General features: G+C 41.8%; 5 protein-coding genes, 1 long non-coding RNA gene and 1 other non-coding gene across 21 annotated transcripts; 2 read left to right on the top strand and 5 right to left on the bottom strand.

Moving 5' to 3' along the window:
* Window positions 1-1115: 1115 nt before the first annotated feature.
* Window positions 1116-7925, bottom strand: CUNH9orf40 (chromosome unknown C9orf40 homolog). The gene is made up of 2 exons (XM_045085382.1): window positions 7220-7925; window positions 1116-2732 (listed from the first exon to the last, which is right to left on the bottom strand). Exons 1-2 carry the CDS (start codon window positions 7652-7654, stop codon window positions 2574-2576), a joined length of 594 nt encoding a protein of 197 aa, XP_044941317.1. The 5' UTR covers window positions 7655-7925; the 3' UTR covers window positions 1116-2573.
* Window positions 7926-13362: 5437 nt separating this feature from the next.
* CARNMT1 (carnosine N-methyltransferase 1) lies at window positions 13363-63919 on the bottom strand. Of its 5 annotated transcripts, XM_045085379.1 has the most exons (9): window positions 63479-63915; window positions 55210-55405; window positions 54212-54375; window positions 37797-37937; window positions 36681-36859; window positions 34400-34513; window positions 15456-15497; window positions 13565-13617; window positions 13363-13431 (listed from the first exon to the last, which is right to left on the bottom strand). In XM_045085379.1, exons 1-8 carry the CDS (start codon window positions 63712-63714, stop codon window positions 13574-13576), a joined length of 1116 nt encoding a protein of 371 aa, XP_044941314.1. In that variant the 5' UTR covers window positions 63715-63915; the 3' UTR covers window positions 13363-13431; window positions 13565-13573. The 5 variants fall into 5 exon arrangements, with proteins under 5 accessions (XP_044941314.1, XP_012901133.1, XP_044941315.1 ...); XM_013045679.2 differs by having other exon boundaries at window positions 13363-13617; XM_004772111.3 differs by lacking the exons at window positions 13363-13431; window positions 13565-13617; window positions 15456-15497 and adding exons at window positions 23560-26214; window positions 26887-26990 and having other exon boundaries at window positions 63479-63910.
* A 25537-nt stretch (window positions 63920-89456) lies between these two features.
* Window positions 89457-113333, bottom strand: NMRK1 (nicotinamide riboside kinase 1). Of its 9 annotated transcripts, none has more exons than XM_004772122.2 (8): window positions 109344-109524; window positions 104676-104766; window positions 104309-104357; window positions 98459-98606; window positions 98307-98378; window positions 97585-97691; window positions 95151-95234; window positions 89457-90361 (listed from the first exon to the last, which is right to left on the bottom strand). In XM_004772122.2, exons 1-8 carry the CDS (start codon window positions 109487-109489, stop codon window positions 90342-90344), a joined length of 717 nt encoding a protein of 238 aa, XP_004772179.1. In that variant the 5' UTR covers window positions 109490-109524; the 3' UTR covers window positions 89457-90341. The 9 variants fall into 9 exon arrangements, with proteins under 9 accessions (XP_004772179.1, XP_012901145.1, XP_004772180.1 ...); XM_013045691.2 differs by lacking the exons at window positions 89457-90361; window positions 109344-109524 and adding exons at window positions 109531-109584; window positions 113094-113331 and having other exon boundaries at window positions 94698-95234; XM_004772123.3 differs by lacking the exons at window positions 89457-90361; window positions 109344-109524 and adding exons at window positions 109531-109584; window positions 113060-113330 and having other exon boundaries at window positions 94698-95234.
* On the bottom strand, window positions 91803-91916 carry LOC123393447. The gene has a single exon (XR_006608228.1). It is a non-coding gene; the product is annotated as a small nucleolar RNA SNORA12 (small nucleolar RNA).
* Window positions 113334-113478: 145 nt separating the features above from the next.
* Window positions 113479-166143, top strand: OSTF1 (osteoclast stimulating factor 1). Of its 3 annotated transcripts, XM_045085376.1 has the most exons (11): window positions 113479-113701; window positions 136640-136686; window positions 145326-145376; window positions 148576-148639; window positions 150327-150380; window positions 152011-152118; window positions 153042-153091; window positions 156399-156477; window positions 159032-159130; window positions 165073-165103; window positions 165517-166143. In XM_045085376.1, exons 1-11 carry the CDS (start codon window positions 113668-113670, stop codon window positions 165554-165556), a joined length of 657 nt encoding a protein of 218 aa, XP_044941311.1. In that variant the 5' UTR covers window positions 113479-113667; the 3' UTR covers window positions 165557-166143. The 3 variants fall into 3 exon arrangements, with proteins under 3 accessions (XP_044941311.1, XP_044941313.1, XP_044941312.1); XM_045085378.1 differs by lacking the exons at window positions 165073-165103; window positions 165517-166143 and adding an exon at window positions 160107-163165 and having other exon boundaries at window positions 113481-113701; XM_045085377.1 differs by lacking the exon at window positions 165073-165103 and having other exon boundaries at window positions 113483-113701.
* A 9338-nt stretch (window positions 166144-175481) lies between these two features.
* Window positions 175482-178248, top strand: LOC123393439. The gene is made up of 2 exons (XR_006608223.1): window positions 175482-176135; window positions 176229-178248. It is a non-coding gene; the product is annotated as an uncharacterized LOC123393439 (long non-coding RNA).
* A 28484-nt stretch (window positions 178249-206732) lies between these two features.
* LOC101670800 (60S ribosomal protein L9-like) lies at window positions 206733-207415 on the bottom strand. The gene has a single exon (XM_045085373.1). The coding sequence runs from the start codon at window positions 207405-207407 to the stop codon at window positions 206829-206831; it is 579 nt and encodes a 192-aa protein (XP_044941308.1). The 5' UTR covers window positions 207408-207415; the 3' UTR covers window positions 206733-206828.
* Between the last annotated feature and the right edge of the window lie 36378 nt (window positions 207416-243793).

Below are 243793 nucleotides of genomic sequence, written 5' to 3'. Positions count from 1 at the left end.
ATATTAGGGAATCTGGGTGAAGTGTATACAACTTAAAAAAAATTCTTTTAAGCTTCCATCTTAATTTATCCACCAAATAATTTTACTGAATTATCTTGAGGTTTACTTACTAACAATTTTTTCTAAAAGGATAGAATTATATCAAATCCCTATCTCTGTATATACACACACACACACAAACATGTATGTATACATCTTTACATATTCATATTCTACATATTAAACTCATTTAAATGTTTACATTAAACTATGTACACATCTATATAAAAATGTTCAGCCTTCAACATATTGATAGCAAATATTTTCCCTGAATCTTTACCTTACAGTTTTGTATGCTATTTGACACATAATGCTCAAAACATTGCGTTTTGATTTGTTTTTTCAAGTAAGCTTTAATACTGATGGTGGGGCTTGAACTCACAGCCCTGAGATCAAGAGTTGCATAGCTCTACCAACTGAGCCAGCCAGGAACCCATCTGAGCTACTCTTTGAGTCTCCTATTCACTCACCTGCAATGTAGCATCCTATGAAATTTCTCATTAAATGACCACCTCCTATAGTTCAATAGGTAGATAGGTAGATAGGTCTTAGTTTTTACATTATTGTTTCCAGTGTTGTACTATTTCCAATGTTTTATTATTTCATCTCTGTGACATCTTTTGAATGCACGTCTTTGGTAAAATGCCTAGCTTTGTGATATGTTCTGAGAAAACGGTTGCCGTTACCTTCCCATCAATAGAGAAGAACACTCGTTAATTTGCTCATGCAGTTTTTATTGACTATCTACTATGTGACAGGCACTGTTCTAGTCAGTAGGAAGAGCACTGAACAAAAATGGACCCTCTCCTACCCTCAGGTCAAACAGAAGGGGGAAGAAGGTTTACTGTTTTTTCCTTCTACAGCAATTTAACTGCTTCCCCCACTTGCTTGCCATCCTTGGTATTTCAATTCCAGTTCTTATCCTGAAATTTCTAGTGGCAACTTAAAGTGTAAGTATAACTACAAAAAGTACGTTTATACTATTTTTTTAACCTACAATAAGGTTATTATGAGAATTAAACAAGATGCAGGTAAAGAGTACTTGGTACACTGCTTGACAATCAACATAGCCTCTGTGAGGTAGATACTATTTATTGTTTTTCATATTACAGTTAAGGAACCTGGGGCTCAAAGATGAAAAATAACTTGCTTAATGTTACATAGGTAGAAAGTGGCAGTACAAACCTTTGAATCATGCCTGACACCAAAGCCTTAATTCTTAACCACAGTACAAGTCTTCTGTTCTAGAATATTCTCATTAATGTCAACCCATACTTAAATCCTACAGGTATATACACAACATTGTTCCCCCCCCCTCACTGGCATTTATTACCCTTTCTCAATTTTGGATCTACTGTCATTAACAACAAAAAGTATACAGGGACAAGTTACTCAATTACAAATCCAACACTCTAGACGTAGTACAAAAGTTAATTAACTTAATCATTGATATTCAACTCAAACACAAACTGCTTACTTTATTTTTTAAACAGTAACACAATAACTTACTTGTAACAAAGTCACTGAAAGAACAAAATAAAAACAAAGCTAATGAAGAGGAGTTGCTTCATCTCAAATGAGTTATCTCCTTTAAACAGGAAAAACTACCATTAGTCTAGTGGTTCTCAAAGTTGTCCACGCATTAGGATTGGGGAAAAGGAGGACTGGTGTTTTAAAAAATAGCTATACCTAAGGCCTATCTCAATTAAATGGGAATCTCTCCAGTGGGGCTCAGGCAAGGATTTCTGAAGTGTTTTCTGTGTTGAGAACAAGTCTAAAGTAATAAGCAATAGAAACCATGCCCTCAAAACAATTCAAAATCAAGAAATTTAAAAATACAACTAAATTTCTTTCTTCTTACCTAGGAAAAGAGCAGGGGGGCAACACCTATTTGCTCCTCATTGTTCTTTAAGCATTTATGATTCCCCAAAGTAGAGTTAAACAAGTATCAAACACTGGAAGCTATGCAAACATGCTACCCAAATGGAAATTTTCGCTACTTTACATTTAGAAAGTTCTTTTAAAACTATGCCACCTTTAAGAATCCCCCACATTTTAAGTTTGCATAGATGTTTAAGTTGGCTATCTGTTCAACTAAGAAGAGGCAATACAATGTACTAGAAAGCATTTTATTAATAAGAGTTATTATAAAACAATATTCACTTCATGTACCACAAATTAACTTTTTGGTACAGAGAAGAGGAAGTATGTGTTCTCCACCTACTTTGAAAACTATCAGAATTCCTTTTTATAAGATCAGTATGTTCAAATTTCAAGTCTAAACATAAGTTTTTCTTTAAGAGTACATATATAAAATACTTCCCCTGTAACTGTACTATATCCTTAACAAACCCCCTTGGGAGTTTCAGTAGTGACTGTAGGTATTTATTTTTCAAACAACTTTTCCTCATTTCTTAGGTTTGGGAATGGTATCACATCAAGTATGGAAAATAACGTTTCTCCTTAAGAATATGTGAATTCGTTTAAGAGATGTCTCCTCAAATTCAGAAAAACCTGTTTTTCAACTCCTTCTGTCAGGACTCCATGTCAATCTCAACCACTTCATTCTTGCCTGGAAGCGTTGCTTCTGGCAGGTTATCTTCAACTACATCTTCGATGTCTGCCAGATCAATAGGTGGTAAAGGATTCCTCCAATACTGGAAGGAGTTATACTGCCAAAATTCTTCATTGAGCTTTGGGAAAAAAAGAAAAAGGAAAGTATATCAACAGTTTATAGAAAGTCACTTTTTTTTTTTAAAGCAAAAAATTTTCTTGTTTTAAAACCAAACTCACTTAAGATTTTGTGGTCTTTTATTTTGCATCTTCAACAAAGACACCTTTAAATTCTGCCTAGTCAAAGTGCTTCATGGACTCAGTCAAATCTGTGCATTTTCATATTCATGGACTTGTGAAAATATTTTGTTAGTAGTTTATTTTAAAAGAATTTCTTCTTTTAAAGAGCTTCTCTTCTTGATAATTTTCTTCTTTTCAACCAAGAAAAACACTGGAAAATGGGTCTGGGTTTTTTTTTTTTTTTTTTTTTTAACCTTTCAGTGAGGAAAACAATTTATTTAAGAAATACACACATACCTTAAAACTTATTTTTGGTCTTTCCCCTGAGGTTTTGGTATTTAATTTAAGGGGCTGACTTCATATAAGATAAAGTATTTTGACATCTTGCCAAAAAACTTTTAGGCTATAAACATGCTAAATAGCAAGAAAATCTTAAGCTGATTATTTTATTAAAGATATAAGATTTGGTACACGGCAAGACTTTTAAATCAGTATACTAACACTGATAAATGCAAGTGAGTACAGGCCCTTTTAAAATTCAACAGATTCCTCTGAAAGGCTATAATATCGCTTCAAGCTATTACTAAGTGAAGCTGATGTTCCAATGAAGTTCAAAACTGGCAAAGAATGTCAAAAGCAACCCCAAAATACTTTGTGCAAGGAAGCAGCACTGGAATTATATACAGGATTCCAAGGTGACCAGTTTGAACGTTAACACCCTACCCAGATGAATATTTATATACCTATACTATTCAGTTGTGTTTTCACCTTAGGCTCATACTTGCTGACACACCCCTATCCAACAGAAATAATGAAAGCCACGTACGTAATTTTAAAAAGTAAAAAAGAGATGGAATTATTCTTAACGATATTTTATTTGACCTGACCTGATATATACAAAATAGTATCATTTCAAAAAGCAGTCAGTACTTTTAAAAATTAATGAGGTATTTTACACTATTTTATCATACTAAGTTTTCACAATCTGGTAGATATTTTACACTTTTAGCACTATTCAGACTGGCCACATTTCAACGCTTAATAGCCAGCCACATGTCGCCAGTCACTTTACTGAACTGCACAAGCCTATTAGGAAATCTCAATAGGAAGTACACGGAGAGCCTTAGACACTAAGGCTTAGAGAATTAAGAGTGTCTTTGGAATTTCTTTATAATGGGATAAAAAAATGTAATAATCCAAATGATGCCCCCCTCCAAAATTAATTTTGATAAGCAAACAGGGTTAAAAACAAGGGTCAAGATCTCCACCTTTTGGGAAAAATCTACTGTTCAAATTACCTACTTTAAACATGAGCCCAGAAAAGATCATTTAATGACATCAGTGTAACCTAATAGCTAAGAGCACAAAGTTTGCCACCAGATAGATCTGAGTTTGCATGATAACTCCACCACCCACTAACTCTGACCTTGATCTAAGTCTGTTTCCTCACTGGTAAAACGCAGGGCTCTTTAAAAAAAAAAAAAAAAATAGTAATAATAATAATAATAATAATAATTATTTATTTATTTATGGATGGGATTTATATTTATGAATGGGGGGATGCAGGAGAAGGGGAGAGAGAATCTAAAGCAGGTTTCATGCCCAGCACAGAACCCAACTCAGGCCTTGATCTTACAACCCTGAGCCAAAATCAAGAGTCTGATGTTTAACCAACTGAGACAACTAGTGCCCCCAGGACTCTTTCAAATTCAGGATTAATACTGTAATTGCCCAATACTACTAGATATTATATCCCATGAAAACTATGAATCATTCATTATTTTCTTCTTAGGAATAGAAAAAAACATTTCTGCTTACTTTCCATTAAAAATAGCTAACAGGGCCAGCAGAGTAATGGATCTGCATGAAGTGACACCATCATGAGAAAACACATAAATATTTAATTAAGTAATACCTGGTTAGTTCAGTTCTCTGGTTAAAAACACCAAAACAAAACAAAAACAGAAAAAAACCAACAACAACAACAACAACAACAACAAAAAAAAACATCTGAGATAACTCAAAAAATATTCTGAGGTTCTAGGACAGAAAAAAAGGTATCATTATTCTGCCTCAACTGAATCCTCAATGTAGAAAGGACCTATTTGAGAAACTTTTCCTAAATGAGATTCCAAGGATGAGGACAGGGACTATTCTGAGTGCCAGGAACCAGGGAGAGACATTTACTACATAAATTGAAAAGCCTTTTTAGCTTCTCCATGTTTTCATCATAACCTTGTATCTTGGTTATTCACTATAAATCTCTTAAAACCCAAAACCTCCATCTTTGGAGGCAGGAAAGAAGGGAGCTGGAGAAAACAGGTTCCTCTCTTAAATTTGCAGAAGACAAGAAGCTCACAAACAAAACCAACAAAAGAAGAAACGTAAGGATTCCTGGACTTTTGCCAAAAGAAAAGAGGAGGGACTGTCTTCATGAAGAAGGTATGCCTTTGGCCAAGCTTAGTCCTCGCCCTGAGCCTGCAGTGACTAGGAAGCAGAGATCTGCCAAATGCAGTCACTGCTGTGAAAGATACCGGTGTGTCTGAAAGATTCGAAGAAGGTTTCTCTGTCAGTCTGCTAAAAAAATTCTCCTTCCTTGCCTACCTACAATTTCCATATTTTCCTCTTATCAATCTGTGGCATACTGCAGTCAGTATGTTCTGGTAGAAAAGACAAGCCTATTTATAGGTGGGGTACCAAAATGGTCTAAGAGGAAAAGTTTTCAAAGTGCACAGTAGTTATCTCTGTATCAAATAGGTCTGGATGACTTAGCATTCTGGTTTTTTTTTGTTTGTAAGTTTGTTTTTTAAGGTTTGCCACTGGCAACACACGAATATAACTGTAAATTCTAGTTATTGTTTTCAAAACATAAGGGCTATCATTTGGTTTTAAGTAAGCAGATTTTGAACATCTAAAAGCAATCCGAAGTCTTAAAAAATCCCTCATGTTTTCTAAATTCCAAGACAACTGGGGGTGGAAATATTTACAATTTAGAATTTCATCCGGAAATGCTCATCGTTCACTGTCCAAAGGTAATTTCTCACAACCACAGAAAAAGCTCTTTCCTAACTATCAAATTCTCATTTTATTGGGTTTTTCACCAAGAAGACCTGCCAACGGAACCTTAATTCACTTTTTGTCTAGCAAGGCATTTGGAAAATTCTGTAATATACTTAAAACAATGGAAAAATGTGAGCTGGATCCCACGATGTAGTAGTGCTTGAAGAGGTTGGTGAACTGAGCCCTACGTTTGGTCTTTCTATTGCCAAAGCTTCTGGTAAGTCAACCCAGAATTGCCAAAAACCAGCTTTAATTCCTAAGTCTGGGCCAAACCTGTCCAATAAATATTACTAATGCCAGCCACAAACATACTTTAAAATTTTTCTAGTGGCCACACTAAAAAAAGTACGACAGGTAAATTTTCATTCTACTCAACCCAGTATCTCCAAGTTCTTTCAACGGGTAATCAATATAAAAATTTTTGAGATCTCTGAACTCTAGAGAGTATTTTACACTGAAAGCACACCCCCCTCTGGACTAGTCACGTTTCAAGTTTTCAGTTGCCCCACAGTTGCGGAGGCCATGTTGAAGAGCGCAGATCTAGACAAATCAGATCTTAGGTGCAGAGATGGGGCAGGCCCGTTCCCTCCAAAATCGTAACTCTTAACACTCTCTGATCCTAGTATAGTCGCTTTACTTTACGGTCGAAATTAATTTTCAACAATAATCCTTTTTCACAGGATCCGATCTAACACTGTGAGTTATTAAATGCCTTTTCCCAAAACAGGGGCGTGGGGGTGGGGTGGGGGTTCCTTCCTCTCTACCAAAGGGCTTACCATGCCTACCGGCCGTCCAACTGATGGCCACCACATTGGTCACTCTCCTTAGAAAGAAATCTATCACGAACTGTAGAAGAAATCAGCGTTAAGCCAAGGAAGGTGCGCCGCACCTTTCTCCATGTGTCGTTGCACAGACCTATCGCGGTTCCCGGTGAAGTCTCCAGAAAGCTCACGTCGGTCGTGACCCACACTCCCGCCTTCCTCTTTCTTACACAGGACAGAGGCACGGCCGGTGCGCGCCCACGTCTACCCCACCCCCTCATTTACCCAGGTGCTTTCGGGTGCTTGACCTCATCCTTGGCAGGTTTGGGGACTCTCCCCAAACCTGCCAAGGATGAGGTCAAGGGCTCTGAGGCCCTTCCTGTGCAGCCCGGGAGTCCGAGTCCTTCCTGCAGCAGGGACCCCGGCTTTTCACGCTCTGGGACTCCTTGAAGAACACGAGTCACGACGTGTTCCCTCCCGGGGCGCGCAGGGGCTGCGTTAAGGGTGACCCCCGTCCCCTCAAGCCGCCCGCCCTCTGGAGAGGTCAGCCAGCCCCCGGCCCCTACCTGGCGCGGTGCTGCACCCCAGTCTCCCGGCCGGGGTTCTGTGCGCCCCGCCCCGTCGTCGCCACCGCCCCTCGGGGGCCGGGCGCCCCGGGGCTCCTCCCCTGGCCCGCGGGGCCGCACCGGAGGCTGCTGCAGCGGCGGCTCGCCCGTCTCCAGGCCTCGGCCCTCACGCTGCACGCCGCCCGGAACGCTGCTGTCCCGGCCGTCGCGACGCTTGCTGGGCGAAGCTGAAGGTTCAGTCATAGCCCCCGCGTCGATTTTGCGCTTTCGGGGCAGCTCCGGGACGCCGACGGGCTGCCCGGGATGGGAGGCCCCCGGCGGCGGGATCCAGAGCGGCGGCGGGGGCGGCGGCGGCTCCTCGGGAAAGTCGCAGAGCAGGAGCCGCTTCCAAGGCACGTGGAACGTCAGCGGCTCGGCCGCACGCCGCTTGGCCATGGGCCCCGGAGCCTCGGGCGGAGCCCGCCGGGCGCGGGAGGCCGAGCGCGGATAACTCTGCGGGCGGAGGGCGAGGGCGGGGCGCGCGAGGGCGGGCGAGGACCAGCCCAGGGCGAGGGGGCGCCGGGCAGGTGGGGCGGGCGGAGGGGGCGGGGCGGCTGGGCCCGGCGCAACCCCGCGCGCTGCCCTCCCTGCACTCGAAGTACTGCCGGACGTTGGGGAGCTACCGCGAAGCGGCGGAGATTCGAACCTGCGCACAAGTGTGCGCGCGCGTACTCGCGCCGGCCAGGCGGAGCCGCTGGTTGGTGGAGACTGGCGGGGCGCGCTCCCGAACGCTCCCGCGGCCGGAAGTGCGCGCCCGGGGGGGGAGGCGGGAAGGCGGCTGCCGCGTTATTAAAGGCCCAGTGGCACGGTTCCCCGGAGGGCGTGACCTTGTTTCCCCAAGGGCGGGGAGGGGCTACGCAAATTTCGAGCTTGGGGAAGCCGTGTAGGTTTTAGACCTTCAGGATGTGTTAATTTTCCCGTGGAGTCAGTGGCCTCAGGGACGCTTGCGGAGGTTGAAATCACCTCCAGGAGCTACAGACTCTCAGCGAACTAGGGTTGAGAGCCACTGGCGCCGCATGAAATGATCCTTTCGGGCGGACCGCTCTACAGGGGTGGGGACTGAGGGCAGTCGCTGAAGCCGACACGCAAAGCCAAGCACAACAAAATCCACCCAAAGGGTATGTTTTGCAGTGACTGTCGTGGATTGGCACCGCATTCTTCGAAGATCTTTTGAATAAAAATTCACTGATGAAAAGTTGCAGAGGACATGTGCAACTTCTCCAAAATAGCTCATCCCAGAGCCAAGCCTTGCCTGTTCCCACTGAAACCTAAACTTGTTTGGCTCTTAAATTACGTGGGAAGCACACAGAGCTCCTTCTAACTCGGTGCGATGATCTGTAGTGAGATTCCAAGACCTTCCTTACAGCTGAATTTGTGGTCAAGCGAAGTGAGGGGGGTGAGGGCCGTGAATTTGCTATAGCTTGTATTTCGGTGGTTGGTGAAGATACAACCAAGTAAACAAAAATGAGGAAGAGAGCTGCATGATCTTGTAGAGATAGTGCAAGGAAGATAACTATCCCAACTGGGAAGTACTTAACCTATATTATTTACCCCATGCCAAGGTTGTGAGAACATAGGCAACAACTTACTTAATAGGCACAGAAATACAGTCTGCTCGATCTTTCCATTTCTTCTTTGAAATTGATAACCTATCAGTCTCAAAGAGCAGAACACACAGATCAGATATGAAAGACCTTTTATTTGAAAGGTTTTGAGGGTGTCCTTCCCCAAAATGATAGAAGTTGGGGTTAGTTAATAGAGAGGTCCACTCCTTTGTGGTCCTCACCACAGACTCTCTTTTTCTAAACTGTGAAATACATCATATGTATAAAACACAAAGGAATGATAGTCAGATGCCCAGCACCTAGTTTTATATATAGACTATTACTTGGGCCAGAACATGACCAGGTCCTTTCCTACTTCTCCTACTGGTGGCTTTCTCCCTTTCCTCCACTCTAGGTAATTGCTGTTTTGAATTAACCATCCCTTTGCGTTACTTTGTAATTTTCACATTTGTGTTTGTGCTCCTAAATAGCACTTTTGGTGTTGCTGGGTTTGTTTTTTAACACTTCATGGAGCCCTAATTGACATAAAATAAAATGCATGTTTTTAAAGTGTGTACTTTGCTGAATTTTGACATATGTATGTTCCTGTGAAACCATAGCCACAATGAAGAAAATACACATCTCCATCACCCCCAGAAGTTTCCATTTGCCCTTTTGTGATTCCTTTCTCCTCCCCTGGTTCCTTCCAGGGGAATGTAACCACAGCTTTACTTTCTGTCATTATAGATTAATTTGCATTTTCTAAAATTTTATATAAATAGACTCACAGTGTATAGTGTTCTTATTTGATTCTTCAGCACAGTTATTTTGAGATTCATTCATGTTATCACATTTTCATTCCTTTTTATTTCTCAGTACTTCTGAGAGTGGCTGTATCCCAATTTGTTTCTCCATTCACCTGTTCATGGACATGTAGGTTGCTTCCCGTTTGGGGCTATACAGATCAAGCTGCTTAGAACATTTGTGTGTAAGGCTTCTTATGGACATAAGATTTTTGTCTTGGGTACATACCTAGGAGTAGAATGGCTGGACCATGTGGTAGGTGTCTTTAACTTTCTAGCAAATTGCCAATTGTGGTTATACCATTTTACTTTCCCATCAGCAGTGTATGAGAGCTCCATTTCCTGCACGTGGTCTCCAACAGTTGGTATGGTCAGACTTTATTTTTAGTCCTCATGTATCTCATTATGGTTTTAATTTACATTTCCCTAATGACTAATGTTGTTGACTAATGATAGTTTATTTGCTATCTGTATCTCTCTTTTATTTTAAAACAATTTATTTGTGAGAGAAGATGAGAGAGAGAGAGAGATCATGAGAAGGGAGAAGGGTAGAAGGAGCAGACTCCCTACTGAGCAGGGAGCCTGCTGTGGGACTTGATCCCAGGACCCTGGGGTCATGACCCGAGCTGAAGGCAGGTGCTTAACCAACTGAGCCACCTGGCCACCCTATCTGTACCTCTTCTTTGTAAAATGTTCAAATCTTTTGTCTACTTAAAATATTGAGTTCTTTCTTTCCTATTTTCCCTATTTTATGTTTTTGTGCATGTAATTTTCATTCACTTATGTTGACTATGATATTCCATCATATGAATCTACTCTACTGATAAACATTTGAGGGTTGGTTTTTTTTGTTTTTTGTGTTTTGTCTTTCAGATTTTTTTTCAGATTTTTGAATCATGTGTAGTGAGCATACTTGATGATTTTTTTTAATATTTTATTTATTTATTTGACAGAGAGATCACAAGTAGGCACACAGGCAGTCAGAGAGAGAGAGAGGAAGAAGCAGGCTCCCTGCTGAGCAGAGAGCCCGATGCGGAACTCAATCCCAGGACCCTGAGATCATGACCTGAGCCGAAGGCAGCGGCTTAACCCACTGAGCGACCCAGGTGCCCTTGATGGGTTTTTTTTAATTGAAGTCTAATTGACATGATATATCCTATTTTCAGGTATACATTATAGTGATTTGATATTTTTATACATAATGAAATGATTCCCACGATAAGTGTGCTTACCATCTGTCACCATACAAAGTCATTTACAAAATTATTGACTATTCCCTGTGCTGTACAGTGCATTTTCTGATTCCTAGTTTGACCTATAGATTATTTGTGTTACCTTTGCAAGTATCAGAGGTTTTCCTAGATATTTTTTTTTGATTGCTAGTTTAATTCCTTTCTCATTTATTCATTATCTGTGTGATTTTCATCCTTTTAAATTTATTGAGACTTATTTTATGATCCAGCCTACAAGTTATCGTGGTATATGTAACATGTTCTTGGAAAGAACATAATATCCTGCATGTATTTGGCGTAGTATTTTATCAATGTCACTTAGGTCAAGGTGGTTGGTAGTTTTTCTCAGATATTATATGTCTTTATAGATTTGGGGCTTCTTGTTTGGAGGGGGATTTTTTTAATCTAAATGTTTCATGAATTGCTAAGAAATAGGTGTTAAAATATCCAACTAGGACAGTAGATTTTTCTGTTTCTCTTTTTAGTTCTCAGATTTCATCTTTGTATTTTGAAACTCATTATTAGGCACACATATATTATGTGTGTGATGTATTAACCCTTTGTTCTTATGAAATATCCCTTTTTATCTCTGGTAATGCTCTTAAATTTTGAAGTCGTCTTTGATAGCACTTCCAGCCCTCTTATGCTTACCATTTGCACAGTACATCTTTTTTTTTTTTTCCCATCCATTTACTTTTAGTTTATCTGTCTCCTTATATTTAATGTTTCTCTTGGAAACTACATATATAGTTGGATTTTGCTTTTCTGACATGTCAGTTTCTGTATTTTATTTTTTTAAAGATTTTATTTATTTATTTGACAGAGAGAGAGAGATCACAAGTAGACAGAGAAGCAGGCAGAGAGAGAGAGAAGCAGGCTCCCTGCCGAGCAGAGAGCCCGATTCCGGGCTCAATCCCAGGACCCTGAGATCATGACCTGAGCCGAAGGCAGAGGCTTAACCCACTGAGGCACCCAGGCACCCCCGTTTCTATATTTTAATTGGAATGTTTAGTGCCTTAACAGTTGATAGATATTATTGAGATGACTGGATTTAGGTCTAGTCTTCTATTATTTATTTTCTGTCTGTTCCTTTTCTTTTTTGACTTCGTACCCCCTTTCTAGACCTCTTTTGGATTAATTCAGAATTGCTTTGAATTTAATTTTAATTTAATCCATTAAATTAAATACCTGTTTGTATGAAATTTTCAGTGATTGCTCCAAGGATTGCAATACACATCTTTTTTTTTTTTTAGATTTTTATTTATTTATTTACTTGACAGAGAGAAAGAGAGAGGGATCACAAGTAGGCTGAGAGGCAGGCAGAGAGAGGGGCAGGGAAGCAGGCTCCCCTGCCGAGCAGGGAGCCGGATGTGAGGCTTGATCCCAGGACTCCGAGATCATGACCTGAGCCAAAGGCAGAGGCCTAACCACTGAGCAACCCAGGCGCCCCTGCAATACACATCTTTAACTTTCCACAGCTGACTTCAAGTTAACACTGTGCCACTTCATGTAAAGCAGAAACCTTGCAGCCCCTCACTCCCACCCTCACCCCCCATCCGGGGGCACTTTTATATGGCCCCAACGGGATTTTCTTCCTGTCCGATAATTTTGTCTAAGCAACTCTCTGATTTCTTTCCCCAGCACTTCTTATGGATAATGACTCAGAACTCATCCTTACTAATAGCAAAGCAGCAAAGAAGGAAACTTTTCACGTCTTCGTGGTAAAGAAGGGTTGCGCACTCACTAACGTTCTGCTTATCTTGGAATTTGCCTGTTTCAGACTGATTAAAGCCCTACAGCATTTAGGGTGGGGAAGTGGTTTAAAAACTTTTTTTTAGCAACTATGTATTTGCCAGACGTTTTCCATATCTCATTTAATCCTCGGAACTCCATGGCAGGTATTACTGCAATTTTTTTAAAAAAAGATTTTATTTATTTATTTGACAGAGATCACAAGTAGGCAGAGAGTCAGGCGGGGGGATGGGGAGCAGGCTCCCTGCTGAGCAGAGAGCCTGATGTGGGGCTCAATCCCAGGACCCTGGGATCATGACCCCAGCCGAAGGCAGAGGCTTTAACCCACTGAGCCACCCAGGTGCCCCATATTACTGCAAATTTAATAGATAAACCTCACCCCAGAGCACGAGACCCTTTCCAACTTCTCAATGAATCCAGCCCTAACCACCTATTTAAATTTTCAACTCACTCAGCACTTCCCAGGACTCTTGAGATTCACGTTGCCTGATTTATTTGTTTGTTACTTCGTTTGCCTATAGCACATATCACCTTCCAATCTATTACAGGACTCAACTTACTTATTATTCTTACTGTGCCTTTCTCTAGGAAGTAAGCTCCTTTAGGGTAGGGTTCTTCATTTTTTTTTTTTTCTTTCTTCACTTGTAATATACTCGAGCACCTAGAACAGTGCCTGACATATATAAGGTGCTCGGTACCTGTTTGTTGAATGAATGACTGTTCGTTGTTTTCGCTTGGATGTTTCACTGGCATCTCCTCGTCCAATCTTGTGTCCCTGCCATATCCCGTCATTTATCCAACCAGGTACTCATATCAGAAGTATAACTGGACCATGGAAAATTCTAGAGTTAACACAGTAAACAAACAAAAATCCATTTCGTGACTCCCCAAGTGAAGCTTATATTGAGGGAGATAGACAGGAAACAAGTACATCTGTCAGGTGCTGAAGAACAGAGTAAGGATGGGTGAAGTTACCTTAGGTGGTCAAGAAGGGTTTTTCTCGGATAAGGAGACTTTTGAGCAGGGACCTGAGGAAAATCAGGGGTGAGTTGAGCATTTATGGTGACTGATTGTAGGTGGAGATAATGAGTGCAGATGTGCTGAAGTAAGAGCACATCTGGCTTGAGCTTGGGACAGCAGAAAAGCCAGTGTGGCCTTTTTTCCCATAGTGTTTTGGCTAGTTTCTATTGCTGTGATTTGAAGTTCACAAACCTTTTCTTTTCTCACACCTTTTCTGCTGTTAATCTCATAGGCTGTATTTTTTATCCCAGACAATGTGCTTACTATCTCCAGAAGTTCAGTGTAAGTCTTCTGTGCATCTCTGTGTAGCTTTCTGAACATACGGAACAGTTATACTCATGTTTTAATGTCCTTCTCTCCTAATTCTAACATCTTTATTGGTTCTGGTTCTGGTTGGTTCCCACTGATTAATCTCTAAGGATGTTTTGTTCTGTGTCTGCATACATGGCAGTTTTTTATTGGAGACCAGGTATTCCAGGTTTACTTTGTTGGTCCTTCTTGGTCTGGCCTTGGGAGATCACTTCACACACATGCCTTCATCAGTACTCCGTAAATCCGTGTTCGGAGTTGGGAGGGGGCTCTGCTCTGATCTCCAGAGTGCTCTCTGTGTCGAATTCCCTCCTCTCAGGTTCTCTGTCCTGCAGACTCTAGCTGCCTTGGTTTCCCCGGTCCCCAGACGGTCAACAACACATCACATCCTCAGTTCAGGCATACTGCCAGGCTTGGCAGGAAATGCCTTTTACTTTGACTTCAAGGTTACATTGTTGTATAACTTTTTTTTTTTTTAAAGATTTATTTATTTATTTGACAGAGAGAAATCACAAGTAGATGGAGAGGCAGGCAGAGAGAGAGAGAGAGAGAGGGAAGCAGGCTCCCCGCCAAGCAGAGAGTCTGATGCGGGACTTGATCCCAGGACCCTGAGATCATGACCTGAGCCGAAGGCAGCGGCTTAACCCACTGAGCCACCCAGGCGCCCTTGTTGTATAACTTTTAACTTTGAGATATGACTGCTTCCTTGTCTGTTGTAGGAAATTGTATTTATTCATTATATATAAGTATATTATATGCTGTGTATTAATATATATAATATACAAAAGGAAATTCATCAACCTTGTAATGTTCAGACCATTGACTATGACATACCTGACTTATTCTGTAAGAACTCAACCAGTATAAAGAAAATTGTGGGGGCGCCTGGGTGGCTCAGTGGGTTAAAGCCTCTGCCTTCAGCTCAGGTCATGATCCCAGGGTCCTGGGATTGAGCCCCACATCAGGATCTCTGCTTAGCAGGGAGCTTGTTTGCTCCTCTCTCTCTGCCTGCCTCTCTGCCTGCTTGTGATCTGTCAAATAAATAAAATCTTAAAAAAAAAAATTGTGTAAATTTCCTTGCAGACTGGAAAAATACCAGTTTTCCTCTTTGTACTAATTAAGGTACAAGTAAATGGTGATTATAGCAGGAACACTTGAAATATGTAATACAGATTCTTGATCATATCTGCATGTATATTTGATAAGTTCTTTTCTTCTTTTAGGTCTCAGCTCAAATAATCATTTCTTTAGGAAAGTCTTCTCTTAAGTCAGCATCTCCCTACTGCTCAGAGTACCCTGTACGTGTCCCTTATGACCGTGACCTCAGTTCTTACAATTAGTTAATTACTTGTTTTCATTGTTGTTTTGTAATTACTTGTTTGACACCTTTCCTCTGCTATGTAAGCTCTGGTGGGAAAAACAATAACTTCTGACCTTTGATCAAGCCTTATTCCTGACACAATGCAGATTCTCAGTGTTTGTGGGGTGAAGGAAAAAGTGAAGACCACACAGTAATTGTTGAAGCTGGGATACTGACCAGGTCTGTGTTCCTGCACTTGGTTTCTTCCTTCCCAGGTGTCTGTGATAGTGAAGAGCAAAACAAACAAACAAAAAAAACAAAGATTTTAATGTAGTTTTCAACATCAGCTTGGCCACCATTAAAATATTTAATAATGGGTTGTGTTAGTGAAGATATTGAGAAACAGATACTTTGTTTTAAATGTAACCTTTTAAGAGAGCCATCTGACAAATCTATGAAAATTTTAAAATGCACTGCTCACCCTCAGGAATTTACACCAGAAGTATGAATGTGTCCGCTGAGAATGGACACAAAGCAGTATGTACTGGGACTACTCATTGTAATATAAAGCTGAATAGCAAAAGGTTGAAAACAATCTAAATGTTACTTGTTAGCATTGTTTGTCTGTGTGTACGTATTATACAAACAGACATGCAGATTTTATTAAAAGAATTTACGTGTAGTATGGATATAGAACAATTGGTAAACCGTATTTAGTCAAAAAAGTAAGGTCTGCATGTATATACACATATTTACATGTACATTTTTTTGGTATTGCATTGTCTGGGTTGCAAATATCTTTACTATAGGCCAACACTTAGTCTCTGCCTTCTGTTATCTTCTGTTGGGAGCAATTTCCCTTGTTTTTTTGCATTTCAGCGTATTTTGCAAGCGGAGGTACTGGCTAACTTTATTCTAGATTATCTTTTCAAGGATATATGTACAGTGAATATGCTTGGAAGACAGAGACTATCTCCTGGAACAAAGGGTAGGTTTATTTACCATCTAGCATAGTATCTTCTCCTAGTGCAAAGTCAGTCACACTTACTGCTTGTCCATCGTGAATCAGATTTCCAAAGCTCAAGATCTTTCTGTAATACAACCCAATGCTTGTGCCAAGTGTCACCTAGCACTGTCTTGTGTCATTCTGTGAGATTTGGGTCTCAGGGTACTGGGCAAAATTAATACTTGGGCTAATGCTATTGCTGTGAGTTATCAATTCTCCTTTGACTTTGATGTAGGAGTTTGTGTCAAAAGTGGCTGTTTTATAAGCTAAGAAATCTGCAGAAATTTTTCCATTTTGGCAGTTGTGGATTAGCAACTCAGATTGGAATATTTGGGAGTCTCTTACACAGAGGATGTTTGCACTTCTCTAAGATTTTTTTTCATGGCCTTCCATTGCTCAAGACAAAGACTTGGGGTAAAGCAGAGACTGGAAGGGACAGACATTGTTTCTTTTTAGGGAGCAGTGGAACCAAACCCCCTCTGCCTTAGGGAGGAGGTAGGAAAACCTCTTATCCCCAGGACAATGGTAAGGATCCTTAGAGGAAAAATAAAGGAAATTCTTGCTCAAAACCAATTACAAATACATGGGGAAGAGGATGGGAATGCTGAGAAAACCCCACTTATGAGGCCTATGTGATAGAGGCTGCCTAAGACTGGGGCTACACTAAGACAACAAGAATTCCCATTTTCACACCATGAACCTAGCACAGACTCACAAGGAATGGTAGTCTACCCCTGGGGTGGAGGTAGGAGCACGTAGCAAGAATTCCTCTGTGGCACAGGCATGCAGACACAGCTGAATGCTGGAGAGGGTGCAACAACACTGGGAAAAACCATCTGACATCCTGTCCTCTACTCTAAGCACAAGGGAAAAACAAGTTATTGCCAGCAGAGGTTGAAGCCAGTGATGCACTGCTTGCTGATAAAATGCAAACCCAACTCAACTTCTTGCAAGATTGACTCAGCCTACCATACCAGCCTATCAGGCACATATTTATACCTGGCCATAAATACTGTTTATGTCAGCTTGTTTTTTGTTGCTTTTCTACACAACAAATCAAATTCAATACCGGAACACTCAGGAAAAAAGCAACAGGAGGAAACAAACAAAACGTGAAGAAATGAAGCAATTAATAGAACTAGACTCAGAGCTAAGCAGGATATTGGGGTTATAAGTCTTTATCAATCAAGCTCCTGTAACATATTAAAGGATATAGTGGAAATGGTGAACAACATGCATTGACACACAGGGAATGTCAGCAGAGAGTTGGAAATTATAAATTATTGGGGGCACCTGGGGAGCTCAGTGGGTTGGGCCTCTGCCTTCGGCTCAGGTTGTGGTCTCAGGGTCCTGGGATGGAGCCCTGCATCAAGCTCTCTGCTTGGCAGGGAGCAAGCTTCCCCTCTCTCTCTGCCTGCCTCTCTGCCTACTTATGATCTCTTTTTATGTCAAATAAATAAAATCTTTTTAAAAAATTATAAATTATTTATATAATCTTAATTATATAATTATAAGTTTAAGTGGAAATGCTTGAAGTAAAAAGCCTAACAGATAAAAATTCTTAACAGGCTCATTATTAGAATGGAACATTCAAGGAAAGATTCAAGGAACGTGAAGATAAGGAAACATAAAGAGGAAACATAAAGAAGAAAATAAAAAGTATAAACTAAATAAAAATAAAAAACAAACACCTCAACAGAGCATCCAGGAATTGTGGGACAAGAACAAGACATCTAATGTACATCCAACAGAAGTCCCAGAAAAGGGAGTAGGGCAGAAGGAATAATTGAAGAGATAAGATTTTTCAGAAATAGTAACATCGACCACACAGGTATAACAGGGTAAATTGCAAAAGCAAACCAAAACACACATGCATAGACAATCCAACTGCTGAAAACTGAAAGCAGCCAGTTTAAAGAGAAACCCACTCAGAGAGACAAAAATAAGAATGACAGCAGCATACTCATCTCAACAATGGTGGTCTATAAAGAATAAAGGTCAACCCAGAATTCTGTATTCAGCAAATCTTTTACAAAATAAAACTTGAGATAAAGGATTTTTCAGACAAAATCTAAGAGAATGCATTGCCAGCAGACCTGCAATGAGAAATGTTAAGGGAAATTTTTCAGGTGCAAGTATGTCTAACAAATGGAAACTTGGATGCACACGAGGAAGTGAAGAGTGTTTTGTCACAAATTACCCCCAAACTCTGTGGCTTACAATAAACCTGACCCATTTTCTCCAGCCGTGGGTCAGGAATTCAACATCAACTTAGCTGGGTCATTTAGGGTTGCTGACCAGAGTTGCTCACCTGGTTGCAGTCAAGATGTTGGTTGGGGCTTCATCCGAAGTCTTGACTGGAGCTGGGGGACCCACTTTCAAGCTCATTCTACACATGCAACTGTTTGGAGAAGGCCTTCTTTCTTCACGTGGAACTCTCCATGGGGTTATTTGAAATGTCCTCATGACATTGTCTCCCTTAATGCCAAGTGATCCAACTGAAGAATGGAAGTCCTTCATGACTTGCAAAAATTTTTACATTCTTGGCAGTTGTGGGTTACCATTCTCAGTTTGGAAAAGTCTCAGACACAGGGGATGTTTGCACTCACAAGATTTGGTTTTTTCTCATGGCCTTCCATTGGGTGATCAAGAGAAAGACTTGGAGCAGGTCAGGAGGCCAGGCCTCCTGGCTTACGATATGATATCCAGGATAGCTGCTGCGGGGGGCTCATGTAAGTCACACGTTTCTACCTCTGTCTCTTCATTAGAAGTGAGACACTGCAGCCCACACTTCAGGAGGGAGAGGAATGAGGCTATACCGAAGGGAGAAGTTATCAAGGGAATCTGTAGAGGGGCACCTGGGTGGCTCAATGGGTTAAAGCCTTTGCCTTCAGCTCGGGTCATGATCTCAGGGTCCTGGGATCAAGTACCGCATCGCATCAGGCTGTCTGCTCAGTGGGGAGCCTGCTTCCCTCTCTCTCTCTCTCTCTCTCTGCCTACTTGTGATCTCTGTCTCTGTCAATTAAATAAAATCTTTAAAAAGAGAGAGAGAGAATCTGTAGAGAGATCTTTAAAGCAGCACACTCCAGAAACTATAAAAATGAAGATGAGTAAAAAATATATTTCTGTTTTTATTGCTACAAAAGAATTCAGTTAAAGCATAAATAGTAACCATGTATTCTGGGGTTTATTATGCACATTAAAGTAAAATGTGTGACAACAGCATGAATGCTGGAAGAAAGGAATTGGAAGTATATTGTAAGAGTGGTAATTCAGTGGTATAATACTTTGAAGGTGGACTGTGAATAACAATGTATATTGGAAGCCCTAAGGAAAGCACTGAAACTTCTTTTTGTAAAGAGCTGTAACTCATAAGCCAGTAGTGGAGATGAAATCAACAAAATAAGCCCAGGAATAAATGAGAAAGGAGAAAAAAAGTGGAAATGGAACAAGTAGAAAACTAGCAAAATGGTAGGTTTAAATTCACCCATGTCAATAATTACTTTAAAGTGTAAACGGTTTAAATACCCAATTACAAGACAACAAAACATAAAGACAATCAGAATGAATAAAAAGGCAAGACCTAGGTACATACTATCAATAAGAAACCCATTTTAGAAATAAATCGGAAAGTTGAAAAGTAGGATTTTTTGATAAGAGCTTGCAAAAACTGGCATGCTTCAAGGTCTATAGTTCAGTAACAGAATCACACCAATGTCCATGGCATGGTTTTGATTACTGTCTTATAGTTACGTGAAATGTTACTTTGGGGTGAAAGCTGGAGGGCACACAGGAACCCTCTACTTTTGTGAAACTTCTCCTGTCTTCTGGCAGCATGCATGAAACGAATAGGCTAAGTCACTCACTCGTCAAAAGGGTTAAGACCAAGCCCCAGACTCCACAGTTTTGCTGACAAGTCTGGGATGCTGACAGACTTGGCATTCCAGATTCGGAAGGACAAGGTCCTACAGGCCAGTTCAGGAATATGAGAAATCCTAGGATACGGCAGCAGATGCTCTTACCTACATGGTTAATATGGCCTAAAGTAATGAGGCCCTTGTGTTCTGTGGTGATGAACAGCTACAGGTGGGTTGGAGAGAAGTCACCCAAATGACACCCACATTTGCTCACTCTTCCCGGCAGGAAGAGATAGGGATATTATCACCATAGAGCAGCAAGCCCTGTGGCCCCAGCCAGAGGCAATAAGGCTGCATCTGCTGACAGAGTCCTCAACTGAGATTAAAGTCAGCAATGAGCAATCTGCTATTCAATACAGAGGACCTGAAAACAGACAGCCATTTGGTTGAACTGAATGTAGGTGGCCCCTCGAAGGTGAGGAAGAAGGCTTGCCTATCAGTGCAAAGTCTTGCCACAGCCAAACGTGGCTGGCAGTGAAGTTGGGGCTCTGGGTGCCGGGATGGCCAAAGCTAGAAGACTGGACTGGACAGCACAGTGGCATGTGCTCGAGCACCAAGTAAAGGGCCCTAGGAGCTGGGCATGCATTGGATGCTGGAAGCACACGGGGGAGGAAGCAGCAGTCTGCTCGGACATTAACTCTGGAGTCAGGTCAATGGAGAAAATCAGGCTTCCCTCCCACCATTTCCTCCCACTGTCTCCGTGGACTTGCCTCCCAGCTGGAGGCAACTTGGTCTCCTGGCTGCTGTGCTGTAGCCCGTAATGCACGTGTTAAACTTCTTGGTTCTGTGATCCTATAGGGGAAAAAGACACTTGAATTGAACTGATAGTATGGACAGGGCTTGTGATGGGAAGGAAGGTGTGAAAAATTGTTAGCGGCTCATCTGAGCCAGGGAGAGCTGGTGGCTAAGCAGGTGAATACAAGAAGCCAAGACGAAACTCACAGTCAAACCACAGGGAGCTTCTGCTCCATTTTCATCCGGGGACAGCACACCAGTCAGGGTTCAGCGGGGTCTGCACAGACATAGTAGTAGTTTCATTGCTAAAGGAAGTCCAGACAGGCTCCTGCAAGCTTGCAGACCTGGAGGGTGGGGTGGAAGAGGAGGAGGACCTAGGAGTGGGTCAAGTACTGAATGGGACTATAGAGATGTGGTTTCCAAGTCTTCCCCTTGCCCTCCTCCTATTAGCAGGTGTCAGCAGAGGCCCCCCGAGGAAGGCTCATCCCAAAGCTGCTGACAGGCACTGGGCCAGGGCTGCCGCTGTGCATAGGAGCCTGCATTTTTGACTGCAAGTCCCACTAGAGACTGCAGCGCAGCAAGTCTGGTCCAGCGAGGCCAGCTTTGTTCCATGAACCTGCCAGGTTAAGCCTTTGTAATGACCTACGTTCAGGCCTAAAAAAAAGGAAAAAAGAAAAATCGCAGTTGTTTTTCCTAAGTAGTCAGACACCTCAAAAATAACCTCTCACTGAGGCCCTTTGGGCCAATTCAGTACATGTATCATGGATCTGATGTATTATTTGCCTGCACATTTCCTTCCACTTAAGGGTCACGGTCAAGGGCTGTTTCTTCCTGGGTGGTCCAGCAGAAATTATACTGAACTCCAGAAGAGAGAACCCACAGCTTCAAAGACTTACTGGCTGCCTAAATTCTCACAGGCATAGCCAAGTACTACAACAGAATCAAATGCCAATCACCAAAGACACCTTTGTACAAAAGAAGGAAGTTATTAATCTGCTCCTAAGCTTTTGAGACTGAATGATGCCTCGTTGGGTTTGACATTCTCATTTGGAGGTGAGCCAGTTTGGACCTGATGACTACCAAGGTGAAAAGGACCCAACAAGCCTTCCAAGTCAAAACAAATAGCATATTCAAGGGTGTAGCTGGCCATGAGAATAGGGCAATGGTGCTTTGAGAAAAGAGCAGCTATTCCTTTGGAGGTAAACTTAATGCCCCACTCTGACACCTAAGGCAAAGTCGTTGGTTCAATGGGCCTCTTGACTCACAGACATTAGCTGAACTCCTGGGCCTAGATCCCTGGTTGGCTACTTTGAAACCTAGCAGGGTCCAATGGGCTGTAGTCACTCAGGCAGCCGGGTAAATCCAGAAGCAGGCCCTTGTTATCAGTAGCTAGAACTCAAAGCAGTGCTCTGAGACTGGCCAGCCCTCCCACTGATGGAGCTCGACACAGGTTTATGAACTTTTGGATGGTTGCCAATGACTTGTCTGGTATACCAGCTGAAAACCTAGACTGGCAGATTAAAGATACCTCTCGAGGGGCACCTGGGTGGCTCAGCGGGTTAAGCCACTGCCTTCGGCTCAGGTCATGATCTCAGGGCTCCTGCCCTGAGGGAGCCTGCTTCCTCCTCTCTCTCTCTGCCTGCCTCTCTGCCTACTTGTGATCTCTCTCTGGCAAATAAATAAATAAAATCTATTAAAAAAAAAAAGATACCTCTCTTTGGACATTACACTTAAATAAATTGTTCAACTTCTGTAAGTTAAAAAAATGAATATTAAAATTATATACTTTTTCCTGTCATACTGCCAAAAATGACAAGTTTAGCAAAACCTAGTACTGGCCAGAAAATGGATGCAAAGCTATTCCAAAACACTATTGGTGGCATGGAAAATGTTCACCATTTTGAAAGGCAAGTTGACTGAAAATGCACATGATTTTGGCTGGATGGATGATTCTGCTTCTGTGTATCCAAGAGAAATAATCCAACTCTCTAAGAGGCAGGTACTAGCATGTTTCTACAAGTGAGATTAACCCTCCATTAAGTTTTGCCTATGCCTTCTCTCCCGTTACCTACCATTTTAATTTCTTTACAATTCCCAGCAAACTTTAATATTCAAGAATCGATACATACATACCTGTCATCTTTGAATCCCCTCAGGATTCCATTGAATTTTTTTTTTCACCGTAACATTAATGTCTTGGGACTTATCTTCATCTTTTTCTATCACTATACAGCAGTCAACACAGAGTGAAATTACATTGTCTATCTACCAGGTGCTTTCACATAGGATACCACACACAGCAGCACATGACCGCCTTAAACCCTCTGAGGGAGCCTGCTTCCTCTTACAGATGGGGCAACACACTTAGAGCATCTTGCCTGAGATGGCAAACAACAGTTCAGGGGAACAAACCCAGAGTAAGCACCAAGTCCATCGGTTCTGCTACTAATGGCTGGTCCTGGAACTCTCTTGTACTGGTGTCCTTTAGAATTATTTTCTGTTATTTAACAAAACCAAAGACCAAGATTAAATAGTATTAAGGCCTAACATACTCAAAGACCAAGTACTCTTATTATTGACTTTCTAGAAGCATATAAGAATAAGCTCATCTAAGGATTAAGAATTCAAATTCCCACATCTACAGTTACTACTGACTTAGATGGAAACAACCAAGCAAATACTGTTTCGTAGCAATTGGCAGACTTTAATATTCAAGAAAAATTAAGTCCATCATACACATTAAAAATATAGGAAATTTCATGCAGACATGAAGCTTCCAATTCAGCCTTTGTGGCAACTTTTAGAATGAGAATTACATATAAATACAGTACATTTTACAGTTCCCAAACTTCATAATTTTATACTGTGATTTATACAGCTTCTCTTTATATTTTACATTTCCCATCTTGCTCACTTGATTAAAATACCCTAACCTGCACCGCTTCAGAATATGGAAAAAAGGGGGGGAAGCAAGCACAATGACCTATCTCCTCCTGCTTTATGAAAATGAAAACATTTGTATATCGAGCTAATATAAGGAATTAGAACAAAAAATTTTAAGGCTTACATACTTTAGTAGCTAGGACTACACATAACAAATAGAAAATTAAATCCTCCAGTGACATTTCTATTATTGACTGATACCACAATTTTCAAGTTTCGAATATATTAACTACAAAAGCAATGAGAAAAAAAGTGATGCAGATTTATGTAGAATATTTGAAAAACAGTAGTCATGATAGGAGAAGTTAAAAACAAATGAAATAACTGATTTCAGAATTAACGAAAAGCTAAGCTGTAATTTAGAAATGTAAGTAATATTATTAAAGAGTAAAACCTGATAGCCAAAATTTTAAGTAATAAAGCCGAGTCCTTGCTACCAATATATTTTTGCCTCTATGAGAAAAAACAAGATCATTTGTTCTGATACAAGTAAAAAAGTGAATACCAGTCAGTGAATAAAAAGCTTTTCTATATTACTCAAAAACAGCCTGCATTCCTTTCATTTCAGTGGATTTTTTAAATACTTAGGATCCTTTTAAACTTTTCTTTTTTTCTGAAACAAACAAAAACAAATTTGGATTTTCCCCCCTACCAATTAATTGAAAATTCATTCACATGGTAGTTAATGAAAATTCTAATAACTGAACGTCTGCCAAGTATTGGGGGTAGAGGGAGACACAAAAAAGAGAAATAGTTTTGGGGATGTTTTTTTTTAAACTCAAGAGGCTAAAGCCTCCAGAATTTAGCAAGTCAAATAAACTTCACAGAGCCCTTTACTGCATAACAGGAGCAAAGGCCACAAGAACTCCCTCACTGGCCACGGAAAAGCTCCTACTAATAAGATGCCAAATTGCGTGGACTCTCCCAACTTAACAAAAAAGGCCTAAAGATTCACGAGTAAGTTTTCCTATTAGAACATGACATTAATCCTACAGCACATTATTGAGATTAAGTCTATCTAATCCAAATTGCCACAGAGGTCATTTAATGCCATCATAAACACCTGTGAAAATATCCAACAAGAGTACTTCCTTTTCCCAAGAAAAGGTTACAAATCAGTCATCTCTGCTTTCCAAGCTACTAGAAACAAAATAATAAACATAAAAAATATATATAAAGGAAAACTCCCTCCAATAGAAAAGATCTGCTAGAGGTAGAAATGTAAAGCAGCATATACTGTTTCAACTCCAGCTATCAGGGAACAAAAGTGGTGTTGATCTAAAATTACATGAATGGCTGCTGCTTACAATACTGAAGACACAGACCATGGGCAGTAAGTTATCCCTGAATTTCATATTCAGAATTTCCCCACGGTAATACCATCATGACAGTTTATTGGGAAAAAAAAAAAAAAAGTGCTTGCTTTTGTGATCCAGGTAATTTAAAGAAAAGACATTATTGTAAACATTCACTGACAAACTGTATTCACTTCTAGTTTAAAATCATACATTTCAAATGGGAGATTTTATTATTTCCCCATTTTCTGAGCAGTACCTTGAATAAAGGCTTGTGCCTCACGAAAGTGTGTTCAGATCTCATACATTTCAGAGTGATTCATGATGAGTATGCTTTCAAATAATGTTCAGGTTAGTATGCCCCAAAGACTCTCAGTTACTTGAATGCTTAAATGCATTTTACTGGCCTGTGATCTTATTAAATTCAGCATTTCATAAAAATGAAATGGTTGATGCTTCTCTAAATTCAGCTGAGCTAGAAAAAAAATAATTTGAGTGATTAAAAGGACACACACACATTTTATGAATGGATTGCTTAGGTCCAAAGCAAACGGAAGTCCCAATTCCAGATGCTGAATGTGACAGAGGATCCTCAGACTCTTCTAAAAATAATATGTGCAATGCACACAAAACAAAGATTTGGGGGGACTTCGATACTAGTAGTCATTAATATGGCAGACTTGCAACAGACAGCTTCATGAAGACCACTGGAGATAAAGTTTTCTCTACTGAAAGAATTCTGGGCTTCAGGGAAAATGTATACTTGAAGACATTTCCTCCATTTTTACTTCTGTAGTACAAATATGCATGGCATAGTATATTTCTGAAAAAGCAATAGACGTATTAAGAAAATAGACGCTATTTCTAAATTTTGTTAGGAATAAGAAGGCACCACTGATTTGAGGTTGTGTCCTGTCATTGGGAGAGTTGATTTTGAGTTGTTTATTTCAGGATTTGCTCTTATCAAACTCTTTTCCTGCTGATACCACTTGAGAACGTTACTGCGGTTTACGGACCACAAACAAGACACATTCATAGTAGTATTTCATCATGGAGAGATCATTCACAGTATATGTTGACAAGACAGATTCTTTTTCCACCTGGAATGCAAACGATAATCCTAATGATGACGATGACCATGAGGATAATACAAACAGTACTTGTGACAGGTACCACTGCAAACGTACTCTATTGACTTCTCACATACACATACCCCCTTAAGACTGGCATATTATTAGCAATCGCACTTTACAAAGAACAGATTGCTCATGGTCACACCAGTAATAAGACTGGAGCTCTCCATGACTCTGTTACATTGCTTCTCTTCATTTTTAAGAACAAATCTGTTGTTTATTTTTTTAATGAATGAAATGCTTTTAAATAAACATACAACTAAAACACAAATCCAAGTGTCATAAAACCTTCTAATCGCATGATTAAAAAGACCGAACACTACAGAAGTACACACAGTGAACGCTGTCACTGCCCTCCCCACTCCGTCTGCTCCTCCAGACGCTCCTGGGTTTGGTATCTGCCCGGCTACCAGGGCCGACACTGTTGAGAACGGGAAGCTGCCATGTACTGAGAGCTGACTGATGACATCAGGGATTAGTTTTCCATTTACCCACACACTATGCCAAAGCCTAATAATTCTAAAAGCCAACTATTATTTTCACTTTGTGGATGAGAGAACAATTAAGAAGCCAAGTCAGGAACTGTCATGATATTCCCATTCCTAAGCGCGTAGGAAGCGAAACGCCGTCCACCCTTACCTCCACCTGGAATCCATACTGCAGAACCACATTTTTTATATCTTCATAGCTCAATTCTATGGAAAGTTCATTTGCCAAATTTTCAAAGTGGTAAAGTAGGGGACCTATGGTTTAAAGATATTATGAATGAATTACTTAAATATAAACAGGCACTAGTTGCTGTGGTAGAATGCCAAAATGAATTATAAGATGGGCAGTAGGTGAAACGAACAAAAAGGAGAACAGAACCTTTACATCTGCCAAGGGCATGTGTCCAAACCCCTGAAACTTTGGCCCATTTGAGTGCTGGGCCCACACTAGTGAGGAGGGAGTCCCTGTGGCATACCAGGGCTGCACTGTGATTCTCCACATAGGAGCCTTACACCTGTAACTCCGAGGTCACTGAGGGAGCACCTGGATCAGAGTCCCTAAATTCCGAAAGTATACTGTAATTGTAATTCCTTAAGTAAATGCACAACTGCAGCTGCAGACTGCGTATCATGTGAAAACAGAAGGGTCCTCAAGCCAGCCTAGGTCTAAGAGAGTGCGTGCACGTGGTGGGAAGTTATAGGCAAGGTTTCCTGGAAGGAAGATGTGACACCAGATCTGGCTCTTTAAGTGCACGACTCACATCTCAGCTCTAACACTCACTGATCGTGGGCCTGTGGACCCGTCCCCAGCTCCGCAACACCCAGTACCCTTGGCACAGAGAAGGTGTTCGGTCAGTGACAGCAACCACAGCTTTTTAAAATGACATTCCCCCTTTACTATTTTCTCATTCCATGTATCCAAGAACTATGACCCGACTCCAACCAGAGTCTCCAGGCTTTCAATCTCTCACGTTCTGCCCAGTCCGTCGTCAGCCTCGTCCAGGCCACACTATCATTCAATAGTTACTTTAGGACTAACGTAAACAATCTTCTCTTTTCCTTTCATTGGCATAACTGTAAGTCCAGTGCCCATCTCAAGTCCCCTTCCCCTCATACAATGTGCTAATCACAGGATTTAAGAGTAACAACAGGACAGTTTCTCCTAAAAGGCTCATCACTCTGTGGAACATACTTACTAAGTGTTAAAACGTTTTTCTTCCTCTCCTCTTTTCTTACCCTACATAAACCACTAGGAAAAATGACTATGAATATATATGTTAGTACTCTTTTCAGAAGAAAACAATGGTTCACCATCAAACTATTCTGTCAAGCTTAACTTCCTGTTAGTTTTATTAGGACTAGCAAAAATGACAGCAGCTACCATTTACTGAGCACTGCTGTGTCCTAGACCATCCCGATGCCTTTGAAGCCCTCTTATAAACACGAAGAGCCTCAGAGCAGTCCGTCCGGCTCTAAAGTGTGTGATGTTCCTGCTCCATTATTTTAAGAGCCTCCAGCATTACTGTCCTCTTAGATCTAAACACCCCAGGGATTTTTTACATACTCAGGTCATATTGTACCTCTCTTCATGTTGTGTTCCACCTAGAGAGCTCCAACTCCCCAATGCAAGCTTTAGTCATGCTCCCAAACCTTGCTGAAAGCAAGTTTTAATATAATCCATCTAAGTTTCCAGCTCTACTGCTCACTCTCTTAATATAGCCTACTTTAAAATTCATGTAATGTAGTATGGCTTTGCTCACTGATTATTTTTCATGTAATCCACACTTTTTAACTAGATTACAAGTTACATGAGTAAAGGCACATGTCTTCAGTTTCTTGTGAGTCCACCACAATGCCCAGCAGAGTAGTGAATGTACAGTTACGCAGCTCTAATTTTACCACCCAAAGAGAACCATTATAGTTGACTATTTTTTACAGTCTATTACAGATGGTACTTGGACAAACATCTTTGTGCGTATTTCAGCCTTCTACAAGTACAATCAACCTAATGTTTCTACGTACTATTCTCTATTAAAAAGAACCAGGGATCCTTTGTAGGGGGATAGGGTGGCTACTCTCGGGGCCCGGAAGAGAGAATACAAGAAGAGCCTGGAACAGTGGTGATGTCAGAAAGGAGGCGATGTCAAATGGACACAGGGGAAGGGGGCCCTACATGCCAAATCTGGGACAAGTTAACTTAAACCATTTATATCCCTAAGGTTCTAAAAATTCCAGTTAAGAGACAGAGACTGTTAGATTGGATAACAAAATGTAACTATGCTGTTCCTAAGATACATCTAAAACAAAGAGAAAGGGTTTAAAACACAGAAAAATATACAGTACACATTCACTAGAAGAAAGCTTGTAATAGCTACCTTGAAATGCCTACTTAAAGAAATATGGCTTGCAATTGTTCAAAACAAAAGAGCGGGCACTCAAACCTCAGCAAAAAATTGTACAGGCTGGGCAAGGAGCTGTTGCGGGGGCAGGTCGGGGCGGGGGCAGGGGGAGGGTGGTTACTGCCTGCTCATTTCCCAAAGCTGACTTAACCAATATCCTTCTTTTATGTCCTACATCTCATCCTTACTCTCTACTAGGTCATGCCTTCATAAATTTTATTCTTTCCCATTCATTTTTTCCAGTGAATTAAACTTCTGGTCTTTGCCTCAGCATGGACTGGAACTTGGTTCCCTAGTGATAGCAGTCCACAGGCCCCCATACATAGATCTTCAACTTCTCTTTTTCCCCATAGAGTCACTCATATTCCAGGATTATTCCAGATTCTCCATATAGCCGGTCATTTTCCAGGCTTACTACAGGTCAACTGGTTCACATTCGGTGTTTTGCAAAACTTATCCAGCTACCCCACCTGAAAAAAGGTTACATCTTGTTGTCTCCTGATGACCTTCTTGCCATTCTCTGTCATTGTTTTAGACCCTTTTTCTATTTTTACAACCACTGCAACAAGGTCTCAGTGTGTAAAGGAGATAATGTGTCAGTTATCTACCTTTTACAGGAAACCTCTCATGTTTTAAAAAACATTCAGCTTTATGATGCTTTGGTACTTGCAAGATGATAGAAAATATACACACTGGTTTCTGGCAAAAAGCTCCCGAAACCCTTGTAATTTCCTAAGTGATAAGAACACTAGGAGCATCTTTTGTTCAAATATTGGGCCTGGAACTCTGGTCCCTGACACAGAGCTCCTGAAACTCATAATTCGTGGGTGACAGAAGCATCTTTGGTTCTAATGAGACAACTCTCAGTGAGGGCTGGTCACCCAAAACACCAACCCATGATTAAAAGGTTGGATTTTCAGCCCTGCCCCACTAATGACTTGAGAAGGGAAAAGGCCTTAAAAATGGAATGGCTGATCAAGCCTCCATTAAATCCCAAGAGCACAGAGTCCAGAGAGCTACTGGGAGGAACATTTGCAGGTGCTGGGAGAGTGGCAACCCCGGGACAGAGCATGGAAGCCCCACACCCCTTCCCAGATACTCTGCCCTACGCTCCTCTTCCATCTGGATGTTCCTCTGGATCCTTCACATCCTTTAATAAAATGGTCAACCTACATGTTTCGCTAAGTTCCGTGAGCCACTCTAGCAATCACACCTAAAGAGGGGCTCACTGGAACCTCCAATCTGCAGCCCATAGATCTACAGTTGGTCGGAAGCACAAGTGACAGTTTTGGACTAGGGGCTGAAGTTGTGGGAAATGGGGGAGAGGGTCCTGTGAGACTGACCCCTTCCCCTGTGGTATCTCACACTATCTCCAGGCAGACTGTATCAGGAGTTAAAGTGGGGGGCACCCAGCTGGTGTCACAGAGAACTCCTGTGGCGGGAAAACTTATATTTGGTAACCAGACATGTCAGAGTATGAGTGCTTTACTATATGAGGAATAAAGGAGACACCCGAGGAAGAAATACACAGTAGGGAAGAACTGGGTTTTTTCCCTTTCATAGGAAGGAAAAGACTACGAGTCTTTCTTTTTAGTACTTTAACCTGTTTATTCTTCCAGACGAAATTAGATTTCGTCTGCTAATTGCCTGCCCTCCCCTGCTGGGCTACAAATACACCAGCTCACACATATGCACTCCCACATGCAGTTTTCACCATAAATTACACATACGTCTTTAAGGATCACCATGAAAAGCTGAGGAACAGGATGCACAGGCACACTTCTACATTTTGCTAATAACAGACTTTCCCAAAGGACACATACAAACAGTTTCCTTAAAAAGCTCACTCTCACTAGCTATCCCTAACCTGAGGAATATTAGAGTACTTCAGATCCCCTTAAAGAGATTTAAAAAAAAAAGATTTATTTATTCATTTATTTGACAGACCAAGATCACAAGTAGGCAGAGAGGCAGGCAGAGAAGAGGAGGAAGCAGGCTCCCCGCTGAGCAGAGAGCCCGATGCAGGGCTCGATCCCAGGACCCTGGAATCAGAGTTGAAGGTAGAGACTTTAACCCACTGAGCCACCCAGGTGCCCCTTAAAGAAATTTTTAAAATTACCACTTGTGATTTCATAGAACATAGACAACATCTTCACTGCAATTTAACTTCCAGTGTAGCTTCTTAGTATTCCACTACGGCTGACAGGGGCCGTTCTCATTTTCTATGAATGCGTTGACGATCTGGTCTTACATCACCACAGTTAGGGTGAAACTGTCCCCAGGGGTTGATGCACTCTCAGCTTACAGATAAAATTATTTTTTCAGGCCCACAGGACTGACGCCCAAACCATGGGAATGTTATGAATTTACTGACAGAAATGCCACTCTGTCCTGTCTCCTGGCAGCCAGCCTTCTGTGGCATCTTCACACTACGTCTCCTCCGCTTTCCAGCTTTGAAACAAGACACTCACACACACACCAGTCACTGAGGAGCCGCCGGGTGTCGGGCTCTGCGGGAGGCAAAGAGCCAGCGCCAGCTTCCGGCCCTCACGGAGCTCACGACTAGCAGAGGAAACAAAACGAATCAGGGGCCACAGCGTGTTGTGTTAAATGCTCACGGACTGTGCGAGAACGGAAACGAGGAATACAACAAACGTGTCCTCCAGCGTGCAAGGATCAGCTCGGCTGAGTGTGAAAGCACCTAGGAAAGAGGCAACACGAGAGGAGAGGGAAGAGAGCGGCCTCTCCAGGGCAGGGGCGGCGTCTCTGCGCAGGGCCGGGGTGGGACGGAACAGAAATAACGAAGCTCAGACACGAGGACCACAAGGGCACTTGGCCCCATCCGGAAGAGTTCCGGGTATCTCGAAAGCTGGAACTGTATGTAGGGAGCGTGACAGGCCCAGATTCCCGTGTCGGGAGGATCCCCCTGGTGGCAGCATACGGAGGACTCAATGAGGCGCAGAAGACTGGAGACAACCTGAAGGCGGGGGTCCCCCACCGGAGCCGCTGCAGTCACCGGGCAAGCAGCGACGAGGGCCCGAACTAAGGAAGGAGCCGAGCTGGAACAGTAGTTCTCGGCTGGGCGGATTCTGCACTCCCGTCCTCACACCTGAGGAGGTCCTGCTGCAGTGGAACCAGCAGGAGCCAGGGATGCCGCTCACCACCGCCCTGGCTGCAGGCAACCCTCCCTCTCCACAGCCTCCACACGAAGAACCATCCAGCCCCGAATGCCAATAGTGCCAGGGCTGAGGAACCCTGGCACAGAAGATTCAAGACCTACAGAGAAGTTTCAGGAGACGTGCCTCGTGCAGTGACCGCGTGCAGACGGCGAGGAAGAGGAGGGGTACAGGAGCGCGCACAGGCTTCTGCCTGGGGGCGTCGGCATCCACGATGGATCCGAAAAGACAAGCGGTTTTCCCGGATGTCGCAGTACCGCAGTTGGCACACAGTGGCTTGGACCAGAGATGCAGACTGGGAAATGAAAGAGCAGGAGGAGCTCCGCTGGGAGTCACGTGTCGTAAAGGACGAGGACGCGGCATGCAGAGTGAGAACGCTTTTCCCGACAGATGCCCACAGCACACCAGGAGTGAGGAAAAATCCACTCTGAGATAATCATCATTTTGTAACCTCAGCTTACACATGTGAAGAATTGGACTTGGAAAGTACTGACCTCCCGAATAACTAGTTTTTTTTTTTTTCCGAATAACTACTTTTAAGGTCTATGCGTCTCCATTATTCCAATGCTCCGAATTGTTTCGGAACTCTGTGGTATGAAGAGTAGAAGCTCTCCGAACTGACCACCCCCCCCCCCCCGACCCAAGTGCCCTATTACCTCTGAAGCCTGAGACAGATCACAGTGCGGCCCAGCATGTCTGCTCTTATCAGTGTGCTTATGAGGAGCCAATTTTATTTGTTCGGAGCAGTTATAATTCCTATTATATAACTTAATAAAATATTAATAAACCAATTAAGATAAAAGCTCAAAGAGAAAAGTTTCTATGAAAGTTAATACTTTGGAAATATACAAAACCTTCCCCTACCTCAGTAACCAGAGTCAGAAACATTAATCACATAATTAACAAGAACTGTTAGACCCAGGATATGCCTGCAGAACTAGCTGGTTAGGCATTCAAGCGGTTGGTTCTGGGCTGTGAGGCTGTCTCTGCCTTACATGTAAGCTCCGGGACCCCACTGCAAGTTACTTACAGCAAGATCAGACTCTCCAACTACGAAACAGTAGAAATACCATTTCAACCTAGGGTTGTTCTGTGATTCAGTAAGGTGTCTGCTCACCCGCAGTGGTAATGCAGTTGACCTTGAACATCACAGGTTCAAACTACACAGGTCCACTTCTACATGTTTTGTTTTGTTGATAAACACAGCTTACTACTGTCAATGTATTTTCTCCTTCTTATGATTTTCTTAATAACATTCTTTTCTCTAGCTTACTTTAAGAATACACTATACAATATACACAGTATATAGATATGCACACAGTATAGACAGTATATACTGTATATGAAAATATACAGTAGACTGTCTACCGTATATATATATATACCATATATATATATATATATATATATATAGTATATACTGTATGTGAAAATATACTGTAGACAGTCTACCGTAGTAGACAAAATACACGCTAATTGTTTATGTTATCAGTAGGCTTCTGGTCAACAGCAGGCTATCTGGCTATCTGTAGTTAAGTTTTTGGGGAGTCAAAAGTTATACACATATTTCTGATTGTGCAAGGGGTCAGCATCCCTAAGGCCCACGCTGTTCCAGGGTTGTTTCAATCATTCCCTGGGAAATTTTTAGAGAAATTTAAATAAGTGACTCCTTCAAAAGAGGACCTAAGGTTTGGGCTAACTTTCATATTACAGTTGCATTTTATAGCCACTCTCATTTGTCCCATGACATTCTAAACAGAAGTTTGAAAAGACCTACTTCTATCTTTGGTCTTAGTCCTAATGGCAAAATCTGTGGTGAAACCCAGCCATTAAAAATAGAGCACATGACAGAACCCAACAACAAGACTAGACCCATTCTGAAGGCCACGGACTCAAACCTGTTTGTTATCTCTTAGGGCTTGCACTGCTTTCAGAGGACTCCACACTAACTGGGATACAGTCTAAGGGAAATTATACAACATAACTATAACCTTTATGAATATTTGGTACCGTAAAGTTACCAAACCGATAACAGAGTATAAGTACTCAGGTTCACATATAAGATTCTAATAAGCACTGAGGAACTTACCTAGATTTATCCAAATTCCTCCTGGCTTGAGTATTTTCCATATTGTGTCAATATAATCAATGACATTGTGAGCTGTGTCTATGAAGAAACAGGTAGCAATGCAGTCCCAGGTATCTATTCGAGGAAAACCACATTACTACATTCATTACGTTAGGTTGCCTTTTCTTTTAATTACTTCTACAAATGTTACCTCTTACGGATTATGAATATTTCACTTAACCAGAAGAATACAGAAGCTAAACTCGTCCAGTCAACACTGAAGTTAGGGTAACCCAACAATCATTTATGAGCTGCTTTGCAGTTCATGAAAGTTTTTACTAATAATTTGATAATCAACTTGGAAACCATTTTGATAATCTATATAACTAGGTATCTTTACGAAATGTACCTGTACGAGTTTTGTTTGTAAATCTACTCAATGTCTAGCCTTCGTTTCAAATGGGTTAAGATGAAATAATTGTCATTTCAGTTTTAAACTGATTTAAGCCACTGTTAACCACCAATTCTGGCAAGTTTCAGAAAGGCCATATGCCCTTGTTGCCAAGTGAGAAACAAACGGCATAAATATACTTAAACTACTCACCAGTACTTCCGATAATCACCAGTGGAACAGGGGAACGAGGCTGTCAGTGCCCCGTGGAGGCCGTGACTGGGCACAGGGAACAGAGGTTGGATTCTACAAATCTCAGTGCCGTGAAGGCACTGATCCCACCGAGGATGACCTTCATCAACTGCTCCCCCAAGCCCTGCTGCAGAACAAGGTCACTTGTACTCGCCTAAGTGATGTCTTTCATTATGTCACCCCTCTCTTGAGAACTCGCTCTCTGGCCTATCCCCAGGACCTAACATTTTCCATCTCTCTCTTTCTACCTTTGGAATACGGGTTTTCAATGTCAGAGTTCAGGGAAAAATAAATAAAAGCTTGACTATCTCATTACTCCCCTGCTCAAGTCCCTCCAGTGGCTTCCCACTTCTCTGAGTACAATCAAAGTCAGCCTCACCAAATCCTCCCCGATCTGATCTCCCACTGCGCCACTGCTCATTTCACCCCAGCCAAAGTGGCCTCTTGCTTTTCCTTCAGCAGAACAAGCATGCTCCCCCGCCTAAATTCACCTGCCCTTGCCACTGCTTCTGTCTGCAACATCTCCCCCCAAATAGCTAATGGTTTGCCTCTTCACTTTGAGGTACTCTGCTCAACATTTTTTTTTTTTTTGAAAGTCTGCTTAGGGAGCCTTCCCTGGTAACTCTATAAACAGCAGCCTCTCCCCAGTCACTCTGTACCCCGTTACCCTGCCTCAGTACTCCTCCTTACATTACTAAATTTGTCACTGCCCCGTCTCCCTATTGGAACAGATTCTCCGTGACCAGGGGCTTTGCGTTGTTCACTGCTCTCTTTCCCATGCCTAGAACATACCTGGGACTTAGGTGCTCCAATAATTATTTGTTGAATGAATGATCTTGCTGACCTCTAAGGATACTATTTTTCTTCTTCCTTTTACTGCCAATCCACTCCCCAACCACCCCTCTCTCCATTACCATCTCCCTTTCTCTAATGCTAGCTAAAACTTCAAGTTTTTCAAGGTGAAGTCCCAACTTGATAGCCTGATTGTAAAGGTCTTCCACAGTCTAGAACCACTCTACCTTTTCTAGCCATATCACCCATTAAACTAGCAAACCAACCTCTCTTTCCCTCCCAGTCAGGCTGTCCCACCATCCCTGATTACCTGATTACCTTATTCATTTATATCTTCCTACCTCTGCCTTCCCTTTTTTTTTTTTTTTTTTTTTTACGTTTTTATTTATTTGACAGAGAGAAGAAAGTGAGTGTGCACAAGCAAGGGAAACAGCAGAGGGAGAGGGAGAAGCAGGCTCTCAGCTGAACAGGGCCCAATGCGGGACTTGATCCCAGGATCATGGAAGAGTGACCCGAGTCAAAGGCAGACACTTAACCGACTGAGCCCCCCAGGCACTCCTGCCTCCCTATTCTTGAAGTCACCGCCTTCTCTCTACAAAAGTCTCCTTTCCCACTAATCCTTTACCTTTACTGTATTCATTATTCATGAACGTTTTTCACATGTTGTCTTATATTAATTGACCCAGCAGAGTCTATATTTCTTAATGGTGGGATCTTGTACTTTTTATTTCCCATCATTTCCTTATACAGGACTTTGAAAATATCCTAACTTGTCAATGAATGACCAATACTTTGACTTAGTATAAAATCAGCTCATTAAATTTAGACTAAAGAACAAAAACTTTTAAATGCTTGTTTTGGACTTACTGCATTCTGAGTAGATCTCCTGAAAATCTCCTGCTGTCATAGAAAAATTAGAACCAGGAGGAAGACTGTGGGGATCAACATCAGGGAAAAAGATGGGTCGAATCTGATCAGCTGACCTCCGGTTATTGCTAAACTGATGGATCCAGGGATAAAGCTTATACTTATTAACTTCGGAACATCTGCAAAATATGAGCACAAAATTCAGTGTTAACTAAATATTTTACCAAGAAAGTCTACTTTAAATACTAAAATATAACCTGATTGAAGATTTACTTATGTAATTCATTTATACTTAAGGTGTTACCACTATACCCCAACCAATTATCTGAAAATGCACATACAGATGTAGATGAGTAACCAATAGTGAATTAAAAGACAGGAAAAAAAATTAAAGTAAATTCAGAAATATAAATGTGTTGCTCATTCACGTTTTAAAAAATGTATTTCCAAACCTCAAACTCAAGTAAAAAACAGGCCAAACTTTTCTCAAACAAGTGGTATGGGTTTTGTTTGCTACCCAACTATTCTAATTCTCTCCATTTTTAACTTCTCACCATTCCCTAACCCATACTGGACAACATATTATTTAAACAAGGCAGCTAGTTATTTTTTCCAAAGCCCCTCTTCTGGCTTTAAAAATAACAACTCTTTTCCACTGTCTTCTAAAAGAGGCCACAGAAATTCTAAGAGATGTTTCCAACTCAGTCATATGAGCATACATGGCCGTCCTATCAGAATTTGATTACGGGAAAAAGTTATGATCGCTACACTGAACTTACTCCACTAAAGAAACAAAGGGGTGAAGAAGTTTAAGGAACAATGAGAAAATACTCCAAAGTCTTGAAATTCTGCACAGGGAGCATTTCAGTTTTGTGGGATGTCCCATGATTTTCTAAAAAAGTCACTTACCCATCCCATTTCAATATTCTGTTAACTAAGAACTAATTAAAGAGTGGTAATTTGTATAAGCAACTTGATTTTAATTTAAGAAACACTTATGATACATATCATAATTAAACACTATGTATTTATCTTCAAATTCAGAATTGTTCAAAAATAGGTAAGTCAATCTGATTCTGAGAAATTACTATTTCCAGCAAAAAGTAAATTAAATACCTGTTGAGTACAAAGTTGGAAGAAAAGAGCATAAAAAAACTCCATTCATTTCCTTGACAAGCATAACCTAGCATAGCTACTTCCCAGGCCAGTCTTCCTAGTCCAGCACCAGGTACCAGAATATTTACTTTAGAAGGATCCCTGAAATGAAATAAGGCAATTATGTCCAACCCCTCAAAGGAAAAAAAAAAAGAAAAAAAGGCAAAATCCACATTAACAACTAGAAACTTAGATATTCAGTAAGAATAAGCTCACTCAAAATTGACTTTTTAAAACTAAGAAATACTTCTAAATATAAATGAAAAATAAGGGTAGGAGGAATTATCATATGTTTAAATATCTGATGAGGGTTTTATGCCCTAATACTTTTTGGGGAAAAAAAGGAGTCGCCTTATATCTAAAGACTTATGAAGACACTCATACTCCTAGCATAGCTGTCACTTGAAAAACTATCCCAAGAAGACAAATTATCCCAAAGGGAACCCAATACACACAAAGATTGAACAAAATTATTTTATCATAAGACAGTGAAACAAAACGTTATTTCTAAACTCTATAACTAATACAGTAGTTTGTGTGATTAAATAGATGAAATATACGTAGATTTTTATGGGTTCGTTATAGCTTTAAGATCCTGTATATTTTAGCTGGCAAAAGAATTTGGAAAGAAGGTATTCTCAAGAACAAAATGAGGAATTGCCTTCTAACCGAGCATAAATAATGGCAAGTACATCACACCAAACCACAGACTCACAACCCAACTGCTCTCACTTAGTAGTATCATACTACAGAAACAAATTCTCTTCACTGTAAGATCCACCATCCATTTTCAAATTGCTAAAAAGTCTTAGCAAAGCAAGGGACTTTCTCAGAAATTCCAGCCAATCAATATAATCCTAAGGAAACCAAAATGGAATTCTTATAGAAACCAAAGGCAAATGTATATAATCATCATGTCAATTAAAAAAAAAAAAAACTTCACTATTATCTGTATTCTCCAAATTTAATTCATAAATCATAAACAATTTCCAAACCTTCCCATGTATAATTCTCTTTTTAATCTTTATACTATATGGCCTTTAAATTTGGTGTGTTCCAAACAGCAACAGGGCTTTTTACTAGTGGCCCATACAGAAAACCTCTGCCATTTCCCACTCTGAAATGAAGCACCAAACAGAACTAAGGGGCTTTTGAAAACCGAGTCTATAAATACAGTAACATGGGAATTTGTCCCAGGTCATCCATCTGAACTACGTGTTACTTGAATAAAAACCTTCACAAATTCTATTTAATTTTATTGTTGAATTTTATATATACAGTAAGACATAACCCAAAATTTGTTAAAAGGGACTCCTGACCAATAGGCTCATTATGATTAGGAGACATTCTTTAACACTTGACATGAGGAAACTGATGCCAACCGGCCATATAAAATGCTTTCTTCTCATTTCAGATTACAATGTTTGTGTGTGAATACTTTAATTTTTAATGGACTTACTTGATTAAATTTCTCATGAAGAGAATGGGTAACATCCTCCCATGTGGTTTAGACCTACCTGTATCATCTATCTAACAAGTATATAAAGCATATATAGAATTTTAGTATTCAAATTGCAAAAGCTACTGGCCACGCTCTATGCCACCCTTTGTAGGACAGACCTGCCACTGTGGCACCCCGCCGGGGCCTCTCTCTCCTCTTCTACTCCCTATCAGAGTACATAGGGAGTATCTTCTCCCTAGCGAGTATCTTCTCCCTAGCTACTCTCTCTCTCTACTACTCTCCCTACCTACTTCTCCCTTCTACTCCCACCAAAACCCATACTCTCCCAGAAGTACCTCTTTTCTTTTCTCAGTTCCCATTTGCCCAATCAAAACATGCATTTTTCGCCTTAATCTAAGGCTGTGCTCCCCTTAGATTAAAAAAAGGGGGGGCAAAGTAATGTAACAAGAGTAAATATATTTAGAAGTAAACTCGTAGAGTACTTAAATCGTTATAAAATATAATCACTAACAATGTTTGGATGGCTGATGAGCTGAGTAGAACAAGAATTTTGAAATCATGCTAACCCTAAGGCAAAGCTGTGTTAATATTGGTACTGACAAATTTTTTTTGGTCAACTTATGGAAAGTTAACTTGATGACTACCACTATCAAATTCTCCGTACCCAAACAGGCCCAGAGAACTCTCTACCCCCACCTTGTGGAGGAGAGCGCTGTATACAACTGCTATTAAAACGCTGTCATCAAGCTGAAGAAGGCAGACCGCAAGCCCTTGATTAGTAAAAGTTAACAAAGATTATGATCTATCACCTACATTATGACAAAAGGATTTCTGTGGACATACAAAAGGAGACACATTAAAACAAAAGCCACAGAATTGAAAAAAAAAAAAAAAAAGAAAAACTCAAGTAATGAATGAGCAAGATGGAGAGAATTTTTCCCTATGTTTTTGTTCTTGGACTTTTTTCATGGTCATTTTTGAGGGACAGTAACAGCATAATGGAAAATCCCTCTAATTATAGTGTGTATAAAACTAAAGCATTTAAATAGGCAGTTTCTTCTATGACTGCATGTTAACTCTAGGGCATTTCTATGAAGGTATTTCTGGTGGAAAATAAGGGAAATAAAGTCTACAGATAGACCTGTAGTGTGATGGACTGTACATGTGGCTAAACCTTAGAAAACCAGGAATGGAGGCATATAATATGGGGCTCAATGCTGCCACTAGAGATTCTTAGCAAAAATAAGTAAGCAAAAAGTTTACCTAGTTATTAAGGTCCAAATATGGAGAAGCAGTGTATCTACTACAAATGTGACATCCCTGATAACAGCAGGAACAATTTCGACAGTTTACTGCAGACAAGCAAGAAGGAAGAGAGTACACCTATACAGACAAAATGTGGAGCTCCTGTGTATCTAGAGAATGTGGGACAGGCTGGTATCGCCGTTCTGTGCTCCAAAGATTACCAGCAGGAAATGTTCCTGAGAGAGGCTTCTTTTATTAGACATGGAATGGTTTTTGCACTGCAGATGGAGATTAGCAAGTTCCAACACACAAAATACTCTCTCTTGAGTCCACATGTTGACGCTTAGCTGACCCCGGGCAGTTCGGCGTGTGCACACTTTCAAGCCCTCCCAGTGTTCAGTTCTATCCAAATCCCAGCAGTTCTCTGTTCAACAACAGGAAAAGCCACTCACCACTTATGGCCACTGAACACGTAAAATGTGACTAGTCTAATGTGATATGAGGGCAAAACAGATGACAGATTTCAGTATAAAAAGGGAATGTAAAATACCTTCTTAATAATGTCACATACTGATTTTATACTGAAATAGTATTTCAAATACACTGAGTTATTAAAGTATATTATTAATTTCACCTGTGACTGAGCAAATTTAAAATAACATATATGGCTTGCATTATATTTCTGTCGACCAGCACTGATCCACACAGGGAAACAGTAAAAACACAATTCTGAGCAAAAGTCAATTGTGAAATGACACCACAACCATTCTATTAATCTTTACACTATAAAAAACAATAAAATGTTTTGTTTAAAGGTATATAAACATGTAGTTATTATAGGAAGGTAAAGTTAGAGAAACAACTTCGTATTAGTTGTTATCTCTGGAAAAAGAGAATATACTCAGCGTGTTTTACAGGGCACGGTTTAAACTGTATCTGTAATTTTTCTTTTAAAAAATTTATCAAAAACAACCTCACACAAACAAAACCAAACACTGAATGAAGTAAGTATGGCAAAATTTCAAGGATTAACAGAGCTAGGTATTGAAACATTTTTTATTCAAAGTAGTGAATGGAGGGGGTTGCCTGGGTAGCTCAGTCTGTTAAGTGTCTGCCTTTGGCTCAGATTTTGATCCCCCAGGATGGAGCCTGGGATGGAGCCCTACATCGGGCTTCCTGCTCAAACAGGAGCCAGCTTCTCCCTCTCCCTCTGCCTCTCCATCCTGCTCATGCTCTCTTTCAAATAAATAAATAAAAATTCTCCTTAAAAAGGTAGAAAATGGGTTAGAAATACCATTAGTGCCTAGTCCCTTCAAAAATATCCCAGTTTACCTCTTAATTAACTCTCAACAAAGCACCCCCATTATCAAACAACTTCTCACCAATTCCTTAATCTTTAGACTCCTATACACCCACAGAAACTCAGTTTAAATTACCACCTTATCTATGATGTTTCCCCAAATATCCCAGGCAAAGCTTGGACTCACTTCTCAATAATTTCAGCACGTCATACCTCTGCTATAGTTTACATACCAAGTTTTTCTATGACTCACAGGCTAGAGACCTATTTTTGTAAATAAGGCTTTACTAGAATATATTCATGCACATACACAAATTGTCTATGGCTGTGTCCCACAACAACAGAGGTTGTACCCAGAGACTACTCTGCCTGAACAGCCAAAATATTTGCTGGCTGGCCCTTTAAGAAAAAGTTGGCTATCCCTGATTTAATGCATCTTGAACATCTTTCCTATTTGTACACAGAGCTTCCTTACCTGTTTTATAACTGAATCAATAATCCACTACATGACTATACCATATAGTCTCCAAATCCTCTAATTAAGGACATTTAGATTTTTTCCCAATCTTTTATTATAATGTTAAAATCTTTGGCATATATGATCTTCCAAATGCAGGAATGATAGAAAGCTTCTGCAAAATGAATTCCAAGAGTCAAAAGATATGCATTTAAATTTTGTCAGCTATTACCAAGTTGCCTTCTAAAAATTTTACTGATTTATTTTTCCTTCAGCAAGCTATGTTTCCTCATACCTTTAGTTAAGTTATATAACTTTTAAACTTTGCAATGTAAGAGGTGAAAAATGGCATCTTAGTGTGGTTTTCACATTTACATATTCTTATGAGATTGAGGATCTGGTATTTCTTTTTCTGTGAACTGTCTAGTTACACTATTTTTCCACTGAGTTATTACTCTAGATTTATAAGCACTTGAAATCCTGAACTTTAAGAGCTTAAGACTTTGTTTGAAAGATCTGAAATAAATATTTGTTTTGGGCTAAGAGGGCTTTCAGGAGAAGAGATAAATCTAAATTTTCAGTCTCTATTCCTGCATTACTTTAGTCTACATTTCCTCCATTTTCTCTTTTTAAATGGTCTCTTTTAGCTAAGAGAATCCTTTCATAAATTACAATTTATATTCTTTAATGTAGGTAGACAAAAAAATGCTTCTTTAAAGCTTACCATATAGTTTCCTAATGTCCAACTATATGAAAGAACTATATTCAACTGGCCAACCATATATCTGTTTCATTTTGGAGTGAAATGCAAAGACACAATCGATTTTTCTCCTACACACAAAGTATCACTTCATTTTCTTCTGAAGTGGGGTGGGTTAATGAAATTACCATATAAAAATATAGTCCCAACAGTTTTCAGGATTCACAAGAGAATATGGTTCTACACGGCTGTGATTTCATTTCGGGTGGGACTCAAGCTTAAGAATCTCCTTCCTTAGCAAACTATAAACTTTATAGCACAAAATTTTAAAATTCAAATGATAACATGATTAGTCACCTGAAAAAGTGAAACTCTCAATGCATACTGTTCAGGCCATCAAATGAAAAGCTAGTGTGCGTATGTTCATATTTGAGAAAAAGGTTTAAACTTTGAGCTCATACTTCAAGAAAAATTATACTGCTAATTTCAATGAACTGCTCACTAAAGTATAGTACTAATCTATTTAAAACCAAAACAGACCAGAGGCTAATAACTAGCCTGGTAGTAACTACCAAAATGGTTGTCATTCAGCACAATTAAAATAGCATTTCCTTAATTAGCCAGTAGACTGCAATGCAGATGTCAATCTGTGGCTTCAAAGCCATTTGTGCTTGCAAACTCAGGCACTTAAAACTCTAAGTAGGGGCGCATGGGTGTGGGTGGCCCAGTCAGTAGATCTTCCAATTCTCTATCTCCGTGTCATGAGTTCAAGCCCCACACTGGGCGTGGAGCCTATTTAAGAAAACTAAAAAGCAGAATAAAGTAAAACTCTAAAAAGAGACAAATTGGACCAACTAATAAGACAAGTGTGTTTTCACAGGAAAAAATACTTTAATGCTCAACAGGTATAGCTACTTCTACACATATTTAAGGATTCTTTCTTTTATAGACAGCTCAGTTAGAAAAGGCGTCACTGAAATTTCAAAATGAAAAAAACAAAAAACAAAAAACATACAAGCTGACATAAATGTGGATCAAAACCAGCCAAGTGTAAAGACATCAAATTCCCATATGCTTTACTGTGGCATAAACAGGATCCTGGAAACTTAACTAAGACTCAAAGTTGACCAGGATTTTCCTAAAAATCAATTTGGATGCTGAAGGGCTATTAATTAATGTCCCTTTTTCAGGACAAGAGGTTTACTTCTTTATGGCAAAATTATTTAACACGGACACGAACTTTACTGTTTCATTAGTTTTATTTTTTTTTTAAGTTTTTTGATAGCTCATCCTATCAACTATAAGGAAACCAGTATAAACTTAAAAAGCAAAACAAATGACATAGGAAGAGATAATGAAATTTTTCCATTGTGTCCAAGAATAGCACACACAAAAAACAGTTTGACAGATATCTTGGCACGCTTCATTTAAAGTTTATCTGCCTGTCTACCCTTATAATATGGATTATTTTCATGGAAGGGAAATGGGTAACCGAGTAACAGTTTTAGGAAAGCAACTTTAAATCTTGTGAAGTTTTAAAAATTTGCAACACTGTGGGGGTACCTGGGTGGCTCAGTGGGTTAAGCCTCTGCCTTTGGCTCAGGTCATGATCTCAGGGTCCTGGGATCGAGCCCCACATCGGGCTCTCTACTCTGCAGGGAGCCTGCTTCCTCCTCTCTCTCCACCTGCCTCTCTGCCTACTTGTGATCTCTCTCTCTCTCTCTGTGTCAAATAAATAAATAAAATCTTAAAAAAAATATTTAAAATTTTCAACACTGTGATGTGCTTTACCTAATCAAAAAAATTAATTTTGTTTTAATTTTAAAATAACCTAGGGGCACCTAGGTGGCTCAGTCGATTAACATCTGCCTTCAGCTCAGGTCATGATCCCAAGGTCTTGGGATTAACTCCCACATGGCAAGGAGCCCGCTTCTCCCTCTCCCTCTGCCACATCACCCGTTTGTGCTCGCTCTCTTGTCAAATAAATAAAGATTTTTTCAAAAAAATTAAGTAAAATAAAATGACCTATTAAATTCATTAAGAGTTAATTCTTTCTTCACCAGTCCACATTCTATCTGTCAATAACAATAATAATAAAATAGTAGCTAGATAACAGTAAAACAATACTCTGTGTAAGTTCACTAAGTACTTTTAACAATAGCATGCATGGCCTTTGGTACAGCTGACATTGTTATGCTGTTTGGACAGCATGGTAATATACATGATTCAATGATCACGATTCAATGCATAGGAACAAAGTCATGTTTGAAGACGGTAAAAATAAAGCTAACATAAGCGTTTGGCATTCAGCCCTCCAAATATATGCAAACTTTTGTACATTCCAATTACAATGTCTTACTTTATAACCTACTTCTCAAAAACAGAAATATTTTGAATTTTGAGAAAGACCTGGACTTTATGTTTACAGAAGCTATTCAACTATTATCTATTATTTTTAGAGCACAGCACTGAATATATACATTGACAGAGGGTACCAACTAGAAATTTTAAGACTGTAACATCCTACAATATAATAACATATCCCACCATATATCAACATTTATAAAAGTTCATAATAATTATATCATAATTCTAACAGTTGTAGAATATTTAATGTAGGACTACTGATAAAAAGACTAACCTGTAGCATTCATTAAAGCAAACACAGGAGCCTTTAAAAACTGTGTCATTTTAGCTATTCACTCCAACTAAGGCCTACAGTTTTCAAAAGAAGCATTATTGAGTTAGGCCTCATATCCTAAAGAAAAATTAAAAGCGTATTTTAACATTTCCACCTCAATATCCCATCGTTAAAAAGACAAAGATGTCTCCCAACAAAGAAAAGTCCCGACCAGATGGTTTTAGAGGTAAATTCTATTAACTATTTAATGATGAATGAACACCAAGTCTTCTCAAACTCCCAAAAAATTAAAGAACACTTCCTATAATTCATTCTATGAGGCCAACATTATCCTAAAATCAGATAACATCTCAGGAAAAGAAAATTCACAAGAATTTTCACAAAAGAAAAAGAGAACAGGTTAATAATACCCTTTATACAGGTGTAAAAATCCTGGACAAAATATTAGCAGACACATTAAAAGGATTATTCACCATGACTGAAAGGAATTTATGCAAGGAATGCAAGGGTGGTTCAACAAAAGAAAGTCAATCAATGTAATATATCACATTAATCGAACAAAGGAAAGAAACATGATCATTTCACTTGACACAGAAAAGACATTTTCTTTTCTTGATAAAAATGTTCATGAAACTAGAAACAGAGGGAAAATTCTTTTTTTTTTTTTTTAAGATTTTTATTTATTTGACAGAGAGAGACACAGTGAGAAAAGAAACACAAGCAAGGGGATTGGGAGAGGAAGGAGCAGGCTTCCCACTGAGCAGGGAGCATGATATGCTGGGCTGGATCCCAGGACCTTGTGATCATGACCTGAGCTGAAGGCAGATGCTTAATGACTGAGCCACCCAGGCGCCCCAAATTCCTTAATATGATAAGGGGTATTTAAGAAAAACTTACAGCTAACGTCACACTCAACGGTGAAAAACGAAAGTTTTCCCTCGAAGATCCAGAACATGATAAGGATGCCCCCTTTCACCACTGGTATTTAACACTGTATTACAAGTTCTGGCCAGACATATTGAAGGAGAAAAGAAGAGGTAAACCATCTCAATCCCAGATGCTATGAATCTGTATGTAGAAAACTGCCAAGAATTCACAAGAAAGCCCCTCCAGCTAATAAATTAAGCAAAGCAGCAGGGTTACACAATCAAGACATTAAAAAATGTGTTTCTATACAACAGCAATGAATAATCCAAAAGGAAATTAGGAAAACAATTCCGTTTACAGTAACATCTAAAAGAACTAAATACTTTAGGAATAAATCTGACCAAGGTCAAGAAAGACTTGTACACCGAAAACTACAAAACAGTGGTGAAAGAAATTAAAGATCTAAATAGACATTCTGTGTTCATGGACAGGAAGATTTAACATTGTTAAGATCTCAATACTATCCAAACCAAGCTAACATAATGCCTAATAAAACTGCAATAGCCTTTTCACAAAAATGAAAAAGTTCATTCTGAAATTCATATGGAATTGCAAGGGGCCCCAAATAGCCAAAACTATCTTGAAAAAGAATAAACTGAAGGACTAACGCTTCTTGACTTCAAACCTTACAAAGCTACTAAAATTAAAATACTATGGAATTGCTGTAAGGGGCAACATACAGACCAATAGAACAAAGAGCCCAGAAATAAACCCTCACATGTACAGGCAATTGATTTTCAACAATAGTACCAAGACTATTCAATAGGGAAAGACCAGTCTAAAAAATGGTGCTGGGAAAACCAGTTATCTCCATGTAAAAAAATATATCACATACAAAATGAGCTCAAAATGGATCAAAGATACAAACTTAAGAATTAAAACTATAAAACTATTAGAAGAAAGTACTAGGGAAAATCTTCATGACACCAAATTTGAAAAACACTAGTTTGAAAAATACTAGCACCAGAAGAAAAAAATAGATTGGGCTTCATCAAAATTATACAATTTTATACATCAATGGACATCAAGAGAGTGAAAAGACAACCTACATAACTGGAGAAAATATTTGCAAATCACATTTCCAATAAAGAATCCATACATACAAAAAAAAAGGGTCAAAGATCACAAAGACCACACAATTTCATCTCTGACAAATCATCTTCAATCCAAATATAATAAAGATGACAAAAAGCATGAAGAAAAGAGTCAGTGTTATAAGAAATTAGGAAACCCAAGCATACTATAGCTTCACTGATAAAACTGGGAATCATAAAATTTGTTAACAAGTCTGTGGACACTAATAATATAAATTAAAAGCTTCTTAAATGAGTACTATATATCTTAAGCATTTCTAATAGCTGAAGTATTTGAAATGTGCCTAGCTTTGAAGCCTATGAATAAACTTCTGTCCAGAAAAACATGTCATTAGAAACTTCCTAAATTTTACCTTTTTTTAAAAAGTCAGTGAATTATTATTACCACATTACTTCTGAATCTGGTACATCAAATATTTGGACATGTAGAAACAAGCAATGGAAGCACCGGTTTTTCGTTTGTTGTTGTGTGTTTTTTTTTTTTTTTTGAGTGATAACGTGGCTGGAAAAATAATTTCACCTGAGCTCTTAATGTCACTCATTACCTGAGTTATTTCTGGGTCTCAGACTCAGGACACTATAAATCAGATTGAAGAATTATTGTTTAGAATTGATCATCAGTGAGAGGCCCCTGGATGGCTCAGTCAGTTAAGCATCTGCCTTCAGCTCAGGTCATGATCCCAGGGTCCTGGGATTGAGCCCCATGTTGGGCTCCCTGCTCACCAAGCAACCGCCTTCTCCCTCTCCTGCTTCCCCTGCTTGTGCTCTCTCTCTCTCTCTCTCTGTCAAATAAATAAAATCTTAAAAAAGCAAGAAAGAAAATCAGTGAAGTGTCACAATTGTCATCAACGATGGAATGAAAATAATGAAAGTTTTAGGTGACACAGGAATCGCACGTCTATAATGAATCTATTATCCCATCAACTGTGTGTTCAGCAGGTTACTATAGCAGCGCATGTCAAAAATGTACTGGCCACAAGTTAAAAAACCAGTGGGTGATTTTCATGGCACCCAGCTACAGATAATCTACATGGCATTCCCATGCAGAGGTCCAAACCAGGTGGATTAGCAGCCATTACCTGTTAAAGGCCAGCTAAAAGATACAAAAGTCCAAATCCTATACTTTACAGATGATAATTCCAATACACCAAGGGTTTCCTGTGGACACAGCAGTTCATTTACTGCTGAAGAAATAACTATATTTTCATGCCTGAGAGTCTGTTTCTTAACATTGCAAAGATCTTTCTATTACTCTACCACAGGAAAGATACTAAAATCAATGTACAAGAAGTAAATGGTGAGATGCAGAGGAAAACTTAGGAACTACTTCATTTTCTAGAAAGCAACAATTGTTACATTGCCATATTTCTAGATGAAAGGTCTATAGACTATTTTTTCTTAAGTGATTGAAGCAACTAATATATGTAAACATTAAAAATTAAAAACACAAGTTTCACTTACCCCTCCAAGCTCACAGCTTGCAAAAGGAGAATGCCTTTGTCCTAGTTGTCATTATTATTTACTTCAATTTCTGTATTCTTTTACATACATCATCTGGCATTCAACAAAAAATGAGACATGCCAACCAGAACAAAAATGTAACCCACAGATATGAAAGGAAACCATCATCAGAACTGACCCACAAAGAGCACATATGGTGGAATTATCAGACAGGGATTTGAAACTAACCATAAAAAATACATTAAAGCATCAAGGAGAAAAGGTCGATCACACGCACAAATAGGAAATATGAGCACAGAGAGAACACACGCAGAAATGTATGTGTATATGGAAGCCCTAGACATTTTTTTTTTTAAAATTTGGCAGCAGAGTTAAGTCTTTCAATGAGTTTATCAATACACTGGGATAATAAACAATCAGTAAAATTCAAGTAAGGTCAATAGAAATGATCCAAACTAAAATATAAAGAGTTAATGAGAAAAGAGTCATCTGACAGGTACCTGAGACACATTGTCAAGCAGTTTCATATACAAGCAACTCAAGTCCCAGAAGAGAAAAAAAAAAATAAGAGCAAACAATCTCTGATTTGGTGATACTTACCTACCCAAACCTTCCAAAGTAAAACAAACATCAAACAGAATAAACTCAAAGAAAAACACATCCAGGCACCTCATAGTTAAACTGCTGACAGAGGTCAGGGGTGGGGTAAGGAGAATGGAAGATCACTACTAATGGGTACGGGATTTATTCTGGGCTCATGCAAATGTCTTCAAACTCTGTAGAGATGATGGATACACAATACTGTGCATCTACTAAATACCATCAAATTGTTTACTTTAAAACCATTGCTTTTGCTCTATGCATTTTACCTCAACTTTATTTATGTATTTTTTAAAGATTTTATTTATTTGTCAGAGAAAGAGAGAGAGAGCGCGTGCACGCAAGTGAGCTTGTACAAGCAGGAGGAGTGGCAGGGAGAGTGAGAAGCTCCCTGCTTGGCAGGGAGCCCAATGCAGGATTCACTTCCAGGACCCTGGATCATGACCTGAGCTGAAGGCAGATGACTGAACCACCCAGGCACTCCTCACCTCAATATTTTTAAATGAGGGGGAAAACATGAACATGTATGTAGTTCTCAAAACACAGTATAAAATGGCCCTTAAACATATGAAGATATTCAATTTCATTCATAATAAGAAATGCAAATGAGAAGTAGGCCAAGATATGTTTCTCCACCCATTAGATTGGCAAAAGTTCAAAAACTTGGTAGTATGATATCTGGCAAAGCTGTGAGTAAACAGGCACTTTCATAAATAGCTGGCAAGAAGGCAGAACAGTACAACCCTTACAGGCATGTGTGGCAATAACTGGCAGAGACCCGAAAGTGGCCCCCACCTACCGGTGTCCACGCCTTTTTATAATCCCCTCCCTTTAGTGTGCACAGGGATCTATGACTTGCTTCTAACCAACAGCCACCCTTTTGATGACTCCACATTATAGAAGACTCCCCTGAAAGCCTGCTTGCTCTAAGACTCTCCTTGCCTGCTTGATGAAGTGACCATTTTGGGAAAGCTCACAAGATGAGGAATGGCAATTGGGCTCTAGGAGCTGAGGCAGGTTTCCAAGGCAGTTAAAACAAAGCGAGAGCCCTCAGTCCTACACACACACAATGAAGTCAAGTCTGCAAACAACATGAGTGAGCTTGGAGACAGGTATTTCCACAGCCAAGCCTCCAGATGAGAACACAGCCCAGGAGACATCTGGATTGCAACCCTGTAAAATCCTATGCAGAGGATGCAATTATGTTATGCCCAGACTTCTGACCAAAGAAAGTGAAATAATAAATGTATGCTGTTTTAAGCAGTTAAGTTTGTGGTAATCTGTTGCACACAAAAGGTGACTAACATACCACACTACATATGCATTTACCTTTTAGACTCAGCAATCCCATGTCTAAGAATTTATACTATAGATACACTTCCAACAGTACAAAAATACCCATACATATGGTTATTAACTGTAACATAATTTATAACATAATTAATATATAAGATACTGCCAACTACTTAAATAACCACATACAGAAGACTGGTTGAAGTACTTCACAGCTGTAAAAAAGGCTGAGGAACATCTCCATGAACTGCTATATAGCTATTTCTAAGACACACTGCTAAGTGAAAAAAGCAGAGTGCAACATAAAATACACAGAATACTACTGCATATTGTGCATGAAACAAGAGGTAACTAAGAAGAAAGCACCTGTATCTGCTTACATAAGAAACAAAAAATAGGGGTGCCTGGGTGGCTCAGTGGGTTAGGCTCGGGTCGTGATCCCACGATCCTGGGATCGAGCCCCGCATCGGGCTCTCTGCTCAGCATGGAGCCTGCTACCTCCTCTCTCTCTCTGCCTGCCTCTCTGACTACTTGTAATCTCTATCTGTCAAATAAATAAAATTTTTAAGTATCTTTAAAAAAAAGAAACAAAAAATAAAAACAAGAAGGATAAACAAGAAATTAATGATACTGATTACTTACACGGGATGTGGTATTGAGAATACGGTGTTGAGATGGCTACTAAAGGAACAGGGAATGGAATACCACTTTTTCTGGATATCACAACTTGATAACTGATAGCACACAAATCAAAAAGTAAATTTAAATGAACAAGGATGGGGAGTGGGGGCAAGAAAGAACCCTAAAAATGGGAAGCAAATAGAAAAATAAACCTCGATATACTGATTTTCAAATAAAAAAACACAACCACACCGAGGATAGGGGGTTGAAGCAAAGCTTATGTCAGTAACTTGTGAAGAATATTTTTGCGAATACTCTTCACTTAGGGGAAAAATAATTGGTAGCAAATCCTAAACACCTGCTGGCAGTTTGTTTCTCAGAGTAGTATGGAGGCAGCAATTCTGAAACCATTATGTGAGTACTACAGGACTGAGTGAATGAGTGAATGTACTGATGTTGTCCCAAGCCAGGCTCTCACTGTGGGAAAAGGCAGACAGATGTAAAGAACAGGGGAAGCCAAGAAGGAAACCTTTGGGGTTAGACTGGAACTGAAGGAATCAGTACGAATGAATGCTTTCCAGTGTGTGTCTATGTATGTGTTCTCTGCCTACTGAAAGGCTCAAAAGCTGTGACACCTTAGTAACAACGAACATGTCTAGTGCCAGATCTTGGTTCCTACATACAATTCCACATTAAAGGAAACAGGTTCTTGGAAAAATATCCAATTCCAGAACTAAAGTAGGGAAGATACATGATGGGACTGAAATACCCTATTGTGCCAGAAAATAAGGACGCGCTCAAAAAGAATTGGGCCACGTGACAGGACACAGGGGCCAACTTGAAGGGATTCCCACTTGCTAAATCTGAGGCAGCAATGACAATAAACAAACAAAAGTAACGGATCATAACCCACTGAATAAAACAGAAACCATTTGTCTTTTCAGATAATAGTTTATAGATACAATAGAATGCTGACTGATAATTATAAATTTAGAAAAGCACCATTCCATAATCAGCACAGGACAGACCAGTTCATGCAAGAATCATCAATGGCTGACAACTCTAAGGCAGACACTATATGACTTTCAATGGGATATCCTGAGAAGAACGATCAATTACATATCAATTATGTATTATTTTGAAAAGGGGCATATAATCCAGATCCAATCATAAAGAAACATCAGATAGGGGCACCTGCGTGGCTCAGTCGGTTGAGCCTCTGCCTTCAGCTCAGGTCATGATCTCAGGGTTCTGGGATCGAGCCCCGCATCGGGCTCTCTGCTCAGTGGGGCCCTGCTTCCCCCTCTCTCTCTGTCTGCCTCTTTGCCTACTTGTGATCTCTCTCTGTCAAATAAATAAATAAAATCTTAAAAAAGAAAGAAAGAAAGAAAGAAACATCAATAATCTTAAACTGATGAATATTCCATAAAATGACTGCCTTATCTTCTTCAAAAACCCCATCATGGTCAAAGAAAGGCTAAGGAACTGTTCCAGATTAAAGACTAAGATGTTATAATGAAATGCAATATAATATCCAGGGCTGAATTCTAGACCGGACAGAAGAGTGTTATAAAGAACATCTTCAGGATAATTTTATAAAACTTGAATACAGACTGTAGATCAGAAAACAGTATTCTCAGTTAAATTTTCTCAATCTGATAAATACACTGTTTTTATGTAAGAAAATATCCTTGCTCTTAAGAAATGAATTCTGAAGTATTAAAAGGTAAAAAAAAAAAAAAAAAAAAAATATATATATATATATACACACACAAACTGATCTTTCAAATGGCTTAAGTAATAAGTGTGCATACATGTCGTTTTAGACATAATCATAAAACAGGGGAAGGAGGGAGGGAAGGAGGAAGAAATAATAAAATGTAAAACGTTAAGAATTGGTGATTAGGTAGAGTATATGAGCACTATAAAATGCAACTTAACTTGAAGTTATTTTGAAGTTGTTGAGATTCTCAAAATAACACATATTGTGGTATTTTCAAAGATACAGTAATTACACTTGCTGCTAGATCTTATTTAATGCGATACAGGATACAAAGCATGTTCCGGCATAAATGTGCTTTTTAATATTTTGATAACTAATCTTCAAAATTGGTTTCTTTGCAATCTTATGCATTTTATTTGATTCCTTTATAAATGCTATTCTGAAAAGTGGACTGCTGAGGCTTTTCATGGCACAAAAAAGAAACTCTGCTCTAAGCTAGAGATCCCTTATCGACTTACAAGTTTGTCATAATGAGGAAAATGCAAAGTCTGCAGCTTCTTGCATTGCCATTGGCAAATTATAAAAGAAAACATCATTGATAATGGACACTCAATCTAACCTTATTAATTTCCAGATGGAGTCATTTCCCTTCAGTGCTAAATCGAGTATTCAAAATATTGACTACAACCTCACACAAAGCATCTACGAACACAGACAACACCACACACCCTTATGTGGAAAAATACAGGCATGCAGCAACTATAAACATGAATCAGGACTGTGGAATTTCTTACAGAGAAACTGAGTGCTTACGTATCTTTAAAAATTGGTTAAAAATAAGATACTATTTACCATCTTTCTTTCGGAAAATTTTTTAAAATTTCTTTAATGATTGGTTGGTAGCAGGCGTCCCTCTCTGCTTTCCCGGTTTCACTCCAGTCTCTCACAAACTGTTTCAGTGTAGATTTTAGTTTATCCATGTCAAATGTAGATGCTGGCATAATCTTTCCATTCCCCTGTTTAAAAAAACAGAAATCAATTAGCTTCTGACCAAGGAAATCAGTCTTGAATATGATCAAACAGACATGCTACTACAGGGCTATATGGATGGTTTAGTGGATACATCACTAGCCTCTCACCTCAACCAGGGTTCAAGTGCAGCTTGAGATCCTACACGAAAAGAGTTTGGGGGTCTCACTTCTACCCTCAATAGATTTAAGGTCCATTAATCATGAAACCACCATATAACTAAGCAGTCTTTACTCAGGGAGGACCAGAACTGAGCTGCTATGGAGACGGAACATCTTTTCTCTCTAAGAGAGGGAAGGAAGTCCCTCCAGGTCATTGACGGGGCAGCATGGAGAGGCTCACACAGGAGTGACCCAACTGTATCCATCCTGTGGATACAAAAAAAGGACTTCAGTCTTTATTACTGCCAGTCCCTTGAGATTTATAAGTGAAAATAACTTCTTAAAGTAAAAGATAAGTATCGATACAAGATACTGAAAATGAATTTAAGCAAAGGAAATTTTACACAGCTAAAGAGTTGGTTGTAAAAGTTAAAGTCACTAACTCTATATGCTAGAACAGTTAGAACACAATGTGAATCAAACAGCAATATGCCAGCAATTACCTTACTACTTCTAGGGGGGAAAAAAAATCTGTGAACAAATCCAGTTTCTGGCATACTATTCTAAAAAGTCTAATCAAATACTTGAACATGTAAGTGAAAACATTCTCTGAGTAGAGCAAATGGCCCATGCAAAATATAAAATGAAATCCAGAAAGATAAAGACCTCAAAATGCAGAGATTAAACCCTAAAATAAAAATAGAACAAACTTTCACATACATCTTCTCCATATTCTTTATTTTCAAACATATGTATGCAATCATTCACAATGGTCAGTAGTATTTCTTGATTATGATCAATGCATTTCCGAATCTTGTCCAAGTGAAGAAGAAACTGAGGAAGTAGTTTCTGTTGATTATCTGGAAGTGATCGAAATTGTCTTTCTGTTCGGTTCACTCGCTCATGCATACTGGTGCTAAAACATAAAAGGTGTTTTTTAAATTGGCAAAAGAATTCTCATGAGGGCCAATCTTATTTTAAGGTTGTCTTTCTGTACAATTGTTCCTTTATAATGTCGGGATACTGCCTTGTGATTTACAATCTTTTGGTTTCTTAAATGATATCAACTTAGGAAGTTTTATGTTTTTACCTTATTACAAATTCTCTAAGCAACCAAACAAAAGACAGTTTATAAGAAAGTAAACATTTGCACCACTTAGAAGGGAAAAAGAAAGCATAAAGAGGATTAATGTACAATTAGTTTATTTTTATGATTTTCATTTCCAAACTTAAAATTTTCAGCAAAATAGATGAATACTTTAAATTTCTCCATCAAACAGCAGAACACTGCTCTGAAATTACTTTAGAATATACAAAATGTGTTTTGAAATTAAGAACCAACCAAGATGAATTTTTTTAAAAACACAAAGGATCTTATGTACTACAAAAGTAGTAAACAGAGGAAAAATTGAAATTCTATAGCATTTTACATGATAGTATTCACAATTTGCATTCCAGAAGTTTCCAAATAACTCTAAAGGTCACTTTGGAGATAACCAATTTACAAAACCTGAAAACAGGGGCACCTGGGTGGCTCAATGGGTTAAAGCCTCTGCCTCCGGCTCAGGTCATGATCCCAGGACCCTGGGATCAGAGAACCCCGCATCCAGGCATCAGCATCGCACAGGGCTCTCTGCTCCGCAGGGAGCCTGCTTCCCTTCCTCTCTCTCTGCCTACTTGTGATCTCTGCCTGTCAAATAAATAAATTTTAAAAATCTTAAAAAAACAAAAAACAACCTGAAAACAAACAAAAAACCCCACCATTTTAAAAAGCTGATTATTATATTTGTAATGAATGCCATTTTACATCAATCAGATGGGCAAAATCTAAAAGCTTGACTATAGGAAATATTCCAAAAATATTGAGTAACTTGAATATATATACATACTGATTGATGAGAAGTGCAATAAATTAGTACAACCACTTTGGAACATAATTTAGCATTACCCCAGTAAAGCTTAGTATGCACATTCCCTAGCAATTACAGTCCTAGACACATACTCAAGAAACTCTTGCAAATGGGCACCATGAAACATAAACTATCTTCTTATTAGCACAGTTATATATAACAAACAAGAAATCTGCAAACAACCTAGTGGTTCATCACCAGTAAAATGAATGAAGTGCAGTACAATGGAATGCTATTAAATTAATCAACTGCAACTATACACAATATGGAGAAAACTCATGAATGTAAATATTTGTTGGAAAAAGCAAGTTGAAGAAAAACACACAATGTACAATTCTATCTTATATAAAAATAATATTACAGGGACTGAACACACATAAAAAATAACTACAAAGAAAGCAAGGAAATGAAAATGAAAGAAAGTGATGTTCTTTCAGGGGAAAGGATTTTTTTGCATACCAGGTGTGGGGTGCATGGGTATTCACTGCATCATTCTTTGCATTTTATATATACAAACAAATAAGTAAGTGTTTGTGTTTCTTCTCAACGTTTTTTGGCATTTACTCCATACTATTTCATTTGGTTGTCCGAATCTTTCTATTCACCCAAGTAACTGTCTCACTTTTATGCCAAATTACTCTCTAATTTCTGGATAATAATTAAGAAGCTGTGAAGAAGGGGGTGCCTGGGTGGCTCAGAGGGTTAAGCCTCTGCCTTTAGCACAGGTTATGATCTCAGGGTCCTGGGATCGAGCCCCACATCGGGCTCTCTGCTCAGTGAGAACCTGCTTCCTCCTCTCTCTCTGCTTGCCTCTCTGCCTACTTGTGATCTCTGTCTGTCAAATAAATAAATAAAATCTTTAAAAAAAAAAAAAGAAGAAGAAGCTGTGAAGAAGCTCTTGAGTGAAGCAATAACCTGACCAGGTTTTTAGAAGCTTGTGTGTGGCGGCTGTGGTGCTCAGGAGCAAGGAGGGAATGGCAGGGTAATGGGAAAAGATTACGTTGCCAGCGGCTCCGTCGATGTTTGCTTTTGGCCCCCCAAAGAGACAGTGTAATAGTGAGCTGTGGAGTCCAACTGGGTTGAAATCCAGGCTATGCCACCTATTGCTGTGCAGCCCTTGGGAAGTTACTTCCTTTCTCTGTGTCCCAACTGTCTCACATAAAAAACAAGGTAATACATAACAAAACTGATGATGATTAGAGAAGCTAACATTTACTGAGATTTAATAAAAGCCAGGCCCACCACTAAGTCACTGAAAATGGATTACTCTGGAAAATACCCATAAAACCCCACAAGGTTACGTACTATTATATTCTTCTGCCAGTCCAATGGGATGTCATTGAAAATGTAACAAAGTAATGCACACAAATCACTTAGCCCAGGGCCTAAATAACATGGTAGGTACACCTCAGTTATGTAACTAATACATTCACAATGAAAATACAAAAAATGTAGAGAATTAAAAGTACTCCAGGAAAAAAAGCTACTAATAATCCCTCTTTAAAAGGAATCACTTCTAACTTTTTGGCATTATTTCTCCTTGCTATTGTTAAAACAAAGCCATTTAAGTGCCTCTCTAGTCAAAATGTGATACAGAGAACCGCACTTCACTTGGAGATAACTAGAAACCAAGCAGCTCAGTCAGGCCCCACCTAAGACCCCTGAAATGCAATCTGCCGTTTCACAAGCTCTCCAAATGGTTCACATGCACATCAACTTTTTAGAAGCACTTGTAATTCTTCATCTTTATCAAAGAATTTGCCCAGATCAGAAAAAACTTCTCTAATGACTACAGGGCAAAGGACTGTAATGACTGTTCATTATCCCATCTATGCAACCAAAATTTACTTAGTACTTTTCCCTAGGCATCTAGATACTTTCACTTGTCTATATGATGAACTTTTCTGTGTTCCAAATCTGTCTATATTCTAGAAAGACAAAAACAGTACAAATTCCCAAAGGAAGAAATACCAACTTAGAAAGGACAAGTATTGAGGTGCTTGGGTGGCTCAGTCAGTTAAGCGTCTGACTCTTCGTTTCAGTTCAGGTCATGATTTCATGGGCTGTGGGATGGAGCCCCAGAGTGGGCTCTGAGCTCAGTGGGGAGTCTGCTTCTCTCCCTTTCCCTCTTACCCTGACCCTCCCCACCCCCCCACCTCCTCTACCCCACCCACCCCTGGCTCACTCTAAAATAAATGAATCTTTTTTTTTTAAAGGAAAAAAGGTAAGTATTTTTAAGGTTCTTGATACAAACTGATTTTCAGAAGGATCATATCAATTTACATTCCTATAAAATAGAGTAGGACACTAAAGCAACTATTTAAGGTGACCATTATGTGTTAAGCAAACAGCAGAGTCGTGAAGGGTTACAACTCAGAGCCCACCTGGTTAAACAGTCTGCCAGTACTTCATTTCTAGTATTCTTGGGCACTAGATGCCCCATAATCTTCCTCTCAGCATATCTCAAAATTCAACATATCCAAACTGAACTTAGCACATGATCACCTCCTACCCCAATAAAACCCCTGCACTTCTTCCTGTATGGCTGACATTGATGAATGGTATACCATACATCCACTCAAGTCAGAAACAAATGAGTCATCCTAAAATGCCTCTTCTCACAGACCCCACAACCACAAGCTCCAGATCCTTTTGATTCTACTTCACCAACTCTCTGCAAATCACTACCTCTCTCAGGCCCTCATTAGGTTTCTCAAAGATCCCCAAAAGGCCTGCTCCCTAGGAATGCTGTCCCCAAAGTCTACCACACCCAACGAATTCATCTAAAATACAAATCTTGTGTCTGTCCCAACTGAATCTCCAGATTTCAGCCTATGCAAATGACAATCAATAAATACTCAGTTATATACCCCCTTGGTGCCATTTTTCATTCTCCATGGGGATTACTTAACTTCCATGATTGCAGCATAGCTGAGATAAGTTATGGAATGGTCCATAGAGCCCACACATATCTGCTGTCAATTACTGGTAACAGAAGTGAGGTAACTATACAGAACAGGGCGAGTTGCAGCACATCCCCTAATCCTTGATTTTTTTTTTTTTAAGATTTTATTTATTTATTCGACAGACAGATCACAAGTAGGCAGAGAGGCAGGCAGAGAGAGAGGAGGAAGCAAGCTCCCCGCTGAGCAGAGAGCCTGATGTGGGACTCGAACCCAGGACCCTGGGATCATGACCTGAGCCGAAGGCAGCGGCGTAACCCACTGAGCCACCCAGGCGCCCCTCCTAACCCTTGATTTTTAATGGTCCACACAACTGTCCATAACATACATCCACAGTGAGTCTTCTGAAATAAATGAGGTCTTCCTGAAGCTGACACAAGAGTCCACTCTTTACACTATTTTAAATGCGGCTAACTTCACTATTCTGGAAATGCTTACACTACCAATGTAATTTAAGGCAGGGGTGGGTACACTATGTCCCCCGGCTACTAGGTCCATTTTGTAAAGACTTTTACTGGAACGTAGCCATATCCATTTGTTCACATGCTGCCGATGGTTGCTTTCACACAGGGGCAGAGTTGAATACTTGTAACAGAGACCACCTAGTCCTCTGACCTTAAGATATTCATTGCTTGGCCCTTCAAAGAATTTACCAATGCTGCTTTAAAGGAATGTTTTACAACCTTCAGACTCTCCTTGGTTCTGAACTCAATCAGCAGCAAGAGGCCATATCCTCTGGTGATTAAGGGTAGAAAATAGAGTGGCCAGCCATATTTCAAGGGTATCTCTACCTTCGGCTCTCTCTAGAAGGCTGGTCTTTTTTTTTTTTTTTAAGATTTTATTTATTTATTTGTCAGAGACAGAGGGAGAGAGAGCGAGTGAGCACAGGCAGACAGAGAGGCAGGCAGAGGCAGAGGGAGAAGCAGGCTCCCTGCCGAGCAAGGAGCCCGATGTGGGACTTGATCCCAGGACCCTGGGATCATGACCTGAGCCGAAGGCAGCTCCTTAACCAACTGAGCCACCCAGGCGTCCCCAGAAGGCTGGTCTTGGCAGTGACCCCCAACTCTGTCTCCTTTCATCAGGGTGGGTCTGATACTGGGTCTGAGCCAAGGACCAAGGTCATAGACCCATTTCTTTGCACCTGTTGAACTACTCTAGCACTCTAAACAGGAAAGTGTATCCTTTTGGAAGGAAAATCTGACCCAATCCACTTCAAAATTTATTAAAATATTAAAATTGTCTTACTAGTATTGCTGCTTACTAATGCAGTGAACCATCTTGAATTTCAGGCCAGATTCTACCACAATTTGGTTGTATAAGCCTGGGCAAGCTGTTCACCTTTTTATATGCCTGTTCCTGCAAAAAAACTATATCTCAATTTTTAAAATCTTACCTAACTGCTATTTCTAAAAGTAGGCTGTTTCTGACAAGATGTTTAATTTTCAACTGTAGTATCTTCTAATGTGAGTATCTTCATTCATAACAAGACTGGTATCTTAGGGATGACAACCTTTTTTTTTTTTTTTTTTTTTTTTACTACTTGCTACAATGCTACAATCATTTTTGCCTTAATCAAAATATGTCATCTAAGCAAAACCCGTAGGCAACACAAAATTAGAAGCCATTGGAAAAATATTAAGACATCTCTTGCCCTGTGACCTTTAAGCTAAATCCCCTATATAATGATTAAAAGGCATTTAGCAGCGAAACTAAGCTCTCCAAAATTTAGAAGTACTTGCTAAAGGTTTAGAATAGATTGTCCATCAGAACTTACTGCAGGGCTTACATGTGCCCTGTCCAATATAGCTGACACCAGCCACATGTGGCTACTGAGCACTTGAAATGTGGCTAGTAAGACTGAGGAAATGAATTTTAAATTTTATTAAATTTTGATTAACTTAAGCTTAAATTTAGCCAGATGTGATTAGTGACTACGGTATTGAACAGCACAGGTCTAGATCAGAAAATGTTGCAATGGCAACCCAGTTTGTTTTCTGCTACAAAATGCTTTCCATATCCCTAGCCCTTCCACTGAGGTTTTTTAAAGCATATTTTTAATACTATCTTCAGTCTACTGGAAGTGTTTTTTTAATAACATTTTTTAAAGATTTTTAAAATTTATTTGACAGAGAGAGATCACAAGTTGGCAGAGAAGCAGGCAAAAAGAGAGGGAGAAGACACGACTCCCTGATGAGCAGTGAGCCTGATATGCAGCTCTCGATTCCAGGACCACCCAGGGGCTCCTATTGGAAGTGTTCCATAAAGAATACACACAAATAAAAAGGATTGTTTTTAAAAAATGAAATTATCCTCAATCTCATATTAAACTGCTAAAGGGGGATTAGAGTATAAGAAATTATACAACCATTAGAACATGCACACAAGCACTCTTCTCTCCACTGCCACACTTGAGCCCTACTTCCAGGTCAAAGGTCCCTATTGGCCCACACAAGGGCCCACTTGATACCTAATCTTAACTATCAATTTTAGATTAGTCTTAATATATTAGAGCCAGCACAGAAACACATCTTAACTATCTGGGTCCACTATCTTTCCCAAACATAGTCCAGTACCCTTTTCTAGATTTTTCCACAGTAAAATGTACCAGACTTTTCTGTATCTACCTCTCCCAGCTATCTAAATCTAGTGTTAGTTGTTTCTCCTCCCTGCACGATTCTTAAGACACAATACTTGCATCAAATTCAAGTCTGTGGTTGCCTGCCTTCCTGCCTCTGTCGATACCAAATAAAGTCCCCACACTAGTTAATTCCCTTTTGGGCTCCACAGGTAATGCAGTCTAGTTCCTATGCCTGGGTTTAGCCAGTAAATTATTTCAAAATCTTTGTACTTCAAAAAACTCATGTTACAAAAATGCAATGAGATTCTAAATCACTTTAGGCTTTAATTAAGCAAGTTTCCAAATTCAAATAGTAACAAACTACCGATTTGTCACAAATTCGCAAGCTATCTGGGAAGGGCAAATGTATTTCTTTGCTACTGCTTGTCTTATTTGTTAAAAATAGAGCTTCAACAACATATGCCAAGCACTGGTGACACAAAAATAAATAAGGCTCAGTCCCTGCCCTTGAAGAGGTCATAGTCATTTAAAAAAAAAAAAAAAAAAGGTAGTTTGCACTGACTATCACAACAGGAGCCCATCTAAGGGAACAGTTTTACTTGTGCGGGTCCTATCTCATTCCAACTGCATACTCAACACATAGTCATCGGTGGGCTCAACTCTAACAGGAATAAAAGTGCTCTATTTCCCTGAAAATCTAAGTCCCTTTCAGATCCTGAGATTATAATGTTGCGACTACGCTATTTTAACATCTATCTAGAAAGAAGAAAACTAAAGTTAGGGAGTTTAAAAGTCCTACCACAGTGCCCAGCCCATAGTGAGAATTCGATACATGCCTGCAGAATAAAAGATCATAAAAGCGGTTCTTTACTGTGCCTTCTCTCATTTCCCTCTTTAATAATTAGCAAATTTGAGAACATCCGGACCACCTTCGACCTTATTAGTTTCACCCACCAGTTAAAGACACTGAGCGCCATCATTCACCGCTAATGTGCCTGCACGTTCAAAGCGCCAAGGGGGTTGGGGTGAAAATCTGATGCAGCTCTCACAAGAACTGGCAACAGTTTGGGAAAATTCGTCCTACGGCATCCCACGTGTAGGTGAACTTGGGTTCTCCGTGTGTTCGGTTTGGAGGACATCGACAACACATAAAGATCATGCCCAGCACCGGCCGATTTTACCACCGTCATCTTCTATCTGCAATTGTTAACAGCACTTTTCCGGTCACCCCCACCGGCCTCACAGCCAAACCTTGAACGAGGGATGGAAGGCAAGAGAGCTAATCTGATCCCGAGGTCGGAAGACACGAGGCTGGGCAGCAGACGGCGCGGCAGACACGCGGCGGGGCAGGGCCGGGAGGGGCTAAGGTGGTACGAGGTGACTCAGGGGCCCCGAGGTCAGATCTGGCGGCCCGGTCCCGGCGCCCCGGAGGCGTGGCGGCCGAGGGCGAGCGCGGCGGGCGCCCCCGTTCCGGCGGGTCCGCCGCGACCCGCGGGCACCTCGATGGGCTGCGCCGGGGTCCGCCACGGGCTTCTTACCCGTAGTAGCGGAAGGCATTAATGATCTTCCAGAAGTGCTCGCGCTCCAGCCGCTCCTCCTCCTCCTCCGTGCTGCGCGCGGCCGCCGCCGCCGCCGAAACCGCCGCGGCCGAGGCCAAACGCCCGGCGGAGAACTGCACTTCCACCTCCTCGCTCCCGCTGCGGCCGCCGCCGCCTCCCCCGCAGCCCTCGGGCAGCTGAGAAGCCGGCGGCGGAGGGCGCCGCCGTCGCTGCATCGCCGCCGCGGCCCTAGGCCTGGCTCGCTTGCGTCTCGCCGCGACTGAGAGCGTGGTGGCGGCTGCTCGGCCTTCCTCTAGACGGCGCCCGCCGCGGACCTGCCCCCAGCTCGCGGTGCGCTCCGCCCCCGCCGCCCTCAGGCCTCCATCCGCGCCGGGCTCCGCCAGGTCTTCAGGAGCGCCCGGCACGAGCGCGCATGCGCCCGCGAGGGTACGCCGGAGGGCCGCCGCCGCCTGCGCTCATTTGCTGCGGGCCTTCGCCGACAGCGCGCTGCCGTAACGACGACGCGCCCAGTGGGCGGGGCGAAGGGGCAGGTGGGAGGAGTGAAGGAGGAGATCCCTGCTGGGGTGGGGCTGGCACCTGCGGGAAGCCGCGTGGGTTGGTTTAACAGCTTGAAAGTGCTGGATTCTGGAGCCAAGTCTAAAGGAAGGAAAGGTGGAAAAAAGAGTTCAGCTTTGATGAATTTATTAGGAAGTTTTATTTAAGAAAATCTAGTGGGAAGATTTAAGCTTTATTTTCTAAATCTATTTCCATTTTTAATTACATAGGGAAGAGAATCATCATCATCTTTTCAGTGTTTAGAGGCTTGCGAAAATCCTATTCCCGTCCTGACTGGTGACGGCGGCAGAGGAAAAAGATGTTAAAGCCAAACCCTACCCGGTATCCACGCTTTGGAAGACCACCAAAATGCACAGAAGCCACAGTGCCTCAACACTGGCGCCAGGCATCTCATGGTGGCCCTTAGCAGTGCAGGACTTAACGTCTTCCTCTTCATCTACATACACTTTCTATCTCATTTGTCTCTGACCTCGTAGTTAAAATAGGTGCCTCACACACATTTAATATTATTCTTAGGAAATAACTCATTTTATTCAATTTTATCTACACTCAGCATATCAGTTTTACAAAAAAGTACTTAAAAGAAAAGATTGCTTTATTCAGAACAGTTAAACATGCCCAGGAAGCAAAAATTCCATAAAAAAAAAAAAACCATAAAATCATACTGAAATGGAAGTGGTTTCATATTTTCATAATTTAAATTACTAATTTAAGGGCAAAGCTTTAAATAAACTCCTGTGGTTATGCTATGTTAATATTCCGTTTTTATACAAGATTTTTAGAAAAAATTTAAGTCTTTTTTTTTTTTTTGACAGACAGATCAGAAGTAGGCAGAGAGGCAGGCAGAGAGAGAGAGGAGGAGGAGGCAGGCTCCCTGCTGAGCAGAGAGCCTGATGTGAGGCTTGATCCCAGGACCCTGGGATCATGACCTGAGCTGAAGGCAGAAGCTTTAACCACTGAGCAACCCAGGTGCCCCTTAAGTCTTTTTTTTAATATTAATGCAGAAATATGTGGTCCAGAATTCAAAAGGAAACTACAAAGGGTTACAAATGTGGAGTTTCTGTGCCCTTCACCCTAGCCATCTTTATCCCCTACACAGACACAGTGTATCAAATTCTTGGCCATTCTTGCGCATTTTCTATCCACTGTGGATAGAAATAATCCAGTGTGGATTTTTCTTAGAGACCCCTGTGTGTTTGTAAGTTATATATATAGTCTCATGCTATTAACTGTTACCTCTACTGTTTTCATATATACATGTACACATCAATATACAAATTATCTATGTAATAATTTTGATGCATTGGTATAGGTCTAAATGACCTAATAAAGACCAAAATGCCATGGATAATTATAATCAGCATAATACTTTTTATCATCCTGGGAAGTATAACAAACCTTTCTTTTTGAGAGAGAGAAAGAAAGATAGAGAGCTGGGGTGATGGGATAGAGACAGAGGGAAAGAGAGAATCCCAAGCAGCCTGCACAATTAGAGCAGAGCCTGACAAGGGACTAGATCTCACAACCCTGAGAGCAGGACCCAGGCGGAAATCAAGTCAGATGCTTAACTAACTGACCCAACCAGGTGCAACATTTTCAAATTAATTTCTTGATCCCGCCTCATTACTAGGTAAGAATCTTAGGGTCTGTGTCATTAAAGTGCTCAACCTTAATCTCAGTTGTGATTTCACAGATGAGGAACCTAGGGAAACAGCAATTAAGTGATTCCAGGGACAGAGTACATTACTGGCACTATACCTTCCTAGCCAAGTCTCCTGCCTATATTTTGTCAGTATTTGGTTATGATACTGACTGAATTTTGCGCTGTTCAACATTTTCCAAATTGTTTTTTTCCCCCTATTGTATCACCTTATTTGTTCACAACTCTGTGAAGGAGGTGTTATTATTGTCTTCCTTTAACAAATGAAGACACCAACTCAGAGAAATTAATAGTCTTGCCAAGGGATACATTAACAGCAAAGCTGGGGCACCTGGGTAGCTCAGAGGGTTAAGCCTCTGCCTTTGGCTCAGGTCATGTTCTCAGGGTCCTGGGATTGAGCCCCACATCCGGCTCTCTGCTCAGCAGGGAGCCTGCTTCCCCTTCTCTCTCTGCCTGCCTCTCTGCCTACCTGTGATCTCTCTCTGTGTGTCAAATAAATAAAATCTTTAAAAAAATAAATAAACAACAGAGCTGACATTCATCTATTCATTCATTCCTTTCAACAAATGTGCTGATTGCCTCCTATGTTTCTTGCACTGAGTTAAAGGCAGCTAGAAGCTGAGCTTTTTAGTCTTGACTTGCCAGTTTGCTAACTATGACTGTTTGAAAAGTAATTTGAGACCTCAATTACATTATTTCTTTAAAAAAAAAAAAGATTTTATTTATTTGAGAAAGAGCAAGCACACCACCAGGGGAAGGGGCAGATGGAGAGGGAGAATTCGACTCTTCACTGAACAGGGAGCCTGATGTGGAACTCAGTCTCAGGACCCCAAGATCATGACCTGAGCCAAAGTCATGAGCTTAACCAACTGAGCCACCCAGGTGCCCCTTGATTACATTATTTCTAAAATGAACATATAACCCTTATTACAGGGTCATCAAGAGGAATAAATGAGATAAAGAATGAGAAATGACTGGTATATCTGCTCAATAGATGTTCGTTGTTGTTTTTTTTTCTCTTCCTTTCAAAGGTCTTTAGGATAAATTTTTAGCCTTGTTTTAAAACACTTTTAGGACTTCCTTGACCTTATTTCTTTGCAGTGAGTTTCTCCTATAGAAATCTCCCCAAACCAAGGGGTCATTTGGGCTGAAACATTTTCATCAGAAAGAGATCAGTTAATCTCCAGGAATTAATAACCAAAAAGCCATCATTCTTCCTTCAGTTATTCTGAAAAACTATTAGTTAAACAGTTACAACTCACACACTAATATATACATACACTGCTGATGAGAATGTAAAATGGAACAGCCACTGTGGAAAAAGGTATAGCAGTTTCTTACACCCAGTAATTGCACTCTTGGACATTTATCCCAAGGAAATGAAAAGAAAAATGGGTTCACACAAAAACCTCATTTCCATGAATGTTCATGGTAGCTTTATTTGTGAAGGCCAAAAATTAGTAACAACTCAAATGTCCTTTGGCAGATGAATGCTTAAAGAAACTGGGGTGCACCCATACCATAGGATACTTACTTGGCAATAAGAAAAGGAAGATTTATTTATACACCCAATAAATCAAATGAATCTCAAAAGAACTACGGTTGGTGGGGGGGGGGGAAATCTCAAAGGCTTACAGATACTATATGATTCCATTTACATATTTTATCTTGAAATGACAAAATTATGGAGTTGGGAGAACAGATTATTGGCTGCCAGAGTTTAGAGATGGTGAGGAGGAAGGGTGGTGTCTGTGGCTGTGAAAAAGAAACTTTCTTTTTTTTTTTTTTTAAGTGTTTCATTTATTTGGCACAGAGCTAGAGAGCACTAGTAAGCAGAGCAGCAGGCAGAGGGAGAGGGAGAAGCAGGCTCTCTGCTGAGCAGGGAGCCCAATGTAGGGCTCAATCCCAGGACTCTGGGATCATGACTTGAGCCAAAGCGGACTATTAACTAACAGGGCCACCCAGGCGCCCCTGTGAAAGGAAATCTTGTGATAGAACTGTATCCTGACTATGGTGGAGGTCACACAAATGTACGCTTTGATGAATTGCATAGAAACTAATATACATGCCATATATCATAAATGAATACATACCAAACTGGTGAAATTGAATAAGGGCCATTGATTGTATCAATGTCAACTTGCTGATTGAGATATTATGCGATAGCTATGCAGGATATTGCTATTGCAGAGAAGGATATAGGGAATCTGTCTGAATTATTTCTTACAACAGTAAACCGATCTACAATAATGTCAAAACAAAAAGTCTTTAAAATGATACATAAACCTGTGACTTCTACTTTATTCTTATCGATACATTTTTACATTTCAGCCCAGAAGAAGTTTCTAAGTAAATTATGTTTCTTATTTTAAAAAATTTGAATTATGGGAATTTTCAAACTGAAAAATGTAGAGATAAAAACATAGGCAATTGGGGCACCTGGGTGGCTCAGTGGGTTAAGCGTCTGCCTTCCAGTCAGGTCATGATCTCAGGGTCCTGGGATCGAGCCCCACATCGGGCTCTCTGCTCAGCAGGGAGCCTGCTTCCTCCTCTCTCTGTCTGCCTCTGTGCCTACTTGTGATCTCTGTCTGTCAAATAAATAAATAAATCTTTTTAAAAATAAATAAATAGAAAATAGGCAATCTATTATATTATTGTAATCCTTCATCCAATTTCACCAATTCTCGACAGTTTAGTAATCTTGTTTTATCAAACCCCACCTTGTGGATTGTTGCTTTTTCCCCTCTCCTCTTCTTATCATGCCCCTTTTTTGCCTTTTTTTTTTTTAAGGAAGCTAGATCATTTAACCTGCAGAATATTCCATATTTTAGGGGTGCCTGGGTGGCTCTTTGGGTTAAAGCCTCTGCCTTCAGCTCAGGTCATGATCCCAGAGTCCTGGGATCAAGCCCTGCATTGGGCTCTCTGCTCAGCAAGAAGCCTACTTCCCTCTCTCTCTCTGCCTGCCACTCTGCCTACTTGTGATCTCTCTCTCTGTCAAATAAATAAATAAAATCTTAAAGAAAAAAAAAAAACACCAAAAAGCAAAATATTCCATATTTTGGATTTGGCTGATAGTTTTCTCATGGCACCATTTCTTGCTTCCTTTACTCAATACTATGTTTCAAAACTTTATCTACATTGTATAGAGCCATGAGGTACTCCTTGGGTGAACATATCACAATTTACTTTTTATTAGATGACGTCTTACTTTTTTTCATGTACACCCCAGCTCCCTTATCCATTTTTATTTTTCTTCAGAGCACTTAGCACTACCTGACATTGCATTCCTGTAACAGCTAATTTTAAACATCAACTTGACTGGTTAAGAGATGTCCGGAGAGCTGGTAAAATATTATTGCTGGGTGTCTGGACAACAGATTAGCATATGAATCAGGGGACTGAGTACAGAAGATCATTCTCACCAATGCAGGTGGGCTTCCTCCAATCTTCTGGGAGCCTGAGCAGAACAACAACAACAACAACAAACAAACAAACAAACAAACAAAAACCAGCAAACAACAACAACAACAAAAACAGAAGAAGGGTGAATTTTCTTGAGTTGAAACAATCAGCCTCTTCCACCCTTGGACATCAGAGCTCTTGGTTCTCAGCCTGTCAGACTCAGACCTTGACGTACACCGTCAGTCCTCTATTCTCAGGCCTTCAGACTTAATTTGCTTCATTTCCATTTTCTTCTCAACTATGAATCTGCTAAAGGACTTTTATCACTAAGAGTCTGTTGGAAGCTACTCAACCTGCGTCAGATTTCTTAGCTACATCCAACAGAATCCATTTGAGCTGTTTGAAGCAGAAAATGATTTATTAAAATGCTGGCACACAAAATTTTTAGGAAAACCCTGGCAACCCAGCTTGAATACCGTACAAAAATAATATAGCACTATACCTGTTGTTCCAAGGGAAAGGGTTTCAATGGACACTAATCCCACTTCTGCCCACCATTCATCACTTATAACGTTAAGGACCAAATACAAATAACAAAGCCTGTGCTACAATCACCCTGAAAAAAACCAAATGCTTCTGCCATAAGATCAAATTTCCCCATATGTAGCCATACCATGTTCATGTCCGCCTTCCAAGTTAGAATCTTAGTTACAAAGGAGTGTGGGGATTGTTTTTCAGCTTTCTAACCTCTAAGGTAAAGGAAGGAATGCAGGAAAGTGGAAGGAGGTGGTGTTCAGAGAGCTGATCTATGCAACTGCCAGAATGACTATTTGTGTGTCACTAATCAGCACTGTAAATGCTGGCTGACTGGGTCCAAGTGACAAGCAGCAGTGCAGTGTGGAGTCAAAACACCGGATCTGGCTTAGGAGGTGTGGGCTATGATGTTGACCTGACTTGAGTAGGTATATGACCTTAGGGACAGCAACCAAACTCCCTGGACTTTGCCCAGATCTATAAAATGCAAAGACTGGGCAATTGTTCTTTTTTTTTTTTTTTTTTAAAGATTTTATTTATTTATTTGACAGAGAGAGAGATCACAACTAGACAGAGAGTCAGGCAGAGAGAGAAGGCGAAGCAGCCTCCCTGCTGAGCAGAGAACCTGATGCGATGTGGGGCTCAATCCCAGGACACTGAGATCATGACCTGATCTGAAGGCAGGAGCTTAATCCACTGAGCCACCCAGGCACCCCTGGACAATTGTTCTTATACCATCCTTCTATGATTCAAAAATAACTTAACAGGCAATATCTTTTGATTTCAAGCAGTCTTCTTCTTCTTCAGAAAAAGGGCCGTCAGTCAACAAGTTTTATATCTGCAGTTTTTTTTTTAAGATTTTGTTTATTTGTCAGAGGAAGAGAGAGCACAAGCAGAGGGAGCAGTAGGCAGAGGGAGAAGCAGGCTTCCCACTGAGCAAGGAGCCCCACGTGGGACTCGATCCCAGGACCTTGGGATCATGACCTGAGCCAAAGGGAGACACTTTACCAACTGAGGCATCCAGGCTTCCCTATTAAACTATTTTTTAAAATACCTTGGTATCCAGGATAAATCCCTGAACACCATTTCCAAAGCTGATCTTCCACTGATATACAGAGTGGATAGACATGATGAATTAAAAGAAGGAAACTCCATGCTCTACTATCTGAACAAACAGTTTGAACTTGCTTTCCTACTTTTGATAAAATGCTTAATGAAAGCTCTTAGTTGTCCTCGTGTGCCAATGAAGTAACTCCCTCATAATTCTCAAGTCCGTTTCATAATGATTCAATGTTTGAAAATACAGGCTCAAAAATCTGAAGACCTATTCATCTACTAAGCCTAAGTATAGAGGATTATACTTACACAATGAGAAGATATTCCATTGGAAGTTTATATTTATATATTATATTGGTTTGCCTTTTAATCGGCTGCTTCACCAAGTTTCTTTGAGGGTAGGAGGCATATTTGTTTTGTTCATGCCCAGATCCCCAACACCTGGTACAGTGTCTGGCACATAAAGATTTTCTGTAACCATTTTGTGAAATAAATAAATGCATTTATAACTTCCAGGTTCCATGCTGAACACCGCACATATATAATTGCATATAACTTATATACAATAGTGTTCCCATCCTTTTTTTTTTTTTAAACAGATGAGAACACTATAAAGACTTCAAGTGACTCTATCAAAGTCACACAGCTATTGGATGGGAAAGCCCTGATTTGGAAGCAAGTCTACAAGTCCCAGAAAGCTACTAACCACTGAGTCTACTGCCTGTAGTGAAATTGGTCTTCTCCTTAGACAAGTTTCATGAAGTCCCTTTTCTTTGGAAAACATTATTAACTTGGAAATAATTATTTACAGAGATTTAACACTCTTAAGTGGGCAAGAAGAGAGACAGATGTTGTTAACCAAAGCTGAGAGACTAGGTTGCCCCAGCAATATGTTTGTGGAGACTTATTCTTAATGTGAAATATCTTGATTTTATATCAACACAGACTCAAATTGCTATTGACCTAAAAATCTTATGGAAAAAGGAAAAGGTCACTTGGGACTTCCTTGGCTCACTAAAAAAGTTCCCATGTAATCATGAACCTTGTTCTAGGATTTATAATTTTTATTCTTGGAATTCCTCTTCTGTTTATTCTGCTCTTTATGGGTCCAGTCTTTATCTTAGAACTAGCTTATTTTGCCTTTGTGTTTGTGTGTTTTTTTAAAGATTTTATTTATTTATTTGGCAGACAGAGATCATAAGTAGGCAGAGAGGCAGGTAGAGAGAGAGGGGGAAGCAGGCTCCTTGCTGAGCAGAAAGCCCCATGCAGCTCAATCCCAGGACCCTGAGATCATGACCTGAGCCGAAGGCAGAGGCTTACCCCACTGAGCTACCCAGGCACCCATGCCTTTGTGTTCTTTGTTCTAATACTTGGATCTAGACAAAGTATACCATCATTTAGTCTTAAAATAACAAGCACACTCTCCCCTATAAAACTAGAGATATGACTCCTATAAATAGTTTCCTTGTACTTTTTGTGAATTTCTATATTGTTAATCATAGGAGTCAAGAGCCAGTTGTAGTATTTGTATGCACATTTTATTTTAATGTTCCCAATTGTTATTCTCAAATTTGGCATGAAAATTCTATTTCTATTGTGTTTTCATTTTTTAAATAAAAAGTGAAGATGGATTTCTGTGTAAATTGCAAATGGTAGTTGGTTTACAAAATGTATCATAGCTTATCTACTGCTAGGGTCACTCTCTCTTCCCAGGAACACTAAAATGATCCTTACACAGTTATCTTTCCATCCCACAAACTCCAAATCTTTTTTGTTGCTGCCATTGGGGAACACTTCAAATTAAAGAGATGCTTTGAATTGACATTATTCCAAGCTTTCCTATCCAAAAATTTAGGGTTCAGTTACCCTATAAGCTTGCTCATGTCTGATTAAGCTACTAGCCAAGCAAATGTACTTCCAAAAATCATTTGGGAAGAATTATATAACTATTACTTCCAAAGAAAGCATCAAAGTAGTAATCATGGGGGGGAAAAAATCAAGCGTTTGGACTTCCAAGTGTGTAAACCTGGCAATTCACAGACCTGTTCCCCTGGGGATAAAAATACATTGTATGTTTATAAAAAAATTAAAAATAAATTAAATTTAAAAAAAAAAGAGTTTGGGCTTCCTTACACTTATTTTACTGATTTTGTTTTTGCTGGTAGTAGTTCAAATTACCTACAGTGGTGAAGATGCGAGTGCCACTGAATTTTCAGGGCCAAAGGCCTATACAGTCATCTGAAAAGCTCCACAAGAAGCATGGATTTGTACTTTGTCTGGGGACCTCCCACAAGTAGGAAAGACACCTTCTGCTTCTCTCTTTTCTGCTCAGACAGTCTCTCAGAGCCTGTCCTTGTTCCACCATTTGTCCCTCAACTTTTCTGTAATGATTACGAAGACATAATACTGGCCTGCTCTATTTGAATGATCAGAATCACTATTATACTATGACTTCTGGCTCTCCCTTTAAAAGTCTGTCAGTTTCTGAGAGGTTTCCCCTTTGTCTAGCCTTCAATGAGCTACACCTGTTGCCTACATTTGCCACTCAAGAGCATGGTCTTTGCACCAGCATCATTGACATCTTCTGGAAATTTCTTAGAAATGAAATGCAGTATGTCAGGCCTTACCTCCCGAATCTGAACCTGCCTTTAAACAAGGACCCCAGGTGATTCATAGGCACACGAAAATGTGACAAGTCCTGCTTTAGAAACAACACAGAACATGTATCTATGAATCCATTTGCTGATAAACCAAAAGCTCATATGTATCCTTCTCTCTGGGAGCCTATGTCAGAATGAGCAGAACACCTAATTAAAAGAAGTTTCAGTCATAAGGACATTTACCCTCATAAATAACATGAAGTTCCAAGTTAAGACAGCTCCAGGTTGAGTCCTCCATATCATCAACCCAGTCCCTGCCTTCCTCCCTGTGCTTGAAAAGTATGTCAGCGTATCCCTCACAATCAAAATGGTTGCCACAGTTCCGGGCATCACACCCAGACACAACAAATCCAGCAGAGAAGAGAGTCTGTTTCCTCCTACACCTGTCCCTTTTCTTCAGTAAGTACACCTTTCCTGGAAGTCTCCCAGAGACTTCTCATCAGTGCGTCACATTCCCATTTCTAAAATAATCATAGGCAAAGGATATAGAATTAACTTGACAGGCTTAGACTAATTAGTATATTCTTCATAACCCTGAAACACATACCTGATCTACCTCTTATCAAGAAGAAAGATGAAGCGTGGGGTGGAGATGGGGAGTGCGGCGTTTGCGCAGGGGGTAACTGATAATAACTTTATCTTCAAGTGTAAATGGAAAAAAAAGAATAGAGTGGGGATGATGGAAATCCTCTCTAAGGAATGAATCCCCACTGATTTAATATAGGCCCATGTTAGAAGCATAACTAACTAAATATGCACATAATTAATGTTTGGCTTCAGTTTACTTTATTGCACTCGATGCTCTGTGCCAAATGAACCCCTAATATGTACTTTACTTGCTAATAAATAGGCTTACATAAAAATGATTTGGGGCAAGGCCTGGCCTAAGTAAAAAAAAAAAATCTGGTCTATTGCAACCCTTTTAACTTATCTGCCAGCCTTCAGACTTCCCGCCTGTGTATTAGATATGGAGAGATTTCATGTGATTCTTTTTTTTCAATAAATAATTTTCTTTTCCAAAAGTCAATTGATAATGTTGCTTTTCTGATTCAAATCCCTCAGTGGTGTTCCACTACCCTTCAGATAAATTCCAGGAGCATAACATAACCTCCTGCCCAGTGGGCAAGAGGCAGTCTTTCCTGTCGCGCCCCAGCAGTCAGCTCCCACCCCTCATCCTCACTCCCAAAAGTCACTCCTTCCTTTACAATTTCAGAGTTCTTCTTCCTCTGGTTCTGTGTTTCTCACACGGCTTTGTAAGTAGTTTTAAAAATATCTGGCTGCCCGATGTTGGTTTATGAATACAAATTTAAAAATTTTTTGAAATAATTAAAAAAGAGGGGCGCCTGGGTGGCTCAGTGGGCTAAAGCCTCTGCCTTCGGCTCAGGTCATGGTCCCAGGGTCCTGGGATTGAGCCCCGCATCGGGCTCTCTGCTTGGTGGGGAGCCTGCTTCCTCCTCTCTCTCTCTGCCTGCCTCTCCGCCTACTTGTGATTTCTGTCTGTCAAATGAATAAATAAAATCTTTTAAAAAAATAATAATTAAAAAAGAGAGACATAAATAAAGACTTATCTTTAAGTCTGAATCCCTAGCAGGTTGTGAGCTCATTTAAGGCACAGACTGGCCCTGCTCCCAGGACCATGCAGGTAAATCTAGAAACATTCAATGAGCATATATAGAGCAAAGGTTGGCAAACTTCTACAGAGAAGCAGATAGTAAATATTTTTGGCTTTGCAGGCCATAAAGTCTGTCCCAACTTCTCAGCTCTGCTGTTATAGCACACAAGCTGCCACACAGAACTTGTAAGGGGATGGGTGTTGCTGTGTTCCAACAAATCTTTGGTTTTTATTTTATTTTACTTTTTTATTATTTTTATTGTTTTTTAAGATTTTATTTATTTACCTGACATAGAGAGACCGAGCAAGAGAGGGAACACAAGCAGGGGGAGTGGGAGAGGGAGAAGCAGGCTTCCTGCCGAGCAGGAGGCCTGATGCAGGGCTGGATCCCAGGACCCTGAGACCTTGACCTGAGCTGAAGGCAGACGCTTAACAACCAAATAAGGTGCCCCAATTAATCTTCACTTAAAAAAAAAAACCCAAAACGGATGACAGTCTGTATTTAGCCCGTGGAACATAATTTGCTTGCCCCTGTTATAGATGAATAAATGTTGAGAATAAAGATGTATATTGCCATAAGGAGTTTTCCTCTTTTTTCCACACCATCTTATGGCCCGTGGGGGCCTCAGACATTATCTCTAGGTCATTCTTTACTGACCTGTCTACTGGATGACAGTTTCCCAGTGTCTGGACCCGTTGGCCCTTTCTCTGTTTCTATCCAAAAAAGTGGAAGGAAGCGAGACAGAATACAACCCAGAGCCCTAAGAAGGGTATTTCCCACACACCAAAGTTGACTCCAAGTTTTACAGACTTAGTAGTTACTCAGGTGCTGCTAATCCTGAGGTGTGAGGTCGGGGAATTGAACCAACCAATAATATCAACTAGCTGAAACTCCAGATTTAAAATAAGAAACACGAAGCTGGAGTCTTGGTTACGAAAGTGCCAGAATTTCACTGTCTTCCTAAAATCTCTAGAAAAATCTGGTTTTTGGTGGGAGGTAATGTTTCTTTCCCACTCTTGATGTGTCCCTCCATGAAAAGGGACTTGAGCCTAGCAGGACCCCCTGACAGTCCCTGTTTTCTACTCACTCTGCCTGGGCAAGGTGGGTTGTCTTATCTGATTGATACATTTGGGAAGAGTAAACTGGGTGCGCTTGACTCATCTCCTGACCTTCCCCCCCCACCCTTGGAAGTAAGTCTGCTTGCAGTTAGCACAATTTCTTGTCTCTTGGGAAAGGTGTCCTGATCCAATGGTGCCTATGACCACATGAGTAAGTCTGACTAATTCTGGATGGAGTTAGAAGGTCTTGTTTGCTTCTCATGTTAAGACGCATTCTCCAGGGTGCCTGGGTGGCTCAGTGGGTTAAGCCTCTGCCCTTAGCTCAGGTCAGGGTCTCAGGATCCTGGGATCGAGGTCCGCATCAGGCTTTCTGCTCCACAGGGAACCTGCTTGCCTCCTCCCTCTGCCTGCCTCTGCCTACTTGTGATCTCTCTCTCTCTCTCGTCAAATAAATAAATAGACTCTTAAAAAAAAAAAAAAAGACACATTCTCCAGCGTAGGCTTTCTCAGTAATAGAAGAAGCATTTTGTCTACCACCAACCTCTCCTTTGTCTTATTGTTCAATGTGTTCTGAACCTGTGTTAACTATACGTTCTTAATTTCTGTATTGGTGATACTCTGCCATCCAGGACCTCCTTGACTGGGGCTAGACTGCCTTTCCAGGGCTAGCTAATTTCCAGAGATAGAAAGTAACTCCCGAGAACCTTTCAGATGCAAACGGATGAATCCAGAATCCACTTCCCCCCAACCATCTCCTTTATCAAGCTCTTACACACTAAGCCAACATTCCCCTTCCCTAATCAATCCAGGACCAGGAACCAGATAATTTAGGACAGGCCTTATACCCTAGAGCTCGCTGGAATTTTTCAAACCAGCCAATCCTGAACCTGCTCGCTCTGCCTTGCTTTCTTGCTTTGCCTTTCTTTTGGAGACCATGATAAAGACTGTCCCCTTGCTCCTTCTAGCTGCAGAAACCCTCTGTGCTTCTCCACGTGGCCCTGTATGGTGTGGTGTGCCCCCTCCTCTTGGGGACTGAGTAACCAACTATCTTTTCAGTGGCAGTCATCCCCTGATTTATTGGTTTCACCATCCCTGAATAAAAATGAAACCCACATTCTAGAACAGGCAGGTGTTATTGGGCCCCTCCAAAGGCTTGAAGAGATAGCTTCAGAAGTTGATGCAAAGTGTGACTTTATACCACAGTCACTGGTATCGAATCCCCTTCTCTCCCCCCATATTTGTTTTTAATCAGGAAGATGGGAACAGAATTATCCACAGAGCAGGGCTCTGATTGGCAACAATTTTGCCCACTTTTCATTTACTCTTGAGATTCTCACTGTTGACTTCCTAGGGCAAAGTAATTTAACCAAGGATTTATCAGTCAGTCTACATGTTACGTGTGAAACGTTCTTAAGTGCTGTGAACACAAGAGAAATGATTGGTCCAACCTTTTAAGCACACCGGGAAAGCAAAACTAGAAAATACTAAACAATGGAGATGATCCAGTGTTAATGGAGTATAGATGAGGTAAAGTGCAGTGGGGATTAAGGGAAGAACAGTCCAGAAGTGGCGTGTGAGCTAGATCTCAAAGGAAGAATTTAACTCGAAGAGGTAAAGAGGTGGGAATGCTCTTTATGGACCGATTGAAGCGAGTTTAACCCCAATGGAAGAAGGATTTATCATTTCTTATTAATGAAAAGATCAGGCATAGGTAGATCTCGAAGCTCAAACTATATCCTCAGGAATCTGTTAGTTGCTGTTTCTTGGCTTTGCCAAATACTACTCTTTTTTAAAGGTTCCAACAAAAAGTTTGGGCAGGGGTCTCATTGGATAGCTTAGTTCATGTGTTCTATATTGAATTGGCGGTTGTAACCAAGGGTTTGTGGTTTTCTGATTAGCCAGGGTCACACGTCCACCCCTGAGCTGGCTGTGGATTCAGACACGTCTGGAACTATGGACTTGATGGCCTTGATGTTTCTCAAAGGAAATTCCGGGTGATGCTCCTGAAAGGTAAAATCAATTCTGGGCGGGAACGTATGCAGATCTTTGGTGTGGTGGGTGAATAAGAGCTTGAGCAAGGTGGAAAGGAAAGCAAAGACCGTTTGATGATAATCCACAGAGAGAAACAGAAGGAAGTAAATTGCAGTCATTCAAGCAGTATGAAATTGTTAGAAACTTTCAAAGTCAGCCAGAAGAGTTTGGGTGAGCCACTCGGCGACAAAGAGTCATTTCAGATTCTGAAGCAGTAGAATGATAACAATGAAAGTAGTATTATGGGAAGATTAATCGGGCAAGAGCCAGAGGATAAACTGCCATCAGGAAGACCAGATGAGGAGATTGTTCAAATAATCCTGAAATGATGTGATAAAGATTTATGCTCGACAGTAATAGTGGAGGAAAGAGAGGAAGGTAAATCCAGATCGCAATTCCAAAGGGGGAAAACAGGGGCAGAGTTGAATATAGGGAATGAATAAAGAATCAAAAAGGATGACAATTGTTGTAGCTAAAGTTACCAAGATATCACTAAGAGAAATTTATAAGGAGAGTGGATTTCTCCTCCTTCCAGTGCCCCCCCGCCCCGCAAGCCTGCTCTCTTACCCTGTGATTTCCATCAGCAGGCTGGATAAAACCTGCCAGAGATCTAAGTACTGGGAGATCATGGAACCCCTCCTCCACCACCGTGTGCAAGCCCACACTAAAATAGAAAATGATAGAATAAGTCAGAAGTCCAACAGTCATGATGTGTCACGTGACGACACTGTGATGTCTGCCTATAACCACAAATACCGTTTTACAGTTTTCTTTCACTGGAAATTTACTTGCTGAAACCCTAATTCATGCTTTGTTTATGTAAGCTAGCACTGCTTGTAAGTAGCAATGTCTTCCTTTCTCACCCTCAGGGTGAAAACACATATTTTTACACTGCACGTGTACTTTGGATTTTTTTTTAAAGGCAACTTCACAATGATGCTCTAAAGCAACGGAAATTTCCCACCCCAGGGGAAATGAAAACAAGGTATTAAAGAGATATCTATAGGTTTGTTACAGTATTGTTCAGAATAGCCAAGACAAGAAAACAACCTAAGTGTTCTTTAGTGGATGAATGGATTAAAAAGATGTGATATGTAGATATACATAGGTCTATATGTATGTGTGTGTGTATATATATATATATATATATATATATATATCTCCATGAACATATACCAATTCTAAAATTCTTATTTATAATTTCCAGATGTTTAAAAATAAAAGCATATCTAGCTAATCTTAGTAGTTAGGGCTATTTGATGGGGTACCAATTATATGTAGACGTAAGGAAAAGAAGAGGGAAGGGAAAGATGGCAAGTGCATTGGGTAAGACAGCCTCATGATTTGGGGGGAGAAGACCGACAGCAGCACTCAAGCAACCAGACTCACCTTCCTCTCCAGGTTCCCCTCTCTGCTCGCTAGATCTCAGAGGATGGATTCTCCTCCATTTTAGGAAACTGAAGAGATTCAGGATTTGGTTGATAGAATATAGAGAATGTGAGGATCCCCTCCAGGAGTAAAGTCTAGCGTGGGGAAGGATGACTGAGTACAAGTTCACAATTTCAAAACTACTGAGGACTGGATTAGTGGGGTACACAGTCGGAGTTATAGTCAACTGTCTCATCATGAACCTTCCACTGTTACAGATTTTAGCTTTTTCCTTTTTGGCTTTAAGTTATAGCTAATGTTTAACATAGCATGTGTCGGATTACTACGCTCAACGTAAAGCATTTGCATGGGTTAAAAATTTAACATTCACAGCGGTTTTATAAAGTAAATGTTAGGGCGCCTGGGTGGCTCAGTGGGTTGGGCCGCTGCCTTCGGCTCGGGTCATGATCTCGGGGTCCTGGGATCGAGTCCCGCATCGGGCTCTCTGCTCGGCGGGGAGCCTGCTTCCTCCTCTCTCTCTCTCTGCCTGCCTCTCTGCCTACTTGTGATCTGTCTCTGTCGAATAAGTAAATAAAATCTTTAAAAAAAAAAAAAAGTAAATGTTAAAAAGGGGTTACATTTTTATTTATTTATTTATTTATTTCAAGACCTGGTGAGAGTTCCTGTAAGTTCACATCTTACCCCACGGTACCTGCCAGACATGCATCGATACCCCTCCCCACCCCATGTCTCTCTTCACTAGGCCTATAGTTGATTGGAATTTGATACAAAGGTACTCTCCCTGCCAGTGTGTCTCCTTTCTACCCACCCCTCAAAATGATTGTAGACCTCATTTTTAAAAAAAGATTATATTTATCTGTTTGTCAGAGAGAGAGAGAGAGAGAGAGAGCACACAAGCAGGGGGAGAAGCAGGCAGAGAGAGAAGCAAGCTCTTGGCTGAGCAAGGAGCCTGGGGTAGGACTCGATCCCAGGATCCTGAGATCATGACCTGAGCCGAAGGCAGATGCTTAACCGACTGAGCCACCCAGGTGCCCCCAATTTTTGACTTCAGAAAGGTTGTAAGAGTAGGGCAGAGCAATTTCATAGTCTTCATTCAGCTTTCTCGGACTTCAGCATCTTGGGTAATGATCAACATGAAGAAGCTGCTATAAAAGCATCAACTGTGGAATTTATTTGTCCTTCACCGGTTTTTCTAGTCATGTCTATCTAATGTTCCAGAAGCCAGTCCAGGACCTGGCACTACATTTCAACATCAGGCCTCCTTTGTCTTCACCAGTTTGGGACAGCTCCTTAGTCTTTTTCTGTCATAACCGTGACACTGTGGGAGAACACTAACCATTTGTTTCACAGCATGTCCCTCGGCTTATCTAGAGTTTTCTCACGACAAGACTGAGGCTCTGCATCTCTGACAAGAATACCAGATGAAGGAATGTGCCCTCCCTGGTGTATCATATTAGGGGGTACATGACGTCACAGACTTTTTCCATCAAGGGTGTGGCATGATACGATTTAGAATTTGCAATGACTACTCTGGCAGCTGGGTACAGAATGAGTTGGAGTGGAGGGAGCCGGTGGTCCAGACCCTGGGAAAGAGACTAGGGGTGAAGACAGTCTGAACAAAGGCTCTGGCTGTAAGGGTGGGGATGAACATCTGAAAATGGGATTTCTGAAGTGAAGCTAATAGGATTTAGGAGCTGTTTCCATAAGTGAAGTGAGAAGAGGAACTGAGGATAATTACTGGGATATTAGGATACAGGGAGATGGTTCACACCACTCTCAGCTGGTGGCCAAAACCTTTCTAATTAAGATTTCTTACGATTTAAAAAATAGTAATTTGCTGGTGTGTGGTGCTGTAAGCGGCTGGTTGAATGTCTGTGGAGAAGATACAGAGAAAGGAGGAGATGCTCGGCCATGCATTTACTCTTGTTTTCAAGCTTCAGGTTTGGAAATTCAGCATCTTTGCTGTGCATGTTTGAGCGGGACAGAAGTGTCAGCATCTCGTCGTGACTCATTTTCTCCGGGTAAAACAGAATTTTCATATGTACTTGACAAATACCTGTGGAGCAGCCCACGAAAGAGTCAGTGCGTCTGAGTCAGGAGCAAAGGAGGGTTTGCAACAGAACGTGATGGGAGCCGCTGCAAATTGTCCCAAAGCCAAGCAGTGGTACATATACACCCGCTTTGTTCTTAAGTCAAAACAGTGAAGCCAAGAGGTAAATTCAAGAGGAAAGTAGTGAAGATGAGTCTTCCTGGCTCGCTTCTGTGTTAGAGACAGAGGGGAGAAGAACACCAGGTCGTCCTAGTGATGGGGCCGCCCACCTGAGCTTCCACGGGCTTAAAAGCCAGTCCTAATTTGTACAGTGCGTGGTAGAGGAAAGAATGCAGTTTAGCTGATTCAAAGCTAGTGGGTTGGGGAGCCTGGGTGGCTCAATGGGTTAAAGCCTCTGCCTTCAGCTCAGATCATGATCCCAGGGTCCTGGATTCGAGTCCCTCATCAGGCTCTCTGCTCAGCGGGGAGCCTGCTTCCTTCTCCCTCTCTGCCTGCTTCTCTGCCTGCTTGTGATCTCTGTCTGTCAAATAAAAAAAAATTTTTTTTCAAAGCTAGTGGGTTATAATTACACATTAAGTATTTATACTTCCTAATAAAATAGAGGTTTTTCACTGCACATCACATTCATCTATAGAGCTTAAAAAAAAAGTACAGATGCCCAGATTCATCCCAAGTGATTCAGATCGATTATTCAAAATGTCTTTGGCAGGAAGTGGCAGAAATGCAACACAAATCACCCTCAGCTGACGATATGGAGTGGGTGGTGTATCATGATCTAATGCTGCGTAACAAATTACCCAATCACCTCAAATGTAGCAGCTTGAAACACAGTGACCTTGTGCAGTTACTCAGAGGGGGTGTTAGGAGTGGGCTCTGCCTCAGAGTTTCTTACCAAGTTGAAATCAAGGTGTCCGTCAGGCTTTAGTCACCTAAAGGCTTGACTGGTGTCCAAAGCCCCATTTCCGGGGTGGCTCAGTACCAGGGCTGGCTATTGGCAGGGGGTCCTACTATTTGCTACATGAACTTTTGCACAGGCCTGCTTGAATATTCTCACCATATGTTGGCTGGTTTTCCTTAGATCAAGTAATCTAAGAGAGCAAGGCCAAAACAGCTTGATCCAATATTATGGCTGGGATTAAGGTTTCTTTGAGGAAGGAAAAGGGGATGGAATTCATAGGTCAGATCATCTGCTGTTCACAAAGGCTGAAGACCCTTCGACAGAGTTTTGGGCCTGGAGCAAACCTACCATATGTTCCATTCATTTTTTATGGGACAAAAGGATTAAAATGTGTCTCGAACGAGGTCTTGAAGGGGAAAGAATAATAATTAAAAAAAAACACAAGGGTTATGTGCGACTTGCCTCTAGCCTTGGCTTTCATCTGTCATAATAACATGTTAACATTTGCAGAGCCCCGTAGATTCTGTCACATGATTTTTCTCACACCTTATTTGATCTGAAGAACAACCTTAGGTTTGTAGGATGGAGACAAGAGGTGGGACTGAAGATGGAGCTAATAATAATAGTCAACACCCACCAGCTGCCAGGCATTTGACTGGATACTTTAGATGCACTAACTCTTGGCACCAAATACCATGAGGCCAATATTAAGAATTTCAATTTGGAGGGCGGCTTCGCTTCCTCGGGCTCAGAGAAGTTACATGGCAGCCCATGGTCAAGCCTCAGAGCTGGAATGAAAACCTGGGTTTTCCTCCTCACAGTTCCATGTGCTTTCCACGTGGCTGCTTCACCAGTCAGCATGAGCAACCATGGCGGCCACTTCCACTGTGCGCTGCGTCCTTGATTTGTCTTCGTCTCTGGCGGCCTAGAACTCCCCAAAAGCCAGAGAGCCCTGTCACCACAGGCCCACACTTACTGAGCCTTCAGCATGACTTGCATTTTGCTTTGGTGAGCACTTTATCGCAAGCCTGTTAAAAGGAAAAAAAAAAAAGAGGACAGAAGAAAGTACATGGGGTTGGAAAGGAAATCAAGTTTACAATTTATACTGAAATAAATCCAATTCTCTGTGAATGTCTACCTTTGTTTGATTTTTATTAAAAATCTGGCTCCGATGCAGACTCCTTCAGTGGCCTCAAGGAACAAATGAGCACCTCATTTTCCTTTGTTGTCAAGTGGGGTAGTATGTCCTAAGCTCGGCCCCAAATTCATGGATGTGGAAGGACAGGTTTGGACATGAATGATGGACATGGTTTGTGTTTCTTGTGTTTGGGAGACATATTGGACTTTTAGGCTGTACACATCAGCCCTATTTCTAATGATCTCAAACTTTCTAAAGGAGTTTACACTTTACAAATAAGCCTAAGTGTGATTTGAGACAATGTTTCCAGCTGTAAGTAAACATTACTTCTCTATGCTGTTTGTTGTTTACTAAAAGCAATAATAGGGGTCCCTGGGTGGCAGAGGTCGTTAAACATTTGACTTTTGATTTTGGCTCAGGTCATGATCTCAGGGTTGTGAGACTGAGCCCCATGGTGGGCTCCACACTGAGGTAAAGCCTGCTTTAGATTCTCTCTCCCTGCCTCTGCCCCCCATTCTCTCTCTCCCCCAATCAATCAATCAATCAATCAAAGCAATAATAATATCTTTAATTACCTAATATAGATATCAAGGCTCTCATCCAATTAATCTATTTCTGTAGACTAGCTAGGCAATAGATCCTCAGTTCTGTATATGGTAAGCACTCTACAGGTTATTGCTTTTTTCTTTTTTTAAAGATTTTATTCATTCATTTTAGAGATAGAGTGAGAGCGAGCCCGTGAGTGAGGGGAAGAGCAGAGGAAGAGAGCCAAGCAGACTCAACACTGAACTCAGAACCTGAGCTCCCATGACCCCGAGATCATGACCTGAGCTGAAACAAAGAGTTAGTCCTCAACCAACTCAGCCATTGAGGCGACCCAATATGATAGCTATTTTTATCATTGAGTGTATTTTCCCTAAAGCTAGGTTACCTCCTAAGAACAATAAGATCCAGACAAATGACTGTTTAATCAGCGAGTCCAATAAGCATCTATGTACTGCCTACTCGGATTAGCACAATTGAACTAGACAGAGAAGTCACGGAGATCAGCATGGATCTAAACAAAATAGCTTCAAGTGCTGATGTCATCCATTCCTGATGCCTTCGTGCCTTCTACCACATTCCCCATTTGTAAAACAGGAACGACAAAAAGTGAAAACTAGTGTGAGCAAGTCCCACCAGAGTTCCTGCTGGGCATGTCTTTTTCCCAGAGTGGGAGAGCCGCAACTCACTCATGGAGGTAAGTTCAAGGGGTGTGTTGAACATGGTGTTTTGAATTGCATGGCTCACATTCCCAGGCACTCCTCACCTAAGGGACTATTGTGTTGACTAATGTGGTATAACACAGTGAACGTAAAAGCTTTCAAAGCTAGAAGGCTACTTTGATTGGTTTTGGATTTCAAACTGTGAAGCCCTTTCGTAGTATGGAAAGTGGGTGGCCAAGAACATGGAGGTGTGATTGCAGGCCAAGTGCAATGGCGCCAGCAAGGCACATCACAGAGTTCTAGGACCAGCCTTGTAGGACAGTAGGTATGGTGGTCAAGAGCTCCCTGCTTGGGTACCAAACCTGGTCCCAACAAGTGTGAGCCATGGAACTTTGGGTAGTTACTATACCTCTCAAAACCTCATTATTTCTGTGGTCACTAATGAGAGCCAACCCTTGTTGGAGAAGGCACTGCCATGGCTCACGAATGCCTGGAAAGCAGCTCTGGTGCCATGCTGATCTAACTCTCTAGAAATCCATCCTCTGGAACTTTCAGGAATCTCCCTCTTTAGGGTGCCATGCCATGAAATGCAGCTCCACAGGGAGCTGCCTCCCCAGAGGTCCTCAGCTATAGTTGCCAACCCACAAGAACCAGAGAAAATCCTTTTCTTCTGCTGTGTCTCTCCAGCGCCTTCTATGCACAAAGCCTAACATCATTCTACCTGGGAAGGGAAAAATATATAAAGGGCCCAGATTAACTTTTGCAGATGAGGCAAAAAGGAAGAATCTGGAGTGATCAATCCAATAACTAGCACATGTGTGATTCTATAATATCTTTCAGGGCTGAGAATACTGATCCTTTCAGGCTGGTAGTGTCCAAGTAACAGCCAGCAGGGCCCGTTCTGGGTCTGTGAGCTGCTGTTGGTCCTCTGTGGAGCAGTCATTCTGAAAGTGTGGTCCCTAGGTCAGCACCATTGGCATCACACGGGAACTTGTTGGAAATGCAAATTCTAAGGGGTGCCTGGGTGGCTCAGTCAGTTAAGCAGTTAAGTGTCTGCCTACAGCTCAGGTCATGATCCCAGGACCCTAGGATCGAGAGGCTCACACTGAGCTTCTTGTTCACTGGGGAGCCTACTTCTCCCTCTCCTTCTGGCACTTCCCCTGGCTTGTGGTCTCTCACTTTCTCTCTCTGTCAAATAAATAAATACAATCTTAAAAAGAAAGAAAGAAAGAAAGAAAAATGCAAATTCTACTACCTTATCCCAGGCTTACTGAGTCAGAAACTCAGTAATGTGTTGAACAGGGCATTGGGGACCTGCTTCTCTGTTTTAACAAGCTGTCCGAGTGATTCTGGTACCTGCTAAGGTTTGAAAACCACTGGTATAACAGTAAGTTCCGGGATCTTGTTGTGCAGGTTTGGAGGCAACAGTCAATACAGATTTCTTTGGCCAAGCTTTAGTCTCAGTTTTTAACCTTGAAGAATGTGACCTAACTTCTCTGGAATCTGGAAGCTCGCAGGGAGCCCATTATTCTATCTCCAGGTCTGAGTTGACAATGTGTTTCTGGACTTGTGGGCATGCACATATCAGATATGCTCGCTTTGGTAAGAAAGTCTGTTTCTGATGTTCTCTTAACATTTCTTTGATGCTCTCAAGGTCATACTCCCCTGATTAGAGCCCTGAGCCAACTACTGCCATTTCCATCTATTTCTGCATGTTTGTAAAAAAGGAGCGCAATGCCTGTTCTACTTTTCCCATATCCTTGCTCTTCCCTAACTCCCCACCCCCACGGATGGACGGTTGGAGGAGCCGCTAGAGCCTCAAGCCGAGGGTCAGCCCAGCCAGAGAGCAGCACGGAGCACACATTAGCTTCCCCCCTCGTGAGCAGGCTTGCCTCCTTGACCAGGTTCCAACAGCCCAGAGCAGGAAGTTTCACGTTTCCCTGACTCAGCCTTTGTCTTCCCAGGCTCCTCAATTTGCAGTCTTCAAAGGAGAGAGAACAGATGATGTAGTCTGGCAGACGACTTTTCTGCCCTTCTTTGCTTTGAAATTAAAATGTGTGCGTGTGTGTGTGCGCGTGTGGGTGCGCGCATGTTTGAGCGGTGTGGGGATGGTGGCCTGGCTCCGGTCCCTCCACTAACTAGCTGCGTGGGGCTGGGCAGGTCACCAGCTCTGGTTTTAACTTCCATCCTGAAATACAGAAGGTTGAACCAGCTGTTACTGCTCCAACATTTTATGATTCTGTGTACTGCCACAAGCATGGCCTTAAAAGGTTAACTTGGTTTGAATCTTACCCTGTGATAGTCTTTGTGATTCCCTCCTCTGTGTGATATTAAGTATGATGAAGCCTTCCTACAGCACAGTCACCAAAAAGGACTGAGGCTACTTACGTACAGAGAGTGGAGATGTCAGCCAGGATTGCTCCTTTCAATATATAAAGAGCTTGTGCTTTTTGAAATAGATGTAATGTCTCATCAATTGTGTGGGTAAGAGGAGCTGCACTGTGAAAATACTCAGCCAGAAATCAGAAAGGAGGTAGTCTTCATTTTGAATTCCTGATTTATTTCCCACCGAGAGTAGTAAGCATAAAGATACTTATTGCCTCTCAAAATGATTCGGCTATTTTTATTTTTAATATCCTTTAAGCTTTTTCATCTCCACTTCAAGGTAAAGAGTCTTTCTCTGACCTAGATTTGCATGCTGAAGTGGGGAGAAAAGTCAAGTGTAGTGATCCTCAGTCAGCAGGGACATCGTTCTTGGGGGGAGGGAGGGGTGCGGGGAGAGAGGGTATTTCAGAAAATTCTTGGAAATGATGTTTGAAGAGTTATGTCTAGACTTTTAGTCCTTTTTTTGGTTGTTGTTTAAGATTTTTTAAAAAATCTATTTATTTGTCAGAGAGAACACAAGCAGGGGGAGCAGCAGGCAGAGGGAGAAGCAGGCTCCCTGCTGAGCAAGGAGCCCAATACGGGATTCGATCCCAGGACTCTGGGATCATGACCTGAGCAGAAGGCAGACATTCAATGAACTGAGCCACCCAGGCATCCCTAGATTTTTATATTTAAAAAATAATAATGATAAAATTAAAAAATTTTAAAAAATTCCTACTGTTTTGAAAACGGTAATTTGGAATGTGGAATTAGAGCAATCCAATCTTGATGAAATCATGGCCAGGGAGGGTAGGCAGAGAAAAGGTTGTGGTAGGCACTTTGGGTTGCTCATCTGTTCCCTCCTCCTTCCTTGCTAAAAGAGGCTTGATTTTGTTCCCGTGGCAACATCCCCAGACAATGAATCATAATCAGTTCAAATCTGTCATGACAGCCTCCGTCTCGCCTCCCTTGCAGTGAGAAGTGGCCATGTGAGCCAATCCTGGCTCCAGAGACATCTGAAGTAGTCTGCTGGGGACACTGTTGGGGGATGTTGGAAGACGTGGGGCTATCTGTACCCCCATACCCCCACACCATCTTTCTGCTTTGATAGCTGACAATATGTTGGAAACTTTCAATGCCTTCCTGTGACCTCCTAGTGATAGGTCCACAAGCTAAGGATGGAAAATCTTGCCTTTTCTCTGAATTTTCGAGTTGCTGCAAAAGCAGAGGTGCCGGATAAAACACAGACACCCAATTAAATTTGAGTTTCAGAGAAACAACAGTCTTACATATGTAGTATTTGGGACTTACTTATACTGCAGTTGTTTATAAATAACTCTAGTTTATCTGAAATTCAAATTTAACTGTGTGTCCTCTACTTGTGTTTTTGGGGATTCCCCCCCTAAACCTGACAACTCTATGTTGGACTGCCTGCCTTGAACTTTCTTCTTATGTAAAAAAAATAAATAAATCCCGATGAGTTTAAGCTACTACTACTCAAATAACATATTGGTTGCCTGTGGATTCATTCTTGGTGTAATAGGAATTTACTTTTGTACCCAATACTTCTTTGGGTGCTTCTCATGTACTAGACACTGTGCTGGCTCGCAGGGATGTGTGTGTGACTCAGTCACAGAGGCAAGACCTGCCTTTATGGAGCTTCTGTGTAGCTGGAAAGACTGTTGCTAAATGAGCGATTCTGGAAGTGGTAGTGTGATTCCAGGTGTGATGAGTGCTCTGAAGGACGAGTAGGGAGGCTTTGCCAGCATCTACAGAGGGAAGTTCTCCTTGAAGCAGGACATCAGGGCACTCTGAAGGAGGGGTGGAGGGGGGCAGGCTGATTGGAGGGAAGGGTTGTGGAAGTTTGCTCTGAGCCCCAGGAACAGCATGTGTGCCCACTACAAGGCAGGAAGTGTTCTGGAAAGTTTGAGGAGAGGAGGTCACAGTACTGAACAGCAATGGGTTGAGGGATGGGCAACGAGAATAGAGAGGCACAGAGAAGCTAGTTCAGGCAGTGACTTGGAGGCCATATTAAGGATTTTGAACTTGATCCTCACTCAATACTACACCCATACTAAGTACTGTTGATACCCCCATCTTACCAAGAGGAAATAGAGACTTTGAATTGTTTGCAGTAAAGACTTTCCATAATTTGATCAGAGTCACACAGCTGTTGGGGAAAGAAGTGCCACTTGGGTTCAGGGTTTGTTTTTGTTGTTGTTGTTGTTTGCTTGTTTAGTGTGTATGACCAAAACACCCTCCTTAATTGCCACTGAGTGCAAGCTAGTTAGAAATACAGAAATAACGAGAGCTGATCAAGTGAATCTGTAAAGATCAATTAACGTTAATGTAACAATATATTTCTATTTGTAAAGATTGGGAGGATTGGGAGCAATCTCTTAAAAAATAAGAGGTCGATCAATACAGTAGATATTTAAATTCCAGCGTTGAAGAAGGCCCCCCAAAATTATACAATTCAGATCTTCTGAGTAACCATAAGTGGTTTCTGTGACTTTAGACCATTGGTTTGACAGAAATAAAATAAAACATCAACAACAAAAATACTCCCTATTATAACAAAGTATCAAAACAAGTGACACAATGATCCAGTGGTTTTACACACATGTAAGAAACAGTAACAAAACACGCACAAGAAGGACACTCTAGGTAAATTGTTGATCTATTCAATGTGACTGCTACTCTCACTAAAGCCTTTATTTGTAGGAAATAGGCATTGATATTAGATGGTAAAGAATATTTAAAATGAATTTAAAAATAGAAAAATATCGGTGTGCATTGAATCTAAGGTAAATGCTTTGTGATACTTGATAGGTGTGTATACACACACACACACACCCACACACACAGCCACATTCAAGCACAAGAGGTTACATAAATACTGGATCGTGATGAATCTTATTTTGTACTCTGGGTCCCATTCAGAAAAGTTTGACAATCATTGGTCCGGACGAACTGACTCATTGTGAGCTATGCTATCTCTCCGTACATCTTAGAGGAAGAACAACTCATGAAGGTAAATCCCTGTCTGGTGGTGTGTGGATAACCATTTACTGTTCCACATGTCAGAGAAACCACGTGTGATAACACAAACAAACGAACCAGCAGCTGTTATCAGACCAAAGCACTTGTTGAATCTTGGTTAAGGTTCTCAGATACACTCCTTTGAGTTTCCTAATTCATCCCAGGAAGGATTCCACGCACTCCGACTTTATGTTGTTACTTGCAAGCCTTGGAAACAAACACAAGTAGAAAGAAATTAATAGAGAATTCCAATTTTCATTGTATTAAATCTTGACCTTATCAACAGTGAATCTTAATCTACTATTAAGATGACAGGGATTCTGGAGCCAGAAATGCTGCTTTTCCATCAAGAACTAAATAAAGTCTAAAAGAACTCATTCTTTGAATCCTTAGACTAAATTTAAGCCTATCTTAAGGTATCAGATATCTAACATCATTTGCAATTGGTGTAATAATTGCTGGCTTCAAGGAATGAAATAGAAGAATATCACAAAGGGTGGCTGGTTGTAGTAGAATTATTGTTTTAGAGCATTTTCCTTGATCTGGGGAAAGAGCATGGGTACATTTACTTTTTTTTTTTGCTTAAACCAAGGAAGCCGAGTTGAACATTTGGTGACTTTGGTTTGAAACTCAACGATAAACCTATTGAATTCGTATCATAGAGTTAGTGTTGGAGAAACAAAGTTTTTTAGTGTAGTATTAATTTCTGAAGTATATACATATAGGTATGATTATACTCTTTGATCGTTACTTCTGAAAATTTTTTTTAAAGATTTTTATTTATTTATTTGACAGAGATCACAAGCAGGCAGAGAGGCAAGCAGAGAGAGAGGAGGAAGCAGGCTCCCTGCTGAGCAGAGAGCCCGATGCAGGGGCTCGATCTCAAGACCGAGATCATGACCTGAGCCGAAGGCAGAGGCTTTAACCCACTGAGCCACCCAGGCGCCCCACTTCTGAAAATTTTTAATAAAATTTCAGGAGAAGAAAATAAGTGATATGTGTAAATATTTTTATAGCATGTTACTTGCCAATGTGAAAAACTTGTAAAGGTACTAAACACTCAGCAGCTGTGAAATGGGTCATTAATCCTATGATAATTCTGGCTATTATATCAGATAATTATAGTATTACTTTTAATTGGACATTATATTTTAAATACAAGGTAGAAAAATGCTGAAAGAAAAATAAACACCTTTTACTAAATTTTTATTTTGCAATTTCTTATTCCTTTGATTTGAAACGAGACATGTGATCTCTTTCTTTTGCACTGAGATGTTAATGCCAAGTCTTTTAACTCATTCTTAATGAGGAAAGCAGAACTGGGCCTTCACTCCTTTAATTGGAAGAGCTGTTTAGTTTTACTCAGTTTCATTATATAATAAGCTCTATAAAGCTCCTTTAAGTATTAAATACTAGTGTAAAAACATTGCAAAAAAGAAATGCGTATGGCGATTAACCATGTAATCACGTAAGAGGCTGATGTGAACAAAAATGCTGATTGTGTACTCACTAAGATGTTAACTTTGCTGATTGGGGGGAATTCAAGTGATTATTTTCTTTTTAATATTAAAAGTTTTTCATAATGAATATGCTTTTATAATGAGATGGTAATAGACACTCCCTCCCCAACCCCCGCCTTTTCCTCTCTACATGTGGAGCCAATCTCCCATCAAGACTTGCCAGCTTCTATCTCGCTTATGTGGTAGAGTCAGGCTCCCTTGAAAACGCAACCAAGCGTGCCAGAAAGCAAGCCATCACCATGAAAATAAACATTCTCCAAAGGGATCTGAAATTTCTGGTAGCTAGACAGCCTTGTCCTTGTGAGGAGAGGCAATGATTAAATCTTGCCCCAAACACTGAACGTAAGTAAGGATTAAATTAACATATGACTTTATGTTCTTACTCTCTTGGGTCATTTGTTTCATTAATCATTACATTCGATCTCTGTTTTCCTCCCATTATTGTGACTTGATCACAGTTACGATTTTATGGGCTTAGAATGGGAAGTTGGTGCAGCAGGTTTCGGAGAGGTTCTGAGGAGCCTACAGAGTGGTCTGTGGAAACCTAGGAAAGGCCTCCCTGCTCGCTCAGTCCCTGAGTGTGGGTTTAACCAGGCCATGGTTTAACCCTCCAGGCAGCTCTGCCAAGGCACCACGGTTGTGAGAACTGGGAAAGGTGGTGGGTTACTATAAATAACACTGTGACTTATTTATGCAACTGGAAAAAAAAAACGCTGATATAGATCTTAAGAGGTAAGAAAAGCAGATCTGCTTTGGATTTTATGTCTCTTCTAATATTTGTTATGATTTTTTTTTTCCTACTTAACTTTATCTGATATCTAGAACCCAAGCAAGAGAGCCTGGAAAGGCTCAGGTGAACACTTCTCAGCGGCCTCTAGGACGTGAGCAAGGAGAGAGGGCTGCTGCCCGCACACGGACGTGTACTCCCTCGTGGGGTTTCGGTGTCTGTCAAAACAGACCTGCTGTTCTCGGGTCTCAGAACAGACGGGAAAGACCGGCGTTCGATCTGCAACAAGCTGCGGTCTGAGCCACCTGGCAAGGGTTCCCTTCATCTTTATCAGTAGATGGGCCACAAGGCCAAACTCCAGAGTATGACTTAGCCACTTAAAAATGGACTTCAGCGCTGGCCATTATCAAGGGATGGAAAGGCATGGGTGTCCAGCAGCTAAAACACCCTGAAGTATCTCATTAGGGTCAGAAAAGGGGACAGCCACTCTCAGCAAAGTGGCTCTGCCTCAGAGCTGGACTCCTCGCTTCACTCTATACTCTATAGCTCTTCACGTCGGCGCCCTGGGCTTCCCCGGGTTTCACCAAAGACACAGACGACAGGGGTGGGGTTGGGGGACAGGCATATCAGCCAAGGACTCTAAGCTCCACTTATAAGAAGCTTTCAAATGGTCCTGAAATTTCTCCAAATGGGAATGGCTACATGAAGGGCTGATGCTGGAATAGGAGTGTGTAGGGTCAGTGCATGGGCTGGGCTCCGTCCCCTTGTAACATAGGAATTTACTGAGAACAAGGGAAATCTAATTCTTTCTTTTTTCTTAGATTTTATTTTTTTATTTGACACAGAGAGAGATCACAAGTAGGCAGAGAAGCAGGCAGAGAGAGAGGGGGAAGCAGGCTCCCTGCTGAGCAGAGAGCCCTGTGCAGGATCGATCACCCAGGTCCGAGATCACGACCTGAGCCGAAGGCAAAGGCTTAACCCACTGAGCCACCTAGGTGCGCCACAAAATCTAATACTTTTTTTTTTTTAATTTATTTGATAGAGATTACAAGTAGGCAGAGAGGCAGGCAGAGAGAGAGAGGAGGAAGCAGGCTCCCTGCTGAGCTGAGAGCCCAATGCGGGGCTGGATCCCAGGACCCTGGGATCATGACCCGAGCCGAAGGCACAGGCTTTAACCCACTGAGCCACCCAGGTGCCCCAGGAAATCTAATTCTTTTTTTTTTTTTTTAGGAAATCTAATTCTTATTAAGAGATAATTACATCTGGCCTAGGGGAGTTCTCAGGACTCACACTGTCCTCTTCAATGAGCGAATGACTACATTTTGCACATGTCAACTGTGAAAACCCTTTTAGTTGCAATAGTTCAAATACAACAGCAGCTGGGGGGCGGGGTGGGCATCTGGTGGCTCAGTCCTTAAAGTGTCTGTCTGCCTTTGGCTCAGGTCATGGTCCCAGGAGCGTGGGATTGAGCCTCATCTTGGGCTCCCTGCTTGCTAATAAGCCTGCTTCCCCCTACCCCATCACTCCCCCTGCTTGTATTCCCTCTTTCACTGTCAAATAAATAAATAAACTCTTAAAACAAAACAAAACAAAACACAACACAACAAAACAGCAGCTGGGTCTATAGTTTTGCTCTCCCAGCATGCTTTTCCAACCTCCTTCTGGTTTCTACCTCCTGCTGTTTTCCTTCTGGGGAATTTCTTCTGCTAAACAGAAGGCCTTAGGAGAGGCGTTCAAGGACAAGATGAGTCCATGAGTCCGCGATCCAGTCCTAGCCAATCAGAGTATCCCATCTCCCTGGTTGAAGTGATTAGGTTAGCACAAGCCCTGCGACCCAAGCAGGACCAATCAAAATCTCCCGTTGGGTTAAAATGCAAAATGGCTTTTTACAAAAGTGTTTAAAATAAAAAATCTTAAACAAATGCTAAAGTAGTGAAAATTATAAACAAGCTCCTTGGAGCCCAACACTCAGCGCTGACATCCATCAATTCCTGGGAAAGCTAGAGAAAGGATGAACTGTCTTTCTCTACTGGGCACGCTGCATCTGGGAGCCTGGTGCTGCCAACAGCCAACGTATCTGTCGGTGGAGAGAGTCTGCCTCCAGAAGAAACCCCAAGAGCAGCGTGGAATTGTGGCAGAGCCTTGAAGGCTACATTGAGCTGCTCAGTGAGGCTGAGCCCGAATCCGCAGCTACCCTGTACTTTCTTCCCACTCAAGCCAGACAGAGGAGGGGTTCCGGTACTTGAAAAATGGGTCATCTAAGATGAAAACCTTAAAGAAACACTCCATAAATATATATATTTTAACATCCTGTGTTTATTTTTGAGGTATCTGGGAAAAATAAGTTCATGGGAAATCTTCAAGAGAACTGAAGCAGAAGGGGAGCTCTAGACATATTAAAAGGGGATCATTAGCCTTTTAACTTCACTCTGCCCAAAGGATAATGTCAGTCCCACTGAAATGACAGCCATCTACTAGAAAATTTAAACTATGTAACATAAGCATCGTTAAGGGCTGTAACGTTGGGTGGGCATTTTCACCCTTAAAAAAACAGCAACAACAAAAAACAAAGCCTCATAAACAAAATAATCAAGGCCTCAAACCCATTCGGAGTCTCTGATTTGAAATTGTCTTCAAAGCAACGAGGGAAAGGAGACAACCGCTCCTACAGGAGCATTCTGGGAAGCCGCTCTTGGGTGTGCAATGAACGCTTCTTCCTGGCTGTTCCTTCACCGTCCACGACACTTACACTTATGCTTTGCTAGTTCTTGTTTTAGCTCTTCATACACTTGTGAAAAGAGGTCCTCTTCTGATTTGGTTCCATCTAGGTAAACTGAGAAGGAGAAAGGAGAGTGGTTCAAATGCCAGGGGGCCTCTTAGCCGTGGATTCTTACTCTGCCATCTGCCATCCCTTAAGAATACTACCAGGTTCAGGTTCAGGGGCGCCTGGGTGGTTCAGTTGGTTAACTGGCTGACTCTAGATTTCATTCAGCTGAGGTCATGACTGCAAGGTACTGAGACGGAGCCCCTTGTCCGGTTCTGTGCTGGGCATGCAGCCTGCTTCAGATTCTCTCTCTCCCTCTTGCTCTGCCACTACCCCCTCAAAAAAAGAGAATATTAACAGGTTTAAATAAAGAACACAGGACCTTAGACACTTAAAAAGAAATTAATAGCCATTAAAGACAGAAATAGATTAGAGTCAGGAATAATAGGTAAAGAAAAATTGGTTTAATAGGGGGAAATCCATATTAACAGGTATGGAAATTATTTTTTGAAAAAGAAAGAGTTAAATGGCATTGGGTATGTGGTCCTTTAGCAGCCCTGAGGAATCATTCCAGGGGCTTGTTCTCCAACTGTCTTATATATCAGGATCCCTGTGAAGCTTTTTTGGGGTGTGTGTGCAAAAGGTGATTTTCTTAAAGCACAGGGATAGGACCTGTGGGCAGAAAGAACCATGCAGGGGTCTGGGCTCTGCCATGTTCTCCAGGTCCAGGAGATATGCATTTTTACCCAAACTGGCACAGGTAATTTTGGAGAAAAAGTAGAAGTTATATAGGTTAAAGGAAGAAAAGAACACTTTAAAAAAAAAATTTATTTATGACACACAGAGATCACAAACAGGCAGAGAGGCAGGCAGAGGGAGAGGAGGAAGCAGGCTCCCTGCTGAGCAGAGAGCCTGATGCGGGGCTCGATCCCAGGACCCTGGGCTTATGACCTGAGCCGAAGGCGGAGGCTTTTACCCACTGAGCCACCCAGGCGCCCTGAAAAGAACACTTTAATCAGAAAACTGGTGGTAAGAGATCAGTTTGCTTGTTCAGCAAGGGATGCACAGTTTGGAGGGGCTAGAATGTGGGAACCAGGGACACTAGAGAGATGAGATTTTAGAGCAAGGCTGTCTAGGCCTTAGTCTTTAGGGGCCTTGAAGCCTGACTGTTTGGATTTTATCCCAAAAAGTTGAAGACTCTTTGTAGGTATTTAAGCAAAGTGGGTGTGTGGTTAGATCTGCATTTTTTTTTTAAAAGATTTTATTTATTTATTTGACAGATAGAGAGATCACAAGTAAGCAGAGAGGCAGGCAGAGAGAGAAGGGGAAGTAAGCTCCCCGCTGAGCAGAGAGTCTGGTGCAGGGCTCGATCCCAGGACCCTGAGACTATGACCTGAGCTGAAGGCAGAGGCTTTAATCCACTGAGCCACCCAGGCGCCCAGCATTTTTTTTTTCTTTTTTAAGGTTTCATTTTAAGCAATCTCCCCACCAAACATGAGTCTTGAACTCATAACCCTGAGATCAAGACTTGCATGCTGCACTGACTGAGCCAGCCTGGCAACCCCAGATCGGTAACTTAGATGGAGAAGGAGCGAGAGGCACCCTCCAAATCTCTTCTCTCATTCTGTTCTATTGAGCACCTGCATCTACGCTCACATAGCTAGGGGAATCTCACTAACACAATAATTTGTTATTTACCATGTCCTTGTTTAAAATCTCTCTGTGGAGGGCTTCCCATTTCTCCTACGATAAGGACCGAAGTCCTTAACTGGCTTATGGCCTTGCAGAGTTTAGATCTTCCTTATGTCTCCGGCATCACTCCTTCCTCTTGGTTCTCTACCAAAAATACACCAACCTTCTTTCAGATGCTATTCATTCCTTTCCTATCCTGGCCTTTTTGTGCACTGTTTGGGGTGATTTGCTGTCCACCCAACCTACCTCCCTTTGTCCAGTGGTTTAAGTGACTTCCTCAAGGAAGCCTTCCCTGGTGGCTGGGACTCACATAATCCCCCTGGAACTTGGTGTCACAGCACTTAGCATAGCTAGAAAGGGCATGCTCGTGCAGCTAGTGTCCCCAATGCCTGTTTCCCTGAGAGAGTGTTGGCTCATAAGAGTAGTGGCTGGGTTTGTCTTATTTTCCTCAATATCACCAGGGCAGTGCCTTGTACACAGAAGGCATTCAGTTAATATCTGTTTCACGAAGGACCCTCTAGAAGCTGACAGGCTTTGACAAGAGCCTTAGAGAGAGAAACAGAAACCAGGACAGTCCATTGTGGAAGGGCCTGGAGTATTCTGTCTGGTTTAAAGTGTTCCTTTATAATGTAATCCATGAGAAAAATGCCTCCTAAAAATCCTTTCTCCTGCGGACTTTGAGCAACGACAAGCGAAGGCCTTCTGCGGAGGAAGAAAAGGTACTTACTAATCTCCCACGTGATGTTCTCTATTTCTTGTCTGTGCTTCAGATACATGGGCCACACGTGGCCATCAAAGTACCCTGGGACGTCTGGGGGCTCGTAGACCCTTGTACTATCAAAATACAGAGGAAACTTTATGTGGACAGAAACGCACAATTGATATAAGTAAAATAATAATGGTCAGAATAATGGGAAAAATCACTGAGACTTAACTCTAAACAGAATTAAGGGTATACATTTTAGATTCAACACTAGTTACAAAGACAACAAAATGGATTTAAAGTTCTGATCCAAACAAATTACTTTTGTAATTCGCTATCATTCATAATCATCTCTCCTGTCTTCAGTAGAGAATTAAGAGACAAATGTCAGTGTAAATAATGACAGAGAACTTGCTATGTTGGGTTAAGCTTTCAATTAATTGGTGTTCTTTGTGTCTGTAGCAGAGTTACGGCTCATGAATGGAAAATCATAATCAACATATTTTTTTACTTAAAAATTTTTCATTGTTAATTGAAGTATGGTTGACACACAATGTCGCTTTAGTTTTGATTGTACAGCATAGAGATTCAACTTCTCTGTACGTTAGGCTATGCTCACCGTGAGTGTAGCCACTACCCACTGTGTTGTTACAAATACTACTGACCTGACACCCGATGCTGTGATTTGCACCCTTGTGTGAACTGTCTTTTGAATTAGGATCCACAAAGCTGATTTCAACACTCACCTCCTCCTCCTCTTACACTCTTCATAAGGAATTGTCAGAAAGTAGCTTCTGTTCCACAGAGCATCAAGGGGCCTAAAATCACAGCATCTTTAGTTCACAAGGTTTCCCCCCCCCCATTCATTCTGAGTCAGTATTAGGTTGAGGACGCTTACTTATAGTTAAAGAGAAGGAAGCCTTCAATGATTAATATGGGAATTTCTTCAGTGCTACCGGAGTCTGTTGATACCGGAGAGTGTCTTGGGCTTTCCATCCAGCGGGAAATGGCGGACATCATTTTTTCCATGTTAAGCGCTTCAAGCACTTCAAACAAACATACAAGAATATGAAGTCAATATAACAAAATGTTTATGATGTGGCTTTCTATGATGAGTATATCCAGGGCTCTAAAAATATATAGAATAATGCTATTTTACTTACCCTTCAAAATATGGAATAAATATTTTAGACAAATTGGTATGTTTGCAACATTTCTAATATGGAACATTTCAAATCTATATATAAAAGTAGAGAGCAGGGTACAATGAATTTCCATGTCCATACTACCAGTTTCGACAATCATAAACTCATGGCCAATATTACTTTACTTATGATGTCTGTTCCCTCCTGACTATACAAAAGTTCAATATTTTTGGATGACAAAGTATCTATAAATTAGTTAGAAAGATAAATGACACACTGGGGAAAATATCCACTATGTATTTCACAAAGAGCTAAACAAAATTTCTCTTAAAAAAATATTTATTTATTTGAGAGAGAGAACCAGAGAGCATAGACAAGAGGGGTAGAGGGGAAGGGAGAAAGAATCTGAAGCCAACTAAGCACTAAGCGTGGAGCCCGACGTGGGGCTCCATCCCAAGACTGCAAGATTGTGACCTGAGCCAAAACCAAGAGTCAGGCGCTTAACCAACTGAGCCACTCAGGCACCCCCAAAGCTAATATCTTTAATATATATACGGCTCTTACAAGTAAATAAGAGAAAAATCATTAAAATTTTATAAAGGACACAAATATGTCCTTTTTAAACTCTAAAATGTACATACTTTTTGAGCTTACAATTATAGTTCTAGAAAATTATTCCAAAATACCAATTCTCAAAGTGTAGGACCTAGACCAGCAGTGTTACTATCACCTGGGAATTGACCAGAATTACAATTTCTGGGTGCGTGGATGGCTTAGTCGTTAAGTGTCTGCCCTTCGGCTCAGGGCCTGATCCCAGGGTCCTGCAATCAAGCCCCACATTGAGCTCCTTGCGCAGTGGGAAGCCTGCTTCTCCCTCTCCCAGTCCCCATTCGTGTTCCCATTCTTGCTATTCTCTGTCAAATAAATAAATAGAATCTTAAAAAAAAAGAATTATAATTTCTAAGCCTTACTCCAGAACTACTGTATTGAGCCATCTGGACTTAAGAGTCTTTTTAGTGGAAAGTTTATAAATTATGGATTAACTTACTCAGTAGACATAGGACTATTAGGATTTTCTCTTTGATCTGGTGTTAGTTTTGGTAAGTTGCATTCTTCTAGGAAATTGTCAATTTCATTAAAGTTTTCCAATTTAGCTGCACTGATTGTTCATTGTTCATTGGCTTCAGATTCTTTCTCCCTTCCCCTCTACCCCTCTTGTCTATGCTCTCTGGTTCTCTTTCAATGTCTGTTGGATCCGTAGTGGTATTACCTTTTTTGTTCTTGGTATCTGCAACTTGTGCCTTCCCTTTTTTTTTTCTTGGTCAGTCTTGTTTAATCTGTTTGGGGATCAGTCAGATTCTTGAATTTGTAAGTTTATGTCTTATGCCACATTTGCAATGTTTTACACACATTTACTTATTTTTATTTTTATTTTTTAAGATTTTATTTGTCAGAGAGACAGAGAGATAGAGAGAGCACAAGCAGGGGGAGCAGCAGGTAGAAGGGGAAGCAGGCTTCCAACTGAGCAAGGAGGCTGATGCGGGACTCCATCCCTGAGCTCTGGGACCATGACCCAAGCTGAAGGCAGATGCTTAATGGACTGAGCCACCCAGATGTCCCCATTTCCTTTCTGAGGGTCCAATGATATAAATGTAACAGCTTTTGTTATTGTCCCATATTTCTCTTAACTTTTTTTAAGTCTCTCTCTGTTGATCAGATAGAGTAATTTCTATTGTTCTGTCCTCAAATTTCACAGATTCTTCCCTCTATCACATTTATCCTGCCGTTAAGTCCCTCTGGTGAGTTTTAAAATTTTGGTAACTGTATGTTGTCAATTAAAAAATTTCTATTTGGGACACCTGGGTGGATCAGTGGGTTAAAGCCTCTGCCTTCGGCTCAGGTCATGGTCTCAGGGTCCTGGGATCGAGCCCCGCATCGGGTTCTCTCTGCTCAGCAGGGAGCCTGCTTCCCCCTTCTCTCTGCCTGCCTCTCTACTTGTGATCTCTCTCTGTCAAATAAATAAATAAATAAAATCTTTAAAAAAAAAATTTCTATTTGGTTCTTTTTATATCTTCTATTTCTTTACTGAGGTTTTCTAACTTTTTACTAGATTCAACAAGGTTCACCATCACTCACGGAAGCCTTTTTATGAATGCTGCTTTTATTATCCTTGTCAGATAATTCCAATATCTCTGTTGTCACGGAGTTGGTGTCTGTTGATTGTCTTTCCTCACTCAAGTTGAGAGTTGCCTGGTTCTTGGTATGACAAGTGTCTTTCAGTCTCGTCCTAGATAGCTGAGGTATCATGTTGTGAGGCTCTGGATCTCATTTAATCTTCTTTTTTATAGGCAGTGACCCAGCTTAGCTGTAGTACGCAGGTCCGCGAGGGCGTGGACGGTCACCCCCCTGCTGAGCCTCACCAACATGGAGGGGGAGGCTGCCACGGGAGGAGGAAGAGACACGTGGAATGCTGGTGTGGCTTCACTTGGTGGGGACTGCCAGCGGCTGATGCTGTTTGGGTGAGGAGAGTGGAGAGCCAACGGGCACCACCTCACACTGCCTCATTCGGTCGCTGCTGCTAGCTGGGTGTGGAAATTCAGTTCGCCATCTGGCTCTACTGATAGGGTCACTGTGGGGTTCCCTGCCTGGCTGGTGCCACGTGGGTCTAGAATTCTTGCTCGCCACGTGGCCCTGTTGACGCCATGAAAGGAAGATGGTTTTCCTTTTTATGTCTGGCTACAGTAAGCTGGGAGATCATCAAGACGATTTTCTGTTTGGCGTGCCCCTCTCTTCCCGATCTTTTGACTCCAGGGAACAGTCTTCTTGGGGACTCTTTTGTCTGTACATTGATGACATCATGTTCCTTCAGGACCCCTTCCTGGATATATGACCTAGAGCATCACAGCTACATCGTTCCTCAAGTCCCAAAGGTCTAGCCAGTCTGCTTTCTTTTCCTCTTTGAGTCTCCCTTTGTTGCTGTGCTCCATCCAAGATTTTCAGTTATAAGAGGGAGCAAGAGTAAGGGACGGGGCTAATCCGTCTTAGCTGGAACCAGAAACATCATTAGTTCTAATATATTTTCATTATTGTTTAATTAAAAGTATCTTCTAATTTTCACCGTGACTCATTCCCTAACCTACAGGATGTACAGAAGTGCTTTGCTTCAGAAGAAACGTGATGGCATCTGGAATTTACTTCAAAAAATATAGAAGGAGAGAGTGGGTAAGGGCATAGATGAAATATATATAGGTCAAGAGGGCATCATTTTAAAAGATGGATGAGAAATTCATGAGAGCTCATTATACTTTTCTGCCTACTTTTGTGTATGTTTAAATTTTTCCAGAAAAAAAAAAGGGTACTGATTAATTTCCAAACAGGAATTTTCTACTTACTCTTTTGTTACTGATTTCTAATTCAGTTCTCTGTAGTTAGAGGATATCTCTATTTTACTCCAATCTACTGAAATGTACTAGGACTTGCTCCATGCCCTTGTGTATGCCTGCCATTTTAATTAATGTTCCTGTTTAAAGAAAACAAAAATGTGTATTCTGCTGTAACTGGGCACATGTTCTATATATGTTAATTCCGTTAACTTTGTTAATTGTGTTGTTCAAATCTGCTATACCCTTACAACTTTTGTCTGCTTTTTCCATTAGTTATTGAAGAACTTGTACTAGAAATCTCCCACAATAATTAAAGATTTGTGTATTTCCCCATTTAGTTTTGTCAGTTTTTGCTTAATGTATTGTGAGGTTGTTATTAGGTGCACACGAATTTTAGATCATTTATCTTCCTGCTGCATTAACCCATTTATCTGTTTATCTCTAATAAAAGTATCTCTAGTGAAACTCTTTGTGTTTACTTTGTCTCATATCAGTAGTTACACCAGATTCTTTCAGTAGGTGTTCATATGGCAGATCTTTTTCTAGCCTTGTCTACTTTTCTTTGTCCTAATATTTAAATATATCTCGTGTAAGGTACTTATACTTGGGCTTTTCTTTCTTTCCTTCTTCTTCTTCTTCTTTTTTTTTTAATAAATTTGACAATCTTTGGAGTACTTTAGTTCATTTAACTTAATATAGCTACTGATATGTTTGGCTTAAATTTATCATTTAAATCTCATTTTCTACTTTTCTATCATCTTTCGACTTCTTTAAGTTCTCTATTTTTTATTTCTGACTTTGTCTTTATCAACTACATTTTAATGATTCCATCTCTTTATAAACTTGTCAGCTATACATCTTTAAACTATTCTTATGGTGGTTATTGTAAGGTTTCACCATTACCTTGATTTACTTTAAATTTGTACACTTACCTAAAAATTTCAGATTTTTCCTGGGATAGATTCCTGGAAGTGGGACACTTGACACATGGCATGAGTGTTTTAAGATCTTTGGGATATATGCTCAATCTCCCTTCCAGAAGGGTTATGTCAATTAATATTTCCATCTAAGAGAGTTTTTGTTTTACTGAGCCATCATTAGATAATTAGACAGCTGTGCCATCATTAGATAATCATTGCTTTAAAAATCTGTTTATTAGGTAAGTGAGAAAAAGAAGTAATTTACAACTCTTTGACTACTTCTGAGGTTGACTTTTTATTGTAATATTTATTAATCAAATAAACTTTCGCTTTTATGAATAGCTTATTTATATCCTTGGACATTTTTCAATTGGAATATTAGTATTTTTCTTATCAGCTTATAAGAACTCATTTGAACTACGAATAATTCTTTGTCAATTGTTGAAAACAGTTTTTCCTTGTTTAACGCTGTTTAAGAATTGTCCTCACTAGCCATTAGACATGGGACAAAAAGAAAAGCATATTCTGGCTGGATCTCAAGACACAAGAACAGGCAGTGAGTCAAGGATTTTGCTTCTCCTAAAACTATCAAGTGTCTGTAAGAACTGATTACACAACATTTTTCCTTAAAGGTCGTCGAAGTTAAAAATAACGTAGTTTATGGCTTTTTAAGAGAGATGTTTCTGTTGCCAGTTTGCTTAAGTACTCAGTGATCATTTTGTTCGTCATAAAAGTTGATAAGACCATTAAATATAGTTTATTAGCATGATATTCTCTGTAGCAAAATAAATATCTTCTCATGGACCTTATACTCTTCTGGCTTCAGTGTTAGATTGGGCAAGGGAGAGAGGTGAATCCATCTCAAAAACATCCACTAACCTTTATGAGCAGTGGAAAGAAGAAACCAGCTGTCCAGGGCCCCTGGGTCACTGGGAAGGGAAGCCCAGAGGAGGTGCTTAGAGTTTGCTTCAGGGGAGATTACAGGGACGGGGTGAGGGAAGTATCCTTAGTTCTGTGTGCCCCAGGCAGGGATGAGTGGAGTACCAGCAAACTTACCTTGCTCTACCTTTAGAAGAAAAATCTATTTTTTCAATGTTTTCAGTCTTACACATAAAACCGGGGAAAAGGTTTCATCTATTTAAATAGCTGGATATAAATCAGAAACCTTTACAAAGGTATGCGTAAAGTACAGCAATATATTTAAGCACATTTTTGAGACGGTCTTTATAGACAGAAAAGGTATTCAGGTTTGGAAAAGAAAATGAACATTGGCGAATGAGTCACAAACTCATCTACTTACCGTCATACTGCAGAAATCCGTTTGTATCTGTCTCTATCTCTGACTGTGGCTGGAAAAAAGAACAAAGCACCCATCAAAACTGTGCACTGCAGAAATAACACAATTACAGAATGAAGAGGGCAAGAAACTTTTACTAAATACTCTGGAGAAGGAGGAGACCAAATCAGAGCCACGCCAATAAGTAATGCCATCTAGTGGATAAGGGACGTTACTGCATGGAACCGATCTTCGCTACAAAAACTTATTACTCCGCAAACGCTTTTTGGATGTAATTTCTTTTTTCCTTTTTAAACAATGTAATTTCATTAACTTTGCTACTAGAACTTTGTTGTATTAAGTGAATTATCGAAGAAGTTTTTATAGATACCTTAAAGAAATCATCCTGAGAGATGACACTGCAGTTTGGGAGGTGTTTCTGCAACTTCTTAGCCAGTGTTGTCTTCCCGCCATTTGTTACCCTGAACAGAAAAAGGAAAAGAAAAAAAAAATTGATGCATTTAATATAAAAAGTTTATTTTATTTTTTTAAAAGATTTTTATTTATTTGTCAAAGAGAGAGAGCGAGAGAGAGAGAGCACACACACACATACATGTACATGCATGCACAAGCAGGGGGAGCCCTAGGCCAGACGGAGAAGCAGGCTCCCCATGGAGCAAGGAGCCTAATGTGGGGCTAGATCCCAGGACCCGGGGATCGGGACCAGAGCTGAAGGCAGACCCTTAACCAACTGATCCACCCAGGCATCCCTAAAACATTTTAAAGTGATCCCAAAAAAGGGTATTTAAAACAATATGTAATACCTAAGAAGAAATTATTTCTTTCATAGATGTGTTGGTAATAGCATAAGCCTGAGTAGATCTACTGTGGTAAATGAGGACAAATAAACTGGAAAAGATGGAGGAGAAAAGTCACTAAGCACCGGGCAAGTAGACTGGGTGATACTAAGACTTAAAATGACAGTTACTGGGTGGGAAGCAAAAGAATGTTCCGTCTATACGGAGCCATTCCCAGGGCTCATGAGCAACACTGAGAATACGAGTAGCATGTTTTAGTGCGAGTCTGTCCACCCGCTCGTGGTCACTGTGATTTTGTTTCAGTGTGCCATGGAGCAAAATGGAGGACGGGCTTCTGACAAGCCAAACAGCATGTCTCCCCATCTCCGCTGTGCGGCTCCCTCCTCATGGAGTCAGTTACTTGTCCCTCCTGGCTGGGCTGTCACAGTGGGGAGAACAGGGATCTTGGCTAACTTCCCTGTGTATCTAGTTTTCCAGAACCACACATGGCACCTGAGAGGGGCTTCTGCAGTCAGTCGCTCAGTCAGAGGTGTTTTTTTTTTTAACCCGGGGCTGCTGCCTCAAACGGTCTGTGGCCCCATCTGTGGACTTTGTGAAGTTGAATGGGAAAGAAATTACATCTTTATGATTATTACATTCTAACAGAATCTTAGCCTTCCCTTTAATTATAAGTAACAAACATCAGTAGTGGTAACAGTACCTGTGGCTCTATCACCACTAGAAATCATAGATATTTTCATATCCTGGTGCAGGGGGTGCAGAGATCTTGAAGCATGATTGATATTCACTATTATTTCAAACTGATGGCAGTTTTTAGAGCCACCCCTGGACACTGTTATTTAATAAGCTAACTATGTAAATATCACAAAGCAACAATTTTAAAAAAATATATATTTTTTAAAGATTTTATTTATTTATCTGACAGAGAGAGATCACAAGTAGGCAGAGAGGCAGGCAGAGAGAGAGAGAGAGGGAAGCAGGCTCCCTGCTGAGCAGAGAGCCCGACGAGGGACTCAATCCCAAGACCCTGAGATCATGACCTGAGCCGAAGGCAGCGGCTTAACCCACTGAGCCACCCAGGCATCCTGTTTTTTTAAAAAATATTTTTATAACTGTATTTCAACACAACTGGTTTCTTTTGTATTTCTGTATTTTATTTTGTGCATTTAAAACCATTACTCTAAATCAAGATTTCATGATGCCACCAAATGTTGGCGGCACAAAAAAAACCCTCTTAACTGCACATTTTTATGCAGGAACCTGTGCTTAATCCCAGATGACAGATTGCAATGTATTCATAATCTAGAAAAGAAACAAATACTCATTCATCAAAACTATGTATTGGCTGTAATTCAATTATTACCTAAGTAGCTCATACTTACAAAAGTACAAGGAACTTGATTCAAAGCTTTTTTCATTAATTTTAAAAAAAATATTTTATTTATTTATTTGAGAGAGAGAGAGAGAGAGTGAGCCCAAGGTGGGGGAGAAGGGGAAGGGGCAGAAGGGCAGAGGGAGAGGGCAGAGCCTTCAATACCAGGACCCTGAGATCATGACCCGAGCTGAAGGTAGCCACTTAACTGACTGAGCCACCCAGGCGCCTTGCAAAGTTTTTTCACTTAAACTAAGAATACACAATTGGGTAGGATACGGTCCATCTCCTTGAAAAGACAGAAGTGCCTGCGTGACTCAGTCAGTTTAGCATCTGACTCTTGATTTTGGCTCAAGTCCTGATCTCAGCGTCCTGGGATCCAGCAGTGGGGAGTCTGCTTCCTCCTTTTCCCTCTCCTTTTGCCCCTCCCCCTGCTCAAGCTCTCTCTCTCTCTCTTCCCCTGCCCCCTCAAACAAATAAATCAATTTTTTTTTTTTTTAAAGAAAAGACAAGGAAGTGGTGGGTATTACCCTTTGCCTTGAGAAAATATTGGTACAAAATTTCTCCCTTTTAACAAAAATGTCTGTAATTCATACTTCGCTTCCATAGTTCAGATATTGAACGTTGGTTTAAAAGGGAGAGTATGGGGCGCCTGGGTGGCTCAGTGGGGTAAGCCTCTGCCTTCGGCTAGGGTCATGATCTCGGGGTCCTGGGATCGAGCCCCGCATCGGGCCGTCTGTTAGCAGGGAGCCTACTTTCCTTTCTCTTTCTGCCTGCCTCTCTGCCTACTTGTGATCTCTGTTTGTCAAATAAATAAATAATTTTTAAAAATCTTAAAAAAAAAAAAATAAAAGAGAGCAAACAGGGCTAACTTTTTTGAACAACCTGGCCAGAAAATGCGTCATTTTCTAGACTTATCTCTTTCAGATGATATAGTCAAACCAACCGTACATAGATCCCTTCTCACTGACTTAGCTGGAGACAATGAGAAGCAAGCACTCCAGTGTCACAGACTTGGAGGAGACAGACCAGACAGAAGGTAGTACAGGTCAGGGAGAGGAGAGGGCTTTAATGAGAATTTAACAAGTCAGAATGGCGCAAGTTCAAGCTTATGATCTATACTTGGAATTCTGGTCAGGGGACACCTTAAAACTAACTCTTCCCTTACAGCATAAATGCACAAGTCCTGTCCATTTGTTTTTTTATGTGCCAAGAGACAGGAAGGGTGAGTGTTTTCGGAACATGACAGGGGAAGTTAAAAAGGCTGTCTGCAGGTACTTTAGAGACAAATCCATTCTGTAGCAGGTTGGTATTAATATTACCATTTTACAGCTGAGGTAACTATGGACTGAAAGACTATATACTCATAAAACTTGCCAAAGGTAACAACAGCAAGTAATGGGGATGAGATATAAAGTCTAACTCCAAAGCTCATGGATCTTTTTTTTTTCCCCCCAAAGCCTATGAAACTTCTATATTCTAACATCACAGAATTCTGTGAGCCTCTGATGAAGATTATATGTCCCTTCCCCAGAAAAATGAACATCTTCACACATGCATTCCATTTTCGGGAGGATCTTGAATGATCTTGGGATCCTTTGAAATCCCTGTTGTTCCCCGATGTCTTAACTGAATGACCCCTTTGCAGCGTAGCAAGTGGTAAGTACACAAGGAGTCTGGACTCCACAGAGTCTGGACAAAGGAGTAATGGCAGGAGCAGAGGTCACTGTGGTGAGTGTGGCAGGTGCTTCTGTGAAGCCCTGAAAGGAAATCCTGGCCCTTGCTGAGGAAAAGAGAGTGAAGGGGAGGCTTTCTTAGGGAAGTGTGGTTAGCACCTAACGCATGGGGCAAAAAAGCACAAGGCAGGTTTCTACACCTGGAACATGGAGGAGAAGGGAATGCTCCTCCTACACATGCAGAATGAAAGTTGGTTTGGATGCCAGAGTTGACCTGGTAGAATCTGGAATCTCCCCAGATTCTACCCTGGTTTCTGAGGTCTGGTTTGGGCTCCAGAGCAGGGCCAAGAACCTCTGCTAACCCCCTGTACCCCAAAAGTGCAGCCAACTCTAGGAAGACACAAAGAAGAGAAGAAAAGTCATGGAGTCTTTGGTGATACCACTGAGCTCCTGGATCAAACCTTCCCTGCAGCCTCCATGCCACCGAAGCTAATACATTTCTTTTACTATGTATGGATGGTCTTCACACACCCGGATATTCAGATTTTGTTCTAGATAACTGGTAACCACTGTATACTGTTCACTAGGTGAGAGAATATTTAAACATTTCTGCAAGAAGATTCAGCTGGTGGAGAGGTGCCTAGGAAAGGATAAGAGGGAGAGGCTGGAATTAGGGAACAAAGGCTTGATTTACAATGGTGGCAGTGAGCGCAGAGGGGAAAGCCTGTCCAAGAAAAGCAAGGCAGAGAAAAACAGAACTCTGGTTCTGGTTAGATGGGAGAAAACGAGGTAGAATTCTGACACTGGATTCATTCCCTTTTACCTCTGATTACTTGCTATAGTAACATAATACAACAATACAACAAATCACAAATGTTTAATTTTAACAGTCTCAAGTATTTTGTTCATTGGACCATACCTAGTATGAAGGTACTCAGAAGAAAGATGTACACAAAAATGCAGCCAAACAAACAAAGTCCTTTGGAGCTGTTGTTGGTGTCTTATTTGCATGCATACCTCTGGTACCACGGGGAGGGTGACCCTATAATTTAGGACACTTTTGAGAGGGAGGGGCACACAACTAATAATTATGCCAGGGCAATCAGGATGTCAGGATAATAAGGATAAAACATGTCTGGTGTCAACCCCAGAAAAGAAATGGTAAGGCAGGCAGATTTTGCTTACTTACTTACCCTGTGTCTCTGTTTAGGGGAGACTCTCTCATCTCCTGTTGCCATTTCTGTAGCCGGTGGCCCCCTGTTTGATATCCAGTGGCCTGCTCTCTTCCTGAGGACTCAGGAATCCTGACCCTCCATCCCCTACAATACCCCTGGGACATCCGCAGTATCTCCACCAGCTGTTTGTAGCAGAATTACTCACCCACTGATTCCAATGACAAATGTTTTCATAATTAGCTTTGAAAATCACGTCTTCCTAAAATTAAAGACAAAACAAAAGAAAACAAATTGAATTCTTATCAGTGAGATGTCGAAAGAAAAAAAGAAAGAGAGCTACAATAGGAGAGCCAGCTGAGGGAGAAAGTTGACCATGATCTCTGGGGAACCCCTGCTCCTGGATTAGCCACAGTCCGTAAAAGAGCTTTACAAAGTATCAGCTTCTCTCTGCTAGATGCTCTCCCCACTAGACACCATAGCTAAATCCAACAGAGGGTCTGTGCCCAGTAGGCCACACCACAGTGTCTCAGAACTCTGAAACTCAAGAGTTTCAAGATTCAATCACCTGGGTACACCCCATTTATTTCCCCAATGCCAGGGAACACCACAGAGCTTGCCCCTCTCCTCTTCTGAAATGGGGAAAACATCACTGCTGGCCGGAGCCAAAAGTCAGTTAATTCTCTTTAACGGTGCAATTTCCTCATTCAGAAACCTAAGTCCAGGGCCAGTGCAGGGAAACTCTTTCCAAAAAGGGCCAGGTTGGAAAATATTTGAGGTTTCCGTGGGCCCAGAGGCAAACTGAAAGTTACTACGGAGGTACTTATGTAACGAGAGAGAAAACACATTTCCACAATGTTTTTGACGAAAGTCAACACGTAACCATTGAGTACAATTTTGTTGTTGGTGGTTGTAATAATACACGTCTACTTAAGAGAAGAATGGAATTCCTTTCTTACTGGGATAATATTTCTCTTACCGGATTTCAGAGTTAGTGTTCTCAAATCAGACACGTGACTGCAAATGTTCAGGCTGAGGGCCAAATTTTAGACACAGGCCATTGTTTGTTGACCCCTGGCTCTGGGGAGGTGGGAGGTTGAGGGCAGTTTCATACAGGGCCCCCTGAGGTCCAGTCAAGCCGTCCTATGGATATTCTAATGAACCATTTTCACCTCTTTCTGTGAAAAGGTGGGGCTCAGCTGGAGGGAACCTCAGATCAGAGGTTCCTGAGGGTTGCCTGACCTAAGGCTGCTCTTTATTCCAGACTGCTCCGGTTGGGTGATCAGGGACCTAAGCTGGGCCTCCGGGGTGAGGTGAGTGGCTCCTGGGCTGGAGACCCCCAGCGGCCCTCCCAGTTCCTATCCCTGACCTGTGTCCTAGCGAGTTAATTTCTTTCTTCTTTCCAGCCTGTTAAAAAGCACTTTATTGCCAAAAGCAAAGAAAGGATGCTGCACATGGGCTGGCTTAATTGTGAGGCTCTCATGTATAATGTATGCCATTTTTATTGATGTATTATTAATGGTTGAGCACACTGAATGGCAAGGACTAAGGGTCCCCCTGGTTCGTGCCACATCTGTGCACACATGGGAGGAGACCGAATCAGTTACATAGTATGCAAATAACGAGTGTGGCTGTGGCACTGGAAACATCCTTGAGGGGGGTTATTTGGGTGGAAGCTAGCAATTCTGAAATGAAGACTTAAGGAGAGTCAAGAACCTACTTATAAAATTGTTTGGGTTCAGGAGGGAATTCCTACCATCAAAGGCAAGTTTTTAACCGAAACAGGAACCCTTGGTCCTATATTAGTTAGCTAACAGAGCTATTACCCAAGACAGGGTTTGGGTAAATACTGGGCACAGTCTATTAGCCCTAAAGGGGTGACAATTGTGGGGGAAGGGGTAGGGAACTGGGAGAAGCCAAAGCAGGGCAGGTGCTGGGGTGACAGCAGGCCTAGCAATCCCAAAAGTCATTCATTTCAAAAACCTTGCCGGATGCACAGGGCAGCACCAGGCGGACTCCAAATTCGGGACTGGAATCCTCTACCTCCATACTACTTGGTGCTATGACACCCTCTGTTGCCCTCTCAGGGGACTATTTCAAAAGCACACTTACTGAAAAACTTACAACCAGGAGCTGTCAGGTTCCAAATACATGCAACAGACTCCATGAGGCAAAGACAAGCTCATCAACTACACTCAATCACTGGGTGTCTCCAGAGACAACCACCTGAACTTTGCAGTTTCATCAACTTGGGGCATCTGATTACTTGGAATATAGACCCCCCCCACTCCCCGCCATCTCATGGGATGTTTATGTACCTTATCCTCCCCATAAGTGCCAAGTTTTCCTCCACAGCAGAGTTATTTGCATAGAGGCAGGAGGACAAGTGAAGATCGCCAGGGGCAAACCCCAAAAGGAGTATTTTAATTTCTTTTTTAAACCCTAAGTAAGAGAGGTTGTCCAGTCCTTTGTTTCTTATTATGCGGATTCCTCTAATAAACAAGGTACGTTTTGGACTTTAAAACGGTCAGGGGTGGTATGTGCGGAAGTCAGCAGATGATAAGGAAGCCAGCAGCCCTCTAACACAAATGAATGACAACCTGCTAAGGAATTGTTGTGCTTGTCCCTGACTCCACAGAGCAGCCTGGTATTTTTAAAGCAGTGAAGTGTTTCAGGACTTCTCACTCACTTGCCTTACTCAACAGGTATTTTGATTATGTTCTTCCACCCACCAGGCAAGTCTTTTCCTACTATTGTTTCAACGTTGCCCCCTTTCAGTAAACAGAAATCACCCACGGGTAGAATTTCTGAATCCCTTAACCCATGCCTCTTCCCCGTGGAATCACTTTTATCTCTCACTGATCCCTAACAAAAACTTGCAGGCTTCATTTTAGGTAGACTCTCACGTCAAGGTTTTTCCATTTTGTCTTCCCTCGGACATTCTACGGGTCTGGAACACCGAGCCATCTCGAACCGAAGGCGCGCTGCGTTTCTGGGTCGCTCCGGCCCTCGCCTCCCCTTGGAGGACCGATCTGCTGGGTCTGGGGTCGGCCGACCTCGTTTGAGTCAACGTTTTAGGCTTCGAGGGCAGCGTGTTGGGAAGAGCAAAGCGGCCATAAGCAAATAAGCGCGGCCGTGCTCTCGCAAAACTTTATGGACACCGAAATTTCAATTTCTTATCACTCCCCGTGCCACAAAAATCTTCTGATAGCTCTGCAACCCTCTGAAATGGTAAAGCCATCCTCAGCGGGCAGGCCGTCCGGTCAACAGGTGGCAGGCGGTCGGACTCGGTGCACCCTCCTACTGGTGGAGCAGAAGCCTGCCTCGTCCCGCAGGGATCAAGACCTGACCCCGAACCCTGGCGACTTCTCTCCACAACCCGCACCGTGTCTTGGAGGTTGCCTCCCTTTTTCAGGATCGGTACCGGGGGTTAAAAGCGCACACACTACCTGGCAGGCCTGCCATCAGCCCGCTCAGAGCGGTAAGAGTTCCCCCCAAGGCTTGCAAGACGCAACCCGGTTCAGGCTCCAGCGCAGCCGCACGTCGCGAGCACCTCCAGGCCTCGGCGAGGCGGCGCCGCGCGGCCGGGTCGCGCAGGTACTCACCGGGCGCGCCAGTTCGACCCGCCGCAGCAAAGCCGCAGAAGCGCGGGCCGAACCTGCGCCTCTCGCCCACCCGCCGCGACCCCCGAAGGTCCTAGCCTAGAGGCCCACAGGCCCCCCACTCCGCGCCCCTACCGGGTCAGAGGCGGCCCCGGTAGAAGACGCCAACCTGGGGGTGGATCCGTCCGACCCGGGCCGGACGCGGTCCGGACGCGGTGCGGGTTCCAGCGCCCGGGTGGGGCGGGGCGAGGCGGGGCGGGGCGGGACTCCGGCGACCGGGACCCCACGGGCGCGCCCCCGCAGGGTCTTGGCCCTTTCTCGTCGGGGGCGCGCGCGGCCCAGCCTGCCCCGGCGTGAGCTTGCTGCGCCCTCTCTCGGCTCCGGCTGGTTCCGCCGGCGTCATCGCCGCCGCGCGCGCTGCCGTGCGCGCCGCCCGCGCTCCCGCCGCGCCGAAGCTGCCCGCCCGAGAGCCAATTAGCGCTTGGCGAGACGGCGGCCACTTCCTCGTCGCGGGGGCGCGCGCTCGGGCGGCTCGGGCGGCGGCGCGGCGGGGCGGGGCATCGCGCGGAGCGGCTCTGCCTGCGTCCGCTGGTCCGACGGCCAAGGGTGGGCGCAGATCCCTGCGGGCGCTCCGCTGCGAACCCGGCAGAAAGAAACTTTGGGGCCCCCGGAGTGCCGGCTGGCGGGGCGTTCGGCCGGCTTCTCGTGCTTGGTCTTGAGGCTCAGCCGCTCCAGGAAGCGCGATGTCGAAGCCGCCACCCAAACCGGTCAAACCAGGTAAGGGAGGCGCTCGCCGGGTCCCCTGGCCGCCGCGGCTCCCCTGGCCGCCGCGGTGCCCCGCGCTTCCTCTGCGGCTTGGCAGGGCGGACCGCGCACGTACCCGGCCTGCAGCCCCGCTCTCGGGAGCCGACCCGCCGGGATGGGTCGCTTTTGTTGCGTTCGCTGCAGGGAGGGATCGTTGGGGATAGCAAGAGGATTTCGAGGATTTTTTAAATTTTATTTTATGTTTAGAGGGGAGTCGCCCTCGATATTGCAATATTGTCATTCGCGGCAACTTTCTAGTGGGTGGGATGGTTACGTCCCATTGAAGCTTGACTGGAAGACGGGGATATTGATTCCCTTAGGGGGGAAAATTATATATATGCCTTGAAATGGTCTTTTGACCACTTCCTCTTTTTTTTTTTTTTTTTTTCGTGTATGTGCAGTGTCAAGTTAGAGTTCTTGACCGGCCGGAGCGAACGGGAAGTGCGCTGTTTGCAGGGTGGGGTGGGGGAGCGAGTCTCCTTTGGGACTTTGGAGAGGAGCCGCGTACGGCATTGCCCTCGGGATCTTGGGAAAAGCGTTTGGAAAACTCTGCGCGAGCCCTCGCGGCGAGAAAAATGTAGGCTGCGGCAGAGTAATCTCGGCTTGTTGCTCTTCGGAAGTGTCCCTGTAGCGTGCATTGCAAGTCCTTTGCCTCCGCTTCCCCCAGGGAGTTTGCCCTGCGAAACTGGAGAGGTCGAGGTGACCAGTTCCCTCAAAGCGCTGGTCGTGGCGGGTAGTCTGTGCATTTTTTATTCTATTCTTAGCCTGTTTTCTGTGATAGGGAAACTCGAGAATGTAACAGAGAGTGACGTATTTCAATTCAAGACTGTAACAAACTCGTGCATTCATTTGGTGAGTAATTACGGGAAACGTAGGATGTGGAAGATAAATGGCTTTGATGCACTTTGGGGCGTTTCCTTAGAATCTCCCCTAATTTAAGTATAGCACGAGCTGAAATGTATCCACTTAACATCAAACTTCGAAGTGACCGTGGTTGCAGGCAGTACACCTTTCATGATTTTCTAGTTTTCTTTCTTCATCATCACACAGTGGCCGTTTCAAGTCATTTTATATGAAAATTAAGTACATACTCCTATACTTGACAGTCATTCACTGGGGACTGAATTTTTTTTGTTGGGCTGGGTGTGAAGGAAGTTGCGGGGACTTTGGCTTTGCGGTGAGCAGAGATGGGGTGTGGCTAGTATTGGGCTCCCTGCTTTTTTATAAGTGGAATCTGATGAGGGGTTTGCTTTTTAAGTGCATGTGTAGGAGGTGGCAGCTTTCTCAATTTGGATGTAAATCAGGACCTCAAGCACCCAACAAAGCAGAGTTGTTCTTTGCTGGCTAAACAAAGTACTTTATTTTGAAGAATGACCCGAGAAGTTAGCTGTTCAAGAGGTTTTTCATCTCCAGACTTTAAGTGATGTCAGTGCTGCGGCTGGAGGGGCACTGACTGTGGTGTGCAAGCGTGTCCATGACTTGTGCGTACACTGGTTTGGTTGAAGGATCGGATTGTTACCAGTTAGGGATACACACCCAGGAAACCACTTCGCGGTTGGACCCGGCTGCTTTCTCCTTCTCTTTAGCAAATCAGAAAGCAGAGGGTTGAAAATGTCTCCTGTTTCAGAGATGGTTTTGACCCCATACTGATTTATAAATGAGCTCCAAACTCAAGGTCAGCGTAGACTTCAGTTTGTTAGTTTACGAATTTACAATGAGAAATACTACTTTGAGCCCGCCTGGAAACGTTGGGTGGCCTGGCTTAATTGAAAACAAAACTGTCCTATTACTGGTCTACATTTACTGTGTGCCCGGCACTGATGTAATCACTTTACATATATTAACTCATTTGCTCCTCCTCCCCCTGTGAGGTCAGGACCATTATTGTTTCCATTGCACAGGTTGGGAAATTAAGGCATGGCACAGAAAGGTTAAGTCACTTGCCCAGAGTCAGTGGCCCAGTGAGGGAGGAACAGGCAGGATTAGTAAGCACTCAAGTAGTCTGATTTAAGAATCTGCATTCCTGGGGCTCCATGAAGGCTCAGTCGATAAGCATCTGCCTTTGGTTCAGGTGATGATCCCAGCGTCCTAAGATCTAGCTCCACACAGGCACCCGGCTCTGCCAGAAGCCTGCTTCTCCCTCTCCCACTCCCCACGCTTGTGTTCTCTCTCTCTCACTGTCTCTCTGTTAAATAAATAAACAAAATCTTAAAAAAAAAAATCTGCTTTCCTAGTCATAATGCTCTTCTGCCTTATATCACCATTCCTGCGTGAGGTCTTACGTAGTTTTGAACTAGTGAGTGGAAGTGGAAAGGAAAATGCCTCTCATCCTCAGTCAGATCTTGTGGTCACAGATGCACAGAAAGGGTTGGTAGCCCTGAGGAGAGTAAGCTTGACTTCCTTGTCCTGCAGGCAAGATGCATGGGTGAAAAGTGTCTGAAGCTATTTGGAATTGGGAGTAGATGGTTGTATTAAATTTTTGATTTCCTGGTTTGTTTATACTGAGCCTCATCCCAGATGAGAGTTTAGAAAGAAGGGAAGAAAAAAAGAAAGAAAGGGCCAAATAGAGGGAAGAATAAGAGGGAGCCAGAGAAAAGGTTAACTTACAGACATGTGTGTCCTAAGGTCCGCCAAGGTTTCTGAAGAGTAGCTATAGATTTGGCTCTTGGCTTCCTGCATAAAGGTAAAAAAATCAATTATAAGATTCCTACTCTTTGTAACGATAAAATGTGTTACTTTCTCCAAGAAGAGATATGTTGATGGTACTGAGATCCAAAAAGCTTCCCATGCGGCCTCTCAAAGTGTTGGAGCGGACTGCCCATCTCTGTTAAGAAACACAAGCAGGGCATCCTGATGGTGGTCCCTCTAGCTTCCTGCAGGGCAAGACCCGGGCAAAACAGCATGGTTCAATTCCATCGGCTGTGCTGAAGAGTAGTGTATCTATTGGGATGATTGGCATATATCCCATAAAGAGACTCTTTTCTCTTGTACCTTCCTAAGGTTATACCAGACTTTGGGTTTGTAGCCACATCCAAAATTCATTTGCTAAACATTTCTTGATTTATGCAGCTAATGTTTTTGGCCTTGTGCTAGACATTGGGGTTCCTGGGAACAATAAAATAAGGTCTCCTCCATGAAAATATTGAGTCTGATGGGGGAGATTTAGGTATATATAGATAATAACTTAAGTTGACCCCTATCCGTAATTGGATGGCTGATCTTTTACCCGTTTTGTTAGGAAAAAATCTTGTCATTAAAAATAAAAGTAATATTTTTTTCTTCTTTCTTCTTTTCTTCAAACCTTGTAGTACATTTTTAATGGGAAAGTTAGAAAATACATATAGAAAAATGTATGAAAATATAAATTTTATCCCTACTTATCTGTGATAATCACTGCTTTCTATCAGGTGTTATTTTTCTTCATCAAATTTTCATTAAAAAAAGAAAATACAAGCAATTATTTTCAGAATGGAGTCTCAGTTTCAATTTTCAAGTGTTTTACTGTTGATTGGCTTGTTTCCTATAGTGGGTATACTGTTGCCGAAGCTCTGCTTGAAAAATCAATTTTCATGTTTTTGACCTTTCCTTGCCTACTGATGTCTTTTTTTTTTTTTTTTTTTAAGATTTTTTTCATTTATTTGAGAGAGAGAGAGAGTGCAAGAGAGCAAGAGTGAGAGAGCATGAGCAGGGAAGAGGGAGAAGTAACCACCCCATCGGGCAGGGAGCCCAATGTGGGGCTCCATCCCAGGACCCTGGACCATGACCCAAGCCTAAGGCAGATGCTTAACCCACTGAGTCACCCAGGCGCCCCTCCTACTGAGGTCTTTCTGTAGGGTCACTTTTGGCCACTCAAGGTCTGTCATTGAAACTCTCCCCTCTCATTGTTAGATGTGCCACCAAGGTGCTCAGCTGCTAAAAAATGTCATGTTTCATGGTCTTCAGTTCATTCATCGTGGGACCCTCCTCCTTCTTCGGGACCAGTGTGGCCTCTCAGGTTTATCCATCAAGCTCTTTGGTTCTTGTCGGCTACCCTCCCAAGCCTTGCAGTTCAATTAGGGTGAACCCGCAGGGCATGGTAGAGTGTAGATGACACCTTGTGTTCTCACAAAAACTCTTCTTTTTAAAAGACACTTTATTCTGAGACTGTGTCCTATAAAAATGGCCAAAGGATATTGAGTGAGATTTGGACTAGAATGCTCTCCTTCTAAGTCAGTTTGATAACCCTCCACTGTAGTTGGAAGCCAGAGGTCTGACCTTGACCAGTTCTTTCAAATGGCTTATTGATTTTGGTGGTGGAAGTAAAGCAGCATAAATATTTTATGTGTCTTAGGAAAATAAATTCATGGGACTTTGAAGAAGCAAATGCCAGTATTTTGGGTTCTTTTGTATTTACAGTAAAAACATCATAAGCTTCAAAGATGTCACCCATATGCTGCTTATATAACATTTTTGAGAGGAAAAAAAGGCTTCTTCTAAAATGATCTGAGCTTTTGTGTATTTTTTCCCGCTCTGAATAAATGAATTAGTCAAAGGCGAGAGTATGGGATTGGCTGGAAATACACATATGGGTAGTGTCCTTCTTAAACTTCATGCTCCATGGATGCCTGGTGGCATCAAAGTTCAGGAAGCATTTTGGAAATTCCAGAATGATGGTGATGATTACAATAGGAATACTTAACATTTATTTGGCCCTGAGTGTCATGTACTGTGCAAAGTGCTTGATATGCTCCATCTCATTTAATTATTCTAACTTCCCTAGGAGGTAGGTCCTAATATCCCCATTTTTCTGGGTGAAGTAGGACTTAGTGAGGTTAAGTAAACCACTTAAGGTCTCAGAGCTAGGAAGTGGTTGGTTTGACCTGGGAATGGAACACAAACTTTAAGTGGAAGCTGTGCTTTTTGGGCAGAGAAATCTATGAAGACTCCATTAGTTTGGACTGACTTTTGTTGGGCAGTCAGCTTCATTAACTTACGCGATTGTATTATTTGCAATTTTGTTGTTTAACTCCCCTCTTTCAGTGCATCTGTATTAGGCTATTAGACACTTTTTAAGAGTAGAATAACCTTTAGTTTTCTTGTACCTTTGCAGCAACTAAACTTTTTTGTTCATGGCAAATAAATACAAACTCTTGATACATAACCAAGTTTTTGTCTGGAAGAAGGTGGGGTAGGCCAGGGTTGGGTACCTCTTAAAGCTTTACTATAAAGCAGCAAAGGCTGCATGCAGTATCCATTAGCACTAGTTCTGGAAATAGTGGGGTCAACATTCACACAGCTTGACTCCCTCTTCTTATGTTTCAACATTCACACAGCTTGACTCCAGTGTGACTAGTGCCATGAACTTTTCTGACATACTTGTGTAAGGGAGGGAAAATAAAACCTTTCCTCTCTACCCTCTTATGTTCTGTTTCTGGGTCCTGCAAATTAAGCTGACACAAAATCAGATTAACAGGAAGAAAAGGCATACAAGTTTAGTTGATATTTTCAGGTTTACCTGCACAGGGGCTGTGCAGAAAAGAGGTGAAAATCCAAAGAAGGGGTAGATTTGGAAGATTATTGGCCATTTTAACAAAGGGTGATACATTGTGGAGAAGTGATGAAAGGAAAGAGGGGTTTTGTTTTCTAGAGGCAGTACATTGTGGGAAGGTAAATATATGGGGAAACTAGTGGAAGCTAAGGGTTATTTTAGTAAGGTTTCTTTATGCAGACACATTTAGATGTCATCTCCATCTGATAGTAAGAGTTGTTCTCTTGTATGGAGCAGAACTCCTTCACAAGGGGCATTTATGCCCTGCTTTTAGGCAAGTGAGGGGAAGGTAGAGAGTTCTTCTGTGTCTGCTTTTTCTCAGTAGAGGTCATTTCGGGTCAGAATAATTCTTACACCTAGTGGCATACTAGGTGGCATATTGTGATCTGCATTTACTTCATACCTCATGTCCAGTGAAAACCATTGCCAAAGTAGTACTCAGTTGCTTAGTGCTTAGGGGAAGACAAAATACATGAGAGAAGTAGACTGAGAGAAAGAGAGAGGCAGAGAGAGAGCAGGAGAGGGATGCAGAAGCAACTTTCAGTGGACTGATGGGAGCTGTCACATCAAGATTGTCTTATCACTTTGGGTTGCCAGGGTGGCTCAGTCAGTTAAGTGTTTACCTTTGGTTCAGGTTTGGGATGGAGCCCCATATCAGACTCCCTGCTTAGGGGAGAGCCTGTTTCTCCTTCTCCCTCTGGTGCTCCCCCTGCTTAGGTGCTTGTGTGCACTTGCTCTCTCTGACAAATAAATAAATAAAATCTTAAAAAAAAAAAGATTTTCTATCAATTTGTCAATACTTCAAAAAAGCTGGGCATGTGGGTGCCTTAGTCAGGTAAAAGTCAGCCTTTGGCTCAGGTCATGATCCCAGGGTGCTGGGATCGAGCCCCTTGTCAGGCTCCCAGCTCAGCGGGGAGTCTGCTTCTCCCTCCTCCCCTCTGCCTGCTTATGCTCTCTCTCTCTCCCTGGCAAAAATAAAGTCTTTTAAAAAAAAATTCAAAAAAGCTTAAAAAAAAAAAACCTTCACAAAAAAGCCCCCTCCCTCCGAAAAACATACTCAAGTATATTAAAGGAGTTTGGGGACAACATTGCAGATAACAGCACAGAGAGAGTTCCCCATGTGCTTTTGAACAAGGCTTGACAGTGCATTGCGTCTGTTTAATCAGATCCCCATTGATGCACATCTAGATTGTTTCCCTGGTTAGTTAGTTACAACAGCCTTGTTCCTTACTAGGGTGGGAGTAAATCCCTGAGGGACGGTCCTGGCAGTGGATTGTTGTAGCAGAGTGTATGGGCAATGTCGTTTTCTTTCTTTCTTTCTTTCTTTTTTTTTTTTTTTTAAGATTTTATTTATTTATTTGACAGACAGGGATCACAAGTAGGCAGAGAGGCAGGCAGAGAGAGAGGGGAAAGCAGGCTCCCGGCCGAGTAGGGAGCCCGACGCGGGGCTCGATCCCAGGACCCTGAGATCATGACCTGAGCCACTGAGCCACCAGGCGCCCCGCAATGTTGTTTTCACAGACGTTTCCAAAATGCTCTCTAAAGAGGGTTTTACCACTAGACCTTCCTACCAAAAACGTGTGAGCATGCCTTAAACAGAAACTTCACGATGCATGGGCTGGGAGATGGGAATCGAGAGGCTGGGCCACAGTCCAAGGCAGAGAGTTCGAGGAAGCTGGGAGGGTGTCATCTAATCGGGGAAATTTAAGCAGAGTCTGGAATGCTGTGTTGGAGTTCGGTAGGCAGAAGAGGGGAGACCATCTTTGAACTCAGGCAAAATGAGATCACTTGATGGCCTCTTCTCTTCCTTTGCTTGACTGCATAGGGCTAGTCTTCTCTCAGAGAAGCCAAGGAGACAAGGTGGACGCATGTGGAAGCTGTGACCTGGAGAAGTTTGTTCCGAATTAAAGAGAAAGCCATTTGCCTTGTGCTAACAGTTTGTGGAAAACCATACTTTCCACGCAGAAAGCGAGACTTGGGGTGCCGGCCCGTGGGTCCTCTGGGTTCGCATCTGCGTATCCGTCTATCAGGACGTCAACGATAGCTATGGTGTTTGGGGGAAGCCATGTGTTAGGGTCACAGCTCAAAGTCACTTCAGTCACTGGTGGGACTGCTGTGGCCACTTCCTCCTAATGGATTCTCGCTTGTTTCCCACTTTATGTTTGGGCGGCTGTCGAGTTTTCAGAGAGTCACAGGGCAAATTCCTCAACTTGCTCTTAGGGTCCGAGTTGGGGGGGAGAGTTTTGTATTTGCATTTTGGTTAGCGTGGGATTTTAAAACTCATTAGCATCCCTTAGAATTTGATAAACTACTCTGATTTAATATTCTTGGGCCCAAAGAATGCCCTGAACAGGAGTCCTTTCCTAGCCTCTTGGTCCTGATTTCCAGGGAGCCTGAGGTGATCTGAATTTAAATTAAGAAAGGCCTTAGAGACTAGCTGGTTTACTCTCCCGCTGGAGGGTCTGTCTCGGGCCCCTTACAAGGGTCTGGAGGCAGCCTTGAAGTCTTTCTGGCATCCCTACACTCCAGGGGTTTTGCTTGATTCTGGGAAACTTGTAGATTTCTATCAAGGGAATCCCTCATCAGGGCAGAGAGACTTAAATCAACTCACTTGCATGAGACAAAGAAATGACTTCCTCCTGGAGAGTATTCTGGGGTGGCTCTGTCTTCTAGAAACCTCTTGACCCAATCCATTACGTGCGGACACCTGCCTCCAAGTCCCAGGTCTCCGAGCATGCTAGGGGCAGCCAGGCAGAGCGAAGTCCCTTTTGCCTTTTGCCACAGTTGGCAGGTCTCTCAGACTCCAGATTTGGAAGGTTCCAGAAAGTCTTATATTTCCTTGCTTGAAAACACCAGAATCTGAAGACGTTCTCTAAAATGTTGCTTACGCAGGTTTACAGGATTCTACGGCTGCATTTGGGCCTCTTGTTTTGATGAGTCAGTGTGAGTTTGTCGATAGTAACCCAGAGAACAGAAGGTATTCTTGCTGGTTTTTTTTTTTTTTTTTTTTGGGTAAGGAAGCTGGCTGTGGAGCATTGCAACAGAAACCTGTCCCTCCAGAGTTCATCTCTGAATGGTGCATCAGGTCGACATTGTCCTCAGCCTAATTTTTCTGTTAGGGAATAATAATAATAATAATAATAATAACAATGATGATGATGATGTTAGGGATTCCTCTGCACTCAGGTTCTTCATTAGAGTCACCCAAGCAGCTGCCCTCTGGGACCTGGGCCTCTGAGAAGTGGGAGTCATGGCTTAGGGGGACCGCCTACTTGGTCTTTCAGGGAGCCTGTCCCCTCGACAGGGCTGCCTCTTGGCCTTGCCCAATGCCTTCCTACTCTCAACGACCAGTTCTGTACCTAAGTACTGGGGCTCTGAAGGGTGCCCCGCACTTGACCCTGGCTTGGTAGGAGCTCTATTCTTCACAGTGGGCTCCTGCCCATTTCCTGATTTCTGCTCGACACCAGGTCTCTCCTGTGTCTTGACATCTGGCCCAGCACTCTGTGTTGAGCAGCACTGGGAAATCTGCTCCTTAGTCTCTCCGGAGTCCTGGTCATTGGCTGCTTTTTCCCTTCTTGGATACGTGCTCCCTGTCACACGGACCTTTGGCCAACACATCGGTGCCTTTCTGATGTACTGTGTCCGAAAGACTAGTATGGGTCTGTGTCTACTGTTTTGTTTGTTTTTAAATTTTATTTATTTGAGAGAGGGAGAGAGAGTGAGAGCATGAGCAGGGAGAGGGGCAGAGGCAGAGGAAGAGAATCTCAGGTAGACTCTGCACTGAATGCTGAGCCTGTTCTAGGGCTCCATCTCCCAACCCCAAGATCATGACCTATGCGATCATCGTGACCTGAGCCAAAATCAGGAGTCAGATGGTTATCTGCCTGAGCCACCCAGGTGCCCCACCTGCTCTGATTTCACTTAGACTGGAGCTACCAAGGACAGGGGAGTTTGTTTTGTCTGTTGTTTCTGCTTTTTTTCTCAGTTTCCTGGAGCAAGATGACCTTGGGTGGCCTTGCAGAAATGTGTCCCATGAGATTCCAGTTGGGACAATTGCAAAAAAAATATGTGTGTGTGTGTGTGTGTGTATGTGTATAATTCATGAACGGCTATTGGGACGTTGAGGACTTTTAATATTTGGAAAACATGTAAAGTTAACTCTAACTCAGTAACATCAAGCCTGTAGATTGGAGCTCTAAGAATATATATATTCTGCTAGTTTTTTGAAATTAAGTCTCCGTAAAATATTGTTCTTCCATCTTTTTCCTGTCCGTTTGGGAGGTGACCGTTTTAAGCCATGGACTCAAGTTCAGAGCTTGCTTGGTAGAAAGTCTCAGGAAGGTTTCAGAGCTTCTCTTAGCCCACCCATCACTTTGTAAGTTATGTAGGGCTCACACAGAAACCAGAAGCCTTTTTTAAAAAAGCAATTGAGAGAGAGAGATTGAGGACGAGTTTATGTGCATGAGTGGGACCGACCGAGGGAGAGGGAGAGACCATCCCAGGCAGCCTCCGTGCTCAGCGTGGAGCCCCAGGTGGGGTTTGATCTCACAACCCAGAGCTGCAACCAAGATTTGGATGCTTAACCAACTGTGCCACCCAGGTGCCCCTCTTTTTTCTTTTTCTTTTTTTTAAAGGAAGCAACATTTATATACTCATAGGGTTATAATGACAAATTTAAGAATGTAGCATTGTGATGATGGGAATAAATGTGATTGCTATAATTTTAGAACTCAAAAAGAATTCTGTTCATAGTGGAAAACCAAATGGGAAGTTACTGTCCCCGAGAGCACAGAGTTTTCCTCTTCTCTCCCTGGGGGCAGAAGTGATTTTCACTGTCATCGCATCCACATTGTATACAGCAAATGTTTCTTCGGGCTCAAGGGTTTGGGAGGGGGCTGAGTTCTTCCTAGACATTTTAGGGAAAATTCCAGTGTCTCAGTCCCCTGCCTTCCCCCCACCGATGACCCCACGTTCAGAGAATGATACATGATCTTCTGGACATCCGTTAATGAAAAAGAGTTAACAACACACAAATTCCGGGAGCTCATTGCAGCCCCAGGAACAGGTGTCGAAGGTGCTGTGGGTCTTTCTTAGAGCTGCTGAGGTTAGTTGTTGAATGTGAATGTATGACCCTGGGGAGTGCCATCCAGGCTCCTGCCCAGAGGTTAGGGAGATTTTCCTAAGAATGGTCCTGTAATTACCCTGTTTTAATTACAACCCAAGAACGCCACAGCTTTTCATTTGTCCTGCCTTGCCGCTCTTCAGGGGAAATCCAAGTTCATTCTCTCACATCCTTCTTCCTCCTCCCCAGGCCCAATTCTGGGAAAATACCTGAGCATTTCTTTGGGTCTAACATTCTCCCCTGGCCTTTTCTGGAGTTACTTGGACTCCTTGGGTTTTCCCAGACCTCCAGACCTCTGTCTAGCCCCTCCTTCCCATAAATAGTCTGGACTTTGGGGACCCAGGCAAGTTGGGAGGAAGAATGGGTCAATCACCTGGGCCATCGCCCTGCCTGGGCCACACCTTCAGCAAGGTGCCACGTGCGTGGGGCCCTGGGATGGCGGTGGGTGGAGCTTCCACCAGCGTGTTCTGGCCCGCGTGTCCAGGGCCACTAAGTGAGGCTCAGCACTTTCACAGTCCATCAGAATGCAGCCCTCTGGAACACTTAGTGAACCCTGGGAAGGGGCACCCTTGTGTGTCTTGAGAGAGGCTGAAATTAGGGAAATAGTTTCTAATTTAAAGGCTGTTGTCCTAGTAAGTAGCTGATGAAGAAGTAACTATCTTAGACCTCTTGTTGGTTTCCTATGGGCGTCCTCTCTAGACCCACTCCCTAGTTTCGGTTCTGTTGTAATTTGGGATTTTTTTTTTAATTTTAAGATTTTATGTATTTATTTGAGAGAGAGAAGGAGAGAGCATGAGATGTGGGAGGGTGGGAGGGAGAAGCAGGCTCCCTGTGGAGCAGGGGGCCGGATGCGGGACTCAATCCTGGGATTCCAGGATCATGACCTGAACTGAAGGCAGTTGCTTAACCAACTGAGCCACCCAGGCACCCGGGATATGGGTTTTGGCAGAGTTTCTTATATGTGTTGCAGAAAATTTGAATCCTTTTGTTTCCTGAATGAGGGGAGCTCAGTTTCAAGGTTATTGCTTATTCATTGCTCTCTACTTAGTTTTTCCTGCTGTGTTTGATAATATTTCTCACTCATCCAGAGTTTGTATTAGTATACGAGAGCCTTTGTATTGAGTAGAAATAGAAAAATGCCCTCAGCTACAGCTCTGTCCCCTGTGTGTCTATCAGGTAAACTTCAAGTAAGCACCTTCTTTAAGCTTGGGTCTATGTCTCTAGAGAGTTTCTCTTTTTTTGTTCTTAGATACAGTGTATTTCTTTGTCCCTATATCCAGTTTTAAAGGGATTCTGTTTTAAATAAAGGAGACATTTTTATCATCCTGTTTTCTTCCTGGCATGAGTCTTTATTAGAGGGCTAAGACCAAGGCCATTTTTTTTTTTTTAGCAGCTTTTTATTTTCTAAATACAACTGTAATTTTCCAATGAATTGGGCGTTCATGAAGTCTGAAGTTTAAGCTTGTCCATTTATTATTTGCTCAAATTAAAAAAATTCTCTTGAATTAAAAATAATTTCCAGGGGCGCCTGGGTGGCTCAGTGGGTTAAAGCCTCTGCTTTCAGCTCGGGTCGTGATTCCAGGATCCTGGGATCGAGCCCCACATGGGGCTCTCTGCTTGGCAGGGAGTCTGCTTCCCTTCCTCTCTCTCTGCCTGCCTCTCTGCCTACTTGTGATCTCTGTCTGTCAAATAAATAAATAAAATCTTAAAAAAAAATTTCCAAGGCCATTTTTAGTATTTTGTATTCAGAGAGTGTTTCATTTTTGCCATGAGTACCAGATACCTAAATCTGAATAAATTCCCATTTGGTCTCTGGACAGTGGTTATACACATAAATTAAATGCTCTGGCCTGCTGTTTTTTTTTTTCAGACTGTGAGTGGTGACCCAGTGGTAGGTCATGAAGTCTATATAGTTTGTCACGACTAGCATCTTTTTTTTTTTTTAAGGATTTATTTATTTTGGAGACAGAGAGAGAGAGCACACAAATGAGCACCGGGGGTAGGGACAGAGGAGAAGAAGAGAATCAAAAGCAGACTCAGCAGAACACAGAGTTCTTCGAGGGGACTCACTCTCACAACCCTGAGATCATGCCCTAGACCTGAGCCAAATCCAAGAGTCACATACTTAATCGACTGAACCATCTAGGCACCCCTGTCAGGACTAGCATCTCAATAAAAAAAGAAGAAAAGAGAATAGAGCAAGAATAGAAAATTTCAGAGGGGATCATTCAAAGTAAGGATAAGCATTTTTTTTTTTTAAGATTTTATTTATTTATTTGACAGACAGAGATCACAAGTTGGCAGAGAGGCAGGCAGAGAGAGAGGAAGGGAAGCAGGCTCCCTGCGAAGCAGAGAGCCCAATGCGGGGCTCGATCCCAGGACCCTGAGATCATGACCCGAGCCAAAGGCAGAGGCCTTAACCTACTGAGCCACTCAGGCGCCCCAGGATAAGCATTTTTTCGTGAAACAGTGTTTCATTGTGTGTGTGTTTCCTAAGCCCTGATGTACAATATGTTTCTTAATGTAGGTCTCAGAAATATCTGAGAAACCTGTGCCCTGTCTGTGCTCATGTCAGCATTTCTCCCACCCAGCCTCAGGCACCTGTTTCCTTCACGCTCGTCCTGGTTCCTCCGCGCTGGTCCTGGTCTCCAGGCGTCTGGGCCTGTATTCTGGGTCTGCCCTGCCCCTCTTTCATTGGCAACTCCTCTTATCCTGCCAAAACCAAAGTGGATGCCACCTCTGGTACAGCCTGCACTGTCCTACGAGTCTCCCCACGGTCGGCATGACGCACACTTTCCTCCATTTGAATTCTCACCCCTCTAAGCACAGTTGGCAATGTGGTTGCTGGTCTCCCCAGAGGTTTTGTGTGTGTGTGTGTGTGTGTGTGTGTGTGGTGAGATCAAGGAGACAAAGAGGACTCATAATAAAAAAATACCCTGCTAGGGCGCCTGAGTGGCTCAGTCCGGTAAGCCTCTGACTCGGTTTTGGCTCAGGTCATGATCTCAGGGTCGTGAGATCAAGCCCTGCATCTCGCCGCTATTCAGCATGGAATCTGTTTGAATTCTCTCCCTTGTATCCCCTCCCCATACACACATGCTCTCACAAATAAATAATATCTAAAATATAAAAAAAATAAATACCCTGTGGATAGAGTACAAATAACATGTAACTTACATTTCAATAGGGCATTAAAAGAAAACACGTTTTCCTGATAATACATGGAATTCATATTCTTTATGGGCAACTGAGAAAATTAAGAAAATAAACATGGCTCATAGTAGTATCACCCAAAGTAATTGTTAGCATTTTGATATTTTCTTCAACTGTTTCTTCCATGCATATCTTTGTTTTGCACAGGTAATCATAAATGTAATAATACTACCAGCCTTTTTTATGTAACACTAAAGCATAATCACATCCCCAAAAAGCTGATTTTTTTTTTTTTTTTTTTGAGAGAGAAGGGGTGTGTGTGCGCACGTGGGCTCTGGTGGTAGGGGAGGGGCAGAAGGTGAGAAAGAATCTAAAGCAAACTCCCCAAGAGCCCCCCCTCCCGAAAAGCCGATTTTTCAAGGTCACAATAAACCTTTTTTAATTACTATTGTTGGACGTCTATTCCAACATATGTACACCTTTACATGTTCTTTCTATAATTCTATATTCATAGGTGTTGAATGTGGGCTGAATGTTTATGTGCCTCCAAAGTTCCTGTGTCAAAGCCCTAACCCCAGTGTGATGGTGTCTGGAGACGGAACTCGAGGAAGCATTAGGTTTAGAGGAGGCCATGAAGGTGGGGCCCACGTGGTGGGGTTAGTGGTTTTGTAAGAGAGACTCTCTCTGTGTGTCCTTGCACACAGGAAGGGCCGTGCGAGCACACGGTGGGCGAGCAGCCGTCTGCCTGGCAGGAAGAGGGTTCTCACCAGAAACCAAATTGGGTAATATCTTGATGTTGGACTTCTCAGCCTCCAGAATGGTGAGAAATTAATGTCGTGGTGTTCAGACCACCCAGTCTGTGACATTTTGTTATGGTGGCGTGAGCAGATTAAAGACAGTAGCGGTAGGGTTCAAAAATGACAATTTTAAACTCACATTGAATCCTTGTATTGTCCATAAGAGGTATAAATAATATTACATATCATGCTTTGTTGGCTTAACAAAAGCATGAAGATTTCTTGGCTGGGGTGTTGTAAATGTTAAATTCTCAGATCTAGAGGAATGGGATTTGGGTAAATGCCTGCCTTGGTAGTGGGGATAAAGATGCAAGGAATAGCGTCCCCCCCCCAGATTAGCTAAAGATTTGTAGCAGTTTGTAATAGCTAACACTCATGGGCACAGAAAGTGCCTCAGGAACAGCACTCAGTGCTTTATGTACATTGATTTGTCTTGCTGAATCCTAGCATGTGGGCATCGAAAGCTCAGATCTCTTGAGCCACATCCAGAGTTCAGAGCATGAGCTCTGAGTCAGACAACCTGGGTTTACACCCATCTCTGCCCCCCTTTTTAGCTGTGTAGACCTGGAGTAGCTACTTCACTTCTCTAACCTCAGCTTTCTCATCTGTAAAATGGGCTAATAAATACATAAAGTATTTTCGGCCCAGGATTACTTTGAGGATCAAATGAGTTGTGGCAAGTCAGCACTTTGTATGGTGCCTGGCACATGGTAGGTGTCCCATAAAAATGAGTTTAGATGGGTAATACCATATTGGATGAAAGATTTTAGTGTCAGAGGATCTTCTGTTTCAGCCTTGGGTGTATAGATGACCAGTCATTTCACATAGGATGGGGCTGAGAACCACACTGCTTGTGGTCTGTGAGAGACCGATTTGAGCCCTTCATGCTGTGATGCTCCTGTGGTCTGACTTGTTACCAACAGGAGAAGGGACCAGAGGAGAGGGGGGCGCAGACTTTCTTCGGTAAAGGTCCAATTGGGAAATATTCTAGGCTTTGTGAGTCACAGATGGTTTCTGTTGCAACGATTCAACTCTGTCACCGCAGAGCGAGAGCAGCCGTAGGTGGTGTGCAAATACGGGCTCCGTTCCAATAAAACTTTATTTATGGACACTGCAATTTACATTTCAGATAAATTTCATGTGTCTTGAAATAGTAATATTCTTTGACCCTCCCACTTGCCCCCAACCATTAAAAAATGCAAAACCGTTTTAGTTCCTGGGTCACAGAGTAACCAATTGTTGGCTGTCATGGGTCAGCCCTCTTGCCTTTTGCAAGAAAGTGGCGTGACCAGTGTTGCCTTTTTTAGTTAAATTCCAAGGATTGAAATAAAGATTCTTCTAACATTCTTTGCCGTGGGTCTCCTCAGAGTGACTTTGGAAGCAGTTTGTCTGGGAGCAAAAGGGACTTCCAGGCCACTGCTCCCTCTCTAATGTTTAGCCAGTCAAGACATACATAGTTGACAATGAGCGCGTCATTTGACATTTTGCTCTTTGGGACTTTTATATTAGACCACGAGAAGAAATAAAAATAACCAGCAGTTATGGCTCCTGAAGACATAAAAGTCACCACATTTGCTGAAAGGCACTGAAAAAGTATAAGCAAAGGAAAAAATGGATAAGAAAGGCACAGTGTTAATAAACAGAACCCTCTTGTCAGAAAACACACTGGCTACTGTTTTGAACGAGTATGCCATTCCTGCAGCTGAAATCAAGACACGTTTCAAATTCTTCAGTTTTTTTTTTTTGTGGTTTTTTTTGGAGGGGGGTCGGATGAGGGGAGGCAGCACGGAAGAGGTGGTACTGGTGTAAGGAGGGATGGAAATATTATGTTCATAATCTTTTTTATTAGTTATAATCCTTCAAGGTATATATGCAAATGGGATTCATTGGATTTGATTTTATTACTCCAAGAATAGAAGTTTGAGGGAAGAGACTTACCCTTACACTGGAAACTCTTAGGCATTGCTGTGCTCACAAGATGGTTGTCTCTGCAAGGCTGATAGCTTCTGGGTTTTATCTTCAAGAGCAGTGTACTTTTGTGGAATGACATGAATAGAGATGTTCACCCAGAAGCCTGTTCTGAGTTAACTACCTCCTTTATGGGTGTTGGAATCCACAAAGCCCAGGGGAGCCCATGTTGGCCCAACAAAGCACACAGCTGTTTCCTCTTACTGCGCAGTCGAAATGATGGCCTTGACTCTTGGATGTTATCACATTCTGTTTTGTTTTTGAGCAGAAACATCCTGTTTCATCATGCATGTTTAATAGAATCATTTAAATATGTCTAGTAGAAATAGCAATATTTTTATTTGCCCTGAGAATATTCGAAGGGGGTGACGGGTGTTTCATACCGAGGGGGTATAAATCAAGAAGCAACAGTCCTTTCTCTTCGACAAATACGAGAACTCTGTGTGGTAAATTGTACCTTTCTCTTCGACAAACAGGAGAACTCTGTGTATGTGGTAAATTCTTATTTTTCCAGGATGTTCCCTTGTTCAAAGAATTCTCTTCCTTTCCTTTCCTTCTTTCTTTTTTAAGATGTTATTTATTTATTTGACAGACAGAGATCACAAGTAGAGGCAGGCAGAGAGAGAGAGAGGAGGAAGCAGGCTCCCTGCTGAACACACACACACACACACACGACCGTGAAGTTCACCTTAGCCTCAAATTTCTTCGTAAATCTGCCAGTCAGCTTCAGCTAACTGGTCAAATGGTGGAAAGCCTCACTTCAGGGTTGGTTCTGGTACGCCTAGACTTGAACGTGAACAAGGATTGTAGACTGCACAGGTAACTCTCCTTTCTCACCATGTAAGTAAGGCAAATGGGGCATGCCATTTGGATTTGTTACCGTAATATTTGCTTTGAAAAGCAGGTAGATACTCTAAATGTAACTGTGGCGGTGTCCCATTTTTATGCTCTGTGTATGGAAATTCAGTCAACTGAGAGTACCAATGTCTAATTTTTATTGGGGAGTAAATATTGCAAACATTGACGATGGTGAGGCACTCAATTCTATGTGTCTGAAAATGATGCTATAAATATTAAAAAGTACAGGTATAGAGTGAGAATTAGCCTTAAGAGAGGACAGTTGCTAATAATTTGGGGGAAACCGTTGTCTCCTTTGTGGGATAGGCTTCAGTGAAATTGCATCATCAGCATTAAGCAAGTCTTCAGGCCCAGAAGGTGAAGAGGAGGGACGTCTTGACCTTGCTCTGTTTCTGTCAGGGAGGAAGGAAGGCTTGGCAAGTCTCTGGCAGAATCCTTCCAGGCAACAGCTAGGCTGGCACCCGAACATCTTGCTTTTACACAGACCTAATTTTTAAAACACTTATTCAGTTTTGCAGAAGTCTCATCAGGCCACAGTTGGTCATGCTGAGGAATTACGGCTCCTGCCCTTTTATGTCAAACGTTTAAAATGGGTCTGCCAGAATTTTTAATAATAAAATTGTGATCGTAATGAATTTTTTCAACAACATTTCAGAATTCTTCTTGTTTCCCAGCAGTCCCTTCTGTAAAGCAGTCTCTGGCTTCGGCAAATACTGATTTTCTTATTTTGGCCATTTGGCAGTATGCCAAAAGGTGTGTTTGGTAAAATTGCTAGAATAAACATGAATCTCTCCATCCATCTGTCCAGTCCCCCACGAAAGAATCTCACAAAACCATAATTGTTTCTGTCATGTGCACTGTGCCATGGTCATTTCTGTTCTATTTAATATTTTTGAAAGCCACTAAATCAGTTTCTTGATGTGCAGTTAAAAAAACGTTGAGACTTCCTGTCCTCGGTGGCGGGGGGTGGGGGCTCTGACACTGTCCTGGAGGGGTCATTTTTGTATGGAGCATCTTATCCACAAAGGATGAGACGAGGGTTTCCTCGTTAAGTTCCTTTCCCAGAAATGTAATTTAAGGTGTCAAAGGCATGTGAGGACTTCCAAACAAATGAATGGATGTCAGAGCCAAAGAATTTTCTCCAGTGGTCGTACCAGTTTAGACACCCACGCAGACAGTATGTCTGAGAATTCCGGTTGTTCTGTATCCTCCTGAACACTTAGCGTTGTCACTATTTTTCATTTTAGCTGTCATAGTGGGTATGGTTCTCGTGGCCGTTTTATCTTTTATTTAATTTTTAATTTTTTAAAAGATTGTTTACTTGAGAGAGGGAGCAAAAGAGAGTGAGTGAGCAGGAGTGGGGGCGGGGGGCCGAGGGAGAGGGAGAGGGAGAAGCAGACTCCCCGCTGAGCAGGGAGCCCCATGCAGGACTTGATCCCAGGACCCTGAGATCATGGCCTCAGCCAAAGGCAGATGCTTAACCGACTGAGCCACCCAGGCACCCCCTGTCATGGCTGTTTTAAATGAAGTCCTTCTAAGATGTCTTGGGCCTTCGAATGTCTTTAAGCAGAATGTAAATGAAATGGTCGATCTGTCGCGGATCACTAGGTTTGGGTATTTCGAACGGTCATTCCTTTTGGGGTTGATGGTATGTCCACTCATTATAATAAGCGGTCCTTTGTCCATGCTGTCATTGCGGCTCACTCTGCAGGCTTGCCTACCCCGTCACCAACAGAGGACACACTAGACTGGAAACCGTGTTTGAGTTTTTACATCCGAGGTCCTTCAAGTGCAGTACCAGGGCCGCAGGAGCCGTAAGTGTACATATCTGTTGGCAGACTTCAGACACAGAAGAGTCTTGTACCCTTTGCCGGCACAGGGCCCTGTCCCAGAGTCCCTGCTCCCTGCCTTGCTTGCTGCGGACTAGGATTCCTTTACTGTCGCCGGGGTCAGCCTTCCGGTGTTTGGCTGCTGACCCGCTGACCCGCGCTCTCATCCCTGCTCTGCAGGGCCAGGGTGGGTTTGCAGGGAAAAGGGAAGGGTGTGGCCCGCTAGGTGAGGGGCCCGCGAGGGGAAAAGCCAGCAGGCCCGGCTGCTGCCAGAGGAAAATGGGAGTCTGCCTATCTTGTTGACGTCAGGAGGCCAGTCCTCCTGTAACTCTGAATACCATTCACTCGGGATTCCCTGAAGACATTGGACAAAAGACTGGGTCTCTTCCCAGTCTCCATTCAGGGTGAATTTCAGGGTGAATTCCAGGGTGATGTCAGGTAACGCGGACAGTCGTCTCAGTTCCACGTTCTCCTTGGCACATCTCCAGGCTTCCATGAGAATATGGTCAAGGTGGAGGGTGCCCGGAGGAGGCGTCTGATTGAGCCTCCCCGCCCACCCAAGAACACCGTGATTTTACATTTCTGAATCTGCCTTCTTTACATATATTTTGCAGTGGATCAGTGCCTGCTTTTGATGATTCGTGATGTTTATGAATACTTTTTTAGATGTCTGCCAGGACATACGATAGAAACCCAGAGTACCCTGATTCCTTCCCTTCACGGCTCCGTGTGAACCCCTGCCCCCACAGAACAGTTAAATCAAATATGATGTAAAAATGCACCGTGAATTATCTCCTATTGATTATTACTCTCTTGAGAGACCATCCAGGGTTGTAGACTGTGATCATGAAAGTCATCTGTTTTTCATCTGTATGCAGTTCTTTCCTATCCTCTGGCTGTTTCTTTGGCATTCTTTCATTTCTGTTTGAGTCAGGGTTGAGAACTGAATAAATTAAGGCCCAGAACTTTTATAATTTAAGGATTAAAAAGGAGTCTCACGAGGCTAATGTTCCAACAGTAGTCGGTAGATAGGATAGTGGAGGTAAGAGTGTTTTCTACAGCTTCGCACAGAGAACGTTCCCTTGCGTAATGGCCTCAAAGAGTGGCCTGATGTTCAATGTGTAGTAGAAGTCAAAATGTAAATAAATCTCCCACTTCCTTTTAGCTGTGAACGTTTTAAGTTGGACATAAAAGATATAGTTATAAAAGTCGGTTTAGATACACTCCTAAATATTTACTTATTTTAAAGGATTATTTATTTATCTGAGAGAGGGAGGGAGGGAGACGAGAGAGAGAGAGAGAGAGAAGGAGCAGGGGGGGGGGACAGAAGCAGATTCCCCACTGAGCAGGGAGCCCAATGTGGGGGCTCAATCCCGGGACCCTTGGATCATGACCTGAGCTGAAGGCAGACATTAACAGACTGAGCCACGCAGGCAACCCAAGGATGTTTTTTTCATGTTCTTTAACTTGTACTGAATTTTATCTAAGTCCATTAAGTTCCTATTGGATCTGGTTTCCACAATTAGCCATTCGTAGGCCATCTCATTGCTTGCCATTCCCTCAAAGCAACAAGAAAGTTCTGTCATTATTGATTTTGGTCACCAGGATCTGCTTCCTCGTGTAACTTCTCTTTGGAAAGTTTGAAGTAATCCAGATAACGGATCTCCCCTCTCGGAGAGGCAGTCAGGTCAGCAGCTATCTCTCCTGGCAGCTCTTCCTTCCTTTTGGTGTTTCCTTTCTCAGGCCTGTGGTGTGTGTAAAAAACATACTCCAGAAGTAAAAAGGTTTCACATTTGCTTCTGCCTCCCTCCTTCCTCCTAGAAGAGCAGGGAAGGAGTGGCACTAGAAGTCAGATCGCAAAAATCACGTTTTTTTTGCAAACACGCTAAGTTAAGTCACAAGGGATATGAGCAGGGGATTGACTGTATAGGGGGCATTTAGGAGGAAGAAATGATTGCCAACCCCACATCCCCCAAACCCCACCGCCTGCCATGAAAGTATCTGTTTTTATTGGTTATAAAAGTAATACGTGCTGAACATAATAAATATAAACAGTATTTGTAAAGTAGAAGGTTCCCCATAGTCAGTGCTGTTCTTCGAGGGTTATATGTGCGTGTATATTGTCAACAGGAATGGAATGGTCCTTGGCATACTGTTCTGTAGTTGCTTTTTTCCCACTGAATACCTTGCAGGATCTTCTCTAGGTCAGGGTCTGCGGATCTGTCTGCAGCATTCTTACGATGAGTCAGAATTGATTTGCATAATCCCGCTCAGTGGACATTGTGGTCATTTCCCGTCTTCTAATATTCTAAACATACTTGGTTCCATATGTAGCCACCAGCCACCTGTGACAATTTAACTTAATCAAAGTCAAATAATGTTTAAAAATCAGTTTACAGTCAGACTTGCCACATTCCAAGCGCCCGGTAGCTGTACGTGGCTAGCACCGAGGAAGAACTTCCCCAGTGTGGGGTGAAGTTTATATTGGACAGCACTGTTCTAAACTGCTGGTTTTCAGATTTTTTTTTCAAGTACATGTTTCCATTCCTTTATTCATCCATTCAACAAATGATTCCTGAGTGCCTCCTATGTGCCAGGCGCCATGCTTGGTACATGGATGTCTCACTCAACCAAACATAAATACCTGTCCTCATAATGCTTGACTTTCTACCAGTGAAAGGTTTTGAGTGTTCACTCCCAATAGCTACATATGTATCCTTTTATGTTGTTTAAAGATTTTATTTATTTATTTGCCAGAGAGAGAGATGGCGAGAGAGGGAACACAAATAGGAGTGGAAGAGGGAGAAGTAGGGGCTTCCCACTGAGTAGGGAGCCTGATGCGGGGTTCAGTCCCAGGACTTGGGAGCAAGACCTGAGCTGAGATGCTTAAGGACTGAGCCCCCCAGACGCCCCCTGTTTTTTTTTTCCCTATATGTAGGCTTTTTCCTACAGTTTGAATTTGTTCTTTTATTTACATATTAATTTAGTAAGCATTTATGAAGTTCTTACTGTATGCTAGTGGATGCCAGGAAATGGAACAGGTCAGGATTCCTGCTCTCAGATGAGACAGGCCAGCAAAGCATTTATTCTAATACAAGGTATTATGGAAATGCAAGAAAGGGGCGGGCATATAATGAGAGGCCTTGTTGGTGAGAATGGAAGACAGCTTTCATGACCACCTCTTTGCTGAGTTACTGCACTCTGTTTTGGGACTTAATGGAATCACATATTTCTCCAACAGATACCATGTTTCTCCATGGTATTTTCTTTCGAAAAATATAAAATTCTAAATCATCAGTTTAAGGATATTAAACCGCTGTTGACTGTCTTTATGTTAAATGCTTACCTTTCGATTTTTAAACTTAGATCTTAGGGTTGGAAGGGCTCTCTATAGGACAGAAACGAAGTCCAAATAATTTTGTAGCTCCTGTTTGAGAAGGGGAAACAAATTCATCCTCAGAGATATGTGTTGATTCATGCCTTCCTTTAATACATATTTACAAAATATCCTCTATGCAGAAAAAAGCATTTTAATTCCAAAATAAATTTCTCACATGGGCATTTAATTAGGGAATTCTGAAGACTATAATGGATAGTATTATTTAGAGTAAACTTAAAATGAAAGAATTGATCATGTGTTGTTTATTCCCTCTCTTTTAGGGCAAGTTAAAGTGTTCAGAGCTCTTTATACGTTTGAACCCAGAACTGTAAGTATTCAATCTTTAACCTCAAAATTGGCATAAAAACTTAAGGTGATTTTTTTAGATACTTCCTCTGGCCTAAATGGCCTGTCTTTTCTCTGATAGCCGTAAATGATTCACCAGAATGGATGGTCAGTCACTTCCCAGGCGGTCCAGAGGTGTGAGAGCTAAGTCCCTTGGGTTGACCTGAAAGTGTTCCCCACCTTGAGGTCATGTAGTCCATCCTATTTTGCCTTTTCCCCTAGGGTGACATCATTCACTTTAAAAATCACCAAGTGACCCACATGTAAAGCACATGACCTTGTCTTAGTCATCCTTCCTGTGAATCACAACGCTGACCTTCCTCTTCTTCCTGTTGACCCTCTACCTCAGCCCACCTCATAATGGCACCTTTAACCAACTATCTAGAATAATTTTTTCTGTTTTTGCTCTTTCTGGTGTTCATCCATCCATCTACACATCCATGCTTGGTTTAGTGAGCACTTACTATGTGCCAGACCCTGACCCAGGTTCGTGCTTGGGGACAGTGCCACGTCAACAGAAAGGGTGGCCCCATGAAGCTCCCCTCCCAATGCGGGGAGACAGACAGTTAGCAGACAAATGAACATGGCTGTCAAGGCCTGATCAGTGCAACGAAGAAAAATACAGAGGGTACGGGGCCAAAAGTTTCATGGAGAAAAGAGTTCTTTTCAGCAGGGTGTTCGGGGATGAGCTTTCTATAAAGGTGACATTCGTGTGGAGACCTGAGGGAAGTGAGAGAGCCATGGGAACAGCAAGGAGCGTCTTTGGTGGGTTCTAGAAACAACAGGGAGGACAGCAGCTTAGAAAGTTGCGCATAAAGAAGAGGGAGGTAGGAGATAGGTCCAGAGAGCCTGGGAGGAGGAGGAGGAGGGCAGATCGCGTAGGGGCTTCGTTGGGGGGGATGGATGGTGTTGAGTCCAGGGTTGACCAGACAAGTTTTAGAAGAGCCACTCTCCTGCGGAGTGGGAAACCATCCCGCAGAGTGAGAGTGGGAGCAGAAGGTCCAGATGGTTAGGAGGCAGAGGAGAGAGACTGAGCAAGGAAACCCACCCTCTCTACTTCCCCGTCCTACTCACTAGCGACGGGAGCCTTCGTGCTGGGGGTAGCTAGCTTGCCACTGGCTTTGTCTGGTTTTGCCCTGGACACTGACCTCCCCAGAGCTGAGCATCTCAGAAGGTAACACAAAACCAGACGGTGCCAAGCGTTGGCTCATTGCCTTCAGGAGGCGGCCGGCCCTCAAATTCCAGATCTTTGTGGCCATCTGTGTCCTCATCAGCCATGCTGCAGAATTTGGCTGTGAGTGGGGAATGAGATCGATATTTGAAGTAGGGAGTTGTACACTAATACGGGATGTGCTCGTGCTCCGATGAATCCTCCCAAGACTTAATAAACAAAGTGTTCCTGGACCAAGAAAGGGGTGGGGTGGGTAGAGGTAGATCATAGGTTTTCATTTTTATTACCGGGATGTTCCAGTGGCATCTGGCCTGTGTTGGAGGAGGCGGTAACGAACGGGCCACATGTCAGCTGGCTACGGCTACAGAGCAAAGTCCTTTGCTTAACCGACAAAAATTTTTCTTAGAGGTTCGGAAGCAAAGAGTCACATGGAGGTGTGGACAGGGTTGGTTTCTTCCAGAGCCTCTCTCTGTGGCTTGTAGATGACTGTGTTCTCCTGGTGTCCCCAAGTGGGTCATTTTCCCTCTATGCTTGTCAGTTTCCCAGTCTGCTCTTCAAAGGGCACCAGTCCTGTATGGGTTAGGGTTCACTTGAATGACCTAATACTAATTTAATTACCTCTTTAAAGAATCTGTCTCTAAATACTCTCAACATCCTGAGGTATTAAGGGTTAGGACTTCACCATATGAATTGGGCGGGGTGGAGGTGCACAAAAAGGTAAGGAAGTATGAGCCCCAGAAGTTGTTGTCTTTGTGTTTGTCCCTTGCTCACAGGAAGGCTGTCATTTCCTGCATCTGGTTGTCCTGATCGATGGTTTCCTAGGTTGCAAGCCCCCTGAGGCTGATGGAAGTGGGGGCTGGGGCGTGCGCATCAGCTGCCCTCCTGGGCTGGTCAGTGAATAAATACTAGATCATTCTCTAAAGCCTCCCTCACTCTAGGAAGGGACCTGCATGTGCTCAGTTTGAGACCAGACATGAGTCCTGACTCTCCCCCCAATATCCTGTTGGTCATCACCTTTGTCCTTTGTCACTGACCTCCTCCTCCTTTGGTTCTCTTGTGCGTTTTCTTGCTTCTGGCTGAAGGACTCCAGCTTCTCTCCATTCCTTCCGCATTCTTCTTCCTGATTGATTTTCCTAAAATGTAGCTTTGCTCCCGTTATCTGCTTCACCTCTTTATTTGACTTGGGAGTCCCCTAGACTCCAGCGTGTTTCTAGCCCCGCAGTCCTCTGCTCCTTTCCCTTCTTAGACCGTTCTAGCCTGGATTTGATGCACAGCAGAACCCATCTCTGAACCCTTTCTAGACTTATAGTATTGCCCCTCTCTAGGCTCTAATAACATACTTCCTTTTCTATAAAGACTCTCTGAGTAACCCAGCCAAGAGCGGGTTGCCTTTTACACTTGGCATTTCTGTCCAGCTCCCCATAACACATGTCTGGGTCGGGGGCAGAACACAGGGCTGTTCAGAGCTGGCCATAGGTTTTAGGACCCACTCTGCCTCGTTAGCATCTGTGTGACCTGAGAAATTTGGGAATTCCCTATCTTTGTACCCCGGCGTGCTCCTCTGTCAAGTGAGAATAATAATAATCTCATGGGGTTTTAATGCAAAGTAGGTGAGATTAATGTGTGAAGCTGCTATTATGGTTAGGAGGGATCGTGGGTGCTATCTTTATAGACATTTAGCTAATAGTTTTGGTGGGTTGACATATTGATTATTTTAATTCACCTCCAGTTCTGCTGCAGGATGGAATTCTCTACAACTTTTTTTTTTCTTTTTTTAAATCTTCGTTATTGGGGCTCCCGCATGGCTCAGTTGGTTATGCATCTGCCTTTGGCTCAGGGCATGATCCCAGGGTCTTGGGATGGAGCCCCACGACTGGCCCCCTGCGCAGTGGTGGGGGGGGTCTGCTTTTCTCTCTCTCCCTCGGCCCTCCCCTCCTGTTCTTGCTCGCACTTTCTGTTTCTGTCTCTCAAATAAATAAATAAAATCTTAAAAAAAAAAAATCTTTGTTATTATTGAATGTGCAGAAGGAAAAAGATATTTAATTCACTAGGGTTTTTGAAGAGTCCATATTTAAAATGTTTTTGTTTTTTTTTTTAATATGCCTGGTCCCAGGGATCCTGAGCTGTGGTGCAGGCGCTAATCCACCCGGGATGTACTACGTGCTCAGTAATTAGTATCCCGCGCCTGGTGCCCCCGCAGTCTGCCGTTTCCCACCTCCCCTCGATGCAGATGTTAAAGGGGAGGTGGCTGGCTGGGCAAGGAGCCTCTAGCTCCCGGCCTTCCTTGCTGCTTAAGTGCCTGTGCTAGACCAGTTACTCGATGTTCTGAGTGTCATCCCAGTGCTAGTTTAGTTTTACATTCTTTTTCTGAGTAAGGAGTTCTGTTGGATGATGCGGGAAGCTCAGTTTGTCTCTCTCTCCCGTCTCCCCGAGTAGCCACGCCCGGCAGGATGGATGCGGACCTGGCCTCCTCAGAGTCACTGGGACCAGGCAAGATGCAAGGGCTGAGCTGGCTTCTGTGGGACACTTGCTGACAAGTGCGGCACCCCGGGAAGGCCTACATCCAGCTTTTAACTGCTCTTCTCTCATCAGGGAATAGGGCTGGCAGTGCCAGCTTCAGTCTCGGCAATCTATGGGACAGCAAAAACACTAGGCAGTTTGTCACTTCTGGTTCTTCCTGCCAACCCATTTCTGTTCAGTCTTGCTTGAAGGCAGGGGAGTCCTGGCACCACCCATACATGTTTGGTTCTTCATTCTTGCTCAACCCCCCATCCAATAAAGTCTCATACAGAGATCTGGCTGGACTGGATAGACCAGTGTCAAGATGCACCAGGAGAAAGGGAACAGCATTTTCTGTGTGTTGGTGGTGTATTGGGAAAAGGGAAAGCAGCAGGACCCTGCTCTGTTGTATCCCATTTTCTGGGCTTCACTAGGTTTATCACACTCAGCGGAGAGGCAGGAACCCTAGAATGGGGACTGCAAAAGCTGAAGCAGGAGCCCAGCCCCGCCACTCTCTCACTGTGTGGTTTGTGGCAAGTTCTTCAACACCCCTCTGAGCCTGGTTATGAAATGGAGATGATACCCGTATTTCAGCCCTGCCCTAATTAATGGGTCATCATGAGGATTAAACGAGGTTAAGCATGCTTTGCAAGTGTAAGGGGTTGCTGTTGGTTCTGTTGTACTGCATCACAAAGGGATTGGGAGTAGCGGCAAACCACAGATGCTTTCCGTGGCCACCACGTTTTAACCTGGTCTTGATACCGAGATGACCAGTTATGGCTATACATGACCCTCCCGTAAGAGAGCAAGCATAGGTGCTGGTGAAGATTCCAGACTCTAACTGTCGTGGTTCAAGTCTAGTGTCTACCATATACTTGCTCTATGGCCTTGGATAAGCTTCTCATCTACAGGGTGTTGATAAGAGTAACACCCACCTCATGGGGTTGCTGGTGAGGATTAATGTGTTAATATTTGCCAGGCTAGTGCCTGCACTTTGTAGTCCTATAAAGTGGTAAATAAAAATATCCAGAGAAAATTTGATTTGTAAAAATATTTTTATCAGTTCTTGGGGTTCCAGGTTGACACACCTGAAAAGTTTCATAAGGATGTTATAGTCTCTAAAATTTTTCATAAAATATATTTTTTCATAAACCAACCGAACGAATGCCTTGGGAATTACATGTCACCAAGAATACATGAAACAGGAATGAGAATATATATTACCAAGTTTGTACTCATCACTCTGACATTCCAGTGGCCAACAATTTGCTTGTCCTGATACCTTGTGGTTCTTCAAGGAGAGGGGAAAAGAGGAATGTGGTTGAAAACCAAAGAACAATCTAGAAATAAAGTGCTTGCTTGATTGTGTCACTATTTCCCCATTTCTTCTCCATGAGTATAATGCCAGGAATTTAAAAGTAGACCCTCATCAAATCATTCAAGTGCCCTACAGGCAGTTTCTTAAGGGAAAGTGTGAATATTGTAGGTAAAATCTATTTAAGTTCTAAAATCATGATAATGACCTTATTGTCTATACAGCTAGTAACAGTGTGAAGAATTCGGTGGCTAGATTAGGAAAAACTGCCCCTGGTTCCTTTGGAAGAAGCTATTTTATGGGCAGTAGCACTCTCCGTCTGGGAGCTATTGATTAAAAAGAAAATAAACTGTCCACTCTCCTTTCTTAGTATTGAAAAATAGTGAGACCTTTTTCTCCCCTGACTGAAATCGGCGGCAGTTGTCATCCCCTCAACTGAAAAAAAAAGTCTCACCTAATAGGTGGCTTGTGGCAGACAACAGTGTTTGAACAACAGCCATTATTTTAAAAACCAAAGCAGCACTGAGAAGTATCGAAATGACCGTGCCGAGTGACATTTTCCAAATGATCCGTTTTATCAAACCGCAAAGGATGAGAATTACTTAAAAGACAATAAGAACTGTAACTGTTCTGGGTTTTTTATTGCCTCTAAATTTATTTTATTTTTTATTGCCATTTGAAAAATTGAGGTAAAAATTCACATAACATAAAATTCACCGTTTTGAAGGGAACAGTTCAATGTTATTTAGTAAATTTATGGTGTTGTACAACCCCCACCTCTATCCAGTTCGAAAACATTTTCATCCTTCTGAAAGAAAATCCTATACCCATTAAGCACTTATGGTCCATTGTTGTGGGTTTTTTGTTTTTTTGTTTTGTTTTGTTTTTTGTTTTGTTTTCATGAGAAGGTCTCATCACAGGGTTTTTTGTGTGTGTGTGCTTTTTTGAACCTGTTTGTTCGGTTCCTTTTCAGAACACACCTTTTTGGTTCAAGGGTGAATGAACTTACTGCGTGTTGAAATTTAGGCAAACTTGACTTGTGGTTTTAAAAGGAGGCCAACACCATAAGTAGATCTTTAACTTCCGTGAAAGCCCCTTGCTAGACATAAGTGGCAAGGTTAGGTCTTGGAGAGGGACGGGGTAAGATGTGCTTTGGATGACTCCAAGACCAGAAATATCTCTTAAAGACGTTGCACTCTTTCGAAACTCCGGGAAACTCAGAGTCCCTCCAGAAAAACGCCAAGCTTGCACATGTATTCTGCTTTCCTTCCTAGTTTACATTCTCCTCATTCTCTCCTCCTAACCCGTATTGTCATCTCAAGGAGACAAGTCAAAGCATGTTGAAATGGCCAGTGAAGGTGGACCCTCCTATTATAGGGATGGCCAGTGGGTCCAGCTGGGGTGCTGGGTGGGCAGTGTGAACCCTTTACGGCCTCACTGGGAGTGATCCAGTTTGCAGCAGGGAAATACTTAAAAAAAAAAAGTAGTACGTTTCCCTAGTCACTTTCTATATCTATCATAATTGGTAGTCTGTTGATCATAAATCATCAGAACATGATAGGAAAGGATTAGGGGACTTTACTTTTTTTTGCCCTAAATGTCTATTTCTAATAATCTTATAAATCTATGTTATTGAGTCAACATAGGCTCAATTAATTTTGCATAGCTTGTGCTGTGTGTTAAGTCTGGATTCAGTGAATGCAACAAATACTTCAGGAGGTACCTTTTAAAGGAACTAGGCAGAGCGCCTGGGTGGTTCAGTGGGTTAAGCATCTGCCTTCAGTCCAGGTCATGATCTCAGGGTCATGGGAGCGAGTCCCACATCAGGCTCCCTGCTCAGCAGGAAGTCTGTTTCTCCTTCAGTCTCTGTTCTTCTCACTACTCATTTTCTCTCTCTCGCAAATAAATAAATAAAATCTTTAAAAAAATAAAGGAACTCAGCAATTTTTTAGTATCATTAATTACCATTTGGTAATTTTTATATTTGAATGCATAATGTGCCTGAGTGATTTATGTGTGTGGTTGGTTTCAGCATGGTGTAGCTGATCTAGTCTTCATTTATATTCAGGAGGATATAGTTATAATAATACAGATCAGCTTAGAAACTAAGTAAATTAGTAGCTCAGAGTCATATTTGCCACTGTGGTCTGTAACAGAGAGGAGATAAATGGAAAAATCAGTCGATGAAATTATTTGTTTGAGTTTTATTTGTATGGAACAGTAACTATAATCAGAACTATCAAAGCCTGTTTAAAAAATATTTTTCCAACCCAAATTATGAAAGTAACACAAGCTCATGATAGAAAATTTGGAAAAATTTTTCTACATATTTCATATTTCATACATAATTGTGATCTTATCCTACATCAAATTCTGTGCTCCACATTCTTCATTCAACATGACAACGTGACTATATCCCAGTATCTGAAACTTGATCCTAATAGGCAAGGTCCTATATACTTACAGAGTCATGCTGGTAAGCGTTAATTTCGTGATAGAAAAAAGATGCTTATTAAAGCACGTGGCTGAATTCAGAGCATTTGCAGGACAAGCTGGAGTGCATGTCATCTGTGTGGTCAGCTAAGCCCTGAGAGCTGCTTATGGTCTGGACTGACTGAGTTACTGCTTCCTGTTTTCCCCACTCTTTAGCTTTATTAATGGTTGAATTACATATTAACTATTCTTTTTTTTTTTTAAAGATTTTTTTTTATTTATTTGACAGAGAGAGATGACAAGCAGGCAGAGAGGCAGGCAGAGAGAGAGGAGGAAGCAGGCTCTCTGCTGAGCAGAGAGCCCGATTTGGGGCTCGATCCCAGGACCCTGGGATCATGACCTGAGCGGAAGACAGTGGCTTAACCCACTGAGCCACCCAGGCGTCCCCATATTAACTATTCTTATATAGGAAATGTTCATTCTCTCTGAGCATGAAAAGATAGGATAATTGTTTTCTCAAAATAAGCAGGTAGCAGATATTGATCTGAAAGTGTATTTAAGGGGTGCCTGGGTGGCTCAGTGGGTTAAAGCCTTTGCCTTCAGCTCAGGTCATGATCCCAGGGTCCTGGGATCAAGGCCCCTATTGGGCTCTCTGCTTGGCGGGGTGCCTGCCCCACCCCCCGCCTCTCTGCCTGTTTGTGATCTCTGTCTGTCAAATAAAAAAATAAAATCTTAAAAAAAAAAAAGAACGTATATTTAAGGATTGAACCTAATCCCTTAGACAAGAGCCAAGCTCCTGGCTATTTTGCCTGGTTTTAAATTCTAGACATTTATCCTCTTACGAAAAAATGTGTATCACCTTTTAGACTTTTTATGAGAAAAGTTTTATTAATATTTTATTTTGATAGAAAATGCTTTGCTTTCATTGTGAAAGAATGTAAGATGTGTGCGTAGGGGGAAATCTTATATGTCATGTATGCAATTCTTTGAAGTTCATCACAGGAAAAATTCAGCTTTCTATACATATGTTAGTTTGTCAGTGATGTTTCGTTAAGTGGTCTGTGTGCAGATTTAAGTATTTAAAACCACATTGTCTGTAAGGTACTTTAGTATTTGAAATTTGTGTAATTATTAGCATCATCATTATATTCTAATTCATGAAAAATCACATGAAGTCAAACTGTGTATATTTTTTTTCTTTCAGCCAGATGAGTTGTACTTTGAGGAAGGTGATATTATCTACATTACTGACATGGTAAGCCCAGCAATATTTTGTAATACTACATATGAACTAAAGATACATAAGGCTATTTTGTGTAGCTGTAATATTGTACAGTGTTTAAATGTTTATTTGTATAGAAATGCATATGCCCGTGTTTGTTCATTTTAGCACAATTTGTAATAATAGCATAAAATTAGAGGTAGCCCTTATGTCCACCTGTAAGAAGATAGTTGAATAAGTTTTGATATATCCACAGAGTTTTATGCATTTATAAAAAAGAATGAGCAATATCTCCAAATGCTATTATAGAGTAATTTAAGTGAAAAAACTAAAGGTAAAAAAAAAATGTGAACAGTATGCCTTATTTACCTGAGAGGTGATATGTGTAACTGTTTTCTTCAGTTTAAAACAAAAGGTCAAAGGAGGAATCATCGAGTAAAATTTTAAAAAATAGTTTCTTCTATGTGAGGGAAGGCAGATAGGGTAAAGGAAACATGGAATATAGCCTTTAAAAAAAAAAATCACACCTTATTTTGGAGATCTGACTTTGGAGTCATATACACTTTTGCATAGTTATGAAATGAAATGGCAAAAAAGCAGTCCTTGAAATTTAAAAGCAGAATGAATCAAATGAAGTTAGTTACACCCCGGGGAATTGGCACAACCCCACAGAAAGGTACTGTTCCAAGTGAACTTAAAACCCAGCAGTCCGAGGGAACATCTCCAGTAGAATGAACCTGAAGGACAAAAAGGCCTGGCAGGAGGAATGACTATGCCCTGCTTTCAGTCATGGTCCTGTAGCAGAAGCATTGGTGTTTCTGTGCTGAGATTGCTGCGTTGTATTGTGGTTGAGAGTAAATGAGTCATTAGGTCAGTGATACTGACACGGGGGTTTTCAGCCGGCAGGAAAAGGTACACAGATGTTAGATCAAGGAGGCTAAATGAAAACCCCGTGGCTCTGCACCTGTATGGCAAGTACGTTGTACTTCATCTACAGTAAAATAAAAATAGGTCCTGCTCTGTCTTTTGTAAAGGCCTAGAAAAAAGAATGACTGGTTAAGCGGCTACCTTCGACTCGGGTCATGATCCCGGGGTCCTGGGATCGAGCCCCACCTTGGGCTCCCTGCTCAGTGGGATTTTTCTCCCTCTCTCTCTGCCTGCCGCTCTGCCTACTTGTGCATGCTCTCTCTCTCTCTCTCTCTCTCTGGTCAAATAAATAAAATCTTAAAAATATAAAATTCAATTAAATTTAAAAAAGAAAGTAGGAAAGCCTTCAAAACAAGGGTCACAGTAGAAGGACAGGAATGAAGTCGAAGAGGCTGCCACTAGTCAAAGATAGGACAATTCGAGCAGTTAAATAGGGCAACAATCCCCTGGAATTGAAGCACATTTACTGTGTTTAAATCCGTGAGCTGTCAATATACTTCCAAAAACCAAGCATCCTTCTTCACCCTGAGCAGATGCTAGGGAACCAATGTTTTATTCTGTTCAGTTAGGGAAAATCATGAGCATTGATTCTGCCTTTTCTCTATGAACTTCATCTCTGGGTAACCTGAGACTTGATGAGGGAAAATTGTTCTTTAAAGAGATACTCTGATTGTTTAAGTGAGAAAGGAGTGATAGAATGTTACCATTTTGCAGCTCCCAGCAAATTATGGACCCAGCTGGTGCTCTTCAGTGGCTAACTAACCTTACAAAAGGAGAGACCATAAGACATTATGTGTCTCTTGATGGAAGAAATCGATACTACCTATAAAATAGTCTTGCCCAGAAAACTGAATCTGAATCTAATTAAGCCTCTAGAACTAACAACCAATTTATAGACAATAGGGGGAAGAAAGGAACACATTTTTGGTAAGACAGAGAGAGGGAACAGGCAAAATCCAGACTGTTTGAAACTCAGAGGACCAAATAAACTGGTTCCTTCAACAAGTGTATAATCAAGGAGTGAAGAAGAAAAAAAAGAAGAAAAAGAAGAAACCTATATACTAAAAGAGACAAGAGACAATCAATCCATCATATTGTATGACCCTTACTTGAATTCTAAATTGTGGGACAACTGGAAGAGTTGAATATTGATCTAGATATTTGATGATATTAAGGAATTACTGAAATAAATTTTATGTGATGATAATGGTTTTATGTCTTCGGAAAAAAATCATCTTACTGAAATATGTACAGGTGAGCTAATACAATGTCTGCCGTTTATTTCAAAATAATCCGAAGGGGAGGGAGGTTGTGGGTTCGATAGAGGAAATAGTTGGCCCATGAGTGAATAATTGATGCAGGTGGGAGCTGAGTTTATGTAGGTCCATTATCCTGTTCTTCCTACCTTTTTTTTTTTTTTTAAAGATTTTATTTATTTGACAGACAGAGATCACAAGTAGGCAGAGAGGCAGGTAGAAAGAGAGAGAGGAGGAAGCAGGCTCTCCGCGGAGCGGACAGCCCGATGCGGGGCTCGATCCCAGGACCCCGGGATCATGACCTCGGCCGAAGGCAGAGGCTTTAACCCACTGAGCCACCCAGGCGCCCCTTTTCCTACCTTTTATAGGTTTGAATTTTTCTAAAATAAAGTTTCCCTCCAAATGAAACTAAAATAAAGATATGTTTAGGGGCACCAGGGTGGCTCAGTGGGTTAAAATAAAGATATGTTTAGAAAAAAAAAATCTTCCAGCTACAAGAAATTAGACTCTGGACAAAAAAATTCTATGGGTAGTTTAGCTATAATTGTTTTCTTCCCTTTCCCATGATCTCTGATGTGTGTGGTTGTTGAGGGTCTGTGATGAAGTGTATTGTGTTATGTCGCAGGCCGATGGGGGTACATTTGTACTTTAATGAGAGCGGTAACAGGCATCCGTAACTAGGGGGTGAGGAAACTTGATGTGACCGGGGCCGATGGACATTCTGTAGGGCAGGGCAGACCATGAGCCAGATAGTTTTTTTTTGTTTGTTTGTTTGTTTGGTTTTTGTTTGTTTTAAAGATTTTATTTGCTTATTTATTAGAGAGAGAGAATGAGCGGGAGGGGGGGGTTGTGGAGAGGGAGAGGGAGAAGCAGGCTTCCTGCTGAACAAGGAGCCTGATATGGGGCTCGATCCCAGGACCCTGGGATTATGGCCAGAGCAGAAGGCAGATACTTTACTGACTGAGCCACCCAAGCGCCCCAAGCCAGATGGTTTTAAAAGTGATTGAATATAAATTTGGTGCCACTTAATCTAACTCTTCTTTCACTAGAGTGATACCAATTGGTGGAAAGGCACGTCCAAAGGCAGGACTGGACTCATCCCAAGCAACTACGGTAAGCTTGGCTGGGTTGGTTATTACTTCGTTTCTACTCTGTGGACTTTCAGTGTTGCAGTTCCTGAAGCCTTTCTGCTTGCTGCCTCAGCCGAGCCTCAGTGGAGTCATTGCCAGGATAGGACATTGTGTACTCCATGAAGCTCTCCTTAATAAAAGGGGGAATGGGCACTGGAGGCACTTGAACTTGACTCTTTGGCTTAAGAAAATGCATTGTTGCACTCTCAGTAGAACCCCAGGTCTCCAAGGAAGTGCTTATGGCTTTCCTTTATCTAGTTCTTAGCATGTTATGTTTTGTTTTTCTTTTTTTCCCTTTTCCTTTGCTGTTAAACCAAATCTCCGGTGTTTTCTTAGCCTAGCCCTTTCTCTGGTGACGGAGTGACCTTGCCTTGTTCTTTCACGTCTGAGGCAGTTGTGTTCACTGGGTGGGTGTCCAGGCAGTGTGAGGAGCTTGGGGAGTGAGAGGCAGCTTCTGCCTTGAAGCCACTATCAGTTGGAAGAGGACAAACAAAGTACTTCTGCAGAAAATGGCAAAGTAGAGTAAAAAGAGCCCGGGATGGGTAAACAGGGTTTTAATCCTTTTTCTTCCACTTCTTAATAACAAGGGGCTTTAGCCAAGGCCCTTCTCCACTGTCCCTGGGACTGTTTCCCCACCGTGTCGTGAGAGGTTTGATTTCAGTCACTTCCACGATTCCTTTTGACTTCAGCACGGGATGAGTCTCAGGACCACTGGGATGGTGTCAGGCCGAGTTCCAAGCACTGGCACAGGACTTAGAAACTTTCAAGGAAGAGACTGTTGCAAAGTCTGTGGGGAGCTAAGAGGGCGAGGGGAAGGGCGGGGTGGGGAGGGCCCCACGGAGGGGCCCCGCTTGCCCTGGTCTAAAGGTGATACCATTCCGGGTTAAAAAAAGACTCGAAACATTTCTACCCTCCTCCAACCTTTGCACTCCATTTCCAGCGAGTCACAGACAGTGAGCATGTAAAATGCTCCCCCCTGTTGCTTTGCACCCTCCAGTAGCCAAGGGCATGTCCCGTTTTAGCTCTTGATGGCGGGAGGGTGCGGGTCTGACATCTGTTTTGAACCGCAGTCTGCGTGTGGTCGTTCCCGCTGATTGTGGGACAGCAGAGAACTCTTCACCTTCCTCAGAGGCAGGTAGGGACGCCACTCGCCCTTTGTGAATACGGGAAGTGAACTCTTTCCCCCTCATGCGTGCCCCCCACGTGCACACACACACAAGGGAAACAATTATTTTCGACCGTCTTCGAAGTCGGGTGTTTTTACAGAAGGTACAAATGAACATCGAATGGTTTCCTTCGCATTTCTGTGACTCCGTTGAGGACAGACTTGGGTGTGCTGGTGTGCAGGCTGTGATCTGCTTGTTTTTGCTTATCCTTGCCGTTCATTACTGCGTGTGGCTTTGTTTGTACACCAGTTCCTTGCCATGGTGTTGCCTTACTGCTCAGTTTGGTTTCATTTGCAAATAATTCAGTTTCTTTTAAAGCAGGAAGCATCTGTTTGATTTTCTGCCTTTTTTTTTTTTAATTTAAATCCGCACCCAAAGGGCTGCCATGTGGTAAAAGGCCCTGGCACTCGGGGAGCCAGGGGGCTGCGAAGTGGCTTTAGTGAGTCATGAGTCAACGGGGTGGCACTCTCAATGTTGCCTTTGCTCTTTCTGTTTTCAATCTAGTGGCTGAGCAGGCAGAATCCATTGACAATCCATTGCATGAAGCTGCAAAAAGAGGTAGGTGTGATTGTTTTTGATTGAGATACGCAGTAGAGCAAAACACAGATTTTAATTATATCGTCTGATGACTTCTGACTGGTATGTACACCCATATCGCCAACACCCAGAGTAAGATCTAGAACACTTGTGTCATCCTAAAATGTTCCCATTCCAGTTAAATCCCCATGTCCTCCAGAGGCAATCTCTGTTCTGCCTTCTAGCACCCTCGAGAGAGAAAATGTGATTAATTTTTTTTTTTTTTTAATTTCCTTAAGTAAGCCCTACACCCCCGTGTGGGGCTTGAACTCACAACCCCGAGATCAAGCATCACATTCTCTACCAACTGAGCTGGCGGGGTGCCCCTGTGATTTTAATTTTTAAAATGTCAGCCACCAAACACTTTTGAGTCCTTTATTTAGTCTGTGCTCAGTGGCAGGTGGAAAGGCATTGCTTGTAACTCCCGGAGCCCAGAGTCTGGCCGGGGGTGCCATGTGTGTAACAGATCATCACAAGATGATGTCAGAAGAAAAGCAGTTGAAGTATGTTTAAGTTAAGCAGGTTATAGAGGCCGCAGTGAGTAACCAGAGGGCAGGAGGGTGGAGACTTCTTGTGGGCGTTAGCATTTAGGAGAGTGTTGTTGTGTGGGATGAGGTTGAGGTTGGGGAGGAAGCAACAGGGATGGGCCTTGGTCCCACGCATCTGTGGTTTCCTCCTCCAAACCCTGAGATATTCAGCAGTGCCTGGAGACATTTTGACTGTAGACTTGGGGATGCTCCTGGCACCTTTGGGTAGTAGATGCTGGGCACCGGTTAGCCTCAACAGCAAGGAATTCTGCAGCCCCGCCATCGATAGGGCTGCTGTTGAGAAACCCTGCCATAGACAAGGGGAGTCGCTCTCTTCCATTCTATTCCAGATCTTTCTGAATTTTTAAAATGATTTTATTTATTTATTTGAGATAGAGAGAGAGCATTAGAAGGGAGAAGGTCAGAGGGAGAAGCAGACTCCCTATGAAGCTGGGAGTCCGATGTGGGACTTGATCCCAGGACTCTGGGATCATGATCTGAGCCGAAGGCAGTTGCTTAACAAACTGAGCCACCAGATACCCCAGATCTTTTTGAAATGTGAATGTACAAAAGGAAATCACTGGTTTAGAATGGTGCATACGTTATAGAATTGCAAAGATGACATTTAAAAATTCATTAGTACCTGAACCGAATATTACACTCTTTGTTAAAAAACTGGAATTTAAATAAGCCCATAGAGACCCCGGGGAGCTCTCCTGCCTTTTCTGTCCAAGGGGTAGAAAGACAGTGTCCATGAACCAGGAAGCAGGCTCTTACTGGACACTGAATCTGCCAGCACCTTGACTCCGGGCGTCTCAGAACAGTGACAAATAATTTGTGCTGTTTAAGCTCTTCCAACCCTCCCCCTACCCCACCCCCAAGTCATTGTCAATGTTTTTCATTAGCAAACTGGAAGCAAAAATGTACCATAATGAATGCATTGTGGGTTGGGTCTTAATTTCAGACTTGCTAACAAATCCATTGTAGATGGGAATTTGTGGAGGATGAAATTGATTTTGAAGCAAAACAAAACAAAACAAAAAAACCCTTTTTCTCATGTTTTTATCAATTTGAAACTTTCTCAGGCAACTTGAGCTGGTTGAGAGAGTGTTTGGACAACGGAGTCGGCGTTAATGGCTTAGACAAGGCTGGAAGCACTGCGCTCTACTGGGCCTGCCACGGGGGCCATAAAGGTACTAGCTTCTGTGTGCTGTCCTCACCGTCCGCGCTACCAAAGCCGTGCACCGCAGAGAGGAGACGGATTTACAGAAACAAAAAACAATCGATTCTTTTCAAGTCCTTTAGAACTTCGGCCAAAGAGCCTTGTTCCTGGAAGGTCTGGGAAGCAGTCGGTAGAATACTCACTGCGTGGACCTCCCTCACTGGAAAGCCTGGAAACTTCCTTTCCTCTCCCGGGCTTGGAAAGGTTACAGGAAAACAATAGTCGTGTAAAAACAAACCCCACGATCTGATCTTACAGAAGAAAGGGGCAACAGGGACTCCTCCAGCTCAGTTTCTCCCAAGATACGCTTTCTTGATTTACATTTTAAGTTGAATGCACGCTGTTAGATGTAGGGGAAGGACAGCATTTGCTTAAGTTAGTGATCAAGTTGGTAAACTTCTCCATTAAAATCGGTAATAGGACAAGTGGAATTTCTACATGTGTTTCAGCCTGACCCACACCCATTTACCTCTCCCTACAGCACACACACAAAACAAACACAACAACCAGAAACAAAGCATCTAGCAGATTAATAAATAGCAGAGCCAAAGGAGAAGTTTCTGGCTGTTTCCCAAAAGGAAGCCAATCTTATTTTAGCTGATAAACACAGATTAGTTAAATGAATATAAAGTAGCACAGCAAATGTAGAGAGTTAGTTCTACAGTGGTTGCTGTGTCAAAATGCAAAAGCCAGATTATCTGAAAACAACTTTTCCCTAGATAATTCTCCTTTTTAGGTTCTTAAGTCCTGTACTTCCATACATTTAAACAATTTTGTTGTACAGATGTTCTTGAAGATTCTTCTAAAGAATCCTCTCTTTCAAAACTATTATGCTTAGCCTTATCAGCCTTTTCCTTTTCATTCTTAAAAAATATCTCTCCTTTTAAATTTCAGACGTAGTGGAAGTGCTGTTTACTCAACCAAACGTTGAACTGAACCAACAGGTAAGATCGTTTACATGGAAGTCAGTGGTCATAACACACCTACCTTGTTCTCGGCTGCTTATGGGTGGCTTATGGGCGTGCAAAGGCCTGTCTTGGTGCCTTGAACTGACCTCTTCTCATTTCATATCTTCCATACACTTTTTTTAAAGATTTTTATTTATTTATTTGACAGAGAGAGACATAGCAAGAGAGAGCACAAGCAGGGGGAGTGGGAAATGGAGAGGGAGAAGCAGGCTTCCCGCTGAGCAGGGATCCCAATGCAGGGCTTGAACCCAGGACCCTGGGATCATGACCTGAGCCGAAGGCAGACACTTAACAACAGAGCCACCCAGGCGCCCCTTTCATACACTTTTTAATCAAAACACTATAAACACGTAGTTAAAAAAGTACTATTGTCCTGAAGTCCAAATTGTTTAAGCCCAAAATGCGTATCGTACTCCATCCTACCCACTCACTCCTTTTGGCTGTTAGCGCTTTCCTCTTGCCGTCATGTTATTAAGGAAGATGCCTACAGAGCTGTCCCCTAAGTCAGTATCTTCATAATGCTCTGGTGTCCTGTCTGAAGGCTTCTGCTTCTCCCTGCCCCCACTCTGATCTGCCATCTCCCAACCTTTGCTCCTCTGGTCATCTGCCAAGTATCCTATTAGAGTTTCCGGTATGCTCCTCTGTAGAGTAACATTGTAATGCTTACAAGTATTATGGCTAAATATTGCTCACAGTTTGTGTCATTTCTGTTTCTGGCCTTACTTTTATTCAGCTGGTTTTTAGTTTTTGTATCTCACTGGAGACTTCTACACTGTTTCATGTTCTCTTGACATGCTTTTCCAAAATGTGTAAGATAACTGTTTTCTCCCCGCTGCTGGCCCCACCCCGCCCGGGAATGTACTGGTACCTCCCGACATCCTCCTCCTCATTCTTTGATCTGAGCAGCTTGGTCTCTGCTGCCTGTTGCTGTCTTCCTGCGAAGCCTTTCCTTCCCCTCCCTCCTGTGATATTTGCATTCCGCGTTTGTCCTCCTGTTGCTGAGAACCTCTTCAAGCAGATTGCTAAGAAAGGGGTCCAAGGGATTGACTGGGCTGAGAGAATTCCAGGTTGAAAATGATTTCCCTTGGAATTTTGCAGGCAGGCCTCTAGGGTACTCAGTTTTTAGGATTGCTTTCGAGAGGTTTGATGCCATTTTGATTCCCATTCTTCTGCGTGTGGTCTGCTTTTTCTCTCACCCAGAATTGTCCCTGTGTCCGTGGTGGTCTGAAATTTTACCATGATGTGGGTCTCTTCCCAGTAACAGTGGTGGACTCTTTCAGCCTAGAAAAATATTGTCCGGTGTTTCTTTTCCAGCTTTTACTGATGATTGTCTTTGTTCTTTGGTTCTGGAATGCTTGTTCGTAATGAGGTAGGACCTCTTAACATTGAGGCTCCAGTTATTTTAGTTTTGCTCAGAGATCTTCTTACCTTCGTGTTTTATCTTGGTTACCTCTTTAGTTCCTTTCTGTCCTGTGTAAGTTTTCTGTTGCTGTGTAACAAAACACCACAGACTCAGCAGCTTAAAACAACACCCATTTGCCTTATACTTTTGTAGATAGACCGGAATTCTGGGTGTGGCACAGCTGGGTTCTCTGCACAGGGTCTCAGGGGCCAGAATCAAGGGATTAGTTGGACTGGTTTCTCCTCTGAGTTGGACTGGTTTCTCCTCTGGAGCTCAGCTCCTGTTCCAGGCTCACTCAGGTTTGCCAGGAGGATTGAGTTTCTTGCGCCCATAGTGCTCTGGCCCTTAGCTTTCAGTTTCTTGCACCTGTAGTGTCTGTGGCTCTCTCCACAGACATTTCACAACATGGCCGTTTGCTTTCTTCTTGAAGGCCAGTGGAAGATTGTGTCTCCGATGCTCCCCCTTTGGAAAAGGGCTCACCTGATTATGCCAGGCCCACTCGGTATAATATCCCTTTTGATGAAGTCAGCATCAACCGATTAGAAACCTAATTAGGGGAGTGATATCCCACTGTATTCCTTAGTCTCACCCATACTCAAGGTGGAGGGATTCTTCAGGGGGTGGATCCCAGGAGGCAGGGACCTTAGGCACCGTCTTAGAATTCTGCCCACTAAAAGCTTTCTCTTTTACTCTGATTATTATTTTCAAGTAGCATTTTTTTGTTCCATTATGCTCTTTCATGTTATACCTCAGATCTATGAATTGGAGCTTTTTAAAACATTTTCTGCCATTCACTGTGTCTTTTTCCCCTGAGCTCCATTAATTTTGGTTTGATCTTTTCTCAAATAATGGAGGCTTTGCTAGTACCTAGTATTTCCAAATACCTACTGTCTGAAGTGTGGTAGATGTTCTGCCTGCTCACGGGGCTTCTCTGTAGGGCGACGTAAGATATTGGCTGTTTCGCTGGGTGATAACCAGATGTCAGCATGAATACCCTCTTCCTCCTCTGCATGTGAGGCTGTTGAGCTCCACTGGAGAACTGTCCTGCAGCCTCCTGCCTGGGGGTAGATGCTAGACCATGCACTCTGGGGCAACTTACTGCTCAGCTTGTCGGTTTCAAGCTTAGCCACTGCTTTTAGCTCCTGGCCTCATTGCCACCTTACCTTGTACCTCTACGTCCCATGGGCTTGGAAACGATCTGGTTAATTTCTTGACAGGGTAAGTCTGCCATCTGCACGGGGTCACCTGACAGCAAGGAGTGAGGAGGGTGATCTAATTACTTCCATAATAAACACTTTCACCCAGTCCTCTTGTTTTCACTCCCACGCCTCTTGCCCGCTCCAATGTCTCCGGGCATCTCCAGTTGCTAATTCATGTAGGGTTTCTGCAGGGACAGATCTGCTTGCTTCCTCCTGGTGTCTCCTGTGGGCATCTGCAGGTCGTCTGGTGTTCTTCCCAGTCGGTTTCTGCTCCTCCAGCCCATCCCCTCCCCCCACATGACTTTTCTGTCATCTTCTGACTCTTCTTTCTCTCTCTGGAATTTTATATGATTTTGTGACTTGTTCTTGTTGTAGGTTTACTTGGGGTGAACCTGAATTCGTGCACATTTTCTTTTCTTTTTTTTCTTTTTAAGATTTCATTTATTTATTTGACAGACAGAGATCACAAGTAGGCAGAGAGGCAGGCAAAGAGAGAGGGAGGAAGCAGTCCTCCCGCCGAGCAGAGAGCCCGATACGGGGCTCGATCCCAGGACCCTGAGATCACGACCTGAGCCAAATGCAGAGGCTTTAACCCACTAAGACACCCAGGTGCCCCTCATGCACATTTTCAATCCACACTCTATTTTTAAAATGCCGCTTTCTCTCTCTTAATTCACTGTAGAACAAGTTGGGAGACACAGCCTTACACGCTGCCGCCTGGAAGGGTTATGCAGATATTGTCCAGTTGCTTCTGGAAAAAGGTAAAGGGTGTGCCCAGTTTATCCAGCCTTCACGTACCCTGGAAAAATAGGCTACATTCAATTATATTATTTGAGATAGTAGGAAGAATAATAGTCTCTGTGTTTTGAAACTGGGATTTTAACTCACTCTGTCTGTATCACAGGGTTGTTACAATAAGATGAAATTACAGTATTGAGGTGAATTGTGTGAAGCTTTTAGTATTAAATTGAAAGTTTGGTAAGCTTTAAGGTTACATATATTACTTTCAGGACTTGTTTATTGTATATTTCTGCAGGATTAAAGGGCCTTAGAAGAAAGGTCTGCGTGTGTGTGTGCCTGTGTGCGTGCATGTGTAGAGAAGATTCTATCTCGGAAGGCTGCGTGGGTAAAGTTGCTGAGGTCTCTGTTCACACAGGAAAGTCTTGATAGATAAGAAAGCAAGCAGTAGCTATAACGTTCAGCTTTGAGACGGACGAAGAATGAGAAGATCCCTTGATTCCCTATTTCTCTACAAGTCAGAGGAGACAGCGAAATTATGGGCTGACCATCCATCTGTCTGTCCATCCACTTGTCCCGCACATATTCATTGTAACCGTTTCAGAGGGCCAGGCATCCCCCCCACCCCAACCATGCTGTACCCTGGTCCAGAAGGCTATAAGTAGCTTGAATTCCAAGGTGTCCTATAGGTGCGCTGTCATTAGGGCTCCTCGGAGCAATGTTGTGGGATATATGAGGAAAAATGTTAACTTGTTTAAAGTGTGTTGATGGTGTAAACCTCAGGTGTAAAAAAGATCAGCGTGAGGACCACTATAGCGCCCCCTTAAGGTTATGCCTAGAACTGCGCCTTCTGTGCCTCTGCCACTAAGCTGGGAAAATGAGCCTCATCTGAACTGAGATGTGCTGCATGTGTAAAATGCACGTCGAATGTCAAAGACTTGGTGAAAAAAAGATGTAAAGCATCAGAATCATTTTTATGTTGGTTCTGTGATAGACCAGTAACCTTTTGGATATACCGGGTTAAAGAAAATGTATTACGAAAACGAATTCCTCTTTTTTGAAAATGTGGCCACTAGAAAACTTAGAAATGACATATATGGCTCACATCGCATTGCTGTTGGGTAGTGTGGGTGGAGAGGGACACAGGAAATGGTTATTTCTTCTCCTGCAATGCTGGCTCTGAACATTTCCTGTCCTGACAGAAATCATGTACATGAGTTCTAAAGTGTAATTTAATGTAGGATACAATTAGCCACAGTACTCTTAACCCTCAGGATTTTTTTTAACCTGTAGCACAACAAGAAAATGAGGTTTCTAGACCCTTCGCTATAGGTAGATCGGGATCTGCTCATGAGGGAGATTTTTATACACGTCGCCATATTCCTAATTAAATAGGCCAAGCTTTCTTAACTATTTTTGTGCCTTTGAGTTTCATACACTTATTTTTTTGTTTATGGAAGAGGATGTGGTTACAAAGAGAACGGTGCTCTCCTATACTGTGGCAGAAAGTGCAGATGGGTAAAGCCTTCTTGGAAAGCAATCTGACAGTACCTTGCAGAATGAAAAATGTACATATCCTTACATTCCAGCATCACTTCTAGAAAACCAGACCTCAAAAAAGATGTTCAAGGAGGTATACAGCAGTGCTGTTTGTAATAAAGGAGCAGCATAAGTGCCCCTGGTGATTAAATAAATTTTGCAGTGTCCACAAAATTGAATACTTAAACAAATGTTTAAATAGATTGAGTTATAAGGATGTGTATTAATAAGGAATAGTATGAAGGAATACCACTATGTATTGTTGGGTTAAAAAATCAGTTTACAGGCCAATGTATGTGCTATGAATTTGTGTATATATACATAGAAGTCTGTGAATGCATTCACGCACCTAAGGGAGACGAGGGTTGATGCCCACTTGCTGGGAATGGTTTCCTGTGGACGAGCTAGAAGAAGGGGAAGGGATGGTGAGTTGGAGGATGAAGTGGGACTTCAGCACACTTCTATGTTTTTAAATCTCTAACAACGAAAATGTACTCTTGAGTTCTGATGTGACTTACCATCGTGAAGACAAAGAAAAAAAGCAAGTAGAAGCTGGGCTGTGGGAACAATGGATTGCCTCTAGGTTTTATTGGGTGACTTTTCTAATTTGCACAGGAGTCCACTTACAGATATAAAATATTAATCCCCTCAGGCACCAGCCATGTGTATTTTTTCAAGAAGCAACGGGTGTATTATACTGAGTCTCCAAAAACTAGTGCCAAGACACTGTGGAGTCTGACTGGCTCAGGATTCACCTTGGGGAGGGCCCCCTCCCTGCTAAAAACTCACATGCAGTATTCTAGACACTTGAAAGGAAAGGGTAATTTTAATGGTGCCTAATTATCAGGAGTACAGCAGCAGGCCCCTGGATTAAAGATGCCAAGTGGGCTCTTACTGTTCTGAAAAAGCTGACTTTAGCACCAGAGGGGTTTTCTCGTTCGTTTGGGCCCAGCTGATTAGTTCGAGTGGAAGGAAGACTGTCTGCTACTCTAGATTCTTCAGAAACACCTGATGTGCTTTTCTTGTGTTGCGGAAAAGGTGCGAGAACAGACTTAAGAAACAATGAGAAGAAGCTGGCCCTGGACATGGCTACGAATGCCGCCTGCGCGTCTCTCCTGAAAAAGAAACAGGGCACAGGTATTCAGCTTTCATCCTTTTTTTTTTTTTTTAAAGATTTTATTTATTTATTTGACAGAGATCACAAGTAGGCAGAGAGGTGGGGGGGTGGAGCAGGCTCCCCGCTGAGCAGAGAGCCTGATGTGGGGCTCCATCCCTGGACCCTGGGATCACAACGTGAGCCTAAGGCAGAGGATTTAACCCACTGAGCCACCCAGGCGCCCCTCAGCTTTCATTCTCTGTTCTCCTCTGGCACCATCATGACCAAAGGTTATCATCTTAGAATGGGCAAAAAACCACTCTTCTCAGGAAACTCTTCATGTGGTTCTGAAGTTAGGTTTTATCTCCTGGGTCTAATTTGGAACGTTCGCCTTAGAAGAAATACCTTCATGCAAATAAGTTGAAGAGACATTGACCTTTTAGTATTTTATTGTATGTTTCCTTTGTTCCTTACAATCAGGTTGTAATCACCCTGCTTTCCATTAGAGCCCTTATCAGAGAGCCCTGGTCTCCATATCCTCATTTCAGAGAGGTTTTTACTATCTCTAAATATATTTTTTTCAATTAAGCACTAAAGAGCTCCATGGTTCTATTTGGTTTTTATTTTAAATGAGAGTATCAATAAACGATAATCAGAATATTCTAGACTTGGTAAGCAATTTGGTGTTTACTTAGAGACTCTGGGTGGTTTTTAAAAGTAAAGTTTAGGTATATATCCTTAAAGATAAAAATATCTGTTGGTGTGGGAGAATAGGTTCGAAAGAAAAAAAAAAATGAAAGGTTTGTGTGGTTGTTTTGAAAAGGTGTCAAAGAAAAGGTGTTAAACGCATTTGCGTCCTTCATGATTACTGTTCAGAGACCTCTCAGCACATAACCTACTGAACGAACCATTCTAAGGAACATGCAGACATCTGTATTTCTTAGAAATACTGGCGGGATGTGTTTTAACTCTTCTTCCCATTCCCCTGTCCTGTCTCTCCCTTTCATCTGCCATCAGCCTCCTGACCCACGAGGAATTCAGAGGTAGAGAAAAGAAAAGTAGGAGATGATTTGGTTGGAGGGCACATTCACTCTCCCTCCTCTGCTTCTCAAGCCTTCCTCTACTCCTGTGTTTGGCTCTTTAATGCCACTTTGAAGGAGGAGCCAATGATTGATGCATCTCTCCCGCCATTTTCTAGAATGGATGCTAGCATAATGGAGAACTTACTTTTCACAAGTCTTCATTTCACATCGCTACTCACCATTCCAACCCTACTCTGTGTTGCTTTGGAGATGGAAGTTGAGACTGATTCATGCTGGTGCAGAATCACCAGATCAGCTTCTGATGCATTTCCGATATAGAGGCTCCGTCCATTTGTTTCCATTTTAAGCTGAGTCCGATCACTGTCAGAGTTCTGAGCTTGTGTAACGAGGTACTAATTTCTGATCCATCACGTAAATCACACTCCCATTAATTTTTGAACTTTGGGAAAGCTTTTTTCTTCCTTAGCTAAGTACCCTTTGTTTTATAAGAAGAGGCAACGTTATCTTGTCTTATATATAGCCCAGTTCCAGCAGAAGCAACAAAATAAAGTCAGTCCTCTGGTTTCCTGCTTTAGTCGATCAAAAATCGCAAACAGAGCTTATCTCTTCCTGACTTACCAAGGGAGCCACCAGAATTCTCCTCCTTGTCTGTCCGTCACCACATTCCCCTCCTAGCCCTCCTCACGAATCTGCTGTTCCTTTGTTCTTTACTCCAGATAGGTCTTTGCTCCAGATTTTTATTTCTTTTAGCTTTCAGTTCAGATATAGTGCAAACCATTAAGCCATTAAGAAACTTGGGTTCCTTAATTATTTAAGCCATGAATTCTCACTGGCAGAGATAGTGTTTCTTTAAAGTAATTACTCATGCATAGATGGATTGAGGGTCTGCTAAGTGAGTGAGAAAGTATTTACCAGCTGAGGGGTGCTCCTTAGCAATCCTACATTTTGATTGAGAAGCCATATATGTACCTACGAGGGAGAAATACTTTTACTTGGAGCCTGTCTCTGCCTTCCTGCTGCCTTGGTTGGTTCTGGAAGTCGGACTATGGCCTAACTTCTTTTTTCTGCCGCTGACTTCCTGTTGCTCTGTTTGCTATGTGGGTCCCTTCAGAATGTCCTGATCATGGAGTAAGACTTCTTATGAGCTGAAGGCTATCAGAGACTCATGTACACTATAAGCTTGATCATGGTAGACAAGGAAAATGCCACACTTGCATTAGACCCCAGCGAGCTGTACCCAGAAGCCTCCACTTGGGCAGCAGGAGCTGGGGGAGGCAGAAGGCAAACTGCTCTTTTCCGCCTCACCTTTCTACAGTCCTTGTAGAATGGGGCTGGGAGGAAAGTCTCTTTTTCTCTGTTCATGCCAAGTGTCTTTAGGCTACTTTCCTAAATTTGTATTGATTAGATAATGGACTCATTAATGAGGTAATCTGGGGGCCTGGCACACAGAGGCAAGAAATGAACTTTCACATTTTAGTTTTCATGTTACCTTTTTCCTCTCTTTTTTCTTGCTTCATTCCATAATCATCCAGTAAAATATTTCAATTTGTATTGTGATCCTAGTTGGAATCAGAGTTGACTATTGGGCCATACAGGTAATTATCAGCACAAACTGCACTGAAAAAAGTATATCCTGATGTTTCTTGCCCACTTTTAAGAGCACATCTTGGATTTTTGCAAGAGAAAAAAAAGTTCCATTTTTGTAGTTACCTTGGGTAACTTTGGGATATGAGTGCGGGACCAGGGTTCAACCCCACCTTAAGAGTTCCACACTGTAAATTCTTTTTCCAGTTTTTACAAATTGGGGCATAATTTATATTAAGTAAATATATAAATCCCAAGTTTACATCTTGATGCATATGTGTGTATGTGAGTGTGTGTGTGTTTTAACTGTGCTCACACCTATTTGCCGCAACCCAGATCAAGGTAGAGCATATTTTCCATACCCAAGAAGCCCCTTCCGTATTCTCCCTTTCTCTCATCATTTGCCTGTGCTTGAACTTGATATAAATGGAACCAAACAGTATGTACTTTTTTGTGTTTAACTTCTTTTCACTTAATACTCTGTCTGTGAGATATATTTAGCTTACTATGTCTTTCTTTCTACCACTTATTTATTTATTGTTTGTTTGTTTGTCTTAAATACTGGTGCGTGATTTGGAATGTGCAGTTCCAGGTCAGTGACACTGGGGAGAAATGGAAGTGACGTAGGAAAGAAGGGGATGCATCACTAGGAGATACATTACTATCATCATGGCCACGGCCCAGGATGGGCGGGCTGTGAAGAGATACAGCTCCTCAGCACTTGGCCATATGAGAAGTTTCCAGAGAAACTGCCTGAGCGCGATCTGTGAAAGGAAGGAAGGTGGAGGAGTTTATTTGCCTGGCTCATTCCTGTCTCTTGATTTCCTGTCAGTAACGTTTGCATCATGGCGAGCCACCTTCTCTTGCTAACAGGAGAAACGAGGTTGAAATAAAAGGCAGAAGTAACCATGGAAGGACAAAGACTATCTCAAGTGGCAAAACATAGGATTGTAGTAATGAAGTAGAGTAGGAAAGAGCTTTGATATTGTCTTTTTGTCTGTGGCTCAGAAGGCTTCTTTTCCTAAGTTTATAGCCAATCTGAAGGTTGTGAGTATGTGTGGGATAGGACAAAGTATATTCTATCCAGGTCTCCGAATTTCTCATAAGGTGGATGGACACAAATACCGAAAACTGGAGACTTCTAGGAGTTTGGAAGCTGCTGTGAAATCTTTGAAGTTTGCCTCTGTTCTGCTTATATCCACTTGTTCCTTCATGTTTCCTTCTTGTAGATAAATCCATTTCAACTTCCCTTGTACCAACTCTCCCTTGTCCCTTCCTTTTTTGCAATAATTCTAAATTTATAAAGATAATGACTGAAAAAAACTATAGTATCATCAGCATGCATAAAATTAATGATGCCTTTGTATCATCAAATAAATCTTGTCATTGCCCAGATTTCCCCTTTTTTTCCATATATGTTTGTTTATGCTTTATTTACCTATTTTTTAAAGATTTTTTTAAAAGATTTTATTCATTCATTTCACAAAGAGAGAGAGAGAGAGATCACAAGTAGGCAGAGAAGGGGAGAAGCAGGCTCCCTGCCAAGCAGAGAGCCTCATGTGGGACTCGATCCCAGGACCCGGAGATCATGACCTGAGCTGAAGGCAGAGGCTTTAATCCACTGAGCCACCCAGGTGCCCCCGTGTTTCTAGCATTTAAAAAAACATTTCCACCCTATTTACTATTATTTATTTATTTCACCACTGAGTCACCCAGGCGCCCTTTATTTACCTATTTCTATGTTTACTTACTTGTTTATAATTTAAGTCAGGGTCTGAATAAGGTCAGGCTCTGATTGGTAGGTACATCTCTTAAATCATTGCTTTCTCTCCCTCTCCACTTCCTCTCTTTTGCTAGCCTGGTGATTTATTTGTTAAAAAGCTGGGTCACTTTTCCTGAAATTTCCGGTCTAGATGGCATATGTGCATATGTGCCTCTCCATAGTGCTCTTTGTCATGTTCCTCTTTCCTCTGTATTTTTGTCAGTTGGTGTTAGATCTAGAACTTTGATTAGATTTTCCATTTTATCCATCTACCTAAGGGATAGAGGGAAACATGCTTCATGAAGACAGTTGTTTCATCAGAGACACAGAATATCAGTCACTTCTCCTGTGACATTACCATTCATCGATAATCATTGTCTGGATCTACTATTTCACGGACAGTTGCAAAATGGTGATATTTGAATTCTGTCACTCCTGTCTCAGTTATTAGCCGGAACATTCTGTTAAAAAAAAAAATTCCCTTCATCCATGGCTTGATTACTCAGAAGTAATAGTTTGTGCAATAGGGGCAGAATAAAGGCTTGATTTTTATCCTTTGTTAATGAATTTTCAAAATAAGGTACTGGTTCCCTATTATTCTCCAAAGACGTCTGGTGAATTCTCCTTGGTGTATGTCGAAATACGTGCTGTGTTTCAATCCACTATATTAGTCTTTATTTTTTTAAAAAAACATTTTATTTATTTCTTTGACAGAGAGAGAGATCACAAGTAGGCAGAGCAGCAGGTGGAGTTGCGGGGGTGAAGCAGGCTTCCCACTGAACAGAAAGCCCAATACAGGGCTTGGTCCCAGGACCTGAGATCATGACCTGAGCTGAAGGAAGGGGCTTAACCCAACACTGAGCTACCCAGGTGCCCCAGTATCCTTATTTTTTAAAAAAATTTTTTGAAGATTTTATTTATTTGCGAGAATGCATGAGCACAAGCAGGGGGAGTTGCAGAGGGAGAGGGAGAAGCAGACTCCCCACTCAGTGGGGAGCCCGACGTGGGGCTCGATCCCAGGATCCCACAATCATGACCTGAGCTGCCTTAACTGACCGAGCCCCCAGGCGCCCCTAGTATCCCTATTGATAGTCCCTCTTTGGCTAGTGGAGGCCTCTTCAGGTTGGATCATGAGTCTTTTTAAAATGATGCTCTCTTTGATAGCATCCGTGCTTTATGCTGGGTTCCAGGTGAATCTTTTACATTTTCTGCCCCAGACTTGGGATCAGTGACATCTCCAGTGAGCATGGGGATTGAGTGTTTAGAAACCATGATCACATACATTTATTGAACTCTAACAGCTCTTATACTTCCATTTCCTTTCCCCCCTAAAGTGATACCTCATGTAACCTGTTGCTTATAGGCATTTAACTAGACACTTGAATAGGTGAACAGTTAAAGATCAGATGCCTTCTTTTTGAACCCTGTCCAAGCCTGATTTAACATATGGTGGGATACTGTTCTTTCCGTTTCACACTTTTATTTATTTTGTTTCGTTCTTTTGCTTCTGAGCCTACTTTATCCGTAGTTTTAAAAGTGAAACTGAAGCTTCTGTGTTTTCATTCTCTTTCTTTTCCTTTTTCCCCCACATTAGTTATCTTTCTACCCAGTGACCTTGCCCTCAGGTAAGGCCTCGCGGGTTGTCGACTGACTGAAGCCACGTGTGTGCACTTGTCTTTGGGAGAGGAGGTTGGAAGTACACTGGTCAGAGTGGAGGGGCTTCCCATGTGTTCCATGCTGGTCATGGTGCATGGGGCTGGTTGCATTTTGTGCAAGGTAGATTAATGGTGCATTAGCATCACATGCTTTATTTTTTTGCATGTCTAAGGAACATGCAGACATCTGTAATTGTCAGCCTCTGTGGCAGCAAATCCTCAGCAGTTAGGCAAGAAAGCAAAAGTTGAAAAAGATCCTTGGGGGCAGTACAGGGTCTGAGGAAAGATTACAGTTTGTGGAGCTATCAGGAGCTTTGAAAGTGAAAACAAAATCTGAGCAATTTGTAATGTCTCTGTTTTGCTCTGCCCTCCATTCTGTTTAGATGCTGTTCGAACATTAAGCAATGCCGAGGAATATCTTGATGATGAAGACTCCGATTAATTCCCTTCTGGAGATTCGAGAGCTAAAACATCTGTTGCTTTTGCCATTCCAAAACCTTTGTCTTTGCCAGAAGAGTGTTGGTAACTGTTTTTTGTCTTTTTTTTTTTTTTTTAAGTCTATATGAATATGGAAGTATTGCACTGCGTTTGCATAGAATGTGTAAATGGGTAGGTTTTCACCTTCAGTTTGCCAATAAGTGACTGGATACTTTGCTGTATAAAGTACATTTTTGTTCGCCAGAGTAGAACAAGAAGAGATTATTTCTATTTATCAAGTTTTAAAGGAATTAAAATTTTTTTTTCTTTAAAAAATCAGAATGGTTTTTGGTTTTGTTTTTTTGTTTTGTTTCGTTTTATTTTTGTTTTTTTAAGTTCTTTACCTCAAGGATTGAAATATTTTGAATGGATTTTTCAAGGGAAAAATGCTTATTATAATAATGAACCAAAAGACTTAACAGAAAGTCGTCAGCTATTCTGACAAAAATAAACATTTAAGAGACTGTATTCCTTTTGTCTGTTTTTGTGGATCACTCTTTGCTGGTAAATAAAGCTCTTTATATTTAGGTAAAGGCTGATTTTATTTTTTAAGTCCTATTTCATATTTATTAGCACAAAGGAATCAAAGTAGCCACATTTCTGTTCAACTTTATATATTTGCTTTAACCTGATTAAAGTCGAGACAATAATCATGGAGAAGATACATTTATAATGAAATACATAACTTCAGTAATTATTAGACTCCAGTTTTATCTCCAAGGTTATACATAGTATGAAGAAATCCAGCAACTCATTACAGTTTGCTTGTGGTCTGAAAGATTAAAAAAATTGATTTCCTTATCATGGAAGATGTCATCATTTCCTGTAATGGAGTAGCCAGGAGCCATGAAATTTTTTTGTGGTAAGCTTTTCACTTTGATAGCATTTGTTTTCCCAGAGTGTGCCTCTAGCTCATAACAGTTCAGATTCTTTACTAAAACATCAATTAATATTGCAGGAAGCCTTCTGTAATATTGAAGTGACCCTTGATTTGAGATTCGAGTTCTAATTTTGTCATCACTCTTGGCGTTTGCCTAGATTCTAGGCCCTCGGCCCAGAACCCTATTTTGTAAGAAGACTTAAATGCTGATTTCAAAAAAACACATTGGTGCGGAGAAGGAAATGTTTGAAGAAGGAAGTGGGTTAGCTCAGGAAATGAATAACTGTAAGAGGTTTCTGTCTGTGACTGTTTTTTTTTTTCCTCTTTGGGTGCCTTGAGGAAGGGTATCCTGAGAAGCCTGTTTGAGGTCTTTCAAATACCCCAACCGAATTTTTTTTTTTTTTAAAGACTTTGTATTTATTTATTTGACAGAGAGAGATCACAAGTAGGCAAAGAGGCAGGCAGAGAGCGGAGAGGAGGAAGCAGGCTCCCTGCTGAGCAGAGAGCCTGATGTGGGACTCAATCCCAGGACCCTGAGATCATGACCTGAGCCGAAGGCAGCGGCTTAACCCACTGAGCCACCCAGGCGCCCACCCCAACCGAATTTTAATAGAAAGAAATCTGTGTAAGTAGCGACAACAGAGATAGAAAACAAAATCTGAAATTGATATCCTCAAAATAAATTGATATCCACAAAATAAAACTGAACTTGAGTTAAGGATTTGCATTCCTTCATAAGCACAAACTTGAAGACAGGAAATCCTTGTTGAAATTGTGTCTGTTTGAACCATAGAACCTTTAAGGATTCATTCTTTATTTTTAAACTTTTTTTTAAAGGAAGAGAGCACAGGCCGGGGGCAGGGGTGCAGAGGGAGAGAGAGAATCCCAAGCAGGCTCCATGCTCACCACCGAGCCCCACACGGGGCTCCATCTCGTGACCCTGAGACCATGACCTGACTTGAAATCAAGAGTAGGATGCCCAACTGATTGAGCCACCCAGGCGCCTCTAAAGATTCATTCTTTAAAATGGGGTTTGTGTGGGGCTCCTGGCCGGCTCAGTTGGAAAAGTGTGACCCTTGATCTTGGGGTTGTAAGTTTGAGCCCCATGGTAGGTGTCAAGATTGCTTAAAAATAAAATCTTTAAAATGAAATGATAAAATACAGGACTTCTGCCTTAACAAAAAGCTTTTGGAAATCTCTGACTTCTTGTTCCTGCATACTTTAGAACTGGTGTGATTAGTTAGGATAGATGCCAACTAAACACTTTTAATTTTTCACATGGGCAGAGATAATACAGTTTATATGAATACAGATAATTTTTATGAAAATGCTGTGTGCTTGATGTAGGTATATTATTTATGTCTTTGAAGAAAAGAATAGTGAGTGGCATCACTAACATTGCTTTTAACATTACTGAACTTAATGAAAATTCTAGAAAGTTGGCCAACCAGAATTTTTGGGGGGTGGAGGGTGGACTTAGGTATATGCATGAGTTGCTGGTGAAACAAAAAAAGGACAACACATTTCGCCGTGGTTGAAACTTCATGGGAAAATTTACTTTTGCTTCTTGTTTCTTTAGCCTTGCCGATCTGAGCTTTTTCAGAGATGTCGAATGCTGAACTCAGCAACAAAAATCAGTTCTAAGAACGTGTCACTCCTCTAATTCTGTGCAGAGGAGAGCTTTGATTATGTTCTGGAAATGACTTTGGAGGTTTTGCTGTAATCTGAGCTTTCTGACAGTCCCTGTGGCCTGAATGCCTTCCCAGTCCATTGTGTGCTTTAGATAGAAAATGGCTCCCAGCCCGTGGGGGCGTGAGATAGACCGGCTTTACACCCAATAGCCTCATGCAAAGAACGGTTTTTTTTTTTTTTAAAGGATTTTATTTATTTATTTAACAGACAGAGAGCACAAGTAGGCAGAGAGGCAGGCAGAGAGAGAGGAGGAAGCAGGTTCCCTGCTGAGCAGAGAGCCCGACGTGGGGCTTGATCCCAGGACCCTGAGATCATGACCTGAGCTGAAAGCAGAGGCTTTAACCCACTGAGCCACCCAGGCGCCCCCAAAGAACGGTTTTTATCAGTTTCCCATTTTAGCTTCCTTTCTGGGACTGGTCTGTAGGCATTACATTTGTCAATTTCTGTATTTCTCTGGTGAGCTCACTCCCCCCATTGTCTTGTTTTTTTCAAGTGTGGCCATGTTGTTACCCAAAGGGAAATGTTGAACAAACTGATGATGACCCTATTTTTTCTTAACTCTTAAAAACCGAATTAGAAATAATGCTGAAAATGAAATCTCAGATAATTTTAGGTAGAGGAAAATAAAAATTTTCTATATAAGCTTCCTTCATAAGGTTTCTTTATCATGTAATTTCTAATTTACTGGCATTTCTTCTTGTGAGCCCTGTGCCTCTTACGTTTGTGAAGGGTAATTTCTTCTCTGATAGGCTGTATGGAGTCTAACGCTTAACATCAGCATTTCCCTGTTGGCTTTGATTTTGTGCTTATTCCCCTGAATTTTATGTTGAAAATAGGTTGATAGTGGTAATGCACAGACAACCATACATTGGACAGCCGAACTGCAAAGTCTGTACTGAAAGTTGAGGTTTTGGGGAGAGAAGGATTGCAAAAGAGTCTATTCTCCCTATTCTAACCAAAAATACAGCTTCAGTGAAGTTTTCTCAAGTGAAGGAAAAATTGCAGACCACAAATTTATGGTTGCTTTCCCCTTATTTCTTAATAACAAGCCTTTACATCTGCCCGTCCCTTCAAATGACATAAAATTAAATAAAACTACCATTTATTAAATGCCTACCCTGCCCGTTCCTATGCCAAGCAGTTTCGTAGACATGATGTCATTTGATCTTTACAGCAACCCCTGGCAGGGAACATTAATGCCCCTATCTTTTTACAGAAAGGCTGAGTTTTGAAGAAGTTAAGTAACTAGCTCAAGGTCACACTGTGAAGTTGGAAGTGCAGGTCTGGTCAACTCCTGAGCTAGTGCACCTGCAGCCCTACTGCATCTAGCAAGTGATGCCTTTCATGTTCGGCCAGAAAAATAGGCAGAAACGAACCAGCTTCTTTCCTACTTGAGCCCTGGATCTAGCATCTAATAAATTCAGCATATCTGCCAATTTACTTAAATGTGTTATGTAAACCAACCCTAAGAGATTTTTTTCTTTGTTTTTTTAAATGAAGTATTTCTCCCTCCCCTCCCCACCCTATCTCATCCCGGAAAATTTTGGCAGAAATTTTTGGTTCCCAGTAATCCTGAAGAAATACAATTTAATGAACAAGTTTCCCAATTTTCCTGTCTGCGCAAAACTATAAATAAGTGCCAAAGGAGAAGAGCCTCAACCAGCAGCTGATCACCTTGCTCAGAGTTTGTACTGCTAACTTCAGCATTTCCCTCAGATAGTCCAAGAGCTCCTGACTTGTTTCCATGCAATCATGAAAAGAACTGTGTGTCTGGGAAGGGTCAGGGAATATTGTCTTACCCAAGTCTGGGAGCTCGCACGGACGTGTCGGTTCCCTCCCACTTCCCAGGGAGTTCTGCCGGTGTCTCCTGCCAGCGGCCATCTGCGCGGGGCTCCCATCACGCTCAGCCCTCCACCTACACTCCACTGTTGCCAGTGGGGGGCCGGGGTGAGGTCAGGTTCCTGGCTGTGGCTGAGAAAGAAAACTGAAGACATCCAAAAGTATGAGTTTGAAAGCCTTAGAGGGAGGAGGAAGGAAGGAAGGATAAGAGAGGAGGAGGGAAGAGGGCGAACAGCAAAGGAGAAATGGCGCCCCCCTGTGAGGTACACATGGTCGTGATATGAAATCCTCAAGCTTCGAGAAGTGGGTATGGGCTTTGGGGAGGAACTGTGGATTCGGGTCAGGCTCTGCAGCCCATTGCTGAGTGGCCTTGGACAGATTATGTAAAACATCTAGATCCATAAGCTGTAACACAGGTAAGTAATAGTGTCTATTACTTATAGATACTGAAGTTAAGAAGATTAAATGTAGTGATCTCCGTAAATGACTTAAGAGAGTGCTTGTCAGAATGATCGCCTCATAAACATTGGCTGTACCCATAAGCCCAAAGGAGGACGTTTTCATTAAATATGTTTGTATGAAGGTTGGGTCAAACATGTTTTTTCAAAAACATGGCCATCATTTTAAGATTTCCTAAAATACATTAAAAATGAGTAGAGGACAGTGATACTTCCTTCCGCTCCTTTAGGTATGCTTACATGCGGTAGAGCATTTTTCAATATAAATCTACTTATTGGGGCACCTGGGTGGCTCAGTTGAGTAAGAGTCTGCCTTTGGCTCAGGTCATGATCCTAGGGTCCTGGGAGCCAGCCCTGTGTTGGGTTCCCTGCTCCGTGGGGAGGGTGCTTCTCTCTCTCTCTCCCTCTGCTCTTCCCCCTGGCTGTGCTCCCTTTCTCTGTCAAATAAATAAAAACTGTAAAAAAAAAAAAAATTAGAAAAATAAATTTACTGATTGATTGAGAGTTACAGGGAAGACGTATATAACTCAAAAAGACCTTATTATTCAAATAATTCAAGGTCAAGTGGGGAGAATGCTGGCCACCATTTCAGTTTTACATTGTTGCTCTGTTGCTCTGGAATAACCATTCCAGAGGGAGGGCTTGAATGGGCTTGAGCCATTCCAGATGGGGGGCTTGATGGGCTTGAAAGACCATGGATGGGTCTACTATTAGGTACATTATGATTTCAAATTGCCCTTACATGTCTTCCAACTACAAACAACCCATCTTTTGAATGGATCAGGTTCCTAACTTCATACATTTCCCTGACAAGGTCTAAGTTTCAAGACGTGGGTCTGCGGGTGTTAACGACACAAGAATCTAAGACATGAGAAGTGAAGTGTCATACAGTCCTCCCTCACTGTGACCAAGAAGGCTACAGAGGAGGAATTCAATTGGCCATTTCATTTGCCATCTTAGAAGGGAAATTTGTGGGGCCCCATGAAAATGCTTTCTTAGAAGTGAAGACTAAGGGCGCCTGGGTGGCTCAGTGGGTTAAGCCGCTGCCTTCGGCTCAGGTCATGATCTCAGGGTCCTGGGATCGAGTCTCTGCTCAGCAGGAGCCTGCTTCCCTCTCTCTCTCTCTGCCTGCCTCTCTGCCTACTTGTGATCTCTGTCTGTCAAATAAATAAATAAAATCTTTAAAAAAAAAAAAAAAAAGAAGTGAAGACTAAGATGAGGACGTGAGGCCTGTTGGGACACAGGCTGGTGTGAAGGTCACTGACTGACTGACGAGAAGTAGCTTCAGAGAAGCCGACAGCTCTGCAGGGCTCTTCAGTAGAGGGTTTGCACCACCATGACCCCATGGCTCAGGAAAAACCCATCCTGTGGCTGTTACCCACCATTTTGGAGCCCAGTGACTGGCCAGGCCTCTTTGTCCTTTTGATGCACCAGTCATGAGGATCGGGGGACACTGGTTTCTGTGAATTCAAAGTGGTGTCGCTCCATCCATCTTTAAGAGGAGCTCGATCAGGGGCCTTTTCCCAGGACCTCAGGTTAGAGCTTAAGCCACTGTGTTGCTGGGTCAGCTTTCCAGCACGGGATACCTCTCGACTGCAGTTGGACATGTGATGAACCCCGCCTTTAATCTCAGAACGGGGGTTCAGATAGTAGACCTTGGTGGGGAAGAAGAATATTTGGGGTTCCTCCACGTTGCCCCTGTGGGATTTTTGTGAGTGGGATGGGGTACGGTGGGAGGTTTTCACTGTATCTCTCCATCTGCCTTTGTCAGAGCTGTAGGTTTTGCCCTTCTGTGAGTCAGACGCGTTTCGTTATATTTTTAACCTTTGGGTTGTCACAGGTAACGGCACGAAACTTGTGGATGCCGTTCTTGTCTTAAAATTAGAAATGGTGCCTTATTTCTCTCTTGCTCCATTTTCCCTTATTAGTTAGCAATGTCTTTCTTCTGAACTGTTACATGAATTCATTAATTATGCCTGCTGCTACTACCTCAAGCTATTGAGCATTTATTCCCCGCAAGGAAATTTCAGCAAGAACAGTGGAACTGCTAATATAAGAATTGTTCTTAAACTTTGTCCTTGAACAGTCCTTGGATGTGATTTATTCAGTCTAATATCTGGCCCGTCTCCTTTTTAAATAGATAGAGCCCGAGGTCCAGAAGTGGCTTTCTTTCTTTCTTTCAAGATTTTATTTATTTGAGAGAGACAGAGACAGAGACAGAGAACGACTGGGGGAGGGGCAGAGGAGGAAGCAGGCTCCCCGCTGAGCACGAAGCCTGATGTGGGGCTCAATCCCAGCACCCTGAGATCATGACCTGAGCCAACTGCAGATGCTTAACCAACTGAACCACCTAGGCACCCTTTTCCCTGTTGACTTTCTATTATAAACATAGCAAGGTCATGGCAGAAATTGTCATTGATGAGAAATCAGTCTCACAGGATTTGAGATCATTGCCATGGGGCTTGTCTTTCCAGATTGTGTTGTTTTGTGAGAGATTGTTTTCCCACTGTAGACATGCTTTCTTTTTTCCAGGTCCTGTATATTCTTCTCTCTCACCATCTTTCCTTTTTGCCCCTCCCCCCCCCTTCAACTGCACTTTAGCCACACACGGGGAAATGGGAAAGGTCTGATTGCATCAACTAATTTTTTTTATACTTTTATCTCCCACTAAAAGGTTAATAGGGGGAGAAATTGAACAGCTAGCCAAAATAAAATTTGAAAATTTGACTGAGTTTATTAGCCCTGTTTTGTGGCTGGCCTCTGTTAGCTGTCCTAGATGAAAAGGAGTTGAAATTCTTGTGTCCTAATTTTTCTAGTGTCTGAGTCACTACGATAATAAGACGAATGCATTCTGTGGAGTATGTGCAGTCACAGTGTGTCCCTGTTCATTGTGCTTTCTGTCTCGTCCATCAGCAAGGACTGTGGCTGGGTATTTAGGAAATACCTGTTAACATTTGTATGCCAAAGGTGCCTTCTCTTTAAATTGAAGAATAATAACTAAGTATGTTCAATGGTTTGACTTAGTGCTAGTCCAGCAGCCTCATCATTTTGACCCACGGACAAATCCTAAGAAATGAAACTGTGGTAAGTAGGCAGTGTTTCACTCAAGGTTTGTAGCTCTTGTGTTTTCCTTTGAATGATGAGCCCTGTAAACTCAGTAATGACTTCAAATGAATAGGAATGCAAGGCTCGGTTTTCATTGATGTGCCTTGCTTTTTAAAATGGTTTGCATATATTTTTTATTGCAGTGTTAATAATGACTTCACATATATTCATACCAAGAGGTATGTTCAAATCAGTCGGTGGGTCGCTTGTATTGCATACAGTTGCGGTTTAATACTAAAACTATAGCAATACACATTTTCCTTTTTACTACAAGCTATATAAGAAACTTTATTCTCTGCATGTTATTCTCATTTATCTTTCAGCCTAATTTCCTTACTGTGAGAAAAGCTGATTCTCATTTTTAAAGAATTCTTCAATCATATATTATTTTCTTTCTGTCTATTTTGTAAAATCCATGATAATTCTTTCCTTCTCTCCATGCCAGTAAGGAGTTTTGTTTGTTTGTTTGTTCTTAAAGATTTTATTTATTTATTTGACAGAGAGAGAGCGTGTGCTCCAAGCAAGCAGAAGGAGAGGAAGAAGTAGGCTCCCCACTGAGTAGGAGCCTGATGTGAGACTTGATCCCAGTACCCCAGGATCATGACCTGAGCTAAAGGCAGTTGATTAACCAACTGAGCCACATAATGTCCGCCAGTAAGGAGTTTTTAATTGTGATGTGAAAGATGGTCTATTATTTGATCTCTCAAAATTGGATTACATCATGCTGTTGCTTGAAATATCTTTAAGTTTTTATTTGAAGTTAGAATGGTCTATTCTCAAATATTATTTAATTGCCCGGCATGTATTTCTTAAATGAAGAAAAATTTCATTTATAAATATCGATTAAGGCAAACTAATATTTAAATACAGTTGTTTGGGGCATCTGGGTGGCTCAGTTGGTTAAACATCTGCCTTCAGCTCAGGTCATGGTCCCAGGGTCCTGGGAATGCATCAGGGCTCCCTGTTCAGCGGGGAGCCTGCTGTTCCTCTCCCTCTGCCCCTTCCCACTCCCTGCTCATGCTTTCTCTCAAATAAGTTAAGTCATTTAAAAAAAAATAAATGCAGTTGGACAAGAATAAAGCAATCAACAAACTTTCATTTCCTTTAGAACTTTGCTTCCAAATCTGTTTGTTTTCTTCCCAGCTCCTTCATCCCTTCCATGCAATTTGCAACCCAGTCTTATTAGTTAATACTAACTCCCAACCCATGTCCCTTCAAACTGTGCTTTCCCTCCCATTCCCGCTACAATTGCCTGGATTCTCAAGTTGGGAGTTTGTGTCCCTTTTGGGGGGCACCATCTGTGCAGAGGTTGGTGGAAAATAACGTAAGCTGAGCAGGGACGTTCCTACAGATTTCAGGATATACTGCAGATAAGAGGCAGCATAATTACAATGAGGAAGAGCCAATGTTGTAGCAAGGAAGATGAACATATGCCCTGTATTTGTAAATGAGGCCCCAAAACTTAAATGGTGGGAATAAAATGTAGAAGTGAACCAGGTTTATTTTCCACATGGTTTCTAGGTCCCGCCTATAGGCCTGGGGGGTGGGTTCCACTCCCTGCAAAGCCTTGTTGTGCTAGACCGCCAGCACCCCAGCTCAGGCTCTCCCCAAATGCCTTGTCTTCTAACAAGGCACATTTTCTGTCCTCAGGTGCTTCTGTCCCATCCCTGCCGCACACTGCTGACATGACAATATCTCTAAATGATCAGTTGCCTTCTGCTCTTGAAACAGATCCAATGCCATCTCTGCTCTGAAGCATTTTTAAAATTTAATTTTATTTACAATTAATTAACATAGAGTGTATTATTAGTTTCAGGGGTCGAGTTCAGTGATTCATCAGCTGCATATAACACCCAGTGCTCATTCCTTCGCGTGCCCTCCTTAATGCCCATCCCCCAGTGGCTCCACCCCCCCCCCCACCCCTCTCCCTGAAGCATTTTCTGCTCAGTTAAACTAGAGATTTCTTTCCTCTTTCATTGCTTATAACATTTGCTACTTTTATTTTTCAGTTATCATAGAGCAAATATGTTTGTGCCGTACTTTGTGCTTATATCTATGCCTTATTTTATGGAGCTCTTTGATGATAACGGTCCACCATTGCTTTTGCCTCACATAGCATAATGCCTGGCGTAATGCTTACGTTAGAAAAAACAGCAACAAAGTTCTGTATAAAACAGACCCCCCCTTTTCTGTGTAAAGTTCTATGAATGTTAGCACACATATAGAGTTTTATAACTATCACCACGATCAGGATACAGAGCAGTTCTGGCACCCCAAATAACTGTGTGCTCCCCCACTCCCCAGCCCTTCCCAATTCCTGATCTGTTCATCCCTCTAGTTTTGTCTTTTCCAGAATATCCTATAAACGGAATCATAAAGCATGTAACGTTTTGAGACATACTTCTTTCCCTCACCATAACGCCTTTGAGATTATCCAAGTTTGCTGCTGATACTGCCGCCTATGAATGGAACACGTTTTCTTGCTGAGCATTTGGGCTGGTTCCAGTTTTCAGCAATTATGAAAAGCGATAAACATTTATGTACAGGTTTAGTAAGTCCTTGTTTAATTAAATTACTTTTTTGTTGTTGTTTTTCCTAATTGAGAGCAAATCAGATTTCCCTTTATTTCTGTTTTTGCCCCCAGGGTGAGGCTGCGGGAAAGGTTTCGGCGCCTCCCACCTCTGAGTGGACGGTTTCCTGCACCCGGGCCTTGCCTGCTTGGCTTTCAGGTGTTTGTGTGTGTGTGTGTTTCCTTCCCCGGGCATCTACTGTGGAAGCCTCCGTTGCGTCCACAACCCAAAACCCAACCACGGCGCAGGTGCACAGGATCCCTGCCGCGGCGTGAAGAACACCGAGCTCTGCCTGCAGATCCAGGCACGCACCTTCATCACCTGGGAGACCCCGGTCGCCCCACGATCAGTGTCGGTGCTCCTCCGTGCCTCTGCAGCAGCCCGCATCCCTGTTGCGTCAACATTTCCCGTGGCCAGTCTCCGGGATGTGAGCGCCCTTCCTGCCTGCCCCAGCCCCCACCCCGCTGGGCCTCCGGACCCAGTGCCGGCCCCCGTCCCGAGCGCTTTTTGCATAAGCTGGTGAACACAGGATTGGTACAGGTTCAACATTTGGTCTTATGGACTGCATAGGTAAGCAAAATTTGTGATAGGCCTCAGTAGAGAGTAAAAACCCCTTCTTTCTCTACTGTCCACGCATCTGACACCAATGTGTGGAGTTTCTACAACAAGCCTTCTCCAAGTCTCTCGACACCCACGGGGTGTCCTGTATTTCAATTCAATTCTGACAACAGTCTACCTGGGGTTAGTGCCAGACCCCACAGATGAAAGCTCAGTCCTTCAAGACTGTCGTCTCCACACCCCCACACCCCCAACCCTCACTCCAGAGGCCCATCACAAGGCCAGGCTGTCACCTGTGCTTCTCATTGGCTGCTTATAAATCAGATGTGCCTGTGAACCCCTATTCAAGTCTGATAAGGTGTGAGAATGGCTCACAGAACTCAGGAGTAAGTTTACTAGTTTGACCGCCAGATGGAAGAGACGCATAGGGCAGGGTATGGGGTAAGCGTGTGGAACTTGATGCCCTGAGTGCACCCCCCATCCCGGCACCTTCTGGGTTGGTATCTCCAACCCAGAAATTCTTCAAACCCCTTTGGCGGGGGGTTTTACAGAGGCTTCTTTACACAGGCGCGATTGATGAAACCATTGACCACAGGTGATTAATTCAACCTCCAGTCTCTGTCCCCTCTGATCACAGGGTTGGTCCTTCTGTCAAATAGCTTCCATCCTGAGGCTCTCCAGGAGCCCCCAGCCATTAGTCATAGCATTAATATACAAAAAGACACATATTACTTAGGAGATTCCAAGGATTTTAGGAATGATGTGCCAGGAAAAGGGGAAGACTATATGTATATTTCTTACTGTGTGCTATATGTTCTATATATACTTGAAGAATATATATGTAAATGATGTATGTTTATACATGATGAGTCATTCTAAAATCGACATGTCCTTTCAGATTTCAGGAAAAGGTAGGATTAGCTGTGGGTGTCACTGACATATAATTAATACTAAATGAATTCTGAAATGAACTCAATGCTTCCCAGACAGATGCTTGACAGTATGAATCAAGGAAACACATGAACTTGCATAAAGATTTGTTTGTTTTGTGACTTATATAGAATTTATTAATTTTGAAATGCTCACGAGAAGTCCAAACTATCAATTTTTATCATTGACAGAATCATTCCCAATGATTCAGAAATACCAAACACTTTAAATATAGATTTCTTAAGAACTTATCACTGTCGACATTCTGGGAAATTTCAAACAGAGCAAGATGTTCTCAGAAAAAGTAAAAACAGTGCAAAATATCCTGACTTCCCCTTTTACTAACAGAAGACAATATGCTTTACAAAGTATGGCAAAGGGAAGAGTGCATTCACTTTCAGGGAGAGCTGAATTTGAGTCACAGATTAGCTACAAACTTGCTGAATCATTTCAGGCGGGTCACCCAACCTCTCTGAGCATCTGTTTCCTCATCTCTAAAAGTGAGAGTACTTTTGATTACCACACAGGATGATTGTGCAGATTTAAGAGATAACATGCAGAAACTGCTTGTGATATTATTCATTCAGTAAATGTTAAGTTCCTGCCTTCTTGTCTGAACTTTTTTTCTTCGATTTATTTATTTATTTAATTAAAAAAAATTATTTTCATTAAAATATAATGTATTATTTGCCCCAGGGGTACAGGTCTGTTTAATCATCAGGTTTACACATTTCACAGCACTCACCATAGCATATTCCCTCCCCAATGTCCATAACCCAACCACCCTATCCCTAACCCTCACTCCCAGTAACCCTCACTTTGTTTTGTGAGATTAAGAGTCTCTTATGCTTTGTCTCCCTCCCAATCCCATCTTGTTTCATTTTTTCCCTTCCTATCCCTGGCAACCCCCTGCCCTGCCTCTGAAATTCCTCATATCAGAGAGTCATATGATAATTGTCTTTCTCTGACTGACTTCTTTCACTCAGTATGATACCCTTTAGTTCCATCCACATCATTGCAAATGACAAGATTTCGGGTTTTTTGATGGCTGCACAGTATGCCATTTTTTTTTTAAGATTTTTTTTATTTATTTGACAGATGGAGATCACAAGTAGGCAGAGAGGCAGGCAGAGAGAGAGAGGAGGAAGCAGGCTCCCTGCTGAACAGAGAGCCTGATGTGGGGCTCAATCCCAGGACCCTGGGATCATGATCTGAGCCGAAGGCAGAGGCTTTAACCCATTGAGCCACCCAGGCGCCCCTCCATTTTATATATAAATAAAGAAGTTATGAGATATATATCTCATATCTTTTATCCATTCATCTGTTGATGGCCATCTAGGTTCTTTCCATAGTTTGGCTATTGTGGACATTGCTGCTATAAACATTCAGTGCATGTGCCCCTTCAGATCACTACATTTGTATTGTTAGGGTAAATACCCAGTAGTGTGATTTCTGGGTTGTAGGGTAGCTCTATTTTCAACGTTTTGAGGAATCTCCATGCTGATTTCCCGAGTGGCTGCACAAGCTTGCATTCCTACCAACAGTGTAGGAGGGTTTCCTTTTCTCTGCCTCCTTGCAAACATCTGTTGTTTCCTGACTTGTTAATATTAGCCATTCTGACTGGTGTGAGGTGTTATCTCATTGTGGTTTTGATTTGTATTTCCCTGATGCCGAGTGATGTGGAGCAGTTTTTCATGTGTCTGTTGGCCATCTGGATGTCTTCTTTGCAGAAATGTCTGTTCATGTCCTTTGCCCATTTCTTGATTGAATTATTTGCTCTTTGGGTGTTGAGTTTGGTAAGTTCTTTATATATTTTGGATACTGGCCCTTTATCTGATAAGTCATTTGTGAATATCTTCTCCCATTCTTTCAGTTGTCTTTTGTTTTCATTGACTGTTTCCTTTGCTGTGAAAAAGCTTTTGGTCTTGATGAAGTCCTAACAGTTCATTTTTGTCCTTGCTTTCCTTGCCTTTGGTGATGTTTCTAGGAGGAAGTTGCTGCAGCTGAGGTCAAAGAGGTTGCTGCCTGTGCTCTCCTCAAGGATTTTGACGGATTCCTTTCTCACATTGAGGTCTTTGATCCATTTGGAGTCTATTTTTGTGTGTGGTTTAAGGAAATGGTCCAGTTTCATTTTTCTGCATGCGGCTGTCCATTTTCCCCAACACCATTTGTTGAAGAGGCTGTCTTTTTTCCATTGGACATTCTTTCCTGCTTTGTTGAAGATTAGTTGACCATAGAGTTGAGGGTCTATTTCTGGGCGCTCTATTCTGTTCCATTGATCTGTGTGTCTGTTTTTGTGCCAGTACCGTACTGTCATGATGATGACAGCTTTGTAATAGAGCTTGAAGTCTGGGTTTGTGATGCCACCAACTTTGGCTTTCTTTTTCAATATCCCTTTGGCTATTCGAGGTCTTTTCTGGTTCCATATAAATTTTAGGATTATTTTTTCCATTTCTTTGAAAAAAAAAAAAAGGATGGTATTTTGATAAGGATTGCATTAAATTTGTAGCTTGGTCTAGGTAGCATAGACATTTTCACAATATTTGTCTTCCAATCCATGAGCATGGAACATTTTTCCATTTCTTTGTGTCTTCCTCAATTTCATTCATGGGTACTTTATAGTTTTCTGAGTACAGGTTCTTTGCCTCTTTGGTTAGGTTTATTCTTAGGTATCTTACGGTTTTGGGTGCTGTTGTAAATGGGATCAACTCCTTAATTTCTCTTTCTTCTGTCTTGCTGTTAGTGTAGAGAAGTGCAACTGATTTCTGAGCACTGATTTTTCTATTTGACACTTTACTGGATTCTTTTATGGGTTCTAGCAGTTTTGGAGTGGAATCTTTTGCGTTTTCAATAAAGAGTATCATATCATCTGCAAAGATTGAGAGGTTGACTTTCTTTGCTAATTCGGATGCCTTTTATTTCTTTTTGTTGCCTGATTGCCGAGGCTAGGAATTCTAGTACTATGTTGACTAGTACTATGTATACTAGTACTATGTTGACGTGTTCCTGACTTTAGGGGGAAAGTTGTAATTTTTTCCCCATTGAGAATATTTTCTGTGGCTTTTTTCATAGATGGCTTTGATGATACTGAGGTATGTACCCTCTATCCCTATACTTTAAAGAGTTTTGATCAAGAAAGGATGCTCTACTTTGCCAAATTCTTTTTCAGGATCTATTGAGAGTATCATATGGTTCTTATTCTTTCTTTTATTAATGTATTATATAACTGATTGATTTGAAGATGTTGAACCATCCTTGCAGCCCAGGAATAAATCCCACTTGGTCTTGTTGAATAATCCTTTTAATGTACTGTTGGATCCTATTGGCTAGTATTTTGGTGAGAATATTTGCATCTGTGTTCGTCAAGAATATTTGTCTGTAATTATCCTTTTTGATGGGATCTTTTTCCGGTTTTGGGATCAAGGTAATGTTGGCTTCATTAAATGAGTTTGGAAGCTTTCCTTCCATTTTAATTTTTTCGAACAGTTTTGGGAGAATAGGTATTAATTCTTTAAATATTTGGTAGAATTCCTCTGGGAAGCCATCTGGCCCTGGACTCTTGTTTGTTGGAAGATTTTGATGACTGCTTCAATTTCCTTACTGGTTATGGGTCTGTTCAGGTTTTCTATTTCTTCCTGGCTCAGTTTTGTTAGTTTATATGTCTCTAGGAATATATCCATTTCTTCCAGACTGTTAAAATTTGCTGGTGTATAGTTGCTCATAATATGTTCTTATAATTGTTTGTATTCTTTGGTGTTCATTGTGATCTCTTCACTTTCATTCATGCTTTTATTAATTTGGGTCCTTTCTCTTTTCTTTTTGATAAGTCTGGCCAGGGGTTTATTAGTCTTATTAATTCTTTCAAAGAACCAGCTCCTAGTTTCATTGATTTGTTCTACTGTTCTTTAGGTTTCTATTTTATTGATTTCTGCTCTAATCTTTATGATTTCTCTTCTCTTACTGAGTTTAGGCTTTCTTTGCTGTTCTTTCTCCAGCTCTTTTAGGTGTATGGTTACTTTGTGTACTTGAGACCTTTCTCATTTCTTGAGAACTGCTTGTGTTCCTATATACTTTCCTCTCAGGACTGCCTTTGCTGTGCCCAAAAGATTTTGAAGAGTTGCATTTTCATTTCCATTTGTTTCCATGAATTTTTTCAGTTGTTCTTTAATGTCCTGGTTGACCCACTCATTCTTTAGTAGGATGCTCTTTACCCTCCATGTATTTTAGTTCTTTCCAACTTCCCTCTGGGGATTGAGTTCTAGCTTCAGAGCATTGTCGTCTGAAAATATGCAGGGAATAATCCTAATCTTTTGGTATTGTTGCGATCTGATTTGTGACCCAGAATGTGATTTGTTCTGGAGAATGTTCCATGTACACTAGAGAAGAATGTGTATTCTGTTGCTCTGGGATGGGATGTTCTGGATATATCTGTGATGTCCATCTGGTCCAATGTGTCATTTAAGGCCTTTATTTCCTTGCTAATCTTTTGCTTATATGATCTGTCCATTTCAGTGAGGGGGGGCTAAAGTCCCCTACTATTATTGTATTATTGTCAATGTGTTTCTTTGATTTTGTTATTAATTGGTTTATATAATTGGCTACTTCCATGTTAGGGGCATAGATATTTAAAATTGTTAGATCTTCTTGTTGGATAGGCCCTTTAAGTATGATATAGTGTCCTTCCTCATCTCTTATTATTGTCTTTGGCATAAAATCCAATTTATCTGCTATAAGGATTGCCACCCCAGCTTTCTTTTGATGTCCATTAGCATGGTAAATGGCTTTCCACCCCCTCACTTTAAATCTGGAGGTATCTTTGGGTCTAAAATGAGTTTCTTGCAGACAGTATATTGATGGGTCTTGTTTTTTCATCCATTCTGATACCCTGTGTCTTTTGATTGGGGCATTCATTCCATTTACATTCAGGGTAACTACTGAAAGATATGAATTTAGTGCCATTGTATTGCCTGTAAGGTGACTGTTACTGTGTTTTGTTTCTGTTCCTTTCTGGTCTACTACTTTTAGACTCTCTCTTTGCTTAGAGGATCCCTTTCAATATTTCCTGTAGGGCTGATTTGGTGTTTGCAAATTCTTTTAGTTTTTGTTTGTCCTGGAAGATTTTCTCTCTCCTTCTGTTTTCAATGACACCCTAGCTGGGTATAGTATTCTTGGCTGCATATTTTTCTCATTTAGTGCTCTGAATATATCATGGCAGACCTTTCTGGCTTGCCAGGTCTCTGTGGATAAGTATGCTGTCAATCTGTCAATAAGTATGCTGGGATCGAGCCCCGCATAGGGCTCTCTGCTCAGCAGGGACCCTGCTTCCTCCTCTCTCTGCCTGCCTCTCTGCCTACTTGTGATCTCTGTCTGTCAAATAAATAAATAAAATCTTTTTTTAAAAAAATGACTATAACAATGAAAATTTAAAAAGATTCTTTAAAAAAGATATTGATAAGATAAAATAGTTAAAAGATGTTAAAAGAGGAAAGAGGATAAGTTATAAAAATGGAGTGAGAAAAAAATAAAATTAAAAAAAAATTAACTTCACAAGGCTAAAGGATCATGGGAAAAAGGCCATGAATTCTGTTTTGCTTTCCCCTCCTCTGCAGTTCCGCAGTTCTCGTTGATCCAGTGAACTTGGTCTTTGTTGGATGTTCTTGCTGATCTTCTGGAGGGCCGGGGTCCTGTTGTAGTGATTCTGAAATGTCTTTGCCTGAGGCAGATTTGTGCCACCCTTGCCAGGGGCCAGGCTAGGTAATCTGCTCGAGTTTGCTCTCGGGAGCTTTTTTTCCCTGAATGCTTTCCGTAGAGCTTTGGAGGATGGGAATGAAAATGGTGGCCTCCCAATCTCCAGCGCAGAGGAGCTGAGCTCAGGGACCCCCTCCTCAGTGCGCCTTCAGAGAAAAGCAGTCAATCACTCCTGTCTCCCTGGTCTCCAGCTGCGCTCTGTGCTCACTTGGCCTGTGACAGAGCATTTCTATCTCTGGTGCATGGCCCCACTTGGAGTCTCCAAACCCTGCAAATTCCTGCCCCACACTTGCATGCCACTCCTCTTGGAGGAGGAAGGAAGGGGTCTCCCTGAATCTGCCACTTGTGGGATCCCTGCTCGAAGAGCTGTGATCCAGCTGTGCCTGGGATCATGGTTTAAGGTAAGCCCAAGCTGAGACCTCACTCTTCAGCTCCGTCTCTGTAGCCAGCTTCCCTACTCTGATACCTGGGAGCTCTGCCACATTCAGACACGTCTTTCTGTGACCCTGTGGGTCCTGAGACCACACTGTCCCCGCCAGGGCTCCACCCCAGTTTAGCCTCTGGAGTTGACATCCTTCAGTGGAGCTGACTTCTAAAAGTTCTGATTTTATGTTTTGTTGCTCCAACACCTGCCAGGAATCCGCCCCTCCCCTCCACAGTCATCTTCCCATAGCTTCGGATTCACTTCTCTGCATGTCCTAAGTTCCCGACAGTGGTCGATTTTGTTTCTAGAATTGCTGCTCTTCTTCTCTTTGATCTCCTGTTGAGTTTGTAGGTGTTAAGAATGGTTTGAGAACTACTTACCTGAACTCCTGGACCTAATGCGATTTCCATTTCCTACTCCTCTGCCACATTGCTTCCTCACACACACCTCTTCTCTAACTTTAACATCTTTATCTTTAAAATTTGATTTTCAGCTATCTAGTATGGGTCAAACTGGAGTATAAAAGAGGGTGTAGGACATAATATTTTACTTGATCTAGAAATGTTGGGTGCCCAGAAGATGTACCTTTTTATAATTCACAGAGTCACAGGTGGAAAAAAGTCTAGAGTTGGAAAAATTTTATAAATCATCTGGTCTTAGTCCCACATTTTCATGATTAGGAACTCTTTTCTATCTGAAGTTATTTTGGGGGGTATGGGGAGAAAGCCTAGTTGCAGAGATCCAGGCTTCCAAATTAAGGAATATAACTTTTTGATAAATAAATAATAATGGTGGGCACCTGGGTGGCTCAGTGGGTTAAGCCTCTGCATTTGGCTCAGGTCATGGTCCCAGGGCCCTGGGATTGAGGCCTATATAGGGCCCTCTGCTCAGCAGGAAGCCTGCTACCCCCTTTCTCTCTGCCTGCCTCTCTGCCTAGTTGTGATGTCTTTCTCTGTCAAATAAATAAATAACATTTTTTAAAAAAACAAGTAATAATGGCATTAAGTGTTTTACCTTGAATTCAAAGATTCCCAATGGCTCTATTGAATTTTCAGTCTGAAGTCCCTTTTTGATTTTTTTAAAGACTTAATTTTTTTTAGAGCAGATTTAGATTCACACCAAAATAAAATAAAATAAGAGGAAGCTTCAGAGATTTCTTGTAAATTACCTGTCCCCACATTCTCCCTCATGATCCGCATCTCCCATCAGGGGGTACATTCATTATAGCTTATGAACTTATATTCACACATCATAATCACCCAAAGTCCATAGTTCACAATAGGGTTCACTCATGGTGTGTACTTTCTACGGGTCTGGACAAATGGATAGGGCCAGGTACCCTTCTCTCCCCTATCCCATTATGGTATTGTACAGAGTATTTCCACTGCATTTGTTGTCCATGTTTTGGATTTGGCCATTCCAAGTAGGAGTGTAGTGATATCTTGTTGTTGTAATTTTCCTTTCCCTGATGACATCTGATGTGGAGAATCTTTTCTTTTCTTTCTTTCTTTTTTTTTTAAGATTTTATTTATTTATTTGAGAGAGAGAGATCACAGGTAGGCAGAGAGGCAGGCAGAGAGAGAGGGGGAAGCAGGCTTCCTGCTGAGCAAAGAGCCTGTTACGGGGCTCAATTCCAGGACCCTGAGATCGTGACCTGAGCCGAAGGCAGAGACTTAAACCCCTGAGCCACCCAAGGTGTCCCTGGAGAATATTTTCTTATGCTTATTTGCCATCTATAGATCTTCTTTGGCGAGATGTCTGTCATGATCTTTGGCCCATTTTAAAATCCAGTTATTTGTTTTCTTACTGACTTTTAGGAGTTCTTTGTATATTTTGGGTCATATTTATTTATCAGGTATGGTTTTTGTAAATATTTCCTCCCAGTTTGTGGTTGTCTTAGTCTCTTGACATTATCTTTCACAGAGCAGAAGTTTTTAATTTTAATGAAGTTCAATTTAGTATTTATTTCTTTCAAGAGTCAGGTCTTTGGTGTTATATCTAAAAAGACATCATCAGGGTGCCTGGTTGGCTCAGTCGGTTTAGTGTCTGCCTTCAGCTCAGGTCATGACCCCACTGCTTGTGCTCTGCTCTCTCTCTCAAATAAATAGATAAAATCTTTAAAAAAATTTATCTTGGTAATTATTCTCTGTGGGTGCATCCGAGATTTATCATGTATTTTTTATTGTCAAATAGTATTTCAGTGTATGGCTGCACTATAACCTGTTTGGTCAGATTATAAATGATGGATATTTAAATTACTTCAAGTCTTTTATGATTACAAACAGTAAATAAACATTCTATGTATGCCGTTTACACATGTCTGTCTCTAGGAAGAACTCCCAGAAGAATTGCTGAGTATGTTTATGCATTTTCATAAATATTGTCCAATGACCCCGACACTTTGATCACTCTCCATCAGCAATGCATGAGAATGCCTCTTTACCCAAAGCCTTATCAACAGAGGATTTAGCAAACATTTTGTGATTTTAGGGCCTTCTTGATAGGTTTGGTGTCTTGTGAAAAATTTTCTTTCAAGCTCAGAGGAGTGCCTGAATTCTTCTATTTAGTTTTATCACCCATAAATCATTCTTCATGGAGGTGCCCATAATTGTATTACTACTTTGCCTAAAATCTTTCAGTGGCTACTCCATAGGATAAGATGAGGATTTCTCTGCATGGCAGAGTCTGGTTTTTGCTTATCTCTTTAACTTCATCCTTTGCCACCCCTCAGTGTCCACCACTGCATCCCCAACTCTGCCCCTATCTTGCTCAACTACTAATGGTTCTTCCCTAAGGCCCCATTTCTGTCTCACTAGCTGCCTTTGCAAAACCTGCTGTTCTTGCCCAGAATACTTCAACTCCTTTTAGTCTGCTTTCTTTACTCATTCCAATTTGGGTCAGGGGCTCCTTTTGTGCCCTTTCTTGCTCTCCACATATACATCCATCACTGAATTCATCAGAGTGGGCGTTGGGCTTGTCTGCCTGTTCCAGAAGGTTGTAAATTCCTTGAGATCAAGGACCTCAACTTAATGTTTGTTGACCAGTTTATTAGCACAGAGTCTGTACCAAGAAATGTTAGTTAAATAAATACAGTCCCCTACTAAAAGGCAAATATTCTGGTCACATTCTTTTGTTGGTGTACATGTGTTTTTATTTATTTATATATGGGTTTCTTACTGTGGTAAAATATACGAACACAGAATTTACTATTTTAACTGTTTTTTCTTGTACAACTCCATGGCATTAATTACATTTACGCTGTTGAGCAACCATCATCACTCTCTGTTTCTAGAACATTTTCATTACTTCAAACAGAAACTCTGTAACCGTGAGACAATAACTCCCTATTTCCTTCTTCTCCTAGCTGTTGGTAACCTCAAACCTACTTTCTGTCTTTATGCATTTGACTTATCTAATATTTCACATAAGTGAAATCATGTAATAGTTATCCTGTCTGGCTTTTCTCCTAGCATACTGTTTTCAAGATCCATCCATGTTGTAGCATGTTTAAGAACTTCATTCATTTTATAGATGAATAATTTTCCATTAGATGGATGTACATACCGTATTTTATTTTTCCATTCATCTGTTGATGGATGGACACCTGAGTTATTTCCACCTGTTGACTGTTGTGAATAGTGCTGCAATGAACATTGTCACACATGGATCCGAGTCCCTCTTTTAAATTCCTTTTGGGTATTATAACTAAGAGCAGAATTGCTAGATCATATGTTAATTCTCTTTTGTAAGGAACCACCAAACTGTTTTCCACAGCGGCTGTACCATTTCACATTCCCATCAGTAGATTTATAAGGGTTTCAGTTTCTCCACATCCTTGCCAAGACTTGTCATTTTCCATTTTTTGTAGACATCCTAGTATGTTTGAAGTGCTACCATATTGTAGTTTTAATTTGCATTTCCCTAGTGATGAAGGATATTGAACATATTTTCATGTGCTTCTTGGCCATTTGTATATCTTTGTTGTAGAAATGTCTATTTAATATCTATTTAAGTACTTTCCCATTTAAATGTCTACTTAATGTCTATTTAAGTATTTTCTCATTTGTCCTTTTAATATTGAGTTCTAGGAATATATTCTGGTTATTTAAATCTTACATATATGTGATTTACAAATATTTTCTCCCATTCTATAGGTTGTCTTTTCACTTTCCAGATAATGTCATTTGATGCACAAAAGTTCTACTACTGATGAAGTCAATTTATCTATTTTTCTTTTGTTGCTTGTGTCATGTCTAAAGCTCTATCACTAAATCCAAGGTCATGAAGATTTACCACTGTTTTCTTTTAAGAATTTTATCGTTTTTGCTCTTCTATTTGGATCATTGACCCATATTAAGTTAATGTTTTGTATATGATGTGTTGTACTTGGTTATTTTGCATGTGGGAAACCAGTTGTCCCAGCACTATTTGTTGAAGAGCCTGCTTTCTCCATCTAATGAACTTGACACTTTGTCAAGAAATGAATTGGCCATACATGCTTGAGATTATTTCTGGAATCTCAAAGTTACTCCATTGTTCTATATTCTACCCTTTTGTCAGTACCACCCTGTTTTGATTACTATACCTCTGTAGTAAGTTTTTAAGTTGGGACATGTGAGGTCTCTGACCTTGTTATTCTTTTTCAAGATGGTTTTGGCTATTTGAAATTCCATATGAATTTAAGGATTGGCTTTTTCACTTCTGCAAAAAAGGCCCTAGGGGATTCTGGTAGGAATTACATCAATCTGTAGTTTGCTTTGGATAATGTTGACATCTTAATTTTAACTTTTCCTACCCACGAAGCTGGGATATCTCCCCATTTATTTAAGGTCTTTAAATTTTTTCAGCAATGTTTTGTAGTTTTTGGTGCACAGGCCTTTTACCTCCTTGCTTAAATTTATTTCAACCCCTAAGTATTTTAGTTTTTTGGATGCTATTGTAAATAGGATTGCTTGCTTAATTTCTTTTTTCAATGGTTCATTGCAAATGTATAGGAACACAATGGATTTTTTTTTTAAATGTTCATCTTGTATCCTGCAATTTTGCTGAATTTATTCCCTTTAGTGGCTTTCTTATGGATTGGAATTCTCTGTAATTAGGATCATGTCGTCTGTGAGTAGGGAGAGTTTTATTACTTTCTCATTTGGATTACTGTTATTTCTTTTTCTTTTCTAATTGTTCTTTCTAGAACTTTCAGTATCATGTTGAGCAGCAGTGATGGACCTGAGTATGCTTTTATTGTTTTCCTTATCTTAGGATGAAAGCTTTCAGTCTTTCATCATCTGGTTTGATGTTAGCTCTGGGTTTTCCATAAATCTTTTTCATGATGTTAAAGCAGTTTTCTTCTCTTCCTAGTTTTCTGAATGTTTCTGAGTAGTAATGTTCCCACATTCATTGCAATTTTAGTTACTTGTGCCTTCTCTTTTTTCTTTGTCAGTCTAACTAAAATTTTGTGAATTTGGTTGATTATCTCAGAGAACTGACTTTGGCTTTGTTTATTCTGTTATCTTTCTGTTCTCTATTTTATTTTTCTCCACTCAAATCTTTATTATGTCCTTTCATCTGCCAGCTTTGGATTTAGTATGTTCTTCTGTTTCTAGTTCTTGAAAGCATAAGATTAGGTTATTGACGAGATAATTTTTCTTTTTTAATGTAATTGGTCATAACTATAAATTTCCCTCTGAGCATTTGCCTCCACTACATCCATAAGTTTTGCTATATTGTGTGTCCTTTGTTCATAAGCATTTTCTTATAATTTCCTTTGGGGTTTCTTCTTTAGTCCATTGATAATTTAAGAATGTGCTGTTTAGGGGCACCTGGGTTGCCCAGTCACTTAAACACCTGCCTTAGGGCACCTGGGTGGCTCAGTGGGTTAAGCCACTGCCTTGGGCTCAGGTCATGATCTCAGAGTCCTGGGATCGAGTCCCACATCGGGCTCTCTGCTCAGCAGGGAGCCTGCTTCCTTCTCTCTCTCTGCCTGCCTCTCTGCCTACTTGTGATCTCTCTCTCTGTCAAATAAATAAATAAATAAAATCTTTAAAAAAAAAAAAAAAAAAAATAAACACCTGCCTTAGGTTCAGGTCATGATTCCAGGGTCCTGGAATCAAGCCTGCTTCTCCCTTTCCCTCTGCTCCCCACTCCCCATTCATGCTCACTCTCTTGCTCACTCTGTCTCTCAAATAAATAAATACAATCTTAAAAAAAAACCCCAAAAACCAAGAATGTGCTGCTTATATCCTACATATTTGTGAGATTTACCGTTTTTCTATGTTAGTGTGGTTTCATCCCCATTATCATGATCAGAAAAGACACTTTGTATGACTTCTGCCTTTTAAAATCTACTGTGACATATTGTGGCTTTACATATGCTCTATCCTGGAGACTGTTCCATGTGCATTTCAGAAGAAGGTGTATTCTACTGTTGCTGGGTAGAGTGTTGTATATATCTCAGTGAGATCAAATTGATTGATAGAGTTGTTCAATTCCTCTATTTCCTTACTGATCTTCTGTGCACACATTCTATCCATTACTGAAAGTATATTAAAGTCTCCAGCTGTTATTGTAAAACTGTTCTTTCCCTCCAGTTCTGTAAATGTTTGCTTCACATGCTTGGGTTTCTGTTGTCTGTTGCATATATGTTTAGAGTTGTTATATTTTCTTAATGGATTAGTCCTTTATTAATATATAATGTTCTTCTTAGTTTCTTTTTTTGAAAGATTTTATTTATTTATTTATTTGAGAGCAAGAGAGCAAACAGGAGAGCAGGGGTGGGGGGTAGGCAGAGGGAGAGGGACAGAGAGAGAGAGATGAGGTGCTCTGTGCTGGGGCCCTCCTTCTACACTTTGGCCAGGTTGTTTCCTAACCTAGAGCCGAGCCCAAGGCGGAGGCTTACAATCTTCTCATGTTTTTTTCTCTGCATGTGTCTTGCCCTGGGCACACATGTGGTTTTCTAAATTCCAGTGTACATGTCTGCTTTTGAATGTCCTAATTACCCCCCGAAACTTTCCCTAATTTTGGCTTTAGGCAGCCTGTTGTATATTTAGACTGTAATCTTTGTCCCAGGTGTTGGAAAATTGTTAGTTTGGCTTGCAGTGTTTTGGAGCAACCGGTAGCACTTTTCTGGCTTGATTCTTGAGGTAAGCAAAACAGACAATTGCCTGGGATCAGTCAGTCAGGCCATCCCCAAACTGCTTCCAACACTTGTGCACAATTCATAGATAAGGTCTGCGCTGCTCCCTCCGGAGCTAGAGAAAAGGGTGGGAGCCCAGGCAGCCACTCAGGACCAAAATGGCTGCCGAGTCAGTGGGGAGCTGAAGCAAGAGCACGTAAAAGTGCCACCAAATGGACTTACCATTTTGAAGCGTCTTTTCTTTTCATGATTCAGTTTATGTTGTTAAAGCCCTGACAAAGTTGGTTCTGATAGTTTCTGCTTACTTTTCAGCGTTTCTATGGTAAATGAAAACTTGGAGCTTCCAACTCCACTATTTTACTGACGCCACTTACCGCACAGGTTTCACTCTTCAACTGGACCGTATGTTCCTTAGAGGGTAGGAGCTGTGGTTAGTCTTCTTACCCCCTGTTTGATTTGATTTTATTTTGATTTTCTAAAAATATTTTATTTGCTTATTTGAGAGAGAAAGAGATAGTGACAGAGAGCACGAGTGGGGAGGGAAGGAGAGCCCAACATGGGACTCAATCCCAGAACCTGAGCCCAAGGCAGGCACTTAACCACCTGAGCCACCCAGGCGTCCCTGCCCCCGTTTTATTGAGATATAATTGACACACAGCACTGGGTAAGTCTAAAGTGTGCAGCATAATGACATGACTCATATACATTGTGTAATGATTACCACAATCAATTTAGTTAAGATCTGTCATCTCACATAGATATTAAAAAAAGAAAAAAGAAAGAAGTGGTGGGGCGCCTGGGTGGCTCAGTGGGTTAAAGCCTCTGCCTTCCGCTCAGGTCATGATCTCAGGGTCCTGTGATCAGGCCCCACGTCTGGCTCTCTGCTCAGCAGGGAGCCTGCTTCCACCTCTCTCTCTGCCTGCCTCTCTGCCTACTTGTGATCTCTACCTATCAAATAAATAAATAAAATCTATAAAAAAAGAAAGAAAGAAAAAAGTGGTGTATGTGCCATAAAGTGGGGTTAACTCTAGACCTCGTATTGTACATTACATTTCTGCTCCTTATGTATCTTCTAACTGGAAGTGTGTACCTTTTGATCACTTCATCCAATCCCCCCACCCCCACCTCCCTGTGTCATCCTTTCTGCTTAGATTAGTGGTTAATTTTTATAGTTATCTCCCTCTCAGCAGTTAGTGTACAGTTGTGTATGAACCTGGATTGAATGCATGTTCCACACGAACAGAGCTGTGTACATTCCTTGCCAAACACTCAAGCATTAAGTGGGCTACTCATTCCCTCAACAGTATTCGTTGACCTCCTCTTATATTTGAAGCAATGTTGTAGCTGAGTTATAAGTGCAAATCTGAGATACAAAGTCTCTTTTCTAAAGGAACTTGCATCTGAAATGAGGGAAGACACAATACATCCTGAAGCAAAGCAACAAGTTGGTTAGTGTTTGGTTTTGGCGGGGGGGGGGGGGGGGTTTCTTTTGTTGGTGACCTCTTGTGTGATGGAAGTCTGAGACTAGGCTCTGTGGGAGAATCTAGAACTAACTCCTTTCCTCTTTCTCATTCCTGCCTGGAGTCATTGACCTGGGAAAAGGATATTTAGACATTCAAGGAAGTACTGAAGAGGGAATTTCTCTTAGTTCTCCAGATCCTTTGTTATTTGGTTGGAGACTCTGAAATCTAATTCTTGGCTCCCACCCAATGTTGAGCTTTGGCTTTGATGCTTCTGTAATTTATTTCCACACTTCCTCTCTAACCGCCCCCCTCTAAATTAAGGAGCTCCTAATCTCTTATTTAATATTTCAAATGTGGATTGTTATATCTTAAAAAATACTCTCTGCATGCATAATGATTAATTGAATTTCTTCAAGGTAACAATAGGGAGATTGAATTCTTTTTTTTTTTTTTTTTCCAGAGTAGTTGGCTAGGGCACCCTGTGCTTGTCAAGCCTTTGTTTCAACAGAGGATTTGAGAAGTCCTATATGCGTAGAGCATTTCCTTTTTGATTGACTTGTCTTTTATATTCAGATTATTGTACAACAACCTCCAAAAAAAAAAAAAACCCAGACAAAATAAAGATCATAAAAGAAAACCATCATAAAACAATAATAAAAAATATAGTGCTGGTGTCCCCTCTTACTCTAGTTGTGCTAATTTAAATCTTAACTTTAAAATATTGACCGCTGGGATGCCTGGCTGGCTCAGTCAGTGAAGCCTCTTCCTTCAGCTCAGATCATGATCCCAGGGTCCTAGGATCGAGTCCCACATCGGGCTCCTTGCTCAGTGGGGAGCCTGTGCTTGTATTCTCTCTCTTTGACAAATAAATAAATAAAATCTTTAAAAAAATGTTGACTCCTGTGGGTTGATGGTATTATCTAAATGGAGTATAAATCCCACATGTTTACACTGAGTAAGAGAATATTTGTGAGGGTATTTACAGAGATGAGAGAGATTCAGAATGATTTTTCTTTTGCAAAAAGCACCATTAAGACCAGTTAATAGCAGACAATTTTGTCATTAAATAATTTTGGATTTAGTCCTACCCTTCAGGGAATTTTGAATTTAAGTAAATAGTTGCACACAGCCACAGAATAGTGGTATACTTTTGTGTTGCATGTTGACTGAGTTGGCCTGGCCCCACTGCTGAATATTCAAGGATGGATGGCTTGGCTATTAGGGTTGTTCTCCATCAGAAAAACCCCCTCACTTATTTATTCATTCATTCAGTCACTCAACAAATATTTATGGCGTACCTGGTGTACTCCAGATGGTGGTGGTGAATAAAGGTGGCATGGTTCTTGCCTTTGTTGAACCGAGGCCCAACTTAGGAGACAAAGAGTAAACAAGGAAACCAAGAGTGTGAATTATGGTGGTAGGTGAGATGCATTTGGCTGAGGTGCTCTGTTAGAGAAAAACAGATGACTTAGATTGAAAGAGTTATCTGAGAAGATGAAGTTAAAACGAGACTGGGTGAGAAGGACCTCCAGGCAGAGGGGAGTGGTTGGTGGTGGTGGTGTCCAGGTCCAGGAATAGGGATATCCCTTGGAACTGGAAAGAGCTTGTTCTGTTTAAGATCTAGAAAGTAGGGCTGGGAGAATGAGGCAGGAACCACATCACCTAGGTCAGCATCAGTCCTTCAACTGGTCCACGTTGGAATAAATACAGAAACTGAAACTAAGCCTTTAAACCTTTCAAAAAATTGACAGAGTGATTTTATATCTATTCAATCTAATAAAAAAATTGGACTTATATTTTGATAGTTTTTTTCTGGTTTTATCTTTTCTAGTAATTCATTTTTATTATATCTTATAAAAATATCCACCAGCAAGAAATTGGAAATTAAAAAAAGAAAAAGAAAAAGAAGAGTGGCCCTTTACCATGAAGAGTTTGAGGAGATGTGGGGGCCTGATGAAGACTCCAAAATAGAGTGACATTTTCTTTTCACTCTGGAGGGAAGTCCTTGAAAAATGTTAAGCAGGAGAGTCACATAAATTGTGACCACGATGGAGCTAGTTTGTCCAGCACATGTGTCAAAAGGTGGACTCCCTTGGTAGATGAGGGATATATTCCTTAGGTGTTTCATTGACTTATGAAAAGAAAAAGAACAATAGGGAAGAAGAATAGTGAGAATGGAAACATTGCCTCTTAGAAGTAATAAGGATAAAAAACAAGCCGTTGTTATAGTTGTCTAAAAATTCTGTTAAGTCTTTTTTCTTCTTTGGGGAAGGAAAAATGGAAATACAGATAAGAAAAGCAAATTATTTTCCCAAAGAGCTACAGTGGTTCCTGTGAGGAGAGTGGGTTGAAAATTAACAAAGGGATGTTGGACAGAATGGTTAGGAAGACCATTGCAATGTCCAGGGTAGTTTGTCTTAGGGTTCTGGCAGTGAAGAGTTAGATCGTGGATGGGTTCTAGATATATTTTGTATGTGGACTCAACAACAGAACTTGTTGATAAAGATCAGAAATGATGGAATGAGGGAGAAGTAGGAGTTGAGCATGATTCTTGTGTGTCTGACTAACTGGTTCTATGGTGATGCATCATTACTGAGGGAGGGAAGACTTGGCCACAGACTTGGGGGTGGGGCAATGGGTGAACAAGGAGCAGTGTTGCTCGGGGCAGAATCAAATACCATGTTCTGCTCATGATGAATTTAAGATGTATGCAGTACACAAGTAGAAATGTCAAGTGGGCAATTGGATAGATATATGATGGTGCTCTGAGGAGAGGTTCTTGTCACAAGACATACATTTTGTGGTGTAAGTGTATAGGTGTTATATAGATGGTATTCAATGATATGGAAAGACAGTGGTTGCCATTACTGGAGCTTGGGGACCTGCAGTCTTTAGAGGTGATGTCAAGGAGAGGGGCCTTGAAAAGGAAACTCACTTGGAAGGAGTAGAGAGTGCATAGAGGAAACCAGAAGAATGTGGAGTTATTGAAACCAAATGAGAAAAGTGTTTAAAGAAGGTGAGAAGAATGGTTAATTGTGTGAAAACCTGCTGAAAGCTACACTGAAATGTGGACAGAGGGTGGTGACTGGCTTTGGCAACAGAGAGGGACTTGGTGACCTTGTGGCTATGATTCTAAATTAAAGACACTTCCTGTAAATTAAGACACTTCCTGGAAGAATGATCTGTGTGGAGATGGTGACCTTCTTTCTTGTGGCAATCTCTCCCTTAGTTACCAAAGTTCTTTCCCAGCCTGATGGCCCAAGCACTCCTGTCCACCTGCCAATGCTGGCTCTTACTTCGTCCTGCCTCACCCAACGCAGAGTTTTGGAGGTATGGCCTAAATACTACTAAGTTCAAAGTTCCTACCATTCATTTACTTTTTTCTGCTTTAAAATACTGTAGCTTGTGCATTAACTTTCCTATGGCCCCAAACCCATAGATGTCTCATTTTTTTGGTGTCCAGTTATCTCCATCTGCATTTCGGTGTATGGTACCTTTAGACTTTTCATCTTGGTACAAACATGGAGGTTCTGTGGGATGGCCATTTCACTAATTACTTCTCAGCACACATTGCAAGAGTGGTTTCTCTCCCAAATTCTGCTGGGTGGGTCTATTGAACTGACAGGCTATTGGCCACCTGTGTAGGACTGGGTAATAGATTTTATACGAATATGTTTTTTGCATGTAGATTACAGAATTGTAAAGTATAAAAGAAGTCAGAAAAACAGGCACTGAATTTCATTTAGAATTTATGTAATTCTGGAGTTAGTGGGTACTTGATATCATATGACTAAGTTGTTTACAACTATTGGTTTCAGGAATCCTGTCTGTAACATTCCCACTAAGTAGTGAGCCAGACCTGCTACCGGTCCTCCAGGGAGTGGAAGGAGGCTACTCCTGGAGGAAGCTTGTTCCATTGGTTGACAATTCTAACAGAAAGAAAATATTTGTCTTTATTAAACCAAGATCTACTGCCCTATGGCTTCCATGTACTGTGACTCAAATTTAAATTCTTTTTACAGATTAGGGGCACCTGGGTGGCTCAGTGGGTTAAGCCTCTGCCTTCAGCTCAGGTCATGATCTCAGGGTCCTGGGATTGAGCCCCACATCGGGCTTTCTGCTCAACAGGGATCCTGCTTCCCCCGCCTTCTCCCTCTGCCTGCTGCTTGTGTCCTTGTGATCTGTCTGTCAAAAATAAGTACACCCTTTACAATTGTTTTAAAAATTGCTTTTACTTTGGGATTAAGTTTGCTTTTCTTATAGGGCAGCCCTTCAGATATCTGAAGAATTTTTATTGTCACCCTGAATCTTCTCTTTTTCCCTTTCAAAAAATGGAAAGTAATTTAGTAGGTTATCCCTCCTCTCTCAGGGGATGGGATGAGAGAAAAGTCTTGAACTTGCTTTTGGGAAAGTCCTTTCCTGTCTTCTGCCTGATGCCATTGCAAGAGATAGCTGGTATGGGGGAATGGTTCATACATGCCTCTTGAGAAATCTGGAGACAAACGATTATTTGAAAAATGTTCAACATCTCTGGAAAACTATCGTTATTATCTATAGTGGCTATGGTTTTTAAAAAAATTTTCTATTTAAATTCAATTTAGTCAACATATACTGTATTATTAGTTTCAGGGGTAGAATTTAGCAATTCATCAGTTGCGTGTAACACCCAGTGCTCGTTACATCATGTGCCCTCCTAAATGCTCATCTCCTAGTTGGTTACCCCATCCCTTACCTACCTCCCCTCCTGCAATCCTATAGTGGCTATGATTATTGAAGAAGGCTGGGAAAACATCCCCTGAAGCAATATAGGGTTAATAAAAATGACAAAATTTTTACCAGAAAATAAAAATATATATTTACTTTGTGTTTCTGTGCTGATTTTAGGAGCCTGAAGCTATTTTGTATCCTATGTTGTGTCTAGTAATGACTCTAAAAGGTTGTAGTAGCTCACAGAAGGTGGCGGTTACTGTATAAAACACTTTGTGTGTGGTAGGATCAAAAAGACCACAAATTCTTTACCATTCCACTCAATGATAGGCAGGGAAGGTTTAATTCTTGTCCCCTCAAATCTATGCTGACTTTTGCGACATGCTTCACCAGTAGAATGAAATAAAGGTGATCATCTGGGATCTGAGACTATGTTAAAAAAAAAGTTTCTAGCTTCAGTTTAGGCCTCTTAGAACATGAACTCTTGGAACCTTGTTGCCAGACTGTCAGAGAGCCCAAGTAGCCCCGTGGAGAGGCTCACTGGAGAGGAATCAAGGTTTTTGGCCAACAGCCCCGGGAGATGTTCCCACCTGGCAGCCATCTTGGAAGTGTGTCTTTCTGCCTCAACGTAATCACTTCAACTGATGCCTGTGGGGATGAACCCTGATAAAATTCCTGACCCACAAAATAAAACTGCTCTTTTAAGCCCCTAAGTTTGAGTTGTTTTTTAATGTACCACCAGATAACTACACTGGCATGTATTAACTTATTTTATTCTTACATTTACCCTTTGAGGGACGTACTCTTAGATATACTATTTTGCTGGTGATGAAATGGACCCAGAGGTGTTAAATAATTTGCCTGCGATCCTACAACTAACAAGCTGGGGAGATGGGAATGCAATCGAGGACTGTTTGATTCCCCACAGACCCACTTAAAATGTTTGAGCCAAATTGTTCATATAGTTTCACTGCTTGGATCTCAGTTATCTTGAAAAAATAAATTTGGGTTAATTGAGTGTGTGGAGACTTTAGTTTTTCAGACACCAAGTGGCCTCTTTTTAATATTAGGATCATGGTTATTCTTAAACAGGTAAGGACTTTTGGAATCACCTAGAAAGTAAGCAGTTGCTTTTCCCTGATAAAGTGCTCACTTATCCATATCAGTTCTCTGGATCATATCTGAGATCACAGAGGTAAACACAAAGAGGTTCTGACTAGTGAGAAATGACACAGAAACCATAACTTGCAAAAGAGACAACCTGTACCAAACCACAACACACAAGACAAACCGTTTAAGCACAGACCCCTTCAACCCCAGCCCATTCAGACCCCTGTGTTCAAGTGAAGTCATCAACTTGATTTAATATTAACTGTATAAGGACTCATATCTTGTAGCAGTCAAAACCGCTGGTCTACGAATTCTGACCCATCCCTGTGCAGACCTGCTCATTAAACCACCACTTTAAACCAGATTGTCTTAAACCACCTGATGATAAACCCCTGTCCCCCCCCCCAAACCCTGTAAATATCCTTCCCCAAATGTTTGAGATACGTCACAATTCTCATGCCATGTGTTCCCCTTGCTACAGGAAGCTACACCTCCCCCCTGCAACAGGTGTATTTTGGTGATCTTTGGTGGGTGGACTTTAGTAGCGGAAGAAAAGATACAAGGAAGCCTAGCTTAGGTAACAGAAACTTAAAAATCAGACATTATACCTCAAGGAATTTATTAGCTTGAGAGGGCCGCCCTAATAGAGCACCACAGACCCGGCAGCTTAAACAACAGAAACTGGGTTTTCACAGTTCTGGAGGCAGGAGGCCCAAGGTCAAGGTGTCAGCTGTTGACTTCCCCTAGGTTTGTAGACAGCTGCCTTCTTGCTGTACCCTCGCAAACTGTGTGTGTGTGCACCTCGGGCATCTCTTTGTGCCCCTGAATTTACTCTTCATATAAGGAGACCAGTCTGTTTAGGTGAGGGCTCATCCCAATGGCCTGATTTTAACTTAATCACCTCTTGAAGGGCTCTGTCTCCAAACACATCACATTCTGAGGTGGTGGGGCTTCAACAGGTTAAATTATGGGGGGAATGCATTTCAGCCCATAACAAGGAATGTAGATGTTTGGGGTCTGTTTCCAGTAGGTAAGCTGGCTTGGGATGCAGGGTACTGGAGTGGTCTTTTCCCCTTGATGCTCTACTCCCATCATTCAGGTGAGTGTGGGCTAGACCTTGATTGAACCTCCCTCGGCTTGAGGCTTGTAAACAACACATTCGATGAATCATGGGCAGGTTCCCTGAGCAAATTTGGCACCATCCAGATTCCCCCCGCACCCCCAGCCACCAATGTGATACAAATGAGAAATAATATTCCCAAGTTCAACACGTCCTGCAGTCAGTCCCTTTCACCCTCAGGGTACCTCTTACTGCCCTTTTCTTAGTCAAATGAAGTGTATCAAATTCAAGTAAATAGAGGTGGTCTTATAGGGATGGAGACCATAGTGCTTCATTTAACACAAAACCAAATAATTTGCAAATTTTAGCTATTTGAAACCCAACTAGTTGTTGGTCTGCATGTCCTCACATCCTGCCGACTTTGGAGATTGCCTGGTCCTTTAATAACTAGTAGAATTGCTACAACATTCATCCCATACGCTGTTGGAAATCCAGTGTTCTCCCCAGTACCTCCAGAGATCTCTAGAAACTTCTATTTCTTCAGGTCACAGCCTGCTTTAATTTCCTGTTTCTTCTGAATCCCCCTCATTCCTTTCCAGCTACAACTTCTTCCCAGAGGACCTCCTCTTTTTATAAATACCAGTATGCCTTTTAGAAGGCCCAGTACTAACCATAAATTTGCATCCTTGACAGGAATTCTCTACATACATGCTCAGTACATTTTGTCAAAATTGAACTGTCTCGTGGTCTGGTGGTGCCACCTTTTCCACTAGCTAACTCTATACAGCTTAATTTGGCTGTTTATATTTCTTTAATTATTTTAATGGGATTGGGGAGGAAGAAGGGTATGCTTGGTTAGTTATCTTGAACTAACTTCTAGTTTTCAAAGACAAAAATATATGTAATGATTCCATTATAAATAAAGGAATTTTAAAGAGCTAAAATTTCCATATCAACCTGTATGATTCATAACATCACACCCAGGGCTTCTAAGTTACAGTTATAAATTTCATTCATTTTCATGCATTATGAAGTTTCTGTAATTAACATTTCAGAAAGAAAAATCTTGCTTCCGTGGAAAGTCTGCATAGTTACCCCGATGAACTTGAAATAGTTCATATAGACTCTCTAGTGAAATAAATATTTCAATCATATGATATTCTAGCATTTCTGAAATAATGTGGAGAAAAGTTGAACTGAAGAACAGGGTATGCAATTTGCTTGTCTAGGTCCCTCATTTAGACATCTGCAGTGTCTGACACACATTAGAAACTCAATATGTTTTTATATAATCAGTGAGTGAGAAAAAGGATTCCGGTTTTTAAATCAGTTCCTATATTGGCCACCAGAGGGCGCTAGTTGCAACGATTAAAAAATCAGAATTCCTAAACATTTATATATAGCATTTTATTGTTATCTGTAGTATTAATTCTAAAATCCGTTTTCATCACACTTTATGTGCAATGTGACTTCTGATATTTCATCTGATAAAGGCACGTTTATTTGAGGCCTACCCTGACTTTTCTGTTAGCAGAATTGCAGTTTCTAGTGTGAATAAGGCTCTAAGGAGAAGAGTCAGATCTTCATCAGGGACGATCTGAGACAGAGAGAAAAAGTTTAGATAGTGGAAAAGGAGTAGAAAAACATAATCAAAAGAGCACAACGAGGGCGCCTGGGTGGCTCAGTCGCTAAGCGCCTGCCTTCCGCTCGCGTCCTGGTCTCATGGTCTTGGGATCGAGCCCCACATTGGGCTCCCTGCTCAGCGGGAAGCCTGCTTCTCCCTCTCCCACTCCCCCTGCTTGTGTTCCCTCTCTCGCTGTGTCTCTCCCTGTCAAATAAATAAATAAAATCTTAACACACACACACACAACTATGAAGAGGAGAAAATGAAAAAAGTGGATGTTTAAAAAAAGTATTGTTATTTATTTATTTATTTGAGAGAGAGAGAGAGAGCGCGCGATCAGGGGAAGGGGCAAAGGGAGAGGGAGAAAGAGAACCACAAGCAGGTTCCACACTCAGTGCGGAGCCCCACGCCGGGCTCGATCTCCACCCTGAGATCATGCCTGCAGCTGAAATCAAGAGTCCGATGCTCCCCAGAGTGCATCTTTTGACGTGGAATTTCCTCATTCACTGGTCCTCAACCAGAGTTTCTAAACTTGAGTGTGGTAATGGGTCCAATGGTGCCCTCCCTGCCTCCGCCAAGAGAGGTCTCCGGAACGCGTGAAGGTGAGCGGAGAGGCGGTTTTCGCAGGTGTCATAACGCGCGGGTCTCCAGCGGGGGGCGCTATATCCAGGGCGGAGCGTCCTTCGGAGACCCGGCGCATGAGCAGACGCACGGCGGGAAGACGCTGTGAAGACGAGGCCGACGCCGGCGCGCGGCCGCCTCGAGGAGCGCGGCAGCCAGAGCTGGAAGAGGCGAGGAACAGAAGGAGCCTTGCTCCGACGGAGTGCTGCCCTGCCCACCCTTCCAGAACTGTGAGAAATTAAGGTCTTTATTTTTTAATTTTTAAAAGTTTTTTGAATGAGCTACCTGGTTTCTGGTAACCTGCTAGGACCGTCCTAGAAACGAATTCAAGTGTGCAGCACGCTCCCCTGGGGCCGCGGGCTCCCGGAGTCTGGGATTCCGTGGGTCTGACTTGGGGCCACGAGTTGGCATTTTTAACAAGTTCTCAGGGGACGGCGGTGCTGCGGGTCTGGGAACAGCGCTTCACCCTCTGGTTTTCCACGCGGGCTTCACACGACGAGCTCGCTTGGGATGCTTTCAAAGTACCCCGATCTTCTGGCTGTTCATTCGTATGTGGTGGGACCGAGGGATCACCCCCCCGCCCCCACACACACACCCCGATGCTAATTAATAGCTGACAACGAACTACTTGAGACCTGCCGTTTACCTGAAAAAGTTCTCCGAAGGAGCCTGTGGTAGGAAACAGGGTCTTTCCGTGAGACCGTAAACGCCGTGGCATGGGGCCATGAATAAGAAGTTAGCCACGCTTCTTGCTGTATTTCTAAGAAATCAGGAACGAAAATAATCTGTGTGAAAAATGATTTCCTGGGGCGCCTGGGTGGCTCAGTGGGTTAAGCCGCTGCCTTCAGCTCAGGTCATGATCTCAGGGTCCTGGGATCGAGCCCCGCATCGGGCTCTCTGCTCAGCAGGGAGCCTGCTTCCCTCTCTCTCTCTCTCTGCCTTCCTCTCCATCTACTTGTGATCTCTCTCTGTCAAATAAATTAAAAAAAAAAAAAAAGATTTCCTAAAATTGTGGAAAGATCTTGACATTACAGTTCATTGCCAGAGGATCCAAGTCAAAGGACCTGCGGCTGTTGGTTGTGACCAAATGGTAGAGACAAAGGGTTTGTTTGGTCCCATTCTTCTCGGCAGTGAGTTCTGGGCAGTATCTCGAACATGGTGCCTGGGACTCGGTGGTGTTAGACATGCACATGTTGTGGGGGAGGATTTATGGCTTAAACACCCGAGACACAAAACAAGACGTTGCCAGCAAGGCAGAGTCGGCACATAGAGGAGTTAAAAAAAAAAAAAACACAGATTTTGTGAAACAGACCTGGATCGGAAGCCTTAGTACTACGTGTATGACATGTGGCAAGTTACAATTTAAATTATTTGCTTTATTATACGTGAATTGGATCCTCATGCTTTAATGATATTCCTCATTATTTTTGTTTTAAGCATGTTTTATTGATTTTCTACCAGAGAAGTTGAAGTTTTATCTCTCTTGGACTTCCTCAACTCCAGTATCCCCACCAATCCCATCAAGCTTCTGCTCCCATCTTCCCAGTATCACGTATTTTTCTGAAATCAGTGTTCAGGATTTACACTATTTTGATTATATAACTATGGTTCACAGCATTATCATATAATAAATATAGTGTAATATAATTGCAGTTTCTTTCTTTCATATTTTTTGTCTTCCCCAGAATTTAGAATTGCTCTGATTTTTTTTATACACTTACTTCTTCCTCAGATATTCTGACAGAATGGTAAATGTCCTTTCTGTATAGCCACACGTATTAGATCATCTATTAATCATCTATTATTCCCCACCTGGAAACAACTTTCTTAGAACCTATCGTCCTACTGCTCCAGTCTGGGCTGGTTCATCTCCAGGCCATGGCCATTCAGGACCACTCATTTGCACATTCCCCTCACCACCCTCCAGTGTTTAACTCCTTGTTTCTTGGATCCTGTGACTTATGGCTTGCTTCTTCCTTTTGTTTCCTCCTTTCTAGGAGTCTGCACACTACGCTTCCCAGGTACCTTTGCCTACGGGCTCCCTCTTAGGTGCTGTTGTTAAGAGGCTTTTGTGAGATTTAAGAGGTGGGCAGAAAAGGTACACTCTCTGCCTCTGGCTTCCACAGTAGCAACTGCTAGGGGTTGCCTATGATTGCTGTGGAGGTTTTGGGGTTGTGGCAGTTGCACACCAGTGGCCCAGGAAGCAGCAGTAGCACCTCTTTGGTATTTCCACTTCTGCTTTGTCTGGGGAGCCTTCTGCTGCCGTAGGCTGCCATCTTGTAAAGAGAATAAAGGAAAGTGAAAGGCTCATTGATTTGCTGTTTATGAAGTTTATAACCCAACACAACTCTTTTTCAAGGAAGTCAAGTCCAGAGAGAGTAGATAGAAAATCAGTTCACCTCACCAATTCTGGACTGTGTTGACAGGATTTATATAAACTTTACTCTATCATTCTTGAATAAGATGATAAATTACATTTATGTACTGTGTTTTTTTACATGAACTACTGGAGACAGAAGCTAAGGGAACTTGTTGAATTTGAAATAGATTGGTAGCATCTACAGAAAACTTGTTTATGACACAATATTTTGCGTGGCCAAGACCCGTGCTTCAGCAGGAAAATGTCAGATCTGAATTGGAAATATGGATTTGAGGCCATTTATTTCTCTGTGTATGAAAACATACTAGTTTTACTCTCTATCCATAGTAGATTATACCTTTACTCTCTATCCATAGTAGATTATACCTTTTAAAAGCCATGGAGTCTGGCTTCAATGGATTCATCACCAGGTTCATTTCTCCTTCTGTTACCCAGGGAGAGAGAGAGAGTGAGAGTGTGTGTGTGTGTGTGTGTGTGTTAACTATGTAACATGATTAGTGCTGAGTACTGTGCCCATGTGGTTCACTGGAATTTTTCCATATTAATTACTTTACACATCAATAAAGAAACAAAGATAAAGGCTGAAGAATTAGAGCCAATTCTCATATTCTTTTCAGTACAGCACAGTTTTCCCCTAAATTGGCGAAGTTAAGAAAGTTGGAAAACCCTCAAAAATGCTCTGGTCCACAAGAATTAGATCATTCGGAAGAGATTCCCATTCCAAGCCATCAGGACAACGTACATTGAACAAGGACTAGATTTTTTTTTTCTTGACTCTGTGTCTTGAAAGGCATATTATTTTAATAATAATATTCTTATTGTTACAATAATATTGTTAATATTATTATGATGATTATAGTTACACTGGAGTGAGACTTGTATTCACTTGAATTGGGCCATCAATGTAAACTTTTCTGTGTGTTTTTATGGGAATCTAAGGTGTTCGTTTCTTTGTTTGTGCAGAATCTATCTCTAACAGATCTAATGTGATCTGAGTTTCCCCAATTTGGCATAGAGAAAAATATATTAGTTGGGATGAGAATTAGGAATCTAGCTCCCAGTCAAAGCTAATTCTTGCATATGAGTAACTTTCTAGGAAACTTACCCACAGAAATGTTCATCCACAGTATTGTTTATAATAATGAAATTTGGAAAATCACTAAATTTCTAACAACTGGGAATTGTTTGGTATATTTACATAATGGAATTTATGCAGCCACTTAAAATATTGCTGTAGAATCATATATACTACCATGAGATAATGTTTTCATATGTAGAGTTTACTTCATATAGTAATAGAGTTCATATACTTCATATAGAAGTAGAGTTACTTCATATAATATATATTTTGGCAAATGGCTGTTAAACAGCTTTATCAGTTTCCAGAAAACTCTTTTCAAAAAAGTAATTATTTTTCACTGAAAGAAAACTAAATGAATGTGCCATCCTAAACATTATAGTTTTAGACTAGTGAACACTCACCAATTTTCTCAACACAGTAGTTTCTAATCAAATAATACCATATGGAACAGTGAAGTGGGCACCATATTTGTTGATTCCAAAGTGATTGCTTTGTGTAAGTTCGCTAGTCAAGTGGGATAAAGATACAGCATTTCTATGTCACCAAGGGCTAGTAGCTTTAGCCTTTATTTTTCCCTTAAAGTGGCTTTCAGTATTATAAGTTATTTCTAAGTCTGATTTCAGTGTAAAATAATAACCACAAATCCCCCCAACTTTAAAAAGTTGGTAAAAAAAAAAATGGTACCCACAGAATTTATCTTCTAAAAGATTACTCCTTCCATACTATCCCTCACTGACACCCACTATCAACATCCTTCTTCCTCATTTTGAGAGAATAATCTTTATTATATTTTAATCAATGTACAAACCAAATCATATCTCTTCAAATATTATTGTGTTGCTTATCTAATTTATTTTAATTTTTCAGTTAGCAATGTGGAAATTGTTTGGGTATCATAAGTTGGCATGAATTGTGTCATGATTTTTCCCATCGAAATCAATGAAAATGTAAAAATTACTGTTTTTCTCACTTAGCAAGGTTTTCCAGAACTAAATAATGTTACGCACGGGATAGGTGAATGATTAAATTAAACAAAGCAGGTTGCAACCTACAGGTAGCAGCAGATAGACATAGTAGAAATATATGCATACACATATAAATTGTTCCCAGTGATTATGGTGTTGTTTATGGGTGCTTTAATTCTTTGAATTATATCCAACTGGTTTGTACCTGCTTCCTTCTGTCTTTTATTTGCATAAGTGGCAAGTGAATATTTTGAGATCTAAACTACCCCCCCGCCACCTCCCATATATTTTATTCCCCAAATGCTTTATGAGATTTACCTTCATGCCACAGGGGTGGGCTGACACGTAGTCGATTTTTAACTTTTGTATTTTTGAAGTTAAGGCCTGCAAAAGCACAGTTTAGAAGACTGTATGAGCAGTTAGAGCCAGTTTCTGCTGCATAAAGATTGGATATCTGCCTTGACTTTGGCGGGGCAGAAGACAATCAGGGAGAACATGAAGGTGATGGGTCCTAGATGGGCCACGTTCAGAATCTGGGGGGAGGAAAAGTGATAGCATCCTCTGATACATTTGATGGTTTCAAAGCAGGAAAGAACTTCTTGCAGAGGAATTCAGACTCCCAGGTAAACAGAGACCTCTGAAATAACACGAGCTATGCTCTTGTGAGATGTTGCCATAGAGCTTGTCACATTTGGATGATTATTGAGGGACAGAAAGAGGGAGAAGGTGAGGGAAAGGGACAGGCCTAGTTTCATCCTAGACTCCCCCCCCCCCCATGAAACAGTATAGCTTTTATTGCATCTTTAAAATATCACAAATAAGTCTGAAAAATCATCTGGCTTCTCGCTGTTTCTGCAGATGGACAACTCAGATCTTATTCATCAGCCTGCTGAACTGTTCCTTTTTCAGAAACATAGATACCACCCCAAAATTTTCTGATATCCTTGTTTTTAACAGTTGTGGCTTGCTGAATCAAAGCAGCTGAGTTCGATACAAGTTCAATGTCATTTCCTTCAAGAATTAACTCATCTTTTTGGGCTTGAGATACAGAACAAGCAACACCTGGCCTCATCCGAACCCTACGGATATATTTTTCACCCAAGAAATTTCGTATTTCAAAAACAGAACCATTCTCCTGAATAACAGCATTGATGGGGAAGTGAGCATACACAGACCTCATCTTGTATCGGAAGCCCAGTGTAACGCCCTTGATCATGTTCTGCATGTGACTACAGATGGTGTGAACCATAGCCAGTTCTTTTCTGATCCCCCACCACTTGTCAACTCGGAGCCTCTTCTTTTTCTTTCCAAGGAGACTGAGTTCTACGTTGATGTGGTTGAAGTCCCTTCGCAGGGTTTCTCTGGGGCCCTTCACGATCACCGTGCGTCCCTTCAGGGTGATGTCGACATTCTCCGGGATGTCGCCCATCTGATTGCTGAGACTGGTCTTCATCCTCGCAGTAGATGTGGCAAAAAGAGCTCATCCTAGACTCTTGACAATACTCCAGAGATTTCCATCTCAATAATGGATTAGTGAAGATCTGGTTCAATACAGGTCATCTGATTTTAGTAATGTACAGAATATTATCTTCAAATAGTAATAATGGCAACCAGCATTGCAATGCACAAAGATAACTTTCCTGGAATTTGCCTGGTTTCGGAATGTGTTTGTAGTTGCTCTCAGGCCACTTTACAAATAAACAAAAGTAACAGTTTTGAAAGCTCAGAGATTCACGAGGCTTTGTTTCTATTAAAAGCTAATCTGAGCAAAATATACCAATCTAGTTCCACATGAGGTTGAAATGTGACTTCATTTCTAACCTGCCAAATAGCCTAATTTAAAAAATAGCATTGCACAAATAAAGTATCTCTTTATGCCTTTTAGTAATGAATTCTGTGTTACTATTTACATCTATTTAAAAAAATTACAACTCCAGGGTAAAAAATTTGCAAATATGCATTGACCTTATTTCTTGTGTTGTTCTGCCTTCATTTCTGTCCCAGTTCATTCTGCTGCTGCAGCCCTTAACTCTCTGCTCCCCGGCTGCTGCCGCCTCTTACTCCAGCACGGGAAGTCCTCCTTTTCGGGTCCTCAGCAGCATCCTGGCTGCTGGTGAATTCACCCGGGGATCCCTGCTTGGTCCTAATCTGACTTCATCTCCCATTGACATCTGACATTATGGTTCATGCCTTTCTTCTCCTCCTCCTTCTTGATTTTATTTATTTATTTGAGGGGGAGAGAGTGAATGAGAGGGAGAGAGAATCTGAAGCAGACTCTGCATGGAGCACAGAGCCCCACCCGGGGCTTAATCCCACAACCATGAGATCATGATCTGAGCGGAAACAAAGAGTTGGATGCCCAACAGACTGAGCCCCCTGGGGTGCCCCATCATGCTCTCCCTCTTGATGTTCCATCCCTTCTGTTTTGTCTGCCGTGCTTTCTTGGATTCCCCTGCTCCCTGCACTATTGTTCTTAATCCTTCTTCTTCTTTTTTTTTTTAAAGATTTTGTTTATTTATTTGACAGACAGATTACATGTAGGCAGAGAGGCAGGCAGAGAGAGAGGAGGAAGCAGGCTCCCTGACCGATTCGGGGCTCGATTCCAGAACCCTGAGATCATGACCCAAGCTGAAGGCAGAGGCTTAACCCACTGAGCCATCCAGGCGCCCCTGTTCTTAATCCTACTTAAGAGCTCTCTTTTTTCCTTTTCCCATTCCTTAAAAATTGACCATCTTCAAACTTGTATCTTCAGGGTTTTTTCTTTTCACCTATACTTTCCCTGAGAAATGTCATTTATTTTCAAGTCTTTAATGATCATTTATAAACTGATTATTCCCAAACATGTATCTCTAATATAGCTTTTTCTCCTGAGCAGCAGACTCATGTATCGCGCTGTTGACTGGACATCTTCATGAGGATCCCCGTTGTCTCTCAAACACTGTATGCCTAGAACAGAACTCACCCTCCTCCACAAGCCTGTTTCTCCTCTTCTTTATCAGGGTCTGGGTACCCCAGGTGATGTAGTGACCAGCTAGAGCCCCGCATATTCCATTGAATTCCTTCCCCTCCCTGAATCCCCATCTGTGTTAACCGATTTGTACTGCTACAACCAAATTCCATCATCTGTGCTGTTTAAACAATAGGAATTTTTCCTTCCCATTTCTTTAGGCCGGGAAGTCCAGGATCATGGTGTTGACAAATTTGGTTTCTGGTGAAGACTCCCCTCCTGGCTTTCAGACATCTGGTTTCTCTCTGTGTCCTCACATGGCAGAGAGTGAGAGAGAGAGAGAGAGAGTCCAAGTGCTGTGGATTCTCTTCCTTTGAAGATACTAAAGCCATCAGATCAGGACCCCATCCTTATGACCTCATTTGACCTTAATTACTTACTTCCTTAGAGGCTCCATCTCCAAATCTAGCTGCACTGTCTTTTAGTATAGGAATTTTGAGGGGAACACAAACATTTGGTCTATGACATATCAATCACCAAAATGTTTCAAGTCTTCCTAATAAATAGTGTGTGAAACACCTGCTTCTCCTGCCTCCTACCATCATGAATCTAATTCTGAGCACCGTTATCTCTCACCTCATTTACCGTGGCAAATTTACCAGCTTCCTGTCTGCCCCTGTGTCCTCTAGTTCTCATGCTGCAGCTAAGGTCCAAATCTGATCACATCACTCTTCTCTGACATGGTTCCTATGCCTCTCTGTTACTCATGCAAAAGCTCTGATTCCTAAATCCTGCTCACAAGGCCCTTTGTGAACTGGGCCTTGCTTGCACCCTGGCCTCCTCTCTCACCACTTCCAGGCCCTCCCTGACAGCTCCCTGCCTCCATGGAAACAAATGGCCACAAACCTGAATGATAGCCAAAACATTTAACAATTACAGTGCTTGTATACATAAATAAATGAATAAGAATAGGAGAAATATATTTCTTTCTTTTTTTTTTTTTAAGATTTCATTTATTTGACAGTGAGAGAGACTGTGAGAGAGGGAACACAAGCAGGGGGAGTGGGAGAGGGAGAAGCAGGCTTCCTGCCGAGCAGGGAGCCTGATGGGGGGCTCAAACCCAGGACCCTGGGATCATGACCCGAGCCGAAGGCAGACACTTAACCACTGAGCCACCCAGGTACCCCGAGAAATATCTTTCTTATTCTCTGCCTAAACTAAAGTTTATGTCATAAAAGAAGAGCTATAAATTCTAGTGTAAATCATTTACCTAGTTTCTTTAATAATTCCCACAGTCTTTGTTGATTTTAGAAAAAAAAAACTTTTTGGCAGCAACTGAGTAATTCATGTTTCTGTCTGAGCTATGATTTAACACAGGGAGTGACATTGAGGCCTTTCAAGGACTTTTTCAGCCCCTCTGGTGCAGCCGGAAGTGCCCAGGTTGGGTGCATACCCAACTACCAGCATTTCCCACGTGGCGGGATCTGGAGAGCCCTTGGGCCGGCCCCACCCACAAGGCCACCAAGAAAGTACATGCCCCCCATGTACTTTGGTGTCCCAGCCCAGGTCCATGCTGAGCCGTGCAGAAAAAGGGGACCTTGGTGCTTTGACCATTGGCTTGGTCAGCTGAGTGACCCCCTGGGGCCACCCCTCCCTGCCCCATCAGTGCTTCCAGAATCTTTGTTTATTTTTTAAGATTTTATTTATTTATTCGACAAAGAGAGAGAGACACAGAGAGACAGAACACAAGCCAGGGGAGAGAGAAGAGAGGGAGAAGCAGGCTTCCCACTGAGCAGGGAACCCGATGCAGGGCGAGATCCCAGGACCCTGGGATCATGACCTGAGCTGAAGGCAGAGGCTTAATGATGAGCAATCCAGGAGCCCCCTTTTAAAAAAATATTTTATTTATTTATTTGAAAGAAGAGAAGGAGGACAAGGGGCAGCAGAGGGAGAGGGAGAAGCAGACTCCCAGTTCAGTGGGGAGCTGGAGACGTGGGGCTCCATCCTGGGACCCTGAGATCACGACTTGAGCCAAAGTCAGACTCTTAACCATCAGAGCCCCCAGGGCTCCTCACCAGACCCTTTTCTTGCCTTTGTGGCCCCAGCAATAACGAGCCTAGATGTAGGAATGAAGGGTGGGTGAAGTGACTCTGTACCAGCGTCTGAATGGGTGCCTTTCAGTGTGGGAGGGGAACTCAAGCCTTCAGTAGCGGAGGAAGGTTCTGCTAACGAACCTTCTTTCTTTCTGGTAGGGAATACTTAAATACAAATCCCCTCGGGGTGGCCTAGGGAGCCCTCTATGGAATGTTCCAGTCTGTCTCACTGCTCTGTGTCATTTTGTTTTCTAAACGTGCCCTGTATTGCAGGCAAACTGGATCACTCCTTTTTACATACGCGTACACACACACACACACGCATACACGCATACACACAGGGTCTTGCCTTTTTGACTGCATTTGGCCGGTTGCCTCTTACTGAATTTTTTTCCCTCTCTCCTCCCCCTTGATTCTGCTTGTTAATATTTTATCCTTCCTTCAAGGCATATTTGACATGCTGCCACCTCCTATGAAGGGATTCTTGATCCTGCCAACCGGATTATAATCGTTCTCTTATTTGAACTTCCATTTAGTCCTCATATGACCTTGACCCAACTGAGTCTTATATTTTAAACTATCATTTGCCAACTCTTATTTTTCAATTGTCTTCATGTTTTTAGACTAAAGCTCTTAGAGAGAAATAGGTTCTATTTTCCCTTTCTATCCATGGAAGATCTTACTATGGGACCTGCCACCTAACAGGTATATACCCCTTTTCTGGTGGGGGTTGGAATTATTTTTATGTAATATGTGAAAGTGTGAACGGGGGAAAATTTTAGACCCAATGTGAAAGCCACTGGAAGAAATGTTTCTGGTTTCTTTATTTCTCTAAGCCTTAGATGCCTCCTCTTCTGAAATGGGGTGGTAATGATGTATGGCTCATTAGGTTGCTCTGTGGATTAGGTGAGATCCTACATTACATAGCACAAGGCAGGAAGTGACCAGGAAATGGAAGTCCTTCTTCTTATCACCTTACTCCATAGTAAGATCTTCCTAGTAGATGAAGATCTGTCCAAGGATGGAAAAAATCTGTTAATCAATTCTTCCTTCTTTCCCTGGGGTTAGTTGCTTATTCTTTCATTATAATATTATATTTCATTATAATATACTTATATTTATGGAAGTTTGCAATGTGCCAGGTCTGGGTTAGGGCCTGAAAATCCCATGCTTGGAATAAATGCCAAGTATGATTCTTGCCTTCACTCTTGCTCAGAGTCCAGGGTGAGAAGGGATATTTATCCAGCAGTTCTGCAAGGAGAGGTGCATGTCTCCTTGGGAATCTGGTTCAAGCAGCCTGGTTTAGTGAAGGGAGGTGTCCCTGGAATATTCAACCACAGGAGCCAGCCGCCTGGGGAAAGTGTGCCCAGGGGACAGTTTGATCAGGGTGGGGACAGAGGTGAGGTCAGAGAGGCATTCATTTCAGATGCAAGAATTAAGGGGATGCAGAAAACTCAATAATCAAGATAAACAACACTTTAATGCAATATTTTAAAAATAAAAATGCAGACAAATTAGTGCATAATACTATATAATGAACAAAACATCACAATTTGGGATAAAGAAAGGATCGGGGATTAGTAATAGTACTGTGCTGAGCCGTAGTGGAGACTTAGGCAGAAGGAAAAGTCAAATACCTTAGTCTTAGCCCTGGGTTTGAACAAATAAAAATAACTTCAATAGTTTCTTCCTACCCAGAGAATCTGGAAAATCAAGTCTGTTCTCGTGGAAACTTCTAGTTCTATCCAGCAGAGGGCAGTGATACCTAAGTAAACAGTTGGGTACTTGCCATCTCATCCATCATTGTCCGCATCATCAAATTCTTGGAGTTACTTTAAAGGTTAAAAGTTTTTGCGGTGGAAAGTTCCTATGACCGTGGTGTTGGAGGACCAGCAGACTCTTATCAACCACATTATATCAAGCTTTCTTTTTGGTGGATACATTGTTGCAGATTTGATCTGAAATGTAGCCAAATCCAGGATTTATAAGCCATGTGGTAAAGGGCAGTCTATAATTTTGCAGGACAAATTTTTGGAAGCAGCAGTTCATATGTGACTGGTTTTCTTTGTTCCTGCTTTTTGTTCTTTCAATATTAGGGGTTAGAGATCTGGAAGGGAAATTGGATGTCTTGTAGAAAGAGATCATCTGCCAGGTGAGAAAACTAAGGTGAGAGAAGCTGGTTATTTACTTCTCACTGAATATGTTAATCAATTCTTTGTCCCGTTAGGTCAAGGGCTTCCAAATAGTCATTGTCCACCATGTGACAAGCACTGTGGTGGCATCATGGACAAAAAGACTGACATAAGTCACCATTCTCATCTTTGAGGAATGGCTCCAGAGAAGGAAACACTGGCAGAAATAGATGTTTGTAGGACTCTGGGTAAGTGGGTGTGTGGAGTTTTGTGCCAAGTGCTCTGGGAACTTGGTGGAGAAGCAACTAAAAAGTATTCATTTGTCCAGTTTATGAATATGTTATGAATACGCTTAGCGGCTTAGTGATGAGGCTTAGTACTTTGTTTTTTCTTAGCTGTGTCTTTGGCACAAAGCATATTTCTAATTAACCTTCATAAATTTCCCAGGTTCTGGTTCAATGGGGGCATCCATCAAATTCGATTTTTAAAAAATGAATTAATTAAATGATTAATTTAGAGAGAGAGAAGGAGAAGTGCAAGCAGGGAGAGGGGCCCAGGGAGAATCTCAAGCAGATGCCCCACTAAGCGTGGAGCCTGATGCAGAGCTCGATCTCGCGACCCTGGTATCATGACGTGAGCTGAAGAGAGAGTTGGATGCTTAACCGACTGAGTCACCAAGGCTCTCCGTAGATGTGTTTCATGATGACCATCTGAGAATCAGGACAGAAAGGCTTAGAGAAATCATTGAGGGCTGTGCTTTTAGGAAGCTCGGGCAGGGTTTCATAGTGTTGTCCATGTCACAATGCGTATTAAGTACTTTGCAACACGCTGACAGTTCTGATCTCCCTTCTTCAGATGTACAGAATCAGCTGTACATTCCAGATGATTCCCAAGCACAGTGAAGAACCCCGGGATTGGTTCCCCTTGCCTCTCCCAGCTGCTGTATACCCTTGAACAAGAACATTTCTCCGAACTTGTAAGTTCCTTGAGGTCTGAGTTTTACATCTTTTGTGCTCACTACTGTATCTCCAATACTTCAAACAAGGCCAGTGCACAATAAATATTTGTTGATGGAATAAATGAAGAATATAAAAAGGCTTCTACCTAAGAGTGCATTTTGAATAAGAGTTTCTACTGTCAAAAAACAAAACAAAACAACAACAACAAAAAAACAAAACCCAAAAAACAAAAAACCTCAAAAGTTCCCAGATCAGGAGTTTGGATTATTCTCTTTCTTTAAGAAAAAGAAATATAGCTGAAGGCCCTGAGATAATTATACTGAACAAAGAACCTAATTAACTACCTTCTCAAGGCCAAGTTTCCATTTCATTCTAATAGTAATCTGTAAACACAAGTATCACCCCAGCATTTATTCCAGTAGAGATTGTGATTTGCCAAATGTCAAGTGTCAATTACTGGGGAGCTGGATTTCCAGTCCAGCTGTCCTGGCTTGTGGGCCAAAGCCCTTCATGCTGGCACGGCTGACGCTCTTGACTCAGGCTGGAGCAGGGAGGTAATGTGATGGAGACTATGTGTGTTACATTGTCAGGGACAGAGCTGGAGCTTGGGTCTTCTTGGATCTTCATATCCTATACAATGGCCTTTCCAATATTTATCTTGCTTTCGTGACCTGTGTGCTCAGTTCTGCAATGGGAAGGTAGCCATTCATCCCCCTATGTTTTCATCCGTGAGTAAGTATTGATGGAGTATCTCTGTCTAGGAATGCCTTTAACATTAATTCAGCTTCACAGATAAAATGGGGCAGTCTATTTTTTAAAAAGATTTTATTTATTTATTTTTGCAAGAGAGAGAGAGAGCATGATTGGGGGGAGGAGGGCAAGGGCTGAGGGAGAAACAGACTTCCCACTCAGCAGGGAGCCTGATGTGGGACTCAGTCTCAGGACCCCGTGCTCATGATCTGAGCTGAAGGCAGACACTTAACCGACTGAGCCACCCAGGTGCCCTGGGCAATCTTTATATTTATGAGAACAACCTAATCCTACTTGCTATTTTATTACATGACTTCTGGGTGTATGTGGCTGTGTTTGTGTGGGTGCACTGCTGACAGCAAAGTCCTTGAATAGCATAGGGGATGGTCCATCATTCGGGTTCTCTCTTCTCAATGTAATAGAGATCAGCTATTTCCTTTGTGTGTGTGCGAGTTATGGAGATAAACTCTTTACATAAACTGGTGGTTGGAAGTAAGAAGGAGGTGGTAATAGGGAAGGAAGCCATGTGGGGTAAAAACAACCTGCTTGGAGGTGGTCTTTGTTTTGATTTTCCCCCAAACACATATTGAGACAAGGATTTGGATGCAGGTAGTTTCTTTGGGAGGTGGCCCTGGGAGGTACTGGGAGGGTAACTGGGAAATGAGCCAGGGCTGGGAGAAAAGATCAGTCTCCCTGTGAGGATGGATGAGTCTCTGAATGTCACCATGAGTGATGAGGAATTTGAGATTATCCTCCAACTCCCACCCTCGTTAGTTAATGGCTGTCCTGGAGCATTCACTTCCTGGTACCTCCAGTCTGCGCTCTTCCTCCCTTGTGTGGTCAGAGGATGCCCTCAAAGAAGGAGATGCTGCAGGAAGCAATGGTGATGTGTGGGAGATGATACATGGAAGTGACTTCTGGGTGGGTGGATGGTTTGAGATGACTCATGGGTGCGTCTGCTTGATTTCTTCTGGCTGGGGATCATGGCAGTCATTTGAAACGACTTTTTGAAAAAAGACCAAGTTTTGTTGGTGTTGTGGATTTTATTTTAATTCTGAAGCAGATTGACATTTTAATAAGTTTTCTGAAATTTGGGAAACATTTTGTTTCAATATTTTCTGAAGGTAGCCAAAAGTATAAGGCTGGACAACTTTGAGCTCTTAAAATCAAGTGCCATCAAGGACAGCAGGGTTCTCATTTTGGAGGTGATCTATGATGGGTGATGGGGGTATACAGTGATACAAATCTATGTTTTTGTTTTTGTTATTCTTTCTGGGATTCTGTATGTAGGCTATATATATATATATACATATATATATATGTATATATATATATATATATATATATATATATTTTTTATTGTGGTTTAGTTCATGGTACACAAGCACCATTCGGTGGTACCTAGAGCATATAAAATGGGAATAGAATGAATTCAGTATTTCCCAGAAAGTATTCAAGTGCCTCATTCTTATCTCTGATTCTTCTGGTTCTTAAGTCCTTGAAAACAACTCTTCTTTTTTTTAGATTTTATTTATTTATTTGACAGAAGACAGAGATCACAAGTAGGCAGAGAGGCAGGCAGAGAGAGAGAGTGGGGGAAGCAGGCTCCCCGCGGGGCAGAGAGCCCGATGTGGGGCTCAACCCCAGGGCCCTGGGATCATGACCTGAGCCGAAGGCTTTAACCCACTGAGCCACCCAGGCGTCCCCCCTTCAAAACAACTCTTAAGAAGAACTCTGGGTGCAGGATAGTAAAATAAATGTATTCTTGTTTGTATAGTCTGAATTATTTTTTTATTACACATGCTTCAGTGTTTTGCTACATGTCAATATTCAGTTGAAGTCCCTTGAACATCAAAAAGGACTAAGCCAGAAAAGAGGCATTAAATATGATCTTATTTTCTACATTAAAAAACTAATTTTCAGAGCAGCCATTTGTATGAAGCCACTAATCAGCTTATTTCCTTTATCTCTAAGTGTCTCCCAGATGGAACAGCCAATATAATAGTATATTATGCAGCTGAAGTTGGACATATATCAAAACCCATTAGCTTCCTTTAAAAGCTCCACTGGGAAGATAAGAACTTGAGTCAGGATGAAACTTACTCTTTGAAGAAGAATCCTAACAAGGTAAAGCCAAGTATGTGGGAAAAAGCATCTTTTGAAAAAATACTTATCAATTGTATTTAATATTCTTGGATTTCCATTGGACGATCAAAAGTGAAGAATGAGTGACAGAATAAATTATTAAGAGATGAAATTGTGAGAATATCTGTTCTCAGCTCTTCCTCTTTTCCTCATGACACCTTGCCTATTATTCGAAGAATAACAGTTCTAATTGTATCAGTCAAAATTCTGGGAAGGAAGTGACAGCACAGCCAAGCTGTAGGAGGGGTGAGGTTGGGCAGAAGGATATGTAGAACTGAGGACTTGATGAACAATGGCAAGATTCTCTTACCCTGAAATTCACCTTCTCACTGGGTGTCAGCTTTGTTCTTTCTGGACACATCTTCTCTCCACAGGGCAGGAGATAGGACCATTGACAGTTCCCAAGTTTTGTATCTTCAATTTCATTCATTGGAGAGAGTTTGGCTTAACGTTCATGGACTCAAGGAGATACGGGATATATACACACAACCCTCCCCAAGTTGGGTGAAGGCACTCATCGATTTAGCTTGGGAGCCTTGACCTTGTCCAGGGGTAGGTTTACACCTCTGGGTACGCACCACATTCCAGGGCAGGCCCTACCTACCTAGGGGTGTGCATGCTTCATCTCCAGTCATGGGACTTGTGAGGGAAGTCTTATTATTCATTTCTCTTTTCCAGATCAGACTCAAAGATGTTAAATTACCCACAGTCACATTGCTGGAAAGTGATTGATAGACCTTGGGTTTGCTCTTTCCTCTGCACCGTGGTGCTTGGGTAAAAAGTTTTTGTTGTTGTTGGGTTTTTTGTTTGTTTGTTTTTGTTTTTGTTTGTTTGTTTTTTTTTAACTGTGTGACATTTATGATGCAGTTTGGTCACCAACATGCTCTTTTGCCTGTTAGATACCTTCAGATTTCATCACATTTGCTGTTATTGCCAAGCAGTGGAAAGAAAGTCATCTAAAGTCAACTTCTGCAAGGGGTAAAATGCTCAACTGTGACTCAGATGAGTTTTACTTCTAGAGATTAACTAGAAGTTAACTCAGTAACCAGTGATATCATGAAGCTGTGTGTTTCCTATTAGAGTCTCAGGTACCCAGTTATATTTTCCTCTTGGAAGTTCATTGAGTCTGATGATGTGGAATTTCTTCTGAGCCCTGAAAACACCAGCAGTTAAGGCATCCCCATACCCTTTCACCTTCTAGGAAACAGTTTGCCATACTCCGTATGACTTTTAGGTAAGGCTTACTGTCTACTCTTCACTCTTTCTCATGACCTCTATCAGACCTTTCCCCTTTGGCCTGAACCTGCTGACAATGCCAGATGCAGACTCACCAACTTTCCATGCTTTGTTTCACAAATAAATAGCTCAACTGTCTGTTTCCTTGAAACTAGCTAGACATGGGAGAAAAAGTTTGTGTGTGTATGTGTGTGTATGAGAGAGTCAGTGTTCTAAAAGGAACCATGGAAGTTATCCCAAATAGGAGTAACAGATCTCAAATTTGACAGCAGAAGAGTCCAGTATACAGTATATATTGTTGTCACCATCATAGGTACAGAGGCACACTAACTCTCCTTAGATGCAAACCTCACCAGTTGTCATTGCCATTAAGATTTATGCCAAGGACCAAGATAGTTTTATGTCCAGGTTTATCTATATTTTCTTTAATTCTGGAGTCCTTATATATTTATATATTTAATGTGTCTTGCTCCTACCACATACTTGGAACCTGTATATAACAAGAGCACCGTGAGGACTGGTCTTTATTAAGCACAGACTGGCAGAAATAGCAGGTGTAATGATAACAATAAAATCTTAGAGTTTCTCAAGAAAACATCAAAAGGAATCCTTTTTATAATGCACAGTTATGCATTTTTTTTCAGTTATGCATTTTTAAAACCTTTCTTCCACATCAGTCTTTTAACCACCTGAAAATCCTTCCAGTTGACTTTAGCTATTTTCTCCCTCTGCTCCAAATACCCAAGGATGCAAGGGAGACAAGTAATTGATTAGTGTGTAAATATATATAGTGTTCCCTTCTCTCTCATCCTCTAGGGAAAGTTCTGTCTTTGCCTTACTCAGTTTCTTGGCTTTTGTGATGCCCAATCAAGGTAAGAACTGGAAAAACCAAGATGGAGGGAGGCTTAACTCCAGGAGAAAAAAGGGAGGAAAATGGCCCCCAAAAGGGAGAAAAAAAAAGGGGGGGAAGAAGAGTGATTTAAAAAAATGTAGAGGCATTAAGTGTTGTAGGGGGTTAGCAAGAGTACAACAGGAAATCACCACCTTTATATGATTCCATTTTCTTAACACAGAACTTTGTAGATGGTAAATTTAGAGAAGCTATCGGAAATGGATAAATGGCTACCCACCATTTTTTTCTTAAAAATCAGTGGAATCGTTTTTTAAAAATCTTAAGTGAAACTTTATTATACAAAATAAAACTGAATTTTGAACAAGGGTCGTGGATATCTGCCCCCTCTGCCTCCCTCCTTGGGAAGACTTAAATCCAGTTAGAAATGCCAGCTTAGTTACTTTTTAAAATTAACAAACAAATTATCATTCATTTTTCTTTTATTATGAAAGCAATGTATGTTTATTTGGGGAAAAATTAAAAATTCAGACAACTACAGAGAATACTATAATCTCAGCACCCCAAGATAACTTTGATTTATGACACTGTTAACATTTTCCTGGAGACACACTGATTTTTAAATACACCAGTGTTTAAGGCAATAACACCATAGATTTTTGTTTCTGATTCATAGAAGGAATCCCATCACATCATCAAAAGCTCAAAAGTGATCTGATGTATAGTCATAAGTATATTAAACTGTGATCTCTGGGTTATGGAGAAATTGAGTTTTCTTTGAGTTTGTTTTTTTTTTTTCCTTAAGTTTCCTGTTATCTGTCACATCAAAGGTCTGTCACATCAAAGGTGATGATCTTTCTACTCATTTCTTACACCTGGGTAAATTCTCTCTGGCTCCACTGAATTGGGTTCATAAATACCCAAGTAAATGAAAATCCAAATGGTCTAATTAAATTGTGATGCATTCAGCCTCCCCTGTCAGAAAGCATTGCCTGGGACTCCAACAAGTCAGGGAATCCATTAGCAGCAGGGACAAAATGGTGGGCTCTAAACTGCACCATTAGAGAGGACTTGAGAGGACTCCCCAATTTATAAGGTGTCCGCAATCTGAATGAATTAAGAGATTATTTCTTTATTTGCATTCTGTTTCATCTAGGAAGGAAGCCCAGGAGGACACTAATAAAAGGGGGTTGAAACTGGGGTTTGAGCTTAACCATGAAATTAATTTGGCCTTGTTATGCATGACTCTCATTTGGCCAGATAACTGAGAATTACACTCTCTTCCTAAGGAAAGAGCAGTTCTGGTGTGGGGGAGATAACAGCCATAATGAAGAAGGGACAAGGAATTTCAGAGTAATCTTCTCTCCCATTCCTACCTCGCTTAGGGCAGAGAGTCTAGTCTCCCCTGTAGCAAAGCCAACCTTCAAATCACTTACTTGACTTTAAAAGTGCAAAGCAGGTTCTGCTTTATGGTTTAAACTCTTGACCCCCCGATCATTATCAGGTAAGAACCATATCAATTACCATAACTGTAATTGCATTGCTTTTAATATTATCTAGAAAAATCATGCACATTAATAGTGAAGCTTTTTATCTCCGTGGAAGAACAATTACTCCTAAAAATTTATTATACTGTGAAAGTAGATGATTTTTGTTTCATTTTTCTGCAAAAGAAATCCCAGGATTGAAGTACTTTAAAAAATTGTTTTGGGGAGAAATACATTAAGTTCCTTCAACAACACAGATCTTTGAGTGTAGGAGTAATTTCGCATTATAGAAATGCAAATGTTCCTTCCTTCAGGATTAATGTGCTTTTTTCTTGACTGGTGATCAGCCTCTTTATCTGGCAGGGGTGTGATAAGCCCAGTTGGACGACTTATAGGTTCTGTTTTGCAAAGCTTTATAGTTTCTATGCTATTTTGTTTCGCCTGTGGGCTATAACAGCTTAAAATAATTATTTTAATATCTGGAATTGATAAGAGCAGTCTAAAAAGAAATACAGCATTGTTTGTATTATATCTCCACTTAGAAGGTAATGGTTGTAATGAGATTAAACTCCTATGTGAATTAATCATATTGCCGCTTCATCTTTCCAGCAAAATTCTCTTGAACAACATACAAAACAACACAGCACATTTGTAGGTTGTGTTTGCTTTTATATCTTGGCTTGTAATATATTTGTTGCTTGTTTTTATATCTTTGTTTGTAATATATTTGTTGGTTCAACAGATAGCAATTATCTTTACTGAGGACTACCACATAAGGTACTCTTTTTAAGGTTCTGGTTATAAAATGGATTTCTGATAATAATTTGCAAGGCCAAATGCTGGAGCATGTTTCTTTTCCTTGGTATATAAAAATTCTTGATTAAAAGATCACTTTCTTAAGTAAAAAACAAATACAATGTCTTTCTTTTCAGGTCTTTTGTTCCTACAGATATTTTTTTTTCCCTTGTCAGCATCTTTCCCCCTCAACATTATTTCCTTTCTCTGGAAACTATCCTGGCTGGATATATTTTGGGATATATTCTCAATGATATTTTATTCTATGAGAAATAATAATCATAAACATGGCCCCAATTATCATGGTTGACTTGATTTTATGTTTGAGTAAAATACATACAGTCAGCTATGTTAGGGATAAATATCTTCAAAGCTGAGATTAAAAAGAAAATTGAGGTGAAATTTATATAACATGAAGTAAGCCATTTTATTTATTTATTTATTTATTTATTTATTTTAAGATTTTATTTATTTATTTGACAGACAGAGATTACAAGTAGGCAGAGAGGCAGGCAGAGAGAGAGAGGAGGAAGCAGGCTCCCTGCTGAGCAGAGAGCCTGATGCGGTACTTGATCCCAGGACCCTGAGATCATGGCCTGAGCTGAAGGCAGCGGCTTAACTCACTGAGCCACCCAGGCGCCCCAAGTAAGCCATTTTAAAGTGAGTGATTCGGTGGCATTTAGTCCATTGACTGTGTTGTCCAACCACCACCTCTGTCTACTCCCAGAACGTTTTAATCACCCCAGAAAGGAAACACCCTTTTGTTATCCAGTACATTCCACTTCCATCTCCTCTCTGGGCTTGGGAATGACCAATCTGCCTTCTGTCTCTGTGGATTTACCTATTCTGGGTATTTTAAATGGAAATAATTCCATTTAAATGGAATCCCAGTATTTATCCTTTTGTATCTTTCTCATTCATCATGTTTATGTTCTTTTTGTTTTTGTTTTGTTCTTTTTGTTTTTTCTTAAAGATTTTATTTATTTAACAGACAGAGATCACAAGTAGGCAGAGAGGCAGGCAGAGAGAGAGAGGAGGAAGCAGGCTCCCCACTGAGCAAAGAGCCCCATGCGGGGCTCAATCCCAGGACCCTGGGATCATGACCTGAGCTGAAGGCAGAGGCTTTAACCCACTGAGACACCCAGGCACCCCTTATTGAACATGTTCTTGAGATTTATTTGCATTGCTGCACAATCAGTATTCCATTCCTTTTTATGGCTGAATAATATGCCATTGTATGGATATACCACAGTTTGTTTATCCGTCACCCATTGATGCACATTTGGATTGTTTCCACCATACTGTGAATACGTATAATACTGTTATGAACATGCATCTGTGCGTGTACTTCTTTGAGTAGCTCTCTGATTTTTTGGGGAATATATCTTGGGATGGAATTGCTGGGTTATATGCTAATTCCATGGGAAATTTTTGAGGGACAAAATTTTTTACTTCAAATTTTGGGCAAATATTTCTATCAGTAATGCTAGTTAGATCACTAGCTGTGCTGGATTCATCTAATGACTCACTAGGCAAACTTTAAAAAAAGCTTCTCAACTAAAGTATGTGAAATGAATGAGATATAATACAGAATATGAACAACAGTATTCACCCTAGGGCAACTGCCTGGGTCCTAGGCCTCAGAGGGCCCCAAATTTCAGTATCCCTTCATCGAAGATTTGTAACTCTCTCAGGCCTGGGTTTGGCCAGGGTCAGAGTACACATGGGATTGACCATGTGCACCCTTGAACTCATGTTTGTGGGGTTGTCCTGGGGCCCTGTGGCTGGTCTTGTTCCTGGAGGGTAGCTAATTGCTCCCACCGATTGGTCCTGCTACAGATCATGTGAGATTGAGCCACCAGAATAATGCTAAGGCTGGCTGACTTTGGGTGATTCTTATCATATCAGACTCAGGACAAGTCTGGGCTTCTAAGAGTCCACCTTGGGCTTGAGCCATGTGTGTGGGCTTGTGTGTCTTCTCTTCTCATCTGCACAACTTGACTTCAATGCCTACAGGAACATGATCATGGCAGGGATGAGGTCACGTGTCCTTTACCTGGGGTGTCCCCTTCCATTAACACCATTGGTGGTCACTCCACCTTTCTGCAGTCTCTGCACCACTGGTCAGACAGTCTTCCTGGTGTGATGTGCTGACGTTCTCCAGGAACTTCAAGACTTTCGTTCATGACACCAGTGGACCCTTCCGGTCCATGTCCTCTTTTGTCTCTAATCAATATGGGGATACTGTACTCTCTCAGGTTGTTCATAAGGGATGACATTTCCTTGCATGAATGGGTCTCCTTCTCTTACAGCAAACTCGGGGCCCTGCCTGTCCTCCTTAAACATGGCAGGATGTGGAAGGCAGATGTATGGTTAGCATGAAAAAATTCGTACATTAAGAATCCAGTAATTACAGGGAAGACATGGCTGGAAGATATATTGTTTTGTTTATGCTATCAAATTTTGGATGATGAATTTAACATAGCCAGAAAACAAATCACTGTCTGTGTTTTCCCTTACTACTCTGGGTAACTCTTGTGTTTATGGTCTTCACCAATGAAGCACAGTAACCTCTGAGAGAATCATTAGAAGCCAGCTTCATGGGCAGTACAGTGCATGGTCCCTCATTGTGACTAATCAAATACCCAGTAAAAAATAAATGGTATTTGGGAACTACGAAGACAAGAAGATCTATGTCGTTCCCATACAAAGAGCTTCTGAAGATCTAGAGTATCGTGAACAAGTGTGTGGCTGTTTTTTCTCCTAGGACATTTTATACTCCTGACACATTTGACAGGGAAAAAAAGAGAAGAAATTATGGACCTGAATAGGAAGAAATGGCACCTGGATATTCTGAAGAATCTTCACTGACTGAACAATAATTTAATTCTAAGTATTTTTCTCTATCCACTATTTGTGATTAATAATCACTATGCTTCATATGGGCCCTTGGATTTTGCAATACATTTGAAAATCACCCTGAGGGCTCCACACAGCCTGGGGGTGGCCCTAGTGGACAGTACTGCGGCCTTGTGTAACTAATGGATGCTTTCTATAACTCAAGACTACAGTTTCTCTAATGATGGAGAGGGTAGTCCTTTGCAAACAGAGATCGCTCTTCACAGCAGGTGATAAAAAGAATACTGCACTCCAAATCAAATTACAAGTGATGTCAGCAGAGGCTGGCATCCATATTCTTCCATTCCATATTCTTTCAGAATTCAGAAAACTGGTGTAGATAGACTGTTAGTTAGTAGAGAATCATTTTGGAAAAGCCAAGGCCAGACAAAATGATACTATTTATGAAACCAGTGCAACCATTCTGGGAGAGATAATGAGAGTCATTGTACAAGGACTGGACATAATGGATTTTACCTATAAGGCTATCTATTATATATTAAATTGATGCTCAACTTCTTCATTAACAAGGAATTGATTAAAAAGTTATGATACATTCATACAATGGAAAATAATTGAATTATAAGTGATGCAAATCTATATTTGATGTGGGGAGTTAGTCACATTTAAAAAAAATATTTATTTATTTGAGAGAGAGAGGGAGTGAGCAAACATGAGCAGGGGGAAGAGCAGAGAGAGAGGGACAAGCAGACTGTCTGCTGAGTACAGAGCCCAATGTCAGGGCTTAACCCTGAGACCATGACCAAGTCCAAATCAAGAGTTGGATGTCCAACTGACCAAACCTCCCCATGCCCTAGTAATTCACATTTTTTTACAATGAGGAAACAGACCATAAAACAGTTTCTAAAGTATAATCTAATTTTGATGGGACTAACTCTGTCTCATATCTGCATTTGTATATTTACTCAGGAAATATTTCTGAAAGTATATGTCCCCCAACATCAAACAGTGTTTGATTCTCAGCGGTTGGATTAAAGGTGTTCTTTAAAAAATACCCCCTTCTCGGGGCACCTGTGTGGCTCAGTTGATTGAGCAACTGCCTTTGGCTCAGGTCATGATCCCGGACTTCCAGGATCGAGTCCCACATCGGGCTCCCAGCTCCTTGGGGAGTCTGCTTCTCCCTCTGACCTTCTCCTTCTCATGCTCTCTCTCACTCATTCTCCCTCAAATAAATACATAAAATCTTAAAAAAAAAATACCCCCTTCTCCCCAACCTATAACAGCATCAATATAAAACATACTGCTATATATCTATCTCATTAGCTCGGGGTATAATAAGATCACAACGTATTTAATATCCAAATGAATTTGGCTTTGTATCCCATCCTAACATGGAAAAGTTCATTTTTTAAAAACATTTATTTGTTTTTTTGGGAGAGAGATTGAGAGTGAGTGTGATTGGGGGAGAGGCAGAGGGAGAGCGAATCTTTGGTAGACTCCATGCTGAGCACAGAGTCTGACATGGGGCTCGATCTCACGACCCTGAGATCATGACCTGAATCAAAATCCAAATTCAGAGGCTTAACATACTGTGCCACCCAGATGCCCCAGAAAAGTTCATTTTTATTCAGAAGTTCTCTTTGCTATTTCCTGGGACCCCTTGGTTTATTTATTAAGTCCAAAGGGTTCAGGAATGGGCACCATCATTAAAAGTTTAGGCTGCTGAAGAGTCCAGTATTTTTGCTGCTAGTTTTGCTTCTGCTGGTAAGTAGTGTTACCTCCAAGATCAGATGATCCAGGGTATGAACAAGACTGGGCCCTTGGCAGAAATCATCATGGTGGTTGAGGACCTATGTACTGTAACTCTGGTCATGCAGTCATTCCTCAGGATCTAGATCAAAAACAATTCCAGCATCTGCTTTTTTATGTCCAGGATTATCCTTTTTCTTCCAATTTGCTCCAAATGCAAATATAGCTATCTTTCTTAACTGCTTCAAATCATGGTCCAGTGTACATTTTCTGGTTGTGCCTGGGCATCACAGTAGTCCACAGCACAGTTTTCAAAGTGTGGGCCATTCTTCCTTAAATCCCCCAATATGATTGTATGTATGTCTCCTACAGGGGAGGGGAGGAACACGGAGGACCTCATATATAATAATCATCATCTCTCCTGGGACATCTTTTCCTTTTCCCTCCTTAAGGGCATAGTTCAGTTAAACCAACCCTTAGTTTACATGATTAGACTCAGCAAATGACATCTCACTCAGTACTTTTTTGCATTCAGATGTCCTGTGGCCTTCCATTTTCCTCTAAAAGCAATGACTGGATTATTACCTTACATTGATGTAAATAAAGGATACATTCCTGTAGGTCTTCCAAACAGGATAGCTTTAGAGGTCTTCCAAAATGTTCAGAAGTTCCCTAAAAGATGACACTCTTTTTAAAAGAATTTTTAAAAAGTTAGGAAAATACAACCCCTACCCCCATCACATTTCTGCAATGTTAGGCAAGAGTCAACATTCTGGAAAACCTTGTTTGGTCACCTGTCCTTGTACACGGTGGTTACCTGTGAGAACGCCATTGTCCCAGACCACATGGTTCCTCGAGGTGCAGCTTTCCTGGGGCTTTCAGGTTGTGCTTGGTTCCTGATGAGCTTTGGCAATTCTGGGAACCCCCAATCTAGAAGATTAGCTTTAATCATGTCCTGTGAGTTTCTTTCTTGGCATCCATCCCCTTCTGGGCATTTCCAGGGAATAGTCTACAAGTCATCTGCTTCCTGTATTTGCAGACCTCTTTCTCCTCAACTTTCATCTTTTGAATTCTTTTCTCCTATAGTCTTGGTTGTTTTGAAAATAAAAGCTAGGGAAGAAATTGCACATAGGCTACTTCTGATTTCTAGCCTGCCCTGGGCTTCCTCTGAAGAGTGGATGCATTAACTTCTACCCTCTTAAATAGGAAAGAGGAAAATATAAGAAGATTATAATTAGTAAGTCACGACATTGTTCTGCCAAATTGTGAGCAGTCAGATCTACAAGTGTGTTGAGATGCATGCATTCAGAGAAGCAGAGACCTTGGTGATCACCGGGTCCATGTTTCTCATTTTTCACAGGACGAATCCAAGGGCCCAAGAGGGCTGATGACCTGGTGAAGGTCGCATGGATCTTGGTTACTGTTTCTGTTGACTCCAAACAAATGCTGAATAACTCTCTTCCAGGCTTTTGGGCTAACCTCTAAGGACAACTCAGAATCGCTTGGTTTTGACTTTTTGTGTTGTTAGGTCATGTTTGGAACCCACTGTTTGCTCTGTACGGTGCCTAGAACACTGTGGACTTGTAATGGCTCTCAGACAGCAGCGGTACATTTCTCTAATGCTGGGTAGATGAGAAAGGTGAACGGGCCCAGAGTTGGTTTTGACAGCATCCTTGTCTGACCCTGTGAGCATGCAGTTTATTTGTGGTTGAAAATAAAGGACAGCTTCATTTTTAACTCTTCTCATGAAGCGGATGGAGGCAGCATTTGGATGATTATGGAAATCACCCTAAACTTCTCTGGTCCTAAAAACTGTCATCTATAAAATGAGTTTAATGCATCTTTGCATCCCCACCTGCTAGAGTTATAAAAATTACAGGCATACTTTGTTTTATTATGCTTCCCTTTATTGTGCTTCACAAATACTGTGTCCTTTACAAATTGAAGGTTTGTGGAAATAGCGTGAAAACCAGACGTAGAAATGGAGCCTGAAGATGTGACTGAATTGTCACAATCTCCTACTAAGATTTTAATGGATGAGGAGTTGCTTCCTATGGAAGAGCGAAGAAAGTGGTTTCTTTTCTTTTCAATTTTTTTCCTTTTTGATTACAATTTCTTTCTTTTTTTTTTTTTTTTCTAAAGATTTTATTTATTTATTTGTCAGAGAGAGAGCATAAGCAAGCAGGGAGGCAGGCAGAGGCAGAGAGACGAGCAGACTCCCTGCTGGACAAGGAGCCTGATGCGGGGCTCGATTTCAGGACCCTGGGATCATGATCTGAGCCGAAGGCAGAGGCTTAACTGACTGAGCCCCCCAGGTGTCCCGAAAGTGGTATTTTGAGATGGTAAAGATGCTGTGAAAATTGTTGACTGACAACAGAGGATTTAAAATATTTAGAATATTACATATTTAGAATATTTAGAATATTATATAAATGTATTTGATAAAGCAGGGGCAGGGTTTGAGAAGATCGACTCTAATTTTGGAAGAATTTCTATCGTAGGTAATATTGTTCACTACAGAGATACTGTTCATGAAAGGAAGAGTCAGTTGATGTGGCAAACTTGACTGTTACCTTAGTTTTTAAAATTTTTTTTACCCCCAGCTTTATTGAGGTGTAGTTAATAAAACTTTATAAACATATATGTATAAATGTACACTCATGTTGTGGATAATGTTTTGATATAATGTACATTGCGAGGTGATTATCACAATCAAACTATATCACACATTTATAATCTCAGATAGTTACCATTTTTTCCTGTATGAGAGAATATTTAAGATCTACTCTCTTAGAAAACATCAAGTATATAATACATTGTTATTATTATTATTTTTAAAAGATTTTATTTATTGACAGAGCAAGAGAGCATAAACAGGGGGGAGTAGCAGAGGGAGAGGGGTTCAGTCGCAGGACCCTGGGATCATGACCCAAGCAGAAGGCAGATGCTTAACCTACTGAGCCACCCAGGCGCTCCTATGATACATTATTAACTACAGTCACCATGTGACTGACTCTTCTGAGACTACAGACCATAGTCTCTGAAGACTATTTGTCTTATAACAAAAATTTGTACCCTTTGACAAACATCTCCCCATTTCTCCCCCTCCCCCTCCCCACCCCCACACTCCATCCCCTGATCCATCACCCTTCTTTCTTTTCTTTCTCTTTTTTAATTTTTGAAGTTGGAGACAGTTGAGACAATGTTACATTGTACAACACAGGGCCTGGGCAAGTTTATAGGTTATGCAGTGCTCACGTAAGAGTAGCTACAGTCTGCCATCATAAAACACTGTTACTCACTGTTATCTTCTATTCAGAAATTTCCCCAGGTGGCTCGGTCAGATGAGCATGTGTCTCTTTGATTTCAGCTCAGGTCATGGGCTTAGGGTCATTATATCCAGGCCCTCATCAGGCTCTTCTGCTGAGCGTGGAGCCTGCTTAACCTTCTCTCTCTCCCTCCCCCTCCGCCACTCCCTCCCTGCTCACACTCTCACTCTGAAAAAAAAAGAAATTTCCACAGCCACCTCCTAATCAGTCAGCAGCCATCAATCTCAAGGCAAGACCCTCTACCAGCAAAAAGATGAAGACTTGCTGAAAACTCAGATGACGGTTGGCAGATTTTAGCAATCAGCTATTTTTTACTTGTTTTATTTTTAATTCTTTTAGCAACAAAGTACTCTTTAAATTAAGGCATGTGCACATTTTAAAAAGACATAAAACTGTTGCACGCTTAATAGGCTGCAGGGTTAGTGTAAGCAGAAGTTTTACAATGCGCTGGGAAATCAGTAAATTCATTTGACTCACTTTATTGTGATATTTGCTTTATTGCGGTGGTCTGGAACTGAACTCCCAACATCTCTCAAGTGTGCCTGTGTGTGAAAGAATGCCATTAATGAAACAATATTTCCAGCAAATGTGTCCTCTACATCTGTTGTGTTCTGAAGAAAGCTATCAGGCATAGTTAGCACAGGGCTGAGCAGAATCATCCTTGTTAAGCCAGTAATCGCACAAATGAATCAATAATTACTAATTGTAGTAAGTGTTTTGATAGAAAAATGCTATGGTAAACCTTTTGGGGAAAGTGACATTTGTTTATTTATTTATTTTTAAATTATTTACTTGAGAGAGAGAGAGAGAAAGAGACGAGGGGCAGAGGGAGAGAAATCCTTAAAAAACCTCCACTGAGCACAGAGCTGAACTCGGGACCTGATCCCAGGACCCATGAGATCATGACCCGAGCTAAAATCAAGAGTCGGATGCTCAACCAACTGAGTGCTGAGTGACCCAGGTGCTGTGAGAAGTTGACATTTGAACTGAGGGCTGAAAGGTGAGTAGGAGGTTGTTGGGCATAGAATGGTGGGAAGAGCATTCTAGGTAAAGGCAATGGCAGGTGCAAAGGCCCAGAGGTGAGCACTAGGGAGAAGCTTGTGAGACTGGAGCATGGTGAGACAAAGGCAGAGCTGTAGGCAGGTGCCAACTTTTGCTGGCCTTGTGTTTCCTAAAGCTGTAAGGAAATGAGCTGTTAAATAAGGATCAGTGAGGCTCCAAGTGAAGCTTAAGAAATCATGATGTGGATGTTGAACAGGGTTTTAGGGTGGTTATTGCTAATGCTCAGAGTCTTTGGTTCTCATACATTATCAAATAGCAGTTATCGAGGAGTGGTTGCGCACGTGGGAGCCGGAGCCAATGGCCTGGGCTTGAATCATGGCTCTGAAGGTGAGAGCTTCGCTGTGTGTTCCCAGGTAGCTAAGTAGGCAACTCAGTGCATCTTTTTCCTCATCTGTAAAATGGGGGAAATAGTAGCATCCACTCCGAGGGCTGCTGGGAGCTCAGTGAGTCAATCTATGACTGTTATTTTAAGAAGAGCCTGGGATGTAGGATGTACTCAGCACAGGATTCACGATTACTATTAGGACTTCTATTTTTGGACCGTATTGAGGTTGACGGTAGTCTGGCTCTCAGAGGAATGGCGCACGTATTTTTATTCACTTGAAAATACATCTTCTGCCGCATCTTTGTGGTGCTGAGAGGAGCGCTGAGTCTGGGGTGAGAAGTCCTGGCTTGTGTAGGATGAACCTTCAAATCTCAGTTTCTTCATCTGTAATTGGGGAGAAAGCTCCCTGACTGCCACTCTTGTCTTCCTCCTTATCCCTTGCATCGTTCTCCAGTAACCTGCGTCTACCAGGTAGAAATAGGCTTCTTTTGTAATGTGAAGATTCCTCCCCTGTAAATCTGGGGGCTTATAGACCTGCAGCTGAATTCATTCAACGGCTGAATGTGTTTGCGCTCCCTGGTCTTGGAAGAACTGGAACAAAGCAGCAGCAGCAGGCCGTGCCTCTCCTTGTTCTGCAGATAAAGACGGTTCTATTTCTTACTGGACAATACTTTGCTATCGTACTGTCGCTTCGCTTCACAGAATAGTCTTTTTTTTTTTTTTTTTTTGACTACCAGAACCTTTCTGTTTCTATCTTGTATTTAAATTCTGCCTGGGTGCATGGTTTCACTTTCCCTGGTGATAACGTCTAACACTCAGACAGAATTGGCAATGAGGATGGTGATTGTTTTCTTGTTAATTGCATTAGTGCCTTCTCCTAAGTCCTGAGTTAATTGCTCACATCTCCATGCACTCTGCTTCCTTTGTATGGGTTAGATGACAGCAACTTGGGAGTCTGGGGTATCTCCCAGGCCCCATCTATGGGAGAAATTCTATCACAGCAGGGAGTAATTTTCATCTTTAAAAAAATGAATTTTTAAGTGTTGTAGAGACGGAGTCCAAGGGGAAGAAGGTAGAGAACCAACGTTTTACAAAATGCTCGCCCCTATGTTGCTTCATTCAGTGCTTGCCCTTCGGAGAAGTAGCCTGTCTGATCTCTACTTTAGGGAGGGGGGAGAGAGAGAGCTTCAGTAGCCGAGAATCATTTACCCAGAGTCATACAGCCAGCCCCCGGAAGAGTGGCGGCTCGAACCCTGTTCTTTTGACCACCTCAGTAATGCCTGTGTTGCCAATGTGGGTTATCAAGAAGGGGTGAGATTCTTCAGTTGCTAATGAATCTCTTTCAGGCTTTCATTTGAATGGTGTTGCCTGTGTACTGAAATTAGAAATAAGCAACGCGGCAGAGAGTTTCAAGTCCGGAGGACCCTTCCTCCCAGTGACTCACAGCCAGTGTTGTAGGTCTAGATTAACGGGGACCATGTGCCTGACGCACCAGGCTCCAGGGACAGAAGTAAAGCTACAGCTCAACCAAGAACAGCTCTTTCTGGCTGTGTGACAGCCCCACCATCTCAGTCTGCAGGCCGACTGTGACTCTCGCCCACACTGATTAGTTACAGGTGTTCTACTCGAGTGCGGTTGCATTACACCTTCGGTCTGACTGGAGTGTAGGGAAGAGCCGAGAAGCCTCATACCGTCCTTCTTTGGGGACAATGCTGCAGATTGTTCCATTCTGGACGCAGCTGACCATCTTTCAGCAGCAAGGAGGGCTAGAGATACAGTCAGAGCTCGAGAGCCAACACCCGTGGCAGGAGGGGATTTGCTCAGGAAAGCCTTTTCAGATGCACTGAGAATTGTGCCTTAAAGCTAGAAAACCCAGACACAAAACAGCAAAGAGGTAAATCCAAGGTCACATGCAAATTTGTGGCCAAGCAGAGCCTAGAATCTAGTTATCTCCCCTTCGGGGTTTCTTCTTCGGTAGCTGAATTTTAAGCACTGGTTTCAACTTAGACTTGCCCAGTGGGCATTGAACAATGCTGCTGCGTGGGTCCCACGCCCCGAGGTTCAGACTTAGTCAGTTTAAGTGTGGCCTGGGGGAATCAGGAGTTTCAAAATCTCCCCAGGTGATTCTCTTAGGCAGCAACATTGGAGACCCCTGGCCTGGGGCTTCTCCTCCCTGGCACACATTAAAATCACCATGGGAGTCTGGGAAAAAGGAGGAATGCCTGAAGCCCCATCCCAACACAATCAAATCAGAATCTCTGCAAACAGAATTAAAGGAGAATCAAGGAAGGAGTATCTTTTGATGGGATCTGTGTTCTGTCACCTTCTCCTTTGTTCCGGAAGTCTTGACTTCCAAACTTGGGCGTGCTCTGTGGTACGAACACTGCCAAGGTTAGGTCTTGGGGGCTCCTAACAACGAGAGAGGCGTGTTCACTTCAAAAACCACCATCAGCATCTGAGAGGGTCCTGGGACTTGGATTCTCTACGCTCCTTTCTTATTAGTTTCTAACAGCCCCCCCCCCCAGCCGCCCCCCCCCCCCCGCAATGTATTAGCATCACTGAAATGAAAGCCAGGAAGAGATCATTTGCAGCTGAAGTCAACAAGTCTTGTTCCGTGTTAAGGATCCATGGGATTGCTGCTCATGGCAGCCCAACTAGAACAATCTGGAAAGCTGTAGACAATGACGACACCTTGGTGCCATCTTTCAGATGTTCTCTTTTAATTGGTCAGAGGTGGGGCTAGGGCATTGGTTGTTTACAGAAGTGCCCAGGTGCCCTCAGGAATCGTTGAAGGCTACTAGATGCTAGGCATCTCCCTCACACAGGGCTTGCATGGGAATGTTCTTGTGCTCTCTCCCAGCACATAAAGATGCCTTTGCTGCGCCCCAGTATGTGACCAGAGAGAAGTGACGCAGTGTTTCATCAGCAGGTGGCCACATCGTCCTTCTGCTCATCGCTCTGGGGCTCCTTCATTTAAGCTTGGGAATGAAAGGTCTCTGCGGTCTGTGTTCCCAAGTCAGGAAATCACAGGTAAGACAGCAAGTCGTACGCGGAGGGGCGGGTGTTTGGGGATGACGTGGGAGTTCGCCCTTGTCCACACGGGCCTCCTGGGCCTTGAGGGACACATGCTTGGGGTTTCAGCAAAAATCCTCATGCTGCCACCATGGAATAAAGGAAAACCAAACCAAAACCAAAACCCTCTTAGCTGGGGGAGTAAGAGGTAACAGAGGGTCAGGATGGATCTTTGGAGATAAGAGGCTCTATGCTTTGATTCTGACTCTCCGGTAAGAGTCTGACCTTCTCCAGCACTCAGCCTTCTCAAAGTGGCTTTTCTACCATTTGTAAAGGGGACTGAAAACGCCCCTGTCAGTCCTCATTTCCCTGGATCTGGAAAAAATAAAAAAATGGAAATGTGATCTTGTGAGGCTTAGGATTCCCAGTTAGATGGTGTTTTGGAAAAAATACGAAGCCACACCCAGACGGGGAAAATCCACAGAAGCTTCCTCTGCCTCTCTACCTGCTCGTTATACAAATGGGGGTGGGGGCCAGCCTCCCCTCCGTACCTCGTGTCCCCTCAGTGTGAATCCCTGCTCTTTTCTGCGGCCGGGTTAAGCATTGTTTTTTTCTCTTTTTCTGAAGTGCTTTGTTGCCTCTTCAAGGCAATGTCATATTTTTTTAGTACTTTTTTCTCCCCACTCAGATGGTTAAATTCTCTCTGGCAGGAACCTTGGTCACTCTTTTTTTTCTTTTTATGAATTTTGTACCCAACACATCATCTCGACACAGCTGATGCTCACAGTTTGTTTGTGTTTCCGTTTTTATTAAGGCAGTGATCGAAAAATACCTTCTTTTTCTCTCCTGCCTTCCCAATTTGGTTGTTAAAAGCATTTCCTTCCTGGATTCTTGAAGTTTAAGCAAGACCTTTGTGATGGGGCCGTGGCAGGAGAGGATGCTTTCTGTGAAGTTTCTTTACGTCCAAGGGGTCAGCAGAGCTGGGGAGCTGAGCTCCGTCCCTTTCTTGACCTCAGTGACCCCAGAACGATCTAAAATCCGGGCTCTGCAGTGGGGGGAACAGACAGAAGCAAGGCAGAGAAATACAGCCTCTTACCATTTCGAGAATAGCCCAGAGAGGGGCCCTCGCCTCTCTCATGCCCCGCACTTGGCAAACATGCGTAAATCTTTGCAGGCCGAGCTTGTCTAATAACAACCCAAGAAGGAACCGGTTCACAAAGACTTCAAGTAGCTTCTCCTATGTGGCTTGGCTCCATTTCTGTTGCTCTCCTAGCATGACGGAGACACGATTAAGTCGAGGGGTGATTCATTAGTCGTTGCCAGAACAGTTTTACTGGGATGACTATTACCATGTATTTAACTTCTCAGATCCCCGTAGCATTTTATTGCTGATTATTGTTTCGCTAATCCATTCAACGGTGATGAAGTTGTGTTCAGTTTGAGCAAGGCCCAATCTATTCAGCTAGCTGCGTGTCCAAAGAGGCCTTGCTTAAAATCCCCACAGAGACCCTCCCAGAATATATCAGGACCTTTAATTATGTGGTGCTAATAGAGATCACGCAGAGTTTCCTTTGACGTTTTCACTAGACGAGGATTATAGACATCTGTGATTACCATTGTGTAGAAAACTTACTAGGGAGGGTATAATTAAGAGAGGTTTCAAGAGACCAGGATTCAGGAAATTATTGAGTTTTTTAAGAAGAGAAATAAAAGATGCCTGAGAGCTATCAAGGGCTTTCACGTTTAAGTATATACCCCATGGAAACCAATTATAAAAATGTTTCTTTTGTTTTGATCTCCTTGAAAGAGTTCTAGAAATTCTTCTGGTCTAAGACGCATTCATATACCAAGAAGGAAGGCCAGTATCTTTGAAATAAATCTAGTCCTAAACCAAGGTTTTTGGTTGTTGCAAAGTGTTTTATATGCCAGTCTATGAAATTAGAATTTTGGATGTATGTGGTGACTTAGTGTGAGGTTTTCAGATGTTTTTAGCAGCAGTAGAGATTGGTGGTGGTAGTGGTGGGGGGGGGGGCAAGAACGAAAGTTTATATGGTACCCCAGTTTACGAGTTACCAAAAGGAACTATTGCAGTTGATCCAGACTTCGCTTTTCCCATACCCCATGTCTGTAGGTCCTTGCTCCTGAACCCCCAATATCTATTCAGAAGCACCTTTCTGGGTAGTCTTAGGCTCTATACAGCTTGAAAACTATTACCCTGTTGGGTAGAGTTTATAGAAGAATTTTCTGGAGTGAAAACGGACCCCCTTTCCTCTCTGAAAAGACACCTGGGTAAACGTTTGCCTCCTCTGTCCCTGAGCTGTCTTTATTCTGTAGTAGCGGTAATGGCTGATAGAGCCACCCAATCTTAACATGTGCCTTTTGTTAAATCTTTAGCGTTGTTGCTAAGGGAGATCCTTGAGAAATGTATTTCCAGTTCTCATGAAAATCTTGGTAGACAACAAGCACAAAGTGCAAGTACACTGGTATCAAAATCTGTTACCACCTTAAGCACAATAACCATTTGACACGTACAAAATGGAACTGACACCCCAGGATAACCATGCTCCTGTGAAATCTCTTTGCTAGGTTTTATTTTTTTAGAGGAAAGGATTAATTCCAACATCTAACAAATATTTCACACATAGGAGTTATTCAATAAATAGAGGCTTACATTGAGAATAATTTATATAATCCGATTGTAAGATTCTGAGGCCGATGTTACATAAAATTCTATTATCTGTCATGACTTAGCAGAGCAGCCCCATTTTGGGAACTCGTGTAGAAGAAAGGTCACTGAGTGAGAAGCCTTGTGTGGGCCGCCATCTTGCCTTGGCACAGATAAGCTGGTATGACGTCAAAGCCCAGGGAGGCTAAATTATTTGCCTTGGCGTCTCACGTACAAAATTAGATCATTCAACCTGATGATCTAAGTTTGCTTTTAGGGACACCTGCGTGGCTCAGTGGGTTAAGTGGCTGCCTTCAGCTCAGGTCATGATCCTGGGATCGAGTCCCACATTGGGCTCCCCTGTGCAGCATGGAGTGTGCTTCTCCCTCTGCCCTTTCCCACCTCCCCCGGCTTGTTCTCTCTCTCTCTTTCTCTCTCTCTCTCTCAAATAAATAAATAAATAAATAAATAAATAAAATCTTAAAAAAAATTCCCTTTCAATTAGAGCATTCTGCAGGCTTTCATGATCTGTGCTGTTGTTGATTATGCTACTGCTTCTGATACACACGGGAGAACTCATCTGGAGAGCCCAGCCTGTGATTCCTGTCCCCGCCCTCTCCACTCTGATCACTACACTGTCTTTCCAGTCCTAGCAGCTTAAATTGTGCTTTGCAAACTCCTCCCTCGTGGGAAATCTTGCCTGGTTCGAAAGAGGATTTCTGTGCTCTGGTTCGTGGCCCTCAGCAGAGCAGAGCATTTATCCTTCTGGTTTTCTATACGTGGTGATTAGCAATTGTGTTCCTGTTAAATAGTCTGTGGTTAGAATCCGCACATCAGACAGCACATTGACTCCTTTTGCTTGTCCTAAATCTGTATTTTATTTTATTTTTTAAAGATTTTATTTATTTGAGAAAGAGAGAGAGAGAGAGCACGAGCCGGTAGAAGGTCAGAGGAAGAAGCAGACTTCCCATGGAGCTGGAAGCCCGATGTGGGACTCAATTCTGGGACTCTGGGATTATGATCTGAGCCGAAGGCAGTTGCTTAACCAACTGAGCCACCCAGGTGCCCTGAATCTGTACTTTAATGACACCATTTATACCCTTAAACCTATACATTATGAAAATACATAAAATGAAACCCATTTGGCAACTTTCTGACACCATAATTATCTTTTTAAAACCATGCTTTTTCCACAGCACCTTAGCATAGATAGAAATCACTTGTTTACTCTAAGCCTCCTGGAGTATGTCTACATTTCTCCTCAGCATCTCATCTTGTGTCTTGCTGCTTGAATGTCATTTGGCTGTACCAAGATTCTTAAAAAAAAAAAAAAAAAAGGCATCTAAGTAATCTAAGTACAATGGCAGGCACTCAGGTGAGATTTTTGTGAATGGCATGAATCTAATTGCAAAAATTTTCTTTGGGGGTTGTAGTCCAGCTTTAGTATCAATAAAAATCACCAACAATGTTTGTTAAAGTACATATTTGGGGCCTATTTTCTGGGGGTTCTGATTGAATAGATCTGGGGTGTGTCCCAGGAATCTACATTTCTTTCTTTTTAAAGATTTTATTTATTTATTTGAGAGCGAGAGACAGAGCGCACAAGCAGCAGAGTTGGGAGGGATAGAGGGAGAAGCAGGTTCCCTGCTGAACAGAGCCCCATGTGGGGCTCAGTAGGACCCTGGGATCATGACCTGAGCTGAAGGCAGATCCTTAACCCACTGAGCCACCCAGGTGCCCCGGAATCTGCCTTTCTGTGGGTAATCTCTGGTACTTCTCATGCAAGAGGACACTCCTGTTGTCGGGTGTCATGTAATAGCTCCTTGGATGGGATACAGTGTTCTGGGCCCAGGACTGGTACTGCTTGATCCTCTATGCAGTTTGTTCTTTCTGTCCTGGGGCATGGATTGCACTCACGGTTCCCTTACGCCAGTTATTTTTGTAGCCTTAATAGAGGAGGCATCGCATTCGGAAGCATCTCTCTTTTTCCTGTTGAGTTCTATATATGCTCATATATGAGAACTGCTTCTTGAAAGGAAGATCACAATTAGATTTAAAATCTTTGTATAAAATCTCCTAACCATATGACTAAGGAAGGAAGGAAGGAATATATGGGTTTTAATGTTTGGATTTAGAAAAGCAACACCCTAATCAGAACAGTAATATTAAGAGTAAATAGATACTGGGAGGAAAGTAGGTACATATAATATTCAATAAATAACATATCCCAGATTTAATTAGTGCTTCTAAGGACTTCATGCATTGAATGGTCCCTTCATTCTCTGAAGATTAATACTTAGCCTCTTTTCTGGAGCAGGTGTTCCAAAGCCTTCTCATTAGATTCCTCTACCAGAATGACTCTTCCAAGTGAACATTCTAGGAGGTATTTATTCAGTGATAGTTCCAAGCCATTTACATCCAAGTCCACTGAAAGTGGGAGTAAAACAAATGCAGATTCCTAGGTTCTACTTCCAATACAGTGAAATACGGGGAGTAAAGTTTGTGAATAAAACTTGAATTTTTGGAACTCTCTTGACCTGATTTTTGTGCATACCCAAAGGCTGAGATCATAGCTTAAAGATGCTGCTACAATAATGTAGAACACTGTACTTCTCCAGACAAAACCAATGCAAAACAACCCCTGATGAGTGGTAAAAATTGCTCAAGATCTTAGAAATTTTGGGAAGTTGGGGTTTAGAGGGACACGGGCTTTGAGCCGCACCCCCCCAGCCCAACTGGCTGCATGACCTAGGCAAGTGTCTGATACTCCCCAAGGCTGTCAGGGATTCTTCAAACTGAGAGCCAGTCTGTCCTGAAAAATGCTGCCTCTGTTTTCTGTTTAGAAAGAGGACAGCTCTGTAGAATGAACTGATCTTAGCTAATTTGACCATTCAGGAATATTCAGGCCCATTTGGCTAAAATTCCCCCAAATTCCTTATGTTCCCCCTATAATATTTCTACTAGGAGTGAAAATAGCCTTAAACCAAATTCTGCTAAACTTTCTCATTTTGGTTAGCAAGGAGATACTGAAATAGCCCCACTCCCCGTTTTTGTAAGCACAGAAAGGTCCATAAGTCTCTGATTTTTGGCATTTCTAGAAGCATCTAAATGAGAGGCTCTCTGAAAGGACATCACTGTGGTGGCTGCCTGCTCACTCCCCATGTGGGTCAGATGATCGTTCTCTGTAAAGTGGGAAGGATAGAGTACATGCAAGAGCCCTAGATTATCCCTAAGACTAGGATACTGGGGTTGCTGATTTTATTCTTTTGGTTCCAGAAAGATTGTTGAGGCCCTAACCCTCTTTCTAGCCCGCGATGTATCCTAAATTCCTTATATTTACATTTATTTTACCAGAGAAGAATGATGTCTAACAGTCTTTAACACCAATAAACTGTCTGCTGTTGATTTTGAGAATCATATTTGAAATTCTTCCTAAAATCCTCTGGAAGTTGGTATTCCTGATAATCCTTTTTCAAGTACTAAGCCAATGCCTCTAGACACCATACAGTGTGTTTTAAAGTAAATTACCAGGGGTGCCTGGGTGGCTCCATGGTTAAACCTCTACCTTTGGCTCAGGTCAGGGTCTCAGGGTCCTGAGATTGAGCCCCGCATCAGGCTCTTTGCTTAGCAGGGAGCCTGCTTCTCTGCCTACTTGTGATCTCTGTCAAATAAATAGTTTAAAAAAAAAAAATAAATTTCCACACAGCCAGTATTAGCATATGACCATTATTTCCTTTATTTATTTATTTTTAACTTGATTTTGGTTTCCAAGTTTAGGAGCATCTTAGAAATCCATGTAAAGGTCTGAATTAAAGGTAGACTAGTACTAGAATTTCCAACCAAGTTTTGAGTTTCTGTGTTTTACATGTATTTACCATCTGGAAGAGTAATACTGGAAAACCGCAGTTCCATTACTGTTTCTTCCCGCAAGGGGGCAGCAATGCTCCCACTTGAAAACTGTTAAAAACTCCTCTCAGGGTCTCTCCCAGTGCGTCTGTGCTGCTGAAAAGGATTCAGATACTGACCACATGAATCGGAGGACCAAAGTGAAGTTGGGCTTGAAGCTGTTTAGCAGTAGGGCCCCGAGAGCAGATCTGTCCTACGAGTGGAAAGACCTAGGAATTTAGAGTAGGTGGGGGCGGAGGGGGAGAAGGCGCCGTGGAGACGATGAGATAGGTAGGTTACCTGGGGTGGCAAAAAGTAAGAAATGGTTGGAGTCGGGATAACAGAAAGAATTTGAACAGGGAAGGATAATACGAGATTTTAGTTGGTCGTGTGATATAAAAGGAAATCCCTCCCTGTTGAAGATCTTAACGTGTGTTGATGCTTTGGGGTTGGGGAAATAAAAAATTCAGCAGGGGCATAAAATTAACACCAGAGGTGACTTTGGGGATATGAATCTCCTGGACATTTATACATATATTAGTAAAGGCAGTGATGGGGACTGGTGGATTGAGGAAATCTTGTTGACCTTTTAAGTCCCAGAGTGACCTGAGTCAGAGACTAAGACTAGTGATTTATTTCATCAAATATGTCTATAAGATCGATTATTTGCATACCCAGGTACTGGTATGATCCAAAGGAAAGCTAAAAGAGTTCCTGCTCTCCAATAATTTATTTTCTCTATAGGGAATTAAAAATCTTCCTTTTTAAATATTTGACTTGTTAATGACCATGGTCTTTGAAGCAACTGCTCTGTCCAATTCAGAACATTCGGGGAAGGGATGGACCTAGAGTCATGATCGTCAGTGTTAGCTGCATGTCAGAATCACTCAGGGAATCATTTAAAGCTTTCAAGACCTGTATCTTCCTATCCCAATATTATTGGTGTGTTCTGTATTTTTCTCATGTTCCAGATGAAAATCCAAGAAGCCTAAATTTCCCCTTATCGTTCCTGTTCTTCAGGAATGCACAATTTCTAAAATGTCACATTCTCTTTCTTAGCTTCCACATCCACATGTAACAAGGCAGTGAGAGTTCCCTCTAGTAATCCAAAGACCACAAGGAGTTAACTTGACTACACCATCTCTAGGGCTCAGGTGGCCCACATATTTCCTATAGCCAGCGTATCTGATGCAACAGCTTTCCAGCTCAACAGAATTATGTTGTCTGTCTCTTAAAATGCATTGTATGGGATTTGGCATACGTGATTCTGTTCTAACAACGAAGTCCGTCTCTTTAGAAAATCCTTGGAGAAAACAATGAAGTATATGTAACAGAAGGATATGGCTTAAGCCAAGCCAAGTCACCGTTGCTATCAGCTCTGGAGCAAAGATATTAATGATCTTCAAGTCTATACAATTTGACATAATGAGCAGACAATCATTCTGCCATCCTTTCTTTGTCCATGCCTAGAGTCCATCAGGAACCCTATTGAAAAATGATCCTTGTTCTGTTCTTCTTTTGCTTGCGGTGCTGTTTTTGGCTCCTCTAATCAAATGAGTCATTCCTGGAATGTGCAGTTTGTTTTATGGTTGTGGCACTCTGGGAAGGCAGCGCAGCTCACCTGCCTCACTCTGTGCCTGATTTTAGCTGGGAAGGCTCCCAACATCTGTGTCTGTAATAAAAGACTACAAAAGCAAAATAAATCATCTTCTACCTCCATTTCTCCTGCCCATTAAAGGCTGGTCACCTACAGTCCTGATCCTGGCCCCGAATCGGGCTGCAGCATCTGATCTGATGGCATAAGGGGAGATCAATACTTGCCACCATAAAAAGTCAATGGAACATAAATTAGGAAGAGAATATTTTCTAACTCTGGCCCCAAGCAGTGACTGGTTGGGTGCAAGCCGTGCCGTTGGTCAATGAAAAGAGAAAGCAGCTTTACTTAGCAGCAGGGTAGACTCTACTCAGCTTGTGTTATCTGCTATTCCTAGTTCTCTTTATTGATCTCCCGATAATGAATTGAAAGGTGATTATCCTCTCCGAAGTTTTTCAAGAGTTCGCTACGAAATGTTATCCGCAAGTTTCTAGCTGTGTCTAAAGAAGTACTTGGAATTAATCCAGGCTTTGGGTTTGCTGGGTGTAAGCATTCTGAGCACGTAAGACGATTTTGGCCCCCAAATGAGGTCTTACCTAGTACTTACAAGAATGTTGTAGAATTGTAATTAAGTTGGCTGCTGATGAGAGAATGCACCTGCTCTCTGTCCCTTCTTTGGCTAATTTACCTTTTCCTTTTCTTTCTTTCTTTTTTTGTTTTTTATAAAGATTTTATTTATTTATTTGACAGAGACACAGCGAGAGAGGGAATACAAGCAGGGGGAAGTGGAGAGGGAGAAGAAGATATCCCATTGAGCAGGGAGCCGGATGCGGGGCTCGATCCCAGGACCACAGGATCATGACCCGAGCTGAAGGCAACTGAGCCACATAGGTGCCCCGAATTTACCTTTCCCTGATAAGAGGCCTGAGACTTTTACATTTCTAAAACCCCAGTATTTTTTTCTCAGTTTAAAATTAATGCAGATTTTTTGGAAAATAATTCAAGAAACCAAGGAGAGTAAGGGAGAAAAAAATAAGCCTCATCTGTGCCACAATCCATAATTACTGATAGCGTGTGACCATATCTGTTTCTAGCCTTCTGTGTATATGTGTGTGTGTGTGCTCTCACACACGCATATTTTTCAAAAGTGGGAATGCAGTAGGGGTAGTATGTGCTCCTTATGGGAACAAAATAAATAGCATCCGTCTTTCCCACTGGTTTTGAATTGAGAATTAGCAACAAAGGTTTAATGCAAACAGAGGTCAAAATAGCACCTTAATTACTGGTAGAATCTTAAGATTGGAGGGTGTTTTTATAGCTGCAGTCGGGAGAACTTCTTAATACTGAGACTTCTTACTGGACAGACTTCATATAATTTAACTAGATCACTGACAATAACATGCCCACCTTCCCGTAGTCCTTTACTGCATGTCTCTTTGATGGAACCCAGTACAAAATTTAAAAGTGAGTGTAAATGAGAAAGTGACAAAGAAGACAGTTATATGAAGGAAGCAGAAGATGAGGCACCTGGGTGGCTCAGTCAGTTAAGCGTCTGCCTGGGGTCGAGCCCCGTTTCAGGCTCCCTGCTCAGTGGGAAGCCTACTTCTCCCTCTCCCACTCCCCCTGCTTGTGTTCCCTCTCTCGCTGTGTCTCTTTCTGTCAAACACATAAAAATCTTAAAAAAAAAAAAAAAAAAAGAAAGAAAGAAAGAAAGAAGCAGAGGAGTCTACAGAAACCCAAAACCCCAACTCTTTTAGCTTGCCAGGTACCAGAACTAAGAGAACTTCACAGATTGGTCACTCTCTGGGATCTTCTAATAATCTACAAGGGGGAAAGTTTACTCTGTCATCCCAGCATAATCTTTTCTCCTAGTTTTTTTGATAGTGAAGTCAGTATTTTTAGTTTTATGATTACTTACCTTTGTATTTCCACCATTAGAACTAAACTATTTTGAACTGTAACTCC

The sequence above is a fragment of the Mustela putorius genome, unplaced genomic scaffold, assembly GCF_011764305.1.
Source record: "Mustela putorius furo isolate JIRA1106 unplaced genomic scaffold, ASM1176430v1.1 tig00000854_pilon_pilon_pilon, whole genome shotgun sequence".
Classification (NCBI taxonomy): Eukaryota; Metazoa; Chordata; class Mammalia; order Carnivora; family Mustelidae; genus Mustela; species Mustela putorius.
Note: the sequence above shows the minus strand (reverse complement) of the source record. Positions and strands in the feature narration are given on the sequence as shown.

Bases quoted from the DNA above. Each gene is read 5' to 3' on its own strand.
- NMRK1 (XM_004772122.2), bottom strand. From the start codon at position 109,489: ATGTCCCAGGGGTATTGTAGGGGATGGAGGGTCAGGATTCCTGAGTCC. The intron at 98,379-98,458 runs GTAAGCGTCCTC...CTGTGATTTTAG, and splicing joins TTCCTTCTCTTTAACTATAA to GCCCCTTGATGCTCTGTGGA. The intron at 95,235-97,584 runs GTAAGTACCTTT...TCTCCTTCTCAG, and splicing joins GAACATCACGTGGGAGATTA to TTTACCTAGATGGAACCAAA.
- CUNH9orf40 (XM_045085382.1), bottom strand. From the start codon at position 7,654: ATGGCCAAGCGGCGTGCGGCCGAGCCGCTGACGTTCCACGTGCCTTGG. The intron at 2,733-7,219 runs GTAGGGGCCGGG...TTTTTCCCAAAG, and splicing joins GGGGTGCAGCACCGCGCCAG to CTCAATGAAGAATTTTGGCA.
- LOC101670800 (XM_045085373.1), bottom strand. From the start codon at position 207,407: ATGAAGACCAGTCTCAGCAATCAGATGGGCGACATCCCGGAGAATGTC.
- OSTF1 (XM_045085376.1), top strand. From the start codon at position 113,668: ATGTCGAAGCCGCCACCCAAACCGGTCAAACCAG. The intron at 113,702-136,639 runs GTAAGGGAGGCG...CCTCTCTTTTAG, and splicing joins ACCCAAACCGGTCAAACCAG to GGCAAGTTAAAGTGTTCAGA. The intron at 153,092-156,398 runs GTAAGATCGTTT...AATTCACTGTAG, and splicing joins ACGTTGAACTGAACCAACAG to AACAAGTTGGGAGACACAGC.
- CARNMT1 (XM_004772112.3), bottom strand. From the start codon at position 63,714: ATGCAGCGACGGCGGCGCCCTCCGCCGCCGGCTTCTCAGCTGCCCGAG. The intron at 54,376-55,209 runs GTATGTGAAAGT...TTTTTTAAACAG, and splicing joins ATAAAGAATATGGAGAAGAT to GGGAATGGAAAGATTATGCC. The intron at 15,498-34,399 runs GTAAGTTCCTCA...TCACTATCACAG, and splicing joins AGGAATTTGGATAAATCTAG to ACACCTGGGAAGGAAGAAAC.